This window comes from Sus scrofa, chromosome 8, assembly GCF_054392235.1.
Source record: "Sus scrofa isolate SSC_HxYL_T2T_F1_AM1 chromosome 8, Sscrofa_HxYL_maternal_Yorkshire_Landrace_v2.0, whole genome shotgun sequence".
Taxonomy (NCBI): Eukaryota; Metazoa; Chordata; class Mammalia; order Artiodactyla; family Suidae; genus Sus; species Sus scrofa.
Genome location: NC_139390.1, coordinates 68,026,443 through 68,314,800, shown reverse-complemented (window position 1 = coordinate 68,314,800; position 288,358 = coordinate 68,026,443).

The following is a 288,358-nucleotide window of genomic DNA, read 5'->3' as shown; positions in this document are numbered from 1 at the left end:
GTAATCTACAGATACAGTGCAATCCCAAATTACCAATGCCATTTTTCACATAACTAGAACAAAATAATTTTAAATGTATATGGAAATGCAAAAGACCCCAAATAGCCAAAGCAATCTTGAGAAAGAAAAAATGGAGCTGGAGGAATGTGCTGTGTACAATCTTATGTATACTCTTCATTTCAACATGCAAGTCCATTAATTTCTATACTTCCTTTTTGATTTTTGATAAATGTTTGCATTCTTGATGTAATTATTTCTTAAATATTCTGCTGATATTTTCCCACTCCTTTACTATTTTTCAATAGCCTTTATATTTCCTTGAATATTATACTAATACTGAAATTTTTAAATAGTATCAATAATAAACAGGAGGTTAGAATTATAGCCTGGTTATGTAGGCCCTAATGAGAAATAAAAAAATATAAAATTTATATTTTAAAACCCATAATGTCCGTGGCAAATGACAGTTAATAAGTGATTGAAACAGTTAAAACTCTGAAGAGTTAGGGAGCATAATACAAAGAGTCCATAAGTAAATCACAAGTAATTGATATAAAACTGGCTTAAATGTCAATATTTAAGCACGAGCACATTATAAATACATAATGACTTAAACAGACAACTGTTGATGACTTCAGAGCCCTTTAAAGGCGGAGGCAAGTCACAGATTCCTCTGGGAAACTATCTAGGATGAGAATGTGGTACATGGAGTTGCTGAAACATCCCGAGAAAATTTGATTTTTCCTCATAGCTCTAGAGTAATTTAAAGTTTTAACAGTAACATCAGATCATTCTGATGCATCAGAACAATCTTTGCATTATATTTAGGACATTTAATAGAACAGTTTTTCTATTGCTAACTCTTCTTTAACAATAGAAGGAAGAGTTACAATGACATAAATTCATGAGTGTTCCTTGAAAAACATCCTCATAAATAGTCTCCTGCCCCTTTGGAGGGATCCATGTACAGGAAATGCTGGAAGAGCTATGGTGGATTTTAATACTGTATCACGCAGACCTTCTGCCTCAAGGAAGGAGTATAGCATTGTGGAAAAAAAAGAAATGCAATGTTTTAGAATCTTATAGTCTGGCTCTTAGCTTCTCAGTTGTGGTTAGTTTTTTTTTAAAGCCTCAATTTCTTCATTTTTAATATAGAGGTAGCAACCACAATTCATAAGATTGTTTTTGGAATGAAATGAGATGATCACCTAGTAGCTTTCTGAGTTTCAGAAACTGTAGTAGACATTGAAGCTGCACATAATATAATAACCAAAATAAATGATTGCTCTGCCCCTGTCTTTGAGAGACTCACAGTGTGCATTGAATGGTCGTACCTCAGGGCTGGCATATGGAACACACCAGTTTTATTCCACTACTTTTGGTCCTCCTTAGCCATCATGTTACTCTTTAGTCATCATGTTGCTCCTTAGTCATCATGTCACGGACTACTTTGTTTCTCTCTTGTGTTTATTTTCTTTCTCCAGGCTCACTGCCTACTCCTCTCACAAATTTCAAGATTTTGTTTCTTTTAAACATTCTATTTTCTTTCCTTTTCTTCTAACTTCTGAATTCAGTGGGCAAATGTGAATGATCTTGAGTATAACAAGTAACATTGTATGTTAGGATGAGAAATAATCAAGTGCAATTCTCAGATCAAATAGGAAATCAGAATATATATGTAAAAATAATTCATTTTGAACTCAAGTGCTTAACCCTAAATCATTTATTTTATATTATATATTGGCTGAATTACTTACTCTTATATACCTATTAATTGCAAAATCTGGTTCATTAGATTCTATGTATTTGGCTGAATTATAAACCTATTAATTTTGCTTTAGCTCTGAAAAGATTAATAAGAATAAAACATCTGACAGATGAAAGAGCTTAAATCTACAACTGACTTATAAATGTTAGATGATATTCTGTAGCAGGTTTTAAAATATTCACACCACAAATGAAAACATGATGTGCTAAAATATTTGTGTGATTGAATTTTAATATATCCAAAGTAAGACACAGTTCTCCTTAAACACAAACTAATAAGATTCTTCATACAAACTAATCCTGTTTTTACAGAGAAAGGGAAAAAAGCATGAAAGGTGTTAGAAACACCTGCAAATAAAGTAAACAAGAATACTAGAAAGATCCTAAATAATTAATACACATAGAACAAAGAGAATCTTTAAAGAATAGAAGTCTATATAGTTTTCTTTGTCAAATACTTTTTATGTGTGTGAATATGGCTGCTAGGATAATAGAAATATTTGGATTCTTCCTAAATAATGTATGTTCTTATAAGTACCAGGGGATAAAAACATGAATGACAAACATTGCCTGAAGTTCCAGAATCTTATAAACTAGCTGGGGATACAAAAATATTCATTGTACACAAGGCATACTATCACACATTTGTAAAGAAATGTCCAGTGGGACATATAATAACAATTAATGAAAATTATTTTTTCGTGGCTTAAAAATGTAATAAATAAGATGAATAAATAAGACTTAGAAAAAGAATTAAAGAAAAGGTTATACAAAGCTAAAGAGAATGAACAGTGTTTACGATTACTTCCGTTATGCATGTCCATTTTTCTTACTAGAAGTTACTTCAAAGTAACTGGGAATTATGTGGTTTAGGAACTTCTTTATAAGTGAAGAAACATAGAATAAAAAGTTATGTTAATTTTCAAGTTTCTGCATTGGAGTAGAATTCAGATTCCTTATTGAGACAGTGGACAGAATATTGGATTCACTATCATATGTGGGATTTTTAAAATCTAATTCAGTTACTCTTTAGAATTACCCTGATTAGTACATAATAATGATCTCAGTATTTTAACTTACAGCTTAGTGATGTAATGAGTTGATTCAGTAATCTTAATAAAGCAATTAGTTTTATTACTAATTTACTCCATTTTTAATTAATTTTCTCATAAATATACTCTGTCTCTGTTTCTATCTCTGTCTCTCTCAGAAAAATCTTTGTGTTAGATTCAAGACAAGGTGACAATATATTTTATAAACTTAAGTTGAAACGGGAAGATTTAAAATGAAAAGTGGAGCTCTACTAATTGAGTAAGCCAGTACTGTGCTTGATAAACTGGTGGATGGTTAACCTTTAAGATATCCAGAACACTGAGGAGCTCCCACTGTGGCACAAGGGGATTGGCAGCATCTTGGGAGTTCTGGGACACAGGTTTGATCCCCAGCCAGCACAGTGGATTAAGGATCTGGCATTGCTGCAGCTAAGGCTTAGGTCACAACTGTGGCTCAGATCTAATCCCTCACCTGGAAACCCATATGCCACAGGGAGACTAAAAAAAGAAAAAAAAAAGGAGGTCTCATTGTGGCTCAGTGGTTAACAAATCCGACTAGGAACGATGAGGTTGTGGGTTTAATCCCTGGCCTTGCTCAGTGGGTTGGGGATCCGGCATTTCCGTGAGCTGTGGTGTAGGTTGCAGATGAAGCTTAGATCCTGCGTTGCTGTGGCTCTGGCATAGGCTGGCAGCTATAATTCCGATTGGACCCCTAGCCTGGGAACCTCCATATGCCACTGGGTGTGGCCTTAAAAAGACAAAAGACAAAAAAAAAAAAGACATGCAGGACATTGAAACTTAACTATCACCAAAGAGTTTTACATAGACATGACTACAAGATTTGATTCTGGGGAAGAACTGCCAATGAGAGCAAATAAAAAATTTTTACAATTAAAAAAATATCAAATTTGGTTATAATATCCATTCAAATAGCCAAATTTTGTCAAAAGCATAGTTTGTATTAGTCTTTGGGACTTTACTATCCTTAAATGTAATTTCTACTACTATCCTATTATTAAACAGCCATATTTTAGTCATTTTTATAGGAAAAATTAAATTTTGTATGCATTAACAGAATTTATGGTCTCAAATAAAAGTTAGGGATTGTAAATATGATTTTCATTCTTGGCCAGAGCAAAATGTTCATTTTTCTGCAATCACTTTAAATTTATACAAATGCTACATTCACTGAATAAGCAATAATAAGTAACTGTTAAATAGGAACCATTTTTTGGAAAACTTAATATATTGCTCATTTTATGGAAGGACTTAAAATGAAAATGAACAGAAATAAGTTGCAGACATAGATAAGACAAAAATGCATAAAATATTTCCTTAGGATGTTCTGTGTTAACTGCAATATGCCAGCAATTATGAATTAATGAGGAATGTTCATAACAAAAGTCAACATTCTATGTTGAGTATTCTAAACATAATCCATTAACTTTACCTGACTATGGATTTCCAGGCTTTATTTTTATGCACTCCAGTTATCACGCCAACAATAATCACTACATTAAAGATTCAGTGACTTCTTTATATTCATATCAACATTCTCATTTATTTAGCATATTCCACCTTGTAACCTTTAAAATGTATTTAGAGTTTATATATGTGCTGTTACCTCAGCCAACTTCTTTTCAATCTCAATTTTCTCATTGATAAATTGAAACTAAACTGTGGATGTTATAGTATTATGCAACTTTGAACGTAACTTTTCATTACCTTATTCAAAATTTGACTCTATCCTGGCACCGATGTGTCATATGCTATGATTCTAGATATCGGAGCTCAGAAATAAAAAAATAATGGTAAAGATAAATTGTACTTTAAAATTTTTAAAACTTTATTTGAGCAAACATCAGTTTGAACTGGGCAGTGCCAAATCAAAAAAGGTTAGGAGTTGGAGTTCCCATCGTAGCTCAGTGGTTAATGAATCTGACTAGGAACCATGAGGTTGCAGGTTCGATCCCTGGCCTTCTCAGTGGGTTAAGGATCTGGTGTTGCTGTGAGCTGTGGTGTAGGTTGCAGACACAGCTTGCATCCCGCGTTGCTGTGGCTCTGACTTAGGCCGGCAGCTACAGCTCCAATTCGACCCCTAGCCTGGGTACCTCCATATGCCTTGGGAGTGGCCCTAGAAAAGGCAAAAAACCAAAAAAAAAAAAAAAAAAAAAAAGGTTAGGAGTGCTCAGCTGACAGGAAAGTTTTTTACAGAACTAAAAGTGTCTACAGAAGCAAAGCAAGGGAACCCATTTGACTGGCTATAGCTTACATGGTTGCCTGATTTGAGAAAGCCTAGTTGACTGTGATTGGTTGTTCTTAGGTTTTGATTTCTTACCCTTGAAGCATTTATAGGAATTTACTCTGGTTTAGTTTTCAGTTTGCTTACAAAGGCTGCCAGGGCATTAAAGCTAAATCAGTCTACTGGACTTCTTGTTTAATTACTTTAACAATAGAAGATGAAATTTCAGCTTTCATGGGGCTTATTATAGTAACTTTTGTGTATTCCTTGTGATTTCTTGCATAAAGGATCACATCTTCTGTGAGAAATCGAGGATCATATTCTTGTATTGTGAGTAAATGTAGTTTTACTTCTTTCTTTCCAAACTAGATGCACTTAAATTATTTACTTATTCTGGCTCTTGTTGTTGTCTTACTATCCTAGCTAGAATGATGCACAGTATAATGTTGAAGACAAATGGCAAAAGAAAACATCTTTGTTTGTTCATCATATTTGGAGAAAGACTTCAGTCTTTCTCTACTAAATATGTCAGCAGTGGGTTTTGCATAGATGCACGTCATCAAATGGAGTAAAATCTTTTGGTCTTAGTTCACTGAGTATTTTTAGAGAATATAAATGAATTATTTTTCAAATGTTCTATAGTTATACATCTATTAATATGATAATGTGGGGTTTGTCCTTTATTTTGTTAATATGATACATTGTATTAATTATTTTCATTTTTTTTGTATTAATTATTTTCAGATGGTGTATGAATTGAGTATCCTGGGAGTCAATCTTAGCTCTTTGTAGTGTATAATACCATTGTCATAGATGACATTTACCATCTAAATTTGCCACCCTAAAAAATTCTATTAAAAGCAGATGTTATGTTAAATCACATTGTTAGCATAAACTACCTCATGTAGCTCAAGGCCTCAGATGTACAAAGAAATAAAAGTTTTAAGCCTCTGTGGAAAAAGCAGCAATACCCTTCTGCCACCAAGATCTAGGCAAAGATCCATTGTTCTTGTAGAGACAAAAGCTCTTATCCACAGAGAAGGAAGTTAAACAAACCAAGAGGATACTCCTGTCCTCATCACAGACAACTAAGGGAATAGGAGAAATTTTATTTCTGGTTCAGAGAGTGAAAACAAGCCACCTCTGCCTTCACTGTGAGAGGGAAGCAAAGTCTCTCACCTTTTGCTGGTCATAGGCAAAATTTCACTGACATGGAGACATAATTCTATATAATTTCTAAGAAAATCTCTCTACAACCAAGTCAAGAGAACACTCTCCCTAAATATTCTCCTAAACGGTTAATAGTTTTAGCTTTATCTTTAGGTTTCTGAGCCATCTCAAGTTAATTTTTATGTATAATGTGAGGAAGACTCAAAGATCATCTTATTAATGAGAGATGTACAGAGGTCCCAAGACCAATTGTTTAAAATATTTTCCCCTTCAAATTCTATTGCTTTGGCACCTTTGTCAAAAATCCAGTGGGTATAGGGGATATGGATAAATGGAGAATTAAGTTATGTAAGATGAATTTCAATTATGTAAGATGAATAAATTCTAGAGCTCCATTATTCAACATCATTCCTATTGTTAACAATACTGTCTTATACACTAAAAATTCTGTTAAAGGTAGATCTTATTTTAATGTATCATCACAATAAAATAATTAAATGAGTAAAAGTATGGGTCTCTGCTGGAGCTCTCTATTTGTTCTAATCTATGTGTTGATCCATGATAGTAACTTTATCATATATCGGGAAATCATGTAATTTAAGTGATTTGAGGTAAAAAAAGATATCTCTTTTCCAAAGAAATTCTGGATATTCTAGATTGCTTGAATTTTCATAATAAATAGCGGTCTCTGCCATATGTTTTCTAGTAATCAACTAGAAAACTGAGAAGTTCAGTTTTTGATAGAAAGCAGACAAGTAGGCAAGTTATGTAGGGTCACCAGATGTTTCCAAAAGCTGTTACTGAGTGAGGATGTTCACGTATATAGACACTGAAATAAAAGACTCTGACACTGGGTAATGTCAGCTATTCTCTAAGCAACTAGCCTAGATTAGCAGAATTGATTCATGTTCAAATTCACATGTTAATTTTTTAAGTATAACTTAAAAAATTATTTTTAATTTAAAAAATAGCATATATTGGTTAAAATTCATGGATAAATATTTTAATCCCCTTATGTTTTCATATTTTTCATTTTTTAACAGTACTGTAGAGGACAGAAAAGGCAAAATGACCACAATCACTTTAGTTTATGTACACTCTAATTGGGACAGTTTCATATTTGCTGTTCTATCTGGCCATTGAAAATTGTGGTCTTCAATTTTGACCTGGAAATAGAGGAATCATATTGATATATAATGAGGTTGCACAGTTTACGAAGAATAGCAAATATAGTGAAAACGTATTAATATGACTAACATGCACATGAGATACACACGGTTGAACATATGAATACTCAGTATGAATAGCTTCACTCGTAGCCTCATCACCTGCATCCCTTACCATGAAGTTATACTGTTTACAGACTATCCAAGGAAAGTATCATGGGCTTTTCAGAAATTGCCAGCAGACAGTCTTACTGTTCTATATAAGCACCTCAGCATCTCCATGTCCTTTGGAAGACAAATGGATCATAAGATGGAACGGAAAGATTTTCTTGGAGTATTTATTTGGGTTTATTCTGAGATGCCTCCATGTAATGTATTGTCTGAAGAAATCTGAAAGTTTGATGACATTAAGCTGACAAGAACGTCATCCTAGCCAGGTCTTAGTGTACCTATTTGGCCTAGTAGTAAATACTTTTATTATCACTATTATACATGAGGTAATTAAGTCTTATTTAGAATTTAATTAAATTTTTCAAAAGCTTAAAGTGAGCAGGGAACAACACTGAGCCCTAAACTCTGAAATATTTGCTCATAAGTGCTATAGTATACTGTCTTTGTTTGTGTAATGTGTCTTAAAGGGTGATAGACTTAACATGCCTCTTTTTCAAGAAGTGGTGCATTCTCAAGAGGTTTGCTGGATATAGTAGTCTAAAGAAAAATGAAAATTTTAAGTGGAGACCCACATAAAGAAATTTCTGGATTAATGGGCGTGAGTGAGGTAGATGGAGCTTGCATACCATAATAGTCATAAAATAATCAATATATTTTTATCAAATAGGAGAGATTCTTAATTACTTATTAGCCAGAAATGACAATTTGTAGAATTGTGTTACATTTATATTGCAAATTTGTTATGAGAAAACTTTCAATATAGTAAATATATTTTATTTATATAACATTTCTTTCTAGAAACATCAAGTTAAAATTATTTTGTGAGTTCTCAAACATATCCTTATATATCTGAGAAACAATTGTTTCACATTGGCTAAAAAATAGATCACAAGTGCATGAAGATAAAGATGAACAAAAAGGTCTACAAAGAACATGTCATTGTTTACTGGATACTGTCTAGGAAATTTTCGTAGTTGGAATCTACAGCTCAAATCTTAATCAGGTTTAATGTAACACTTAAGAAAAGTTAAAAAAAGAGGGGTGCTGTATTCTATGGTAGAAGACATTTTATATATTGAAACTTTATTGAGAAAGATGAATTAAATTTCTGAATGGAAGAATTTTACACTCTTTATTTTTGTATTATAAACAAATTCTCAAAGATGTCCAAAAGAAAGTAGCAGAAGAAAACAAAACAAAGGTAAAATTACCTTTGTGTACAAGTTAGTTTTCCATTAGGCTTCTCCACAGAAACCTCAGGTTTGGCTCTTTTGACTCTCAGCTAATTGGACAAGGTCCATTCATATTATCAAAGGTAGCTCTGTTTACTTAAAGTCCACTGATTGGTAGATATTTACCACATCTACAAAACACTTCCCTAGCAATTCCTTGATTAGTGTTTGGCTAAATAACCATGGAATACAGCCTAGCCAAGTTGACATGTAGATCTAACCATGACATATAATCTACACATAATGTGTAGATTAAATCATGACGCATATCTACGCATAATGTTATGTGTAGATAAATTATTTTAAATTGAAGTATAGCTGATTTACAACATTGTGTTAGTTTCTGGTGTATGGCAAAGCAATTCAGTTACACGTATATTCTTTTCCATTATAGGTTATTACAAGATACTAAATATAGTTCCCTGTGCTATGCAGTAGGACCTTGTTTAGATAAATTCTTCCACAGTAATGAAGTGTTCTTAAAAAAAAAAACAAAAAACAAAAAGGAAATAAAATAGTTAATTTAATACAATCCTTTTTCCTTTGGCTCAATATTTTATTTAATTATCTAATATTGTTAGTGTTCGAATTAAATGTTAGATTCCTGAAAAAAAGTGAAAGGTAGTCCTCTACATTTTTACACGTGAAGTCCTTAACGTTCCTATACCAAACCTCTCTGGATTCTAGGAGTATTATGTGAAATAATGAGATATTTTGATTTTATACATTTTCTGAGTGATTCTAAATTATAAATCCTGCTAAGCTTTGAAGAGGACCCAGATAAAGGATTATCTTTACTGCCTTTTGCGCACAGTGGAGGGTTTTTTTTTTTTTTTTTTTTTAAATAATTGTAACATTAAGGTTTGGCAAAACGACTCAGTCACAGCATGATGTTTGTGAGCATTCTGGAGTGACAGAGTGTGGAAGTGTTAAAGTGAGTATCTAAGACTAAGTGCCGGGAAAGGGTCATATTCAGTAGTCACATCAACAGCTACCACATTCTAACCAGACCATCAAATCAAAATTTTGGATGCAACTTTCATTTTTTGCTTCTCGTCTATTTGGACTCCTCAAGTTTATTTCACTGATGATTTCCACAAATTCCCTTTTGATTAAGTTAGAGTCCTGATATGCTAGTATTAGAGCCTTTTGTAGAAATGTAAATATCATCCCCTCTGCTTTCAAGTTGACTATCATACCCCCAAACGTGGCATATAGCACTATGAGAAAATGGAAAGTTCCTTAAGTGAGAAAAATGGAAAAAGTCCTTACCTGTTTATAAAATGACAAACTGAAAAATCTCAAAGGCAGAGAGGATATAAAGAAATTTTATAAAGTCCTGTGTGTAATGCAGTGTTTCCCAAGGAACCCATATTCTTTAAAAATCCTGCAGTCAGTAAGAGAGTAGGAAGTTTTTTGTATACTTAGTAGTTAAGACAGTCAACACTCTTTTGGAAATACCATTAGAAAAAAAAAAAAAAAGATAATGGTTGCAATTTGACAGAAAATAAAGCTGATGAATAAGCCAATTTCAGAGCCTCTCAGGCTAGTAGTAAATCTCCTGATCTAAATTAAATAGTATAAGCTCCAGATTGCTAAACAGAACAATATTATAACTCTTGCTTCTTTATAGTACATTTCAGTTAGATTTTTACAGGAAGATGTTATGGAAAAAATTAAATATGTAAATTTTTTTATTTACACAAAGAGATCATATAGTTTCAATAAAAACACCAGATTCTCACTCTAAATTACATTCCATATATTTGTTTTCCTAAATATGGAGATTGATGTTGATATTTTTGAAGAGCAAATATGAAGAAACTGACACATCTTAATGACTCAATCTGGAGTTGTCTTCTGGCACAGCAGGTTAAGGATCCAGTTTTGTCAGTGCAGTAGCTCAGGTCACTGCTGTGTGTGGGTTTGATCCTTGGACCAGGAACTTCCACATGCCATGGGTGCAGCAAAAAAAAAAAAAAAACAATTAATGACCGAATCCTTTTGCATCACAGAATATTTCTTAGTATCTTAGCTGTGATAGTAAATAAATGAAAATTTCAGAAGAAACAGATGAGCAAAACTTCACTAGAGGGAATATATAGAAGTACATTACTAACTCCTTATGAAGCACTTACGAAAAATGGAAAATAAATGAAAAGATGTGATTTATAAGAAAATGCATCTGTTTTCCCCTTTGATCTGAACTACATACATGTATGAAATTTGGAAAAAAGTTATCTTTTTTTTTTTGTGACAATTGTATTAGTCAGGGTTCTCCAGAGAAATAGAACCAATGAATTTATTATAAGGAGTTGGGAAGGCTGCTTGCGTGGTTCTAATCTAAGTCCAAAGCCTGAGAACTAAGGGTGATGAGTCCAGTTCAGAAAACCAGAGTCCAGCTCAGTCAGACAGCGAGAACAAATTCTCCTTTTTTCCACCTTCTTATTCTAATCAGGCCCCCACAGATTGGATGATGCCTGCTCACACTTGCAAAAGCATTAGCTCTACTCAATCTACCAATCCAAATGCTAATCTCATCCAGAAACACCTTCATAGACATACCCAGAAATCATGTGCTGCCAAATACCTGGCACCTAATGCACCATCAAGTTGTCATGTAACATTAACCGTGACAATTCCACCCCTTATTTGGCACCCACATGCATCTCCTTAAACTGTACTTAACTTCCAAATAAAGGCAATATCAAGGTCAAAATTCCTGTGCACAACTGAAAATCACTAACCTTTTCCCCAGAAGAGGAATTAAAGTCCTTGACATTCTGTAACTTAAATATTATGATATATAAAATTAACATTACCTGAATATTGATATAAAGGCAATAAATCATGTCACAAGGAAAGAAAATAAAGATACCACATATATATGTATGTGTGTATAAATTTATATATGTGTATCTATAACAAGCTAAGAAGGAAATATTCATGCCAATTAACAGTACTAATTTCTGTAACTGGCTATATGGTTGTACCTGTTATTTATAATTACCTTCATCCACTATCCATACTGGATTCCTTTTGCCTTCAGCAAGCACCTCAACTGGTTGTGGTTCTTTAACTGATGGAGTTGCTGAAACATTAATCCTTGAAGAGTCTGGACCTTTAGTAGTTCTACATGGATTGATGATTTTTCCATTGACCTTAATTGTAAGGTATGGTAATATTTAAGAGACACCCTAGGGATCTCCTGTGTTTCAGACATACTCTTCCTTACCTCCATTGTGGAGTAGTGGTCCAGTTTCCCCTAAAGAGTCAGGATCAGTCATCATAGCCAGTACAGTAATTCCTTTCTTTGCACATTGTTTCAGAGATAGGAAGGGCTCAGAGTGGCTGTCGAAACTTGCAGTGCAGTGGGATCATGGTTTGTCTCCTAGTGGAAACATTCCCCACTCTTCTAGACCAGCAGAACAGAAAGTTTGGGGAATGGGAAGCTAGTTGGTTTTTTTTTTTTTTTTTTTTTTTTTGCTATTAGGACATTCAGGGTACTAGTGAGTGACCCCACTTCCATTTCAATCCCTTGATTTCTGGACCTGTGAATCTTGCCTATTGGAGAAATAGCACTGTACCTCAGACCTTGCTTTATAATACAGAAACTTCTGAAGAACCTTGCCCGAGTCCTGCAAGGTATTACCACCTAGCTGACACTGTAACCGAATTTTCAAAAGGTTATTTCACCGTCTATCAAAGCAGCTGCTTCAGGTTGCTTGAGAAAATGATAAGACAAGTGAATTCCATGAGCATGGGGCCTTTTACAACTTTCTTTTGCTGTGAAAAGAAACCTCTGATCAGAAGCAACACTGTGTATAGTATCATGACAGAGGATAAGGCATTCTGTAAATCCACTAATAGTAGTTTTGGCAGAAGCAATGCGTGCAGGGAAGGTAAATCCATATCATGACTGTATGTCTACTCCAATAAGAACAAAATATCACCCCTTCCATCATGAAAGCTGTCCAGTGTAATTAACCTGCTAGCTTGCTGATCATTTTGGGAAACGGTGCCATGTCAGGAACTCAGCATTAGTCTCTGCTGCTGGCAGATGGAGTACTCAGCAGTGGGCATTGCCAGAAAATTCTTGGAGAGCAGAAGTCCACACTGTTGAGCCCATGCTTAACCTCCATTCCTGCTACAATGGCCACTTTGTTCATGAGCCAATTGGCTAAAGGTGGGAAAGGCTGGGAATACAAGCTGGGTGGGGATCCACAGAATGTGCTATCCTATCCACCAGATTTTGAAGTTTAAGTTGCGTTATCACATTCCGTCCCCAAAACCAGTTAGGGAGTTCCCGCTGTGGGGTGGCAGGTTAAGGTTCTGGTGTGGTCTTTGCAGCAGCTTGCATCTTTTCATCCCTAACCCGGGAACTTCCATATGCCTCAGGTGCAGCCAAGCGAACAAACAAAAACAAAATGCAGTTAATAATCCTATTATAGGTAACAGTTAGTTGATTTTAAATGGAATTGAATTGTACAATAAGGTATCTGTTCTGTCACAGACCTTAAATGGTACATATATGTTGAGGAACCCATAGATGATGTGTTAAACTAAGAACACGCAGATTGTGATCTGCTGAACGAGGAGCACATAGCTACCGACAAAAGGTTGGCAGGTATCTCTCTCACTATTGGAGCTCCCACTCTGAGGAAGTGAAAACCCAATACCTCTGGATTGTTTTCACTGAAACCACTCGCATCAAGGAAGTAAAGTCAAAGATTTATTACTTAAGATCCCAGAAATGGGGCACGCAAAGAGACAGGAGAAATGGCAGTCCTCTGTCCCAGGTCACAAGCAAGCAGGAGACAGGGCAGGGCATCGAGCGCCTATTTCTTATAAGGTGGTTAAGGAAGCCGTCACTGACTTTTTGTGGGTTCAATGCTAAGTGGTTATTTTTTAAAGTATCTTGGGAAAAGCAAAGCAGGAATTTGTGGTGGGAATTCTAAGCTTGAGTCTTTATCTCAATTCCAAACTCTGGATGTGAGCAGGATTTTACACCATAAAATGTCTAAGCAGTAACTCAAACCAGCAGTTTTCTCATTACAACATACCGTGTACAACGTTATTTACCCATTATGATAATTTGTGTTTTTTTTCTACATTTGTTGACATAATAATTTAGGATATACAACAGTTATTTCTGTACACTGAGCTACATTTTTAAACTTGTCCAAAAAATTTTCCACTTCAATAAAGAGGAACTTTAAGTAGTTACTTTATCCAGCAGAATCAGCTTCATAATGTCTCTAAAATTTGATTAATCAATAAAAGCTCTTCTAGATATCAATTTATTGGTACTTTTTGCTCTCAATAAAGAAATATTACAGGGAATTTTTAAAATTTTAAATAAGATACACTATTTTGAAATTCAGTATGCTTGCTGTATGTGTTTGTTTTACCCTCTGCCAAGTTTAACTGGAAGTATCCTGTCTACTATGAAACAAGAATGGAGTTAAGGTTTTATAAAGTAAAGCTATTTCTCCTTAGTATGATCTTTTGGTTTGGAGTAATACTACTATAATATCTGTTTCCTCAGTGTTGGTGCAACCACATCAAATTATTGTACTCATCTAAGAATGTTTATGTCTTCCTTCAATTGATCATAAGTGGTCATGTCTAATACATATTTAAAATTTACTCAACTCAAAACATATTTGGAGAAATCCCAATGGCAAAACGGGTTAAGGACCCATTGTTGTAACTGCTGTAGGGTGAGTTTGATCCCTGATTTCGGAACTTCCACATGCCCTGGAAGTTATTATTGTTAATAATAATAATATGGAGAATGTATACCAGGCCAGATAACATTTCTGGCCTCAGACCAAAGATTGGTGAGTATGTTGACTTGAATACAATATAAGGCTGGTTATTCCTCTCTCTCTCTTTTCTCTCTCTCACTTTCTGTTCCTTCCTTCATTTTGTTCTCTCCTTCCTTATTTCTTTTTCATGCCAAAGCAACAAATAATCATACCAAACATTTGAATGTCAAAGATACTGGTGGGTAGATATGGTTGACTATTTATACTACCCTACTTAGAATTCATAGAAATATTCACTAGCCATTGTTGTCTTTGAATCCACAGAGTAAATTTTGTTAGAATTGTAGGTTCCCAATTATAAGCTCCTACACCACCATCCATTTTAATACACTAAAGAATTTTATGTTGTCAAACAACAACAACAACAACAGATTATTCTTATACTCAGCAAGTTAATTCTAAAAGTCAGAATAACTCATCTTAATATTACTTTTAACAATCTGGGGGCAATTATCCCTTAACTATTCAAAATGTAGTGCCATAATATTTCCACTCATATCTACAGAAATTTGTTGTGGGCAGGTATGGAATGCATAAAGGAAATTATTCACAAATAAGTAAATAACTTGAGAAAAAATTCATCCATAGATTTTTTTTCTCAAAAGTTTCAATTACAGGACATTATTAAATACTAATATATATAGAAATAATGCATAGAAAATTTGATTGTAGGAGTTCCTGTCGTGGCTCAGTGGTTAGCGAATCCGACTAAGAACCATGAGGTTGTGAGTTTGATCCCTGGCCTTGCTCAGTGGGTTAGGGATCTGGTGTTGCCATGAGCTGTGGTGTAGGTTGCAGACATGGCTCAGATCCAGCATTGCTATGGCTCTGGCGTAGGCTTGGCAGCTACAGCTCCAATTAGACCCCTAGCCTGGGAATATTCATATGCCGCAGGTGCGGCCCTAGAAAAGGCAAAAAGACAAAAAAAAAAAAAAAAAAGAAAATTTGATTATATAGAAAATTCATTGGCATTTTCTTAATAATTTTATAATAAAAATTATTTTGAATTATCATAGTATGTTTTCCTTTGGTTAATTAGTTACTTTTTAAATATATTTCATTTTTAGAACAGTTTTAGATTTATGGAAAAATTGAGAAGATAGTAGAATGAGTTCTCATACACTCCAACTCAGTTTCCCCTATTTTTAACATGTTACATTAGAATGATATATGTTACAATTAATGAACAAATATTAACACACTATTATTAGATAAGGTCTATATTTTGTTAGATTACCTAAATTTCTCTCTTGTCTTCCTTCTATTATTTCTCTAGTATCCTCATTAGAGGCAGTTTCTCAATCTTTCTTGGTTTCTGATAACCTCGAGATTTTGAGGAATACTGGCTATATATTTTGTGAGATGCCCCAGTATTGGAATTTGTCTAGTGTTTTTCTCAAGAATGGAGTTATGGGTTTTGGGGTGGAGAAAGAGCACAGAGATAGATATTTTTATCACACCGTATTGAAGGTACAGTCTATCAACATGAGCCTATCAATATGATTTATAACACAATTCTGGCCTCGATCAGCTGGCTGAAGTAATGTTTGTCAGATTATCCCATAGTAAAGTTCCTCAATTTTCCCTCTCCATACAGCACACATTGAAAGGACAGCTCACAAGTTATGTTCCTCCTTCTTCTTCTTTTTTTTTTTTTTTTTTTTTTTTTTTTTTTTTGGTCTTTTTGCCATTTCTAGGGCCGCTCCCAGGCATATGGAGGTTCCCAGGCTAGGGGTCCAATCGGAGCTGTAGCCACTGGCCTACGCCAGAGCCACAGCAACACGGGATCTGAGCCGCATCTGCCACCTACACCACAGCTCACGGCAACGCTGAATCCCTAATGCACTGAGCAAGTCCAGAGATGGAACCTGCAACCTCATGGTTCCTAGTCGGATTTGTTAACCACTGAGCCACGATGGGAACTCCCTGTTCCTCCTTCTTGAGGGTGGAATATCTACATAAGCAGTTTGAAAATCTTCTGTATGGAACTTGTATCTTCTCTCCCATTTATTATTTTATTCAGCCATTTATTTATATCCATATGGACTCATGGATGCTTATTTTGCATTTCCTGTCAGAACACAATACTGCTTCTTTTTCTTGTTCCAATTTATCCAGTTTTGGCCACTGGGGCTCATTTCAGTTAGCTCCTGTGCTCCTTTAAAATAGCCCCATCTTTTTTTTTTTTTTTGTACCCTACTTTTTTGCACTACAAAGTGTTCCAGTTTCATTTTGTATATTCATTGCTCTAATCCTCAAATCAGCCATTTCTCCAAGGAGCTCTGTTTCCATTCATTGGAGAAAAGTATTAGGAATCGAGATGTGGGTGCTCATTGCTTCTGCAGTGTCATTTCTTTTAGATGCTCTCAGGTCACAAAGCAAAATATATGTGTTTACACTAATCAATGTATATGCACATATCTATAAATATTTCTATACATAAACAACTGTATGTTTTTTAAGCTAAACATAAGTCCATACTGATGTTTCCAATTCTAATTCATTGTCACATGGATCATTGTAGTTTCCTCACTTTGTTTATCTGCATACTCCCAATCCCACTGTGACAAACCTGTTTCTCACCATCGGTTACCCTTTTACTTTATTGTTCCATCCCATATAAATGTATAGTTAGCACTACAAATATTGTTAATCTATATTCTCTTAACTACTTTATCAACTAGTACATAGGCCTTGTGTGCAGTTCCTTAAAGACTTCATATATTCCCCAGGTTTCTTCAGTCATCACCCCTCCCTATGACCTTTGGGAGATTTTTTTCATACATTTGTGATGCAGCTAGATGCAGGGACCCTGGAGTCACTGACCCTACGTGACTTTTTTGTATATTTGCACAAATTGATTCATTCTCTGTGCTGTAAATTTCTGTAGGTCTTGATAAGTGCATATCTGCTATTACAGTATCCTACAAAATAAATGTACTGTCCTAAGAAGCCCTTGAATGTTGCTTATTCATCCCTCACCCCAAATCCAAGCAACCATTAAGCATTTTAGCTTCTCAATAATTTTGCCTTTTCTGGAATGTTATAAAGTTGGAATCATGAAGTATGTAGACTTTCAAAATGGCTTCTTTCACTTATCAATATGCATTTTTAAGTTCCCCTCATGTCTTTTTATCACTCCATAGACTTACCTTTATTGTTTAAAAATATTTCATTATGCAGATGTACTATAGTCTATTTATCCATTCACATTTTGAGTGAGATCTTGGTGGCTTCTAGTTTTGGTGATTATAAATAAAGCTGCTCTAAAAATGACCATACTGGTTTCTGCGTGAATATAAGTTTTCAATTAATTGGGTAAATATCTAGGAGCAAATTTGATGGATTGTACAGTAAAATTGTTTTGCTTTAAGGGACTGACAGCCTGTCTAAAGTCCATGAACCAGTTTGCATTCCCACAAGCAATGAATGAATTCCTGGGGCTCTACATTCTCACCACATTTGGCATTTTAGCCATTCTAACTATTGTGTAGTGACTTCTCGTTGCTTTAATTTGCAATTCCATGATGACAAATGGTAATGAGTGCTGTTCGTGTTTATTTACCATCTGCCTATTTTCCTTGGTGAGAACTCCGTTAAGGTACTTTGCTGATTTTTAATTGGTCACTGTGAATTTCAGCAGTGTCAGTCCTCTAACTCGGTTCTCCTATAGCATTACATTGGATCCTTTGGATCTTTTTCTTTTGAGTATAAACCTAAATTCAGCTTTTCAATATTCTCGAAACAAGTTTCTGGGATTTTTATTGGGATTGTGTTCAATAGATTTGAATGGTAAGAATTTTTTTTTTTTTTTTTTTTTTTTTTTTTTTTTTGCTTTTTAGGGTCGCACGTGTGGCATATGGAGGTTCCCAGGCTAGGGGTCGAATCGGAGTTACAGCTGCCTACACCAGAGTCACAACAATGCAGGATCTGAGCCACATCTGTAACCTACACCACAGCTCACGACAATGCCAGATCCTTGACCCACTGAGCAAGGCCAGGGATCAAACCTACATCCCCATGGATCCTAGTTGGGTTTGTTAACTGCTGAGCCACAACAAGAACTACTTTTTGTTTTTTGGGGTTTTTTTGGGGTTTTTTTTGGTTTGTTTTTGTTTTTTGAGTGGGAAAAATTGATATCTTCATAATATTGAATTTTCCACTCCATGATAATGAATAATAACCCATATTTTCTTGGATTTCTTATATCAGAGTTTTATAGTTTTTTGTATACAGATGTTATACATATTTTTGTTAGATTTAAACCCAGAAATTTTATTTAGTGGTGCTATTGTAAATAGTATTGTATGTTCAATTTAAAATTCCAGTTGCTAATTGCCATTATAGAGAAACAGGGTTAAGCAGAAATGGAAAAAATCCAGAATTGTGGTTGATTGAAATTGGAGGAGATTCTTTGAGAGCTTAGACATGGGTGGACTCTGGTTGGGTTACAGAATCCTCATTTTTGTGATATTTAAAGCAGGTGAGAATCTGTGCCTTCTTCTTCTAATAACGTCCTGGAGAAGGATCAGTTTCCCCTAAAATAAATAAATAAATGTGTGGCACATCTATAGAAAGTATAAGCTTGATACAGATTTTCACTCACTCTAACATAGCATTGGAATAGCAGAATGCTTTCTCATGTGAATGAGAGCTCTATGGAAATCAAGAAGAAAAAGCTTGTCATTAAATTTGTCTTGCAGTAGTGAAGAGTCAGTGAGCTGTTACCAAAAGAAATGATAGGTAGATGAAATATGGTTAAAAATCACCTATGATTTATCGGTAAATTATCCTCTAGGAATTTTATACAACTCCAGAGAAAATGGAGGTAAGGCAATAGTTGATTGCAAGTTTTTATCTCTTCAGAATATGCATTAAATATGTTTCCTACTGCATTTTACTATTGTGTCTAGAAGATAACCTGTTCACACAGAATTCTTCAGCACAAAGCAGTTCAATTTTTTCTTCACTGTCTAGAAACCAAATACAAAGAAGAAAATTTTAAATCACAATCTACCTCAAAGCAAATTGATTCAATGACATATTTCAAAAAAGTCAACCCACTTTCTAAGGAGTTTATTTTTTTAACTTGTCAGGGAAGACAATATTAATGTGGTTTGCAGCTACACAAATGGATTTACAAATAGAAATACTATTTCTACAAACATGTTCTTTTAGTGTGTTTATAACAACTAATGTCCTTTCACATTTAACACAGTCTAAATCTAAATGTTTGTTATGTTCATACCACTCAGATACCTAGCCTTTACTTATTGCAGAACTACATATAAGGAAATTTTATTCAATCTGTATAAAGAAAATTGTATTCAAAATAAGATATAAACTTCATTTTGCAAATGTCTTTAAATGCACCCTTGAGTCTGTGAGCCACATATATTGCCTCATTTGTCAAGGTTCACAGAACACAAATTATTTAAATAGGCTTTGGTTTCTAAATTTGCAGCAAAAATAAATAATTAATCTTACCACAGGCAACATTTTCATAGTTATCTTACTCTCCGACAGCTGGGCCTCTTTAATATCCCAAACCATAACTGATTGGCCAGTGCCACTTGTTCAGCACAGAATTCAAAAGCCATTCATTTGTATAAAATAAACAAGGACATAAAGTAAGCATACTCTCTGCAGAAAATATAAAAAAATATACTCTAATGAAAAGCAGGATCAAAAAATAAATGAATGTGCTAGAGAGGGAAGCGATGTAATTTTGTAAAATATCTAATATAGTATATCCAATTCAACATTAAGCCATTGTGGTGACTTTCTTTTCTGAATACTCTATAGTTTGAAAACTAAAGAGTGTTAAGATTTTCTAGGCCTGTCACTTGCCATGTGTGCTATCTTTGAAAAGACATTTATCCTCTCAAATATCCATTTCTGCATCAGTAAAGTAACACAGTTCATGTTTCTTACAAATATTAAGTAAGGAAAAATGATTATGTAAGTACTGGGGTAATAGGATACTTTAATGAATGTTAGTAATTCAAAAATGAGTCTTATCAGAATTCCTGTTGTGGTTCAGTGGTAACGAACCCAACTAATATCTCTCAGAATGTGGGTTCAATCCCTGACCTTGCTCAGTGGTTTAAGGATCCAACGTTGCTGTGGGCTGTGCTGTAAGGTGCAGACATGGCTTGGACCCTGTGCTGCGGTGGCTGTGGTACAGGCCAGCAGCTGCAGCTCCGATTTGACCCCTAGCCTGGGAACCGCCATATGCCACAGGTGCAGCCCTGAACAGCAAAAAAAAAAAAAAAAAAAAAAAAAAAGAGTCTTGTAGTCTTGTAAGATGAACTATACTGAAAATTTTGATACATAAAAATCAAAATTGCTTGCCGCACTACCCACATATATTTTCATCATCCCGCATATTTGTGGTTTTTCTTAAATTAAAGAGTTATCTTATTGATAATAGTATCACCATAGATATTATTAGTATCATTTTCCCCAAATTACTGTGAGTACTATACCATCTCAATTTAGGTGTTAAGCAGTAACTATTCTATTATGCTCTGTACTCTGTGGCTCAGGACTTTGGCCAGAGCACTGCTAGACAGCTCTTCTTTGGAAGTCTCATATTGTTTCAGTTAGGTGTCAGTTGTGACTATAATAATCTGAAGACTTAAGTAGGCTGGACATTCATAACAGGTTGCTTACATGGCTGGCTGACCATGGCTGGCTGATGATGCTTTCTGTTGGCTAGAAATTTAGCTAGTGCTGTTGCCTGGAGCACTAATACATGGGCTCTCCAGCATGGCAGTCTCAGAATGAGTGGATTTTCCCAGAGAAAATGTCCAAAATAACCATGTAGAAGAGCTATGCAGCCTTTTACCTTCTATCCTCAAGATCCATAAAGTCTTATTTGAACCATACCATAGTCATAATTATGCCCATCTTCAAAGGGAGGTGACTTAGATGGCTACCCCTTGATGAGGTAAGCTTACGAGGTAGGCTTACATTGTAACAACATATAGAATGGGAAATAGAAGTGGGAAAGTTCTGTCTTTGGAATCATTCTTCACATGGGAAAAATTATGTGTTCACACTGTTCTCTAGCATGTTTGGGGAGGATGAGAGGTTCTAGTGAGACAGGCCTGTGTTTCTTTGGTCACCTGTGTCTGTGATTGGATGAGGGACTATAAACAATTCAAGTGCGAGGTGTTAGGAATTTTGTGGCACCATATATTTTGTAAGAGGACAGATTATATCAGAACAGTTTCCAAACAGTTTCATCAGTATTATTAAATTATTAACTAAGAAAAAGATGCTATTGAAGAGCATGCATCTGTGAAAACATGTTCCATTTTTCAAAAGAAATGAAGACAATACAAAAAAAATATTTAAAACAAGTAAGTTATGTGGAACATGAAAAGATTTTTAAATGCTTTTACAACGTAAAAGAAAAAATGTGAAAATTTTAAAGTGAATTTTACAGTGAATTGCTCCACTGTATATGAAGTGAATTATCCATATTTTGAGGGGTCATTAACTACTATGAAAATCTACTATAATTTTTGACATGAAAAATGAAAACTCCAGGCATGCAGTTTTTGTGATGGTATTTTATTCTAATAGCTCTAAAAAATAAAAACTCTTTCAAACTATGAAATATTTCTACTGCTTAGGGAAGCAATATCATGAATGGATTGAAGAAACAATTAAGTACTCTCACTGCATTCTATATCCTTTAAAAGGAAATTCAACAAACATAGCTTTATATATGTGCATTTAATGATATATGTGAGTTTGTAAAACCTAATCCCAAAATGTAGGTGAAGATATGATTTGAAGTTCAGAATGTTTTTGCTTTAGAAATGAGAGTAATAAGTATATGTATCTTACATTTTATGAGACTACTTTCAAGGTCAAGGATGGTACCCCTCTATCGAACATATATTTCTTCAAGGAAGTATGTGAATATCCATGATATGTGGAATAAAAATTCATCAAGTTCAAGTGAAAACATATTTTATAATGAATAAATATATATTTTTTTCATCAGAAGTTTTTCATCTTTAGATTTTTAGATGAGAGATTTGGGGTCCAAATGTAAGATGTAGTTTGTCTCTGTCAGTCTTGATATAGGTAACAAATAGAAGATAGATACACATATACACACATACGTGTGTGTGTATATATATGTGTGTGTGTGTGTGTGTGCGTGTGTGTGTTTGCTTCTTTTACAATTAATACTCAATGGATCCTTGAATAGTTAATATATTATATAAAATATATACTAGTAAAGCAAAATAAAATGGTAACTATCTATATTTAAGAACTAACTTTAAGAAAATGAATAATCAGTGAGGGAAATCCTAGGCAAGTTTGAGTTTAGTTTATCTTCGTAATAGATACACTAGATGAGTAGTAGGGGAATTTCAATTGAGTTATGCTACCATTTTCTTTGGTAGGCAAATTACCAAACTTCCTTGGTATCTCTAAAATGAGATTCTTTGACTCTAAAATGAGCACGTTGAGTATCTGTTCTCTCAGTTTCCTTTTGGTCTAAAATTATCAGGCTACTTTTTCAGAACATGTAAGCCTGATGGTGTTTAATAAACTATCCAGTGCCATATAAAAACAAATCTGGATTTAGATAGGGAAATGTTAATTAGAAAGACTGTTACAGGAGTTCCCATTGTGGCTCAGCAGTATTAAACTTGACTAGTATCCATGAGGAGGTGGGTTCGATCCCTGTCCTTGCTCAGTGGATTAAGGATCTGGTGTTGCTCTGAGCTGTAGTATCCCACATTGCTGTGGCCATGGTGTAGGCTGGCATCTATAGACCCATTTTGATCCCTCACCTGGGAAAACTTCCATATGCACAGGTGTGGCCCTAAAATAAAAATTAAAAAAGAAAGAAAGGAAGGAAGAAGGGAAGGATGGAAGAAGGGCAGACTTTTACAGTAGGGAGAAGGACCCAAAGTTACAAACAGCAAGTTCTTAATCAAATGGAAAATTAAATGGAAAGAGGTGTTAATTTATAGGAAGGATAGATAGTTAAATAAGCAGAGGCTGAGTAAACGACTGGAAGTGATAGGCAGAGTCAACGGGCTTTTCAGTGCCTGCTCACCCTGGAGGCAAGCAAATTTCAAGGGCCAGTAGGAAGGAGAGAAGTCTTACTTAACTTTGGTCAAGACAAAGCAGCAGATGACAAATAGGCAATTGTCAGCACTTGGTATCTACCTATCTTCCACAGAGATTGGTATCCTTTTCTGAGTATTGGAGACCTAAATCTGACTTAAATTTTTAAAAACTTTATGATTCCTTCCCTCAGGGAGATTCTTAAAAGCATAAATACTGCCATATATACAATGTACATGCTGTCTTCCTGTGTTGAAACTGTCATACTGTACAAGCAATGCTCTTGTCTAATATTTCATTACAAACCCACTTTTAGCCACTTCACTATCAGTTCTGTTTATATAAAAATTTAATCCAATGGTACACGATTTCATCCTGGTTTACATTCACAGGTAAGAGTTCTCTATTCTTAGTTGGGGATAAAAATAACAACTTAAAAATATACAAACCTATATAAAATACATAATAATGAAAATAAAGAAAATTTTGTATGTGTGTATGTGCTTTAATCAGTATATTCTGCCTTTATTTATTGACATAGGCAGCTCCAAAAAAAATGTATATTGTATCCTCACTTTACATAACTATCTAAAATCACAAACTTTTGATGTAAATAGGATCAATTATACAATTGAGAACATTTTTGTTTAGAGAGGTTAAGTAGCTTGTCTGTGGTTTCTAGTTTAAAAGAAAAATGTATCGTGTATTAAAACTGTGATGTGTTGTGACATCTACACATATCAACTTGAACCCTTAGTCTAAGTAAATTGATTTTAGGTCATTATATGATGCCCTCAGCTCTTATTATCTTTAACTCATCTGTCCACACACTTTAACACTCTAGAGTTCAAGTATCAATTATTTTCTCTCTGATCACATTACAAGCACAGAATTTACCTGCAGGCCTCTTTCATATATTTATCTTTTTAAGTGCATCGTTCATTGAGTAGTATTAAAATCAAAATAGCCAAAATTCAGTTTGAGAAAATATGATTCCCCTTTCCAGTATACACTGTCACTTTATTTCTTCCAATGATATAGATTGTATAATTATTATTTTAGTTATAACTTTCATTGTTTACTAAATAATTTTAATACTTTAATCATTAAAGTCAAGTAAGACATTTTCTAGAGGAAAGAGCAGATTCTAAAATGTCTTCAATATCGGAGTTCCCATCGTGGCTCAGTAGTTAGCAAATCTGACTAGGAACCATGAGGTTGTGGGTTCAATCCCTGGCCTTGCTCAGTGGGTTAAGCAAGGGTGTTGCCGTGAGCTGTGGTGAAGGTCGCAGACATGGCTCAGATCTGGCATTGCTATGTCTGGAATAGGCCAATAGCAACAGATCCAATTAGACCCCCTAGCCTGGGAACCTCCGTTTGCTATGGATGCAGCCCTAGAAAAGACAAAAAAAAAAAAAAAAAAAAAAAAAAAAAGTCTTCTATATAAAGAATACCAAAATGCATAAATCTTATACATTTGCTCAGAGCAATAAAAGTAAACATTATTGAAACCTTCAACATTTGTGTGTTCCTAAGCATCTTACATGTTTTTTACTTCTTTTTTTCCTGAAGCAAATTTCCCAATCACACAACTGAAAGACCGTGAGATATATGATAAGGAAAAGGGAATTCAAGACTGTCCTTCTTGAAAGTAGAAACACAAAGAATAAAGTGCTAAAGACAGATAATAAAAGGAAATGTGCAGGAGAAAACGAATACTCACTTTCTTAAGAAACAGAGTAAAAGAACCTTTAGAGATGTCCATATGTAGAATAACTAAAAAATATTTTTAACAGAAAATAAATGTCACATTTGACAAAAAGGAGACCCAAGGAAAAAATTAAGTCTATTGATCTGGGAGTGTGTTGAGTATACTAAAGTCTAGCAGAGTCACATGTAATTGTATCAACATAACTAATTAGTTTGAGGCTACTAGGTTTTTTATTTTCTTCAGCTGTCCCCAAATTAGTGTGTAAGGCCTGATCTCTTGACTCCCTCTGATAAGTCTAGAAAATGAGAGGAAAAAGTGAATGAATGCATCCAAGAATATACTCAGCTGAGAACCAGAATATTTTAAAAGTACTGAAATGTAATAAAAAAAACAAGACTGAGAAGAAACAACTGAGATTGAAGAGAGCCTGTTAAACTTTATATTTCATATTTCACCCAATCTTTTTTTGTGGGGAAGGTGGTACAAAATATCATATATCCATGTTAGGTAAGAATCGGTCCAAAAAACTAGATGCTATTTTTTTAAAGGATTTAATAGTAATCAAAAGTCCAAACTAGGTAAAGAAACATCCCCCAGTTTACTTACACTGCAAGTGCAAACCACAGAGAAGTAAAATATTCAGTCAGGAGTAAACATTAAAATGTGATATTACAGCCAAAATATCAAGTACATGCTGATCCACAACAAGCAGGAATCAAGAATTAATTCAAACATAAGAGGAATTGAAAGCAAACAGGTAAACACTTTAGCCTAGGGGAAGAGCAGCATCAAGAAGAGGCTTGTTCTTGTTAGGGCAGCAGCAATTCCTAAGCATAGATAACCAAGTTCCAGCAGACTATGTTGAGCACTGGACTGAGGTAAGGGTTATGAAGGAACTTCTCCTGACATGCAGTTCTTCTCTTATCAATATGAACCATGCAGCCCCTCTGGAATAAAATCATCGTAATCCTTTGAGGGCTGAGATCATAGTAATTCTAGATTCTGGATAGTATCTGACATTTAAATGTGTACTGAGTTTAGAGCTCCTGCTGTAGTGCAGTGGGTTAAGAATCCAAAGGCAGCAGCTTGGGGCTCTGCAAAGGTGTGCGGTTTGATCCGCAGACCTGGGAACTTCCATAATCCACAGGGGCAGCCATTAAAAGAAAGAGAAAGAGAGAGAAAAAAGGAAGAAGGGAAAGAGAAAGAAAGAAGAAAAGAAAGAAACCCTAAAAGAAGTATAACTTTGGATGAAGGAGTGAAGGAGTGGAAGGTAGAGTAGAGGAGAAAATTTTTCTGCAAAGGCGTAAGTTCAATCCTCAGCCTGGCACAGTGAGTTAAGGATCCTGAGTTGCCGCAGTTGTGGAGTAGGTTGGTAGCTGCAGCTCAGATTCAGTCCCTGGCCCAGAAACTTACACATGAAAAAAAAATTAAATGTATACTGAGTCTGTTTAATACTTGATAAGGAGTTCCTGTTGTGGGGCAGTGGAATCGAATCTGAGCAGTAACCATGAGGTTTCGGGTTGGATCCCTGGCCCCGCTCAGCGGGTTAAGGATCTAGCGTTGCCACCGAGCCGTGGTGTAGGTCACAGGCGTGGCTCAGATCTGGCATTGCTGTGGCTGTGGTGTAGGCCGGCAGCTGTAGCTCCAATTAAGACCCCTAGCCTGGGAACCTCCATATGCCATGGGTGCAGCCCTCGAAAACAAAAACAAAATACTTGAGTAAACATTTTAAAAGACAATTAATATTTCAGGTAGTAAAAACAAAATCAGGTTTTATGATAGGCAGAATTCCAAAACAGTCACAAAGATTCTGGCCCTGGCATATGCTCGCTATGCAATCCCACCTCCTTGAGTAGGGGTGGCGTCATCAATATGACTACATAAAATTACTGCAAGTAAGTGATGTTAAATAGCAAGGTGGAGAGATTTTGAAATCAGTTGATTTTCTACATTATTTATGTTTCTTTTTTTGCATATGGGTGGGCCTGATCTCATCAACTGCTCATCAACTTAGCTCTTAAAAGACTCTGGAAACAACTGCAGATACTCTTCTTGATGAGCCTTGCAAAGCAGGTTGCTGTATTGTGAGACGGGATAACTATGCAATGAGGACTTCAGGGTTTTTTCTAGCAATTGAGAGGGATCTTTATCTGACACATAGAAAGAAAATGAGGACTTCATTTATACAAACTCAAGCAAATGAATTTCTCTAAGACCTTGAAGGAGTCTTGAAACACAATCTTCCCTAGTAAAACTTCCACATGAGGCAGTAGCCTGAGCAGACAACTTGATTTCAGCCTTGTGAGACACAAAACTGCTCCCTGATCCTGATCTACAGAACCTGTGAGATAATAAATGAGTGTTGTTTGAAGGTGCTAAATTTGAATAATTTTAAAGCAGCAATCAGCAATCAATATGTACATAAAAATACCTTGCAAATAACACTTAGTTTATTATTAAACAACATTTTGAAAATGTCTCATCATTGCCTTCCTTCTTAAATGAATTTATTATGAAAGTCAGAAAAATCTGATAATTTAATTTCTACATCTATTGTGTGGAAGGCATAAAAATGGTTCCTACAGTATCATAATACTTTACAACTTTGTAAAAGATATAGATATTAGATATAGATATGGAAATTAAGGATGTATCACAACAAAGCACACCAGGAGACAGTTCTGAAAATAATAAATGCTAGCCCTTATTTGAGAAGTATACTTACTAGGATTGAATATCAATGAGACATAATTGCTAGATGCTTTCATATTCCAGTTTAGCAAAATAAAACTGTCTAATTTTGAAATGTTGAAAATGTCAATGTATGCAAATTTGAGAAAGGGTTGGAAATCATAGGGTGACAGAAGGGAAGAAAGAAAGAAGATGAAATCCTACAATTAGGTTTTCCTGATATGAATATGAAATGTAAAATATGCATAAAAGGACTAGTAGTAATTCCTCAATTGCCAATGTCGCCATGTTCTTTAAAATGTTAAGTGGAGCATCTGTGTTAAGCAAGATGAATGACCTCAAACTTTATAACCTGTAAAATAGGATTTCAAAGTTAATAAATGGGCTGTTTCCCTTAAGACATTATCACCAATCTAACAAATATAAAGTACTTACTTCAGAAAATATTAGAGGTCTTTTGTAAACCTATTACCAGTATGGATATTTTTATGACAGATCAAATTACACCTCCCTGCATTCTAAATATACAGGCATTTATAATTCATTAAACATAGATAATATACATTACTTCCTGTTTTTCTCTCTTTGCTCTGAAGATTTTGTTAGAGCTTAACAGCTGTTATCCTCAAGGGATACTTCAAAACAGATTACATCTTGTTAAACTTGATTTTTTTTTTTAAATTATATGTATTTTTCGTGGGTAATATAGTCACAAGGAAAAAGATAGTATGCAGGGAAAAATAAGCATTCTCCTCAACTTCCCTTTATTCAGATCCAGTTGTGGTTGCAATTATCCATCTCTTGTATATTCTTACAAAATTTTTGTATGTGTGTATAACCATGTGTGTATATGTGTGTGTACATAAATATTTTGTTTGTGTATGTGTACTTATTGAAAGAAATCCTCTTTCCAATTGCTAGTACTACTGTCAATAAATAAATTGTATTTACTGGTAAGTTTCTATTTCTGATGGTTAATTCCTTTTCTTTAAATAATAATTAATACTTCCAGATCTCTTATTAATTTAAGAGAATATTTATTAATTTTTGAAATTGTAAATAAAAATGTTGCTGACTTTACCACTATTATCCCCTATTTGACCTTGAAATTATATGTATTGTAACTAGAAAAATATTTCTTATTCTATCAACTATTGAAACCTAGTAATTAAATGTTAAATCTCCTAAAGATAATTAACAGAACAGGAAATCTTAGTGTACCATAAGCATATGTAACATTACTCCATCTGACTAGCAATGAAAAAAGTAAAAGTAAAATTTCAGTGAGGTACACTAGTCATGGGACCAAGTAAGCTCTTCTACATGAACATTCACATAACTATGATGGAGAGAAATTTGAAGATATCCAGCAAAATTTAAAATGCACCTGTTCAGAAATTTCATGTCATTTCTATATGAGAAACTCACAAAAATGTATGAGGAACTGTGTAAAGAAAGTTCTTTGCAACAATGAACAACAACAGCGAAAAATCTACAAACCAATTAAAAATATTTTAGTGATAAGAGAAAAATTTAAAAAATCATATTGTATTTGTGCAAATGAAATACTCTACTGTAAAAAAAATGCATGCTCTGACATTCATTCTCACGTCTACCTTGAAAAGTGTCACTCAATTTTGAGCAAATGAAAATGTTTTAAATGAATACACAAAAATATTGATATAGAAGCTAGATAGTACACCTGGTATGTTGTTGGTGGACATATATACACATATGGTTTAGGTATAAAGTAGCATACATGTTTTATACGTGTTGGCATACTATATTTAATGTTCAGTTTCTGCCTTTTTCAGTTAACACTGTATCTGGAAAATTCACTTTGCCACACAGATCTGCCTAAATTGCTTTAACAGCTCTTTAGCTGTGAAATGATGTATCCCATCATTTTGGTGTAATATAGTATCTTAATGTCTACACAATTTCTCCTTTAAGTTTTTTTCTTTTCCTTAATCTGCATGATTTTTAACATAGTTGTTAAAATATACATATACATATGTAATGAAATATGAAATCATATATGAAATGATAAACATCTAATTTAAAGTAGTGACTTCTGTATGTGAAGGAGGGTGGAGAGATACAGAAAAGTGATCCATCCAATATGCGAAGTGAAGTAGACAGTGAGGGTGGTCCTCTGTTTCCCCTGTGTTACATCTTAAACTGTAAATGTGTTTATTTTATTCTTTATATTTTTGTATGTTTGATATTGTTCACAAATTTGAAGATTTGAATCAAGTTCTTTTACTCATTTCTCTCACATTTGGTGGCATCTGAGCAAATAGAAATGACGTATGGACAATTTTCCATTTTAACTTAAAATCTATTTCTTTCAGTGATTATCGCAGTAATTAATATATACATGTTAATTCAGTATATCTTCCTTGTATAATGAATTTCATGGTGTTTAGCCATGAATCATATTCATAATTAATCACATCTTTGTCTTCAATGAAGTGAGAAAGAACTAACTACTTTTGTAAGGTAAACATAATGGTTAAAAATTATGTTCTATATCCTCTCAGCTACATGTATTTTGATATTAGAAGACTATGACAAAATTAGTCATAAAATGTTATGCATATTTTAAAGTAAAGGGTAAATATCCAGTCACATTTAGAAAAGAAATGAATTATGAAGAAAAAGATGGCAAGGAATAAAAGAAAAAAGAGAGAGTAAGAGATTTTCTTGCATGCCTTAAAGTCTACATACTGATTTAATAAAATAAATGGGGCTGGTAATTATGCAACAGCCATCATTTCCAGACTTTAATCTCATATTAATAAAAAAAAGTTCTTGTTGGCTTGGAGGCTCATTTGAATTAATTGTATTATGTGCTCAGAAGCTGTGAAAACTAAGCAACACATATTATTGAAGAATGATTTAAGAAGTAAGATTAGGAAAATTGTTTAAGAAGCTTTTAATTCAAGAGAAGCAATTACTCCAATATGCACAACAACATAGGCTGTTTTTCTACATAAGTTAATGGATTCAAACAACTGAAGGAGAGTGAAATTGATTCCTTCAACAATTTAATCAGCTGCACAGTTTATTAGTGTTTCAGTTTGCTGGTATCATTGCTTGTGTGCCTTCTTTCTTAAAACTTTGCACTCAAATTTCATACAAATACCGAGAATTTAGGCTAATTTGCTTCAAAGAGTAAATCTAAATATATGAGGGATATGCTTAAAATCAAAGTGTGAAAGGTTGTCATGAAGATGTTTGATCCACATTCATTACGGATTGCCTGCTATTTGCTGGGCATATATTAGCGAGTAAACTGCTTTTTAATTGATATATTATGTGTTAATAATAGCTTCCCTTGGAGTTCCCGTCATGGCACAGCGGAAAGGAATCCGACTAGGAACCATGAGGTTTTGGGTTCGATCCCTGGCCTTGCTCAGTGGGTTAAGGATCCAGCATTGCCGTGAGCTGTGGTGTAGGTCACAGATGCTGGCTCGGATCTGGCATTGCTGTGGCTCTGGCGTAGGCCGGTGGCTACAGCTCCGATTAGACCCCTGGCCTGGGAACCTCCATATGCTGTAGGTGTGGCCCTAAAAACACAAAAGATAAAATAATAATATTAATAATAACAATAATAATAATAATAGTTTCCCTCAAGGCAACATACATTTGAAGATATGAAAACATTTCCGAATACAGAATCATTATCAATAGAGTGTACCACTATGACCTCATTTTCAGTCACTTTTGACTCCGCATTACATTCTCCATAGCAGGTGGTTAGAAACATCTTCACATTGCTGTGGGAAACCCCTTAGAGGTGGACTGCACCCCCACATGCCCAAGTGTGGTTTTTTGAGACTGATGGTGCCATGCAAGGAGGATACAGGACATATTCTCAACCTGCTCCAACACTGGCTTGCAAGAGAGGAAAAGGAAACTGGCTTGACTTTTCTTTTTTTTTTTAATTTTTTTTTTCCACTGTATAGCATGGGGACCAAGTTACACATACATGTATACATAATGTTTCCTCCCATTGTTGTATTGCGATGTACGTATCTAGACATAGTTCTCAATGCTACACAGAAGGATCTCATTGTAAATCCATTCCAAGAGCAATAGTTTGCATCTGTTAACCCCAAGCTCCCAATCCCTCCCACTCCCTCCCTCACCCCCTGGGCAGCCACAAGTCTATTCTCCAACTCTATGGCTTGACTTTTATGATGGTTAAGGAGTGAACTGGGGTTTTTATGGTGTGTTTTATGCTACTGAGGGCATAATTGGCTTTTCTACCATTTTCAAAGGATGGAGCACCTAGGCTTTCTTATGAGTTTGTCCGGATATGGGACAGAGGGGAAGTGGCAGCGGTGGGACTTGAAAGTCATATGCAGTCAAATATCAAAAATGATTCAAATTTATTATAATTGTAATGTGTCAGAAATTGCCAAATAATGGGCTTACCTATTTCTTTTCTCCCTGAGCTCATTATTGTCCTAAACCTTTAGAATTCAAAACGGTCAGGAATAGCTGTGTGACTTGGTTTTAACATTGTGCTGAGACAGTAAGTGACATTAAAACTTCTGGATCTGCATTTAAAATGTAACACAAAATATTAATTATATTTCTTGGCCAGATGCAGAGTTATACAATTACATTTATCATTACACATGTTAAATTTAAAGAAGCTTCAAATTTGTTACATTTCTTTGATTAAAGTTCCAGATTGCTAAAATGGCTATTTTTTCATAATTTTGCCCAGTTTGGTAGTTGCTATTTTGGCATGCGATTTTGCCAAACTTCTCACCCTATCATGCCTCTCTCATTTTTGTTGCACTTCTTTCTTCTTTTCTACTTTAAATCTTGTGGTTTCTTTAGAACACTTTCTCTGGTGTCCATTTATGTATTATTATATTGATTTCAATTTTAATTTTAATCTGTATTTAGGAAGTAGTTTTTTATTTGCATTTTTCCTGTTCAGATATTATTCTCTTTTTTCCTGTTGGTTCAGTCATCACCAATTCACATTTTGCTAATTCTGATTTATGCTCCTCTTTCATTGCTACTCTTATTTTCAGAATTCCATTTTCACTCAGTTTGATATACTGGGTTACAGATGTATCTGATTATTGATATGTCTTTAGAGCAAGACTTCATTGATTTTTTTCACTCTCTTCCCTTCCCCCTCTACCATATGAAATTTCTCTTGCCTTTACCCTACTATGTCCTACTCAAATTGATTGGTATACTTAGTAATGTCCTCTCATTTTCATTTTCTTCTGGCTGGTTTTTGCCAGCTGGGTGAGTATTTTTAGGGCCCACTATATATCAATACTTGGTAGAACTCATACCTATTTCATTCAGCACAAATTAGAACTCAAAACCTCATTCGACTTTGTTTCTCAGATAAGCCTAGCAAATTTCCACCCAAAGTGAAGATTCATTTATGTAATGAAGGTATGTTAGTTCTGAAAAGAATTCTGTTTTTTGGGGTTCTCAAGACCATTTCATGCTTCTTTACTATTCCTTTGCTTCCTTTTAAAGAGATTTTTAAATCTGTATAGACATTGCTGCTCTTGTGACTACTTCTAGCCTGTAGCTTATGAGAATACCTTTTTACCTAGTTTTTATTGATTGGTTTATAGAAGTTGCCTTTATACACTAATTTATATGACATTTTTATTTCTATAGGATAAAGACTTGGGAGCTGTTTTTGACACAATATTATTTTGATGTTAGGTGGTCTTTTGCGTATTTCTCTGCCATAAACTGGTCTTTTACGTATTGTTTCTAACACAATTTGAAAGAAATAGAAACATGGGGGACTTTAAAATGATATTGGACAGGAGAGGAAAGAGTAAATCCATGAAAATGTGCGAATTGTTTGTGGAGATTGAGGATGTTTAGCCAGGTGAAAATGAAAAATCAGGAGAGTGATAACTATCTTATTTCTCAAAGTTTTAATTTTGAACTAACGCTAGGCTTAGGAAAAGTTACAGAAATGTTACAGAGAGTTTCAGTTTAACCCAGCCTCCTCTTTTGTTATTGTTTAGCTTAACCATAATACACCTCGTAAAACCTGGAAGTTAGCATTGGCCCAATAGTATTGCCTAAATTGCAGACCTCCACTAGTTTGTCTTTTTTTTTCCCTCCCAATAATCTCACACACACACACACACACACACACACACACACACACACACACACACACACACGGGATCCAGGATTCAAATGTTTTACATTGCATTTGAGGCAATTCTCTGGTCTTTTTTTTTTTTTTTTGGTCTTTTTTTTGCCATTTCTCGGGCAGCTCCCGCGGCATATGGGAGGTTCCCAGGCTAGGGGTCGAATCAGAGCTACAGCCACAGGCCTACGCCAGAGCCACAGCAAGGTGAGATCCCAGCCACGTCTGCGACCCACACCACAGCTCACGGCAACGCCAGATCCTTAACCCACTGAGCAAAGTCAGGGATCAAACCCGCAATCTCATGGTTCCTGTCGGATTCGTTAACCACTGCGCCACGACGGGAACTCCCCTCTTGTCTTTTATAATCTTAACTCTACTGATGGGCACTGGTCAGTTATTTCATCGAAGATGCCTAAGTTTGGGATTATTTTATGTTTTCTCCTGATTAGAATGAAGACACATTTTTGACTAGACTACCTCAGAAGTGCTATGTTCTCAGTGCACCACATCATGATGTCTTCATGTCTTATTTATTACAGGTAGTGCTAACTGTGACCGCTTAGTAACAGTGGTGTCTATAGGATTTCTCCTTGTCATATTACCTTTTTTTAAGGAACCTTCATACTGTTTTGCATAGTGGCTGCACCAATTTACATTCCCACCAGCTGTGCATGAAGGTTCCCTTTTCTCCACATCCTTCCCAGCATTTGTTATTTGTGGACCTTTGGATAGTGACGATTTTGATAAATAGGAAGTGATGCCTCAGAGTGGTTTTGATTTGCTTTTCTCTAATAATTAGCGAAGTTGAGCATCTTTTTCTGTGCCTGTTTGCCAATTGTATGTCTTCTTTGGGAAAACATCTATTTAGATCTTCTCTCCATTACTGGATTGGCATATATATATACATAGAGAGAGAGAGAGAGAGAGAGAGAGAGAGAGAGAGCAAGAGAGAGAGCAAGAGAGAGAGCTGCATAAACTGTTTGAATATTTTTTTATATTAACTCATTGTCAGTAGCATCATTTGCAAATATTTCCTCCCAGTCTGTAGGTTTTTTTTTTTTTTTTCATTTTGTTTATGGTTTTCTTGCTGTGCAAAATCTTTTAAGTTTAATTATGTCCCATTTGTTATTTTTGCTTTTATTTCTTTTTAAAGCTCTTCCCCTGGAGAGTAGACCTTTGTTATGCAGAATATTCTGAATGTATTCCATAATGGTTACTTTCCCCCTACTTGTTGCCAAAGTCAAAATGGGATCTTTTCTGACTCTTCCACATGAGAACTTGGTGGGGCTTTTGGAGGCAAACTTTATGAAAGTTGGGAGGTGGGAGAGCTCATAAGACTACAGTCCTTAGATTTTCTCACTAATTCTTACTAAGTGCCCAGTAATTAGTCAGAATTACTATTTACGTAATTTTATTGGCATATGACTCCAGAGCATTCTGCCCCAGGTAATTAGGCATTAGTTGTGACTTTCTATATTTGCCTATTTTTTCAGATTTCAAGGTGATGTTTTGCCCCATTATCTGAACTCTCCAATAAGTCTAATAAAAAATCATTGATTTCCTGTTTACTTAGCTTTTTTCTTAGTGTAAGAATGGGAATAATGCCTTTCAAGCTGTTTAAATGTCAGAACTTAAAATAGAAGTGACCTTCATATTTTGTTTTAAACTACTTTTTTAATCTAAACTCACTATGATCAGAGAGTGAGTTTTGTAGTTACCTTTGTGACATTCTGCTTTATTAAAGTGACTCATACATAGTTTTAACATAGTATACATTCTATTTTTGTGAATGTGCTATAGGCACTTGAGAAGAATGTATGGGGTGTTGTGTTCAATATACACCCATAAAATCTACCCTGTTAATTTCAACCTTTTCCCTCTTACCTTTTTTTGTCCACTTGATCTGTCTTGTACTCAGTGTGATGTATTAAAACTTGCTGTTATTATTGTATTTCTATCTGTCTCATTACATCTCTTATAGTACATGCATCATTAAGATGATTTATGTGTTATTTTATGCTTAAATATTCAGACTTTTAATATCTTTATTGGGATTTTTGGCTTTTAGCATTCAGAAGTGCTTTTTCATGTTTAATATTCTAGCACGTGGATGCCAATTTATCCTTAGAGTAAAATAAATATCTGTGCCTTCGTTTGTTTCCATTTACCTAGAATATCTATTTGGATCACTTCATATTTGGCCTTTCTGTTTTACTTTTTTTTAATATGTTGCTCATATACAATATATTGTTGGGGTCTCTATGGAAGATGTCTTAAAAATCTTTTTTTTTTTTTTTTTAATGGATGAGTTAAGCCCAATCTCTCTCTTGTTATGACTAATGGAATTTTTTAAACCCTGTAGTGATATTTTATAAATTTATGTATTTTTTATTTGCTACATTTATTTCTCTAAAGGATATATATTCATTTTTCCTTTATCTGTTTGCCTTTGTTTGTTTTAGGAAGGTTTATATTGTTTCTAGTTCTTACCTTTTTGCTTATACGTTTTTAATGACCTCAGACCTTTAACAACTTGGTTTGTCAGTAATATCCTTAGTTTATTGTGATATCCTTTGATACAGCCCCTTTGCCCATGTGAAAATAGACTTCTTCATTTTCTCTTTTCCACTTTCATGATTTTTACTTGTTTGTTTATAGATGTTTACCAGTTATACTTGGTTGGTTTATATTCATTTTGTCATAGATTCCTTAAGAAAAGCTAAAGATAAGGCATTCCTGTGTGCTAAAACCTATTTTTTTCTAAAGCCTTGATATTTAAAAGGATATAACATTTATGGTTCACATTTTGTTTTCATTTATTTACTTTGTCATGTGCTCCATTGTTACCTCTTTTTCATGCAGGTTTTGAAAAATCTGATGAGATTATGCTACTTTTATTTTTGTAAGTTATTGAATCTATTTTCCATTTTGAGGCTTTGAAATTTTATTCGTTTGTTTGTTTTGAGATCTAATAGTTTTATTAAGTTAGGACCTGCAGTTTGTATTTCTTTGTAAATTTTTCCAATTTGTTTTTCCTTTTTGGGGAAGTCTCTTGGGTTAATGTTTGTTTTGTTTTGTTTTTAAGATTGTTCATATTTAATCTTCAGGGTCTCATTATTTAAATATATTTGATTATTTGCCAATTCTTTATCTACCAACTCTTTTCCTTTTCTTTTTCTGTCATAGTCCTTCTCTTGTTTGCTTTTCTTACTTTTTCAATATTTTTTATTAAATTTTCATATGAATCTAATCTCTTTGGGGACTTGTGAAATTTATTCTTCATCTCTGAGATTTGGTGGTTTTCTTCCACATATTTCTGATTTCAGTTTTCTTCAGTAGTCATTCCTTTTGTCCAGTTTTTGCATTTAGCTTTTTAGTTTTTGATTTAACATACTTTTACAAGTGGTTGACGCTTATTTGAGTATATTTAACTCTGTTTTAGTGTTGACTTACATTTTCTTTTGGCTCGTAACTGGTTTTCTTTGGGTGTGGTTCTTCATTTGATCTGTTTGGAATTTTGTTTTTTTAATTTTCTGCTATAGCTATGTAAGGACTTTACTTTCCTTATTGATTTTTATGATAATGAAGTGAGTCATAAGATTATTAGTTTAATGATGCCCTCTTCTGTCAGGATAACCATTCTGTCAGTAAAGTGCATTTACTTTAGCATATTTTTAAAAAGTTTGTTATGGGGATGTGGGAGGTTTTGTGAGAATTCCAAATTAATTGTTTCTGGTGTTTTTCAGTACCTTAAGAGTCCCCTTTTCTTTCCACTTATTGCTAATAGATACTTTTCCCTTCTTTTTACCTTTTTTTTTTTTTCCTTTCCACAGAATCTTTGTGCTGCAAAAACTTGTCTTTAAATCATGCAATCCTTTAAAATTTGACTGGTTTCTTTAAATAGCATACTTAGCTTTAAACTGTGCCTTTTCAAGTAACTGATACTTTGAATCCCTTCCCTGTAGACCATGATTTAATCTGTCTAGACACTTTCCCAGTGTTTTTGGTTCAAAGTGGATTGAATCTTCTTAGTGGTTATTCAGAATCATGCTCATGGCCCTTCACTAGTCTCTGTCTTCTGTCTTCCCTGCAGATTTTCTGTGTGCATTTGTTCTTCCCAAAGCCTTACATCTGGGCTGAGGTAAGGGCAGCCCAAGATTCTACACACAGCAATTCAGTGATATTTCACTTTTACTCACTGCTATTTTGCAATTTGTCACTATCTGTCTTTAAATTATGCTGTGTAGCTTTGGTTGAAATTATATTTTCCCTTCTCGTTCTTTTATGTTAGCTGGAAAGGATATTTGGAGACATGCTTTGTAATACATGCAATGTTGTTCTTTACTACATATCTTATCACAGTGTAGGAGTGTCATTTAAAAGAAGCATTAGCTTTGAATACATTTTATTCCTGGGGCAAAAATAGGATCACTAAAGAGAGGAATTTAGATATCAATTTAAGGAAGAATATCTATGAGTTAGAAATAAAAGATGAAATAGGCGGCATTCAAATATACTGAGTTTCCCATAAAGCTGATAAAAGCTTTTTTTGAATCATCATTTGAGAAAAATGATATGGAAGTTTTGGATGCTATAGATCTAAATGTCTTCTCACAACCTGTACAACTATAAAGACCTGTATTTTTTTATTATCAAGTGCCTGATAACCGATTTTTAAAATGTATTTACTTGTATAAATCACATACCACATTTGTTACCTTCTTCCTCATTCTTTCTCATAACATTCAATATGTTTGTTGCTATTAATTAGCTCCCCATCTATTTATGCTTCATACTCTATGTTATGTCTTTAATTTATAATTCTCATTTCCTTTAAATCTGTCACTGCAGTAATTCATATGTAGAATTCTGTTAATATATACTTGACAAACTCTCTGAGTACATTTTATTATTAATCTTTAATATATCTTGACAGATATTTATTTTATTTTTATTTTTATTTTTATTTTTTTGTCTTTTTGCCATTTTCTTGGGCTGCTCTTGCGGCATATGGAGGTTCCCAGGCTAGGGGTCGAATCGGAGCTATAGCATCCAGCCTAAGCCAGAGCCACAGCAACGCGGGATCCGAGCTGCGTCTGCAACCTACACCACAGCTCACGGCAACGCCGGATTGTTAACCCACTGAGCAAGGCCAGGGATCGAACCCGCAACCTCATGGTTCCTAGTCGGGTTCGTTAACCACTGCGCTACGACGGGAACTCCTTGACAGATATTTAGTTTAAAGTTTAACATGATAAATACCATAAGACTTTGAATTCTTTCACTTTTTCCTAAAGTGAAAAGGAACTTTGCAAAATACTGCGATACTGTGAAGTCAGATTTCTTTGTTGAGGGTAATACCAGTAGCAATATATAGTAGTTATCTGAACTTGCCCCCTGAAGTCTGGGGTTAAAAGTATTGATTGGGAACCTAAGGCCACAAGAATCACCCAGGGCTGCAGGGACCAGCTGGTATTAGGATGTGATGGAGTTTTCCTGGGGCCTACCGCACTGACAAGAAGCAAGCAGTGTTGAGTGAGTCTGGAACATGGGTTCATGGGCAAGTCCCAGGACCAGGTTCCATGGAAGATGCTGGGGAGGGGCCTTGGGAACCACCTTGGACCATGGCAGCTGGCAAGTGCTGGAGTGAATCAGGGCCTGGGTTCATGGGAACCGCTAAGGAGCCTGGAGCAGAGGAAGTTTACCTGGAGCTGTGGGGGCCACCTGTGGCAAGTGAGCTGCCTGGCACTGCTGGAGTTGGATAGAACCCATGTAGGCCAGAAGTCTGAGTTTGCAGGGACTTTCTGAGAGCCTGGAACCAATAAAGCCTCCTCTAGCCATGAGAAGTATCTGGCGCCACTGAAGCTAGCGGGCACTGGACCTGGACGAGTCTGAAGCCTGCCAGAGGCTTAGTGCTATGGAATTTGCCTGGGATGGCTGGAGTCAGCAGGCGCCGAGGTGAAACAGGGTCCTGAGTTCCTGGGAGCAGGAAGGAACCCTGGGTTTCTTTGGCTGATTGTTATGTGTACATGTTTTATGCATTTTTAAGCCAGTAAATAAAGTAAAATTTAAAAAATAAGCAAGTGGCTTTCTCATTCAACTTCTTTTTACTGTTGGAAAAAATTCTGTATTCATTCTCAATATCTTAAGGAAATAAACACTATATGTATATATATATATATGTATAAATACTGTATGATAGTTATATATCTTACAGCTGTGTGAGAGTCTATAAGATACTGAGAACAGATTTATAAAAACATATAGCCCCTGCTTTATATATAACAGAAGTGACATTTTAAAAAAACAGAAATAATCAATTACTGGTTATATTTAGCACGTGAAAGATATCAGTCTTGGCTAAAGATTTTGGCATACCAAAATTTAACATTTAAGCTTAACAAAATTTAAGTTAAATTAATAATTAAAATCAGCTGATTTTTCTTTCCCTTTGCATCAAAGAAAAATTTTATATATTTTTATGTGAATTCTCTTTCAAAACATAGGATTTAATTAAAAATTGTAATAACATGTATACCCCAAGTACTGAATAAAATTGACAAGGAACACAAATTGCATAACATATTTTCTGTGTTTACAATAAAACACAAGTAATTTTCACAATATAGCTCCTATATCATTTCTGCAGTGCTTAATTGCTAGTTAAAATAATCATTTCCAAAATGTGTTGATATCAACATAACCACTATAATATTCTTTACGTAAGATTAACAAAATACACTACAAAGGATATGACACTTTCAATAAAATGTCTTACATTGTATCATATAACCTATCTCTGAAATAATTTAAAGTAAAACAAACAATAAAGCCACAACAAAAATTTGATGAAGCCTAACCATATAATTCTACTTTATTAAAAAAACAAATAACACTGATTTACAGCTTTCACTCCATCTACAAGCTCATTAGAAATGAGCAAATTGCAACTCATACACATAATATTTTTTATTGTAAAATTGTGTTTAATATACATATCTAATCCATACAGTTTATTTTTAATTTTTAGAGATCAAAGCTATTCATCTCGTGTCAGCTTTTTTTCCCTTGAGAATGACCTTAGATTTTCTCATTCTAATATAATGCATAAATAAATATGAATTAATTTCTAATATAATGCAGAAATAAATATAAATGAGCAAATTCTTGAAAAACATCAATATGTTTTATTCATTGTTTTAAAGTTATTTGTAAAGTATTTTATTTTTTTTTCTTTTCAGAAAATATAAATTGATACTTCACTTGGAAAATCTTCCAAAGTATGTAGAGTAATGCTGAGAAGTAATTATACTAGTGATTTTAACAATATATCGTGTATGCTGTCTAAATGTAGATGATCTCCTAATTCATTTGACACAGACATCATATTCTCTATTTCTGCAGAAACTATTTTTAGCATGGAACTTATAATACATAACATATTTTAAAAATTCTAATAGGAATATGAATATTAATAAATATCTATCCCTCCCAGGAAATTGTGACCTTGAATTTGATGGCTGGTGGTTACAGCATTATTTTCCTGCTTATGATACCATATAAATTTACGAATTTTAAAATGTGTATTGTACGTATGTCTTCCTCTCCCTATATACTATTTTAAGTGTCATTACTTGTACAAGTCCTGTTAATTTCATGTAAATTCAAATTCACTATATAAATGTTTGCCTATGAAGTGATATCAACTTACTTTTCCCATAGAAATTAAGAGGACAAATAAATTCATTTTCTAAACCCCAAAATTTTACCTCTAACCCTTGACATCAAGACATAATGCTTTTTTCCTCTTGGCTTTATAAGATTAGATGGAATTATTTTCATGATGGGGAACTCAAAGTACATTTTTTTTCTATTGATATCTTGAAAAAATCAATGAAATTATTTTCCATTGATGTAAAATATACTGATGAAATTATACTTAAATTCTATTTTGATTAGGAGTTGGTATATGGAAAGGAGTTATTAATTCAAATAATTTAGGAACATGTTATTTACTATATCAAATAATATCCACAATTATTAACTATAAGGGTTATAAAGGAGTCTTAGAAACCATCTAATACTGTCCTATTCCTGAAAAGGGGCACATTCTATTGTCCCTAAAGAGATGGAACTCAGGTCTTCACTTAACAACAATCAAGTTAAAAGAAACTTATTCTTTCCTAGGGAAGATTGTTCTCAAACACAGGACCTGAAGACTCCTTCTCCAGGTTTAAACATTTTATAATTTCCATCCATTTATTCTGAATGATTTGGTAACATGATGTCTTCTCTTAGATGACAAAATGTTAAATATCAGAAGAGTCCTGTTGCTTTTCTTTTCTGAAGTGTACTTGTCCAGTTATTTAATTTTTTTTGTAGTTAAGTTTTCATTGTTCTTCTTATGAGGAATATTACAATGTCAGTATTCCTATTAAATTTCGAGATCCATAACTCAAAAAGCAAATCATGCTTTGTAGTCCATGTAGTCCTGCAGCCTAAAATCATAATATCTCCTTAAAAAAAAGCCAAACTACCCTCTGTTATTTTTATATAAAAAAGACAAAGATATAATATTCTAATCTTCATTTTATTTTCATTTTTGAATTATGCGCAAGACTTCCTTCTTTTTTTTTTTTTTTTTTTTACTATTTCTTTGGGCCTCTCCCGCGGCATATGGAGGTTCCCAGGCTAGGGGTCGAATCGGAGCTTTAGCTACCACCTACGCCAGAGCCACAGCAACGCAGGATCCGAGCCATGTCCACAACCTACACCACAGCTCGCGGCAACGCCGGATCGTTAACCCACTGAGCAAGGGCAGGGACCGAACCCTCAACCTCATGGTTCCTAGTCAGAATCATTAACCACTGCGCCACGACAGGGACTCCCAAGACTTCCTTCTTATCCTTACAGATATTGTTCTTTTAGGGTCAATGTAAAATTTGACTCTTCAGAGACATAAAAAAATGAGTGCCTATAATTTTTAATATTCTCCCATAGACAAGAAAAATGTAAGAGCAAACAATGGTAATTAAACATATATGCTTTAATTATAATTAAAGCAATCATTAAATATTATGGAAATACTAAGGAAAGAGAACTAATCTGCTCACAAGTTATAATGTATAATATCATTTTCTTAATGTCATATTCATCTAGAGATCTCCTTGTTCTGTGATACTCCCCTTCATTGATGGTTTGCGTACTTGGTTCACAATTTTTCTTCAATCATATTCCTGACATTCAGAGTGATTTCAGTGTTCATACAGTGACCCTTCCCTAGTCTTGTTATCACCCTTTTTAAACAGTTTCTCATGACTGATTTCACCCCATCTCAGTTCCCACCTATAAAATCTCTTTTAACATTGTCTAATGCTTCTCCATCTCTTAATAAAGTCCAAACTTATTTCTCTGTAGCAAGAAGTAGTTTTAGTTGTTTACTTATCCTCGAGAAGTTAAGTGGCCACATCCTAAATAAGATGTCTTTAATTTTATGCAAATCCATAATTTTGAAGTGTTTTCCTCATATAGATGTTCATATTTTTGCCAAGTTTATTTATAAATACTTTATCTTTTTGTTGCTAATGTTAATATTTTTTTCTTCTATTATGCATTTCAAATGATTATTTTAAGTATATATTTAAGGCTTTTTTTATGCCTGTTTTATATCCTGCTAGATTATTCTTATACCCAGCTAGATTATTAAATTCTTTTTTTTCTGTTTGAATTTTAACACCAGTTTTCACAGTATTTTATTTATAAATAGAAAGGTCATTATTTCTTCTCTTTTGCTTCTTATGACTGCATCTTTTGCTTTTCCAATTGCATTAGCTGGCATATCATATATATTTTTATATGGTATTGAATAGAGAGAGCATTTTTGTACCTATTTTTTATTATTTTACCAGTAATGACATTAGTGTTGCAAATGGCTTATTAGATACCTACATAAAATCCTGGACAATAGGTAGATAGCTAGATAGGTAAATAGATAGATAAAGAGATGATAGTATATAGATAGGTGTGACAAATTAAGAACTTTTGTTAAATTTGTTGAATCACTCTTCAGCATACTGAAGATAACCACATGATTTTTCTCTTTAGATATATTTAATGGAGTGAATCATATATAATTGAGTGTATTTATATTGGATAACTCTTGCATTTTTGGATTTAAAAAGTTTATAATATATAATTTAAATGTATTTTGGATTCTTTTTAATATTTTAATATTTGAATCACTAAACCAATGTTCATCTTGTTTGATTAAAATATTATTATCATAATTCTTTTTATATGATCCAGAAATTAAAGTACATGACGAGGAGCACCATGATGATCTGGCCTTTCCCATTTTGGTCGAGTTTATCTATAACACCATTTAGATTTGGGTTCATTGTTGTAAGAGTAGATAAAATAATATTCTCTGTATCTTTAATGGAAATGTATTTAATTAAACATCCTTTCTTTACAAGACTCATTTTTGATAAATTACATTTTCTTCGTAAAATTTCTATATTATTTACAACAGTGCCAGCAAGCTATGATCCAGGGAAAAATAAAGCCATATTCATTCATCTGTGCCTTTTCTATGGCTACTTTCACATTAAAATATCACAGTTAAAGAGTTTAGACAATATTGACTCACATGCTTGAAAATATTTACTACATGGGCCTACATAGAAAAAGATCTCTTACCTCTCATATATATTGATAAATTTATTTGCCTAATTTTGATTAAGTAAGTCTCTGGGTTTTTTTCCCCTTGCTTTCATGCTTATTCCCCTTTGAGTTTCTTATTTTGTGTATTTGCGCTTTTTCTTATCTTTAAAAAAGCTTTGATCAATTCCATTTTTATATCTTATAATTCATTAACTTATGCTTTTTTAGATTTTTATGTTCTTTTTGGCTGCTCCCACAGCATGTGGAAGTTCCTACTGGTATAGAACCCATGCCACAGCAGCAACTCAGGCCACTGTAGTGACAACACTGAATCCTTAACCTGCTGCTCTGAAAGAGAACTCCAACTTATATTTATTATTCTATTTCCATATCTTTTTTCCACTTCTTTAAAAGCACCCTTTTTAAAAGCTTTTCATATGTATACATTTTTATATGTATTATTGGTTCTTAGAAATTCTACTTTTGTTTTTTTATTTTCTCTTTAGCTTTAGTGTTGTATTATAGTATAGTAGAAAATGAACAAGTAAATACACAAGATCTTTTCATTTTTATAATAATTTCAATATTTATTTCATTTGTGGTGTGAGTTTTATTTGGGTACTACATTTTTTTTTTTTTTTTTTTTTTTTTGCCTAATGCAAAGATCACAGTCCTTTTTTTTTTTTCTATTATCTGCATTTGTCTGATATACCTTTTCCATTTTCTATTACCATTGCTTATTTAATTTTATAATACTTTGTTTTATGTTTCTCCTATACTGGATATACATGAGATTTATATTTTCATAGTTGAATGAACTGAGTGATTGAAATAAAGGATTATTGTAGGAATTAGATCTTATGCATTTGTGATTACATGAAAATGTCTATGGAAGCTTCTTGCCCATTTGTCAGATGGTGGGCTTAAGGTTGCTAAAGTTCAGGACTGACAGTTTACCTAAGTTTTAAAAGTTTAAAAAAGAAAAATAGGCGTTCCCATCATAGTACAGTGGAAACAAATCCAACTAGGAACCATGAGGTTTCAGGTTCCATCCCTGGCCTCCTGCAGCGGGTCAAGGATTCAGTGTTGGCCTGAGCTGTGGTGTAGGTCACAGACATAGCTCAGATCCCATGTTGATGTGGCTGTGGTGTAGGCTGGCAGCTACAGCTCCAATTCGACCTATAGCCTGGGAACCTCCATATGCCACGAGTGAGGCCCTAAAGAGACAAAAAGAAAAAAAAAAGAAAAGAAAAAGAAAATAATTAAAATATTTACATACATATGCAAGCACACCATTGTGCTGCATTTTGTTGGCTACTGTAATATATAAAAATCCAAAACATGTTAATTGTCATCTACATTTACAATATAACTGGCTAATAACCTTAAAAATCTAGAGTATTTTTTATGGCCAACTTGAGAAGATTCACTTTCATTGGAAACAATATATAGATATAATTTAATGAGACTACAGTTTTTCAGGAAGTTAATTTCATAGGTGTTCACTTCAAAGAAAGCACTAATTAAAATACATAAATATGGATCAGTGTGTTCTAAAATAGATAATGCTTATCATATAGTATATTTGGAATTTGTGAAATAAAATACATTATTTTTAATATTTCAATTACTTTTATAGAGAGATATTATTATTCTTATTTTTAGATTAATATCCTGAACCTAAGAGAGTTCAAGTAGCTTAGCCAAATTTACAGAGTAAGTAAAAGAACCAGGATCCAACTTCCAGGCACTCTGACTCCAAAACCAGGCTCTTCTCATTATGCTACACTGATTCAGTTTAAAACAGATGAAACAGATGAAGCCAGGGCATAAGTCATTGTCACCATTTGTGTCTGAAGATTGAAAGAATAAATGTTTGATAAATAAATTTACCAATGAATTATAAAAGAGTGGATAAATTAAGTAACATTTGAGACAGTTAAGAATATATTGATAAAATTATGAATAACCTTCATAGAATCTTAGAGATTCTTATTTCTGGCATGGAGGATTTTTTGAGATATTTCTAGGATCATTCAATTTTGTCTCAGGTGATGAGATTTGATTTACAATAAACCGAAAACTTAGCAGCAACGGAATATTACAAAGTCATTATAATGCATGAGAAACTCTAGGATAACTTTTAGAAAGGTAGGAAATATAAAGAAGGTAAAAGGAAAAATACCACATTAAAGAGAAATATATCAAATTAAAATTTTCATTAAAGAAAGTATTTCTTATTCTTGACATGAAAATTTGCATACTTATCTAATATGTGAAGATTGTGATTTTTACAATTTATAGTATGAAGATCTCAATTTATAAAAAACAAAAACTAATTTCTAAGTTATTCTTTGATCACTCTCCCTTTCATTAGTAATTTTAGCTTTATAACTTACTGAGGACATTGTATTAACTCTTGTAAATTAACATTATGGACAAAATCTCCATCATTTGAAAGTTTATGAACTAAGGTGCTAGTACATTATGGTTGCAGAAGCAGAACACCTGTTTATTAGAAAACTAGTATCAGATGTGCTTTAGTTTTTTGGTCATTCTTATGACAAATTCTTGTGTCAAATATGCTTTCAAATAAAAAATGTATATTAAAAGAATGGTGTCAAGACATATGATGTCAGAAGATTCTCCTATTTCTCATCCTGGAAATAGGGATAATATTAGGAAAGAAACAGTGTTGTATAGGTGTTTGGAACCAGACAATTTTTTCTAGTGATAGTTTGATCCTTTATAATAATGTGACCATGGGGAATTTAAAAAAATCACACTAAGTCTCTTTCTCTTTTTTTAAGGGCCGCATATGAAGCGTAAAGAAGTTCCCTCTCTAGGGGTCAAATCAGAGCTGTAGCTGTCAGCCACAGCAATGCAGTATCTGAGCCGCATCTGCGACCTACACCACAGCTCACAGCAACACCAGATCATTAACCCACTGAGAGAAGCCAGGGATTGAACCCGCATCCTCATGGATACTAGTTGGGCTTGTTACCACTGAGCCGCAATGGAAACTTCCTTTATCTTTTCCTTTGATAGAGATAGCATTAGGTATCTCATAATGATTATTCCAAGATCAATTAGCAAACTTTAATATTTAGTAAATAATGCATTCCTAGAGCTTTATTTTTCCTGAATTATAAGTAAATAAATAGTAAATATTACTGATTAAAACACATTATGAGTTTAAATTTTACCTACATAGAAGTGTGACTTTGTTATTCTCTAATTTGTAAATTTTATTCACAACCCTGACAAAGTCTCCTTGGTAGCATGATCAATTTCAAAATCTGCTTTAATTAACAAATACTAGTTTTCTCTAAGTCCACTTTCCATTGGAGATTTTCTTATGTCTATCTATACCCCATCATTGAAATTGTAGTTCTAATGTAAAAATCTATGGAGATAGGAAATTAATAATGACTGTCCCTGGAACTTCATTTCCTTTTCCCTTTGAGAAAAGGCCTTTGGCTCAGGCAGCACTCTTGGCGTGCGACATGTTCCAAGGATCCTAGGAATATAGCTCTCAGCTTTTGGGATGCATATTCCTTAATATGTCTTCTGGGTTTGGATGTACTTCTGCATCCTAGAGAAACTAGGTGCTTCCTAGCCATATTACCCTAGCCTAGAAATATTAATTTCAGTGTAGCTGTGGAATACATTCTTCCTTTTGAAATACTCTCTGCCCTTCCTGAAGCCTGCCAATCCAGGGAAGGACATTTCTGCTAGACATGTGCCAAGGAACGTATAGAATGTCTGTGCTATACTATGAAATAGTGAAAATTAAGATAAGTGAAGGTTTTATTATTTCATTGCCTGTGAGTTTTCTCTGTGAATCCAACATGGTATCTGAAATAAATGAAACAATTTTTGGGTGTCTGCGACCAACTTGAATCAGAGAAACCTAACCTGATCTTTTTTGCTAAAGTGGTGCCCAGACATATTTTCCTATTTTATTTTTATCAATGTAACTAACTATATGTAAAAAAACCTTACTTAGGAGTTTATGTGTTAATATGATCATAGTGATAAAATCTCTGTCTACATTGTTCACTGATATACCCTGAGGGCTTTGAACTATTTTCAGAACATACTAAGCCCTAAATTGTATTGCCAAAGGAACACGTGAAATAAACGTGGAAAATGTTTCAAAAAGTACAAAGTACTAAACAATTGTCACCAAACCTTGAAAGACTATTAGTATATTTAATATTGTGATCCATATAATTAATTCCTAAGAACATAGGATTAATAATGCAGTAAACTTAACACTGTAGTGATGGAATATAAAAAAGATACTTCTTACTTTTTCTGATCATTATTCTTAGTCCATTACTTTGGCAGACATTGATGGTTGTCCTCCACCACCAGTTCTTCCCACTGTTTAGAATTCCTCAAGTTTATAATCTGCTGCTTAGCTAAAAACAGCATTTCTCAGCACACCCTAGAGATAATTGTGGCAATATGACCATTTTTTTCACCAAAGATTACAAGTGGAAGTCATATGTTGCTTTTACATCTCAAATTTAATGGAAGCGAGAGTATTCTTGTTTTCTTTCACTTTTAAATCTGGATTTGGGTGCAGATGTGATGATGGGAAATGAAGTAGCCATCTTCAACCCAGATGGATGATGAAGACATGCACTGAGTATGACAGAGAAATAAGAAAAATATATTAAGCTTCTAACATTGTAAAAACACTTTATCAGACTTTCATTTCTTAGACTAGTAAGTTAAGATAAATAAAATCAATGTTTTAAAACTCATTTTTGTTACACACTACAACATATATCTTAAACAACCTAACGCATACTTGTTTCACTTAAGCTACCCATGTGGCTGTCAAGTTGTATACTAGAACCATTCAACAGAAATTTCTGGAATGAGGAAAATGTTTCATATCTGCACTGTACAATAATGCACCCACTAGTCTCATGAGGCCATTGGGGAATTTAATTGTTATTTTATTTAAATTAATTTAAATTTAATTAGCCACATGCAGCTAGTGGCTACCAAAATGGACAGCCTGTTCTAGACCTTGCAATTTCTCAGCAATGTATTCCTTTGATAACCTAAATTTTGAATGTGCTATTCTTTAGTCATGTTAATTTTTCACGTCCTGTCTTCCCTAGACCCCTCTAAAACGTAATGTCATGCAAGTCACAATATAAGCAGGGAAAAAAATGATTCTAGAATTATAAATTATCAATGATTGGATCCTTGATTGAACCTTCAATTAAAAAAAAAAATTGTTGAGTTTCCTGGTAGCCTAGTGATTAAGGATCTGACATTGTCCCTGCTTTAGCTCAGGTCACTGCTGTGGCATGGATTGAATCCCTGGCCCCAGAAGTTTTGCATGCCATGGAAGCTGCCAAAAAAATTGTTATAAAGAATATTATAAAGCATACATTACTTAGTCAGTTGGAGAAATTCAAATATAGACTCTATATTAGGTAATAACATTTTAACATTATTAAAGTTCTTCAGCACAATACTTTTATTGTGATTACATAGAAGTATATATTGTTCCTAGTATATAAAATTTTTAAATTTAAAACAAAGGAATAACATCTTTAAAGTGCTGAGAGAAGCAAAGCCTTTCCTAGAGTTCCATGTGAAACAAAAATTCTTCAAAATGAAGGCAGTTTCCACTTTCTGCCCTGGAATGTAGAGAACTGTAAGAGATTCTTTTCCTCCTTTCAACAAGACAATTCACAGTTAATTTCAAATTGCTAGCTTTTTTTTCTCCAAACTCATCATAGACTTGGAATAGGAGAGGAAAAACATGGCCCAAAAGATAAGGAGAGACAGTTCCTGCAGGGAGAAAGGAGATTGGAACACAGGCATCTGTAAGAAGGATAATCGTAAGAAGAGTTCAGCTAGATGTACTGATAGATTGCAAAAGGCTGCATTGGGCCTGGCAAGATAGGGTGAAATCCCTAGAGATGCAAAAGTGGGAGTCCTCACCCCCTTAAAGGATCTTTGCAGTAAATCCACAGGGTAGACAGAAAAAAGATAAGAGCCACCGTAGGTGCCCATGTTGGTGCAGACTTGGGCAGGGTAGCAGAGGTACAAAAAAGAAACTGGGGGCAAAAACTCCACACCCCTGCTGTCCAGTGGAATTTTCTGCCGTGAACTAATTTTCCTCTCTCTCCACAATGGAATAAAAGCCTTAACTATGGGGAAATGGCAACACTGCTGACCTTAAGATATTGCTGAGTACTCAGCTGGAGAAGGCAAGCAAGGGGAGACTAAACCTGATTCAGGAAGTGCAAAATTGAGTAGGGAGAACAATGCAGCAGGCGGGGGGCAGGTTTCAGGAAAGGAAAAAAGGCTGTGCTGCCCACGCTGTGTAGTCAGAGCTAGCCCAACATTGAGATTTAACCAGATCCCAGTGTACTGATCCCCAGCCCCACCCCTGATCCTACTGAGACCGGCAACTAGGCTAGTAAACTTCAGATAGCAGGTGCTGAGAGTGACGAGACAGGAACACAAGCTTGCCAAGATACACCCTGTGAAAATGGCACAAGAAAGACTTAAGTAACTTAATAAAAGAGGCATGCTTTGCTACAAACCCTTGTGTGAAAATTCTAGCAGAAGTGTGCCAATTTTCAGGCATGGAAAATTTTTACCTAAATCTCTATTGTCCTATACAAAACTTATGCACCTTAGTAAATGATTTCCTGGTTTAGGGACCATCGATAGAAAAACACAGAACATATGTCATAAATACTAAAGTTTGAGAGATATTGCAAAGAATCTGTTTTGTGAAAGTTTTTAATCCTTGTGGTCTGGAAAATATTAACACCTTTGGGGAAAATTTAACAATATACTACAAATTTGGAGAAGGAAGGTCTTTTATTTTATATATGTTGAAATTGAGGTAAAGCATCTATGTGTGGGTGATTTCTAAAGAGAAGGGAATAGAAAACAAGCAGAGATGACAAGCATTTGATATGTGAAATTATGAATTCTGAAGGTCTGGGTATTTGATTTGGTTTCATCCTATTTCATTGTACTTTCAATTTTTACCACATCAAAACTGCTGACATATTATTTTATACAAGCACAGCCTCCAAAACTCTTCCTAAAATTGGAAAAAAAAATGACAGGCCTTTTATGTTTTATATGAATCACATGTATTCTTATATTCTTACTTGGGATTGTTTATCCTTCCACAGTGGATGATAGGGTGCACCATTTAAAGCTCTGCCCTGTTGGAAAGGTTTTCCTTCCATGCAACTTTCAGGGTGTCTGTAAGTGGGGCTGTAGTGCAGTTGCAACACTTTTTTCTTCCACATTCTTAGTGAACCTGTTAAAAATGCTTTCATTTCACCCTTTCTCTCTCTCTGTATATACACATATATATGTGTGTGTATATATATATATGTCATAAAGGATACCTGTGCCATCATAGGTCTTGAGGTGGTTGAGAGACAGGTGCTGGTACAACTGTGGTTGAAATGGGTGAGGTTCTAGACCACCTTGCAGATGCATTTGCTCACCAGCATTTTGAGTCATCTGATATTTGGGTCAAGTTTATATCCCTAACTGTAGAACATGCTACCTGCATAACCAATAGAAGCATGATAGGCATTGTGATTACTTCTTAGTTGTGGAATAAATCAAATGCAATAGTTCATCTTTTACATTTTTGGGAATATCTCTGTAACTTTAAAACAGAGGACCCCTAGTGATAGGCCCCTGAAACTTCATATTTTCCAAACTCTGAAAGGCATTAGCATTACAAGGTCTCCATTGTATTGTCACTTTTTGCCTACCTAGTTTGATTACATGGAGACATTGATATAATTGAACGAGGCGATGTGCCACAGAGTGCCTGGGTGCCATTTCTCTTTGGACTATACTATAGCAGAAGCCTGTGGCAAGTTCACAGACCCTGGAAGTAAGTCTGTAAATATAGTGCTTGCTTGTCCAGTGTGTCCACTGAAAATTATACATGATTCATTTTCCTGAGCAGGATGGGTAATAACGCATTTTGCAGATTAACGGATACATTCTACATACCTGAGGATGTACGTGATTTAGCAGAGACAGAACATCTAATACAGCAATTGCAACGGGAAACAATTTGATTTTTTTTGTGACAATCTACTGACATCCTTCCGGATCTATCAGGATTTAGGGGGAACAGACTGATGAATTAAGCAGGGTGTATATTAGGGTCCCACCATCCTTGAATCCTTTAGGTTGCTTCTCTTATAATTTAATCCTTTGCCTTCTCCTCATCATCTCTTTCTGCCTTCTGATGCAAGAGATTTGAATCTTTCTATATTTTACCAAGAAGATGTTCTGGCTTTAAAAGTTGACTTTTAATGAATGACTATCTTTAGTCTTTGTCTTTCCCCAAAGCATTACTTTTCCAACAGTCAAATACTATATAATTATCATATCTTGCATCTTATTCAAATGCCTTATATATTTTACCCTCAGGACAAAATCAGTTTCCTTCATGATCCAAAATAAGGCCAGAAATACTTGACTTGAAAAACAATAGGTATTACAGGGGGTTGAATTTACTAAGGTTAAGTTATATATCTCGTATCAAGATGGAAGGCATAGCCAAGAATTACTGCCCTACCAAAAGTAGTAAGTAAACTGAGGGCTTTATATTAAAAAAAATTATCACAATGACCTGAGCACCTCTAAGGCCCAAAGGAAATTAAGGATTCCAGGAAATATCAATGATTTTTAAGTGTGTTTTGTTTTATTGACCTCGACAAGTTTTTGAGTCAGTGTTATACACTACTCTTAGAAAATGAGTTAGAAATGAGCTAATTAGGAGTTCCCACCGTGGCTCAGTGGTTAATGAATCCGACTAGGAACCATGAGGTTGCGGGTTCAATCCCTGGCCTCGCTCAGTGGGTTAAGGATCCAGCGTTGCTGTGAGCTGTGGTGTAGGTTGCAGATGCGGCTTGGTTCCCGCGTTGCTGTGGCTGTGACTTAGGCTGGCAGCTACAGCTCTGATTGGACCCCTTGCCTGGGAACTTCCATATGCTATGGGTGTGGCCCTAGAAAAGACAAAAAGACAAAAAAAAAAAAAAAAAAAAGGAATGAGCTAATTAAATGGTTCACCAGGATTTTTTTTTTCTTTTTGCTATAAGAATTGTTTTTAAAAAGATGATCTGATCTTTCTTTGAAATTTGTTAATGCTTCCCTGACACTTTTTATTACAATCTCTTAATAGTTTTTTCCCAAATTTTGACTTTTTCTATTCTGTAGGCAGTAATATTTGAACTTTGTTTATGGTGGTATATTTTTTTTGTATAGTTTAAAAAATTTAATGTTTTCAAACTTACCAGTCATTAACTTTTCATTTTATTGTTCATTTTCAATTTTTTACTAATCCCTTTGCTCATAGGTAATAGACATATACTTCTCCTTCTCTTACAATATTAAGATTTTTAATATTTTTAAAACAATGTAAAGCTGGTATTTTACATGTATACATGTGAGGGGGGTCTGAATTAATAAAAATAAGCCATCTGATCCATCAATCATTCTGCAGTACAATATTTTTACAAGGGTAGTTTTATTTTATTGTTCAGTTCATTACTCAATTGTATAGTCTTTTACTACCATAAATTTTATTTTTATGCATTTTATTTATGTAGATTAATTAAATTACATCGACACTTCTTACATGTTTAGAGAGATACTTTTAATCTGAATTTTAATTGGCAAACCAATATTCAAAAATAAGGTCATGACATTTTGTAAATTACATCTACATTAAATATTGTTCCAGTGACAAGACGCAGATAAGATAATTATTGAAATTCTGATGGGCATTTTTGTAATGCTACTCTCATGTGTTTGTATCTTATATAAAAAGAAATGAAAATTTGTTGGTTGGAACATTATGCCACATACCTCAACCATGTATCAGTTACTATTCGATTGGAGAAATGAAAAGAGCATGAGAGATAGAATAAGCAATTTATTCACATAGATATGCACAAGGAATAAATGATTTATTGTAAGGTTTATACCTTATGCTAATTCTGAGAGCTTATAGAGAAATCAATGCAAGACTGTTTCATCTGCAACTAGTTTTAGACCAATGACTATAAATCAGACTAGCTGGTAGTAAGAAAGGAAATCTCAACAAGAGGTAGGAAAGAGCTAGGGCAAACTAAGGCACATATTTCAAATTAAAATAGGATGAACTGTCTGACTTTGACCAGGGGCTGAGATATAGTCTTTGTTTGCTTATTGACTTCACTAGTATTTTTTCTAGTTTGCATTATTTTTACATTATATAATCTCAAGTTGTAATGGAGATAAAGCATACTTTATTCAACCATAAGTAAATAATACGTAGATTTGGTGTTTGGATATCATTGGACAATGGTAAACATAAAAATGACACAAACTAAAATTAATATCCCTGCCATCTTAAATCATGTAATATTGGTTACCTTGTAAATGGAATTTGCTAGTTAAAATGAAAGATGGATAGATAAATCACTCAAAATAAGCAATAATGAAAATTGTCTGTTAATTTGCCTAATTTGATGGTAGCTTTAGGGAAGAAAAAGCATAATTGTGGTTATTTTACAAAGAGCTTAAGGGAAAATATGACCCATTTCAGAAAGTAAATTAGTGAAAACAAAGCAAAATCGCAGTGTGAGACTGTCTTTTTAGCTTTAATAATTTTTTCATCTATAATAAAATCCTGACCTCACTTTCCAATGGCTTGTTTTCTCTTTAACTTCAATGACAAAGTAAAAGAACTTTATACAACACACTTATTAGCTTGGAAATAACATGTTCTGACTAGATTATACTTAAGTTGTGTTTAGAGAGTATCATATGAGGGTATCTGCCTTTGATCAATTCCATTTTTGCATCATGACATATGTAATTGAAAATTATATTTGAGCTAATTTTTCTTGTTTTGTTTTTACTTACAGATAAAATGCTTGGAGTTTGATAAATTTGCAGAAGATTGTTAACCATTAGATTACTAGAGAGATATGAGATATGAGAATATGTCCTGTGATACAGGGAGTCACTACCAGAACACAGTAGCTGATATGAAATTGAAGTAATGGCACATAATACATAACCATAATGAATATTATGCTTACGGTTTAAACACTTGACAAGAATGTATCAATTTTCTATTATGAAATGCATATGTGAATGACATAGCCCATATTTTTCTTTTTTCTGTTTTATATTTTTAGGGCCGCACCTGTGGCATATGGAGGTACCCAGGCTAGGGGTCAAATGAGAGCTACAGTTGCCAGCCCATGCCACAACAACATGGGATCTGAGCCACATCTTGACCTACACCGCAGCTCATGGCAATGCAGGATCCTGAACACACTCAGTATGGCCAGGGATTGAACCTGCATCCTCAAGGATACTACTCGGGTTCGTTACCACTGAGCCATGATGGGAACTTCCCATATTTTCAAGGAAACCATGGTCTAGAAGAGACCCAAAAAAGTGAAAGGTAACAAAATATAATATCGGTATATAATATCTTTAGTAAATACTATGAAAGATAATCAGTGTGTTTCATATGGAAATAGCTGAGGTTCATAAACCACGTGTAGATGGCATCTAAACTGAGATATGAATAACATGTTTACTTATGTTAAAATGCCAACTGATCACATTATTTTTAAAACCTTCCCATGCTTAATACTTTTCCTTGCTACTTATTGCTCTTAGGATGAAAACAAGCCACATTAACATCATCTATAAGGAAACCCAAATCCTGTCACCCATCTGCATATCCAGCCAAGTCACATCTGATACTATGTATTCTTCCCGTCTCTGACTAAGGCTCACCAGTTTTCTATCATTTTCTCTGTGCCTGTTATCTTCTTATGAATGTTCTCCTCTAGCGGTGTAGTTTCTATTTTCGGTTCTACATTCCTGACGTTAGGACTTTGCAGCAGTGTTTCCTGATCCCATGCTACCTTACTTCCTCTTAGAGAATGCTAATTAGGGATTATTGAATTATTTCAGTATCTTATATCCTTGGGGTTCAGTGTGCATATTGGGGCCCCCATCACATAACTTGAAATATGCATTTGTGATTCTTATCATATCTTACTTTATTTTAAAAATTTATCTACATCAGAAAAGAGATGAATTTGGAAGGATGGTAGTGAATTTTAAAGAGTTTAATCTGGTCACATTTCAAAACTGTAGCTGATGTTGCAGATGTGGGCCTTGCTGGAATAAATCAGCATGGATGCAGCATCAAGGAAGGCTTTTGCTTAGTTGCTTGAAGGTAAAATAACTTTAAAATGGCACTTTTAAAAAGCACCTAGAAAGCCTAACATTGTACTCATATGAAAATATCATCATTAATATCATCTCAACATTAATCCTCTTGCTCAGTGCCCCAATTTAATTACACAAACATTGAGAAGTTCACATTCTCACAGGACAGCATGCTAATTTACTGTATTGGTGAGATCCTTTTGATAAAACATGCAGTTACCTTAGATGCCTTGCACAGAGACAAACAATGAAGAATGGTAGATTACTATGCTCAGTGTGTACCTTATTTAAATTTCTAGTGCCCCGCTGGGACATATGTTGATAAAGCACTGACATTATAGAAAGAAGTGATCATTACGGGTGGCTTATGCCAAAGCAAGAATTGTGCTGAACAAAGTTAAACTGGTAAACTGCCAGCAAAGACTTTACTCAAGGCTATTGCAATAAGAGAGAAGCCAGAATTCAGCCTCAGATCAACTCTGCTGACACAAAAGGCAGGAGTTTTTTTGTTTTTATCTTTTTAGGGCCACACTCATGGCATAGGGAGGTTCCCAGGTTAAGGGAATCAGAGCTATAGCTGCCAGCCTACACCACAGCCACAGCAACCCCAGATCCAAGCCACGTCTGCAACCTACACCACAGCACACAGCAATGCCAGATCTTTAACCCACTGAGCGAGGCCAGGGATCAAACCTACGATCTCATGGATGCTAGTTAGATTCGTTTCTGCTGAGTCGCGATGGGAACTCCAGAAGGGTTTTAAAGAGTTGAGATGAGCTAGTGGAAACTACTGAGGATATTGGTGGGGAGGTTGGTCAATAGGATGTGTTGCACACATGGAGTTATAACTGAGATTGTGGGTGTTTTTCTCTGGATTTGGCCATCTCTGTTTGAACGTTGGCCCCTAGGGGAGTTAGGTGCCTGTCCTTCCACAGAAACTTGTATAGGATTCTATTTCAAAAGGATGGCTCCTAGGTCATTGAGAAATACATTCCTGGATTGTAAAGCTGGCGAGATCTTTTAAAAATATTTAAATCTCAAAGCCACAGAGTATTAAGTTACAAGTTTTCAAAAGTAAATTCTCTATGAAAAATGAGGTTAGAACATAGAGTTAGAAAAGATCCTGTCTAAAGTTTAGTCAAGCTGAAGGAAATGTTAAGACAATCTTGGTCAGTTACTTTTGATTTTGCAGAAAACACTGCTGCTTATTTAGTTATTTATAAACAATATCCTAGATGACCTGACTTAACAGTCAGTTTAATGGGCAACAAAAGAAGATGGCTACTCTAGCTTGTCTGTCGACATTATTTATAGATTTTCTTCTTTAGGATACAGAAGACACAGTAGTGCAGGATCTATAACAAATGGAGAAAATATATTTGTACTGTGTTGATCTGTTTGTTGAGAATCATGAATTTCATAAGTTATTGAAATGAATTATCCTGAGTTTGGGAAATAATTTCTCCTCGTTTAAAAATTTTATTTTATTTTATTTTTAATGTTGGGAAGATTTCTTATTTGTTGCTAAGCTCCGATAGAACTGAAAGACTTGCTGTGTGGCATAAAGACGTTCTCTGCTATAAGCTTCTCATTGTGCACAGGATTTCCAACTAGCTATAACCAACTCACTAGTATAAGATAGCATCTCATAATTATAATAAAATAATATATTCAAAATAAGGTCAAAATTGTTTCTGAGAGGAGTTCCCGTCATGGCGCAGTGGTTAACGAATCCGACTAGGAACCATGAGGTTGCGGGTTCGGTCCCTGCCCTTGCTCAGTGGGTTAACAATCCGGCGTTGCTGTGAGCTGTGGTGTAGGTTGCAGACACGGCTCGGATCCTGCGTTGCTGTGGCTCTGGCGTAGGCTGGTGGCTACAGCTCCGATTCGACCCCTAGCCTGGGAACCTCCATATGCCCTGTGAGCGGTCCAAAGAAATAGCAAAAAGACAAAAAAAAAAAAAATTGCTTCTGAGAGCATAATTGTTATGCTTGAGTAGTGTGGATGCATGCATACTATGCAAATTCCTTTCATGGATAGCCATTGTATCCCTAACCTGTCTGCATATATACGAATTTCTTCTAACTTGTATTGGATGAAAATCAAATACTACTCTGCTTGCTTTATGGTTTTGAATGAATGTGCCCTTAAACTGCAGTTGAAAAGTGAAACTCTCTGTGAGTACATTCGAAAAAGTTCAATTTATCTAATTTTAGTATCTATTCAGACTTATAGCCACCATATGGGCTAGGAAGAAGTATATTTGGCATATGAGTGACAAGATTTTTAAGTAGTAAGTGAAATGACCTTAAGTGAAGTGCCCTGTTATAAACCAAATAAGGTGAATTTACCTCCAAGGAAGTGCCCTGCTATAAAGCAAATGTTTGTGTTCCTAAAATTCGTGCTAAAACATAACTCCCAATGTGATGGTGTTTGGGGGTGGGCTTTGGGAAGTGATTACTGCCTTCATAAAAGAGGTTCCAGAGAGCTCCCTTGCCTCTTATTTTATCTGACGGTACACCTGGAGGGTGACCTTCTTCGAACCAGAAAGTAGACTCTCACAAGACACAATCTTTTCTAGTACCTTGATCTTGGACTTCCTAGCTTTCAGAAGTAAAAGCAATAAATTCTGTTTATAAACTACACAGTCTATGCTATTCCATGATAGCAGCCTAAATGTTCTAAAACATCCTGCAATAAGAGAGAGTTCTGCCCATTATAAATATTAGAGAGATGGTCCTATAGTCTCTTCATCAGTTCAGCCCACTCACTGGATGCCAGGGGAACAGTTTCCTTAGACACAGTTTTCAGGATGGAATCATAGACAGTGACTACAGAGCTAAAGACAGAAATATAATGGAATCAACAAAATGGACTCTCCCCTCATCAAGGGTGCTGACTAGTTAATTTGTTGGTAAACATTACATTTAAGGTCCAATAGCATATCTCAGGGAAATCAACCAGTTGCCTAGACGCATGTTATCTACCTTAGAATCAACACATCATGGAGTTTATTTACTCTAGAGGTAATTCCTCAGGAGGCTGTCCAGAAGTTTCTCTTACACAACTCTCTGGAAGTGCCTTAATTCCTTCCCGTTTTCAACTTTGACTTCAGACTCCCTGGCCAATTTGAGCTACGTGCAATATTCTTCAAGTAATTTGCCTTTCCAAGAATTAACTACTATTTGTTTTGCAACCAAATATCAGTAATATTGCACAACTTACATGAAGAGAAACGCAGTACATTCCAGATGTATTAAGACAAAAAATCAACACTATTTAAAGATTGGTTACATGTCACAATAGAGAAGGATAATAAAGATTAATATTCAAGTTTTTGCCTACAAGATGGACCACCATCATTCATTCACAGAGATCAGAAATAATGACATTGTTTTAAAACACACCTGGATAGTTATTAAGGAATTTCTGGTAGTAAGGGCCTTTCTAGGCTCTTAGGGGAACTCCATGTCCTAGGGCATAGCCTGTCTGGCAGGTGCAGCCGCTGGCCACACCTATCTAGAGGGCCTGGGTGCCGGAGGGTTGGTGCCAGAAAGCAAATTATACATGCGCATACTGTAAGCTTGGCATCCACCTTCGCAGAAGGGGCCCCTGCTTCTGAAACCTGGAGGAGTAGTCCGAACCACATTCAATACTTCTGGGGGATGCAGCGTGCAGACAAGGTCCAGGGCCTCTGAAACAAAAACAATTTTTCTTCTGAAGCCAGACCTCAAGGGATCTCAGAAGCCATTCTGGGTCAGACCTGGAATACAGCAGATGAAAGCCACCTGGGGACCATTATTTCCAAAGAGGTCCCTAGCCCTTTAAGGAGAGTGGCATTCTATGGGATCGACTGAAGCCTCCTCCGAAGCTTCCTTACCAGTAGTGCTGTGTGGGGAACTACCAGCCTCACACAGATGGCCTAGTGGATGAGGACAGGCCACTTCACAGGCCTAGAGAGCCTGGTGCCTGCCAGAGGGACGGTGCCCTGGAAGGAAGTGCATGTGTGTCCTGTTTCTTGACTCAGCATCTGGATATCAGGTACAGGAGAAGGGTGAGGGTCGGTAATGATACATCAGCTGCTGCGAATAATGGTAACAGCAATAATAATTCACATCGATGAGCCTTAGGTGCGAGGCACTGAACCAACATAGAAGCAATAAGTTTTTTCTTACAGACGAGGAAAATGATATACAAAGAGGTTAAAAAACATATAGTTATACAATTAGAAAGTGGTAGATAAATAATATAAACTCAGACTGATTTCAGAGTTTATAATCTGATATTCTAATAAATATGGTTTTAATGTACATAATTATATATAATTTATTGTATATTGTATATATATATAAAATTTGTATATTCTTTAACAGATATGTGATTTGTTCTATAACAAATATGTTATATGTTATAATAAAAATTTTGTCATATAATCTATATAACATAATGATTTTGATAGTTTATATTTGTTACACAACTATTTCTATGCATCTAAAACTCAAAAAACAGTTCTTGAGTAGATATATATTTTACAAGTTGATCCAAATATGAACTATTGAGGAAAGGAATATGCATTATAATTAAGAATTTGAGACTTATTTAGAGTAAGACTTCCTGAGTCCAAATAGTGATAAATACTGGTCCTTTACTAAATCTGAAGGCACATTTTAAACAGAAGTCTATATTTGGTGGCTGTTGAACAAATAAGCAACTCTTGAGCAGATGTTTTCCTTATGTATACTGCAAAAATTCAAAATGGATAATAAAGATTTCTATTGAAGAAAAAGAACAAAAAGAGGGAGAAGACACATTTTCAGTCTATGTAATCTGAAGTAGTTTAAAAGCAGGTATCCAAGTTAAGATTGGAGCAATGGTGTGTGTGTGTGTGTGTGTGTGTTTTGAATTAGACGTTATCGTGGGAGAATTGTAGATCCATATGTATTTGTGAGTAGTGGTACAAAAGTATCTTGTGTATTTTTATCCAGTTTTCCCAAAGGAAACATCTTGTCAAACCATGCTATGGCATCACAGCCCTGATACTGGTATCGATTTGGTCAAATCCATGACGATCCATCATCATGCCCAGTAAGCCACACCCACTTGATTCCCTCTGACCCTACTCCTTTAATGCTTGGTAATGACTAATCTGTTCTCCATTACCTACGGTTTCGTCATTTCAGGGATGTTATATAATTAGAACCCTATTTAACATATAACCCTATAGTGTTGGCTTCATTCATTCAATATGATGTTCTGGAAATTCATCCTGCCATTGTGTGTACCAATAGTTTAATTATTTTTACTGCTGAGTAGTATTCTAAGATCTGGATGTACCACAGTTTGATTAACCATTCACCTGTTGAAACAACTGGGTTGTTACCAGCTTTTAGCTATTTCAATTAAGCTGCTGTAAAAATTGATATACAGGTTTTGGTGTGAACTAAAGTCTTAATTTACTTGGAGTAAATGTCCAGGACTGCAATTGCTGTGTATCATAGTTTCATGTTTAGTTTTTCTTTTTCTTTTTTTTTTTTTTTTTGAGAAATTGCCAAACTTTTTTTTTTTTTAAGTGGCTGCACCATTTTATATTCCCACCTTCAATATGAGCAATTCAGTTTCCCTGTATTTTGCTAGCATTTGGTATTGTCACTATTTTTTATTTTAGCAATTCTGAGAGGTTTTTAATTAGGATCTCCCTAATGGCTAATGACATTAAACACATTTTTTCATGTGCTTATTTGCCATCTCTGCAACTTTGATAAAATATCTCTATAGCTTGTGCCCATTTCCTAACTGGAAATTTTTAATTTAACTTTTTTTTTGTTCTTAAGTTTTAAGAGTTTGTTATATATAAATTCCAGACTCTAGTCCTTTCTCAGATATGTGATTTGCCTCATTCCTTCCCACTCTGTAACTTGTCTTTTTATTCTCTTATCAGGGTCTTTCACAGAGCAAAATTTAGAATGTTTGTGTGATTCAGCTCCAGAATTTCCATTTTGGCTCTTTTTTATACCTTTTGTTTCTTTGCTCTGACTCTTTTCTTGAGGCTTCCCCCCCACTTGTTTCAATTATGTTTTTAATTGCTCACTGAAGCATTTTTATCATGGCTGCTTTAAAATCTTGATTAGATATTTCTAACATCTCTGTCATCTCAGTGTTGACATCTATTAATTGTCTTATTCAATTCCCTTTGAGATCTTCCTGGTTCTTGGTTTGACATGTAATTTTCTTTTAAAACTTTGACATTCTCACATTATTTTATGAGATTTTATTTAAAACCTCTCTCTCTCTTGCTCTCACTCACTCTTTTAAATTGGCTTTTTCTGCTCTTGCTCTAGCAGGAGTAAAGGGAACTCTAGCCTGTTATACCATATGGAGAGGCACAGTTGGTTTCCCAGGAGGCCTCCATTATCATCCTAGTGGGAAGGTCTTATTACTGCAGAGTAGAGCTGGGAGTTTCCACTTCCAGAGTGCTTTCCACTGACGGTGCAGTGATCATGGCCTCATTCCTAATGGGCAGTGGTGAAAATCCTGACACTCCACTAGTTTTACTTTATACCACCCTAGGAAGTAAGACAGGGCCCACTTCCAGTTGAGTTGGGATATAAAGCTCCCCATTTTTGCTCCACTGATTCAAAGCAGCAAAACACTTCTTGAAGGACTAGTAAGGGATGAAATTCCTGGCTCCCTACTTGTCCTTTCTAATGCTGTCTCCATGGAGTATTAATCCACCTCTGCACTGTGTTGAGAGGATAGAGATCTAGGAAAATCTGACTGCAGTGGCTCAGGTCACTGCGGAAGTGTGGATTTGATGCCTGTTGGCACAGTGAGTTAAAGGAACACAGTGGTATTGTGGCAGTTGAGCCGTAGTTCTCAACCCCTGGCCTGAGAGCTTCCATGTGCCATGGGTACAGCCATAAAAAAGAAAAAGAAAATGATTTAGGGTCTCAGTCCCTAGCTGGTCTGACTTCTCTGTAGTTTTAAGATTCTTCTTCTCCTCCTTCTTCTCCTCCTTCTTCTCCTTCTTCTTCTCCTTCTTCTCCTTCTCCTTCTCCTTCTTCTCTGCTTTTTAAGGCTGAGTCTGCAGCATATGGAAGTTCCCAGGCTAGGGGTCCAGTCGGAGCTGCAGCTCCCAGCGTATACCACAGCTGCAGCAACATGAGATCTGGGCAGTGTCTGTAACCTACACCACAGCTCATGGCAACTGCTGGATCCTTAACCCACTGAGAGAGACCAGGGATTGAACTTGCATCCTCATGGATACTAGTTGGGTTTGTTACTGCTGAAGCACAGCGAGAACTCCATTCGGAATCTTCTTATGTGTGTTTTATATATAATGTCTAGGATTTTTAGTTGTACTTAGTGGTAAGAATAGGGAAAAGCACCTCTGCTCCATTTTACCCAAAGCAGAAGTCAATATGTTTTAATATGTGAATAAGATGGTAGCTTACACTTTCAGAAAGTATCAAATGAAAGAAAGGAGGAGCACAATGAGCCAATATGAAGGGGGCACAAAGTGGGAAACACTGAAATAGAATTGGAATAATCTTTATTTGATGTCTGGTTTGAATGGTATAGTCTTATAAAATAAACCCTACACATTTTTTAAACTAATTTCTCTTGATTATATAATTTGATGACTCATAATTTCATCCTAAAAAATTAACAAAGATTATCTGTCTTGAGAAATTTTTTTAATTCAGTGTATTCAGCCTCACATGTCATCATCTTATTCTTAGATAATGAAATTATTATTTGCTTTTTCATTCTTAAGAATGATTTGTAACAGATGAGTGTATTCATTTTTTAAGATTAGTAATAAGAGAAACTTAAGGAGATCAAATATAGTTATAAGCATGACCTCAGCCCCAAATATTGTGTAACTCAAATATTTCTGAAATCTTCATAATATTGGCATAATTTCTAGAATATTAGGGGTTAAATACATCAAGAAAAAAAATTAAGAAAATCAGATAGGGAGTTCCTGTGGTGGTGTCGCAGTGACGAACCCAACTAGTATCTATGAGGACATAGGTTTGATCCCTGGCCTCACTCAGTGGGTTAAGGATCTGGCATTGCCGTTAGCTGTGGTGCAGATCACAGACACAGCTTGGATCTAGTGTGGCTGTGGCTGTGGTTGTGCTTGACAGCTGAGGTTCCCATTTGACCCCTAGCCTGGGAACTCCCATGTGCTGCAGGCGTGGCCCTAAAAAGAAAAAAAAAAATCAGATATAATCCCTAACTGGAAATACAAATTTTCTTTTCTGCTACTTTTGATAACAATTAGATGTAAATGTTAGTTGTATTTTGTCACATGCCTTGAACAGAGTTTAAGTCATTAAAAAATAGTAGTGCATCCATAAAGTATTTGTGAGATTTTCTCTTTGATTTTTACTTGTGCCATCATATAACTTCTATTAATGCTGCCATTTTTATGATGATAATAAGCTTTCCTAAGAGACTGAGATTTAGTTTGATATTTTTCCTCACTTTATTTCCGCTAGAGATAAGGAAGGTCATACCTATATGGAGCTACTCAGGACCAGTAATATCACTACAGTAAGACACCATGGATGGAAGAAGGGATTTCTCTAAGAAGAACTCTTTTCAGAAAGAGCTGAGAGGTTTAAAAACCAGGCAAAGTTAGAACAAAGCCAGTTCACAGTGCATTAACAAAGATTTATTCTTAAGAATAACTCTGATACAGATTTAAATTAATAACTAGCATTTACATAGTATTTATTAATAAGATATTCATTTCTAAATTCCAACAAATCATAATATTAGAAATATCATATTGATGCCCTTTGTACAAATGCATTTATAAAATTATAAGTAAATGCATGTATTTATACAAATATAAATAAACATATGTCCAAATTTCTTTGAACAAAATCCACCAGAATATCAAATCACTCACAGTGTAATCACTTTTCTCAAACTACATAAAGTATCCAAGTGTTTTAACACTTGTTCTGCAAATGTTATGGTGTTTTAATAATGAAGATAAATAAAAATAATATAGGCTTTCAAGATGAGTGGCTTGTGGTTTTAATAAATTCATTGATTTTTAATGTCAAAACATTTAGAAACTAATTTTAAAATCCATAAGAAAAAAAAAATCTATCATTCCAGAAGAATAATCTTAGACACCTAATGGAATATAATAGTTAAGTGTCTGCGTTAATCACATAATTTTTGTAATGAACTTTACAAACCAGAACTAAATTCTGTCAGATTCAAATGTTATGTTAATAACCAACAGATGTTTCCATGCTCTATGCAACAGGAACAGTAATTTATATCCTGTATTTGCGGGCTATGAATTAATAGCTAACAGAGAATGATTTATAAATGCTGTAAGCATGTAATATCCAGAAAAGACAAAATGACCTACTTTTAATGAAACATCATTGATGAGAATTTCCCCCTAATTTTGTCTTTATTAACTTCTAGTCTGTATATAAATCACTTAGAGTACTACTGTTCAAATGATTCCTACTTGATGGAACTTGAGTACTGTTAATGCAGGCATAAAGTAAATATAGATCAGTAGAGGAGCAAACAAATATTTTGAAGTGCCTATTTAAAGACAGTTCAACATCTTAAACTTAATTCTCTCCATAATGTGAAGTTTGAAAGTTTGAGTGAACCATTAAAGAATGATCTCATTCTAAAAGTAGAACACATACACAGAAAATGCTCATTTCTGTAAGAAACCAAAACTTTGTTTAGTCCAAGCTATAAAAACATTGATCCCTATAAAGATATTTTAGATTCTTATAATAAACTTGTAAATTCCAGAGAAATAATTTTAGATGTCAAAGTGAAATACAATACTGAAGCTTCTGAATTGATTACACAGACTACTTTTATGATAAAAGTTGCCAACCAGATCTAAATTCATAAAGTCAAAATGGTAATGTAAAATGGGTTTACTCTTTCACCTAAAGGAATTAAAAAAAATTAAAAACAAAACCCCCCAAACTCCCACAGACAAAATATATGCCAGGCACTTTTAAGAGGGTGGATATCAAGCAATGAGAAGAGTGATTCCACAGAGATGAGAAACAAAAGAGCCAAATCCTACAAATTCTTCAGTTTACCTCCTGGAGAAAGTTTTCCAGATGTAACTTAGGAAGAAGAAACTCAGAATTGAGCCCAGAATTATCCTTGAAATGAAGAAATAGAACTAGGGATCTGAAGACGATGAGAAAGCTAAGATGATCAGATGGGGGAAAGATGAGAGAAAGTGAGGGAAAGAAGTTAAGGGAGAGGGAGGAAGAGAGAACACATGAAGAAAAGAGAATGAGATCTAATGGGAACCTCCTGGATTCTGTAGCTGAACACTTAATATGGTATTGAAAAGGGGAATCTACATGCAAAAGGAGGAAAAGCCTCCCCAAAAGGCTGTAGAGAACAATGCACCGAAATTACGTGAGAAAAGGAACAGTTCCTTTTCCACTTGGAAAAGGGAAAAACTTCATATTTTGTAGGGTATTGGATAGAAAGTTTTAAATGGCTTTGCCTGTGTGGTATTGCAAAATTAGTGCTAAAGTAAATGCCATTCCTCTCCTGCCTAATAAAGCTTTATGCACAAGACCTCAACACAGTCAAACTGATTCCAGCTAAATTAACTGCATCCTGGATCAAAGAAATTTGTAGCAATGTAAAAAATTCAGTGCACAAGGTAAACTTTGAAATGTCTGGCATTAAATGAAAAATTATCGGACAAGCAAAGAGGCAAGAAAACATGGCATATACAGAAAAGATTTAATTAAATCAGATCCAGAAAACTAGTAGATGATACTAATTATCCAGTATACATATAATAACATTTATCTTATTCTAGTATCTTTAAGATAATTGACTAATAATAATAATAAACATAGCAGCTTATAAAAATAAGGACTTAAGGAGTTCCCATCGTAGCACAGTGGTTGATGAATCTGACTAGGAACCATGAGGTTTCAGGTTCGATCCCTGGCCTTGCTTAGTGGGTTAAAGATCTGGCATTACCGTGAGCTGTGGTGTAGGTTGCAAATGCAGCTCAGATCTGGCGTTGCTGTGGCTCTGGTATAGGCTGGCGGCTACAGCCCTGATTTGACCCCTAGCCTGGGAACCTCCATATGCCGTGGGTGCGGCCCTAGAAAGGACAAAAATATAAAAAAAAAAAAAATTTAATTAAATTAAAAAAATGTGGACTTAAATTGTATGACAGCAATAAAGACCAGGAAGAATTAAAATGAAGTATAATATTTACTGTGGTATGTTTATTTTTATATTGTACATGAAGTAGTGTAGTGCATTGATTTTAAACTGTAAAAAGTAAATAAAAATCAGTTATAGACTTATAGTATAAGGGAACTTTTACCTTATTGATAGCTGAATATTTTTATATTTCTATAATTTAAAAATTTGTACTAGTTCAGCTTAGAACATTTTTGAGAGAAAAAATGAATTAAAATGAGAGGTTTGAAAAAAAGAAATGCTGTGGTTTGCATGTGGGTTTTTAAAAATTATACCATTTCCTGTATCTTTATTGTAGTTTGACTGATATAAATAGACACTCAGGACAATAATTTTGAAGATCTTTGTGTTGAACTATTTTAGACAGGTAAATTTGCAGAAAATTATTCTAAGTAACAGGGCAGATAAAACAATATGAAATGAAAATGAAAGCTCTAGGATTTTATTTGTTTATTGTTTGCTTCTTTGTTTTAAATCTGGTTCCATCTTATGTTGTCATTCTTGCTTTTGTGGACTTGGATTTCCAGACATAACGAACTACTTAAAAAACATTCCTAATACATCAGATTCTTTTTCTTATCTATTTTGGATGTTTAGGAGTCTATTTTTTCTAGTCCCCCCAAATTATGATTACATATCTTATATTCTCAAAAGACAGTAATCTAATGTGTTTCTGTCTTCATCATGTTATACAAATACTGCTTTTTTAAAATCACTCTCTAGCAAATAAAATGTTCCCAGTCAAATTCTAAGCATTTTTACATAAAGGAAGTGTTCATATTTTACCACAATTCTAATTTGTATATAAGACAATTGACACAATCTTTTATGTAAGTTTTCTAGGGCCACACAGCTTTTAAGTGGCAGAGCCAGGATTTCGACTCAGTTGTATCACCCAAAAGTCTGTGCTCTTAACAGCAAGCTTTTCTTGGTCTATAGCTGAATACAAAACCAACAAAGCCAAATATGGTGTATTGTCTTGTGTTTGGGATTGTTATGTAAATATTTGTGAAGGGTAGGGAAAACAGAGAAAGAAAAGGAAATGGGGAGAAAGGAGATGGAAGTAAAGAAATCTACTAGAGTTTAAAAAAGACATTTTTCTTTAGTCACACATTATTTTCTCTAATTCCTTTGTACTAAAAGGTTTAAATTTAATTTTAAAATTATGCTATAGAATGATGTAATTTATTTTTCTGGAAGCTTTACTTTCACTATATAGTTAAATATATCATCTCTGTTAGTTTTGGCATAACATTGACAAGTTAATTTCTCTCATTTAAAAATTTAGAAGTAGGCAATCCATAATATATCCAGGCATGCAGTCTTTCTGTGTTTTGCTCTACTTTCAAGGGTTTTATTCATATTTCAAAACTGCTCCTCCTCCAAAAAATGGAGCTCTAGCTCCATTTCAGATAGCAGGAAAAAGAGAGAGAAAGGAAAGAAGCTGCTTTTAAGGGGATAAATAACAATGGAGTTGTCACAGAACATTTTGTTTATATATCCCATCCCCAAAATTAGTTACATGTTACACCTAGCTACAAGGAAGACTCATAAATGTAGTGTTGATCCTGAATAGCCTGAGCCCTGGCTAAGAATACAGGATTTAGTTACAAGGGTAGAAACTGAGAATAAATGTTAGAAGCATATTATATCTTTGCTATGTTGTAACAGCAAAACCTAAATAAGATAATTATAATTTTGCTCCTTTAATGACCATTTTTTTCCTTTATAAGACTAATTTAAGGCATTTCTTTGTTATGCAAGAAGGCAAATTGGCAGTTGGGATATTTAGAAATTGTAGATTATACCATCCATTAAAAAATGGTATTCTGAGAGAGTTATATCTTTTAATACTTAATCCTCTTTGGGTAAGACATATAAAACAGTAAATTCTCATATAATTTTGGAATTTTTTTTTTTCATTTTAAGGCCACAGCTGTGGCATATGGAAGTTCCTAGGCTAGGGGCCAAATCAGAGCTGCAGCTGTAGGCCTATGCTACAGCCACAGCAACACCAGATCCAAGCCACATCTGTGACCTGTGCTGCAGCTTGCTGCAACACTGAACCACTGAGAGAGGCCAGGGATCTAATCCGCATCATCACAGACACTATGTCGGGTTCTTAACCCTGCTGAGCCATAATGAGAACTGGAATGATTTTAAAATATATTTTGTTTAAATTCTAGTGCTTATTTTCTCTTACATGCAAAATAAACCAATAACTCTTCAGTAACTCATTTACTCAGCATTTGCGATGATTTGGTTTATGTGTCAGCTTGGCTAGGCTATAGCAACCAGTTGTCAATTAAATACTAATCTAGGTGTTGCTGTGACTGTATTGTTTATAATACACGTGGTTGATGTGTGAAGTCCATGTTGTTAACATCTATAATCAATTGACTAAGTAAAGAAAATAATGTGGGTGGGACTCATCCAATTAGTTAAATATTTTACGGGCAAAAATGAGGCTTCCCCAAGAAAGAAGAAATTCCTCCAACAGAAGGGAAAAATATGGGAGTTTTCATTGTGGCTCAGTGGTAACAAAGCCGACTAGTATCCATGAGGATATGGGTTCAATCCCTGCCTTGCTCAGGGAGTTAAGGATCCAGCATTGCTGTGAGCTGTGGTGTGGGTCGCAGATGGGGCTCAGATCTTGTGTTGCTGTGGCTGTGGCATAGGCGCATAGGCCGGCAGATACAGCTCTTGATTCAACCCCTAGTCTGAAAATTCTTCCATATGCCACAGGTGCGGCCCTAAAATGGAAAAAAAAAAAAAAAAAAAAAAAAAAAGGAGACATAAAGGAAAGAGCAGTTTGGAAGCTCTGGAGACATTGGGTGAGTTTTAGGGTGAGTCCATGAACTGAAACTAGGCCTAAAGATGGTGGTGGAAGTTGAAGAGAGTGATTAAGAAGCAGAAAAAGAGGATAACGGGGAGAAAAAAGACACAACTCTGGAGAAGAAGGGGGAGAGGAAAGGTATCGGTTCCCTTACTTAAATGTTGGGGTTGAACCTGTTTAAGGAAAAGTCTCTGTGAAAGTTTGCTAAGAGTACTGTTCACTGAGATAGAAGAACCACAACTTTTCTGGAAAAGCAGGGTCTGAAGGTTCTGTAGGTGCCTGAAGCAGTGGAGCTCTGTGGGGATCGCCAGCCTGCTATGGAGCTCTATGGGGATTGTTGGAGACCACTGAACTGCTGAACTCTGCAGAAAGTAAACTTGATATGTGCCAAACCACAATAAGCCAAGGAATGCTTGTGATCGCAAAAGCCAGATAAGCACATCTGCCGACACAGAGTTCTAAAGTGCAGGGTCTCCTGTCAAAATAAAAAAAGGGGCTTATACGTTAATTGTGTTGTTCTTTAGGCAGCTGCACTATATCCTAGATGTATACACCTGTGACTTTTATTGCTAGTGGTCTCCCTAAATCTCACTAAGAGATAGCTTTAACACTCCCTATGCCTGCTCTTGCTCACTAATCTAAACAGGTTACCTTCCCTAATAAAACTCATGTGGGCTAAAGCCTAGGTGCCTTTGTTCAGTGGAACACAGTGCCTCCTGGACCCCACTTTTAAAATGTAAAAGAGTCTTGTGTGTTTTGTATGCCATGCCATCCCTCTCTCAGGATCTCCCGTTGACCTGCAGTGGAGGACACAGCAGGGGATCACCAGTCTGAAGAGCTGGAGGCCTGCTCGCAGATCAGATGTGAGGGAACAGGCTGCTGGATTACCAGGGTGTAAGGGACAGGAGCTGTATTGAGGAACCAGGGTCTGAGGCAGGACCAGGGGTGGAGGATGGGCTAGGACTCCGCTAAGAGGGCAAATGCAATAAGAGACTTAACAGAGGGACCAAAAGTTTGTTTGAACACAAGAGTTCTGCTTTGTTGGATGTAGCAGTGAATATTCTTCCACAAAGAATCTCAGAAAAATGAAAAGCCATCAATAATGCAGAACAGAATGTGCAGTTTAGGATGCCTTATGCATTATGATTGGGAGCTTGAGCTTGGATTCAGTCAGATTCGAGTCCTGACAGGACCTATTCATGACAGTGTGGAAGATTCATTTCTTTGAATTTCTGTATACTGGGAAAGTTGGGGGGCGGTGATAATGGTGCCTACATCTTAGGGTTTTACAAAAATTTACAAGAAATTGATTAGCACAATCCCATGGCACATTGTAAGTACTTAAAAAAGTTGCTATTATTGAAGAAAGGAGTTGTATAATTTAGAGTCAATTAAGCTGTAATTTATTCAATCTACAATTTGCTACTTCAAACCAATTTTTTTTAGCATGCATTCAAAACCTACAAATTCTATTTGGAGAGAATTTGAAGCATGGTATATAATATAAAACATGTAAAATTGGACAATTTATGATTAAGACATGCAGGCAAATTACATTATAAAGAGGGAAAATAGTTATCACAGTTAAACATTTAATTTTCTTTTATATTTTCAAGTAAAAGAAGGAAAAGAAGGGAAAACCATAATGTATATGATTCTCATCTAAAGAAAAGATACTCATTTATTGAGAGAAATTCTACATTGTAAAATGAATGTATTACCTGGAATAGTGATTCTTAATCTTGAGTAATAATCAAGTCTTTTTTAATGGAAAAACAAAATTCTTTGAAACTTAGCAAATTCTTTTGCAAATTCCATTTTAAGAAATACTAATATACAAAATACTGATATTTATCTAGAGGGAGTATATTTCATGTCCTTGAAGCATACACATAAAACCTGTTAGGAAACCCTGCTAGGAGATGAGGATCTCAAAGAGGCAAAGTTCAGCAGAGGGACCAAGATGTGAGGGAACACCTTGTTTTGTATGAAAATGTATTGTGGTATATTTTTCCACAATGAAAAAAAAAAAAAAAAAAAAAAAGAAGACTGCAGCATCAGCTCCTACTAGAGTGTTTTCCAGCTTGTTGGCCTGTCCTATAGATTTCAGACGTGCTGGCTCTCAAAACTGTGTGTCAGTTCCTTCAAATAAATCTCATCATAAGTATTCTTATTGATTCTATGTTTCTAGAGAAACTCGACTGATAGACTATTTTGTAAAATTTTATATTTTTACTATTGCATATCCTATTATATATTTATATATATTTTAGATAAGCATAATGTGAAAACACAAATTCTATTACTTCATTGTTTGTTTCTATATCTCAGTGTTCCTGAATTTGAAAACTGGTCTGTATGTTTAATCAGAAGAATAGCGATGAATTAAATGTGATATATTTAGATTTCAAATCCTGAACACTATTTTTTAATGTTGAGTCATTATGAGCTCCAGAAAGTGTATCTTACCCTTGAATGTTGTCAAAGAGAATTTGTTTTTTTATGATATATTAGAGGCAGTGTAAAGTAATGTTGATTGGATAGATTGTATGTCTTGTTCATTGGGGATATAGCTATTTCAATATGTGGTGCATTGAGTTTAATAAATGATATAGGTCAGATAGAGGCAGTATATCTGAATCAGAAAGTATTATATTTTAACCAGAGCGTGCCATAGCTAGTTCAGGTGTAATCATGCATAATTCATCTTTAGAAAGGTCTTCAATATACTTTGGATAATGGGTAATTATTAATATTCTGTATTATAAAATATTTTTCTTGAAGATTTTAGGAACCTTTGTGTGTACACTGTTTCCATGATATCTCAAGATAATGTTTTTTGATTATATATGTATAATATATAATATTTCTGTTTATCTATATATGTGTGTTTTTGTGTGTGTGTGTGTGTATAAACTCTTCCATTTCTTTATTTGCTAGGATTATATTTACCATATGAAGAGCATGTTGAAAAACCGAAAAGGAAAATCAAGGAAAACCTGTAGCTCAAGTCTTTATTGAAAATATTGTAATATGAAAACAAATCTGAGAATAATTTAAAATTAAGTCTAATGAACTATGAAAAATAGAAAGCACATTAGAACTTAACCATAAATTAGTCAATATAAATTAGAAAACAATGTAAGGCAAGTGCATCCCAAATCCTTTGATAAAAATGTAAGCACATAATTACCAAAATAACCTTGTTATTTGTTGATCTCACTAATAAGATTGTGCTTTACCAGGCCTTCTGAGAACATTTTTTTAGTAAGAGATGGTATTGCCTATTCTGTATTACAGACATGTTGGAAAACAATACTTAGGTAGATAAAAGTATTAAGAGAGTATACATGTTAATAAAGAAATCTATCAAATAGTCTCTGCTAAATGTCATTATAAAAAATTTATTATAGCATAATACCTTTCAAGTCTATCCATGTTGTTGCAAATGGAAAAATTTCATTCTTTTTTATGTCTGAGTAATATTTCATAGTGTTTGTGTGTGCATGGGTGTGTGTTTGTGTATACCACATCTTCTTTATTCATTCACCTGTTGATGAACACTTAGATTGCTTCTATATCTTGGCAGTTGTAAATAATGCTACTGGGAACAGTGGGATACCGGTATCTTTTTGCACTAGTATTTTCATAGCTTTATAGATGAAGCAATATGGATGATTGTGGAAGTGACCAGTGGTCAATGGATTCTCTGGATTCAAAACATGCAGGGTACTTTATATACATAATCTCATTTAATCCTTTCAATGTTCCTGCAATTAAATTATAGTGCATATTTTACAGTTGAGAAAATGGAACATCAATTTGTTTTCAAATGTTATTTATCTAGGTTTAATTTGTAAACCTAGTTCTAATGACTCTTAATTTTATGCTTATTGCCATCACACTGAGGAAGCGAAGTGAGATAGAACTGCATTCACCCCAATACTGCATATACGCAGTGAATAATCCATACTAGGAAAATGTGTCCTGGTCTAATAAAATGTTTGTCAAGCCTTATAGATGTTAGGCTAATGGAAGAATTGAAGGAACAAGCATTTTTCAGAGTAGCTGAAAATTGTAACCTGGAAATCAGGTCTTTTTTCTTTGGAACTCAGCAATTCCTGGCAAGATTGGAGCTAGAGTGAGATTGGTTTCCAGGAGCTAAAGAATATAATAAACAGAGGAAAAAAGTAATTCCCATTTGCCTTACTGCCATTCATTATGTGTGAGATTATAAATTACTTTTTCCAAAATAATTACTTCATGTACATACCTTACATCCAGAAATGAATCAGTGGATGAATGAATGAATGAATGAATAAGCAATAAATAAATCAATAAAATAAATAGGATAGACTAGAAATTATGAGATGATATTCTCATATATTTTATCTCAATTTGAATATGATTTATAATTCATTAGATATTTTAGAGAGAAATTTATCTTTATGTTCCAGTCTTTGTAGATATCATTTTCGGAGAAACAATAGTGTGGTGGCACTTGAAACATGACTGGATGGAATTTGGTAAAAGTTCACAAAGAAGCATCAGGTGACTTGGAAATTACTTCTGCTCAAGGACTTAGAACTCAAAAGCATCTTTGTTAACGCTGAAAGGAATGATGCTCTGAGGAAAAAAGAATTTCAATAAAAATGGAAATGATGACCTACTACATCCCTGTGGTTCTTCAGGCTACTGATTGTCCTGCCCTGGTACACACCATCACTCTGCCATTTATCATTGTAATGAAGGCTGGAGAACATTTTCCAGCAGACTAACAATTTCTGATTTTGAGAAAGTTGTAGAATTATTTGCACACCTCCTCTCTTATCTGCAAAGGATACTGGCATTTATCCATAAGGCAGACATACAAGCAAGATCCTGTGAGTGTTTTAGTTCCGTAATGAAAATATGTGCAATTTGCCAAAATCTAAAACAGCACATAAAATTTAACTTCTGTAACTTTCTTTAAAATAAAGAGAAAGTTAATGTGATTAGAACAATAATAATTGATTAATGATAATGGATTTTGTTTACAATTCTCTATTAATGCGAGTAATGAATTTCCTCAATTATTAGGGAGAACACTAAAATATTTTTAGAAGATCTAGTAGCCACACTTTAGGGTACCTCGTTTTCACAGATGCAAATATAAGTGAGATTTTTTAAATTGTGTTCCTTTTTATGAAAAATAATGAGGAAATTTTGAGTATGTTACTTAAAATACTAGATTTGGAATTAATTTGTGTTAGTAACAATATTATGGTTACTAGTCATTTTGTGCTACCATGTAAATCTTTTTTATTTATTTATTTATTTATTTAATATTTTTTTTTTTATTTTCCCACTGTACAGCAATGGGGTCAGGTTATCCTTACATGTATACATTACAATTACATTTTTTCCCCCACACTTTCTTCTGTTGCAACATGAGTATCTAGACAAAGTTCTCAATGCTATCCAGCAGGATCTCCTTGTAAATCTATTCTAAGTTGTGTCTGATAAGCCCAAGCTCCCAATCCCTCCCACTCCCTCACCCTCCCATCAGGCAGCCACAAGTCTTTTCTCCAAGTCCATGATTTTCTTTTCTGAGGAGATGTTCATTTGTGCCGGATATTAGATTCCAGTTATAAGTGATATCATATGGTATTTGTCTTTGTCTTTCTGGCTCATTTCACTCAGTATGAGATTCTCTAGTTCCATCCATGTTGCTGCAAATGGCATATGTCATTCTTTTTTATGGCTGAGTAGTATTCCATTGTGTATATATACCACCTCTTCCGAATCCAATCATCTGTTGATGGACTTTTGGGTTGTTTCCATGTCCTGGCTATTGTGAATAGTGCTGCAATGAACATGCGGGTGCATGTGTCTCTTTTAAGTAGAGTTTTGTCCGGATAGATGCCCAAGAGTGGGATTGCAGGGTCATATGGAAGTTCTATGTGTAGATTTCTAAGGTATCTCCAAACTGTTCTCCATAGTGGCTGTACCAGTTTACATTCCCACCAGCAGTGCAGGAGGGTTCCCTTTTCTCCACAGCCCCTCCAGCACTTGTTATTTGTGGATTTATTAATGATGGCCATTCTGACTGGTGTGAGGTGGTATCTCATGGTAGTTTTGATTTGCATTTCTCTTATAATAGACGATGTTGAGCATTTTTTCATGTGTTTTTTGGCCATCTGTATATCTTTTTTGGAGAACAGTCTATTCAGGTCTTTTGCCCATTTTTCCATTGATTGATTGGCTTTTTTGCTGTTGGGTTGTATAAGTTGTTTATATATTCTAGAGAGTAAGCCCTTGTCCGTTGCATCATTTGACACTATTTTCTCCCATTCGGTAAGTTGTCTTTTTGTTTTCTTTTGGGTTTCCTTTGCTGTGCAAAAGCTTTTCAGTTTGATGAGGTCCCATGGGTTTATTTTTGCTCTAATTTCTACTGCTTTGGGAGACTGACCTGAGAAAATATTCATGATGTTGATGTCAGAGAGTGTTTTGCCTATGTTTTCTTCTAGGAGTTTGATGGTGTCCTGTCGTATATTTAAGTCTTTCAGCCATTTTGAGTGTATTTTTGTGCATGGTGTGAGGGTGTGTTCTACTTTCATTGCTTTGCAGGCAGCTGTCCAGGTTTCCCAGCAATGCTTGCTGAATAGACTTTCTTTTTCCCATTTGATGTTCTTGCCTCCCTTGTCAAAGATTAATTGACCATAGGTGTCAGGGTTTATTTCCGGGTTCTCTATTCTGTTCCCTTGGTCTGTCTGTCTGTTTTGATACCAGTACCACACTGTTTTGATGACTGTGGCTTTGTAGTATTTCTTGAAGTCTGGGAGAGTTATGCCTCCTGCTTCTACCATGTAAATCTTTAACTGAGTAAAGGCAATACAGTGCAAGCACCATTTTATGACAGCAATTATGTATTTAAAAACACTTTAGTGTAAAAATCTCTCAGAATTCTTCATAGCTTTGCCTGACCATGTCTGATCTTACAGAAACCGTGTCACTCATGGCATACATTGAGGGATTTAAAAAGACTCCATGGGGATCTTGACTTATGCCTAAATGAAGTCACTCTTGATTACTGCCACATTTCCAAATATAGTTGACATGTCAAATTTATAAAAATTTTGTTTGTTATTGATATAAAATAATTTGTCTTTGTGTCTGAAAGTATCAGGAAACACACTGAAAGCTCCTTTGAAGTACAGAATTTATAGAAGGCTTATCAGACAAGAAGTGGGGGATAAAGTTTTGATGAAAGAGGTAAATTTGGTGGGGAAGTGAAAGAGTAAACACCATTAAATATATATTTTAAATAATATATAAATTATATAAAATGCAAATATATAATATATTAAAATAAATTATATATTAAATTTATATACACACCTATGTATTTAATGGTGTTATAAATTTAATTTCCATTAATGCCATTAATTCATCAGATCTATCACTGAAAAAGGCATATTGAGCAGAAATTTTAATTTGTATTATGCCTTTTGTTTCCAGAAGTAAAATGGCTCCCTCCATTTTTTTTGTAGACATCACAATTCTCTACTAAAAGTGAAAGACAAAATAATAGAAAAGGAAAATATCAGAGATTCTGCTTTCTGTTTGTTGAATATTTTTTATAGGCGTTATTTGAAATGTGAGTATCAGGTAAGTTTATGTATAAATTCCAAAATATTCTGTTTCTTATTGTGTCCTCAGCAATTTGAAATGTGAGTGTCAGGTAAGTTAATGTATAAATTCCAAAATATTCTGTTTCTTATTGTGTCCTCAGCAATTTTATTTTGAAAGGAAAATATCTTTTTTTAAATCTTAGAAACATCAAAAGTGTCTATTTACAGAGTAATAAAATCACTAGACTGGAGGGTTGTCTTCTAGTCTATGTGTGTGTGGTGTATGTGTGTGAGTGAAGAGAGAAAAGGGTGAAAGTTGGGATGGGAAAAACACTGATGTTCTGCAGTAGATGAGGCTTGGAGTTGTTTTTAACAGCAGCATTTCTTTCCAAATCAAAACATGCTAGATTGTTAATGGGATGAGACTGTCAATGTGAGACCTGGCAAGAGGGCGTAGACTGAAAATTTATGATTTACTAAGTAAAACCTATATATAGGACAGATATAGCACACTTCTTTGGAGAACCCCTAAAGTACAATTTCAACAAGAAAGTTAATACGAACAAATTCACTTTGAAACTTCTGTTGGTGTTAGAAGCGATAGGAGACATAACCAATAATCAATTCAGTTTTCTTTCCAGATTATTCATCTTCTTTGGTCTCTTTGTTGGACTGTCACTTGCGCATCAGCAACAAGGTAGCAATCAGCAGCCTCGTGTATATGCTTTCATCGCTTTCCTCACATTCCTATAATCATAATCAAAATTAACACATACATGGGTTTTTGACATTTAAGAAAACAGGTCGTGCTTTATGCTTTATCTGAATCTCGATTTTCCTCATTTAAAAGAGAAATTATCTAGCTCCTTCATTTAGAAACTACATAACAGTGTAATAATTAGCCCGAACCAGGGTTTACTCAGGAGTTTATTTATTTATTTTTGCTGCTAGTAACAATGAAGTAATGAATGTTCTTGTACTTTAAAGCGCAGGTGGCTAAGTCTTGTTTTGTTTTGTTTTGTTTTTTACAATTTTGAGGCGGTATAGTAGACATTACAATAAACTATACTGACTTAAAGTGTGTGGTTTGATAGTACTGACATATGTATTTACCCATCAAAATATCACCACAATGACGATAGTAAACATATCTACCGTCTTCAAAAAATTTCCCCTACCGCTTTGGGATCCTCCTTGTTTGTTCCTCTCCACTGCCCAAAAGCAACCTGTGACCCTCTTTCTGTCAGTAAAGATTAGTTTGCTCTTCCTGGAGTTTCAATAAACAGAAGAGACTTTATAAATAACTAGCTTTTTTTTTTTTTTTTTTTTTTTTTTTTTTTTTTTTTTTTTGTCTTTTTGTCTTTTTGCTATTTCTTGGGCGGCTCCCGCGGCATATGGAGGTTCCCAGGCTAGGGGTCGAATCAGAGCTGCAGCCGCTGGCCTACACCAGAGCCACAGCAACGTGGGATCCGAGCCGCGTCTGCGATGTACACCACAGCTCGCGGCAACGCCAAATCCCTAACCCACTGAGTGAGGCCAGGGATCGAACCCGAAACCTCACGGTTCCCAGTAGGATTAGTTAACCACTGCGCCACGACAGGAACTCCATAACTAACTCTTTAGCTCAGTACAGTTACTTTGAGATGAAAACATGTTGCTGAGGTTATCAACAGTTTATTTCTTTTTATTACTGGAAAATATGTTGTTATATGAATCCCCCATAGTTTACATATTCATTCACCTGCCTCCAGTATTTTGAAACTTAGGGGCATAAATGTTTAGATTTATTATATCCTCTTAATAAGCAGAACACTTTATCATTATGCAGTGAAATTCTTTATCCCTGGTAATATTTTTCTCTCTAAAATCTAATGTATCTGATGTTAATCTAGCTATTTCAGCTTTGTTTTGTTAGTTTTAACATGGTAAATCTTTTGTATAGCCTTTACTTTTAATACACTTTGTGGTTTTATATTTAAAGTGTATTGTGGTAGACATGGATAGTGTATTGATTTTCATATAATCTAACCATGTCTGGCTTCTAATTGGGGTGTTTTAATAATTAACATTTAATATGGTTAATATGGTTATTATGGTTACAATTAAATATATTTTCTGCTTTTATTACCTGTTCTTTTTGCATTTTTTTGTATTTTCTTCCTGTATGAACAAACTGAATATTTTATTCGTTTTTTAACACAGCCACAGGCTTATTCATTATAATTCTTTGAAGTATTTTTTATCGGTTTACAGTTGGAAATAGATGTCATTACCTTTTCTCAGTCTACCAAAGTTATATTTTACTGCTTCACATATGGATATGAACCTTACAATAGTATGCTTTCATTCTTCCCTTCACAATCTTTGTGCAATTTTTATTGCATATTTACTTATTCATATGCAATGAACCAAACTGTATGGTTGTTTCTATTTAAACGATTAACTATATTTTAGAGAAATTTAAATTATAAGAAGGGAAATATGTATAGTTGTCTATGTGTTTACTAGTTCTAGTGTTTTTTATATCTTTTTGCAAATAAGTATTTCCATCTATATTAATTTCCTCTGCATGCAGAATTTCTTTTAATATTTATCGTCAAGTGGATCTTTTGGAAATAAAGTACAGATGATTTTTGTGGAAATAGTTAGAAATGACTTCTAGAAATTGGTTTGTTGATTTGAAAGACATGCATTATTTTAGTGAAATTTTATTGATACGTAGCATGCACTGATAAAAAGAAACAACATATAAATATGTAGCTTAAAAAGTTTCCATAAAATAAACACTCTCAGACAGTCATCACACAGATCAAGGGAAAAAATATTACTAGGAATTCTGATGACTCCTCCTGCTCTAACAATCATTAAACCCCATAAAGTTAACTAATTTTCAGACATCTAGCATCATACTTTAGTTATGCATGTTTTATAGATGTTATGTAAGTGGACTCAGGTGGTAAATGCACATCTGTGCCTGGTTATTGCCTGTTAGCTTTGCGTCTAATCTCTTTTGGAGACATTCACCAATGTTTCTTGTATAATCGCATCATGTGCACTTACATCAATGTATATTATTCCAGTATAACATTATCGTGAAATCGATTTATCCATAAACTGTATGGGCATCTGGGTGCTTTACAATTTTTGACAGTAGTGCTACTATGAATTTTCTTCTCCTGTCTTTGTTAGCATATGAACACATATCAATTCAGCATATGCCAAGAAGGGAAATTCCTAGGCCATAGGTGTGTATGTGGTCTGTTTTTGTAGATATAGTCAAGCAATTTTCAAACCAAATTGATTAACCCAATTTACTCTCTCAAAAGTGCTATAGGAAAGTTTTAATTTCTGTGAAACCTCAATAGTAATTGTGATTGCTCATTTGCTTTTCTTTTAGCCATTCTAAAAACCACATAGTAATGTCTCCGTGTGGTTTAACTTGCAAAAAAAAAGTGATTGAAAGTGTTTTTTTATTTTTTTTGTCTTTTTTGTCATGAAAGTTTTTTTTTTGAAGTGTGTATACAAGTATTTTGTTCATTTTTTGTATTGTTATTTTCTTATAAATTTGTAGGAACTATTTAGCATTTGTATACTTTTTTCCAATATTGATATTACAAATATGATTCACTCTTTGAGTTTTTTTCATTTATTTATGGTTCCTTCTGATAAGTAAAAACTCATTAATTTTGTCCTATTTATTATTTGATTCTTTGGTTAGCGCTCCTAGGAAAACTTCTAAGAGAATATATAGCTGTCCTAAGGTTATAAGAATATTATCTGTGTTTACGTCTAGAAACTTTTCTATCTTTCATATTTTGATAATCAATCAGAAGTTGTTTTTTTATGCATCAAGTAAGCATTTATTGTTTTTATATACAAATATACAATTGGAGTTCCCGTCATGGCACAGTGGTTAATGAATCCGACTAGGAACCATGAGGTTGCGAGTTCGGTCCCTGCCCTTGCTCAGTGGGTTGAGGATCCAGCGTTGCCGTGAGCTGTGGTGTAGGTTGCAGACGCGGCTCAGATCCCGCGTTGCTGTGGCTCTGGCATAGGCTGGTAGCTGCAGCTCCTATTAGACCCCTAGACTGGGAACCTCCATATGCCTCAGGAGCAGCCCAAGAAATAGCAAAAAGACAAAAAGACAAAAAAAAAAAAAAAAAAAAAAAAAGCAAATATACAATTGACTATTAAATTCAAGAAATATTTGAATGATTGAAAAATAAGCAATTCTCCACTCTCCTGATGTTTCACGTCTGTCATAAATCAGGTGGCGTTTGTTAGTTGATGGATCTGTTGTTGTTACTTGATATCTTCTATTGGAAAAATTTTCAATTCATTGTCTAAGAGTATATTGTAATAATTAAATACCATTATAATATGACTTTATATGTGTAGCTCAAATTTTACATATACTTGAGAGTGGGATTGCTGGCTCTTGCCTTGACATAACATACCATTTTTATAAGCCCTATAAAATTACATAATGCCTTTTCAATCAAAATTTACATAATGCCTTTTCAATCTAGTCTACAGTCATTTTTAAGTGTTTTTTCCCTTCTTGCTTTCTAATCTTATTTTTCTCTTTTTTCACATGCAGTCGTTTTTGAGCGACAGATGTTAGGTATATAAATTTGGTATTGACTCTAAATGACAACTTCTTTCAGAGTGGATTCGCCTTTTTATTTATTGAGCAGCTATCATATTAAACTAATCAGGAATAGAGAAGTATCATTTGGATTATAGTTTGGGTATTGCTGTCTCTAATTCTGCTTTACATACAATTATCTTGTGTCTAGAATTACACATTTTAACTGAAATATGATTTTCTGGGATCCTTTTTTGAATCAGGTTTCAAGTCTCCATTTTCTGTTTTCTCACTCCCACAAACTGATATAAAACATTCGCTCTATTTTTAGAGGATTTTGCCTTAGCTATTTGCTTCTAATGCTCATATTTTCAGAATTTGGTAGATTCCTTTTGGGAAGGTGACTATGGGTTTAGTATCTATTCAGTCCTCAGTTTCTTTACTCTGACACCATAAGACACCAAAAAAAGTTCTATCAATTTTACTGTCCTTCAGTAGCAACCCTGTACCAGGCAAAGAGCACATTTTGTTTTTTAACCTCCTGCATAACCTGGATTTAACAAATTTCTATGGAAGAAAAGGTGTGGGAGACCACTAAACTGCTGAACTTTGCAGAAGGCAAAATTGGCGCACATGTAAAAGTACAACAAGCTAAGGAATGCTGATGCAGAGTTCTAAGGTACAGGGTCTCCTTCAAAGACAAGATAAGGGAGTTATTCATTAATCATGCTATTCTTTTTTTTTTCCCACTGTACAGCATGGGGACCAAGGTACACATACATGTATACTGCAGAAATACAAAAAACCATAAGATAATACTATGAACAATTATATGCCAACAAATTTGACAATCTGGAAGAAACGGACAACTTTCTAGAATCTTACAGCCTGCCGAAACTGAATCAAGAAGAAACAGACCAACTGAACAGACCAATCACTAGAAATGAAATTGAATATGTCATAAAAACACTCCCTACAAATAAAAGCCCAGGACCTGACGTCTTCAAAGGAAAATTCTACCAAACATATAAAGTGGAATTGGTGCCCATCCTCCTTAAACTCTTCCAAAAGGTTGAAGAAGAAGGAATACTCCAAAAGACATTCTATGATGCCGCCGTCACCCTAATTCCAGAACCAGACAAAGATACCACCAAAAAAGAAAACTATTGGCCAATATCTTTGATGAATATAGATGCAAAAATTCTCAACAAAATCTTAGCCAACCGAATCCAACAACATGTCAAAAAGATCATACAACATGACCAGATGGGATTCATCCCAGGTTCACAAGGATGGTTCAACATATGCAAATCAATCAACATCATACACCACACTAACAGAAGAAAAGTCAAAAACCATATGATCATCTAAATAGATGCAGAAAAATCATTTGACAAAGCCCAACATTCATTTATGATAAAAACTCTCATCCAAGTGGGTATAGAGGGAACATTCCTTAATATAATCAAAGCCATCTATGTCAAACCCACAGCAAATATAAAACTCAATGGAGAAAAACTGAAAGCCTTCTCACTCAAATCTGGAACAAGACAGGGATGCCCACTCTCACCACTGCTATTCAACATAGCTTTGGAAGTCCTAGCCACAGCAATTAGACAACAAAAGAAATAAAAGGCATCCAAATAGGAAGAGAAGGGATCAAACTATCACTGTATGAAGATGACATGATACTATACATAGAAAACCATGCTATTTTATAAGCAGCTGCACTATTCCTTAGAGGTATGCACCTGTAGCTAGTTGCTAGTAGTTTCCTTTGTTATTCACTACATTGCCTATGCCTGATTTTGCTCTTTAATCTATTTAGTCACCTTCCCTAATAAAAGTCACATGGGCTAAAGCCCAGGCACCTTTGTTCTGCAGAACAGAGTGCCCCCCGCCCCCAGTGGCCCCTACTTTCCAAATGTAAAAGAGTCTTGTGTGTTTTGTTATGCTGCACCCTTCCTCTTTCAGGATCTCCCATTGCCCTGCAGCACTGAACATGGCATAAAGGTACCTAAGTCAAGCCTACTTTTTCTTGATTCTTCACTATGGAAATATTTTTGTGGTTCTAGTTCTTACTGCTTCCATAGTTCTCTCATTACTTTTTTTTTTTTTTTGCCATTTCTTGGGCCACTCCTGCGGCATATGGAGGTTCCCAGGCTAGGGGTCAAATCAGAGCTGTAGCCACTGGCCTATGCCGGAGCCACAGCAACTTGGGATCTGAGCCGCATCTGCAACCTATACCAGGGCTCATGGCAGTGCTGGATCTTTAACCCACTGAGGAAGGCCAGGGATCAAACCTGCAAACCACTGAGCCACGATGGGAACTCCCTTTCATAACTTTAACAAGAGGGTTTTTATGTTTTATCCAGCTCTCTTAGTTTTCCCAGCAATAGTACTACAATGTCACAAGCTATTATGTCCTGTCATAATTTATATTGATGACAGATGTATGATAGATTACACTTGAAGAATGGATATACAATTGATATTTCTTCTAGCATTATTTAATAGTGTCCTTTTTATGCATTACCATTAGCGTAGGTTTTTATGTTTGTTTGTTATTTTATTTTTTCATTTTTGCCACTATCATGGTTGAGAATGGATTGCATGTAGCCAAAATTTATATCATATTAGATACATAATTTTATGGTAAAGGTCATTTCCCACTTAGTCAAGATTCGTGAAGACTTTCTGAAATATTTTTAAAACTATGATGTACATATTAATCTAAAAGATAAACCATATTTAGTTTTAATACTATTATGCTTTTGAGAATTATTAGTAAATAATGTTAGAGTCAGTATTTTGACCAGAAGAAAGGTAAAAATAATACTTCAGGAAAACGTCTTCCATTTAGAATTTTTGAGAAGTTATGTGCAGTTATAATTAATAACAGTCCTACTTCAGAACATTTATAAGTCAGATATCATTCCTATATGTTTTGGAGTAGTAATTTCCTTTTCAAAATACGTATTATCCTTATATCAATTTTCTTTAAAACATAGCATAAAACATATGTAAGCAGGACATTTATTTCTAAATTTTTATTCATTTGTAGTTCCATTGGCAGTGTAATCATTTTTTTTGTTTGTTTTTGTTTTTAGAATTTAATCCAAGACCTAGCATTTCTGAATTATTGGTGTAGAATTTTGTTTGCACAGAGAGATTCCTAGGAGCAATTTACCCAATTCATAGTTTATGGAGCCTTTCAGTTACCAAATTAATAAATGTTCTAAAAAATATAATATCTCTTGAGTTTTAAAAAAAATGTTTGCTTGTTTCTTAGAGTTTGTACTTTGTAGAGGCAAGTTTTTCATTAAATTAGGGAGTCAATATGACCAAAGCTTCTGATCTTTCCTTCGGTTCTTTTAAAAACTGTTCTCTGCTCAATGTGACTTTGCTTCAGGTTTAGGAGTGATGTTTTTGTGTCACACAGAAACATTTTTACACTTTCTTATTAAGACTGACAAGTTACCAGGAAAGTTATGGCAACCCAAAAGAAATATCACTCTGTTTACTTTAGAGGGTTCTTTTTCTTTGATCTTTTTCGATGGTGCCCTCAAATTTATTTCTGTCCCACATCTGAGAATTTGTTCATTTGATCTTATTTTTGGGGGAGGCTTTTTTTAAAAAGATACTGCATCTGTTCATTTCCATTCCTGCTATCATAAATATATTATGACTTTCAGAGAGTTTCCATTTATTTTCAACCTCACTAAAAGGATTTCTGTCCTAAGAAAAACCTTTATGAAGTCCTGGATATTAAGTTATGATGCATCCTATTTTGACAATTAAAAAATCTGAATATTTCTATTTTTATACCTGATGTAACCTAATTGAAATTATATTGTCTATTGAATCATAATTTTACTGAGACTGAGTTACTTAAATTTATTAAGTGTTCAAAATTTTAGGAGTTCCCATTGTGGCTAGCGGTTAACAAACACAACTAGTATCCATGAAGATGTGGATTTGATCCTTGGCCTTGCTCTGTGGATTAAGGATCTGGAGTTGCTGTGAGCTGTGGTGTAGGTTGAAGATGCGAATCAGATCTGGTGTTGCCCTGGCTGTGGTGTAGGCCAGCAGCTGCAGCTCTAATTCGACCCCTAGCCTCGGAACTTCCATATGCTGCAGGTGCAGCCCTAAAAAAATTCAAGTTATTGTATGTGAAAAATGAGTTAATTTTGTTAATGGTCATTAAGCAAATTGAAGTTTTTAGTATGGATTCACTTTAAACATGGTCCAATCTCATATACTACACAGTTTACATTAAAACAGCATATGTTTCCTAAAGTATTGATTTTTTAAAAAATATCATTTCCACTCTCTGTAATATTTTATGTAGAAATATGCCACTAATTCAGGATATAGGTATAGTTTGTCCAAGAGGGTGCTAAATAAATACTTAAGTGTTTTGTATTTTTCAATAATATATTTTATTTATGTATTTATTTATTTATTTTGTCTTTTTGCCTTTTCTAGGGCCACACCCGTGGCATATGGAGGTTCCCAGGCTAGGGGTCCAACTGGAACTGTTGCCGCTGGCCTACGCCACAGCCACAGCAATAGGGGATCTGAGCCGCATCTGTGACCTACACCAAAGCTCATGGCAATGCTGGATCCTTAACCCACTGAGCAAGGCCAGGGATCGAAACCGCAATCTCATGGTTCCTAGTCGGATTCGTTAAACACTGAGACACGACGGGAACTCTTATTTTTCAATAATGTATTTTAAAAAGGTTTTGATTTTTCAACTAAAAATATATGTATTAGGAAATAAGGTAATAAGTGTGTATATAAATATTTGTCATATCATATGACATAACAGTAACATAAATATTATTATTATAAGAAATTCTGTGTGCATGTGAGTTCATGTTGTGGGCAATAATTGAACACCCATTATACTTCTGTGCCATGCATTTGCCATTATAATTTTATTAAAAGAATATCAGTCACTATAACAAGGTAATACACTAGGTGAGGAGAAAAATAAGTTAATCCGTGAATGTACCATATTCTAATAACCAGGTAAGAACTACTTTAAAATGTGCACTTGACCCTGTGTGGCACAAAGAAGAATCAAATCAAATAATATTAATAATAATAAAGGTTTGTTTTAAAATCATTAGTTGATTTGCCGTAAAAATATTTGTGGTATTGTCTGATGAATATTATTATCACCTATGCTGTGAATTGTTTTTATTCCAATAATTTGAAGAAAAATGTAGGTAGCTTTTATAGTTATATGTGAAGGAAGGAATTAAGAAAATACCTCTCTAAAGAAATTGTGACATAAATATATCATATAGGCAGTGACTTTTTTATTTCTTCCATCAAGTTACTAGAATAATGAAATGCTATTTTCATGTACTTTCTAGTCTACAGTTGATTTCAAAACTTCCTTGGCAGAAAATATTTCGTGGTGTTTAAGAGTATGGTCACAGAGTTTGTTTGCCTGCGTTTAAAATTCAGCGCTGTAAATTACAAACTGTGTCACCATCATAAAGTAACTATTTTACTTTAATTCCTAGTTTCATGAACTGGGAAATGCTAATGCTGGTTTTTGCTCCTACACTGAATATTTGGGAGGTATTCATTATTAAATGAGGTTAGAGGATATTTATATAACCAAGGGCCTGAACATATAGTTAGCACTCAATAAATGTTATCTATCATTATGTCATGTGCCAGAAATTAAATATTTGTCCTTTTAAAATATAAATTTACATATATTACAAAAAAGATTAAATGGAAAGAAATAATAAAATAAAGGGTTCAGATTTTTTTATGATAAAAGAAAATAGTTGGATATATTTATTTATCTATTATTCCCATCTAAAAGATTGCTGCTACTATTAATTGATATGTATAAATATGCTCAAAGAATACAATTTTGAAGAGACTTTGGAGAGAAAAAATGTCTACATCCAATGAAGTTTATAGAAATTTCAGTCAAAAAAAAAATTTCAGGGTGGAAATAGCCAAGTACTAATGATCTAAAGGATCTGCGTCTGATTTAAAAAGTGAAACATTCATTGCCCCCAAACCTATATACCCACATACAAAGGAAAAGTTCAGTACTCAAATGCTGTGGTATGAGCTATGTAGGAAGAAAATCTCCATTATAGAATTTTATACTTTTCTGTAGTGTTTTCTATGATGTTTCTAAGTTTGTTGGATGACCATGCTAAATTGGCATTAGGAAGACATGGGATTTATCAAATTAAGCCCAGTGTCAATGTTACAATATCTGTTTAAGCCTCCCTCTAAAATAATCCAATTATTAACACTGTGTTTACTATTTTGTTTGTTTGTTTAGTTATCTCTGATATTGGAATGACAGTGTCTGTTTCTAATTTAGTTGGTGAATTCATTGACTTTTACTGTCCACGGTCTGAACAGATTTTAACCATATCCGAATGAGTTTATATTTACTCAACATAATATCTCATGCACATATGTGCAAATAGCAGCCACTTCAAAGTGTATTTCCTGTATTTTCCTTATTTCATAAAATTATTTCAATGTATTCTTCACATTATTAAAATACATGGTATTCATATTTTTATAAAACAGTCTTCTCTTATAGAATAACTACAGATCTTTGCTTTGCATTCTGGTACATTCATATTTATTTTGCAAAGGATAGAATGATGTTTTATTTCCATAATGCATATATAGTTTTAGCACTGAGTAAAATGACAAAACTATACTTTATACCTAAATTCAATTTAAATATCTATATAAGAAAAAAGATGTTATAGATGATACATATTGCACATTTGGTGTTTTGGGAAAAACTGTTATGTCTTCATTGTCAGTGTCAATAATATATAATGCATAACATACAATTAATATATACATAGTATATGTAATTCTATTTGCTTTGTTAAGATACAAGCTTACACAACTAATAAATTAAGATTCTTTTAAAAATCATTTTAGTTTAAACAAATTATAGAGGATTATTTTGGTACAGGTAATATTTCCCACCATCTCTACAAGTTAATAACAATATTTTATTGAAAACAAATAATTAGTACATATGAAAAATAATTTTACATCCTCATTATTTCTAATTTAGTTTCATGTCTACAGTAATACCAATGACAATATAGCATTGCAAGCACTGCAAAGATATAGCTGAGTCTTTCTAATTAAGGCAAAATAAGCATACTTAAAGGTTCAACACTAATTACCTTTAAACAAAAGGATAAGAACACTTCACAATTCCTCAATAGGTCTGATATAAAAAAGACAACGGTCTATCATTGCAGAAGCCGAAAGCATGTATTAATGACTTTCAAAAAAAAAAAAAAAGAATGAGAAAAAGAATGAAGTAAATTCAAAGGTTAACTGCAAGCTTTAAAAAATATCTTAGCAATGAAGCAATGGAATAAATAACATTTCTACTATAATTTTTAAACTGTATTTTTTTGCTTATGTCCCTAGTACAAACTACTGGTAGTTTGAAGTAGCTCTATTTTATGTTATGGATTTGCACTCCTCAATTAATATTTCTCTCCTTAAAAAATATCTGATTTATAAAAAACCCTGAAAACATTAAGGAACTTAAAGGAACATCCAAAGTACTTATATACATATATATATATATATATATATATATATGTCTGCTATCTGCAGCCACACCCCATTTCTGTAATTTATAAGGATCCAGAAGTTCCTCTTGCATATTAAGTTTTTTAAGATGACTTCATGTGTCATAAAGGAGAAAAAACAAAAAAAGCAAATAGATTCTGATTTATAGAACCACCTGACAAATCTGGATATATACAAAAGGACATGAACCCAGTCTTTCTGAAGACAAAATCGCATTCCAAGCATCCCAAAAATAAAAACAGGATTTATAGACATTAGCAAGTTTGAGGAGGTGATGGATAGTAGTGACCTCTGTGACATCTGCCACCTGCTTTTCAGAGACATTACTGAAGGCTGTGGATGCAAAGCCTCTGGTATTACCAACTTAGAAACATCGAGGAAAAAACATGGAGCATCTCCTGAAATACTGATGTCATAGATAAGAAATTGAAAAACTTGAGAATATAGAAACCATTTTCATATCATAATGTAAAAGATCATCACTTCGGAAAGTGAGCAACATAAGATTTAAGTAGATAGTTATATTGAAGAGAGATTTATTCTCTACTTTAAGAAAGAAAATGATTTGATTATTTTCGAAGTTTATTTGATTATAAGTTCATGTCGCTTGAAATGATGAAGGGGAGGATAAAAAACTTTACAAGTAACTTTCTAGAAGTATCAAATTGGATTGGGATATTAGACCAGTTAATCTAAATTTATTACTAATACCAAGATTCTATAATATTAAATATAATATAGCCAAAATGTTAATATATTTAAATATATATAATACACAAAAATATTAAAACTCAGAAGATAATGATATGTCTTGGTCACATTAATAATAATCTTAAACATATAACAGAACTTTTGGAAAATAGAGGGGAAGTAGCACTAGTTCAGAAATATCATTATCATTTGATTGTATTTGTTATAATCATTGACTTATATAAAATTAATTTTTATATGAGAATAACTAAATATGTAAAATTGTAATAGTTGTTAGATTAATAATACAACTAAATATTATGACATATTAATAGGTATAATTCATAATAGCTATATTCCATTCCATTAAGGGAACAAAGTATGATACAAATTTTATTTTATTTTTTTATTTTTTAAATTTTATTTATTTGTTTTTTGTCTTTTTGCCATTTCCTGGGCCACTCCCATGAGGCACATGGAGGTTCCCAGGCTAGGGGTCGAATTGGAGCTGTAGCCACCAGCCTACGCCAGAGCCACAGCAATGAGGGATCCGAGCTGAGCACAGCTCATGGCAATGCCAGATCCTCAACCCACTGAACAAGGCCAGGGATCGAATGCACAACCTCATGGTTCCTAGTCAGATTCGTTAACCACTGAGCCACGATGGGAACTCCCAATTTTATTTTTAATCATTTTTATAAGTATAAAAATACTGTCATGAACAGCCTTTTATACATTTCAATTTTTTTTACAATAGATTTTCAAAAGAATAATTATTAAAACAAAAATTTTGCGCAGTTCTACTGCCATTTTTATATGGTATAACATTACCTTTCTTAAAAATGTTTCCCATGATACATTATTTTGTGAAGATTTTTTTTGTTGAGTCTGATTCTCAACCTTTACATACCAGTATTTAATCTCATTAAGTATTTTTGGCAACAGTGAGTAAGTTTGAATTTTTACAATGTTCTAGACAATCTCTTAAATCAGGTTTGGCAAACTTTTTTTTTTTTAAAGGCCATACAGTAAATATTTTAGACTCCAAGACCATTCAGTCTCTGACATGTACTGTAATCTGAAATTAGAGCAGGAAAGCAGCCATAAATAATACTTAAATGAGTAGATGTTCCTGTGTTCCAGTGAAACTTTACAAAATCTGTGCAGCTCTGGACTTAGTCTGTGAGTTGTACTTCGCTTATCCCTGTACTAAATAATTAAGATATTAATATATTCTGTGCTTAAAAATATTATGGGTATTTTTGTTATTCAAATTGTAAAGTAATTTTACTAGAATGAAAGTCAAACTGAATTTATTGCGCATCTACAGTAGTTTTCTAGAAATCAAAATAATCTTGAATGTGTCTTATTCTACCTCCTTTCTTTGGTGCCACGTGGCCCACTTACACTAATTATAATATTTATTTGTGACGGCAGTGTAATGAGTTATCTGCCTTTTGGCGTTTCATTTGTTTTCGAAACTAAGTGATTATGTATTGTGTAAAGAAATTATGCTCCCTGAAACACCTTCCAATGTCTTTACTTACAGAAAGAATTTTTCCTTTTGTCTTCTCTTTCTAAGAGACTTATTTTGTTGTTGTTAAATACACTGTTAAGCTTTCTCATTGCAAAGTTTCACCTTTTGGATAGCTGGTACTTAGAACATGAATTTTAACTTAAAAATTTATTATACATTTTCAAGTATTTATTTTCTAAAGACATAAACAAAAATATAAGTTTATAGGAAACATTCTTGTTTAATATTCATTATGGTTTTTCAAATTATTTGTCAAAAGGACTCTTTACAACTTCCTTTAAACTCCATGATTTAGAAGTAAATGGAAAATATAATATTCATAAAATCTCCAAATGGTATAATTTTATTTAAAGGCTTATGATTATGTTACGAACTACATTTAATAACAGAGATCTTGACCTGTAATGCTTACAGTGAAAATGCAGATTTATAAGATTACATTTTGAGGGAATTTCCTGGTGGGACAGTGGGTTAAGGATCCAGCATTGTCACTGCTGTGGCTCCGGTAGCTGCAGTGGCATGAGTTCTGGCCTGGGAACTTGATGCTGTGGGCCTGACTAAAAATAAAAATATTATATTTTGAGAAACTAGGTAGTTCTAACACAATTGCTAATTTTTAATATTATGACTACTGTAGTTAACATTGGCACAAACAACTTTTCTACCACTGAATTGCTCAACATTTAAAGACTATATTTTAATATGTAAAATATTTTTCAACGTTGCCTGTGATTTAGTTTAAAAAACAAATTCACAAGTGGAAATTTTCATTTTGCAAATGATAAAATGCAATGATAATTTTTCCAGTTACATATCAAAAGCACAGCCAAGACTTACATCAGCCTTAAGTCCTCTACCCTCTGGCTCGTTCATCTTGCTACACTATCAAAAGGTACAATGAACTTTTCATTATCATAGTCAAAAGATTTGCTTTCCTAAGGGATGATAAAATTCAGTGGTGGCCTTGTATTCATGAAGAGAAATTGGATATTGTAGGAGGCCACAATCCACAAATACCTACCACTATAAGAAGTAACAATTAGCATTTATGCTACAACATTAGGCTCACTCTGTAAAAATGAAAATGCTCTTGGATAGTGCTATTTATTCTAGGGAGCATATGGTTCCTAGTGTTTGTAGTACTGTTGCCTAAAGCTGCTTTATATTTGTCAGCATTTTTATTGACACCCTGCATAATACCTCTTGTGGCAACAGGCAGATGGACTTATGCTGAATTTCTGGACACCTGTCACAAGCACAAATGTTAGCTTGTCAAAAATTTAGGCAAACTTCAGGACCAAAGATTCTGCAGTCTAGTAGCTCTTGTCATTAAAACATCCTGGAAAACTTGCTGAAGCAAAAACAAATAAAAGTGTCCACAGCAATAGAAAAAAGGGTCTGAGTTATGTGACAATATGGAGATAATTGTCATCTAATACAATGTTACTAGAATAGGCAAAACAATAAAGAGGTAGACATATTTGGCATCAATTATCAGAAAGGAGGAAAACCATAGTAAGAAAGTTAAGAAAAAGAAGACACTTCATATCTCATTCCTCTCACCCCTGGTACAGAAATATGAAGCCTGCATTTACTTGAATCCAGTGCACTTAGTTTGTAAGAATATATTTCTGACTCACCAGAGTAATTTCTAGGAACCTAAGCTTTTCTTTGGGGGCATCTATTTAGGAAATTCAAATGCTACTTTCTGTCACATCAGTGGCTAAAAGAAAATGTATGATTGCACATTATAACAAGAAGTGAGACTAAAAGATCCCTGGATAGTAGTTTTTCTGCCCTGTCACTGGTATATGGAGAGTACAAGTGCTTCTCGAAATCTGAGAATAAGTAATGGAACAAGAGATGCTCTACATCTCGCAAGTTTATAGTCGTGATAAATTAACCCCTGCTAGATTCCTGTTATAGGCTGCACACAAAAACGTGGAATCCAATTTTAGATAAGAGAATTCTCTGAGAGAAGGAGCATGGTCAGAAAGGGACTAAGAGCCCTCCACGATGGTGGATAAATTCATCATTTCCAGAGGTCATTTTTGTGTCGCTAAAATACTTTAAAAATTGGAAGGGAACACGAATTTTAGGATTTTTAAAGAAAGCCTTTTAATTTTCTTACTGTCAGAAAGCAAATAAAGCCATAGAAATTTCTCTTTTTTACTCTCTGTAAAATAATAGACCACAAATAAGTTATCACAATGTAGAGCAGATTGAAAAGACAAAATCTTTTTTTGAATTATTTTTATTTATTTTTTATTACTCAATGAATTTTATTACCTTTATAGTTGTACAACGATCATCACAACCAAATTTTATAGCATTTCCATCCCAAACCCTCAGTGCACCCCCTCAACCCCCAACCTGTCTCATTTGGAAACCATAAGTTTTTCAAAGTCTGTGAGTCAGTATCTGTTCTGCAAAGAAGTTCATTGTGTCCTTGTTTAGATTCCACATGTAAGTAATAGCATTTGATGTTGGTGTCTCATTGTCTGATTGACTTCACTTAGCACGATAATTTCCAGGTCCATCCATGTTGCTGCAAATGCCGTTGTTTTCAAGGTTAATTTGGTGGGGAGGGGGGCATTTAGGGCCACACCCACAGCATGTGGAGATTCCCAGGCTAGAGGTCTAATTGGAGTTACAGCTGCTGGCCCACCCATACACACAGTAACAAAGAATCCAAGCCATGTCTGCAACCTACACCACAAATCATGGCAATGCCAGATCCCTAACCCACTGAACGAGGCCAGGGATCGAACCTACAACCTTATGGTTCCTAGTCGGATTCATTTCCACTGTACCACAACGGGAACCCCAGAAAAGACAAAAGAAAATCTTAAGAAGAAATGAGACCAAGCAATAATAAAAAAAGCCAGCAGAGTCTAAAATTTTAGGAGCAGAATTGAATTAAATGTTAAAAACCAATAGAAAGCAAACTTGAGACCAGAAAAGTGCAATCTGTATTTCAAAGAGCAAATAAAAGATGACTTTTGATGTTTAATAGAAAATGACAAAGTCAAAATTATAAGTGATGACAAGTGATATGTATATACAAAGTAGAAATCTAATTCTCAAGAGACATTGGCAAATAATCTTGAACAAATAGCAGGAAAGTAATAATCAAAACTTTATTAGAGAAAAATAAAATACATGAGCTGAAATGACAAACAATATGTGGGAAAAATACTTGAAATACAAATGACGAATAAGTACTAATAACCATAATTTAAATTACTCTCATCCATATGTCTAACTGCAATCACTTAAATTCCTTCTGAAACAAAAATATCAAAACAGAGTAATTCAGTAAGATTAAAGCATCGGCAAGGCAAGTAAGTGCAAATTAAAGCAACGTTAGAATAGTATTTTTAATTTATAATATCGTAGACTGTTGAAATGCAATGATGGTATTCAGTCACATCCTTCAGGTTTTTATTATGTAGGAGAAAGCACAGTGAATTCGATTGCTTTCAAAGATGTTTCCAAGGTGAGGGGAATATTTAGGAAAAGCACATGGGTAAGTGGAGAGTCCTGGAGAGAATAACGCAGGAGGCTACTTCCACATACCGTTCTGAAGATGTAATGTGAAGGATGAGAGAGGACTTATCTGACTGGATATCTATGGATATGCATATAACAGAAAGAAAGAGAGGGAATATATTAAGAGTTTTATAAGTAAAGTGGGCCACCTGAAAGAGGCTGTGCCTTTTGAACAAAGTAAACATAACATAGCAAGCAAGGCAAGCCTGCCAGGAAGGAACGAGGGGAAAAAAAATACCTCAAACTTGCCTAACACCCTCTCTCTAACATCATCTCTTGGTTTCCACAGATTTTACTCTTTTTCATGATGTTTCATAAAGTCCATTTATAGTGTAACCCATATGTCTGTGTGTTTTGAATTCTTCAGGAGAAAAACTCTGCAACAGATTTAGATGATCTGGCAGGGTGCTCTGACACTGGGATACATGACACAGCAGATCTGATGGTGGATAAAAAGCTGGTGACAAATAGGAATGCCATAGGAAGGGCCCCATAAGTAAACTATAATGCATACACTAAGGATCTTCAAGAAAATAGAAGCCATATGATGCAGGAATTTGTTATTTATTTTTTATTTCGTTTTGAGAAGACTACTCTGCATTAATATTGTGCCTAGTAGAGACTTAATGCTTTATCATGGACCTTAAAACTACCAATTAATCCAACTGTACATCTTGGACTCAGTGTCTGAGCCATCAAGCTATACATTTGAATGCATTAGTAGCACTCTATTATAAAGTCCAAAATGTAAATAAAGCAGTATACAAGGTAGCAAGTGCTAGAGTCATAGCTAAGTTGCATGAGGAAGGGTCTCAGATGCTTATGAAACATCAACCCATAATGCTTCATGGAGCTTTCCCTACGATTGCTTTGCTGAAGAAGAAAATGGTTATCAGATCTAGTTTACAGATAGTGCTAATAAGCATGCAGTTACAATCTGAACGGGGACAACTGCAAGGAAATCCTCTAAGTAGGATAAACTTTAAACTCCATGCCTCCTGGCTGACTTTGAGAGAGAGCTGAGCAGTAATGAAATCTACATTAAGTCATGAAATGAGCCCAGTAGTTTGAATAGTCAAGGACTTGGAAGGAGCAAGATTGGAGACTTGATGACAAAGAGGTTGGGGAAAGAATAACATGAATGGACCCCTAACTTTGGCAAATCGAAGATGTTTGTTTCCCAAAATAAGTGCACATCAAAATAAATCATACAAAAAGGAAGTCTCCCAATTATTGGGTTATCAAGATAGCCTAGTTTGTGGGAGCCAGCAATCTTCCACAGCTGCTCTTGTCTTTAAGAGACATATTACAGTATGTTGACAAAAACAGAAGGAGGTTTTATTTGAGTCCAACAACAATAATTTGCATTCAACCGGGCTGATCTGGTCATAGCTAACAGCAGAAACTACAATGAGTTCTAGGTGCGGCACTATTCCACAGAGGAGACAGCAAGTCAGATGAAAGCAAGTTGATTACATTGAACTATTTAGTTCATGTAATCTTAACTATTTAGTATCATGACATCTTAACTTTTGTTAGAAGATGCTTATTTTCTTCTTTTTGAAACAATTTAACATCATTTTTGAGTTGTAATTCACATACCACATAATTCCCCAAAGTGTGCCATTCAGTGATTTTGGTATACTCACATGGTTGTGTTGCAAAAATCACAATCCAAATGTGGAATATTTATATACCCACCAGAAGCATTTGTTCTAATTTCTGAACATCCATGTCAACACTTGTTCTTGTCTTTCTTCTATTATAGCCATCCCATGGATGTGAAATGGAATCTCACTGTGATTTCTTTTTTTTTTTTTTTTTTTTTTTTTTTGCTTTTTTAGGGCCCCAGCCAAGACATATGGAGGGTCCCAGGCTAGGGGTCTAATCAGAGCTACAGTTTCCGGCCCACGCCTCAGACACACAGGATCCAAGCTGTGTATGCGACCTATACCATAGCTCACAGCAACACCGGATCCCCAACCCACTAAGCAAGGCCAGGGATCGAACCCATAACCTCATGGTCACTAGTCAGATTCGTTTCTGCTGCACCACAACGGGAACTCCTCATTGTGATTTTGATTTGTATTTCCTTAATAACTAATCACATTGGGCATTTTTTCATGTGCTTATTGGCCATTTTTGTATCCTCTGGAAAAAATGTCTATTACCATCTTCTAACCATTTAAAAAATTGTGTTAAAAGTTTACTACATATTCTGGATAGGATTGTTTAATAGATATTTATTCTAAAAAATTTTCTTCCATTTCGTGGTTTGTCCTTTCACTTTCTTTTAAATTAAAATTTTATTACTATTATAGTTAGTTGATTTACAATGTTTCTTCAAGTTCTGTTGTATAGCAAAGTGACCTAATCGTACACATTTTCCTGTGCTGTACAGTAAGGCCCCATTGCCCATCCATTCCAAATATAACAGTTTGTATCCAAGAAACCTCCCAAATGCCCATCCATCCTACTCCCTCCACTTTCCCCTGGAGGGAGCTTTACAATCATTGTTTTAAGGACTTTACAATCATTATGTCCTTTCACTTTCTTACCATTATCCTATCAAAAGTTTTCTTAAAAACTTGATGCATTCATAATTATGTATTTTTTATTTGCTGTGCTCTAGATATCATATCAAAGAAACCAGCACCAAATTCCAAGCCACTTTTATTTTTACTGATTTATTTAAAGAGTTTTTTTTATTTTTAGCTCTTACATTTAAGCCTTTGACCCATTTTGATTTAATTATTGTAAATAGTGTGAAGTGGGGATCTAACTTCATTTTTTTTTTGGAAAACCATTATGCAGGTATATCAGCATTGTTTACTGAAAAGACTATTCTTTCTCCCATTTAATTCCCTTGTCCCGCTTGTCAAAAAGCAATTGACTATAGATATGCATGTTTATTTCCAGACTCTAATTTGTATTCTATTAATTTATATGTCTTTCTTTAAGCCTGTATCACAAAGTATGGATTATTATAGCTTGGAAGTAGGTTTTGAATTCAGGATCTATAAGACCTTCAGCTTCTTCTTTTTCAAAAACGATTTTGGCTAGTCTAGGTTCCTTTCATTTCCATATGAATTTTAGGATCGAATTATAAATATCTGGGGAAAAAAAAGCACTAGTCTAGATTTTGATTAGGGATTGAATTGGTAGATTAGTTTAGAGAATAGTGAAATTTTAAAAATACTGTCTTGAGTCATCAACAGGGTATGTTTCTAATTTTTTAAACTTCTAAACATTTCAGATGATTTTTTTTTTTCTTAGAGTTAACTTGCTTAAACCAATTCTACAAAGGCTAGTTCTTCTGTAGTGTGTAGCCTTTTATATCTATGCCCAGATGTCCCCCTTCCCCTGCCCCTGTTTTTAGCATTTAGCCTGTTTATCTATGGTTCCCTCCAGAGTTGGTATAAGCCACTAATTGGTCTAATTTTGTGTTTCAGCCCTTTAGGTGTCAGCCCCTTGTTGATGAAGTTGCGTGTATCTTGGAAAATGCTTTTAAGGTTCCTTGACATCCTGCTTTGGTTGCTCCTGAGTAGGTGCAGCCCAACATATATACACAGCTTTTCTGAGCCCCAGTGTTGACTATGATCACAAAAAGGCTTTTCTTAGTTGTCTTCCCTGTGGTTCTCCCTATTAAATTTCTGTTTCTCTGCTACTTGGCTTGTGTCGTGGAGCTAATAGAGCCACTGAATTGCTTTCCACTAAGACCGTAATAGTTTTTTATAACATGCTTAGGCCTGGCGTTCTCCACTCTCTGGTCCAAATAAAATCAGTCTTCTCAGGCAGAGCTATGAGATGCCCCATCCTGTGACTTGCCTCTCCACTGTGCAGAATCCCTACACTACTGGACCAGAGGTGAGATCAGGAACCTGCTTTTTCTGGAAACATACCTTTGCTTTATGAGTGGGCGCTGGGACTTGGGGAGTAGCAAAACTTGGCCTTTGAACCTCTGCCTCATGGGGGAGAGAGCTGAGGAAGAAAAATATAGAGTCCTAATATTCTCTGTCTGTGGTACCTGGAGTGGGATTTCTGCCCTGTAATTACGCACTCATTTGGGAGAAAGGAGACATGCTTCTTTCAGCCATTCCCCTGAGAATAGAGCCTCTGTAAAACAGGGGGCAAGAAATAACAGCCTGAACCTCTGGAGGGAAACTGTAGACCCAAAAGGGGAGCTTGGAGGACTGGGGAGTCCCGTATCTGTGACTACACGTGCCTGGCATAGAGTTTCCCTACCATGGAAAGATGGGAGAGGGATGTGTGATAAGACAGGAGATGGCACCTCAAAAGCCACACACTTTCACTGTCCTTGTCAAGATCTGGTAGATTTTCATTCATTAACATTTCTTTATATACCAAATCACTTCAGCTGATTTCCAGAGACTTTCAATTACTTTCCAGTATTCAGTAGTTTAATTGTTGTTTTGTTGGAATAAGATTCTGCTGAGATTTTTGCTAAATATAACTCATTATGATTCAAAGCAGTAGTATCTAGGTCAAATAATTCATTGGTCTAACTGTGTACTGAATAGAACAGGTGGCCTGAAAGAATAATGGGATAATGTTTTGAATGCTTAGTTTCAGTCCCAAGCAATAGTGAATCTGAACCGGCAACAAATAGATAAAATTATTTCTCTCATAGTCAGGTAATACAGGTCAGAAAAACAAATGTTGGATATAAGTATGTCTCATTTCAACCCAAATTATTCACTAGAACAACATAGATATGAGTGTCAGGATGTGCAGGTGTGTGTTAATAGATATGAAACATATAAACCCAATTAAATTTTTTCTATATTTTTCTCTCATTCTCTTAGTAAGAGTTGCAATAATGATTGACCATATATTTCAGTATTGAATTCTACATTTATTAAACAGGATAGCTTTTGAGATTGTAAATGAGCTAGAAGAGGAGTAAATATCAAATAGTAAAGTGGCATATAGGGTTGTGTGTGTGTCTGCCTTTATGGAAGAGTTAAGCATGACTTTGGTGATATGAGAGCTATTTACATCTTGTTAGGTGGAAGTATGTCATCACTGCCTATATTAAGTCAAATGTAATATATGTAATCCCTTTTATCATATATGTCATATAGATATCATTACATATAAGATATATATAAGGAGATACACATATGCCCTGAGTTTGTGAGGAAGTGGAATGTGCTGTGTTACCTGGTCAGCTCAGTATTATCCCAACCTAATTTTTCCACTGTGAAGGAGAAGCCTGGTATAGATCTCTCAGAATCTCTTTACCTGTGTATTTTGGGTTAGAACTGGCCAATAAGAGGAACCCACATGATAATTGGAAGGTGGATAAGATGGGAAACTATTATTTTTCGAGGTTGTTGTGGTAACGTAAGATGGCTCTGCAGACTTCTCCGTGACTTTTTAATTCTCTACCATGATACCTAGAGGTGTCAGATTAGCAGTTTTCTCTGAAGAGTTTGTGCTTTGATATTTTAAAGTACAACAAAGGCTTTACAGCCCTCTCTGCTTGCTCCTGTTTCACAGTGGGAGACTTCAGCAGTGCTCCTCAGACCTTTCAATAACAGCAGTTTCTCACATGCCTCAGCTGTCCTTTCACATGTTTCTAGCCTAGTTCTGTTTACATCTGTGTAAGCCCTTATTCCTGCATATGTCCTCTTTATTCCCTAACACATGCAGGCGGAAAGACCATGCATGCCCAATGTAATAGAAGTGTAACCAAGTGTTAAAATTTTCAGCTATCTCCAAATTTATCTTTACTAAAAGTGTTTGGGTAACACACTGATCAATTTGAAAATCATTTAATGCAAGGGTTTTAAAAAATATCTTGTAATATACAGACATATATATTATATTCATACTCATATATACATATTGTATTATGGTTAATATAGCATTTTTTTTTACAGAAAATAATGTTACCATTGAATTTAATTTAAGGAAAAAGATTTGGTGCCCTAATCCAGATTCCCTTTCACATCTAACTGACTGGACACTCCTGAACACCTTCTGTTCCATCTGTGCACTATGGCCCCCTCCACAGAAAAGGAGTGGGGAACTGAGAATGATTAAGTACTTAGAAACTGATTAATGAGACATGTGTTTTTAATTTGAGAGCAATATTTAGGTGTTAAATGTATGTGTGTCTTAAGGCTGAACTTTTTTATACATGGGTGGCTGCGGATTGATGGGCAAGGGTAGGGAAATGTGTGGGACTTTAAATTTTGAAAGTTACTTTTTTTCTCTAGAATTTCTAAGTTAGGTAATAGTCCATTAGAGAGATTCCAGTGTTTGGAGGCCAAGGCGAAGCATTGGTAACAATGCCAACTCACACTGCTGAGGAATGGCTAAAAAATGGGAACAAGTTAGATGGGAACCAAGTTGCATACAAGTTTGTGAGTCCACGAAGCGTGGAAAGTGGATCTTGACCAATGAATGGTTCGGTGAGGCCATTATCTTAATGCAGCTTCCTTCCCTTCCATCAATGTCGTGATCCTTCCCACATACATACCTCTAGTTCTTCCTTGTTTGCCGCAATAGAACCGATACAAGGTAATCAACCTTATTTACTTGAAGCATATAATTTTTGTTCCTTTTAAGGTAATTCAGTGTAAATCCTTTGCCAAATTTCTAGTAAGCATCATGAAAAAAAAAATTGTAAATTCTTGTACACTCCAGTGGAGGTTTCCAGTTGCCTGACACCTAAGCTCGATCACCAAGGCTGGGAGTAGATCAGTGGTTATTAAGCAGCAGAACAATCTACCTGGCGGTGATTTCTAAACTGGCTAAATCTGTAAACTTTCTGTATTCTTGGTTTTAACACGGTTTACTTTGAAGCCAGTTGTTTTTAAGTGAGCAATAGTCAATCTACATACAAGTGTTTTGAATTTATCAGGGATAATGAGTGACTGTGGACAGAGGCCTCTGACGGCTCAGAACTAACCATACTGCGCTCCTCCTGGGCTCTTTTAATCATGGTGGGCGGGGCGCGGCCTAGCGACTGCGTTGCTATTGGTGGAGGTTGAGGGCGGGGAAACTGATTGCAAGGAAACAGAAACTGCTACCTCCTCCCTCTTCTCCGCGTCCAGGGCGCCTCTTCCCTGCGGTGTCTGTGCCCAGCCAGGTAAGTTTCTGCCTGCTGCAGCCCCCAAAACCTTTGTCTCGCAGAGGTACAGGGGATGCCTGGTGGGACTCTGAATTCTGAGTTGGTCTCTCAGGCCTTAGTTTACTATCTGTGCAGGGGGCGCTGGATGGGGGCACTCACCCGGTCGTGCTGGCTCTGTGTGGCCTACTAAGCAGTCTCTGCCCCCAGGATTTGCATCCTAGTGGAGGTGTGACCTGGACCAGCGGCAGGCCTCTCAGGCCTCAGTCTCGTTGTCCTGGGTAGTGAACAGGTGAGTAGGGGCTTGTCAAGGGTGCACCCTCCATGGAGGGTGGGAAAAGCAGCCCCGCGGGATGCCCCAAACCGGACAGCCCACGCCTGCTGGGTAACCTGGGCCAGGACGCCTTTCCTGAGTGAGTTCCAGGTTCTTTTAGAGGCTACAGAGGAGCATCCAGGGCCCCTTCTTTTGAGAAGTTGTTTTGAACCTGCTCAGCACTCTGGCTGCGTTGAAAGGAAAGGAGATGTGTTTTGGCCTTTTGGCTTCCTTAGCCACTTCAGCAGAGGGTGCAGGCTAGGACCCCCCTCTTTTGACCCCTAACCTTGTGTTCTCTTCCCTCCCCCAGTGTACAAACCACCTTTGGGGGAGATGATGAACAAGCACAGCTAGTTAGAGGTGGATCTGAACTTGCCCCTAGAGGTAGGCACTATTTTACCCTTGGTCTTCCAAGAAGCTCAGGTGGAGCAGTTGCTGCTCTGATGAGGGCCCTCTCCCAACTGCCCATTCCCTCTCTTGCTGAAAGCACTTTCAACTCTGTTTAGGGTGGAGCTGGCACCCAGCCATGGGGCCTCTGTCTGGTTACTGCTCTCTGAGTGGCAGTGGCTTTGCTCTGCTACAAGAGGAGGCTTTGCTGGGCTCCCTGCTTCTTTGAGGTTTCCAGTGCTCAAATATGAAGGGATGTTTGCACAACTGGGATGTAACTCTTTAAGTGCTAAAACACAAGTTGTTGTTGGATGGAGAGAATCTCTGAAATATTATCTCCATGTCTTCTTCCTCAGCTGCTGCTTCTTTGATGTTGGGTGGGGAGGAGATGGTGGTAAAGCCTCCCAGGGCCCACCTCTGGGTTCATTGGCCAGTCTGCAGAGGGACCCAGGGAATGGGATTTGATTTCTGAGATGCGGGTGGGTACTGAAAGTCCCTGTTTTCTCTCCTTGGATCTTTTGGAAAATAACTTCATTGTGATATTATTCATGTACCATAAAATTCACTATTTAAAAAGAAAGTCTTTTGACGTGACCCAGTTTATTACTAGACTGACATAAGTTACTCACCCAACTCTAAAAGTTGCATCAAAATGTAGTAAAGTGAAAACTTATGGATATTAAAGTTGACTTAAGAAATTCCCATGTCTGGAGAATTTTTTGGTGTTATTGATGGATGAACAATCTTTGGAAAATGTGATTATATCCAAGATAATCAAGTCACAAGTCAATGGTGAGTTTATGAGAACAGAACTTTTTGAAGCATTTCCACTAACACAGTTGGATACTTTTTTATTCTATTCCCTAAAAATTTCACTAGACAATGCAAATAGATAAAGCACTCAACCTCCTTAGGCAAATCCAGCTTCTAAACTGGGATGGCTTTAAGATCTATACCTGCTAATACAATTCTGAGTAAAGTTCAAAATTATAATTTGTGTGTTGGTGAAACATACTATTATGATTACTAGCCAGGATTATGAATATCCTAAGTAATAGCTGGGCTTGGTCTTTTTGAATGCTGTTTCCTGCAGAGATGTGTTTAGAAAAGGCTTCAACTTGAAAAGTCTTTAGTTCAAGGCATTTCTTTATTGATTATTTTTATGGATCCCAAGAGTAACCATTTTACCTCTGATCTTTGTAGTTTAGCTGGAACATGGGTTATGTGTTCATTATGTATGACATTTACATGGATAATAGCCAATTTCTTACCTCCAACTTTATTAGCCTGGATTGCTCATTTCCATCTCTTCTTTACAAACCTGCATGGTTAATGCTTTTACGTAAAATGTAAGTCTGATTATCTCAGACTTAAAATGTTCCCTATCTAACTCATGTCATCATGTGAATGTCAAAAAAGCATCTTAACATGTTAAAAATGAAACTTTCCCCCCTTATGTGAAATACGGTACTTTCAAAGTTTCATTTATTATTAGAAATTAATTAATGTGTGCCAGTAGTTTAGTCCAAAATCTGGAAGTATTTTTGATTTTTTTTCTTTCTAAACATTGCCCATTCAAACTGTCAGCAAATTTGGTTGGCTCTATCTTCAAGGTACATTTGTAAATGACTACTGTTACTGTCACTGCCTAGAGCTGGCCTGAGTCGCCATCATCTCCTACCTGCATTGTGTTAATGGCCTCCTAACTGGTCTTCTTTCAGTATTGCTCACCTTCATTCTAGCCTCCACAGCTCCTGTCAAAATGTATGGTACTCTTTTGTATTAAAAGCAGCAGATCTTCACGTTTCACTTCCAGAAGCACCAGGCTCTAAGTTCACATTCGGTCTTACCTGTCTTCCCCACTGTCTTGTTTCCTACTTGCCCTCACTTGTCATTATTTGACCACTGCCACTATTCTTCTTGAGCCTTCTTAGTCTCTTTGCCTTTCCTTAGATGTACCAGATACTCTACTTTCCTAAGGCTTTTGCCCTTCTTAGCATACTTCATCTAAAAAGTATGTTCCCTCACCTCCATCCAGTCTTTACTCAAAATTGGCATTTTTTTCACTGAAAAATTCTCTGTCCCCCATATTTAATAATAAATACTTCCCACTCCTGCCATGCCTTATCAGACTTTCCACTTCAGTTTTCTCCACAGCACATAACACTACCTAAAGTCACACATATTTTACTTTTATTGTATTATCTCTCCCACTAAAATATAAGCTCCATGAAGAATGTCTGGTACAAAATGTGTTAAGTGAATATCCATCAATGAATAAACTAATGAAATATATTAAAAAATCTTGACTCAGTGCAATGAAAATGTACTTCCTATTTGACAATAGTGTGTAAAATTAAGAGCTATTAATATGGATCCCATATTACCACACTAAAAATTTATCAGTGCTTATATTATAGAATTTGTAGTGATTTTTGTTTGTTTTTAATTACATTAATAAAACTGCATCATTAGGCAGTACATGATACCTACAAAACGTTCCAGCAGCTTAGACAATATAAAAAAGCCTAGAGAGCCTCCAGTATAATTCACAGATCCATTACCTTAAAATTACGTCACTGTGTCTGGGGTTTTAAAATTGTTAAAAAAAAAAAAAAAAATTCCTCTTGACAAAACTAGCAATTACACTACTTTTTAGATAGAAAATTAATTGTAAGTTCATATTCAAATTAGTTTATACATAATTTGCATAAAAGAGGCTTTTAAATAAACACTGTGACCAGACATTGAAATGTTGATATTTAATTTAGGCCTTTATCATTAAGAAGCATAAAAAGCTACTCAGTATAAGAACACTAAATTTAAGAAAGAAAACTATGCTACAACTAACTACAAGTTTGGATAGTTTACCAAGGCTTATGGGAAGACAGAGCACTTGCAGTTGTATGCAACAGGCAAGCTTTCTGTAGAGCAAGGGTGTAAGTAGTAGACTTTTGGGATTTTCATAATAGTTTTATTACTTAAAAGTAAGACTGGAAGTTCAGAGTATCCTAATATAAGCTTGACTCTGAATTGCTAAAAGCTCCTACTATTTCGTAGAGCTGCTTGAGGAGAATCACATTGCCAATTAGACAAACAACTTAAAACTGAGGAGGAAAATTATACCCATTTGGTTGAATGTATTGATTAATTTTATTTCGCAAACTTTTTTTTAATTTATTTTTTTTCTGCTGTACAGCATGGGGACCAAGTTACACTTACATGTGTACATTTTTTCCCCACCCTTTGTTCTGTTGTGATATAAGTATCTAGACATAATTCTTAATGCTACTCAGGATCTCATGAGATCCTGAAAACAGTATCTTGAATCAGGCATTGGGTCTGCTTGACCATTGTCTCTGACAGACACCTACTGCCTCCTGCTGTTGAAAAATGTTTTTATCAGCTCTATTTTTCTTTTCTTTTCTTTTTTTTTTTTCCATTGGAACAAATCAAGCATTCTTACTTCTTTCTGTGTCTTTTTTTTTTTTTTTTTAACCTTCTAATGAGACAGAAATCAGCAGATTTGAACTTGGTATCAAAAGAAAATTATGTTCAAATCTTAATTGTACTGTATATTACTTTTCATTAAAATAAATGAAAATACTCCATAGTGTGACTACTCTAAGACCTAACGCAGTTTATAATTTTGAGAGGATAAAACAGAGTTTCAGAGATCATTTAAGAATTTCGTTTTTTGATGCAAATTCTCAATAGCGATCATAACATTATTTGAGACACAAATACTAATAGAAAACAATTTCCCCCCTGGAAAAACTGTGTCAGATTCCTCTCAAGATATGATACTGTTTTTGATTTGTTTAAAATATTTAGTCTTGGTGGGCTATAAAGCCCTTTTTAAAATATAAATATTTAGTTGAGTTCCTTTTTCAAGGACAGTCAGTTTTTATTACCAACTATTATAATGAATTTCTGTAAAAATTCAATAAAAATAGGAATGTTTGAGTTTTTTTAACATCTCGAAGAAGAGCTACAAAATTCATATAATTTATCGTCTAACAAAATAATCTTTTATGGTGTAGATACTAATGTTTACCAACTGAAGTGTTATAAAATTATGCTTTATCATTTCAGAATTACTTTATCAAAGAGATAACATGTAAATTTAAAAGAAAATAGTATTTAAATTATCTTCGTGTATTCTTTATTTTAATATATAAAATTTTTATATTTTGAAATATATAATTTTCGTATATAAAAATACTTTTCTAATATATGGTGATTCTTATAAATTAAGAGCAAAACATTAAATAGTGTATGGAACTGGGAAGTTGGAAATCATCAATAAGTGAGAAAATATAATTTCATAGTCTCATATCCCTCATTGCTGTGAAAATATGCCTTGTTCTTAAATATTGCAGATTGATTTTTCTGCTTTTTAAAATTTATGTGATAGGGTATTATTGCCCCACTTTTCCTAAATTTGTATAATATAATGCTAATCATATCAAAGAGCAAATGAAAACTGTGGATCAAAATTCTTAATTTCAGAGAGAGAGAGAGATTATGACACTCCATTTGAATACTGTGTCCAGTTATGGCACAGTTGGCTCAAGGCAGGAAAGAAAAGTTTATAAAATTTACACATGACTGTCAAGGGTTTATCTTTGTAGATCTGAGGGCATGTCTCAGAGTATGAGAATTTGATAAATTAGAATGTCAGATTACTAGTAAGTAATTACTTTTAGGAGTTCCCATCGTGCCTCATTGGTTAGTGAACCTGACTAGCATCCATGTGGACACAGGTTTGATCCCTGACCTTGCTCAGTGGGTTAAGGATCTGGCGTTGCCGTTAACTGTAGTGTAGGTCACAGACACTGATCAGATCTGGCCTTGCTGTGGCTGTGGCATAGGCCGGCGCCTACAGTTCCAATTCTACCCCTAGCTTGGGAACCTCTACATGCCACGGGTGTGGCCTAAAGGACCAAAAGACCAAAAAAAAAAAAAAAACCAAAGCCCCAACTACTTTTAGCATTTTGATATAAAAAGGCTGTAATATAAGAGGAGGCGACCTTAGAAACAAAGATTGAATTGACATGTTTAATTTCATATGTTCTTGTGTTCTATATATAGCAGAAGACATAAAGAAGCAATTTTTTGGGTATTTACAGGCCTATGAATTGTGGAATTTTAATAGATCAGCATCAATACTTATAGCTTCAGTAGAAAGGCAACCATCCAAAAATGCAAACACATCTTCGTAGATAAGAATGAGGATTCTCTGCGCCAGTGCTCTAGATTAGACCCCTGGCTCCAATTTCACCAGTTATGTTTCATGGACACGTTCAGAAACATTTTTCCCAGGTATTTTTTTCCTGTAAAATGATTATAAAAACCAGTTTTTAAGTGCATAGGTTTAATCAAAACAAAACAAAACCCTCATGAAACATACACCTTAATGGGTTTTTGTAATGGAAAATACTTTATATGCAATTGGTAAAAAAAAAAAAAAAAAAAAAAAAAAAGTGCAATGTTAAGATAAAGAATTTGTATGTGGTCCATATTAAATTTTTTACCAACATTTTAAAATTTATTTTTTTCTGTAAATGAAAGCAGCTATACTCAAAAGTGAAATACACAACAGGAAACAGTAAGTCCTAACCCACTACAGTATTTTGCATGATGCCCAGTCACCTCATGCTTCTATTTTTCCCAGTTGCTCAGGCTGACGGCACACTCTTTCCTGGATATACTAATTTCAGAGTTCCACTGGATATTATACTTTTGTCATAGCTCCATAAGTAAACAACTACAAAATGTCCTCTCTTTTTCAAATGTCTTCCCTCTTTTATTCATTTTAATGTAAAATACTATACCCTAGTATGTTGTTACTTATTAAGATTGTAACATGTCTTTTATATTCCCTGGTATAATTACTGGGTTTAGTATTGTTATTATTGGTTCTCTGGTTACAAAATTGCCTATGATTTAAGTTCTCTAGTCTTTACTTCAGATTTAATGAACGATTTTGCAGAATCTGAGATTTTGTTACAAGCCATCCATCCCATTACAGCAGAAACAGAACATAGAATAATGCTTGGAACTTAGAGGACACTTCAGAAATATTATTATTTTTGTGCTCATTCTTTCAAAGATTAGTCCAAAATCAAAAGAAAGAACAAGTAAAATATTAAGCTAGTGAACAAAGATGAACTGATTACTCTTTAAGATAGAGATTTTTTTTGTTTATGTGGTGGGTACAAAGATGAATAGGATGTAACCTCTGCCTATAAGAAGCTCACAAATTTAATCAGAGATCATGATAGTTAACACAGTAATGAAGCATGAACAAACTTCTCTGGGACAGAATGATGTGAGTGTATTCATCCTAGTCAGGTAAGAGAGGCAGGTGATACTTCATTGAGGAGCAGCCCACAAGAGGGTCTCCATTTGAATGCTGAAAAGACAAGGTATGGTTGTATAATATAATGCTAATCATATCAAAGAGCAAATGTTATTTATTTCTATTTCTAGATCAACTTACCTGCTTAAGTTACTGAACTATCTGGGATGTTTTTTTGTAATATAGTCATAGTCAGTATGTGATTATAGAGTTTCTAACTCTGAATTCATCTTTCAATACGAGTAGGTATTATTATCACTATTGTTATTTTTACCAGCTTCAGTCTTTCAATAACTACATACTTACTTAACCAGGGAATTATTCTTTATTTAAATCATAAAGTTATTAATCTGTGAATAGGTATTGGAATATATTTGATAAAAGGATGCTTAGGAACTTAATCATCCCTATGCATGAAAAATTACAAATCATTATTCATTAAAGAATTTGTTAAAATTACCCATCAATAGAGAAGTTTTATTGTTCTTAAAATCTTGATTGGGAAAATAAAAATCTAGAGTGTAATCTTTTGATGAAGTATAATCTTAGACAAATTTATACATATTTTAAAAAACTATGTGTTAGGTATAAAATACATTGGTCTGAGTATTTAACACAGAGAAGCATTTTAAAAAATTATCCAATAAAAGATAACTTTGCTTTCATTACTAGAGAATGTGAAACAGTTAAATCAAGTATAAGATATAAAGTAGGCATTTATGTTGCTTACATTTCTAAGTTTAATGTATATTTGAAATAATTACATCAACATATGGCTTCTTTAACACATTTTCAAGCTATTTGAAGGTAAACATAAGCATGCATAAATATACATATACATATGCACATTGTATAGCATACTTAGAAAATTGTACGTTGTAGAGTTGAAACCTAAGAAAATTTACTTTTTTAAATACCTATTTCTCACTTTACCTTTCTTAGGACAGTTTTACTGAGACCTTCAGATGAACTGAGCTCTATGTTTGAAAGAGGATGACAGATAATTTAGATAAGCTCCCTGATGTGAGGTTGCTAATAATTAGCAAAAAAGATATGGTATGATAACATTATTCAAGAACTTTACAGAGGTTAAGACTTATCTCTTAGGATAAATAAGTTTCCAACAGAATGGAGAGGGCAAGTGAGGCCATTCTTGCATTTCATTTTGCTGTAATAAAAGTTTTCTTTCTGTATACTATAATATCTGAAAAATATATGTGCGTTTGTGGGGGCTATGTGTGTGTGTGCTTATATATCAATATATAGATATACATATGTCATAATACAGAAAGCATTATTTGTACTTCCAATGAGCTCAGTGTTATTTACGAACTTCAATTTAGTGAAAGGAAAATACTGTATTATAATTTATAACCATATTATATTTATTTGTAATTTTATTAATAGTATAAGGATATATTACTTGTTACTTAATCTTCACTAGGAATTTATTATGTACCAAGGTCCTATGCAGATGACCTTTTAAATTCCATTTAAATGAATCAATCATAGAGTGATATAAACGTAAATACAGTAGCACAGAAGATGGTGGTAATTATTCTGAAGAGTGGAAAAGGAATATTTCACATATTGGATAAAAACTAAAACCAGGTATTGAGGATGGGGAGGATTCCTCCCAGTTGAGGAAAGTTATTTCTGAAAGAGGGAATAGTTTGAGCAAAAATGGGGATATTTGAAAATGAATGAATTATTAAAACTTGGTCAAGAAAGATATGAGTGGAGGCTGGAATATAATGTTCTAAAGTTGATGTGAGAAGAGAGGATATGGTAATAATGATAATCAGTTTGAAGATGGTTAAACATTTTATTCTCATAAACATTTTATTCTCATGATATAAATCATTATAGACATACATATTTACAAAGATACTTAATATTCTTTTCCCATAAAGGGAAAAAAAGCAAAGGTCAGTGGAAAAAGTAAAGAGAGGATAAAAAAGGAAGGACAAAAGTGAGAGGAGGAAAGAAGACAGAATAGAGGAAGGAAGAAGGAATTGATCAAAATGATCAATAAAGGGAAATGTTTGCATAGGTAAAATAGTAGGAAGTCATTAAGAGGAATTTTTTGAAGTGTGAACAAACACAGAAAATGAATTCAGTATAAAGTAGAAAATTTCCAATGGGCATGTGGATTGTAATTGCAACTTTAGAGTAATAAGAGTCAATTAGCATGTTGAAAATTATACTGGGTGGTAGTAGTCTGACTATTTTAGATTTAAGTTACATTTTCCCATACTTGGGAAACATAGCAGTAGCAGTAATTGATGAGAGAAGCAGCATAGGGAGAAACTATTAAGAAAAGAAATTCAGTTTGCCAGGGCAGCAAATGAAGGGATGAACCTTGAATAGAATATTCTTATATTTTAATGTATTTATATCAATATGTTAAATTTTAAGTTTTTATATTACAATGAAATTCACATTTTATCAAAGTAAAAGAAAAAGAAAATGAAGGTTTCCTATAATATATCACTAGGGATATCACTAGGGCCACCACAGTATTTGGATATATCCTTATAGCTATTAAAATATATATAAATAAAATATGTAATATATATTATATATTAAAGGGGATCTTTTTTTTCTTTTTTGTCTTTTTAGGGCCACACTTGTGGCATATGGAGTTTCGCAGGTTAGGGGTGGAATCGGAGCTGCACCTGCCAGCCTACACCACAGCCACTCCAGATTCAAGCTGCACCTGCGACCTACACCACATCTCACGGCAATGCTGGATCCTTAACCCACTGATGAAGGCCAAGGATCAAACCTGCATCCTCATAGATACTAGTCAGATTTGTTTCTGTTGAGCCACGGAAGGAACTCCTAAAGGGGATCATATTATTAATGCTAGTTTTTAATCCTCAAAGAAGACTTTTTCAAATTTTATAGGAAACTGAACCTAAGTGTCCAGCTCAGTTACTTTTCACAGATTGAATGGCAGCATAAAACCAGTATCCAGATTAAGGAAGAGATACTACCAGTACACAAGTAGCCCTCTTATAACCTTCAACTTAAAACTGCCAGTCTCCTCCTAGAGAACCAGTATTTCAATTTTTTTTTGTGGAATATGTTAACTTTTGTACCTTATATAGACTTAGAGAATGTATATGCTTTTTTATCTTAGTGCTTTAACTGTCCTATATGCTTGTGAGATACATACATATTGTTGCATGTGGTTCTAGGGCATTCATCCCCATTATTTTATAATACTCCTGCAAGTGATTAAATTGCAGTTTATATACCCGTATTTTTCATCCTGTTGTGCCGATATAACAATTCATATTCCTGTCATTTGAGCATATATGTACCTGTTCTGTAGGCTGTATAACTTGGAATGGAGATTTTGATTCATAGAACTTGCATATGTTTAGCTTTAGCTAAACAGCCTCCCAAGATAGTTTTACCAGTTTACTCTCTTCATCACTGTATGAGAGGTCTGGTAACAGATTATCCTTGCTTTGCGTATGTTTTGTCTTTTTAAAAGTATTGGCTCTTCTAATGGGTATATGGTGATGTAATATATATATTATATAAAGTCAAGTATATATTGGGTATTTTTTAGAGCAGCTTTATGTTCACAGCGAATTTGAAACTATAGAGACTTCTCAGTACCCTCACACCACACATGAATAGCCCAACCTTCAATCCACATCTCCCACCAGAGTGGTTCATTTGTTACAACCAGTGAAGCTACACTGACTCATTGTTACATTAGGACTTATTCTTGATGTTATACCTTTTTTACGTGTGGATAAATGTATAGTGATATGTATCCACCATTTTAATATCATACAGGAAAGCTTCCCAACCATAGCTGTCCTCTGTTCTCTGCCAATTCATTCCTTCCTCTCTCATCTCTGGATATCACTGATCTTTTTGCTGACTCTGTAGTTAGGTCCTTTCTGGAATGTTATAGAGTTGAAATCGTTTAGTATATAGCCTGTACAGATCATCCTCTTTCACTTGGTAATATGCATTCAGGTTTCCTCTTTGTCTTTTCCTAGTTTGATCACTTATTTCATTTTAGCGTTGCATGGTATTCCATTGTTTGGATGTACCAAGGTTTATTTATTGTAGAAGAACATTTGGTTTTGTCAGTTTTGACAATTATTAATAAATCTGCTATAAATATCTTTGTGCAAGTTTTTGTGGATATCTTTCAACTCATTTGGCTAGAAACCAAGGCTTGAGATTGCTGGGTTTTATGGGAAGAGTGTGCTTAGTTTTGTAATAATCCACCAAACTGTTCCAAAGGGGCTGTATCATTTTGTTTTCCCACCAGCAATGTGTGAGTGTTCCTTTGCTCAACATCCTAGCTATCTTTTGGTGTTGTCAGCCTCTTGGATTTTGGCCTTTGTAACAAGTTTGTAGTTGTTGGGTTTTTTTTTCTATTTTCGTGACGATCTGTAATGTGAAGTATCTTTCCATATGATTATTTGCTGTCTGTATATCTTCTTTGGTAAAATGTCTGTTAACGTTGTTAGCCCACATTTTAATCGAGTTTATGTTTATTGCTGGGTTTAAAGTTCTAATAGGTTAAAAGAAGCTAAGATCAGAGGAGAGGCCCTTTTAATGAAATAAAAAAAAATTAACGCTAGTTGCAACAAGACTTGAAAAGAGAACAAGGTAGGAATTATACCATAAGTGACATAGTAAGTAGTTTTTAGGAATTGTTATTCTAAAATAAATGAAAAGGCATTAAATGGTTTTAAGTTGGGAGTTACATAATCACACTTGCATTTTTGGAAGAATTGCTTTGAAATAAGACTGAGTTAAAGGGATTTTACGATTAGAGCAAAGGAAAATCATTATAAGGTTTTACTGTAATTCAGTTGAGAAGAATTTTACCTTCAAATAATTTTTCACTCAGAATAGTGAAACTACTGTTTATTTTCTGCATTCACTTGGAGAGAGAAATGTTAAATAACTGATTCTTTTTCATTTTGTTACTGATTTTAATCCCCTCCATTAATACAGTTTTTACTCCCTTCTCTCCCCTCCTCAATATATTTGATAATTTTCTAGTTTTAGTTACTTCAAATTTAAACTCGTTTGGTAGTAAGTGTAGAAACAAAGAATTTCACTTACTAATACTTTACTTATTAATAACTTCATCATGGAAAATCTGTGATGAGAAAACATGAATTAAAAAATTCAGATTGGCTTTTAAAAGGCAATTGTTTACCACTTTTACAGCTTTTTATTTAATGTAGGAATGATATTATCATAGAGGTAGAAGGAAAGTTTCAAAATTGGCCAATACAGTTACATTACAGGTGAAAAATTGAGGCTCATAAAGTTTTAATGGTCGTGTCTAATATATGACTTTTGAGTTTTGCAGATCTGCTTACTTAATTACCTTATAGATAGTTTCAAAAATGAATACCCTGTCATTTAATAGAAATACTGACCTTATTTAGTGCAATTTTTTCAATAAAACTCTTTTTTCTCTAGTAGGTTATTTCTTACATATCAGAGATAACTGACTCCCAAAGGTTAGACTAATCTTGAACTTTGAGCAGTGAACCTTGAGTGTGAGGGCATATTGAATTACAATTTATCACTTTTAAGGAAAAAATGTACCTATTACAAGAAATAGATGGAAACTTAATTCTCTCTCTTCACACTTGTGCTTGAGAGGGCAAATTGTCATTCTCTATCAGAATTCAAAAAGTCTAATTTGGCAAATGACAAAAAAATATTATCACTGAATTTGATAAAGTAACTACTTATTGCATTTGCTTGTTAGAAAAATTTTAGCATATGTATATTTCAAGGTCTTTATTTATTTTAATTAGAAAGTTTCAAGCATTAAGGTAGCTAACCTGTTAAGAGTTATATGGAGTAAATTCTATTTAACAAGTTTGGTTGAATATTAACTTACACTTTTTATCTGATGTACATTCGTAACTATTCTGTATATGGATTTTAAAAATAATATTTTCTAGAAACAGTAGTGCTATTTTGTGTGTGCTGGTTTGATGTGACAAAGTATTCTGACATTTATTTCTCTCAGAAACCTTGGCATATATCTTCTCAAACATTAATGTCCTTGTCTCAACTGGCAGGAACTGAAAGTTCACTTGTAAAAGGGAAACTGTTTCTAACAAAGTGATGTGTTAGTTTTGAAAACAAAATGCAATTCTGACAGTCCATACCCTTTTCTCAAAATCAACAAAAATGTAATGATGTAAAATGAACATCTGATAACATAACAAATAAAAAACCTAAAATTCACAAACAACACAGAAATTGGCATAAAATAAGACTGATATCTTCAAGTGTGAATGAAAGAAATGCTATGTAAATTCTGATGGTTTAAAAGAGGATTATAAGAAATGGGTGAAGTAATGCTGGCAGAGGGCTGGATTATTACATGATAGGGGAAACTGAATCAAGTTTTGTATGTTCAATGTAAAAGGTCTTTATCAAGCCCTAAAAATCCTCTTAATCTGTCTGTTGTATAACTCTCCAGTTTCATTTAATCTGACATTTACCACACTACCTTAATTTCTGCCAAATTAAGTTTCTGTTATTTATTAGAATATTGAACAGCTATTAAAACAATGGAAATAAAGGGAATTCCCATTGTGGCTCAGTGGTAATGAACCAGACTGGTGGTATTCATGAGGGCATGTGTTTGATCCCTGGACTTGCTCAGTGGGTGAAGGATCTGGTGTTGCTTTGAGCTGTGGCATAGGTCACAGATGTGGCTCCAATCCAGCATTGCCGTGGCTGTGGTGTGGGCCAGCAGCGGCAGCTCTGATTTGACCTTTAGCCTGGGAACTTATACATGCCACGTGTGTGGCCCTAAAAAGACAAAAAATTAAAAAATAGAAATATAGATCTATATTTAGTAATGCATAAAGATATCCAAAGTATTAGTCAGTAATTCATGTATCAAGGTAATATATATACTTATAAATATGATTTTCTAAAAACAAAAGAATGCACATATTCTTCTATAAAATGTAAAAGAAACTTTTCATTACTTATACTCTGGGTAATTGGACTTTTTTGCAGTTTTCATACTTTTAACGAGTTTGCTTTTTCACTATATGCGTAGACTAATTTTACAATTTTATTAACTCACTGTTAAAGTAGTTAGAAAGGATTTCTCATCAGGCAGTTTAATGTAAGGGGAGAGATTTTGGTACTGCAGATTTTTGGAGCTTCCCTAATAACCAAAATGTCTCCACAGGAAAGAAAACATCAAATTATCATCATTTAGTTTAAGATAGTATCCCACTTCTGAATATATTATTTTATCCTTCATTTTAAAATTAACCTTTATTTTATAAGGTTTTATAAAAACAGAATAACCATTAGTATATAAAAAATGTCTAGGAGTACCTGCTATGGCACAGTGGATTAAGAATCTGACTGTAGCAGGTTGGGTCAATGGAGAGGCACAGTTTCGATCCTCAGCTCAGCACAGTCGGTTAGAGGATCCCACATGGCACAGCTTCAGTATTAGGTCACAGCTGAGGCTCAGTTTCAGTCTCTGGCCCAGGAACTTCATATGCTGAGGGTGTGGCTATAAAAAGGTGTTTAACTTAGCAAAATATGTGCAATTACAAATGTTAAAGCTTCAGTGTATTATCTAGAAGTTGAAATTATAAACACAGCACTATTCATGGAATTCTCCCATAGGACAAGATTAATTACAATAATGCTTCTGCTTTAAACATCATCAGTGTGTTTAAGATGAATCATGTTTCCGTAAGATGTATTGTTGGAATATTTGATGCATATTAATGTCGTCACAGTGTGGTTATGTAACTTCATATTCAAAAGTTGTTGCAATGTTAACGTTAGTAATATGCAAAGTCAATGCTCTACAAGTCTCTGATTATGCACAATGGAACTATTTTTAGTATGGGACATGTACCTTAAATTATTTGCTCTTATATGACATCTTTAAATGCTTTCTGAAAAGTGAGTAAATGAGTATCGGTAAAAATCTGACCATTTATCTTTCATAAGAGAAAGATCTCAAGAAAAGAAAAGACACTAACAAGACTGATTATATTACTGTTTTGTTCATGAATATATTAATAAATTGAATTTGTCAATATCTGAAATTACCTTTAAAATATAAAATCATTGGGTTGTCTAAACACATATACATAAAAGTAAAATTTATTCCAATTCCTCTATTTTTATCTCTTCACTTACCATCTAATCCTGAAATTTCCACACATGATTTATTTCCAAGCCAGACATTTTAAAAAATTTATTTTATTGAAATATAGTTGTTTTACAATGTTGTGTTAATTTCTGCTGAACAGAAGGATATATATACATATATATTTTATGTTCTCTTTATATTATTTTCCATTATGGTTTATTATAGGTATTGAATACAGTTCTCTGTACTGTACAGTAGGGTCTTCTTGTTTATCCATTCCATATATAATAGTTGTCTCTGCCAGTCCCAAACTCCTAATCCATTTTACCCTCATCTTCCATTCCCCTTGGCAAGCACAGCTCTCTTCTCTATGTCTGAGTCTGCCTCTGTTTTGTAGGTAGGTTAATTTGTGACATGTTTTTGGTTACATATATAAGTGATATCATATGATATTTATATTTCTCTGACTTAAGTATGAGATCTCTAGTTCCATCCATGTTGCTGCAAATGACATAATTTCATTCTATTTATGACTAAGTAGTACTCCATTGTATGTATATACCACATCATTATTCATCTGTTTACATCTGAACATTTGTTTACATGTCTTGGCTATTGTGAATTTGTGCTGCCGTGACCATAGGACTGCATTTATCATTTGAATCATGGTTTTGTCTGGATATATGCCCAGAAGTAGGATTGCTGGATCATATGGTAATTCTATTTTTAGCTTTCTGAGGAACCTCCATACTATTTTCCATAGTCTTTTTACCAACCTACCTCTCCACCAATAGTGTAGGAGGGTTCCCTTTACTCCATACCTTCTTGAGCATTTGCTATTTGTAGACATTTAGTGATGGCAATTCTGACTGGTGTGAGGTGGTGGTACTCTGTACTTTGGATTTGCATTGCTCTGATAATTAGTGATATTGAACATCTTTTCATGTGCCTATTGGCCTTCTGTATGTCTTCTTTGGAGAAATGTTTATTTAAGTCCTCTGACCATTTTTTCCTGAGGTTATTTATTTTTTTGTTGTTGAGTTGTATGAGCTGTTTGTATATTTTGGAAATTAAGCCCTTGTCAGTTGCATCATTTATGTATTATCTCCCAGTCCATAGACTTTCTTTTAGTTTAGTTTTTTTTTTTTTTATGGTTTCCTTTGCTGTGCAAAAGCTTAAAAGTTTGGTCCCATTTGTTTATCTTTGCTTTTATTGCTTTGGGGGAATGACCTAAGAAAACATTAGTTTGATTTATGTCAGAGAATGTTTTACCTTTGTTCATTTCTAGGAGTTTTATGGTGTCATGTCTTGATGTTTTAAGTCTTTAAACCATTATGAGTTTATTTTTGTGTATGGCGTGAAGGTGTATTCTAACTTCATTGATCTACATGCAGCTATCCAACTTTTCCAAAACCCCTTCTGAAGAGACTTTTTCCTGTTACATATTTTTGTCTATTTTGTCAAAGAGTAATTAACCATAGATGTGTGAGTTTATTTCTGGGTGCTCTATTCTGTTCTGTTGATCAATATGTCTGTTTTTGTACCAATACTATGCCATTTTTTTTTTCTTTTTTGGCCACCTCATGGCACATGGAGTGTTCCCAGTCCAGGGAACAGATCCAAGCCCTTGTTACAAACTACGCCGCAGCTCCAGAAACACCAGATCCTTAAATCACTGTGCCCAGCTGGGGATTAATCCTGCATCCTGGCACTGCAGAGACATCACCAATCCAAGTGTGCTGCAGTTGGAAATTTCCATTTTTTAAAATTAAGATTTATTGGAATATAGTTGACTTACAAATTGTGTTAGTGTTGGGTATGCAACAAAGTAAATCAGTTGTGTATATACATATATCCATTCCTTTTCAGATTATTTTCCCATATAGGTTATTTCATAGTATTGAATAGTTTACCCTGTGCTATACAGTAGGTCTTTGTTACCTATTTTATATATAGTGTGTATATGTCAGTCATAGCCCCATAATTTATACCTCCCCATGCAAGTTTCCCTTTTGAACCATAAATTTGGTTCAAAATCTTTCTGTTTTTGTTTTGTAAGTTCTTTTGTATCATTTGTTATTAGGTTACACATACTGATGATTTCATATGATATTTGTCTTTCTCTGACTGACTTACTTCACTTAGTATGCTAATTTCTAGGTCCATCCATGATGCTGCAAAAGGTATTATTTCATTCTTTTTAAATGGTTGAGTAATAGTCCATTGTATATATGTTCCACATCTTCTTTATGCAGTCCTCTGTTATTGGACATTTAGGTTGTTTCCATGTTTTGGCTATTGTAAATAGTGTTGCTGTGAACATTGTGGTGCATGTATCTTTGTGAGTTATGGTGTTATACGCAGGATATATACCCAAGAGTGGGATTACTGGATCATATGGTAGTTCTATATTTAGTTATTTAGGGATTCTCCATACTGTTCTCCAGAGTGTTTACACTGGCTTACATTCCCACCAGTAGAGTAGGAGAGTTCCCTTTTACAGCATTTATTTTTTGTAACCTTTTTGGTGCTGCCCATTCTGACTGGTGTTAGGTGATACTCATTGTAGTTTTGATTTGCATTTCTCTAATATTAGTGATGTTGAGCATCATTTCATGTGCTTTTTGGCCATCTGTCTCCTTTGAAGAAATGTGTGTTTAGATCTTCTGAGCATTTTTATTTATTTATTTATTTATTTTTTGGTGTAAAACTGTGAGAGGTTTATATGGATTAATCCCTTATTGGTGGCTTTGTTTGCAAAGATTTTTCTCCCATTCTGTGACTTGTCTTTTTGTTTATGGTTTCCTTTTTGTGCAAAAGCTTTTAAGTTTAATTAGGTCCCATTTGTTTATTTTTGTTTTTATTCTCAATACTCTAGCATGTGGGTCAAAAAAGATATTGCTGTGATTTTGTCAAAGAGTGCTGTGCCTATGTTTTCATCTAGGAGTTTTATAGTATCTAGTCTTATTTTTAGGTCTTTAATTCATTTTGAATGTATTTTTGTGTATGATGTTACAGATTATTTTGATTTCATTCTTTTACGTATAGCAGTCTGATTTCCCCAGAACCACATATTGAAGAGGCTGTCTTTTCTCCATTTTATGTTCTTGCCTCCTTTGTCATAGATTAATTGAAATATTATATGTTTTGATGACTGTAGCTTTGTAGTGTAGTCTGAAGTTTGAGAGCCTGATTCCTCAAGCTCCATTTTTCTTTCTCAATATTGCTTTGGCTATTTGGGGTCTTTGTATTTCCAAACAAATTTTAAAATTTTTTGTTTTAGTTCTGTGAAAAAGCCACTGGTAATTTAATAGGAATTACATTGAAACTATAGTTTGCCTTGTTGTAATATAGTTATTTTGACAATATTGGTTCTTCCAGTCCAAGAGCATGGTATTTTTTACACCTATTTGTGTCATCTTTGATTTCGTTTATCAGTGTCTTACAGTTTTTAGAGTATACATTTTTTTTTGCCTCTTTAGATTGGTTTATTACTAGGTATTTTATTATTTTTGATGCAATAGTAAATGGGCTTGTTTCATTAATTTCTCTGTTTGATCTTTGATTGTTAGTACATAGGAATGCAAGAGATTCTGTGTTTAATGTTGTATCCTGCAACTTTGCTAAATTCATTAATGAGTTTTCTGGTAGTATCTTTTGAATTTTCTATGTATAGTATCATGTCATCTGCAAACAATGACAGTTTTACATTTTCTTTTCCAACTTGGATTCCTTTATTTTCTTTTTCTTTGATTTCCATGGCTAGGACTTCCAAAACTATGTCGAATAAAAATGGTGAGATTGGGCACCTTTTTTCATTAGTATTTTCTATTCTCTTTGTCTCTGTCTCCTTTATTTCTGCTCTGATCTTTATGATTTCTTCCCTTCTAACTTTCAGTTTTGTTTTTTCTTCCTTTGGTAGTTGTCTTACATATAAAATTAGGTTGTTTGGGATTTTTCTTGTTTCTGTGTGAGATTGTATTGATATAAACTTCCTTTTGAAAACTGCATTTGTTGTATTACATAGGTCTTAGGTAGTTCTTCATTATCATTTGAGTCTAGGTTTTTTTGATCCCTTCATTGATCCATTGGTTATTTAGTAGCATATTGTTTAGCCTCCACTCCATGTGTTTCTTTTCATTCTTTTTTTTTTTTTTTTGCAATTTTTTTCTTTCTCATGGTTGATTTTTATTATCATAGGTTGTGGTCAGAAAAAATGCCTGTTATGATTCCAGTTTTCTTAAGTTTACTGAGGCTTGATTTGTCATCAAAAGATGTGATCAGTCCTAGAGAAAAATGTGTATTCTGTTGCTTTTGGATGAAATGTTCTATAAATATCAATTAGGTATAGCTGGTCTCTTGTAGCATTCAAGGTCTGTGTTCCTTTATGTCTGGATCATCTGTTCATTGCTGAAATTGAGGTGTTAAAATCCCCCACTATTACTGTGTTATTTTAGATTTTTCATATTATGGCTGTTAGCAGTTTCTTTATATATTTAGGTACTACTGTGTTTGGTGCATATATATTTTACTTGTTATATCTTCTTTTTGGATTGATTCCTTGATCATTATGTAGTGTCTGTCTTTGTATTTTTTGACATGCTTTATTTTCAAGTCCATTTTGCCTGATAAGAGTATTGCTACTCCAGCTTTCTTTTGATTACCATTTGTATGGAATATCTTCTTCCATCCCCTTACTTTCAGTCTGTATGTATCACTCAATCTGAAATGAGTCTCTTCTAGACAGCATATATGTTCTTAGTTTTGTGTCCATTTGGCCAGTCTATCTTTCAGTTGGAGCTTTAAATCCATTTACATTGTAGGTAATTATTGGTATGTATATACTTACTGCTATTTTCTTAATCACTTTGGATTTGTTATTGTTGGGCTTTTTCTTGACTTTTTCTTTTGCTCTCATCTTGCGATTTGCTGACTATATTTAGTGTTGTATTTGAAGTGCTTTTTCTTTTTTTTTTTATTAGTGTGTCCATTGTTATCTTTTGGTTGTTTTGCATTTGTTGATGAGCTGGTTTGGTGGCCGTGAATTCTTTTAGCTTTTATTGTCTGTAAAACTTTTGATTTTTCTGTCAGTCTGAACGAGAGCTACATTACATATTCTTGGTTGAAGGTTTTTTTTCCTTTCATCACTGTAAATATATCTTCCACTCCCTTCTGGCTTGTAACATTTTTTGCTGAAAAATGAGTTGATAACCTTATGGAAATTTTCTTGTATGTTATTTGTTGCTTTTCCCTTTTTGGCATTTACTATTTTTTTGTTTGCATTTAACTTTTTTCAGTTAGATTAATTTGTGTCTTGTCATATTTCTTTTTGGGTTTATCCTTTATGGTACTCTTCGTGCTTCTCTACTTGATTGAATGTTTCTTTCTTATATTAGGGAAGTTTTCAGCTATAATCTCTTGAAATATTTTCTCAGGTTTTTTTTTCTCTCTCCTCCTTCTGCGACCCCTGTGATGGAAATGGTACATTTGATGTTGTCCTAGAAGTCTCTTAGACCATCCTCATGTATTTTCATTCTTTTTCATGGCTGTGATTTACACTGTTCTGTCTTCTACCTCACTAATATGTTATTCTGCCTCAGGTATTCTGATGTTGCTGCCTGCTAGTATATTTTTCTTTTGAGATACTGTGTTGTTTATCTTTGTTTCCTTGTTCATTAAATCTTCCAATTCTTTGTTGGACATTTCTTATAACTTATTGATCCATGCATCCATTTTTTTTCTGAGATCTTGGATTATCCTTACTGTCATTACTCTGAATGCTTTTTCAGGTAGATTGTCTATCTCCTCTTCATTTAGTTGATTTTGTGGGTTTTTATCTTGTTTCTTTTTCTGAAACATATTTCTCTGTCATCTCATTTTGTCTAAATTTTTTATGATTGTGGTCTCCTTTTCAAAAGACATTGGATTTTATTTCCTATTTCTTATGTCTACCTCCTGGTAGATAAGTTTGGTCTGGGGGCTTGTGCAGAATTCCTAGTGGGAGGGACTGCAGCCAGCCCACTAGTGGGTGGAGCTGGGTCTTTTCCCTCTGGTGGTCAGGGCCTTGACAAGGATGTGTTTAGAGATAGCTTTTAGCTCAGTAAGACTTTATGCAGCCTGTCTGTACTTAGTATTTTTTTAGTGTGAAAGCTAGTTTTAGTTTGGGTGCCTGCCATCTCTTTCCTCAGTGTATGCTGGATGTTACCCTCTTGACAGGAGATGTGATCAATGTTGTGGGTACAGGAGCCTGCACTGGATAAGGAGCAGGGTGGGGTCTCCTGTTTACTCTTCAGTTGTCACAGTCCTGTAAAGGGTAATGTCTGCTCCCTAGTTGTTGATGTAAAAGCCACCAGATCTGTTTCTGAACTGTTCTTCTGAACTGCATTGTAAGGTAAGCAGGATTACAGCACTCCCACTGGAAGAGGAGCCACTTAGTCCACTGGAGCTGTTCACCTGCAAGTGTGCTTTCTTTTGTCAGTTTTTACCTGTTGTGGCAGCTCACAAAGTGCACTGTTGTTGATACTGCTCATAGCTCCACCTTACCCATGGGTATGTTGATTATTGTCCCTGGTGTCTCTCAGTCATCTTTTAATCTGGCCTCCAGTGCTGATCCACTAGCTCAGGACTCAGGGCTGTAACAGTCAGGCTTCTGGGCCACTGTAAGAGCTGTAGAGTCAGCTCATACTCTAGCCTGGTCCAAGCTCAGTGTGTACCCACTCACAAAGCCCACAGCTATAAAAGCCCAACCCTTTCAGCTGCAGGAGCTCTCATTGTTTGGATATTCTAGCAGCACTGATTTTTTAAAATCAGCAATGGAGGTGGAAATTTGTGGTTTGCATACCTGGGAGGAGAGATTTCAGTTCTTCCTCCCCAGTGGCAGCATCCCTGTGGTTCAACTGTGTTTTCAGCTCCATCTCTATGTGTAAGGAACCCAACAGTGACTGTTTCAAAGACAGCAGGGGCACAGGGGACCATGCAGCCTCCAACTGAAGTCTTGGGAGGGTTATGCCTCCTGTTTTGTTATTTTCCCTCAAGATTGCTTTAGCAATTCTGGGTGTTTTATGATTTTATATAAACTTTAGGTTTTAGTATTCTACTTTTGTGAAAAAATTCATGGGTAGTTGGATAAGGATCATATTAAATCTGAAGATGGCTTTGGGTAGTGTGGCCATCTTAATAATATTAATTCTTCAAATCCAAGAGCATGGGGTAATTTTCCATTTCCTTGAATCATCTATATTTTCTTCTATCAGTATTTTATAGATCTCTGCATATATGTTATTCACCTCCTTAGTCAAGTTTATTCCTAAGTTTTTTTTTTATTTTTAATGTGTTTTTAAGGAGGATTTTTTTTTTACATTCCCTTTCTGATGTTTCATTATTAGTGTAAATAAATAAAATTGATCTCTGTATGTTTATCTTATATTTCGCTACCTTGCTGAATTTGTTCATAGTTCTGGTCAATTTTATATGGAATATTTATGACTCTATATATAGTATTATGTTTTCAGCATATAATGACAATTTTACCTCTTCCCTTACACATAGGATATATTTTTTTCTTTTTGTCTGCTGTGGCTAAGACTTCCAATAATATTTTGAATAGAAGTAGTAAGAGTGGGAAGCTTATCTTGTTCCTGATTTTTGTGGGAAGGCTTTTAACCTTTCACCATTGGGTTTTTTATTAGCTGTGGGTTCATTATTAATAGATTTTATTCTGTTGAAATATGTTCCCTCTATACCCTTTTTTTTTGGCATTTTTAGGGCTGCATCCACAGCATATGGAGTTTTCCAGGCTAGGGGTCAAATTGGAGCTGTAGCTGCTGGCCTACACTACAGCCACAGTTGCTGGCCTACACTATAGCCACAGCAATGTAGGATCTGAACTGCACCTGTGACCTACACCACAGCTCATGGCAATGCCGTATCCTTAACCCACTGTGCAAGGCCAGGGATTGAACCTGTGTCCTCACAGATGCGAGTCAGATTCTTTTCCACTGAACCATGATGGGAACTCCTCCTATACCCACTTTTGTAATTTATTTTTTTAAATACAAATGGATAATGAATTTTACCAGATGTTTTTTCTGCAACCATTAAGCTGATCATGAGTTTTTTGTCTTTGGTTGTTGTAGTGTATCACTTTGTTGATTTACATATGTTGCACCATCCTTGTGACCTTGTGATGAATCCAGCTTGGTTGTGGTGTATGATATTTTTGGATTCTATTTTCCAGATATTTTGTTGAGACTGTGCATCTGTATTCATCTAAGATAATGGCTTTTAATTTTCTTTTTGGTAGTGTCTTTTGTCTAGTTTTATGAGGATGATAGTGGTTTCATAGAATGACTTTGGGAGTTTTCTCTCCTCTTCAGTCTTTTAGAAGAGTTTGAGAAGAATCAGTATGAGTTCTTTTTTGTATGTTTGGTAGAATCCCTCAATGAAGCCATGCAGTTCTGGACTTCTGTTTGAAGGGAGTTTTTAAATTATTATTACTATTATTATAGCTTTTATTAGACTGCTAGTGATCTATCTGTTCAAGCTATTTCTTCTTGATTTTGTTTTGCTGGGCTGTATGTTTCTGAAAACTTGTCCATTTGCTTCTAGATCATCCAGTTTGTTAGCATGTAATATTCACAGTATTCTCTTATATTTTTTTTTGTATTTTTGCAATATTGGTTATAATTTATCCACATCAATTTTTTGTTAGTTTGTTTTTGTGGGTCCTCTCTTTTTTTGTTGAGCCTTGCTGGAATTTTGTCAAATTGTTTACCATTTCAAAGAACCAGCTGTTGGTCTTATTTTTTTTTTCTATTTTTTAATCTCTGTTTTATTTATTTCCTCTCTGATCTTTATTATTTCCTTTCTACTGATGGCTTTTGATTTTGTTTCTTTTTTCTTTATTTATTTGGTGATAGGTTAGGCTCTTTATTTGAGATAATTCTTGTTTATTTAAAGAAGACTTGTATTAACTTCCCTCTAATATCTATGTTTGCTGCATCCAATAGATATATATATGATTGTGTTTTTGCTGTCATTTGTCCCAAGGTATTTTTAAATTTCCCCTTTGATTTCAATGTTGACCCACTGGTTTTTTTAGTAGCATATTTTTTACTCTCCGTGTAATAGTTATTATTTTTTTTTCTTTTTGTGTGGTTGATTTCTAGTTTTCATATCATTTTGGTCAGGGACATGCTATAAATAATTTCTATACTCTTTCATTTATAGAGGCGTGTTTCATGTCCTAGTATGTGGTCAGCCTAGAGAATGTACCATGTGAACTTGAAAAGAATGTGTATTCTGGGTTTTTTTGTTTGTTTGTTTGCATGTAATGTCCTGAAAATGTCAGTTAATGTCCTGAAAATATGTTCTATCATTTAGAATCTCTTGCCCTTTTGATTTTCTGACTAGGAGATACATTCATTAATGTGAGTGGGGTGTTAAAATCTCCTACTGTTCTTGTATTACTGTCAGTTTATCTCTTTATGTTGGTTAGAATTTGTGTTATGTATTTGAGTGTTCCTATGTCGGGTGCATATATGCTGACAAATGTAATATCCTCTCTTGTATTGATCCTTTTATTAATATATGGGGTCCTTTGTTATCTTTCTTTGTGGCCTTTATTTTGGTCTTTTTCATCTGAAATGAACATTGTAACTTCCACTTTCTTGTCATTTCTATTTTCATGAAATACCTTTTTATATCCCCTCACTTTCATGTATGTTTGCCCTTTGCCCTAAAGTGGATGTTTTATAAGCAGTGTATAGTAGACTATTCTTTTTTTTAAATCCAGTCTGCCACTGTCTTTTGATTTGACATTTAAAGTAATTATTGATATATATATATAGTCATTTTTAAACCTTGCTTTCTAGTGGATTTTGTACTTCTTTGTTGCTTTATTTTTCTTTTTGTTTTACCTTCTGTAGTTTGAACATTTTTTTTCCTTCTTACCCTTGTATTCTTTTCTATTTGTTTTTGTGAAATTGTTTTGTATGTTTTTAATTTGTGGTAACCCTATTGTTCAAGTATGTTAACCCCTCTCTATATCTAAGTACTTTAGACTTGTTGTCATCTAGGCTCAAACATGTTCTAAAAAAAGAAAGAATCTATATTTTCTTACTCTCCTTCCCCAAATTTTATGATTTCGTTGTCATCTTTTACATATCCGTGTTTATCATTTTGCTGTTAATTGTGGTTCTCATTGCTTTTGCTAAAAAATAAAAAAAATGGATTTTTAAAAAAATCTGTGTACTAGTTTAAGTGATTTACTTTCCAATTGTTATTTTCTATTTCTTACAGATTATTGCTTCTTTTCTACTGAGTGAATATCTTTCAATATTTTCTTTAGATAGATTTAGTATTGTATTCTTTTTGTTTTTGCTTGTCTTAGAAGTTCTTTATTTCTCCTTCTATTCTAAATGATAATCTTGCTGCTCTATGTAACATATTTTGTCCTTTCAAAAGTTTGAATATATCTTGGTATTCATTTGTTGGAACTGTCCATCAGGCAGTGTGCTCTGTTGTGCCACCAGTATCCCACTGTGGGGATTCACAAACTATACCATTTTTGGCAGTGCCCTCAGACTTGCCTCAACCTTGGAAATGATGACAGTTGGCCCTGGTGTCCCTTAGGTGTTGTTTTCACAAGGCTACCAAGGAAGATCCACTGATATTAGGTCTCAGGACTGTAGTTGCTTGCACCGGTACCTGCTGTGGGAACTCTGTAACCCAGACCCTGGCCCAGTTCATCTCCTGCATACACACCCACAATGCCCACAATGCTAAGGCCAGACCTGTTTGAGGCACAGGAGCATCCTTTGTCTACTCGCATATCCCATAAGCACTGAGTTTACAAAGCTGGAGGTGGTGGCATAAATCTGCTGATCACAAAGCTACAGGGTGAGGGCTCTGGTTTTAGCCCTGCTTTAGGCGCAACCACTGAGGACCAGCCTTGCTTCTGTATGTAGACAATCTGTTGGTGTTAGCATGCTCCCAGAGCTTGTAGAGGCAGCATCACTTTGGCTGAGTGTGTGCAGAGAAAGAGGCTGCTATGATGGCCCCACTCATCCATTTACATGCCCCATAATAATGGCGCTTTGCTTCTGTGGCAGGTCAGAGTTATTCTTGTATACCACCTGTAGGGTTCCTTACCACACTTCAGCCCCTTCAGCCTGTCTCTGCTCAGCAAACCCCAGTCCTCTTCTGGGCCTGTCCTTTGCAGTCCTGCTTTCTGTACCTAGCCCCCTTATATATTGGCAAGGGCATATCTTGGCTGTGGACTGCAGGGGGTAGCACAGATCCACTGTGCTGGTGTCGCCTTTCTGCCTGCTTCAGGCTGCCTGCTGTGCTCTTCTCTGAGCCTGTGAACCTCTCCTTCTGTCGTGGCTGATCTTCCTGATGGTTGAGGGGCTCCCCAGGTGTGGAAACCTTTCTTATTTCTCAGCTCTCTCCCAAAGATGAAAGTCCTGTCCTGCTTCCTTGTGTGTGTGTGTGTGTTTCCTTTTGTCCTTCCTGGTTACATAGAGATCTCTCTCGCACTTGGTGTCTGTCATATTCTGTCAGTGTTCAGTTGGTATTCTGTGAGAATTGTTCCACATGTAGATGTATTTTGGATGTATTTGTGGAAGGAGGTGAGCTCCATGTCCTTTTACACCACCTTGATCTGCCATAGAAAAATTCCAGACCATACTTTTGCACTTCATATCTGTGTAACTACTATATAACTGAATTATCCAAATGAATGTCTTATTGATAATCTGAGACAAATGTGCCCAAAAGTGTAATAACTTATAATCACTCTCTTCACTATGATTGTTCTAGTATTCCCAATATCAGTTAATGTGATTACCACACAATAGTTTTGTTTAGACTAGAAATCTAAGTCTTTGTTCCAAATGGCTTTTTCATAAATTTTACATTATATTAATTACCAGTTCACAATTGGGCTTCTCCTAAATTCTTGAATCATCCACTTTTTCCCTTGCTAATTACTGATACCATATCAAGGCTGCATGTTTCTTTTCCTATGCCATCCCTTACAAGTCTACTCATATCAATTCTTAGCTTTATCATTGCACTGAGAGTAATTTCTCAAAAAATACAAAACTTTTATTTCAACTTCTTTGCCTAAAATTATTTAGGTACTCCATGTTGCTCTTATAAGATATCTCAAAATTCTTAAACTACCCTACAGGATTTTAAATGGTAAAAATCTTTGCTTACCTTTATAGCCATACCTACCAGTCTTCAATTTTATTTTGGTCCCAGTATTTTCATTCTTTCAGTTCTTAGTCTTGACAAGAGCTCAATTCTTTGATAACTTCTTACATAACTCTTCTTTTAACTGTCTCCTAAATTAATGTAAAGTACATGTCCATTTTATATCATTTCAATTTGTTTCCCTTTTCTGTCAATTTCCAACTACTTTTCACATCACTAAAGCCATTTATTTTTGTATCATTTTTCCACTCTAAGATCGAATCTGTGACCAAGTTTTCTTTTTACTTAAGCATGTCACCTCAAAACATTAATAATGTCTTTCAGTTTATTTTAAGCTTCAGTGCTACAGTTGTCATCCAGATTACTGTCATCATGCTGTTCTAATCCAATGACCATGTTTCTATCCTTTTGTCATTTGTCCATATTTCATTGATGCAAGATGTTGTTCCAGATGCCAGAAATTAAGTAGTGAACAAAATTGTTCCATGTCTCATGGAATTCATATTCAAATCAAGGAGATGAACAACTGGATCAATAAATGAACAAAAAATAATGGACTGTTACACACCATTGTCAAACATCATAATTCTCATTATTTTAGTTAAGTTAAATATGTAAATATATGTGTATATTTGTATTTTTTGTGTACCCTCATGTATTTGTGTATACACATATTTCACTATGGAGTTGGTTATTAATATTTTGTGTATAGACACACATATATTTTACATGATGAAATTTTTCCTAGAATATTCCTTAGTTTTTATTATTGCTTTTATAAAGGACACAAACAAGAGTCAAAGAGATTATATGATTTTTAAAGGACCTATAGCTGGTGCCATGTTGTTGACATTTATGGACATAGATCTAGATAATTTCTCTGGCCTGAAGAAGCATACTCCCCAACCCCCAGTTAATCACAGTGTCTCCTATATCCTTTCTGTATTTTCTTTGAGTAGAGGTAACTCTGAAAGTACAGAATATTTAAGTTGTATTTGATTTATATTTCCAAGTATTATTTATTTTTATTATTTATTATTTTGATGAGATGAGAGTATATAAGAGGGTCATTTACTGGACTTTCTTTGCAGTAGTTAATACCAAGGTGGAATGAGGAGAATAATAGGACCTAAAATTATAATTTAATGATGTGAATATATGTTTAAAAAATAAGGTCTTGCTGTAGTTTTCTGATAAGTGTTTTTATACTAAGGTAGTATAAACAACACTTAAAAAAATTTAAGCAATGCTATGTAGGAAAAATAGCATTTGGAACAAAGTAATATAATTTTTTAGACAAATGAAAGCTTACCAGCAAGTATGGTTAAATTTATAAGAAAAAAAATCACAACAACAAATCAGTAACTTAACAGCATGAGTGACAGAGTAAAATCATAAGACATTCAACATGATAGGGTTGCCCCTCTCAATCTCTACTCAGGGTGAAGCTCTCCGACCCTCATTAACTTGTATTGCTGAGGGGAGCAAGAATGGTGGGGGCTAATGGGCTGAGCATGGACAGACACCGAGTCTGTTTTTTGTTCTCATTAACATTGTTTTAGCTTGAATTTCTTGTCACATTTTGGAAATAACCATTAAAATAATATCCATGCCATTAGAGGATCCCTATGTAGACTGCTAATGTACCTGTACAAAAGAACTTTCTGAAAAACTTTGCATTGGTTCACACGTCAAAAAAATACACCACGGAAGATAAAGATTTGTTTTTTAGTGATAAAGCAAAGAGAACCACAATATTGATTTATATCTGCCCATGATTTGAAAGAATTTTCTTGGATATCATTACCTCTATTAAAACTAACTATATTATTTAGAAGATAAAATGATAAAAATTTCCTTAATATGGATCTTTAAAAATTATTAAAATGATACATACATGTTTTTATCTTTAAGATATATAATGAATTTAATAATTTCATTTTGTTTCCTGTGCTGTACAGTATGTAGATCTAATTATTGCTATATATTGAAAAAACTATATTTCTCCAATGATTTATTCTTAATCTTTTTAAACTACTTATTTTTCTATCAATTTTCACATCACATTCCTTGTAATTCAGCCTTATGCTGTTATAACATAACACAAAATCTGACTCAATTTCAGGGTCCATCCATGTTGCTAAAAATGCCAGTATTCCATTCCTTTTAATGGCTGAGTAATATTCCATTGTGTATATGTACCACATCTTCTGGATCCACTCCTCTCTTGATGCACATTTAGGTTGTTTCCGTGTCTTGGCTATTGCAAATAGTGCTGCAGTGAACATCAGAGTACATGTGTCTTTGCAAGTCATGATTTTCTCTGGATAGATGCCCAGGAGTGGGATTGCTGGATCAAATGGTAGTTCTATTTTTAGTTTTCTGAGGAATCTCCATACTGTTTTCCACAGTGGTTGCACCAATTTACCATCCTACCAAGAGTGTAATAGGGTTCGTTTTTCTCCACACCCTCTCCAGGACTTACTGTTTGTAGAATTTTTGATGATGGCCATTCTGGCCACTGTAAGTTGGTACCTCATAGTGGTTTTGATTTGCATTTCTCTAATAATGAGTGATGTTGAACATCCTTTCATGTGTTTTTTGGCCATTTGTATGTCTATTTGGAGAACGGTCTGTTTAGATCTTCTGCCCATTTTTGTATGGGGTTGTTTGGTTTTTTGGTATAGAGCTGCAAAAGTTGTTTATAAATATTAGAGATTAATCCCTTGTCAGTTTCTTCATTTGTAAAGATTTTCTCCCATTCTGTGGGTTGGCTTTTCATTTCGTTTAGGGTTTCTTTACTGTGTTGCAGAAACTTTTAAGTTTGATTAGGTCCCATTTGTTTATTTTTGTTTTTACTGTCAGTACTCTAAGAGGTGGATTTGAGAATATACTGCTTGTTTATGTTAGAGAGGTTTGGCCTATGTTTTCCTCTAAGAGTTTGATAGTGTCTGGTCTTATATCTAGGTCTTGAATCCATTTGGAGTTTATTTTTGTGTATGGTGTGAGGGAGTGTTCTAATTTCATTCTTTTCCATGTGGCTGTCCGGTTTTCCTAGCATGACTTATTGAACAGGCTGTCCTTTCTCCATTGTATATTCTTGCCTCCTTTGTCATAGATGAGTTGGCTATAGGTGCGTGGGTTGAATTCTGGGCTTTCTATCCTGTTCCACTGATCTCTATTTCTGTCATTGTGCCAGTACCATACAGTTTTGATGACTGTAGCTTTGTAGTATAGTCTGAAGATTGGGAGCCTGATTCCTCCAGCTCCGTTTTTCTTTTTCAGGATGTCTTTGGCTACTCTGGGTCTTTTGTGCTTCCAAACAGTCTTTAAAATATTTTGTTCGAGTTCTGTGAAAAATGTCCTTGGTAATTTTATAGGGATTGCATTGAATCTGTAGATTGCCTTAGGTAGCATAGTCATTTTGATAATATTGACTCTTCCAATCCATGATAATGGTATGTCTTTCCATCTCTTTGTGTTATCTTTGATTTCTTTCATCAGTGTCTTATAGTTTTCAGAGTACAGGTCTTTTGTCTCTTTAGGTATGTTTACTCCTAGGTATTTTCTTCTTTTGGATGTGATGGTAAATGGGATTGCTTCCCTAATTTCTCTTTCTGATCTTTCATAGTTAGGGTATAGAAATGCCATTGATTTCTGTGTATTAATTTTGTATCCTGCGACTTTGCCAAATTCATAGATGAGCTCTAACAGTTTTCTGGTAGAGCCTTTAGGATTCTCTAGGTATAGTATCATGTCATCTGCAAATAGTGATACTTTTACTTCTTCCTTTCCATTTTGGATTCCTTTTATTTCTTTTACTTCTCTGATTGCTGTGGCTAGGACTTCCAAAACTATGTTGAAGAGTAGTGGAGAGAGCAGACATCCTTGTCTTGTTCCTGATCTCAGCAGGAATTCTTTCAGTTTTTCACCATTGAGAATGATGTTCACTGTGGGTTTATCATATATGGCCTGTATCATGTTGAGGTAGGTTCCCGTTATGGCTACTTTCTGAAGGGTTTTTATCAGAAATGGGTGATGGATTTTGTCAAAGGCTTTTTCTGCGTCTATTGAGAGGATCATATGGCTTTTATTCTTCAGTTTGTTAATGTTGTGAATCACACTGATGGATTTGCAGATATTGAAGAACCCTTGCATTCCTGGGATAAATCCCACGTGATCATTATGTACAATCCTTTGAATGTATTGTTAGATGAGGTTTGCTAGTATTTTGTTAAGGATTTTTGCATCAATGTTCATCAGTGAAATTGGCCTGTAGTTTTCTTTTTTTGTGGGACCTTTGTCTGGTTTTGGTATCAGTGTGATGGTGGCCTAATAGAATGAATTTGAGAGTATCCCTTCCTCTGAAATTTTTTTGAAATAGTTTCAGAAGGAGAGGTGTTAGCTCTTCTCTAAATGTTTGATAGAATTTTCCTCTGAAGCCATCTGGTCCTGTTTGTTGGAAGTTTTTTAATCACAGTTTCAATTTCAGTTCTCGTGATTGACCTGTTCATCTTTGCTATTTTGTCTTGGTTCAGTCTTGGAAGATTGTACTTTTCTAAGAATTTGTCCATTTTTTTCTAGGTTTTCCATTTTATTGACATATAGTTGCATGTATTAGTTTCTTATGATCCTTTGTATTTCTGTGATGTCCGTTGTTACTTCTCCTTTTTCATTTCTAATTTTATTGATTTGAGTCCTCTTTTTTTTCTTGATAGGTCTGGCTAGGGGTTTATTAATTTTGTTGATCTTTTCAAAGAACCAGCTTTTCATTTCCTTGATATTTTCTATGGTTTTCTTCGTTTCTATTTCATTGATTTCTGCTTTGATTTTCATGATTTCTTTCCTTCTACTAACTTTAGGTCTTGTCTATTCTTTTCTCTAGAGCTGCATTAGATATAAGGTTAGCTTATTTGTTTGAGCTTTTTCTTGTTTCCTGAGGTGGGCTTTTATTGATATAAACTTTTCTCTTAGAATGGCTTTTGCCACATCCCATAGGTTTTGCAGTGTCATATCTTTGTTCTCATTTGCTTCCAGGTTTTTTTTAATTTCCTCTTTGATTTCTTCAGTGATCCATTGGTTGTTTAGTAGCATGTTGTTGAGTCTCCATGTGTTTGTGTTTTTTGCAGTTTTTCTTTTTGTTAATTTCCAGTCATATAGCATTGTGGTCGGAAAAGATGCTTGATATTGTTTCAGTTTTCTTAAAGTTACCTAGGTTGGATTCGTAGTCCAAGATGTGATCATTCTTAGAGAATGTTCCATGTGCACTTGAGCAGAATGTGTATTCTGTTGCTTTTGGATGGAATGTCCTATAAATATCTATTAAGTACATCTGGTGTAATACTTCATTCAGGGCCTGTGTCTCCTTATTGATTTTCTGTCTGGTTGATCTGTCCATTGCTGTAAATGGGGTGTTAAAGTCCCCCACTATGATTGTGTTATTGTTGATTTGTCCTTTTAAGGTTGTTAGCAGTTGCCTATGTTGGGTGTGTAGATATTTAAAATTGTTGTATCTTCTTGTTGTATTGATCCTTTGATCATTATGCAATGACCTTCATTGTCCCTTAAAATATTCTTCATTTTAAAGTCTATTTTCTGATATGAGTATTGCTACTCCAGCTTTCTTTTGATCCCCGTTTGCATGAAATATTCCATCCTCTCACTTTCAGTTTGTATGTGTCCCTAGAATTGAAGTGGGTCTCCTGAAGACAGCATATATATGGGTCTTGTTTTCATCTCCATTCAGCCAGTCTGTGTCTTTTGGTTGGGGCATTTAGTTCATTAATATTTAAGGTAATTATTGATATGTATGTTATTATTTTTTTTAATCTTTTTGGCTTTTCTAGGGCCGCTTCCCATGGCATATGGAGGTTCCCAAGCCAGGGGTGTAATAGGAGCTGTAGCCGCCGGCCTATGCCGCAGCCACAGCAAAGTGGGTTCCCAGCAACATCTGTGACCTACACCATAGCTCATGGCAATACTGGATCCTTAACTCACTGAGTAAGGCCAGGGATCGAACTTGCAACCTCATGGTTCCTAGTCAGATTCGGTAACCACTGCACCACAATGGAAACTCCAATATGTATGTTCTTATTGACATTTTATTAATTGCTTTTGATTTGTTTTTGTTGCTCTTTTTTCTTCCCTTCTTCTCTTGTTCTCTCCTCTTGTGGTTTGATGACTATCTTTAGTGTTGTATTTGAGTTGATTTTTCTTTGTGTATCAATTGTAGATTTTTGGTTTGCAGTTATTCTGAAGTTTTGGTATGAGTCTATATGTACATGAGATTGTTTTAAATTGTTGGTCTCTTAATTGCAAGTTAATCTCCAGTGTCCTGCATTTGTACCCACCTCTTCTCATGATTTCTGATTTTGGTGGCATAATTGTGCATGGATGATTTCGTATCTTTATATACGTTTACTGGTGAGCCTTGTCATTTGTGGTATTTTTTTTTTTTCCTGTTGCTGTCTTTTCTTTTGTGCCTAGAGAAGTTCCTTTAGTATTTGTTGTAGGGCTGGTTTAGTGTTGCTGAATTCTCTTAGCTTTTTCTTATCTGTGAAGCTTTTGATTTCTCCTTCAAATCTGAATGACAGCCTTGCTGGATAAAGTAATCTCTGTTGGAGTTTATTTTCCTTTCATCACAGTAAGTATATCATGCCACTCCCTTCTTGCCTGCAGAATTTCTGCTGAAAAATCTGCCAATAAGCTTATGGGGGTTCCCTTTTATTTTGTTTTCCCTAGCTGCTTTCAGTATTTTCTCTTTGTCTTTAATTTTGGTCAATTTGATCAATATGTGTCTCAGTGTATTCCTCCTTGGGTTTATTGTATCTGGTACTCATTGTGCTTCCTGGATTTGAGTGAGTGGTTCCTTTCCCATGTTAGGGAAGCTTTTGGCTATTATCTCTTGGAATATTTTTTCTGTCTCCTTCTCTCTCTCTTCTCCTTCTGGCACCCCTATAATACGGATGTTGGTGCATTTAATGTTGTCCCAGAGTTCTCTGAGACTCTCTTCATTTGTTTTCAATCTTTTTTTCTCTTCTGCATCCATAATTTCCACTAATCTGTTCTCCACCTCGCTTATTCATTCTTTTGCATCCTGTATTCTGCTGTGAGCTGCTTCTAGTGAATTTTTTATTTCAGTTATTGTATTTTGCGTCTCATTTAAGTTTTATATCTTGTATCTCTTTCCTCAGTGTTTCCTGTAAGTTATCCATCTTTGCCTCCAGTTTATTTCCAATGTCTTGCATCATCTTCAGCATCAACAGTCTAAAGTCTTTTTCCTGGAGGCTGAGACTCTCCTGATCACTTAGCTGATTTTCTGGGTTTTTTTCTTTCTCCCTCATCTGAGTTATAGTTCTCTGCCTTTTCATTTTTTTTAGGTTTTTGGTGTGGTGACCTTTTTATAGCTAATAGAGTTGTAGCCTCTCTTACTTCTGGTGTCTGCACCCCTTGGGGCTGAAGTCTGTATGGGGGCTTGCTGTGGGCCCACTGGTAGGTGGAGCTGATTCTTATCCCTCTGGTGAGTGGGGCTTTGTCTCTGGATGGGATTAGAGGCATCTGTGTGCCTGGGGGGTCTTTAGGCAGTCTGTTTACTGAGGGACAGGGCTATGATCCCACCTAGATTGTTGTTTGGTCTGGGGTTTCTCAGTGCTGACAGGTGGGGCCAGATTTTCCCAAAATGGCTACCTCCAGAGAAAGGCACTCTATCACTCTCTCTTCCTACATCCTTTTTGTTTCCAAGTCATGTAGAATTGAATGTTCAGAGTTATTTTTTGTTTTTCTTCAACTGCTCCTTCCTTATATTTTAACAGTATGGATTTGATTTTAAGCCTCTTTTGTCATCCTAAGACACTTGCATTTGTGTGCTATCTGGCTTCCTTATTTCTTCAATTTTTTGTTTGAGAACTCTGAGTATGGCATAATGACCAAAAAGACTAATTTTTCTTCCTAGGTATGCACAGCTTACCTGATATATGTGCAATACCACAAAAACATCCAATCTCCCATCTTTTTTATGAATTTATTTTTTTTGTCATTAGTTTGTCTCTAGCTTTGATGTTAAGTTCATCTTCAGTCTTTATTTCAGATACCTCATAAAATCCATTTCTAATGTCATTGCATAAATCTGTAAATGAATATGTGCAAAGAAAGGAAACGACCAAAAACAGAATGGAAATAATTGGCATTTGGGATTATGTAATAATTGTCTTATTTTTCTGCATATTTCTATCAGGTATTTTAATATATTTAACACACTATCATTCTGTAGAAAAATATTTAATTTACAGAAGAAGTAATACGAATGAGTTTTGTCATGTGGCTTTGGTTAAAATTATTAGAATGTAGTAGCTAATACATTATTAGTTCACATTTGGAAAAAAATTGAATGTTGAAAGACGATTCAAAACTATATAGTGTAAGGTTTAGAGCAAACTTTCTGAAAATCCAGCTAAATCATTAGACTAGGAAACAATTTTATTAAAAATGTATTATTTCCAGAATAATCCAGTTTAAGTGTATTACTAATAATCATACTTAATAGTGGTAGTAATTTCTTGAGTGCTGTTTTTCTGCCAACCACCAAGCTGTTTCTCAACAGATTAATTTAGCAACCAGGTTAATTGGATTTTATTATTTTTCCCATTTTTAAAATGAACAAAAAGTTCAAAGACATGAATTTACCACCTTTAAGTTGATTGGCACACAATTTCTAAGAAGGCATTTGAAACTAAGTATTTCTGGAATCTATGTCATGAGGCTTGGGTATTCAAAGTATTATTAAATTCTATAAAATAAATCATTGTTGGTTTTGAGGGAACTATTTTAAGAAGTATTAAATAAAATTAAAATGGAGTAAAGATGATCATGGAGTAGATAGATAAGTAAGAAAAATTAAGATTAAATAATTATAATTATTTAAAATGTAAAATTTTTTTTCCAAAAGTGACCACTCTTTTTAAATATCAGTATTCCCTTAGACTTGTGCATCTATTCCAAAATATGGTATAACTTTTCTAGAATACTGTTTTTTACAATTAGGTGTGACCAAAATTTAGTCTTTATATTCCAATTTTATGTCAAATACTTTTAGGTCAAAATAAATTTTGGGAGAGACTTGTTCCTAGCACCATCATTTTATGACATTATATTATTCAGATGTTATGTTAATATTGTCAAAATTATTCCTAACCATGTATACCCATTCCCAACTAAAGGAGGAAGATATTGCCTTGGATAGTGAATGTGGTATTATAATTGGAAGATACACCATTTTCTGGATTTCTTAAGGTGTGTATTACTATAATTCAAAATATTCTACATAAATCATCTTGCTTAGAAACGTTGATGAGAAGTCAGAGCAACTTAAATGCCTAGATAAAGAACATACTTAGAGCTTTTTCAGTAAGTTTAATCAGTTCAATCCAAAGAATAAATTACACTAAAAATTAAGTTATGATAATTATTTGTACCTGTTTCAGTTATATTTTAACTACAGATTTTAAGGTAATTGCTTTATACAAAGAAAGAGAAATCCTAAAAACATACACAGATAAAAATTTTTGATTCCCTTGACAGAAGATCCATGTATAGTTTTTCATGTAAAAACTATAGTATGTGAATTTTAATACAACATATATTTTGTGAAATATTCTGATAATACTCTCAATGTTGACTTTTTATGGGCTGAATATTGATTTATTGAGCTTATATTTTCTTATTTATATTCTTTTGAGCAAAATCTCAAAGAGAAAGGTCAAAACCAGTCAGAATTTATAACACTGAAAAAGTCTATACACAGTATTTTAATATGTGGTACAAATTTGAAAATCTATTCTTATCTGTGCATTTGTATATGCATAATTATTTGCACATATATTAGTGTATATATGAATGTATGTATATGTATATATTTGCAACTGCTCTTATAAGTAGTTGTGCATTACTTGTATTCTTTTTTAATGATGCCAGTAAATGATATAAATTTTATATGCATTTAAACTTATTAGTGTGTGGATTTAACATAATTTTAGTTTCATGAGCTCTTGCCCTACTTTATGAAGATAGTCAATGAAGATTAACATAGAAGTGAAGTTGTATGTCCGTGTGTATGTATGTGTCTGGCCAAACTAAGGCAATTCCATTCTTTGACATAGGGTTACTTACCATGTACATTATGTATTAGCATATGTGTTACATTTCTATTATAATAGAAATATATAACCTCTGTCTAACATATGTTAATATGATTCTGACTCATACTAAACGAGTGTTCTAATGTCAAAAGATGTCTTGTGTGTTTGTCACAGTGTATGAACATACACATACACACACATTGAAGACATTAGATAACCATTTAGACATTACTAAATTATTAATCTCTGGGCTAAGATTCAAAAGAAGACAGGCTTCAGAAATGAAAGTCAGTATATGAGGCTGATTTTCTCCAGTTTAGTATTTGCTATTTCTGGATTTGTCAGGGGAAGGGCTGAAAATGGATATATAACATTGGAATTCAGAAACCACTATAGTTTGAGGACATGAGCTGGGAAGTGACCTAGCATTTGGATTGGAATCTTGAAGAGCTATTCCCTAGGAATAAGGGTTAAACAGAATTATACTGGACTTAATAGGAACTTCAACATAGCTTTGAATCAGCGTAGTACTATATAAAGGATTATCATATGATTCCAGATTTCACATTTCTTAGGAACTTAAAAGAAGATAATATCATTCATAACCTCCAAATATTTTCTACAAACTACTTAAAAATATGTTTGAAAAGATAAGTGTATTACATGTGAGGTCTATGAAAAATAATAGGAAAAAAAGGAAATAGACTGAAAACTAATAAATACTGGCATTAATAGACATAGATTTTTCATAGTGACACTGTTGACTATATTCCTTGATATTAAAAACTTGGTAGTAACAACAGGAGTGGACTGTATATAGAATATTCATATCAGTTATGAAACATAAATTCTAAGAATGAAAAAATATAATTATTAAAATAACTCAATAACTCAGCATATAGTTTTAACAGGTTAGACATAGTTGAAGGTGAATATATGAATGAAGAAACATCTCAGGAGAAACTACATGTAATCAGACCTGAAAATATATAAACATGGAAATATTAAAAAGAAGAAGATCTAACATACATGTAATTGGAATTCCAGAAAGATTGGAAAAGAGGATGGGGAGGATCCAGTATTTGAGAAAATACTGGCTTACATCTTTAAAAGAAATGAAACTTATTGGGAAAGATTCAATAATATGAACAAATATGACAAGTATAAGTAATTGTAAAATATTCTTTTCTAAACATATTCTTTTCTAAACATATCATAGTAAAATACCTCTTTTAAAGTGAGGGGAAAAGGTAACAGTAGATTACATTCTGAGAAGCTTTCATTAAATTAACAGTGTTAAATTCTTGGCACAAATAATGGAAGATAATTTCATTTATCTTAAAAGTGACAAATTAACAACATACACAAAATTTAATAGCCGACGAAAATATATTTTGAGAATGAAGGTAAAATAGGGATATGTCTAGTACAAAAAAATGTGAAAGAGGATTTGATGCAATAGGCCTCCACTAAAGGGCATCCTAAAGGGTTTTCTTGAAACCAAAAATGTAGATAATATGGAATAGTTGTAGCAAAGAATGAAAAAGAAAGAAAATAAATGTAAATGTAGTATTTGTGATGTTGAACAGATGGAGATAGATAAATAGATATGTGATCAAAAGATGGATGGGAAGTAGAGAAACAGACACGGGTATACCTCCTTTTATCCCACTTTGCAGATAATTGCATTTTTTACAAATTGAAGGTTTGTGGCAGCACTGCATTTAGAAATACTATAAGCAGCATTTTCTTTACCAGCATCTGCTTACTTCCTGTCTTTGTGTCATATTTGGTACCATTTGCAATATTTCAAACTTTTTCATTATTATTTGTTAGGGTGGTCTGTGATTAGAGATCTTTGATGTTACTACTCTGACTCACTGAAGGCTCAGATTATGGTTGTGTTTTTTACCAATAAAGTATATTTAATTAAAGTATGGCTTTTTTTTAACATGATGCTATTATTCCACGTAAGAGACTGTAAAGTATAGGGTAAACATAACTTTTACATGCACTAGGAAACCAAAAATATTTGCATGACTTGCTTCATTGCAATAGGCACTTTATTGCAGAGGTCTGAAACAAAACCCAGAATATCTCTGAAGTATGCCTGTTGATAGGTAGATAGAATGAGCATCAGTAGGGAGTTCCTATTGTGATTCAGCTAGATAAGAATCCAACTAGTATCCATGAGGATGTAGGTTCTATCACTGACCTTGCTCGGTGGATTAAGGATATGACATTGCCCAACCAGCGGCATAGGTCACAGACACGGCTTGGATCTGGTGGTGGTGTGGTTGTAGCATAGGCCTACAGCTGCAGCTCCAATTTGACCACTGGCCCAGGAACTTCCATATGCCATAGGTGTGGCCATAAAAACAAAAGAAAAAGTGTCAGCAACATCATACAGGTGATTATCAGGATCTGGAGGAATGGGGAAATGGGAAGTTATTTTTTATTAACAACAGAGTCAGTTTGGGAAAATGAGAAGTCTTGGGAACTGTTGGTGGGGATGGTTGTACAACAGGCAAATTTACTTAGTATTAGAGAAATGTACATTTAAAAATGATTATAAGGTAATTTTTAATTTTTATTGTGATAAATTTTCCATTTTAACTTTTTTGCTTAGTTTAAAATACTTAAAATAGTTTTAAAATAGTTAAAAATCCCCCCACCCCCTAGCAACAACCATTCTCATTTCTGTTTCTATGAAGTTGACTACTCTAGGTACCTTAGATAAGTGGAATCATTTTTCTTACTGACTACTTCATTTAATATAATGTCTGCAAGATTCACCCAGTATGTGTCAAAATTACCTTCCTTTTTAGAGCTGAATAATATTCCACCATCTGCATATTCCACATTTTTTCTCTCCATTCAGTCATCATTGAACTCGGATTGCTTCCATCTTTTGGCTCTTGTGAATAATGCTACTGAATATGAGTATACAAATAGCTAAGTCCTTGCTTTCACTTCTTAAAATGGTACATTTTGTACTGTCGACTTCACCACAATAAAAAAAAAACTAGTAATAGCATAAAATTCATTAGAGTCAGCATAATAAATGCATTAAATGGTAAAGAATAAAATTAGCAATTATTGTTAGCTATAAAAATATATAATAGATTTTATTATTTAATAGTAGATGAGACTTACCTGTAATATTAACTTATTTTTTTACATTTCCTTTAAATAATTTCTCACTATGTCCTTTATGAATACTGTTTTTTTTTTTTGTATTTTGTTTATTTGTTTGCTTTTTAGGGCTGTACCTGTGGCATATAGAAGTTCCCAGGCTAGGGGATGAATCGGAGCTGTAACTTCCAGCCTACACCACAGCCACAGCAATGCAGGATCCAAGCCCTGTTTGCAACCTACACTACAGCTCATGGCAATGCTGTATACTCAATCCACTGAGCGAGACGAGGGATTGAACCCACATCCTCATGGATCTTAGTTGGGTTTGTTAATCGCTGAGCCACAAAGGGAACTTCCCTGAATACTGTTTATTAACATATGCATCCCATTTCTTAGTATAATGATGACTAACGAACATGTAATCTAAAAAAATATTTCTGATGGCTCTCACATGTTAATTCTCCTAAATATTAAATATTAGCTCAATGTAACATCACATCCAACATCACATCTACAGTAATTTCTTCAGAGACAAAGTGAATATCTAGTTTAGCATTAATGAAAATTTTGCACTCTACATTGGCTCAGATGATAGATAAATAAATCTAATTTCTTATTCGGATTCATTCTCTCACTCCTCTGTATTTGTATATCGTTTCTGAAAGGAATCTGTAATGGTCTTGAGAAAAATCTTAACATTAAAGTAAAAATATAAAGAAAACACACTGTTTACATATAGACTGTAACACAGCAGTTTCATAGTCCTTGCTGTCCGGCTGTTCAGTTCTGCTTTCAAATGTTTGCAAAGATAAATTTATTTCTTACTATATCAGTTTCTATCACTTTTCTCAATTTAAGCGTGTACATTAATATATTAACTTTTTTCTTTCCCAACCTATATTTTGTATATTATAAGCTTGTTTAGAAGTACTTTGTAGAGAAGTGCTAAAATTACAAGAGCACAGATTAATGAGTTGCACAGTACCCAAATTAAGAACTACAGTTTATAGCATCCCAGAAGTACTCCAAATACTGATTCCAGTCACTTCTTATTCCAAGAGTATCCACAATGCTGACTTTTCACAGAAAGATTTTTGTTGTGTTTTAAATTTTAAATAGAATAAAATATGTAGAGCTTTTACATGTACCTAAGTTTCCATTTTTTTGTATTAAAATATTTTAAGTTTCATCTTTCTTGTTACATGTGTATATAATTATTTTCAGTATCATGTAAAGGTTCAATGTTTGAATATACCACATGCATTGGAAGGCATTTGAGTTGTTTCTCATTTGTGCTTCCTACAATAAGAGTAGTTAGTTATATTTTTTGTTCCTATATCATGGCAAACATCCATAAAAAGATCTCTTGGATTATAGCAAGGAGTGTAGTTGCTGATTAAATAATATTCATATATTAAGCTCAGTAGATGCTGCCAAGAAGTTTTCCAAATTAGTTAAAAATAATACACTTTCACCAAAGGTGCAGAAGAATTCCTTTTCTCTATATTATAACCTACATTTGGATTTTTTTTTTGTCTTTTTGTCTTTTCTAGGGCCGCACCCGCAGCATATAGAGGTTCCCAGGCTAGGGGACTAATCGGAGCTATAGCCGCCAACCTACCCCACAATGTGGGATCCGAACTGTGTCTGCAACCTACACCACAGCTCCTGGCAATATGAGATTCTTAATGAGGCCAGGGATCAAACTTGCAACCTCATGGTTCCTAGTCATGTTCATTAACCACTGCGCCACAATGGGAACTCCTGAATTTATTTTTGAATTAATTTTATATTTTATTTATTCAGATAAATTTGAATTTTTTGTCCTAATTTTAGCCAGTCTTTGTGGTGTGTAATAATATTGCCTTTTGATTTTAACTTGCATTTTTCTGATGACTAAGTTACATACTGTTTCAATGTGTTAACTGGATAATTGGATAAACTTTTTGAGGTAGCTATTTTTGTTTCCCATTGAGTTGTTAATTTGCCTTTTGTGTTCTATATATGAATTTTTGTTGGATGTACATACTGAAAATATTCAACCACTCTCTTTGGTCTTTTCATTCTCTTAATTGTGTTTTTCAATAAACACGGTTTCTTAATATAACCAAATTCTTTTCCACTTCCATGTCTTTTTAAAGATATATTTGTATAACTAAGGACATAAAATAGTCTCCTATATTTTATTCTGTGATTTTTTAATTGGTTTGCCTTTTTCAATTATTTTCTTAGAGACATTCAGTTATCCAAAACCATTTTTTCAGAAAGATCATTCTTCTTCAGTTTGAATTAGTGTCATTGTTAGCACAATTTGAATGACAATATATGTACAGATAGCTATCTGGACACCAAATTCTGTTCCTTTGGTGGTCTGTCTACCTTTTGAGAAAAACTTTAAATAATTCATTATGGATAAGATGTCTGCTATATGCTTATTGTTAATATTGTAAACATATCAATACATTTTTATAAAATGCTCTCCAGGGTATCTAAAAAAGAAAACATAATTTTTCTTTCTTTTTTTATTATGCATTGAAACAAATAACATGAATATTACTGAAAAAACAAAAAACTTCAACTTCTGGAATAATCTTCATTTGATTGATAATCTTTTGCTAAATGAATTTGTATTTTAAGATTTTTCATCTAGGTCCATGAGCAAGATTAACTTATTTCCCTCTCTTTTAATGTTCTTTTTGTGTTTTGCTGTCTAGTTCATTTTGCTCAAATGTCTTCAGAAATGGAGTTCTCTCTTTTTCTTTTCACTAGAAGAGTTTGTGTGAGATGGCTATTTATTTAAAATTTGTTAAGAATATTTGTGGAAGAGATATTAGAAGTGATTTACTCAAGTAAGAGTTGATATTATGTAAACATTTTAAAAATCATCTAAATTAAAACTATCACTTGTGTATACCTTTTTCATGTTTACAATAGACTAGAAAATGAGTATCTTTCTATACACTATTTTTTTCTTTTTAAATGTCAAAATCAAATTCTTAGCAAAGTATTAATCTTAGTATATTCAGTCATTGTTATAAGTATCCAGTCTCCATAGACATGATATTTATTCTTCCTAGGGGATTGAATTTATGGAAATAATAAAATAGATTCTATTTGGTCAATATCCTGACTCTGGACAATTTAGAAAGCATACCCAGTACATAATTATTTCCAGATTATCAAAGTAGTTTTACTAAGAAAAATTTTTCTGTTCTGTAGTGTAAGAATGGAATTAGGTTAATTTTCCCCCATAACTCTCTTTGGATTTTATGTTTACATTTTTTCCAACTGTATTTATTATTTTGCAATGAGGGGCAAAAATGTATAGTGGTCAGTTTTCCTTGCAAGGCATTCCTTCATTTATATATTCATTTAAACACGGAGGTAAAATTTCATGTAACTTCCATGTTTTCTAACTTAGAAATTAGCTACCCAAAAGAAGGAAACTGTTGAAGTGTCAGGAGGGAATGTTAGAGACAGTTCAACATGCAGTTTTGTGAGTACATTTTGTCCCAAATTATATCAAAATATTCAGTGCCCTACTCTATGCACAAATGGAGCGTTTTATCACACAGAATTAGACCATAGTATTGATTTATTGTTGGTGTATATAACAATTTGCCCTGATTACTACATCTCTTAGTGTAGCACAGGCTCATTTTCCTGGTTTTAAAGCGTAAGTTGTAACATTTTTATTGGAGTAGATATGTCTCAGATAAAAATAGAGCGTAGTTTTGCTTTTTGGCATGACCTTGTCATTTTAGAAAGCATTACATTTTAACGACATATAATTTAAAATGCCTCTGGGAGTGCATTGAATTTACTGAGATATTTTTAAGAGTAATTACTTAACAGAGGATGTCAGAGCACTTGTAGAGTGTTAGCCTTCTTCAGGACAGATATTTGAGACTACTTGAAATGAATTAAGGCTTCCACTATTAATGTTTGATGGGAGACCATAGTGAAAAAGATGGATGCTTATATAATTGACATCCTTAACATTTAGAGCTGAATAATTAAATGCCAGAAATATAATTCTGAATAAAATGTCAGGACCTAACTCAATAATATTTAATGATGTTGTAGGAAAGAAATGAACAGAAGTCATTTTATATTATTAATTAAATTATTTAAAATAGGCTTAATTGTCTCCATATATCATTAAGAAGTTTTTATTCATATTATTGTTTCTGAGAATAATTTGTCTCAAATATTCAACTTCTACCAGTCCAGAGATGTTGGATATTCTTCTGATTCACATGACTTCAAAATACTTTCATCAAAATGTAAGCACTGATTCTATTTGTTGGGCTAAATATTTTAATTACAATTGGTATGGTACTAAATCCTGCTTTATTCTTGGTTTATTTAGTCCTGTTCAACAGATTTTTTTCCTAGTTAAACAATATATTTAATAAAGCTGGAGTTCCCGTTGTGGCTCAGTTATTAACGAATCCAACTGGGAACCATGAGGTTGTGGGTTCCATCCCTGGCCTCGTTCAGTGGGTTAAGGATTCAGCATTGCTGTAAGCTGTGGTGTAGGTTGCAGAGGCAGCTAGCATTGCCATAGCTGTGGCATAGGCTGGTGGCTACACCACTGATTAGACCCCTAGCCTGGGAACCTCCATATGCCGCGGATGCAGCCCCAGAAAAGACAAAAATAAAAAATAAAAAATAAATGAAATTAAGGAAATTAAGAAATTCATTAAGGTCAGGAAGGTCCTTGAAGTGGATTCCTGAATAAGCTATTGAATAGCTTCAGACAGTAGATGAAAGATGTCAATATTAAGCATAGAATTCTGAAACCATAGTAACAAGTAGCATGAGATAGTTCAAGATATTAAATAACATTGACTAGTCTAAATATAGTCAACTTTTCTATCTCTACCTAGGCTACAAAACAGTTAACCAATCTCCTGGGAATCATATTCCCTTTTGTAGTAGTATTATAGTATGTTTTATAGTAATGGATCTCAAATTGAACTCCCAAGAACCTTTAGGGACTCCAGAGGTCACAACTACTGTCATGACAATCGTTTTTCATTCACATTCCCTAATGAGTATATAGTTGATTTTTCAAAAGGCCTTAGGACAAGTGATCTTGTCACAGACTGAATTCAAGAAGTTGAGAATTCTATGCCTTCATCACACCAGTTATTAAGGAAATTTGTGGAAATGTAAAACAGTGTTACTCTTTGACTATTATTTTTGAAAAGTATAATTATTTTTTTACTTCATTTTGGGGGGTTGCTTTCAATTTATTTTTTAAAAAATTTTTATTATGATTGACATTTTTTACAGTGTTCTGTCAATTTCTGCGATAGAGCAAAGTGACCCAGTCATTCATATATATACATTCTTTTTATCACATTATCCTCCATCATGTTCCATCACAAGTGATTAGATATATAGTTCCCTATTCTATACAGCAGGATCTCATTGCACATCCACTCAAAATGCAAGAGCTTTCATCTGCTAACCCCAGATTCTCAGTCCATTCCACTCCTCCTTCTGCTGCCAGCCCCCTGGCAAACATGAGTCTGTCCTACATGTCCATGAACTTTTCTGTTCCATAGATTGTTTGTACCATATTTTAGACCCCACGTGTAAGTGATGTCATATGTGTTTTTCTCTTTGTGACTTAACTTCATTCAGTATGAGAGTCTTTAGTTCTATCCATGTTGCCACGAATGGCATTATTTCGTTCCTTTTTATGGCTGAGTAGTATTCCATTGTTTATGTGTACCACATCTTCTTAATCCATTCATCCTTTGACGGGAATTTAAATTGTTTCAATGTCTTGGCTGTCATGAATAGTGCTGTGATGAACATGCAGATGCATTTATATTTTTCAATGAAATTTTTGTCTGGATGTTTGCCCAGCAGTGGGATTTCCAGGTCATATAGTAGTTCTCTACTTAGTTTTCTGAGTTATTTCCATACTGTTTTCCATAGTGGTTGTAGCAATTTACATTCTCACCAACAGTGTAAGAGGGTTACCTTTTTCCCACATCCTCTCCAGCATTTGTTATTTGTTGTCATACTAATGATGGCCATTCTAACCAGTATGAGGTAGTACCTCTTAGTAGTTTCGATCTACATTTCTCTAATAATTAGTGATGTTGAGCATTTTTTTTCATGTGCCTGCTGGCCATCTGTATGTCTTCTTTGGTGAATTGTCTATTTTGGTCCTTTTCAGTTGGTTTTTTTGTTGTTGAGTTGCATGAGTTGTTTGTATATTTTAGAGGTTAAATCCTTTGTCAGTTGAATCATTTGCAAAAATGTTTTTTCTTCTATTCTTTGGCTTGCCTTTTCATTTTTTAACGATTTCCTTTGCTGAGCAGAAGCTTTTGAGTTTAATGAGGTCCCATTTAGTTTATTTGTGTCTTTATTGTTTTTATCCTAGGAGGTAGATCAAATAAGATGTTGTTCTGATTTATGTCAAAGAGTTTTCTGCCTGTGTTTTCCTCCAGGAGTTTTATAGTGTCTGACCTTACATTTAGGTCTTTAATCCATTTTGAGTTTATTTTTGTGTATGGTGTTAGACAGTGTTCCAATTTCATTCTCTTACTTGCAGTTGTACAGTTTTCTCAGCACCATTTATTGAAGCAACTCTTTCCTCCTCTCCCTTTGCTATAGATTAATTGGCCATAGGTGTTGGGTTTATTTCTGGGCTTTCTATCCTGTTCCTTTGATCTATATTTCTGTTTTTGTACCAGCACTGTACCATTTTGGTGACTGTAGCTTTGTAGTATAATCTGAAGTCAGGGAGCCTGATTCTTCCAGTTCCGTTTTTTCTTTTCAGTATTGCTTTGTCTACTCGAGTCTTTTGTGTTTCCATACAAATTTTAAAATATTTTCTCCAAGTTCTGTGAAGAATATCATTGGTAATTTGATAAGGATTGCTTTGAATATGCAGATTTCCTTAGGTAGTATTGTCATTTTAACTATGTTGATTCTTCCATTCCAAGAGCATGGTGTATTTTTCCATCTATTTGTGTTTCCTTTGAATGCTTTCATCAATGTTCTACAGTTTTGCGAGTACAGGTCTTTTGTCTCATTAGGTAGGTTTATTCCTAGGTATGTTATTATTTTTGATGCAGTGATAAATGGGATTGTTACCCTAATTTCTCTTTCTGATCTTTCATTGTTAGTATGTAGAATTGCAATTGATTTCTGTGTATTAATTTTGTATCCAGTGACTTTACCAAATTCATTGATGAGCTGTAATAGTTTTCTGGTAGTGTCTTAGGATTTTCTAGGTATAGAATCATGTCATCTGCAAACAGTGATAGTTTTACTTCTTCTGCCCTAATCTGGATTCCTTTTATTTCTTTTCTTCTCTGATTGCCATGGCTAGGACTTCCAAGACTATGGTGAATAACATTGGTGAAAGAGGACATCCTTGTCTTGTTTCTGATCTTAGTGGAAATTCTTTTAAGTTTTTTATCATTGAGAATGATGTTAGCTGTGGGTTTGTCATAAGTGGCTTTAATTATATTGAGGTAGTTCCCTTTTATGCCCAGTCTTTTGAGAATTTTGATCAGGGATGGATATTGAATTTTTTCAAAAGCCTTTTCTACATCTACGGAGATGATCATGTGGTTTTTATTTTTCAGTTTGATGTAGTGTATAACGTTGATACATTTGCTGATATTGAAGAATCCTTGCATCTCTGGGAAAAATCCTACTTGATCACTGTGTATGATCTTTTAAATGTATATTTGTATGAGTTTGCTAATTTTTGTTGAGGATTTTTGCATCTATGTTCATCAGTGATATTGGCCTGTAATTTTCTTTTTTTGTAGTATCATTGTCTGGTTTTGGTATCGGGAAATGGCTTCATAGAAAGAGCTTCAGAGTGTTCCTTCCTCTGCAATTTTCTGGAAAAGTTTGAGAAGAGGTGTTAACTCTTCTCTGATTGTTTGGTAGAACTCAGCTATGAAGTCACTGTGTCCTAGACTTTTGTATTTTGGATGTTTTTTAGTCACAATTTCAATTTCAGTACTTGTAATTGGTCTATTCATATTTTGAGTTTCTTCCTGGCTCAGTCTTGGTAGGTTGTAGCTTTGTAAGAATTTGTCCATTTCTTCTAGGTTGTCTATTTTATTGGAATACAGTTGCTTTGTTTTCTTTCTCTCTGTTATTAATTTCTGCCCTAACCTTTATGATTTATTTCCTTCTACTAATTTGGGGCTTTGTCTGTACTTCTCTAGATTTTAAAGTGTAAGTTTAAGTTGTTTATTTGCATTTTTATTCTTTACTGAGATAAGATTGTATTACTATAAACTTCCCTCTCAGAACTGCTTTTGCTGTGTCCCATAGGTTTTGAAATGTTGCATCTTTATCATTTGTCTCTATGTATCTTTTAATTTCCTCTGATTTCTTCAGTGATCCAGTGGTTGTGTAGTAGCATATTGTTTAGCTTTCAAAAGTTTGTGTTTTTGTTGTTTTTTTCTTATAGTTTATTTCTAGTCTCAGAGCACTGTGATCAGAGAAAATACTTGAAATAATTTCAATTATTTTTTTAATTTATCAAGGTTTGATCTGTGGTCCAAGATGTGATCTATCCTGTAGAATGTTCTGTGTGCACTGGAGAAGAAAGTAAATTCTGCTGCTTGGGGTGACAAGTTCTATAGATATCAGTTAAGTGTATTTGGTCTAGTGTATCGTTTAAGGCCTATGTTTCCTTGCTGATGTCTGTCTGGATGATCTGTCCATTGCTGTAAGTGGGGTGTTAAAGTCCCCCACTATTATTGTGTTATTGTTAATTTTCACTTTTATGGCTGTTAGTAGTTGCCTTATATATATTGTATTGCTCTTATGTTGTATGCATATATATTTAAAATTGTTATTTATTCTTGTATTGATCCTTTGATCATTATGTAATGTCCTTCTTTGTCTCTTGTGACCTTCTTTATTTTAAATCTATTTTGTCTGATAGGAGTATTGCTACTCTTGCTTTTCTATAATTTCCATTTGCATGTAATATTTTATTCCATCCCCTCACTTTAAGTCTGTATATGTCATTAGCTCTGAAGTGGGTCTCCTAGAGACAGCATATATATGGATCTTGCTTTTGAATCGATTCAGCTAGTCTTTTCCTTTTAGTTGGAGCATTTAATCAGTTTATATTCAATGTAATTATGGATAAGTATGTATTTTTATTTATTTTTCTTTTTGGATTGCTATTTTGGGTCTTTTTTCTTCACTTACTCTTTTTACTGTCTTTTCTTGTGATTTACTGACCATGTTTAGTGTTATATTTTATCTTTGTCTTGGTTTTTCTTATTTATGTGTTTAACCATTTGACTAGTGGTTCCCTATTTTGATATATCCATCTATATGTGTGCAGATTGTTTCATCTTGCTGGTCTCCTTAATTTCAAATGCATTTTCAATGTTATGCATTTGTCCTCTCCTCTTCCATGCTTGCTAGTTTGGATATCATATTTGTCAATGGGTGATTTCCTGTTTTTAAATTATCTTTGCCTTTACCAGTGAGACTCTTCATTTTTAATATTCTTGTTTCTAACTATGGCTTTTCCTCTTCTGCCTAGAGAAGTTCCTTTAGTAGTTGATGTAGGGCTAGTTTGGAGGTGCTGAATTCTCTTAGCTTTTGCTTGTCTCTGAAGCTTTTAATCTCTCCATCAAATCTGAATGAGAGCTTAATCCCCTGAATATAATTTCCCAGTGTCCTTTGAGTTGTTTTATATTTCTAGCCCTTGAAAGATTTGTATTTTCCAAAACCTATCAGTAACTCTGACAGTCCATGTTTATCATACAAAATAGTAGTAAAATGGAGTTGCTATTTCCAACATTATATCTAGTTTCCAATTTAAAATTCATAATAAACAATGTTTTATGATCCTTTTTATCACCATAATTATATTTGCTAGTATCACCTAATAACTATTGTCATAGCACATAACCTGACATTAACTATTTCTGATAATCGTAAGTATATATTCATTGATGAATTTTACAATAATATGGTTTAATGATTAACATCTCTACATACTTCATTGCATGATACTTTTTTATTTCCTCAGTCATATTTTAGTTTTTTTTTTAATGGAAGTATGCTTGACTTACAATATTATCCAATCTCTTGTGATAGAACATGAAAATGAACGTGTCATTTGCTGTACAAAAGAAATTGGCACAAGTAAATTAACTATATTTTAATACAAATGGATAAGCAAAAATCATATTTTTCTTTTTTTAATGGGAATATACTTGATTTACAAAATTATATCAGTTTCAGGTGTGCACAATATTTATTTGCATTAGGAAATGATCCCCACAGTAAGTTCTGTTACCATCCGTCACCATACAAAGTTATCACAATATTAATTGACTCACTTTTTATGCTATATGTTACAGCCCCATGACTTATTTATTTTATAACTGGAGTTTTCCCTCTTATTCTCATTTACCTATTCTGCCCATCCCCCTCTTTCCCCTCTGCTAGCCTTCACTTGTTTGTTAATTTGTTTTCTTTAGATTCTACATAAGTGAAATCAAATGGTATTTGTTTTTATCTCTCTTACTTATTGCACATAGCATGATACTCTATAGGTCTATTGTTTTTGTGTAAGAATATTATCTAGTTTCATTCTGTTACATATAGCTGTCCATTTCTTCCAATGTGAATTATTCTAGAGACTGCTTTTTTTCCATTGTATATTCTTGCTTCCCTTATCATACATTAATTGATGTGAGTGTTTATCTGGGCTCTGTATTCTGTTCTATTGTCTGTGTGTCTGTTTTTGTGCCAGTATCATACTGTTTTGGTTACTGCAGCCTTGTGGGATGGTTTGAGATCAAGGAGCATGATTCCTCTAGCTGTGTTCTTCCTATTTAAGACTGCTTTGGCTATGTGGGGTGTTTGTGATTCCATACAAATTTTTGGATTGTTTGTTCTAATTTTGTGAAAAATGCCATGGGTATTTTTATATGAATTGCATTGAATGTGTTGACTACTTTGCATACTGTGGACATTTTAATAATATTAAAACTTCCAGTTCATGAGCATGGTATATCTTGCCATTTATTTCTGTCATCTTCATTTTCTTTCATTATTATCTCATAGTTTTTAGTGTATAGGTCTCTCACTTCCTTGGTTAGACCTATCCTTTAGTATTTCAGTTTTTTTGGTGCAATTGTAAATGGTATTGTTTTCCTAATTTCTTTTTCTGATAGTTCATTATTAGTGTATAGAAATGCAACAGACCTCTGTATATTCATCTTGTATCATGAAGCTTTAAGGAATTTATTCATTAATTCTAATAGTTTTTTGTGAAGTCTTTAAGGTTTTCTTTGTATCATATCATGTCATCTGCAAATAGTGACAGTTTTTCTTCTTCCCTTTCAATTTGGATGCTGTATATTTTCTTGTCTGATTGCTGTGGATGGACGTCCTATACTTGCTTGAATAAAAGCAAGAGTGGTCATCTTTGTCTTGCTCCTGATCATGGAAGAAAAGCTTTCAGTTATTCACCAATGAATATAATATTATCTGTGAGTTTGTCATATATGGCCTTTATTATGTTGAAGTATGTTCCCTTTACATCTACTTTGTTGAGAGATTTTTTTTTTTTTTGTCTTTTTACCTTTTTTCTAGGGTTGCACCCACAGCATATGGAGGGTCCCAGGCTAGAGGTCTAATCAGCTGTAGCCACTGGTCTACACCAGAGCCACTGCAATGAGGGATCTGAGCCGCGTCTGCGACCTATACTGCAGCTCACGGCAATGCTGGATCCTTAACCCACTGAGCAAGGGCAGGGATCGAACCCGCAACCTCATGGTTCCTAGTCGGATTCTTTAACCACTGTACCACGATGGGAACTCCTGTTGATAGTTTTTAATCATAAATGTTGAATTTTGTCAACTTTTTTCTGTTTTTATTGAGATTGAATTTTGTTAACGATTGAATTAATTACAAGTAACCAGTCTGCTCATATTTTCTCTTTCTTCTTGATTTAGTCCTGAAAGAGTGTTTGTTTCTAGAATTTATGCATTTCTTCTGGGTGGTCCAATTTGTTGTGGGTAATTGTTTGTAGTAAATGCTTATGACTGTATTTCTGTGATATTGGTGACATTCCTTTTTCATTTCTGATTTTATTTACTTTGGCCCTCTCCTTTACTTGATAAGTCTGGCTAAAGATTGTCAGTTTATCTTTTAAAAAGAACCAGTTCTTGGAGTTCCCTTGTGGCACAACAGTTTAAGGATCTCACATTGTCATTGCAGTGGCATGGCTGCTACTGTGACATGGGTCTGATTCTGGGCTCAGGAACTTTCATATGCCATGAGTGGAGCCAAAAAATAATAATATTAATCAGCTCTTATTTTCCTTAATCTTATATATATACACACATACATATATTAATATAATATGTATGTTTATGTATATATGTATGCAGTGTTTGTTTCATTGTTTCCATTTTGAGCTTTCTTTAGGTGTGAAGTTAGATGGCTTATTTCAGACTTTTTTTGTTTCTTGAGATAGATCTGTATTGCTATATACTTCTCTCTTAGGACTGCTTTTGCTGTGTCCCATTAATTTAGGAAAGTTGTACTGGGATTTTCATTTGTCTCAAATTTTTTTTTATTTCTTCTTTGATTTCTTAATTGACCCATTGGTTGTTTAGCATGTTGGTTAATTTCAATGCAGTTCATTTTCCAGTTTTCTTTGTGTGATTAATTCTAGTTTCATGCTGTTGCAGTTGGAAAAGATGTGTTAAATAATTTCAGGTTTCTCAAATTTTTCGAGATGTATACTGTAGCCTAACGTTTTATGTGCACTTGCAAAGAATGTGTGTTCAACAGTTTGTGGATGCAATGTTCTATATATATCTGTTGATTCTATCTTGTTTGAGGTGTTGTTTTCGGCCAATATTTCCTTATTGTTTTTTTGTTTGGGTATCTATCCATTGATGGAAGTGAGTTATCAAAGTTCACTACTTTTATTTCATTCCTGTAAATTTTGTAATTTGTCTGTCAGTATTTGCTTTATATACTTAGGTACTCCTATGTTGAGTACATAAATAGTTACTTTTCTTGGATTGACCCCTTTATCATCCTGTAATTATTTTTATTTTGGTACAGACTTTCCTATAAAGTCTATTTTTATTTTCAGGAGTATTGCTTCCCTACCTTTCTTTCTGCTTCCATTTGCTTGGACTATCTTTTTAGATCTAAAGTGAGTCTCTTGTAGGTAGCATATAGATCTTATTTTTGCTTGTTTGTTTTTTTGGTTTTTTTTTTTTTTTTTTTTTTGGTCTTTTTGCCTTTTCTAGGGCCACTCCCATGGCACATGGAGGTTTCCAGGCTAGGAGTCTAATCGGAGCTGTAGCCGCTGGCCTATGCCAGAGCCACAACAATGTGGGATCTGAGCCATATCTGTGACCTATACCACAGCTCACAGCAACACCAGATCCTCAACCCACTGAGCAAAGGCCAAGGATTGAACCTGCAACCTCATGGTTCCCAGTCAGATTCATTAACCACTGTGCCATTACAGAAAATCCTTATTTTTTGTTTTTGTTTTTGTTTTTTTAATCCATTCAGCCACTCTGTGTCTTTTGATTGGCACATTTAATCTGTTAACATTTGAACTGACTATGGATAGGTATGTACTTAATGCATTTTATTAATTGTTTTCTGGTTGTTTTATATTTCTTCTGTGTTCCTTTCTTCTTTTATTATCTCCTCTTGTGGTTTGACAATTTTCTTTAGTGTTTGGTTTCCTCTCTCTCTCTCTGTATTTTTGTAGGTTTTTGCTTTGTGGTTGTTATAAAGTTCATGTATATTGACCTATATATGTAGCACTCTGTTTTAAGCTGATAGTCATTTAAGTTACATGTACTCTAAAAGCACTACATTTTCATTTGTTCTTTCCATATTTTATGTTTTGCTGTCATATTTTACATCTTATTTCTTTGTGTCTCCCTTATCTACTTATTCCAGTTATAGTTGGGTTTTATAAATTTATTGTTTTAAACTTCAAACTAAGTTTTAAGTGACTGATTTCACTTTATTTACTATATATTTGCCTTCATCACTGGATTTTTCCTTTTATATATTGCCATATTTCAAATTATAGCTCTTTCTTTTCTGCCTAAAGAAGGTCCTTTAACTTTTGTTGTAAGACAGTTAAGTGATGATGAATTCTTCAGTTTTTGCTTGTCTGGGAAACTCAGTCCTTCAATTATGAGTGATAATTTTGCTTGCTAAAGTATTCTGGCTTGTAAGGTTTTTGTTTCCTTTTAGCACTTTAAATATATTATGACACTCTCTTCTGGCTTGCAAAGTTTCTGCTGAAAAATCTGCAGATACCTTAACAGTGTTCACTTTTGTGTGACTAGTTTTTTGTTTGTTTCCTTTTGGCTTTAAAATTCTCTCTTAATTTTAACTTTTGTCATTTTAATTATGATATGTGTTGATGTGAATTTCTTTGGATTCATCTTCTCTGGGACACTCTGCTTTCTGGATCTGGATATCTCCTTTCTTCCCCGGATTACGAAAGTTTTCATCCATTATATCTTAAAATAATAGTTTACCACTTTTTCTCTTTCCACCTTCTGGAACACCTAAAATTCAAATGTTGGTATGTGTGATGTTCTTCCAGAGTTCTTTAAACTAATTATACATTTATAACCTCTATCCTCTTATTTTTTTGAGGCCCTACTATGTAGTCAGTCCTAGAGAATATATCATATGCACTTGAAAAGACTGTGTATTCTTTTTTGTTAGCTTGATGTAATGTCCTGAAAATATTACTTAAGTCTAGCTGTTCTGTTGTATCATATAGGATCTCAATTGCCTTATTGACTTTGTCAAGAATATCCATCCATTGATGTGACTGGAGTGTTAAAATCTATTATTATATTTCTGTAGATTTATATTTTCACGTTTGTGAGTATTTTCTGTATTTGGGTGTTCCTAAATTGGGTGCATACATGTTGGAAAGAGCAATATCCTCTTCTTGTATTGATCCTTTTGTCTTATTTAGTGTCCTTTATCTTTCTTTATAGTCTTTGTTTTAAAGTCTGTTTTGTCTGATATAAGCATTGTGACTCTAGTTTTCATGTGATTTCCATTTGCATGAAATACTATTTTCCAACCCCTCACTTTCAGTCTATGTGTATACTTTGCCCTAAAGTGGGTTTTAGGTAGGCAGCATAATGTAGGCTCCTGTTCTTTTAATCTAGTGTACAACTCTGTGTCTTTTGAATAGAGCATATAGGTCATTGACACCTAAGGTAATTATTGATAAATATTTATTGACATTTTAAACCTTGCTTTCTATTTGCTTCAGTGTTTCTTCTTTATTCCTTCTTCTGTTTTTCCTTTTGTGATTTGAGGATTTCCTTTTATTTCATGCTTCTGTTCTCTGCTTTTTGTTTTTTGTTACTGTATTGTATGTTCTTAACTTGTTTTTACCCTGTTTTTCAAGTACATTTACTCCTTCCCATGAGTAGTTACTTAAGATTTGAAGTCTATAAGCTCAAATTCATTCTAAAAAAAAAACTACATTCTCTAATTTGATATTCTCATTTGTGTCTCCATGTTTATCCTTTTACTATTCATTGTGATTATCACTACTTTCATCATTTTTTTTCTTTTTAATCTGTATACTGGCTTAAAGTGGTTTACTTTCCAATTGTGGTTTTCTCTTTCAAATAGCTTCTCATGTATTTTCTACTTAGAGAATGCCTTTCAATATTTCCTTTAGGATAGGCTTAGTATTGCTTTATTCATTTAGTTTTTGCTTGAGAAATTCTTTATCTCCTACTCAGTGATAATCTTGATGGGAAAGGTATTCTAGGTTGCAGATTATTCTCTTTCAGGACTTCGAATTTATTTTTTCACTTCCTTCTGGCCTGTAATGTTTCTGTAGAGAAATCAGCTGCTAGCATTACGGCTCTTCTCTAATAATTAACTCTTTACATTTATCTTACTCCCTTTAGAATCTCATAATTATCTTAATTTTTTCTTTTCATTTTAATAATGGCTTGGTGTAGATCAGTTTTGGTTCATCTTATGTGAATCTTTTGTGATTCCTGCACTTGAATATCTATTTTCGTCTTTAGGTATGGGAAGTTTTAAGCCCTGATATACTCAAATAGTTTTTGATCCTATTTTATCTTTCCTCTTCTTCTGAAACCCATGTTATGAATAGATTGGCATGCTTTATGTTATACCGTACCTCTCTTACATTGCTTTCATTTTTTAAAAAAAGATCTGGCTTTGTGTCTGATGTTCTAATTTGATGATTTCCATTATTCTACCTTCTAGATAATTTATTTGTTCTTCTGCATTATTCATTCTGGTATTTATTGATTTATATCACTTTTTATCTTTGCAAATGAATTTTCTAATTTTTCTTGGATCCTCTTTATAGTTTCTAGTCCCTTTTCACAGTAATCTGTATTTTTCTCAACAGCCTTTTTAAATTTCTTCAGCATTTTTATTATTTCCTTTTGAACTTGATTTCTATTAAACCAAAGAGATCTGTTTCATTGTTCTCTTGGGAATTCTCTTGGTCTTTTAACTGTGAGTGGTGTATCTGCTTCTTCATTTTACTTCTGTTTCTCTTAGTCTGTGAATTTAGGAGAAACAATTATCTACTTTGGCATTGGAAGTCTATATTTATGTGAGAGTGTTCCTATGTAGCTTCTGCAGATTTAATATTTTGGTTTGAGGGCTGTTTTTACTATGGATGTCTGCTGTCTCTTTCCTCAGTTTGTGCTATGTTATCCCCTTGGTAAGGGATTTGCAGATGTGGTGGTTTGTGCTTACTGCTGGAGCTGGTGTTGATGGTGGTGGTGGCTACTTGCCCCTGTCCCAGAGTCTGGGGAAGCAGCAATGATGGCTGTTTTCTATTCCCAGAGCCCATAGTGGTGGCTGTTTGCACTTGCCCCAAGAGTCCCTGGCTACAAGGGCAGTAATTTCCTGCAACCACTCCTAGATCCTACAGCGTGTCTACATGTGTTCTAATCAGGAACATTCTTAGGGTATTTAATGAGAGCTATTCTATGTGATAAAATAAGAAATTTCATATTCTTTGTATAATGATCATTTGTTACTCAACTTACAGCCCATTTTGGTTGATGGGGAGGAGGAAAAGAAAACTGTGCTCCACACGGTCATTCAGGGAACAAGATGGCTTCTATAATTCAGTCTGCTACTTTTAGCCTATGGCTTCAAGGTTAGCTTGGTATCATCTGTCTGAAAGAAGAAAGTTAGCATGTAGTATTATACATAGATTTTAGGGTATAGAATTGTTTTATAAATATATATATATAAGTGTGTGTGTGTATATATAATATGTATGTGTGTGTATATATATGTAATACATATATATATATATATATATATATGATTTCCACATTCATATTCCCAGAACATAGTTAAATGTCCCTGCTTGGCAGTCCTGAAGTGTAAACAATTCAGGTTATAGTTTGGTGAATTAGTAACATAGTTCTGCCAGACTAAGTATCCTAATAAAGTTGGCATTTGAGAAAAGTTTTGAAAACCATTATAGAATATACTCTTGTGGGATAAAATGCCTGGATTTAAATATAATAAACTATTTTAATATAATACATCAGATTAGCAAAGGAAACTGACATAATTTTTCTTCCATAGTTAAATTTTTATTTCATACAGTAAGTTTTTTAATATTCCTCTCCTGTTTTAGTTTCAAACTATGGCAATAATTTTAATTTTTAAAAGTCTGGAGAAGGAATGCTCAGTTATAATTATCTGCAGAAGGAAAGACAGTGTAGTATTAATTTGAAACTAGTTAATATACCATAAATTAATTTATTCAGTAAGGCTTTGAAATTTTATTTCTGAAAAGATTCTAGATTGATGTAGTGGCAGGGATAAAATGTCAGCTCTCAATTGAGAATTCAAACATTGATGAAAATGAATGGTTCAATTTTAAGCTAATGAGTATTGGGCATCTAACTTAAAGTCTGTAAGTATGTGAAACTGAAGATTATTATAAAATTGTATACTTTAATGACTTCATTGTTCTCTCAAGAATCATCTTTGATATAAAATTAACATTTCATATGTACAGTATAAATGCTAACTTTATTAGAATGGTTACACATATTAGAATAATTACATATTGGGGAATGTTTTTGGTTTTCTCCTGGGAGTGCCACATGCTCAATAAATACACCTGCTTCTCTCTGTCTCTCTCATTCTCTTTCCATTTCTCTCTTCTCTTGCTCTCTGTTTTTCTCTACCTTTTTGAGAAACAGCTGGTCCCTCTCCCTATACTACTTCTCCCCTTTCACACTAAGAGTTGCTGATCAACACATTTAATGATGCATTTGACTTTATTTTCACAGCACAGTGATTATGTGATGACTCTGGATAGTGTTGACATCAGTGTAAGTAGTTGAAAATCTGAAAATAAATTAATCTGTTCTGCTAATTATTTAGAATGCTTGACAGCTCTGATCAAACCTTCTGTGTCAGCCTTTTCTAATATCAAGAGTTTAGTGGGATTTCTCTATCAAAAATAGTTCAGAGACAGCCACTCAAAGTTATCATGAATATTTAAGAGAAGATTCTCAGAACATTTAATATTCCATTATGTATTTTGAATCCCTAGGAGATGCATATTTTGTCCCCACAGAAAAATTTTGAGCATATATATATATATATACTGTGTTCAGGAAACTAAATGTGAACATTTCAAGACTAATAAAATGATAAATAAATATGCTTTAATTATATAAAACTAGACTAAAATTTACTTGCCTAAACATTCATACCAGTATTTATTTAGACAAAGACATTTGGGAAAAGGAGTAGGAGAAATGTAAGTAAGGAACATTGTATTATTAGATTGATAGATGAACAGAAAAATAGACAGATTATACATAGAAAAAATACTGAGAGGTTTAGATTAGTTTATTTTTTATATTGTTGTTTTGTAATAGGTTAAGTGTTTGCTCATTAAGTCTTTCGTATAGACCTGAGAAGTCATATTGTAAAATATCACTGAGATGCTCATAAATACTAAATTCCACCATTTTCTGAAGTATGTTGTTTCCATGTTTGATGACAATTCTAAGTACTGCAAATTATTTTTAATATTCCTAGTATAAGGAGGTTTTTTAGATATTAGAAGTATTTTTAAATAATTGGTAGGCTGAAGAATAAAGGTCCTGAAGTAGCTTGGAAAATCCAGAAGTGCAGAATCTCTCCATACTATAACACACAAGTGATTGGAGGATGCTTGCCAGAAGCCACTACAAACCCATACTTTGCTAAGTGCCCATGCAGTTGTCTGAAGCTCTTATCTAAGAATACTTTCAATTTCTCTTCCATCTTCCAAAACTTCTGTAAATATCCCTCTCTAGCAGAACCACAATTATAAGTGTGGTGTCAAAACATGAGAGACTGTAATTTTCTATCTTTCTCTGCAGGGAAAAAGTATACAAAAGAGAATTCAACATTTTTTAAAAAAAAATATAATATGAAACAGTATATTTATTGGTATCTATACTCTGTTTTACCTCTGTTAAACTTCTAACCCACAATGATAAAACAATGTGTGTGACTAATAAGTTTTAACTAACATCTGTGTACAAATGAACACATGGTCACTCTTTCTCTAACAACAAGTTCAAAACCCCAGTGATTACTCTGCATAAATTATATTGATTACTTTTCTAGTCCATTTGAAGCTCTGACAACCTTAGTAACTATGGGCAATAGTGCATAATGGAAGTGATACAATTGCATTTCAGATTTATATCCTAAATTATTCTGCTACTTATGCCTGTCTCTCTAGATTACTGGTACTGGAGCCCTGAGTTTTCACATGAATATTCTTGCTGCTCTGTAGGCACCACAAGTGGAAAAACCACAGAGAAAAATCATTCAGACTACATGAAGAACTAGAGACAATGAGCCAGGGCCAATCACAGGGACACCCTGATCTGGCATGGCTTAGCTAAACCAACTCCAAATTCCTGAGTGAAATAAATCAAATCATTAGAGATGATAAAACAAAATGCTTTGTGTTTAGAGAAATAGAAAATTTGGGAAGAAAATTCATTCCTCTTGTATTAGTCATGGTTCTCTAGAGAAACAAAACCAATTCAGCAAGATGCATAATAGGAAAATTTTAAATATCAAGTGTTTTTCTCTATTTGTAGTAAAACAAACCACTTAGAAAAGCAAAATATCCCTCATGATATCAGTACATTTGTAAAATATGTACAGGCTTTATAAAAATGTTACATTGTATATATTCAAAAATATAAAATCTTCAAAGGACATAAAATTAGATGTTCTTAAATGGGAAAACAATATAAAATTCCAGTATTCCTAAATTAATGCTATTAATTCAAAAGTTCAACAGGTTTTTGTTGTTGCTCTCACTTTTTTGAGGCAAATTATTATGTAAGAAATATCTAAGAGTAGCTGTAATATGCTTGTAAAGAATTATTGAGGTGTTCCCTGGTAGTGCAGTGGGCCAAGGATCCAGCGCTGTCATGGCTATAGCTTGGATCACTGCTAGGAAACAGGTTGAATCCCTGGCGCCAGAATTTCAGCATGCCACAAGTGTGGCCAAGAAAAGGAAAAAAGAGTTATTCAGTTCAGGTCATCCTTATGTGCATCTCATCTCTTTCCTCTTAGCTGGTCATTCAGTTCTTCTCTTGGAAATTCCAGAAGGAAAAGAACAGTGCTCAACAGGCAAATGTATTGAAATCCTCTGCTTGTTCCTTGTCTGCTAATGCCCCAATCCTGAAAACATACAATGATCAAGACAAAAGTCACAGGGCAGATATGAGGGTGATAACCAACAATAAAAGAGAAACATTGAGTTTGGTAAAGCATAAGCACTTCCTTCCATGCAGTTAGGGGAGGAGAACATGAACTGAAATTTGCTGAACAGTGCTGTAATCCACTAGTGTGGGGCAATATGGGATTCTTGGACATGGACTTCAATTTGGAAAGAATATATTTCATATATACTTAATTTTAGACCTCCCCTTGAAATAGGAATGCTCTTGTTCTCCTTTGGTTATCATCATCAAGTCTCTGGGCCTTTGAAATAACTCTTCTTTCATTTTCTAAATTCCAATCTTATCTTCCCTCTACCCTATCCTTTATAGCAGTGATTGTTAATAAAAGTAAATAAAAGTCACCTGGTGTCTTCAAATATGGATTCCAATTCAGTAATTCTGTGCAGGCCTGAGACTCTTGATTCTATCCAACTCCCAAGAGATGCTCATGTTGCTGTATTTGGCCCAAACTTAGTCTTTATTCTGTATCTCAGAAGCATCTTTCTACACACACACACACACACACACACACACACACACACACACACACACACACACACACACACACACACACACACAAACTGATCAAGTCGTTGCTGTAGTTTTTTAATGTGTTCCTTTTAATGACAGTGTAAAATTCAACTGTACATGTCTTCACTCCTTTCTCCATGGAGCTTCTTATAATACCAGTTTTAAGCTTTGCTGTTTCTTTCAGTTTTAATTAGCAAACATTAACCCATTCTTCTGTAGGGAGCTCAATATGCCAATAAATGCCATAATGTCACCAGAAATGGTAGCCACTCAGGTTTTCATTCTCTGAATAACCAATTTGTACCTTTGTTTTAATTGTATGTTTGTTCTAATAGACTCTATGTCCTAGCAGAAGACCCACTTACCTGTACCATCAGAATCTAGCATGAGGGCCTGGCCCACAATAACTTCTCAGAGATGTTTATCTCATTCAAGTGATGCTATGTTTGTATGTTTCTTTAGTGTGATTATTTCACATGCAATCAAGTGTCTACAAGTCACAGACATTTAACAGATCACTAGTAATACAATGATGAACAGAGTCCAGTGGGAGAAATAACTATAAACAATCACTAATGATTTTATCATTACAGACTCTGAGAAATACTGTGAAGGCAAAGAAAATATAATATAGACATAATGGCAATGAGGACAAATTTAGTGGGAAAGCACAAGTCAAGCCTTCCCTGAAGAATTACAGTGATAGAATCCAAAGCATATATAGGAGTTAGTGACTGAAAAATAGCAGGTGGATTGATTGGAGGAGTGTTCTAGACTAAGGAAAAAGTAGTAATAAAAGATTTTCAGTTAAGAAAGTGCTTGGGATAGTTCATGAACTAAGTAGTTGTAGCTGTGCACCTTGAGCACACAAAGGATTGGTAGCAGTCCAACAGGTGAGGTTGAAATTGTGACGGCAGGCAGCCAAATTGCTCAGGCTTCTTCCCTCTGTCTTAAGGAGTTTGGATTTCAATTATCTTTTTGAATGGGAAGCAAAAGAAAGGATTTTATGCAGGGCATTGACATAAGATTTATATTAGGAAAAAATAGTTCTGCCAGGAATATTGATAGGAAATAGCAGGAAGCTTATATACTTATCGGAATATCCATTAAGTCTCGCTTGTTGTTTCACATGTGCTTCACACAGTATTTGTCAGTTTGAGGCACTGTTCTCTGACTTCAGTTGCAGTAAGCTCAAGGACCGTAATATTTAACATCAGCATGGGGAGTACCTAAATCTTTCAGTACCTTAGAATTTAAGATTTATTCTTCTTACCTGTTCATTGTATGTATGCAATGAGAGTTTTGCTTATGACACATTTTACTAATTCCAGGAAAATAGAGCCCAAGCCAGTTTATCTCCATATTGCATTGGATGACTCACCCTTCAAATCTCTTGAATAAAAAAAATAACCCTTTGGCAGAATATAATTTTTAAAGATTTATGATGTGTATTCTTAATATACTCACTTTTTAAAAAACACTTTGTGCCTATTATTAAATGCTTTTAAACATGTATTCAATCCATAAATAATCATATTCTGACCATTTCAAACACATAAATTCTGCATACTGTGAGCTCTTCTTATTCTAAGCTGCCTGATATATTTTCAGAAATGTTTAAAAACCACTGTAATATAACTTAAAGTACTATGTGCTGTACAATTTACACATAATACTTTTACCTGATTTTTAAAAATTTTCCCATTATCTCCCCACTATCGTTGAACTTGTAATAAGAATCAAATTTTTTTAAGTTCAGCACTATACATTTGCTCTTATTTCCTTTTAATATTTTCTTAATTCCTTTATGTATAATGAAAACACTATAACCACCCACCACTAGAACAAGCTCTATTTAGAGGAAGAGGAGCGTATTGAAGATAGGGGATATGTTTTTTAAGTGCATTTTTAATTTAAAAAATTTATTAAAGTATTGTTGATTTAAAATGTTTTTCAGTTTCTACTATATAGCATATTGACTCGTGTGTGTGTATGTGTGTGTATGCATACACATTCTTCTTTTTTTTTTTTTTTTTTTTTTGCATTGTTTTCCGTTGTGGTCTATCCCAGGAAATAGACTGGATATAGTTCCTTGTCTGTATGGTATGATCTTGCTGTTTATCCATTCTAAATGTAATAGTTTGCATCTACTAACCCAAATTCCCAGTGCATCCCAGCCCACCCACTTCTTGGCGACTGCAAGTCTGTTCTCTATGTCTGCGAGTCTATTTCTGTTTTGTAGATAGGCTCATTTGTGTAATATTTTAGATTCCACATATGAGTGAGATCACATGATATTTCTTTCTGACTTACTTCACTTAGTATGATAAGTGCATTTCTAAAGGTATTATGGATTTCACAGAATTTGTATGACAATCAATGACAACAGACAAGCAATCTTATATAGTTTTTGATATTTTGTACCAAAATGGAACAATTAGAGTAAATCTGTATAAAATGAAAACCAGAATATCACAGTAATTAATGAGTAAAGGTTTTTGACAAACCTCACCTGGAAAATTGTATATAAGATTATCCTTAGAAAGATGAAAATAAAATATATCTTCCCCACATGATTAGTTTCAGGCGTTTCCTTTAGTAGGTACTGTGATTTTAAATGAATCAGTATGAATTCATAATTTAAATGTGTATAGTCAGTAATAGGATATTCAAGGATAATGAATATATGCAATCATAAATATATTGAGTATAAATAATCACAAGTGTATTTCTTTTAAGATGCTGAAATGGGTAACTTTCTGCTTGAGCATAGGATAGCCAGGAAGGTTTTATATACTCAGAGAATAAACTATGTGAATGTTATGGGTGTAATAGCAGTTGGACTATGTCAAAGTGATTTAACTTACATCCAAAATATAGTACCTTTTTTCCTAAGAAGTGAATGCCTTAGAGCCTTTTAAAACAAAGAGAGAAAAATACTCTTTTCTCCATTACATGTGGGAATTCTATTTCAGAGACTTTAGCTGCATCAATATGGGTCTGTCAAAATTTCAGCTGATGAGGACTACATATTGCTATTCAGTAGATCAACCAAATGAAAAGAAATGAAGATTACTAGACTCTTCATTCTTCATTTGCTTATAATTCTTACACCAACAGAGAAAGATTGAAATTTGTTATTGTGAATTATTTTATATAGTACTAAAAAGTGTATCAACCCTTTTGTGCATTTTTAATTTAGGTGCTAGTAACATGGACTAATATGCATGGACTTCTAATTGAACATTCTTGAATGTCCTCTTCTATATTGTACTTGAAAAGAGAATGAAGGAGAGAGTAGTTGATGAGAGAGATTCACACAGTTTTTGAAGGGCAAAATTAGAAGAATCAGAAACTCATGTAAAGAGTAGAAAAAAATAAAACCTAAATGTTGGCCACAATAAATATCTTATGACTCAAGACAGTTTATCCTGAAGAAGTCCAGTCAGGATCAGGAATTAGATGGCTTGGGTATCTCAGGAGGCAGGGCGAGGTGTGGACCTGACATAGGTCAGTCCACACAAGAGTAAATTAGAAGTGAAAAGTTACTTAATGAGGCTGTACCTAATACAGTCTGGTGACCATCTGGAGACACTGAGCATAAGGAAAGACTCTCAGAATCCAACAAATTAAAGGCCAAAAGAAATGGTAGAATATTCAGTTTATGGATTCCTTAAACTCTTTTATTAAACATACAAGTAATGTATTAATTATAGAATTTTGCTGCACTCCAGAATGTTAAGTAATTTATTCATTTGGTTGCTTTAATACTTATGAAATGACACCTTAATGAGAGGACAGTAGGTAATAGTGATAGAAATTAATTTTTACAATGTATTCGTGATATAGTTAGACATATCTCTCATTTTACATTTAAAATATTTTAAGTAGCAGAAATTTGGTTTGTTTCATGATTATTCAAAAACTGAGTTACTTTAAGAACCATTTCTTTTACTCAATGATGTCTATTAAAATTTTTCATTCTAAAGGGATCTTTTCTTGAAATGACTTTAAAAATAATATATTGAGACAGCAGATCTCCCAGAGGAGTAGGGTCTGTTCTGCTTAAAAGAAACTTATCATTCTGTGAAATTAGTCATAAACAAACAGATCCAGAACAATAAAAGTCAAAAAGCTTGAGGAGTCCCCATGTGGCTCAGTGGGTTAAGGATCCAGTGTTGTCACTGCAGTGGTGCTAGGTTGCTGCTTCTGGCAAAACACAATAAAACTTGACTCACCACATCACTATTCTCATTGGTCCCTCAACAGATGCCACCAAGGGCCATTCAAGCAAACACAAAACACAATTGACAAAAAATAATATTGATGCTAATTTGAATCACAAATATGTATACACTTGTAAACCAAATACACTTCACTTTTCTTTAAGCTTGAAATGACAGGAAATTCTTAGGGAGAAACATGAGGTTTCATTTTTACTTGCAACTATTCAGGAAGAATCATGGGTCTTTCTTCACTTGTGTTTACATGGGGCATTTTATTTTCCTCTTGTCTGAGAGCCTTAATTTTAACCCTTTGTTTCTACAGTCTGATTTCAAGTTTATAGTTTTGTGTTACAGAATGTGTGCTTAAATGATCTGACCATGTTACAGCCTGAGCCACTGAGAAATCTTTATTGTGGAATAAATGTATTCAGTTTGGACATTTTGCATTAAAAAATAAAAGATTTTTTAAAAAGCAAATATTAACTATTTGAAATACCTCAGGAGGGTATACTTTAAGTGGATGTAATAATTAGAACTTGTTTCATTTATTAAAAATCAAACATGTATATACATATATTTATACAGTAGAAAAATATCTGGATAAATGATACTATATCTAATGAAATAGAGATACACATGTATACAGTTAGTGTCAAGCATTTGCATAAGGTACAGCTTCAACGGATATTTAATAAGAGCATACTTAACTGGTCACAAATATCATAAAAATTGGTCATATAAACATATAAATTGGTCAGTTATAAATCATATAAACATAAATTGGTCATGAATATCAACCAAGTAATTTAATACAATCGTTAACTTTTTATTAACATATTAAAGTCCTGGTGACACTTAAGTCCTTTCTTTTTTCCTTCCATGAACTGAAATTGGAAGTAATTCAAGCCATCCTTCCCCAGTTTGCTTGTCATGTGTACTTGGGTACATTACTTAACTGTTCTGTGCCTGTTTTCTTCTCTGTATAATGGAGAAAAACTCTCTTACAGTTCTTGAGGATCAAATGAGTTAATGTACATTAGACATATGGAAAATGAGAGAACTTCACAGTGTCCCTGGCATCCTCAGTCTTGCTCCCCGAAGTGGAGATGCGCAAGAGACAGGCAAGGGCATGCAGCTTGTGAGATGCTTTGCCAGCCAGCACAATGCACCTGGGTCCACTTTCCCTCATCTTGGTTCCCAGCTTGCTGCACCTGAAAAAAAACTAGTTTAGGGATTAAGATGGCAGAATAGAATGAAGGGAGCTCAACTTCTCTCCTAGAAACAACAATATTACAACCTTATGCTAGCAACATTCAACCAAATGGACTGGAAACTTTCAAAAAGATATCCTACTTCAGAAGACAAAGAGGAGACCACATCAAGAGGTAGGAGGGGCAATTATGTGATATAAGCAACCACATACCTGCTGGATGGGAAGCCCACAGACTGGAAAGTAATTGTATCACAGAGACTCACCTGCAGGAGTGGGAGTTCTGAGCACCACGTCAAGTCCCCAGGCCTGGGGATCTGGCAGTGGGAGAAAGAGCCCCCAGAGCATCTGGCCTTGGAGGCCAGTGTGGCTTGTGCACAGGAGTTCCATGGGCCTGGGGGAAACAGAGACCCTGTTCTTGAAAGGCGCATACAGGCTTTCATGTGCACTGGGTCCCAGGGCAAAGCAGAGGCTCCACAGGAATCTGGGTCAGCTCTGACTAGAGCTCTTGGAGGATATCCTGGAAAAACGGGGTAAATGTGGCTCATTGTAGGGGAAGGACATTGGAGCAAGGCTTTCAGGAATATTCATCAGCTTGTGTTTCTTTGGAGGTGGCCATTTTGGGAAAATCTGGCCCCACCGATCAGTGCTGAGAAGCCTCCGGCCAAGCAACAATCCAGGTAGGATCACAGCCCCACACATCAGTAAACAGGCTACTTAAAGGACCCCCAGGCACAAAGCTGCTTCTAATCTCACCGAGAGACAAAGCCCCACTCACCAGAGGGATATGAATCAACCTCACATACCAGTGGGCAGGCATCAGTCCCTCCCATCAGGAGGCTACAGTAAGCCCCTGTACTGACTTCAGCCACAAGGAGGGCAAACATCAGAAGTAAGGAAGGCTACAAATCTATTATCTGCAAAAAGGACAATACACCAAAAACCTACAAAAATGAAATAGCAGAGACCTATAACTCATATAAGAGAGAAAGAAGAAACACCAGAAAAACAGCTAAGTGATCTGAAGATTATCAGCCTCCAGGAAAAAGACTTTAGACTGATGATGCTGAAGGTGATGCAAGACATTGGAAATAAACTGGAGGCAAAGGTTGATAATTAACAGGAGACATTGAGCAAAGAAATACAAGATTTAAAACTTAAGCAGAGATGCAAAATACAGTAACTGAAATAAATTCACTTTAGAAGCAATCAAGAGCAGAATACAGGAGGCAGAAGAATGAAGAAGCAAGGTGGAGTACAGACTAGTGGAAATCACTGATGAGGAAAAGAAGAGATAACAATTTAAAAGAAATGAAGAGAGATTCAGAACTCTGGGACAATGTTAAACAGAGCAATATCCACATTACAGGGGTGCCAGAAGGAGAAGAGAGAAAGGAATGGAAAATATATTTGAAGAGATAATATCTGAAAACTTGCCTAACATGGGAAAGGAACCACTCACTCAAATGCAGGGAGCACAACGAGTACCATATAAAATAAACCCAAAGAGGAACATCCTGAGACACATAGTCCAAGGACCAAAATTAAAGACAAAGAGAAAACACTGAAAGCAGCTAGGGAATATAAACAAATACCATACAAGGAACCCCAGTAAGGTTATCAGATTTTTTAGGAGAAACTCTGCAGGCCAGAAGGGAGTGGCACGATATACTTAACATGATGAAAGGAAAAAAACCTCCAACCAAGATTACTTTATCCAGCAAGGCTGTCATTCAGATTTGAAGGAGAAATCAAAAGCTTCACAGATAAGCAAAAGCTGAGAGAATTCAGCATCACTAGACCAGCTTTACAACAAATACTAAAGGAACTTGTCTAGTCAGAAAAGAAAAGGCTACAAGTAGAACTAAAAGTACCACAAATTACAAGGCTCAGCAGTAAAGGTATATATGCAGTAAAGATAGGAAATCATCCATGCATAAATATGCTACCAAAATCAGAAATCATAAGAAGAAGAGGTACAAGTGCAGGACACTGGAGATGCACTTACAATTAAGAGGCCAACAATGTAAAACAGTCTCATGTATATATATAGAGAGAGACTCCTATAGCAAAACTTCAGGGTAACTGCAAACCAAAAATCTACAATTGATGCACACACAAATAAGAAAAGTCAACTCAAATACAACACTAAAGATAATCCTCAAAGCACAGAGGAGAAAACAAGAGAAGAAGGAGAGAAAAAAAGCAATAAAAAATCTAAAATAGTTAATAAAATGGCAATGAGAACATACATATCAATAATGACCTTAAATGTAAATGGACTAAATGCCCCAACCAAAAGACATAGACTGGCTGAATGGATACAAAAACAAGATCCATGTATATGCTGTCTTCAAGAGACCCAATTCACTTCTAGGGACACATACAAATTGAAAGTGAGTGGATGGAAGAAAACATTCCATGCAAAAGGGAATTGAAAGCTGGAGTAGCAATACGCATAACAGACAAAATATACCTTAAAGAATATTTTAAGAGACAAGGAAGGACATTTCATAGTGATCAAAGGATCAATCCAAGAAGAAGATATAACAATTTTAAAAATATATGCACCCAACATTGGACCACCACAATATATAAGGCAACTGCTAACAACCTTAAAAGGAGAAATTGGCAATAATAGTGGGGGACTTCCAGCAATGGACAGATCATCCAGCCAGAAAATCAATAAGGAGACACAGGCCCTGAATGAAGTACTACACCAGATTGACTTAATAGATATTTATAAGACATTCCATCCAAAAGCAGTAGAAATCACATTCTTCTCAAGTGCACATGGAATATTCTCTAAGCTTGATCACATTCTGGGCCACAAATCAAGCTTCAGTAACTTTTTTAAGAAAATTGAAATCACATCAAGCATATTTTCTGACTCCAATGCTATACAACTAGAAATCATCATCAAGGAGTTCCCGTTGTGGCTCAGTGGTTAACAAATCCAACTAGGAACCACGAGGTTGCAGGTTTGACCCCTGGCCTTGCTCAGTGGGTTAAGGATCCAGCATTGCCATGAGCTGTGGTGTGGGTCACAGACACGGCTCAGATCTGGCATTGCTGTAGCTGTGGTGTAGGCCTGTGGCTATAGCTTTGATTAGACCCCTAGCCTGGGAACCTCCATATACCACGAGACCAGCTCTAGAAAAGGCAAAAAGACAAAAAAAAAAAAAAAAGCAACAAGAAAAAAACTGCAAAAAACACAAACACGTGGACAGTAAACAACACGGTACTAAACAACCAATGGATCACTGAAGAAATCAAGGAGGAAATTAAAAAATACCTAGAAGCAAAGGACAACAAAGATACAACACTCCAAAACCTATGGAATGCAGAAAAAGCAGTTCTAAGAGGGAAGTTTATAGCAATACAAGCCTACCTCAGGAAACAAGAAAAAGCTCAAATAAACAACCTAACTTTACAACTAAGGCAGCTAGAGAGAGAACACACAAGACCTAAAGTTAGCAGATGGAAGGAAATCATAAAGATCAGATCAGAAATCGATGAAATAGAAAGAAAGAAAACCATAGAAAATATCAAGGAAACTAAAAGCTAGTTCTGTGTAAAGATTGACAAAATAGATAAACCCTTAACCAGACTTATCAAGAAAAAAAGAGGACTCAAATCAATACAATTAGAAATGAAAAAGGAGAAGTTACAATGGATATCACAGAAATACAAAGGATCATAAGAGAATAATATATGCAACCATATGCCAATAAAATGGAAAACCTAGAAGAAATGGAAAAATTCTTAGAAAAGTTCAATCTTCCAAGACTAAACCAAGATGAAATATAAGATGAACAGACCAATCACAAGTACTGAAATTGAAGCTGTGATTTTAAAAAATCCCAATAAACAAAAGCCCAGGACCAGATGGCTTCACAGGCAAATTCTATCAAACGTTTAGAGAAGAGGTAACACCTATCCTTTTGAAATTATTACAAAAAACTGCAGAGGTAGGAACACTCCCAAACTCATTCTACAAGGCCACCATCACTCTGATACAAAAACCAAACATACCACACAAAAAAGAAAATTACAGGCCAATTTCACTAATGAACATAGATACAAAGATCCTCAACAAAATACTGGCAAACCAAATCCAACAATACATTAAAAGGATTGTACATCATGATCAAGTGGGATTTATCCCATGGATGCAAATATTCTTCAATATCTGCAAATCAGTGTGATACATCACATTAACACACTGAAGACTAAAAACCATATGATCCTTTCAACAAATGCAGCAAAAAGCCTTTGACAAAAACACCCATTTCTGATAAAAACCCTTCAGAAAGTGGGCATAGATGGAACCTATCTCAACATGATAAAGGCCATATATGACAAATCCAGAGCTAACATCATGCTCAATGGTAAAAAGCTGAAAGAATTCCCACTGAGATCAGGAACAAGACAAGGATGTCTCCTTTCGCCACTACTATCCAAGATAGTTTTGGAAGTCCTATGCATGAAATTCAGAGAATAAAAAGAAATAAAAGGAATCCAAATTGAAAAGGAAGAAGTAAAACTATCACTATTTGCAGATGATGTGATATTATATCTAGAGAATCACAAAGATTCTATCAGAAACTGTTGGAGCTCATCAATGAATTTGGAAAAGTCACAGGATACAAAATTAATACACAGAAATAGGTGGCATTTCTTTATACTAACAATGAAAGATCAGAAAGAGAAATTATGGAAGCAATCCCGCTTACCATTGCATCAAAAATAATAAAATACTTAGGAATAAACCTACCTAAAGAGACAAAAGACCTGTACTCTGAAAACTATGGAATGCTGATAGAAATCCAAGATGACACAAACAGATGGAAAGACATACCATGCTCTTGGATTGGAAGAGCCAATATTTTCAAAATGACCATACTACCCAAAGCAATCTACAGATTCAATGCAATCCCTATCAAATTACCAAGGACATTTTTCACAGAACTTGAACAAAATATTTTAAAGTTTGTTGGGAAGCACAGAAGACCCAGAATAGCCAAAGACACAGAAAAATGGAGACAGAAAAATGGAGCTGGAGGAATTAGGCTCCCAGACTTCAGACTATACTACAAAGCTACGTCATCAAAACCATATGGTACTGGCACAAAGACAGAAATATATATCAGTGGAACAGGATAGAAAGCTCAGAATTCAACCCATGCACCTACAGCCAACTAATCTATGACAAAGGAGGCAAGGATATACAATGGAGAAAGGACAGCTCGTTCAATAAGTGGTGCTTGGAAAACTGGACAACTACATGTAAAAGAATGAAATTAGAACACTTCCTAACACCATACACAAAAATAAACTCAAAATGGATTAAAGACCTAGATATAAGACCAGATACTATAAAACTCTTAGAGGAAAACATAGGCCAAACCTCTGAGGTAAACCACAGCAACATCTTCTCAGATCCACCTTCTAGAGTAATGACAATTAAAACAAAAATAAACAGATGGGACTTACTTAAACTTAAAAGTTTCTGCAAGCAAAGGAAACCCTAAACAAAATGAAAAGCCAACCCACAGAATGGGAGAAAATCTTTACAAATGAAGAAACTGACAAGGAATTAAGCTTCAAAATTTATAGACATCTTATGCAACTCAATACCCCCCCCCCCAAAAAAAAACCCATGAAAAAAATGGGTGGAAATTCTAAACAGACACTTCTCCAAAGAAGACACACAGATGGCCAAAAAACACATGAAAGGATGTTCAACATCACTCATTATTAGAGAAATGCCAATCAAAACCACTATGAGGTACCAACTTACACTGGCCAGAATGGCCATCAGCAAAAAGCCTACAAACAGTAAGTGCTGGAGAAGGTGTGGAGAAAAGGGAACTCTATTACACTGTTGGTGGGAATGTAAATTGGTGCAACCACTGTGGAAAACAGTATGGAGATTCCTCAGCATACTAAACAGAGAACTACAATTTGATCCAGCAATTCCACTCCTGGGCATCTATCCAGAGAAAACCATGACTTGAAAAGATACATGTACTCCAATGTTGATTACAGCACTATATGCAATAGCCAAGGCATGGAAACAACCTAAATGTCCTTCAACAGAGGAGTGGATAAAGAAGATGTAGTACATAAACCCGATGGAATCTTATTACTCAGCCAATAAAAGGAAAGAAATAATGGCATTTGCAGCAACATGGATGGACCTAGAAATTACCATACTAAGTGAATTCAGTCAGACAATAAGACACCAACATCAACTGCTACCACTTACATGTGGAATCTAAAAAAAGGACAAAATTATCTTCTTTTCAGAACTGATATTGACTCACAGACTTTGAAAAACTTCTGTTTTCCAGATGAGACAGGTTGGGGTATAGGGAGATGCTCTGGGGGTTTGGGATGGAAATGTTATAAAATTTGGTTGTGGTGATCATTATACAACTATAAATGTAATAAAATTCATTGAGTAATTATAAAACATTAAAAAAAAAATCTCTCCCAGCTTTGGGTCACCTGCAGATTTGATAAGTGGTGTCCCTCTTAATTTATATGGAAATAAAATATCTAGATGTTCATGCAAAAAAAAAAAAAGTCAGGGAAAATGATAAAAAGGGATGCTTATTGTCATTACTCTTGTTGAACACATATAAGAAAAAAATATTTTGTACCAGCCTTATTTGTCTCAAAATAGTTTATCATAGTGCTAGAATATGTGTTTAAAACCAAGTTCCATTTTTTCAGGAATATATAAAGAAGAATAGTGCCTGTTGGTGAAAAAGTAGAAATAAGCTGAAAGAGGCTAATGTTGAGGTCAGAATGCTTTTAATAGAATGAAGGAAACACCTTTGTCCTTGGCTAGTGATATTCTGTGTAGTAGATACAGCCCCTTTTAGATCTGGCATTTCTTATTTAAATATACTTTAAAGTTACATACATATTTAACTTATATTTTCATAAAATTATTTCATTAAATATTGCATGCCAAAGATGATTAATGTAAATCATCAGCATAACTGTTATTAGTTTTAATTTTCATTATGTTTACCTCTAATGATGACAAGCATCATTTTCATATTATTATTGGCTATTCAGGTTGCCTCCTGAATGAATAATGTATTTGAGTTTTAAAAACATTACATAATTGACTTATTTAGCTTATCTTTATTTGTAGGTATCCATATTATATGGGAACTATTATTTTTATGTAATAATTTATATAAAATTCATGTAATTTAGTTTTATGTGCAATATTATTCCTATTTTAGTTTGAGTATTCATTTCCTTTGTGCTGTATTTGGATAAACAGAATAGCTTTGCTTTTAGTATAGACAGCTTTAAGTCTTCCTATTTAAGACAGAGTGAATTCACAGATGGGCTGAAAAACTCTTTTTACCTCTGGAGATGCCTGGTCTATCTTTTAACTCTTTACCATGGTAAAGGCAGGGTCATTTATAATGTGCCATTTGAAGTCCAGACCTCCTTGATGACTTCAGTCCTCATTTAATATTTTATCAGTTGGGGTTGGGCATTTTTAACCTATTTAAGAAGCTCAGTTTACTGAATATGATCTTCTCTTTATTTGAGGACTAAGAATCTTGTAGTATCAGATTGATGTTTATGAACATTAATGCTTTTGTAAGCATCCTGAGACATACTCCACATGCTATGTGGTGAACTAGGGATTAAATGTGGGGGGGGCGCTTGGATGTCAAAACTGGCTCCACCACTTAACCAGCTGAGTGGACAGGGACAAGTAGTTACCAGTCTGAGTTGATGAGTCTCTGTGTCCTGATCTGTAATATGGAACTGATACAATAAATACTTTGCCAGGATCAGAGATGATGAGTGTAATGCTCTTAGCATAATATTGCCTTTTAACTTAGGAAGCACTAAACAGATACCTTCCATTTCTCACTTTATGATTCGGTGAAATGTATATATGGATTCCAGGATGTGCCTTAGAACTATTGATTACTTGTAGTAAATACTGTAGTTCCTTTCCAGGTCCTTCCTTGAGGCTAGGCTGTACTCCAGATGCTGATGGGTCACAGTTGTGTTCCTCTGAGGCACTGCTCTAGGACACTAGTAACTGCAGGATTGGTTTTGCTCACTGGTGGTTTTTAGCTGGCGTAACTGGTTAGGCACCTTGGCATGAATATTCAGGGACCTTGGATTGAATACTCAGGGACCTTGGCTTGAATATGTGATCAGAGGACATGAAAACCCCACAGGTACATTCATTCTACATGGAAATTTCTGAAATCAAGATTCATTGCACAATTATTGGTGGTTCAGTTTGGAGACAAAGAAAATTTATGTGAATAAGGATCCTGAAAGCTTGCACCTGAATGTCTCCTGATTCCCACTGATTTACCATCCTCTTTCTGTTGCTTTTAAATAAGCCTTATATTTGGATGTCCTGTACAACTTTTGAGACCTTTTAAAAACCAAAATATATGGAATCTTGAAATTCCCATTGTGGCTCAGCAGATTAAGGACCTAATTGTTATCTCTGTGAGGATGCATGTTTGATCTCTGGTCTCGCTCAGTGGGTTAAGGATCCAACGTTGCTGTAGGCTGTGGCATAGGTTGCAGATGTAGCTCAGATCTAGTGTTGTTGTGGCTGTGGCATTGGCTCCAGCTGCAGCTCTGATTCAACCTGCTGGCCCAGGAACATCCATGTGGCACAGGTTTGACCATAAAAAGAAAAAAAAAAAAATGTATGGAATCTTTGTAGTTGGCAAGGAAATGGGATATTTGAAACCCTTCCTGACAATACAATTTAGACAATAATGGCTAAGACAAGGTTTGGGAGAAATAAAGCTGAAGAAGTAGAATCACTGTTTCCAGATTGACTTTCTGGCCTTTGATGGGTTTAGCCTCCACAAACATCACTACACTGACCAGAGGAAAACTGCAAATGAGACTTGAAATTTATGGATCCAGGGCTAGAGGGATAGCTCAATGTATTACAAAAGATAAATCAGCCGAGAATTTGCTGTATTTTTTTTTTTTTTTGTCTTTTGTCTTTTTGGTTGTTGTTGTTATTGTTGCTATTTCTTGGGCCGCTCCCGCGGCATATGGAGGTTCCCAGGCTAGGGGTTGAATCGGAGCTGTAGCCACCGGCCTACGCCAGAGCCACAGCAACGCGGGATCCGAGCCACGTCTGCAACCTACACCACAGCTCAAGGCAACGCCGGATCGTTAACCCACTGAGCAAGGGCAGGGACAAAACCCGCAACCTCATGGTTCCTAGTCGGATTCGTTAACCACTGCGCCACGACGGGAACTCCGTGTATTTTTAATATATTCTAGTAAAATTGAAGGTAACAGAGAATCAGCTGGAGGTTGCCAGAGCTATTGGAACTATGACCTGCACTTCAGCATGGTACTAAAGTCTCCACTGTTTCCATACCCCTCACCAAGTGATGACTGATGCTCCAATAAAAGCGACCCTATAAGTATGCCCTGTATTGACTTTATTGTTGAGGAGAAAAGATGATGTGTGAAAAGGTGTTAGAGATGTTAAGCCCCCAAATTGGAGCTAAATGGTGGGAAATTATTCAGGATTATGCCAAAAAAAGGGAGCAATAAGAAAGAAAAAGCAGGAAAACCCTTGGGATGTGGAATTGAACTCTGTGAAATTCTTCCAAGCATCAATTAAAAATGACATGTAAAAAAGGAAGAAATAAATGGAGTAGCTACTAAAATTTTGATGACTAGGAGAGACCAGGTCATCCAGCCCTACCAACTACTCAGGTTGTAAATGGACTGTAACAAATTCACTTATCTTGGCTTTGATACACTTTTAAAAATCTGATGATTATAGAAAAGTGAAGTATACTAGCATTGTAGAGTCAATGCCAATTAAAACAGAATCAAGAGGCTGAATGATAAGAGGGCCAGGGTCTTGGCACAATCCCCAGTAGAGGAACAAAGGTCATTTGCATTGAGATGGATTTTATGGACTGGAGCTGGTGAAGAAAATGTATTAGAATTGCTGGACCCTGGTGTTAGTATACTATCCTTTTATGAACCTGCTAATGAAAAGTTAGAAGATAATAAAATTAGTAGGATACAGTGATGCAAATATAGAAAGTTGTCAGGTGGAGATACATCCCAAAGTAGGAATTTATGATGAAAAGTTATTTTGGGGTTTTGGTTCACCATTGACAGAATATGGAGTTCCTGTTGTGGCTCAGTGGAAAGGAATTCCTGTCATGGCTCAGTGGAAATGAATCTGACTAGGAACCATGAGGTTGTGGGTTCTATCCTTGGCCTCACTCAGTGGATTAAGGATCCAGCATTGCTGTGGGCTGTGATATAGGTTGCAGTTGCATCTCAGATCTGGCATTGCTATGACTCTGGCACGTAGGCCGGCAGCTGCAGCACTGATTTGAGCCTTAGGGTGGGGACCTCCATATGCCACAGGTGCGGCCCTAAAAAGCAAAAAAAAAAAAAAAAAAGGACAATGTATTATTGAATATATGTGATAATTAAATGGAAGAGTTCTCCCTTATCCAAAATATAGAGAAAAAGGGTGATATGCAAATATGCTTTTCCAGCTGTTTTGATTTGATAATTTACATGGGAACATTTAGAATAATCTAAATGTACTCAAATGCTCCATTTAAAATAATTTAGGATACCTGGGAAGTATAACTATTCTGGTTTAATAAAGGAGCTATTAGATGCAAATATATTACTATCACCAAACTCCTTTTTTTTAATAGTCCATCATGGCCCATAAAACACTGATGAAATTTGAAAGATAACTGTAGATCATGGAGAATAGCATAAAATGGTGCATTCAAAAGCATCAGTTATACCTATGATGGTATCAACAATCAGAAGTTCAACAATTCAGAAGTTCAAAATATGCCACAAACTAAAGGACATAGTTTGGTTTTTCTAGCTTTATTTAGAAGAAAGTTAAAGTTTATTCACATTCACCTGTATTGACTCTAATATGCATTTACTGTGTAACCACAAGAGTATCTAATTTCTCTTTGATTGCCACAACTTGGCAAGAAGAGATATAGGTTTGATCTAGTTGGAAAGTGCTGTTACTCATTATATTAATAATTGATAGCCCATGCAAAAGATTGATTCAAGAAATAATTAAAAATTCTAAATCATATGACCATCAGAGGATGGCTAATTAACCCAAATAAATTACAGAACTCAAAGCAAATAATAAAAATTCTTATCACTTAAATAGGGGTCAATAGAAACATTGCTCAATCAGCAATAAGTTATTACCTCTGCTGGCTCTAAAATCAGTTAAGAAATATATAGATTTATTGGGTTGTTTAGTTTCTAAAGATATCTTGTAACAAACTGGGGAATATTATTAGTACCTGTATACAGAGTAACCAGCAAAATACTTAAATTTGATATTTTTGTTGTTGTTGTTGTTCAAGAAAAAGCTTCCTTGGAGCTTAAAAAAAAATGCATGGTATAATCCAGTATATACAGATAATTTTGGAAGTATTTGGAATTTGGGGCCGTAATGGTCAGGTACTAGGTTAAAGCCTGTTGCTGCCACCCAGCAGAGATCATCTGGATTTGGGACAAATTTACTGTTACAGTTTCAAGTCATACATTATTTAAAAAACAGTTGCTAGTTTGCTGTTGGGACTTAGTTTCAACTGCTTCTTTATAGAGGGACAAAAAAATTATCTTGACACTCAAGGTATCCATTGTGTCAAAATACTTGCTCCATTCCTGACTTATCAACAGCGTCTTAGTGCATATAGAACATTTGTGTGCATTTGTGTGTTTGTGGGTGTGTATGGAGGGAAGTGAGGGAAATTGCTAAGGTAAAGAACACTTGGAAAACAGAGATCTGTATTGGCTTAGAGATGAATAGGTAGCATATTTTCTTGCTTCTAACAGCTCAAATGGCTGCCAAGTATGCCTGTGAGAAACTTAGACATGCTCACACTAAATTCTGTTTTGATGATTGCAATCCATATGATACTGCCCTGGGAAATTCAACATTTTTGAGTCCAAAATATGTACTCAGTTTGTAAGTATCAAATAAATATTCTAAGGCAACAAAATGTTTGGTAGATAAACTAACATTTACTGAAATATCCTACCTAAAAGAGCCCTGGGAGAAGTTGGGACAAGTATAGGAATTCTTGGACAAGGCCAATTTTGCTTTTGCTAAGGAGAGACCTACTGAGGACAAAGTCTTACTGGCCTTTATTGGCCACTTAAAAGGGAATTTATTTCAGGAGAAAGGAAAAGAATGCAAGCCCCCTAGCAGATCACACTTCTTTGAAAAATGGATATAATAACCTCAAAGGATAGTTAAAAAGTGTGATAGTTACAATAGGAAAAGCGTGGACACTGAACCAAGGGGTGCTAAGAAGGTTCCTTGAGCTGAAACCAGAGGTAGCTCAAGGACAATGGTCTGAATCTTGGCAACAGAGGAAAAGCGACAAACTTTATGGGAGACTTTTGGTCTACCTAATGTTATGGAAATCCCTAAATGAAGGATGGAATTTGCATAGGTGCTAACCAGCTGTCAAGGCCCTGGGTATAAACAAACATCAGAAATACCTAATAGAATAGCTGGAATTGCAAACCTTTCAGCTTAACCAAGACTTTACGTGTGTGTATGTATATGTTTGGGGAAATGGGGCTGGGAGTGGTTGAAAATTTACTTAAACATAAGGCTCATCATGAAACTTAGCATAATCTTGTAGTATAGAACAGGTCATATGGCTTTGCCCCCATAAAAGACGTGAGGTAGAGAATTAACAAAAAATTGACTCCTGGGGTTTCTGTTGTGGCTCAGTGGTAACAAACCAGACTACTATCCATGAGGTTGCGGGTTCGATCCCTGGCCTTGCTCAGTGGGTTAAGGATCAATCAGCATTGCCATGAGCTGTAGTGTAGGTCACAGATGCAGCTGGATCTGGTGTTGCAGTGGCTATGGCATAGGCTGGCACCTGCAGCTATGATTCGACCCCCTAGCCTGGGGACTTCCATATGCCGCAGTTGTGGCTGTAAAAAACAAAATTTGACTCCTGACACAATCCATGGCAGCATTTGATAATACAGACAAGACTGCTTTGTTAGGAAACCCTAAAATAAAAACTATGATAATTCTAAATGACTTATTTTGTAATAATTTTGGATTAACTAATAATACAGTTGGTATTTAGTGTAATATATAATTAGTAAGAATAATTTGACTTACCTATACTTCATTTGATGATGCAAAAATAGTATTTGTAAGTTTTTCTTTTGCTTTTTTGTTCTATGAATATTTCAAGAAATGCATGGGAAGAAATGATCATAGCAATTCATAATTAAGGAGACTTGCTCAAGTGTTAGGAGTTGACTTCCTAGAAGAGAGTGAATTTACAGCTGAAATGGTAAATTCTGTCTTATATTTGGGAATGCCAGTATGTTTGGTTTTGACTCCTGTCCAAGATGAAAACAGATTTATTTGTGACATGCTATTTAAAGTTCAAAATTCATTTGGCTACCCCCAGCTCAGTTTGTTCACTGATGATTGTCAAAAGGCATAACAGATCAGACAGCCTCACTAGATGACGTAACCAAAAATATGGCAGGAAACATCTCCTTTGTGGTCTCCCCAGTTAAGATTTATAACACAGGTAGGGATTTACCTTGTAGACAAAACATATTCATAATACACATAAGGTCTCTAGAGAGCTTGTTCCTGGATGTGTCTCAAACCTCCTGTGTTACCTGTTCTGTTTGTCTTTGCCGGCACCATTTATTTTCCTTTAAATAAAATTCTTATAACATTATGCTCTGTGGTTTCTTGTGAGCCCTTTTGATATATAAACTTGTGAAATATTTTCAGTTATCTTATTCAAAATAGTAGCCTCAACCAATCATTTTTTTTTTTTTTGGATCAGCAGCAAAAGATATTATAGAGGCCAGTAAAAGGATGAATGGGACCTTCCTGAAAGTATGCAATTGTAGCGGGCCTCAATCTTGCTAACCCCCTGCCCCAGGACACTTTTGGTAAGGCTGTAGGCAGGTCAGTCAAGAACTTTTAGGATTATGTGTCTTAAGTGAAAGATGTCTTTGGGCGAAGGACAATTAGGAACAGATTGAATAACTAACACGACTATAGATGGTAACTGTGATCAGCTGAGTAATGACCCCCCGAAGATGTTCACATCTTCAGATGTGGTTAAGGTAACAATGGATATATTACCTTACTTGGCAAAAGGGGATTTAAAGGTGTGATTGATTGCATTAATGACCTTAAGCTGGCAAGATTATACTTGATTATCTCAGTGGACACAATGTAATCATAAGGGTCTTTATAAGAGGAAATCTTCAGTCAAAGTCAGGAAAATATATGACTGGAGACATGGAGTGATAGATGTGGCGAAGGATGGGGCCATGAATCAAGGAATTTGGGCAGCCTCTAGAAGTTAAAAGAAGCAAGTGAAGAGATTTTGCCCTGAAGCCTCCGGAATGAATGTAGACACCTTGGTTTTGGTCCCTTAAGACTCATTTTGGGAGTCTCACCTCCAAAATGGTGAGGTAATAAATGTTTGTAGTTTTAAGCCACTAAGACTGTGTAAATTTGCTATAGAAGCTGTAAAGAACTATAGAGTAACCAGTGTGGCTTATCATCAAATTATAGTCTAATGGTTTTTCTTTCTAGAATTTCCAGAAAGAGACTGGTCCACAATTAAAATGACATCATTTATAATTTTGGTTATTTGGGTTCTTTCTCTCCTCTTTTTAGTGAGTCTGGCCAGGGGTTTGTCAATTTTGTTCACCTTTTCAAAGAACCAGTTCTTGGTTTTATTAATTTTCTCTATTGTTTTTTGAGTCTCTATTTTATTGATTTCTTCTTTGATCTTTATAGTTTCCTTCCTTCTGCTGACTTTAGGACTTTTTTGTTCTTCTTTTTCTAATTCGTTTAGGTGGAGAGTTAAGTTGTCAATTTGGGATCTTTCTTCTTTTTTGAGAAAGGCCTGGATTGCTATAAATTTCCCTGTGAGCACTGCTTTCGCAGCATCCCATAGATTTTGAGAGGTTGTGTCTTCATTATCATTTGTTTCAAGGTAGTTTTTAATTTCCTTCTTGATTTCCTCATTGACCCATTGGTTTTTTAGTAGCATGTTGTTTAGTCTCCATGGAGTAGGTTTTTTCTCTTTGCTTTTCCCATGGTTGATTTCTAATTTCATGGCATTGTGGTCAGAGAAGATACTTGAGATAATTTCTACGCTCCTAAATTTATTGAGATTCGCTTTGTGTCCCAATATGTGGTCGATTCTTGAGAATGTTCCATGAGCATTTGAGAAGAATGTGTATTCTGCTTTTTTTGGATGTAGTGTCCTGAAGATATCAATTAAGTCTAACGTTTCTATTGTTTCCTTTAGGATCTCTGTTGCTTTATTGGTTTTCTGTCTAGAGGATCTGTCCATTGATGTGAGGGGGGTATTTAGGTCTCCTACTATGATTGTATTCTCATCAATATCTCCCTTTATGTCTGTTAGTATTTGTTGTGTGTATCTGGGTGCTCCTGTATTTGGGGCATATATGTTGACAATAGTAACATCCTCTCCTTGGATGGATCCCTTAATCATTAAATAGTGTCCTTCTTTGTCTTTCCTTATGCCTTTTGTTTTAAAGTCTATTTTGTCTGATATGAGCGTTGCGACTCCTGCTTTTCTGTCATATCTGTTGGCGTGAAATATTTTTCCCCACCCTTTCACTTTCAATCTATATGTATCTTTTGTCCTAAGGTGAGTTTCTTGTAGGCAGCATATTGAAGGTTTTTGCCTTTTTATCCACTCAGCCACTCTGTGTCTTTTGATTGGGGCATTCAGTCCATTGACATTTAAGGTGATAATTGATAGATGATTATTTATTGCCATTTGAACCTCGTGTTCCAGTTGATTCTATGGTTCTCCATTTTTTTTTTTTTTTTTTTTTTGGTTGGATGGTCTCCTGTTATTATCTGCTTGAGTGGTTTTTTTTTTTCATTTTTTGCAAATGCAATATTTGGTTTTGGCTTGTGATTGCCCTGTTTTTTAAGTATGCTAACCCCTTCCCATAATTGTGTGTTTTAGCCTGATGGTCCTGTAAGTTCAAACACTTCATTACTATATTAAAATTAAGAAGAGAGACATACATATAAACAAAAAGGGTTATTTACCTCCTGACATCCCTTGCCCACATTTTATGGTTTTGATGACTCTTTTTTATTTTTTTCTTTTTAATTTTATTTTGTTTGAAGCATGTTCATGATTAAATCTGTATGCTGGCTTATTTGAGTGACTTCTCTCTGATTGCAGTTTCCTCAGTCCTAGTTCTTCCTCTTCTTCAACTTACAGAATGGGAGAAAATAGTTTCAAATGATGTAACTGACAAGGGCTTAATCTCTAGAATATACAAGCAACTTATACAACTCAACAGCAAAAAAAACAATCAATCAATGGAAAAATGGGCAAAAGACCTGAATAGACATTTCTCCAAGGAAGATATACAGATGGCCAACAAACACATGAAAAAAATGCTCAACATCGTCTATTATAAGAGAAATGCAAATATAAACTACCATGAGATACCACCTCACACCAGTCAGAATGGCCATCATTAATAAATCCACAAATAACAAGTGCTGGAGGGGCTGTGGAGAAAAGGGAACCCTCCTGCACTGCTGGTGGGAATGTAGACTGGTACAGCCACTATGGAGAACAGTTTGGAGATACCTTAGAAATCTATACATAGAACTTCCATATGACCCTGCAATCCCACTCTTGGGCATCTATCCGGACAAAGCTCTACTTAAAAGAGACACATGCACCCGCATGTTCATTGCAGCCCTATTCACAATAGCCAGGACATGGAAACAATCCAAATGTCCATCGACAGATGATTGGATTCGGAAGAGGTGGTATATATACACAATGGAATACTACTCAGCCATAAAAAAGGATGACATAATGCCATTTGCAGCAACATGGATGGAACTAGAGAATCTCATACTGAGTGAAATGAGCCAGAAAGATAAAGACAAATACCATATGATATCACTTATAACTGGAATCTAATATCCAGCACAAATGAACATCTCAGAAAAGAAAATCATGGACTTGGAGAAGAGACTTGTGGTTGCCTGATGGGAGGGGGAGGGAGTGGGAGGGATCGGGAGCTTGGGCTTATCAGACACAACCTAGAATAGATTTATAAGGAGATCCTGCTGAATAGCATTGAGAACTATGTCTAGATACTCATGTCACAACAGAAGAAAGAGTGGGGGAAAAAACTGTAACTGCAATGTATACATCTAAGGATGACCTGACCCCCTTGCTGTACAGTGGGAAAATAATTAAAAAAAAATAAAAAAATAAAAAAATAAAATGACATCACATTTACAAAGTAAGTCTTATTAACTTGAGCAGAATCACAATTTTTTTTTAAGTGTTTTAAAAAAGATACTGCAGACACAGGCAGTAGCTGAGATAAGACCAAATCTGAAGGTTATTTGAGATTCCTACTACTGAAAGTCCTTTTGTTATCCTGACAAAGGAATGATGAAAGGAGGAAGGGTTTTTGGTGAACAGTAAAGCCTAGATGTGATTTCAATAATCACATTCCTTTTGTGTTAAAGAAATTGTGGGTAGACAAGAGAGACTGCTTCCTTGGAGAGAAGTCATTCTATCAAATCAATTTTCTTTCAGTGTTTCTTTTCTTTACAGTTTTGATGGTGTCTTTTCTAGACTAGCCCTGGTGTCCTTATCCTGGGTTCAGCTAATTACTTGATCTTAAGTGCTATTAATTTGTTGTGTAATTTCTCTTTTTTTCTACGTCACAGTATCTTCCAAGAGCTCAGCAAGTGCTTTGAATTTAGGAGAGAAAGGCAGTCTGCCATTTTATTTTCTGTTTGTAACAGAAAGTTTAATATGAGCAACAAAGAGCACAGAGACAGTTTTGTGATACCTTCACCCTTATCTTGAGCAGTGTGTTTCCAGAAGGTGACATGTAAGTGGACTCTGAAATGGATGCTTATTTCCGCCATTTACCAGACTGAATTTTTGATCAATCAGTTTTAAGAAAAAGACCACAGATAGAAATACTAAATTGAATTTTCCTATTCTTATATTAATTTTATATTCATCCATGGTCAAATTTTGATTCATACATTTGATAACCTTTTTATAATCAATCCTTCTTGCTTTTTCTAACCAAGTTTTCACATATCTAAGATCTGCAAAGAAATTTACTGATAGAGATCAGAGATTCCTGGACTAAAAGTTCATAGAACAATCATAAATTCTTCAATAAACTTTCATCTTTCCTGACCAGTTATGATCTCAAGCAGAATTTCAAATTAAGGAGCCAGAGTTTGGTCATTATATCCCATCACAATATAAGGCATTTTGATAAGGTTCAATGAGTGCAGTATGTTTAAGAAAGCCAGTGTGTGAAAGAGTAAAGGGTCTGGTGAAGTGCAACAGATACAGGAGAAGCAAAAAAAAAAAAAAAGTACAAGAAACAGAATGCCAATCCTGTGTTGCAACAGAATAGGGTGAGGAAAATTTAAGTTTGGATGTTAGATATTTCACATTTTCATTAGGTTTTATTCAGGAGTCTCTAGGAAGAATAACTTTAGAATTTTTTTGTCCTTTAATGGTCTTTTCAGGCCAATCTAAAATTGGCTTAACCAATGTTAGCCATTAGTTAATTAAAATTTTTGAAATTTTTGATTCTAATGTACATAGATATTATTTATACTAAATTATTCAGGGCAGACACTGAGACTGAGAGAAAATGAGATTGATTTTATAAAATTTTAGTAAAAGTCTTCAGTTTCAGAAATAATTCATCAAAAAGTTTCTCAAAAATGGAGGAATCATTCTTAAAGAAGTAGGAAGTTTTGGTTGGTCAGCTGGGATTTATCAAGAGGGCTGGAGAGGAACAGGTAGAGATTAAGGTGGTTCATAAGAAATAGGTAGTAGCAGTTGCAGAGACCAATTCGAAAATTGCACTTTCTCTTTCATAAATTGTTAACAAATTTTTAAGAATTCAGTGATTTTCATTGATCATGTGGGAGTGCCGTTTATTTTTATTTTTACTATTATTTTTTTACTAATTTGACTAAATGAAGCCTATGCTTCACCATGCTTTATAATTCATAGCCTGGAATGCCAGAGCTTTGTTGATGTGTAAAGGAATAAGTCTAAGGGGAAATAAACCGTTAAAGTTGTCCTGTTATGCGCATCCTGCTCAGCTATCCTTGAACCATACTCCAAAGGAGGGTAGGAGGACATTTTCTTTAAGGCATTAAAACTGCCTTGGTGATAAGGGACATATTCAAGATGTCCATGAATATCTGTAGGGCCGGGATGAAGGTGAATGGATAAAAGGAGATACTGGAATGGCGGTAGTAGACAGAGAAAATGAGACTACAAGTGCAACAGTAAGCTAGGGATAGGATGATATTAGAGTGTTTTGAAACAATTTCAGGGTCCTTAGGAATTAAAACAAACCCCCCAAATTGCTTATGCGTTGAAGATCTCTTTAATACAAAAATATAGAAACTTAGACCCAATGGACAGAAATCTAACTTGAGTTACTATCATAAATATTCACAGGACTCTTCCTCTCTTCTAAAAGCATTTGATGAGGGGCAAGCTGGGTCTCTTTGAAGAACCCTTCAACATAGTCTCAGTTTATATAGTGAATAATCTCCTGGACCTTCTCCACAGGGATCCATGATCCTTAAAGATGGTGACTTAAGAGATAGGAAAAGGGAAAGAACCAGGTCTTCTCTCTGTATTGTGCATATTAAACATGGTTCTAAACTGAAACTATTCCATAGAAACTCAAAATAGCCTGTGGCATATTTTCCAGAATGTGAACTTAAATTTTCTCATTTAGATATCCTGAGGCATGCACCCAGGGTGACTAAATTTAAATACTAATTTCTAATGCATTTATTTATGTGACAATATAATATAAATACAGAAAGTATTTTAAATATTCCTATATTTAAGGAAAATGTGCTCAGAAAATTATAGAAACATTAATGAATAGATTTAAAAGATAAAGGGGTGGAGTTTGCTGGGATTTAGTTGTGTTCATTCTTTTCGAGGACAATAACAGTGGAATTAGCATGAGAGACAAAGTTAGATATGACAAAATTTAAACTCCGTAACTCATGTTCATCTGCCCTTAAGGATTTTTCTAATCTTAGATGAGTGTTTAGAATATTAACAATTCATGTCACTTCAGTATTCATAAGTAATGTCTTCCTTAAGCCTCTAACTTCTAATACTTCCAAAGGAATGTAATAAAGCAATAAAATAGATTCCTTTAAAGAAATAAAGGAGGTACCCAGGAAGGGCAAATATCATAGGCATGTACATTAGAAATAAAAATGAAAATACATGTATATTTATTAAATTTGTTGAACTAGTAAATCTAATGAATTTGAACCCAGACTTCAAAAGTAGCACAATTTTGGGTCTAGCAGCAGAGCCTAATAAATGTCTCCTAAATATTTTGTGTATAAAATATTGTAAAATATTCTCAAAATATGGTATGAATTAAAATGGCAATAAATTTATTTTGTTTTAACATAGTCATACCTGGTTTAGAAAACTTGATCTTTGTATCATTTTTTTGCCTCTTTTTTTTTTTCTTTCTATTTTAACAAAATAAATAGACACAGCAATGCCAGATCTGAGCTGTGTCTGTGACCTATACCACAGCTCATAGCAATGCTGGATCCTTAATCCACTGAGCGAGGCCAGAGATTGGACACGCGTCCTCATGGTTACCAGTTGTTACCGCTGAGCCACAATGGAAACTCCCTCTGCCTATTATTTTATAGAATATAATCAGTTGTAAATGAGAGATGCATAAAGAAACAATTTTATTATTACAGGAAACTTTCTGATGAGCAGAGACTTTATTATATTTTATTTTACCATTTAAAAATGCACTCTCTTGCACTTGTAAAATGATACAGGTATGTATACCTATTATAAGAAATTTAAGCAATATGGAAGAATTACAAAATTCCAAAACCCATGAGGAAAAAAATCATTATTTTTGACAACATTATTATTCCAGATATTCCTCTACATATTTACAGAAAAAGATGAGTAGATTGCAGCTTAGAAACATGTTTATAAAAACAATAGTCTTACACATTATCAAATAGAATATACATTGAAATCAATAGAAAACAGGAATAAAAGGAATGACCTACCATATTTCAAAAAATATTCCCTTACCAACACAAATATACTGAACCAAAGCAACTCTGGTCATAGTAAATGAAAAGAATTTAATCTGTGGTGATTGTGGTTTATTTTTACAAACAAGTTTCAATTACATATAATACTAGTTAACTTTTGGTTATGAAAGGTCTCTATATTAGCACTTTCATAATTTTCTCGAGTGCTTCCCTCCATCTGCTCCTCCTTGTTAATAATGTTTTTCACATTATGCTACCAATGTTTATACAATTTATATATTTTTTGCAATGATTCTTCACTATAATAAGTATTAATTATTCCAGTGTGTTTGATACTATGAGCCCTGTTACCATAATTTTTCTGTTATGAGATTATTCATGCTGATTCTTCATTAACATTATTTTCATTGTCAAAAATAATTTTGTTTTGGCTGCACCTGCAGTATGTGGAAGTTCCTGGGCCATGGATTGAACCTGCTTTACAGTTGTGCCATAGCTCTGACAAAGTAGGCTCTTTGACCCACTGTATCACAAGTGAACTTCCTGTTTTATTCTTCTTATAATAATAATTTAACAGTAACATACTATAAATCAATTTTTTAGATATCAGATTGAATTTTATTTTTTATTAAAGCATAGTTGATTTACAATGTTGTGCAGTGTTGTGCCAATTTCTGCTATACAGCATAGTGACTCAGTGTATACACACACACACACACATACACACACACATACACATACATTGTTTCTTTTATTATCTTCCATCATGGTTTATCTCAAGAGACTGGATATAGTTTCCTGTGCAAAAAAGGAGAAACTTATTGCTTGTGTAATTTAAAATGTAATAGTTTACATCTACTAAACCCAAACTCTCCATCCATCCTACTCCCTCACTGCTCCACCTGTCAACCACAAGTCTGTTCTCTATGTATGCGATTCTGTTTCTACTTTGTAGATAGGTTTATTTGTGCCATATTTTAAATTCCACATAAAATTGATATCATGTTATTTACCTTTCTCTTTCTGACTTACTTCACTTAGTATGATAATTTTTAGTTATGCCCATATTGGTGCAAATGGCATTATTTTGTTCTTTTTTATGGCTGAGTAATATTCCATTGTGTATATATACCAGATCTTTTTAATCCATTCATCCATCAATTAGCATTTACATTGTTTTATTGTCTTGGGTGTTGTGAATACTACTATGAACCTACAGGTGCATATAACTTTTTGAATTGTAGATTTGTCTGGATATATGCCCGGGAGTGGGATTGCTGGATCATATGGTATTTCTTTTTTTTTTTTTTTTTGTCTTTTTGCTATTTCTTGGGCCACTTCCTTGGCATATGGAGGTTCCCAGGCTAGGAGTCGAATCGGAGCTGTAGCCACCGGCCTACGCCAGAGCCACAGCAACGCAGGATCCGAGCCGCGTCTGCAATCTACACCACAGCTCACGGCAACGCCGGATCGTTAACCCACTGAGCAAGGGCAGGGACCGAACCCGCAACCTCATGGTTCCTAGTCGGATTCGTTAACCACTGCGCCACGACGGGAACTCCGGTATTTCTGAATATTTATCTGTGGAACCTCCATACTGTTTTCCATAGTGGTTATACCAATTTTCATTCCTACCAACAGTGCAGGAGGGTTCTCTTTTCCCCACACCCTCTCCAGCACTTGTTATTTGTAGTCTTATTAATCATGGCCATTATGACCAGAGTGAGGTAAAACCTCATTGTAGTTTTGATTTGCATTTCTTTAATATGAGGGATGTTGAGTATTTTTTCATATGCCTGCTGGCCATCCATATGTCTTCTTTGGGAAATGTCCATTTAGGTCCTCTGTTACGAGACATGTTTTTATAATATTTTCTTAGCCTCTTTGCTGAAAACTCCATCTTGTCCTTCCTTACTTTGTCCTGTCTTCCTGCTTGAGAAACAGTCTCGGTGATGGTAAATGACTTAAGCTTAAGAACAAAGACCTAAGGGTATGAGTTATTCACAGGGTCAGCTGAATGTGGATATAATACAATGGTCTAGGCGCACTGGACCTGTGCAGAATGGCACACCATTTGCACAAGCATATGTCCTCTAAAGAATAAGAGAAAGAGGAACCTCATGACCAAGTGGTTTATAAGTGGTCATTAACAGAATATGCATTAGCAAAGAGAACCAAGGTGCAAACCTAGGCACCCAGGGTTGCCACAAGTAAGCATGCCTTTTGCAGAAGCACAGTGAGGATTCTCTGAAATGCTATGCATAGATAGCTAACTCAAATGCTAATGATTCTTAAATGCCTAAAGTTTAGAGTAAAAAGTTTAACCATTTACCAGCTAAGTGGCTTTTAAAATAATAAAAAAAAAACCTATACCCTGTACCTACAATCCTCGAGAGCACAATAGAAGCAGTGTGGTTTCTTGAGGCAGGGCTCTTGGTCCCTGAGACCTTGAGTCCCCCGGTTCCCACCTTTACTTAAGATAAATGTCTCTGTGTCTTTTTTTATGTTAACTTTTTTTCCTTAAGTTCCATAGCACCCGTTCTTCAGCCCCATCCTGCTGAGCTGGTCTCGGCAATTCTCTGCCTATTTTTCAATTGGGTTATTTGTTTGTTTGTTGTTGAGTTGTATGAGTTGTTTATATATTTTGGAGTTTAAGCCCTTGTCTCTTGCATCATTTGCAACTACTTTCTCCCATTCCATAAGTTGTTTTTTCATTTTGTTGATGGTTTCTTTGGTGTGCAAAAGCTTCTAAGTTTGATTATGTCCTGTTTATTTTTATTTTTGTTTCTGTTGCCTTGGGAGACTGACCTAAGAAAATGTTTTTTGTATGGTTGATGTCAGAGAATATTTTGCCTATGTTTTCTTCTAGGAGTTTTGTAATGTATTGTTTTATGTTAAAGTTTTAAAACCATTTTGAGTTTATTTTTGTGCATGGTGTGAGGGTGTGTTCTGGTTTCATAGATTTACGTGCAGTTGTCCAGTTTCACCAACACCACTTGCTGAAGAGAATTTTTCCCATTTTATATCCTTGTCTTCTTTGTCAAACATTAATTGACCTTAGGTGTCTTGGTTTATTTCTGAGCTCTCTATTCTGTTCCACTGAGCCATATGTCTGTTTCTGTGCCAGTACCACACTGTCTTGATTACTGTAACTTTGTAATATTTCCTGAAGTCTAGGAGTGTTATGCCTCTTGATTTTTTTTTTTTCTTTTCCCCCTCAGGATTGTTTTGGCAATTTTGGATCTTTATGGTTCCATATAAAATTTTTAATTGTTTTTTTCTAGTTTTGTGAAAAACATAATGGGTAACTTAATAGGGATCACGTTTAGTCTATATATTGCTTTGTGTAGTATGACCATTTTAACAATTTTGCTAATCCAGAAGCATGGATATGTTTCCATTTCTTTGAATCCTCTTTAATTTTGTTGATTAATGTTTTACAGTTCTCAGAATATAAATATTTAACCTCTTTGGTCAGGTTTATTATTATGTATTTACTTTTGAGGGGTGTGATTTTAAAAGATTTTTTTTATATTCCTTTTCTAATTTTTCATTGTTAATACACAAAAATGCCATTGATTTCTGAATGTTATATCCTTCTACTTTGCTGAATTTGTTGAGCAGTTTTAGTAGTTTTTACATGGAGTCCTTAGGGTTTTCTATATATACTGTCATGTCATCTGTGTATAGTAACAATTTTACATCTTCTCTTCCAATTTGGATATGTTTTATTTATTTTGTTTGTCTGATTGCTGTGGCTAGGATTTCCAGTACTATGCTGAATGAAAGTGGTGAAGAGTGGGCACCCTTGTTGTGTTTTAGTTTTTAGTGGGAAGACTTTCAGCTTTTCTCCATTGAATAATATATTCGCTATGGGTTTGTCATAAACTGCTATTATTATGTTGAGATATAATCCACTTTTGTAAGAATCTTTATCATGAATGGATGTAGAATTTGGTCAAATGCTTTGTCTCTGTTTATTGAGATGATCACATGGTTTCCAACTTTTGTTAATATGGTGTATGACGTGGATTGATTGGTTTATGTTGTATCATCTTTTGGACTTGGGATGAATCCCACTTGGTTGTGATGTATGATATTTTTTATGTGTTGTTGGATTTGGTTGGCTAAAATTTTTCTGAGAATTTTTGCATCTATATTCACCAAAGATATTGGCCTATTATCTTTTTTCGGCAGTATCTTTGTCCGGTTTTGGTATTAGTGTGATGGCACCATCATAGAATGTCTTTGGTAGCGTTCCTTCTTCATCAATCTTTTGTAAAAGTTTAAGAAAGGTGAATATGAGTTCTTTGTATTTTTGGTAGAATTTGCCTCTGAAGCCATCTTGTTTTGGACTTTTGTAGGGAGTGTTTTTATTATATATTCAGTTTCATTTTTAGTGATAGGTTTGTTTAAATAATCTGTTTCTTCTTGATTCAGTTTTGGTGGGCTGTATGTCTCTAGAAAGTTGTTCATTTCTTGTAGGTTGTCAAATTTGTAGGCATATAATTGTTCATAGTATTCTCTTGTGTTTTTTTATTTTTTCTGCAGTATTGAGATTTTTCCTTTTTCCTTTTTTATTTTCTTTATTTGTGTTCTCTCTTTTTGGTAAGTCTGGCCAGAGGTTTGTTAATTTTGGTTACTGTTTTAAAGAACCAGCTCTCAGTTTTATTGCTTTTTAATATTTTTTTGAATCACTTTTTTATTTCCTCTCTGATCTTTATGATTACTTCCTTCTGCTGACTTTAGGTGCCAGTGTTTAGTAGATGTCCCATGTAAGTCATTCTACATTAAAATTTTTTTTTTTTGATGTGTTTGTGGGAGAAGGTGAGCACCACGTATTAATCTTCCACCATCTTGATCCCACCTCCTCTTTTTTTTTTGTTTTTTTTTTTCTGTGCCCAAGGCATGTGGAAGTTCTTGAGCCAGGGACTCAGAGATTGGATCCATGCTATAGCAGTGACTGCAGCCACCACAGTGACAACACCAGATCCTTAACCCAGTGCACCACAAGAGAATTCCTGTTCAAATTTCTTTACTACAAAATGTTGTCTGCATTTTTTCATTGCCTTCTGGCACTAAATGTTGCTCAGACATTCCCTCATAGTAAGCTTATCTTTCGCATTGTAAATGATCTTTCTTTTTTTCCAAGAAGTACTCTTTTTTTTTGTGACTTGTATGAGGTCATCTTGGAGTATAGGATGGTCTTTCAACCTGAAGAATTAATTCTAGTGTTAAATATTTGTCTTGTATTAGAATTTTAATTTTTACTGGCTGCTTTGGTTTGATGGTTCTATATTATATTAAATTACCTTACTTTTTATATGAAGAATTGACAAAATTTTTTTTCATTTTGCTATTACATAAGAGCATTTGCCAGTCTTTCTATTGTTTCAGAGAGAAAGTGTCTTAACATGTTTCCTCCTCTGAACTGAATCTGTAGACTTTACATGGATCCTAATTGTATGATAAGAGGACATTCTTGGTTACATGTATGTCATGTTTCATTTGTAGAATTTACAAGTGTCTTTCACTTTCAGTTATATGTTAACGTCCATATCAGTGTTAACTGCACCTATTTGGGAAATGGACCTCATTCGCACAAGAAATTCCCTGAAGGTTAACATTAGTCCCTAACCTTTTTGTCCTTTTCTTTTTCCTTGCACTTTTCACCAAATACAAATCACACCACATTAGTGATATTTAATACTTTGCAGTTAAGATAGAGAAGGCCGAAATTGAAAAAGACATTGAGACAACATAAATGGAAATCAGAAGATAATGATCAGAAGTGGCTTTGAAAGATAATAGTATTGGTAGATGGGAGAAGATTTATATAAGAAATAGGCCAATTTGAGAACAAATAAAGGATGATGGTAGAAATATTTATGCTATTAATCATAAAAATAACAAAATAGTAATAAGATAAAACATTTAACATAAGGCCTATTTTTATGCCAGGCACTTATTTTTAAGTGTCTTACCTGTCTTAAGCAATTTTATTCTTTCAACAATCATATAGAGCTGGTATCACACTTATCCTTATTTTGCAAGTGAGACCAATGAGGCACAAAATTATTTGATTTACTTTATTGCCCAGTGGTTAATGGAATGATTAGGATTTTAATCCACATAAGAATTTTGGAACAGATGCTCTGTTAGTTGACACATGGTCAAGTCTGATGAAGATTAATTGGAAGAGATTGAAAATATTTTAAGCTATTAAAATATATATTAAAGTGAAAAGGTATAGTATATTGGTAAGATATCATTTAATATATAAAATAAAGCTTGAATTTTGACAAGTCCAATGAGGAAAAAACATGGATGGGGAATTGAAAACATAGGGAAGATAATAATATGGTTTTGTATTAAACTGAGGTTGAAAAAATAAAATTACATCACCAGAAACCTGAGACTCATTCCTACAGTATAAGATTATTTAAAATTGGATATTTTAGGAGAATTTTTTCATTGTTTACTCTTTCACACAATTAGTAGCATTCTGTGAAGAAAGAGGAAAGGAATAGTAGCTATTTAACTCTAATTATGCCCAACCATATTGCAAATGTAAGGTGTTGTAGTAAGCAAGTTAGACAAAGTGCCTGGTATTGATTCCATAGTCATAGAATTAACTAGAGTTTTGAGTTATACTGTGTATGTAGGTTATATTACACATGTTGTCATTAGTTGTCTTCTCATGAATAAATAAAATGTGTTGTAGTTAGAAAACTTTTCTAGATGTTGTTTACAAAGAGACTTCTGGCTTCAGTGATGTTAGAGATTTATGATACATTTATTGTAATTCCAAAATCTAAGAATCCTTAAAGTATATTTTTACAATTTATTTGGAAATTACCTAGTCTGACCTGAATCTATTCTTTTCATTATTCGTTTAGTGTGAGCATTTTTATGTATGAAGAAATATTATTTATTCATAAGATATTGTCATAGACAATGATGAGCCTATTGCATGTGCTTTTTATAATTGCACAGTTTCAGGAGAGAAATTGACATGATAGAGAAGGCAAATAATGATCACTAGTAAGACTGATGTGAGAAAAGTGTGGGAATTGAGCCATGCTTGCTTACTGCTAGTATTATTTGGTCAGATGTTCAAGTCCAAGCTGTCAATTACAGGAATTAAATTTTATTAGTTAAAATTATTTTCCCTGTTTCCTAACCACCCACCATTTTCTCCTCAACTGATTATGAGCAGAATTTCATCCCCTCACCTGTCCTCATATGATCTGTTATTGTCATTGATAACTTCCTTATTACCATCCCAGTGGTTATTTCTCAGTTCTTTTATTTCGCCAGTCAGCAATGCTTAACATGATTTATCCCACCCTCACCCTTAATAGAAGGTTTTCTTTTTTGCTCTCACTAGCCACATCTTTTCAGTTTCCTTTGCTTCACTTTAATTTTTCAATGTTGACATTCTCTAGGACTTTGCTCTCTAAACTCAGTCCCTATGTGATCATATGTAGTCCCACATATTTTAATATCATCTATTATCTGACTCTACCCAAACTTAAAACTAAATTAATCTTCTTAATATTTCCTCTTTGATATGTAAAATGTATCAAAATTAACATGTTTTTTAAAAACTTCATTTTCCTCAAAGCCTGATGATCTCTCAGTATTCTCTGTTTTGGTAAGTGACTGCTCTTGGTGACTTTTGTCTCACAGGTCAAATAATCAATCAGTAATCTCTGTTGGTGGGTCTTTAAGCTTGGGCTTTCTTGTCAGCTCCACCACAGCCATCTTACTGTAAAGAATTTCACCCAGAACATATGTGGGATCCACATACATACATCTAAATACTTAAAAGTTATAAATGCAATTTTACTCACAGCCTGCTCTTCCCTGTTGTAAGAGACATGTGGCTCCTTGTCAGGGATTTCTTCATCATAGGAAAACAAAGGAGCTTCTTTCTTTCTTTCGTTCGTTCTTTCGTTCTTTCGCCACACTTTCTGCCTATGGGCCATGCTGGTGGCAAGGATGTGCTGAGGCAGGATGTCATGAAAGTGGCCTGAGGCCCAGGACTCCTGGGACAAAAACTATACCAGAGACTGACAAGGTCAAAGACTCCAGGGTAGTAAGACAGGCTGGTTCCCCTCCCCCATACCACACTTCACTCAGCAATTCCCAGACCTACAACAGCAGAGGGTAGAAAAGAAGGACCTTTTGTCTGGGGAACTGGGTGGTTTAGACACACTCTCCCAGTGACTTGAGTTCTCTCCTCCCTTCCACCTGCTCACATGTTCTCAGTTTCATTGTGTCTTCTGGCCTGCCATGAAAAGTTCTCAAAGCACATGCTCTAGTATATTTCATTCACTAAATTAGTTACAAATTTTCAACAAGCTTTCTTGAATGTAAAGAAAGTAATTCTATATGTAATGAATATATTCACAGCTATATATATTTTCTAAAGTATATATATATTTTGTCTTTTGTCCTTTTAGGGCCACACTCATGGCATATGGAGTGTCCAAGGCTAGGGATCCAATTGGAGCTGCAGCCGCCAGCCTACACCAGAGCCACAGCAACGCCAGATCTGAACCACATCTGCAACCTACACCACAGCTCACGACTATTAGTATACATGGGACCCTCCATAGTATGTGGCCCAGAATAGGACCCTTTTCCATGTGGTATTTTTCATATCTGTCACCAGGTGGCTCCTGGGCCACTTCATTACCTCTGACCATAACTACTGCATGTGAGCTAATTACATTCCTAAATAAGTCATTAGTTATATTTCATTCTAGTAATACTAATTCATTTTTAACAGAAATGAATATTCTTTTGTGTGTGTGTGTGTGTGTGTGTGTGTGTGTGTGTGTGTGTCTTGTTGTTGTTGTTGTTATTGCTATTTCTTGGGCCGCACCCGCGGCATATGGAGGTTCCCAGGCTAGGGGTCTAATCGGAGCTGTAGCCACTGGCCTACGCCACAGCCACAGCAACGCGGGATCCGAGCCACATCTGCAACCTACACCACAGCTCACGGCAACGCCGGATCGTTAACCCACTGAGCAAGGGCAGGGACCGAACCCGCAACCTCATGGTTCCTAGTCGGATTCGTTAACCACTGCGCCACGACGGGAACTCCCAGAAATGAATATTCTTAAAAAACAAAGTAAAATGAGTTATTCTAACCCAGTAATACATATTCCGAAACTTCTTCACTGTTTCCTGAAGATAGCAAGAGAAAGAAAATTCAATAAATTGATGTAAATTTACCAGTTTACTTAAAAATGCAGAATGCCATTATTTGGGCATTCTCCTGAAAGTACATTTCTGAAAATAGAACTTGTTTCAAAACTTTTGAAAATTATAGGCTCTATAAATAAGTATGATTTGTTCGGAAACTGTTGATTTTTATTCTCAATTTTCACTTTGATTTTTGAGAACAGTTATTTTCAGATGTTTCAGCTAAAGTACTGTGCTACATTGCAGCTTATAAGGTTATATGCCACTCACGCTGCACCGCAAAGGCAGAAATATCAGTTGAAAGGCATTTCTTAAAGCTTGACTTAAAAGGCATTATCATTTTAGAACATGGTCCAGCAAAAAAATCCTTTGAAGGTTTATCTTTTTATGTGGATGTTGCTGGTGACTCAAAAGATGCTTTCACCTCTTTCACTAAGAGCCTTTCTATAAAGAGCCAAAAATGGTTTACATTGAAGAAAAAAGTGGTGTCAGCAATTTGTTATTGTTGAAAGTACATGGAACATTCAATTCTGGCTTCACCTTCTTTATCAACAGTTTAAAAGACATTTAAAACAAAAAGAGATAAAAATAGATTAGGTATTTTTTTTTTCTTTTCCGACATAAAATTTTAGTTTGTCATTTTAAGTATTTCAGAACCTCTCTGGGTCAATAAAATTTGGTGGTATGTAAAGTACTTGCCCTGAGAAATATATGGAAGATTAAAGTACAAACTACTTAAATATCCTTGGGCTCATCCACAATTTATGCAAAGCTGAATAAAACTATTCCACTGAGTCTGTCACTTCTCCCTTGTTATGTGTTACAGCCATATTCATTAAGTTCTAATGCATATCATACATATGTTAATTTTACATACCATTCAAAAGAATAAAATGTAACTATATGGACCAATGGGGAAAGTTCCCAGGACATATAGTTTATGAATAGGAAGTGTTCAAACTAATTACTTTGTGTAAAAATATATTAATAATGATATGAGATGCATTAATACTCTTTAAGCAAAAGTGGAAAGCATATATAATTATATTTTGCAAATGCAGGGATTAAGTTTACTTTTATTTTCCATACCACATAGATAAAGATATGGTCTAGAAAATAAATGTTTAAGTAATTGCATTTGCAATTAACAAAAAAAATTACCATATGGTACCTATAATTTTTTAAAGATTTTAAATTTTATGATTATATGCTTCCCCCCCTTTTTTATATCAATGTGTTAAATTTGTGACCTTATGGAGATACACTTCATTTGCCAAGCAAATTTGGGAATATTCTCAGAATTCTCAGCAATGAAACTAAAATGCATTACTCACCAGATTCACATTTCAGGCAACATTAACTAAAAAGGAACTCAGGCTAAAATAATGATTATATAGGTTAACCTATTTGAAATAAACTTTACTAATTCACACCTAATGAATAGCAAATCAGGGTCAATTAGAACCATTGTTAGATCATTAGAAAATGACTTGTCTTGATTCTGTTATAAGCTCGATACTCATTTACTCACCATGAATATCAATTTGCTAATACTATAGTGGTTAATTTCCAAGAAGTCATTACATCTACCAAGTAAATGCTATGTGCCTTGCTCATACTGGCTAAAGTTTTTACAAACAATATCTCATTTACTCCTTTCATTTGCCTTAGGAGGTCAGAACTGTTATACACAGTTTAGATGAGAACACCATAGGCATAGAGAGGTCAGGTGATCTGTTTACAGTCACATGTCTATAAAGAACTGGACCAGGAGTCCAGTCCAGCTCTGTCATTTCTAACGCCCATTAGCTTTAGCATCTCTACTGTTTTGCCTCTTTTGTATGGTTTTCCTAAAGGAGCAAATCACTCAAGAGCCCAAGACAGAATTAAAGTAATGATTGTATCTGTGCATCAGAATAAACGAAATAAAATTGTATTAATATTTCTAGATTTAAATGTAAATTTCTGCTTCTGCAATACATAAAATTTAAGCCCAGGTCTTTTAATATTATAATTAGTGTTAAACCCAATTATTTCCTGACAGTCATTTTAGCTGCAGGCAATGCTAAAATAGTATCTACAGACTTCTATAATTAGAATATAATTTGAATTTACATCACAAGCACTTTCAAGTATATATCCCAAAGCTGGGCTTCAAAAAATGAGCAATATAGCATAACCAGAACTGTCATGTTTACTGAAGTTGCTTTTTGCTGTTTCTACTTATACGTACAAAAATGGCAACTACAGAAAAATCTATTTGGTATTTTCTACACTTATGAATATCACCAATACATGAGAGGATGATAAAAATTACATGAGATAATATATAAAGTATGTAGAAAAATGTTTGGCATGTTTTTTGTCCAATAAATGTAAGCATTATTTTTGCTATGTTACTGTTTCTGTCAGGTAATCTTGGTAGTCAGGAGTGAAGTAATAATATTTTCTTTGTAGAGACTAAAGCAGAAATGAGATCAATATATTTTTATAAGTCTGTGAGGATTTGAAACATTTTACATGGGTTATTTGGGTTAAATTATTCGGTTTTATGAGAAAGTTGATTAAAATAAACATATTCTTATTTAAAAATATAGGATTATTTTTCAAACAGAGTTTAGCATAGATACAGTTCCTCAATCTGTCCATTTGTAGTTTATATTATTGGAACAGATGTAGGCTTGTTTTCATGGTTTAAAATTACAAGTACTTTCTAAACTAAATAGTGCAAATTCCAGATATTAATATCATTTTGGATATACAGGAAATATAGTTACAAAATTAATTTGTAATTTCATAATACTTTCAGATTGTTACAGTGTGTACAATGGATGTGATAGGGTTATTGTTACCAAAATAGAGTGTTGCTGCTGGTCACTCAAAAGCCAGTACTTGATAAGCAAGTGCTGGTTGAAAGGAAAGTTGCTTTAATCAGAAAAGCTTACATTCTGGGAAGAAGGCAGACTCATGCCCCAAAACCAACTTCAAAGACTCTGCTCAACCATGACAGTTTTTAAAGTGGTAAAGGGAAACAATTGAGTTAACCATTGCAGCACAGGGTTAGTTTCTGCATCATTTTCCATTGCATGCAGGCTGGTTGATTTCTCATGATCTTTCTTCAGGGATGTTACCTTGTCCTAGTTGTCTACCCGTAGGATAGCTAAGGAGGCTGTTGTAAGTTGAGAGCTCGTCATTCTTTACCTACTTAATTATTCATTCCTACTTCTTTTAATCTGGGAAAAGAATCAACAGGTTAGGCAAGGCGTCACGTGCATCCAATAGAGCATAAGTCAAGAGTTAGGTTAATGTTACATAGTGATCTCATTTCTATAATTAAGGTTTACAGGGAACAGAAATAGACAGGGAACAGAAATAGACAGGAAAGGGGAGAAAGAGCTGCTTACAAATCCTCCCTCATCCGATATAATTCCACTTCTATGGGATTAGGGGCAAAAGTCCATCTTCTATAGCTTCTTCATGCCGACATAAGGTGCTGTGTTCTCATAGTGGAAGATGTTGACATGGGTCTGTAGCATCTTGTGGCTGTTTGGTTGCTACTTACATATACGGGCAGAGAAAGTTGCAATTATTTTGATGCCCACAAATATATAGATTATTATGAGTAATAATGTTAATCCTGTTTTCTTGAGGCCAGTTCTTGGAATTGTGCTAGCCTTAGATAGATCAGCTAATGTCATGACTAGAGTCTAGGAATCATGCAGTTAGCTTTTTACCTCTGGTGTCAGTTACAGTATCTGTAGAATAACTCAGGAATATACATCAAACCCTAAAAGCTGTCCTAATCATTAACTTCTGAGTCTGCTCTTTTGTGACTCGGTGAGGCCTGGGAGACTTCTCCTTTTCTACAAACAAGAGGCAGGGGACAGGGAGAGATCTTTGTAGTTGGAGTGGAGGGACTCCACAGAGTTCTGCTCAGTTTCAGTACTTCCCTCTTTTCTTTGATACTTCTCAATCATGAGGAGAAAAATGTGCAGAACATGAAAAAGAAGAAAGTTTTGGATAGAGAGGTTAATCATACACTTGACAGAGGAACTCAAAGGGCCCTGCTCAGTTTCATCAACAGACCATGCTTCGAAATAGCTGATGGCATCCTGAGTCTGACACAGCTCAGGAAATGCCAATTCTCAAAAATACAGGAATGTGTCTGAAATCATCCGCAAAAGCCAGTTGGCATTACCTTGGATGTCTGAACTACAGCTACTTCATTTTGGCTTTCAAATAAATGCATTTCTTCTCCTCAGCAACCAAAGCAGATGTATAATGCATGGCCAAAAGGCTATAAAACAGGCTGCTTTATTCAGTAAATTTCAGGTTATACCATGGATAAGCCAGAATGACTTCCCCATACCACAGTATGTGCAGATTTTTCTATCATTTCTCCTTTTGATTATAAATATTTCAGCAGAAAGTACTGATGATAAAAATATCCATCCCTCAAAGCCAAGGTGGATCCCTGGTCCAGATCATGTCCTTCAGTGCTATGCCTCCTTTATATTTGCCTAGTTATCCATGTCGGGGTAAATTAATCCAATATTGTGAACCAGCTCAGAGGTATGTTAATTGGGAAACAGTTTATAGGCCATATATTTGATCACTTATACCCGATTGTAACACAAGCATTGTACATGTGCCTTTAGCAATAGGCTTCAAGCAGTGTTGTACATCATAAGCAGTTACACTCTGTGACAATTCCATTAGAGGATTACCTTCACATCTCAAAACACTGAGGAAAACAGTGTGATTGGAAGTAAAACAGTAATTTTCAATGTTGATAAACAGTTTGGTAAATAGCTCAATTAGGTTATTATGATAGGTCTTACAGGCATGGTCCACACTCCTAGGTCAGCTGCCCACCACGCTTGTCTTTTGTTTTTTCCTTCTTATTCTGGTGTGGCTGTCACTTGGGGTCAGCAGTTCACTCTACAAACTAGCCCCATGCAAAGGCCCTTTTTAAGTGGGTAATATGAATCTAAGGGTCAATTTCATTGTTTATTACACATGAGCTAGTTAAGAGTGCTTGATTAGGGTCCTTTTATCTAGGTTGGAGACAGTCCTTTAAATGATGCTCCTTCCAGTATATTTAATCCTCTTGCTGCAGGTCTTGGGACATCCGATACTCAACCATAGATAGACTATTGTGATAAGCTTCAGAAACACATTTAGAGTATCCTTTTAGTAATTTATTTACCTTTATGATTATGTAGCATGACAACAAGGAAGTACCTGGGAAGTGAGTCTTAGACAGTAAGTGCAGACCTCACTTAACAGAGTCAGAACTTGATATCCTTTGAGAATAATTTTTTTCTCTCTAAAATTACCCTCATTATTATCAAATATAGATAAATCAAGATTAACTTGTCTGCAGAGTATGTCTGAACTATTGATCATGCAGGCTCTTTTAAACTGGCTGTCCTGGAACTTTTCATAAGGCATCTCAGACTAAACTTTGAAAAGTCTCTCAGGGCAAGGAAAGTTATGCCATAGAATTGTCACAGATTTAACCTTACAGAATTGGGTGAATTCCTCCTTTTTCAAAGTCCCCAAAATACCTTATAATTTTTGCACCTCTTCAGAAGTGGACTTCCTAATTTACCTGATAAAGCTTTGGTACCTAAGAGTTGCTAATTTCTATAGGAATCTGATAGAAAAATCTTTCAGTTCTACTTCAAAAGTATGATTTACCAACTTACTATAAGTCATAGTTGGTTTAAGAGGAAAGGTTTCCTCATATCTGGAAAAAAACAGATTTAAAAGCCAATAATATTGCAGAGGAAAACAAAAAATTATAACCACATTCATCAGTTTACTCAATCCTAGGTAACCAACACTTCTTCTTCTTCTTTTTTTTTTTTTATTAAATTTTATGAAATCAGGGTTTCCATTAGAGTTTTTTTTTTTTGTTTTTTTTTTGTCTTTTTGTCTTTTCTAGGGCCGCACCCTGTGGTGTATGGAGGTTCCCAGGCTAGGGGTCCAGTCGGACCTGTATTCGCTGGCTACGCCAGAGACACAGCAACACGGGATCCGACCACAGCTCACTTCAATGCTGCATCCTTAACCCACTGAGCGAGGCCAGTGATCGAACCTGCGACCTCTTGGTTCCTATTTGTAATCGTTAACCATTGAGCCATGACAGGAACTCCCCCGATCAGACTTTTAAAATTATCATACCCAGTTCAAGAATATGATTTAAAAGTTATCAAAAACTGTACTTGTCAAAAACTCCTTTGAGTCTTCTTATAATTAGTTTTGCCAAGCATCAGCTTAAATGTCTGTGAATAACAAAGAACTGAAAAGCAAAGTTAAAGATCTGATTATATTTTTTGACAAAGAAGCTTAAGCAAGTTGCTGTGACATACATTTTAAAATAACTAGAATTACATTAGACAAGAACATATCCAAATTTCAGAAACTTCATACAATTTCAAGAAAGTCTCTCTCTCTCTATATATATACATGTATATGTATGTGTGTATATGTGTGTGTGTGTGTGTGTAGGGCCAAACCTGTGGCATGAGGAAGTTTTTTTTTTTTAATCCAGTCTGCCACTCTATGTTCTTTTTGATTGGAACACTCAGTCCATTGACATTTAGGTAATTTTGGATAAATATGTATTTATTGTCATTTTAAACCTTGTTTTCCAGTAGGTTCTTTGTTTCTCCTTTGTTTCTTTCTTTTTTGGTTGAAAGCTTTCCTTTTATTTTATTCTTGTGTTCTCTTCTTTTTAGTTTTTGTGAATCTATTTTTTGGTTGTGATTTGTGGTTCCCCTGTTTTTCAAGTAAGTTAACCCCTTCCTGTAGCTGCTTGTTTTAGCCTGATAGTCATATGGGCTCAAACATATTCTAAAAATGAAAAATGTAGATTTTCTTCATTTCCTTTTCCACATTTTATGATCTAGATGTCCTTTTTTTTTTTACAACTTTATATTTATCTTTTCCTATTCCTTGTGTTTATCATTACTTTTATAAATAGTTTTTTTTCCCTTTTAGAGCTGTATACTGGTTTATTTAAGTGATTACTTTCCAATTGTGATTTCCTCCATCCTATGTCTTCATTTATCTTTCCTCTTCAGAGGAGATCTTTCAGTATTTATTTTAGAATAGGTTAATATTGCTGCATTCTTTTAGTTTTTGTTCATTGGAGAAATTATTTATTTCTCCTTCATTTAAAATTAATAATCTTGCTGGGTAGAGTATTCTAGGCTGCAAATTTTTCCCTTTTAGAACTTTGAATATCTCTTGCCACTCTCTCTGGCCTATACTGTTTCTTGAGAGAAAGTAGCTGATAGCCTTATGTGGGTTCTCCTATAAATTTTTTTTCTTGCTGCCCTTATAATCTTCTCCTTCACCTTTTGCTAGTTTAGTTATAAGACTTGGTGTGGGTCTGTTTGGGTTCAGTTTGTTTGGGGCTCTCTGTGATTCCTGTGTATTGATATCTGTTTCTTTAAATTTAGAAAATTTTCAGCCATAATTCTTCAAATATATTTTCAATCCCCTTTTCCTTTTCTTCACCTTCTGGAATCCTGATTATGCATAGATTGGCCTGCTTTATATTATCTCATAGATCTCTTATATTGCTTTTATATTTTTTCATTTGGTTTTCTATCTGCTGTCCTGACTGGGTAATTTCCATTATTCTATCTTTCAAGTCACTTATTTGTTCCTCTTCATTATTCATTCTGCTCTTCAGTGCCTTTAACTCAGCTTGTATCTCTGTAAATGAATTTTCTAATTTTTCTCGACTCTTTCTTATATTTTCTAGTTCCTTTCTAAAGTAATTTGTATTACTGTTCATATCCACTCCTAATTCCTTCAGTATTTTTACTCTTTTTTGAACTTGGTGTCTGATGACTGCAGAGGTCTGTTTTATTGTTTTCTCCTTCAGGGGAATACTCCTGTTTTTGTTTGTTTGTTTGTTTTTGTTTTTTAACTGGGAGTGGTTCCTGATCTTCATGTTGCTTATATTTTTCTTACTCTTTGAATTTAGAGAAAACAATTACTGTGGTCTTGGAGGGCTATTTATATGTGAGACCCACGGGTGGTTTGTGAGGGCTTACTAATTTTTTTGTTGTTTGTTTGAGGGGTATCTCTTATTTGGATGCTTGCTGTATCTTTCTTCACTGTATGCAGGCTGTTATCGCCTTGATAGGGGGTGTGCCAGTGTATGGCCTGTGCATGCTTCCAGGAAGACAGAGGCAGTGGGCTGGGCCTATAGCCAGTGCCTGGTGTTGGGCCCTTGACAGTTTTGAGAAACCATGGGGAGGTTGTGCACGGTTCTCCTTGTTGCAGTGCCCTGGGAATTGGCAGTGACTCTCAACAGCACCCAGAGCCTTTGGCAGTGGCAATAGCAGGGTATATGCATTCTTGTGGGAGAGGGCAATGAGTGGCACTCAGCTGCAGTGCCCTCCTCATCAGCAGTCCCTGAGGTGACTATTGCTGCAAGTGGTGCCTTTTCATGGACTCCTAAATGTGATGGGCAGTTTCCACCTCTTGCAGTCTGAGATGACTATGGTGGTTCATCTCTGCTGCCCATAGCCACCCAAAGCCCACACTCCTGTGCCCAGAGAAAGATATTTCCTTGACAGTCCTGTGTCTCCTCTCTCTTTCTCCCCATCAAGGGCACCTTGCTTCTCTTGCAGGCCCAGGCCTCTTCCTGTGCTCCCTCGGACATGATGCTCCACTCCCCAACCCATGGTGGACTGGGCTCCCTAGCCCCTCAGGCTGTGTCAGAAATAAAATAATAAGACTATAGTAGACATACATGTATGGCTATAAGCATAAAGGATGCAATCTTGGGCCTCTTCAGTTCCTCCAGTCCCTACCTAGGGCTGTACTGTATCATAAATCTCTTCTCTGTCATAATGAGCTTTGTAATTAATAGATGTCGTTTAGTGATAGTTAGGTCCAAGTGGCCTCTATGTTCAGTTAGTCTCCAAACAATGATGAAAAGCGTCACTGACATATTCCAGTCACCCATAAAACTAGTTATCCATTCATAAATATTGACCTAGGAATGTTCTTCATGTTTCTAAGCCCATACATCATAGTAAGGTTAACTATTAACTGTTGCATTGGCTTTCCAGTGGTACAGAGTGAAGTTGTGAATACTTTCAGATTGTTGTCCACCTGAACCTACCCTATAAGTAAATTACCTTGTAATAAGCTGATCCACTGATGATATGGCGCTGCCTGCCTCATTTTTCTTCCTCAAAATAACTTTTTCAGTTTTGGTGAGCACTTTTCATTCCCACGATCCTCCAACACATAAGATATTGTAGCTTCTAGTAGCATAACTCTAAAATATAGTGTTAATTTGCAATTCAAGTAGTTTTTCATCAGTCATTGAATTATAAATATTTTTCCACAAGTGTTTATTAGGCAGTTAATTTGTTCTGGGAATTTGAGGAGCATTTGTGTATACATGTTTGAAAAAGTATATTCTTGCTTTCCAAAAGCATGGGAAAGAATATAATAGATGCAGTTAACTGCAATATTAAAAGATAAATGCTGTGATGAGTATATGCACAGAACACATGGAAATATATCAGTAAAGTAATTTAGCCAGTCTTCTGGCTTCCTAAAGAGAATTTTCATGTGAAGTGCTTGCCGAGTAAAAGTTAACAAGTCCTAAGTGAGAAAGCATTTAGGTATGTTTCTGAAGGTGAGAAACCAGTGGAGGAAATCCCAGACAAGACAGGAGTCATGAATAAAAAGGTAGAAGAGGATACAGTCATTGGAGAAGAACCACTGTTGTGAGTAGAGACCGCAAAAAAGAATGTCGAGTTCCCTTCTGGCACAGTGGGTTAAGGATCTGGCATCGTCACGATAAGAGCTTAAGTTGCTTCTCTGGTGCAGGTTTTATCTCTGGCCTCAGAACTTCCACATGCCAAGGGTGGGGCCAAAAAAAAAAACCCAATAGAATATGATTTATCAATGAAAGTAAACAAGTGATTCATCATGATGATGGGTCTTTTTGAGTAAGAAATTTGGATATTTATGTTCAGCTTTAGTATTTGAACTTTAGAAGTTGTTGATAATCAGACCCTTAACAGTTGTTAAACAGGAGAAATGCTAGGCAGATTTTTCTCAGAGAAAGAAAATTTTATTTGTTGTCAACTATGTAGTTTTTTCCTTTATAATGTTTATATTAAACATATATTGACATTTTAATTCATTTTTTAATTATATGACTAGATTCAGAGAACAAGTTTTTATTGTTCTTTTGTTTAGTGCCTTATAATAGCACACATAGATATGTGTATTATTAGCTCAGTTTTTTTAAGCTCTTAGTCATAAAGTGACTGATGTAGGGCAGTTTATTCACTTCAATGCTATATCATTCTACTAAATACCAGTCATTCCTCTTATAAATTCATATGAAGAAATACAAATTATTAATGAGAAGACCTTCGAGTTATGTTTTATTGAGTATAAGTTATGTTTATTAATGACAATTTGCACATTGGCAAATTGCTGCATATAGTCCCAAGAATTAAAAGTATTTTAATCCAATATGCAGAGGAAAGCGAATTAAATATCTGAATTATCAGGAGTTCCCATCATGGCGCAGTGGTTAATGAATCTGACTAGGAACCATGAGGTTGCAGGTTCGGTCCCTGGCCTATGCTCAGTAGGTTAAGGATCTGGTGGTGCCGTGAGCTGTGGTGTAGGTTGCAGACGCGGCTCGGATCCCGCATTGCTGTGGCTCTGGCGTAGGCCGGTGGCTACAGCTCTGATTCAACCCCTAGCCTGGGAAACTCCATATACCCTGGGAGTGGCCCTAGAAAAGATAGAAAAAAAAAAAAAATCTGAATTATCAATCAGTGGTAAGCAAAACACCATAAAGCCAACTACATTTCCTCCCAGTTCCAAACTGGAAAAAATGTGGAATCATTTTATATAATACATATTTTTATTTTTTAAACACTGTACCTTTAACATAAAAGGCAAAATAAAATTTTCTTATATGCTAAATTAATTTTATATTTTGTTTTTATATATCTAAAATAAGATGTTTAAAGATTGCCTTATATAAATAATTGACTTCTTAACTGCTTTATCAAAAACACTGGGTGCAGTTACTAAGAAATGAAGTACTTCTGTGATTACAAAGGTTTTTTTGTTTTTTTTGTTTTTTTTTGGTTTTTTTTTTTTTTGGTACTTTTTGGCTGCATCTACATCATGTGAAAGTTCCCAGCCCAGGGATCGAACCCATGCCACAGCAGTGACCCAAGCCACAGCATTGACAATACCAGATCCTCATTCACTATGCCACCAGGGAGTTGCCAAAGTACTTTATAGTACGCATAGAGTTTTAAATCATCCATGCTTTTTGTAAATTAATGAACAGCACTGACTTCCCTCTGTGCTAAAAAGTCTCATTTCCAAAAAACTGTTTTTTTTTTATTTATGCTTTGATTGACTTATTGACTGATTAATTGATTTTTCTTTTGAGGGTTGCCGTGACATATGGAGGTCCCTGGGCTAGGCATCTAGTTGAAGCTGCAGCTGCCAGCCTACACCACAGCCACAGCAATGCCAGATCCTTAACCCACTGAACGAGGCCAGGGATCGAACCTGCAACCTCATGGTTCCTAGTCGGATTCATTTCTACTGCACCATGATGGGAACTCCGCAAATTGTATTTGATACTAGATTACATATTTTGAAATAGTTTTGTCTTGATAATCATTTCTACTCTGTATAGAATGTATGAAGATTTCGTAATCCATACATCTTAAATGAATACTTTAACAAAGAGCATAGATTATTTTTCCTTTTATCCTTAGCTGCTTTGTATATGAATTTGTCTGTGCAGTCTACCTCAAACATATGCAATGAATCATTCATCATATTTGCGGCTCAAGAAAGGGGCTATGAGCCAAGGACTGTGAATGGTCATTGAAAGGTTTAAAAAAAAGTGAGGGAATAGATTCTCCACTAGGGCCAAGAGACCTAGACCAGCCTTGCCAACCCCCTACTTTCAGCCCAGTGAGCTCCATTTTGGACTACTGACCTACAGAACTGTTAGATAACATATTTTTGTTGTTGTATGCTGGTAAGTTTTTGGCTTAAACAGATAACAAAAACTAATACACTTTCCTTAAGCTACATTGTTATATTTTTGGCCAGTCAGTTGACAAAGTTTCCAATAGATTCACACACACTGGATTCCTCCAATGGACAGACAAATTGTGTATTAAGAGGGTGGGAATGATGATCAGACAAGTATATTCTGTAGGTAATATTTTTTTAAGTTTTACTGGAGTATAATTGACTTATAATGTTATCATGTCAGGTGTACAACAAAGTGAATCAGTTATGTATAACACACATGTTCTTTTTCAGATTATTTTCCCATATAGGCTATCACAGAGTACTGAGTAGATTTCCCTGGGCTATGCAGTAGGTCCTTGTTACTTATCAATTTTTTATATAGTAGAGTGTATATGCCAATCCAAACCTCCCTATATATTCCTCCCCCCACTTTGGTAACAATAAGTTTGGTTTCAAAATCTTCCATTCTCTTTCTGTTTTGTGAAAAAGGTCTTTGTATCATTTTTTATTAGATTCCACATATTAGTGATCTCATTTGATGTTTATCTTTCTCTAACTTACTTCACTCAGTATGAAAATATCTAGGTCCAGGCATGTTGCTACAAATAGCATTATTTCATTTTTATTTTATGGCTGAGTAATAGTCCATTGCATATATGTACTACATCTTCTTTATCTTATCCTTTGTTTATAGACATTTAGATTGTTTCATGTCATAGTGCTGTAAATAGTGCTGCACTGAACACTGGGGTGCATGTATCTGATTGAATTATGTTTTCTTCTGGATATATGCTGAGGAGTGGGGTTGTGGATCATATGGTAATTCTATATTTAGTTTTTTAAAGAAACTTCACACTAATCTTCACAGTGGTTGTACCAATGTACATTCCCACCAACAGTGTAGGAAAGCTCCCTTTTCTCCACACCCTCTCCAGCATTGTTGTTATTTGTAGACTTGTTAATGATGGCCATTTTGACAAATGTGAGATGATACCTTATTGCAGTTTTGATTTACATTTCTTTAATAATCAGTGATGTCGAGCATATTTTCAAGTGATTTTTGTCCATCTATATGCCTTCTTTGGAGAAATGTCTATGTATGTCTTATGACCATTTTTTTGATTGGGTTGTTTGGTTTTTTTGATCTAAAGTTGTCTAAGCTGTCCTATATTTTGGAGATTAATCCCCTGTAACTGACCATGTTTGCAAATATTTTCTCCTATTCTGTGGCTTTTTGGGATTTTTTGTTGTTGCTGTTTTTTATGGTTTGCTTTGCTGTGAAAAACTTTTAAATTTTATTAGGTCCCATTTGTTTATTTTTGTATTTATTTTTATTACTCTAGGAGGTGGATCCAAAAATATATTGCTGTGATTTATTCAAAGAGTGTTCTGCCTGTATTTTCCACTAAGAATTTTATAGTATCCAGCCTTATATTTAGGTTTTTAATCCATTTTAAGTTTATTTGTGCATGGTTTAAGAGAATCTTCTAATTCATTCTTTTACATGTATCTGTCCAGTTTTCACAGCACCAGTTATTGAAGAGGCTGTCTTTTCTCCATTGTATGTTCTTGCCTCCTTTGTCATAGATTAATTGATCATAGGTGGATTTACCTCTGGACTTTCTATATTTTCCACTGCTTTTTTATTTCTGTCTTTTTTTTTTGCCAGTACCATACTATTTTGATTATGGTAGCTTTGTAGTAAAGTCTGAATTCATTCTCAAGATTTATTGAGCTATATGGAAACTTTTGTATTTTTGTATTTCCATACAAATTTTGGTTTTGGTAGTTCTATGAAAAACTATTTGATAATTTGATAGGGATTGTACTGAATCTACAGATTGCCTTGGGTAGTATAGTCATTTTGACAATGTTATAGTCATTTTGACAATGTTGATTGTTCCAATCCAAGAGCACTGTATTTCTTTCCATCTGTTTCTGTCATCTTCAGTTTCCTTCATCAGTGTCTTATGGTTTTTAGAGTTTCCTTCATCAGTATCTTATGGTTTTTAGAATGCAAGTCTTTTGCCTTTTTGTGTAGGTTTAGTTCTAGGTATTTTATTCTCTTTGATGTGATAGTAAATGAGATCATTTCCTTATTTTCTCTTCCTGATCTTTCATTGTTAGTTTATAGGATTACAAGAGATTACAACTTAAAAGAGATTTCTGTGTATTAATTTTGTATCCTGCAACTTTACCAAATTCATTGAGGAGCTCTAATAGTTTCCTAGTAGCATCTTTAGGATTTTCTATGTATATTATGAAGTAATTTGCAAACAGTGATAGTTTTACTTCTTATCCAGTCTGAATTCATTTTATTTCCTTTTCTTCTCTGATTGACATGGCTATGACTTCCAAAGATATGTTGAATAAAAGTAGTGAGACTGGACATCTTTGTCTTACTCCTGATCCTAGCAGAAATGCTTTCAGGTTTTCACTGTGGAACATGATGTTAGCTGTGGTTTTGTCATATATGGCCTTTTCTGTTGTTGTTGAGGTATGTTTCCTCTTTGTCCACTTTCTGGGGAGTTTTTGTTTAAAAAGTTGGTGTTGAGTTTTGTTAAAATATTTTTATGCATCTGTTGGGATGACCATATGGTTGTTATTTTCATTTTTTTAGTGTGATGAATCACACTGATTGATTTGCAGATACTGAAGAATCCTTGCATCCCTGGGATAAAATCTGCTCAAGAATGGTGTATGATCCTTTTAAAGTAATGTTGTATTCAGTTTGCTTATTTTTTGAGGATAGTTGCATCTATATTCACCAGTGTCATTGGCCTGTAATTTTCTTTTTTTGTGGTGTCTTTGTCAGATTTTGCTGCAGGGTCATGGTGGCCTCATAGAATGAACTTGGGAGTGTTCCTTTGCAGTTTTTTTGGAAGAGTTTCAGAAAAATAGATGTTAACTCTTCTCTAAATGTTTGGTTGAATTCACCTGTGAAGCCATCAGTTTCTGAACTTTTGTTTTTTGAACATTCTTTATTACATTTTTAATTTTAGTACTTGTGATTTGTCTATTCTAACTTTCTATTTATTTCTGGTTCAGTTTTGGAAGTTTGTACCTTTCTCATAAATTTTCCATTTCTTCTGGGTTGTCCATTTTTTTGGCATTTAGTTGCTTGTAGTAGTCTCTTATGATCCTTTATATTTCTGTGGTATTATAACATCTTTATCATTTCTGATTTTATTGATTTGCATTCTCCTTTGTGTCTTAATGAGACTTGCTAAAATTTTATCAATTTTGTTGATCACTGCAAAGAAACAGCTTTCAGTTTCATTGATCTTTTCTATTGTATATGATTTATTTCTTCTTTGATCTTTATAATTTCTGTCCTCTTACTAGGGTTTTATTCTTCTTTCTACAGTTGCTTTAAATGTAGGGTTAGAGTGTTTATTTGGGATTCTACTTGTTTCCTGAGGTGAGGTTTTATTCCCTCTCAGAACTGCTTTTGCCCATAGGTTTTTGTGTATCTTATCATAGTCATTTGTCTCTAGCATTTTTTTATTACTTCTTTGATTTCTTCAGTGATCCATTGGTTGTTTCATAGCATATTGTTTAGCCTCCACATGTTTATGTTATTTTGCAGTTTTTTTTTTCTTGTGGCTAATTTCTAGTCTCATAGCATTGTGGTTGGAAAAAATGCTTGATATGATTTCAATTTTAGTAAATTTACTGAGGCTTGATTTGTGCTCAAAGATGTGATATATCCCTGAGAATGTCCCATGTGCCCTTGAAAAGAAGGCATTCCTTTTGGGCTCAGTGGATTATGAAACCAGCATAGTCTCCATCAGGATGTGGATTAGATCTCTGTTCTTGCTTAATGGGTTAGGGATCTGGCATTCCTGCAAACTGCAGTATGGGTCACAGATACAGCTTGGATCTATTGTGGCTGTGGTGTGGGCCTGCAGCTGTGGCTCCAATTCACCCCCTGGCCTGGGAACTTTCATGTTCCTCAGGGGCAGCCATACATTGAAAGAAATAGAATAAAAATAAAGTTGTCCCAGAGATCTCTTAAACTGTCCTCATTTCTTTTCATTCTTTTTTCTTTATTCTTTTCCATGATATTGATTTCTCTGTCTTACACCTCACTCATTCTTCTTCCTCAGTTATTCTATTAATTCCTTCTAGTGTATTTTTCAATATTGTATTGTTCATTTTTGTTTTCTTGCTCTTTTAATCTTCTAGCTCTGTATTAAACTTTGTTATAACTTCTTTATCTGTGCCTGTATTATTTTTCCAAAATCTTGGATCACCCTTACTGTCATTATTCTGAATTCCTTTTCAGGTGGATTGCCTATCTCCTCTTCATTTAGTTTATTTTGTAGGTTTTTATATTATTCCTTTTTTGAAATATATTACTTTGTCATCTCATTTTGTCAAATTCCCACTGAAAAGAGTAGCCACTGAGTATTCCTCCACTGGAGCTGTTCACCTGTGAGTGTGCTCTGTTGTGTCATCTTTTCCCCATTGTGTGGGCTCATAAAGCCCACTGTTGTTGGTGCTACTCTCAGCCCCACTTCAACCATGGATATGTCTTTAATTGGCCTGAGTGTCTCTTAGCCATTGTTTTGACTAGGCCACCAGCACAGGTACACAGAGGTCAGGACCCAGGACTGCAATATTCATGTACCTGGACCCACTCACCTCAGCTGTGAGAGCATATAATTTCAGATGTTCCACTGGCACTGAATTTATTAGGCCATCAATAGAAGTATTAACCCACCGTTCACCTACTTAGAAGGAGAGATTTCAGCTCTTAGTCACAGATCTGTTTTTAGTACATGTGCCTGTCTCTTCTTTCCTCGGCTTTTGCTGGCCATCATCCCCTTGACAGTAGGTACACAGGTATCTAGTCCTGGAGTTGTCAGTAGTGGCAATGGCTAACAATAGCACTCAGAGCATGTGATAGGAGCAGCAGTGCCTCAAAATTGCTCCTAGATCTGGATGCAGGCTTGGGATGAAATCTGTTAGGGAGGTAGCAATGTCTTTCATGACCCCTCCCAGAGCCCAGTGTTGGTCAGCTGTTGTCACCTGGTCACAGGCACTTTGGTGGTAGCTATGGGCCTCACTCCCTCTCAGGTGGTAAGATGGCAAGGGCAGAGGTTGGTGCCCAGTTGCAGGATGCTCATTGGTGGCCGCATGCACTCCTGAGAAAGCAGGTGCAAGTGTTGGTGCCAGGTTGAAGGACCCTTGATGGCAGCATCACTGGTGGCAGGCTACATGCACGCTCTCAATGATACCAAAGGGTCATCACCTCGTTTAGGAACCTTGGTGTAGGGGATGGGTCACACTCACTCCCAGGAATGTGGGGGGCGGGGATCGGTGCCTGGTTGTGTGGCCTTCAAGGGTGATGGCAGTGGTAGGCCATGCACACTCCTGGGAAGGTAGCGGTAGGACCACTGCCCACTCCTGAGACCCTCAGTGAAGACATTGGTCTGCATCCACCTCTGGAACTGCCCCAGTAGCTCATCCAGGGCCAAGGTGCCATGTGGCCTGAGAACCTGCATATGAAAAAAGAAGCATTTCTGGTTGTCCCGCCCCTCCCCTCTTGCACCCTCCAACGGTGGTGTCCTGCCTCTCTCAGGCCTAGGCTTCTTCCCACACTCCCCAGGTTATGGTGCACCACACCACACCCTAGGTCCCTCAGGTGGTCTGTACACAGCCATCCCCAGGCCTCTCCCAGGTCTCTTCTCTAAAACCCAAGCCCTAGTGCCCAACCCCCCACCCCCACCTCAGGGGACGAGCGTCTCAGGTTTGGGTGTTCTGGGCAGCAGCACTTGACTGTGCGGATCATTCTCTGGTGTGCCCTCCACAAACCAGTTCCTGCAATCTCCTTGGCAGCTCTGAAGCTTCCCCTCTGTCCTAGCTGTTCTCCCTGCCAGTGAGAAGCCTTCCAGGGTTGGGAAACCTTTCCTCTTTCACAGTTCCCTTCCAGGGCCTGTGGTTCTGTCCCACTCCCTTTCTCTTTCTCTTTTTTCCTTTTTTTCTTTTGTCCTACCCAGTTTACAGATATTGTCACCCCCTTTGAAAATCTTAGATCTGCCAGCATTGAGGAGATGTTCTGTGTTCCGCATAGAGATGTATTTCTGAGGTATTTGTCTGAGAAGGTTTGCTGCATGTCCTATTCCTCCACCATCTTGCTCCCAAGCCAGGAGTATCATTTAAAAATAATATAAGGCAGTGTTGATAAGAGTATTTGCATCATATGAAACATTGATCCCAAAACTGTTTAATTGATATTGATTTTTGTAGCATAAATAGAATTAATAAATAATTCTTTAGTGTGCTCTTATCTCTGACTTGTTGGTTTTACCAAAGTAAAAATATTTACTTCATTTTCTTTAAAATTTTATTTCTCAAAATATGTAGTTATTATGTTCATTTAAGTTGTAAAATCTAAGTTTGATTTTTCTATTTTGTTATCAGTTAATGAAAAATAAAAGAGCCAAACTGTACTTAAAACATTTTATTTCTTTATTACATGGCGCTTTTTTTGAAATACTACCGTAATCATATGGCTAGTAATAATGTTAGAAACATCTAGCTAACCTACTGTTTTTCATCAAATAAAGATAATATAATTAAATCTAAAATGAAAATTTAAATATTTATTCATAAAGCTTGCTATAAATATTTTGTTCACCATAAAAAATTAACAGTATAATGGCTCTATTTAAACAGTATTTGTCTCATTCAATTTCTTATATATTCTCCCTCTTTTTACATGAAAATAGTAAGGAAAAGCTTACCACTTCTCAGTTCTTATTTGTGTGAAAATTTTGTTGTTGTTTTTTCTGGACACATCAGCCTGGTCAGCTTAGAAGCTTTTGTTTTAAAGTTTATCCTGACACAGAAGTACAGGATATGGAATGTTAATTTATTTGCATAAGATTTCAGTGTTTCTCTTAAAAGAACTTACTGGCATTTTTAAATGGTGAGTACTATTACCAAAAATACATTAAACTAAATATTTTCAGTTATTCTCTTCCAATATGAAAAAGCTATTATTCATTTTGAAATGTTTCTACATTACATTTTAGTTTTGATCTGCTATGTGCAAGCTAATTCCCAGATAATAACTGAAAATTACTTTTGACCTAAAGTAATAAAAAGCATCTGAGGAAGATTTATGATGTTTTAAAATGTTGATATCTCTAAATAGAGACTGAAAGAATGTTGAATATAGTGCATTTTCCTTGGTTTCCAATGTCTGTTAATAGCAAATGGCATTTCTTTGAATAAGATGCAATATCTTTTACCTCCATTAGTTATATGGTGAAATAGCTAGATGGTACAATAATATTTGCCCCTCTCAGTGATAATCAAAGGACATTCAGACCTCATCTTTGTCAGTCTATACTTTTTTCAGTCTGTCTCAGCTTTCTCTTAGCATGACTTGGCATTGCACCTGACAGGCTATATCAATAGCTGTTAAGTGTCTATAGAGGCAATCCACCATGGACTCTGAAATCCCCTGTAAGTTCTTGCTGACTCTGCCACGAATGCAAGGCCTTTACTGTTCATTAACTGGATCATTTTTCAATGCTATGTTTATAATAAACAACTCTGAGGGATGGAGTTATATCTTCCCTTTGACAGAGAGCAAGCTTGCTTCTACTTATTCTTAAATCAGGCAGTCCCACAATGCAGTGATCCTTACCTGTCCTGTAACTCCCATATAGAGGCGTTCTTCATAGGCCCTTAGATTAACCCCTGTAGGGACTGAGAGAAAAGAGAACTGATACACTACTGCTTTTACCATGAATAATAAAGTCCTGTTTCTCACTCAGGAGTCTTCTGCCAGTATCCATGAAGAAGTAACTAGCTAGCTTATAAGCTTGTAAGTAGAGTGAAATCTTAGACAATCCACAATTCTTGATATTAAAAAGGAATTGCTATACAGTGGGAAAAATTAAAAAAAAAAGAAAGAAAAAGAATATGATCTATAGCCCTTGGGGAAAAAAAAAAGGAATTTCAGTGTAGTGTTGTTCTACTACAATATTTGGGATCGAAGCAAAGAAATATAAGTGGACAGAATTTAAACTTCTAAGGACAGATTGGTCAGGAGTTTACTTTTGCCAGTCTGACGTTGTCTGTACCTTGTCTAATATTTGTCATTTCTAACCAGCTCTGTTTCACATTGCATTTACTGGTCTTTCTGTATATAGGGACCTCTTAGTAAACCAGAAATTGACTCAGTGTGCTTTCTTGATGCATGACTGTGATCCTTGTTTCTCAAGTTTAATCATTACTCCACTTCCCTTTACCTCATATAGAACTGACATTTCCAATTCAAAACAAAACAAACTTGATCTGTTGGACTTCTACAGATTGCAGAATAGTCCCACATTCTTGACTTAGAAAGCCTAGAATTCTAGAGCCTATTGCTACTACGCTTTTTTCATTAATATGTTATAGGACCACTGTTTAGGCTTGTCATATTTTAAATTGTTTTCTTTTTCCTCTCTAGTCATTTATCTCTACAGCCTTATTCCACCTGCATACAGTGCATAATACCATTAAATATCCTTACACTATCAAGAAGGAATTCCCAAATAGTTTGTCTCCTTCTCAGCTTGTGTGAATGAAATATACACAATATGCCCTTAAAATATGGAGCTAAATTCAGTCATTAAACAAATATTTTCTGAGCCCTATAATCCTTTACTAGAATTTGGAATTTAATTTTATTCTTGAGAAGCTTCGAGTCAGGAGTTCCCATCGTAGCTCAATGGAAAAGAATCTGACTGGTATCCATGAAGGAGCAGGTTGGATCCCTGGCCTTGGCCAGTGGGTTAAGGATCTGGCATTGCCATGAGCTGTGGTCTTGGTCACAGATGTGGGCTGCGGTGTAGGCCAGCAGCTGTAACTCTGATGTGACTCCTAGCCTGGAAACTTCCATATGCCACAGGTGCAGTCCTAAAGAGACAAAAAAAAAAAAAAAAAAAAAAAAAAAAAAGGCAGCTTCTAGTCAGTCCTTTGATGAAAACCAGAATGTCTTCTGAGAAAAAGTAACAGTTAAGAAGAAAAATGGGAGTTCCCCTCGTGGCGCAGCAGAAACGAATCTGACTAGGAACCATGAGGTTGAGGGTTCAATCCCTGGCCTCACTCAGTGGGTTAAGGATTTGGTGTTGCAGGGATCTGTGCTGTAGGTCGCAGATGTGGCTTGGATCTTGCATTGCTGTGGCTCTGGCGTAGGCCAGCAGGTACACGTCTGATTAGACCCCTAGCCTGGGAAGAAGAAAAAAGATAGTTGAAGGGTAGGTTGAGGAAAGATAGTGGAAAATTCTAAGGAGAGGGAAGGGTATATATGAACATCAAGAATATAATATAATATGTTGTACTCTAATATGATTTTATAAAAATAGTCATTAGGTTGCAGTGATGGAGATGTATATTTTAAGGACTGCTAGCCTCTCACAGACACAAATAACCACCTATCCACCCACATCCTATTTGTTTTTTTAAGCCACAAAGAAACTAGAGCCACTATAATAAAAAACAATACTAGTAATTTGACATTTATTGAGGGCTTATTATATGATATATGATATGACATTCTATAATAGATTCTTAGAAAAGCCTTACAGTGAGTTGCTACTAGTGAATATGAAGTTGCTACTAGTATTATCCTCACTTTGAAGCTAATGAGATGGGGTAGAAGCCAAGTCAGTTTTATTTTTTTTAATTTTTTTTATTTTTTTTTAATATTTTTTTTTATTTTCCCACTGTACAGCAAGGGGGCCAGGTTATCCTTACATGTATACATTACAATTACATTTTTTCCCCCACCCTTTCTTCTGTTGCAACATGAGTATCTAGACATAGTTCTCAATGCTATTCAGCAGGATCTCCTTGTAAATCTATTCTAAGTTGTGTCTGATAAGCCCAAGCTCCCGATCCCTCCCACTCCCTCCCCCTCCCATCAGGCAGCCACAAGTCTTTTCTCCAAGTCAGTTTTATATCATCTACACACTCGTTCACGTTTCTGATAATGTGTGGTTTACCAAAGCTGCTGCCTGGTAGAATGTGATTGTCCATCCCTAAAAGAAGTTCCAACAAGAGTCTGAACTTGTCACATGAATTCTAGAGAGAAAGTACATTAATATGCAAAAATAAAGGTTTTTTCATAATTTGAAATTCTCATCATGGAACTAGTCAAACTAACTTGTATTCAATTATTCTGCTCCATCCTCTGGTGAAGAAGATAAAATATTTTGATAACATTATATATATATAAAGTATATATGCATACATATATATTGCATTTTAAAATATTTAATTTTTTTCTAAAGTTAGGTAATTAGTGCTGTGTTTATAAATAAGAAATAGTTTGCAATGATGAAAAATCTCCTTTATATAGTTCCATAAATTGATTAAATTTATCCTTGATATGTTGCCTTTTTTTTTTTTCAGTTTAGAATCCATACTGTTGCTTGAAAACTGATATTGTGTTTGTTTCAGTCCAAAAGATATATAGTTAAATATATTGTATAGTTTCAGGAGACTAAAAAAAGTCAGGATTTGTTCAATTTCATTATAAAGGAAAAGCAAAGACAATATTTAGTAGAGCTATGATTTGAATGCATATTGGTTTTATAGCCCAAGATATTTTTCATTAAATCATAAACAGAAATCCAAATTTAATATTGTTATATCTAAAACATATCTTTTTTTTTAGGGCCACACCCATGGCATATGGAGTTTCCCAGACTAGGGGTTGAATCAGAGCTGTAGCTGCTGGCCTGCACCACAGCCACACCAGATCCAAGCTGCATCTGCAACCTATACCACAGCTCCTAGCAACACCAAATCCTTAACCCACTGAGCAAGACCAGGGACCAAACCTGTGTCCTCATGGATACTAGTCAGATTTGTTTACACTAAGCCGTGAAGGAAACCCCAGCATCTTGTTTGATCTAAAGAATGGTTTTGAAATATGTATTTACATCTTGTCAAAAGAGACAAAACAAATATAAACTATTAGTAGAAAGAAACAGATGCAATTTACTTATGCCAGAGACTAAAGCAAGACAAGATCTTTCTAATTAAGCAATTCTTAGTAATGCTTTCTCTGCAAATTAGTGAGGAACAAAGGAAAGTAAAACTAATGTTTTCCAGGGTTTTTGTGTTTGGACTTATTTTTATTGTGATAAAATATACAAAATAGAAAATTTACTGTTTTAACCACTTTACTTTCTATGATTGTGTCAAAAAGATTTAGTACAAGATGTACACTCATGTGTATATTCTTCTGGATTTTCTGCCCATTGATGTAAGGAGATGTTAGAGCCCCTCCCCCCCATTATTGCATCATTGTCCATTTCTCCTTTTATATCTGTTAATATTTGCTTGTTTTATTTAGATGCTCCTATGTTGGGAGAATATATATTTACAAGTGTTTTACCTTGTTCCTGGATTGATACTATGATCCTTATATAGTGTCCTTTTTCATTTCTTGTGAAAGAAAGCCTTTGTTCTAAAGTTTGTTTTATTGGATACAAGTACTGCTACTCCTGGCTATCATCTAATTTCCATTTTGTTTTTAAATACATTTTCCAACTCCTCATTTTCAATCTGTATTTCTTTAGATGTGAAGTGAGTCTCTTGTAGGCAGAATATTTATGGGGCTTGTTTTTATATCCATTTAGCCATTCTATGTCGTTTGTTTGGAGATTGTAGTCAATTAACACATAAAATAATTATTTACTGCCACTTTGTTAAATGTTTTGGTGTTGTTTTTATAGGCTTTTTTGGTTCTTCTTCTGTTTGCTCCCCTTGTAATTTGATGATTATTTTCTTTTTCATGTGTCTATTATAGATTTTTGGTTTGTAGTTACCATAAGGATTATATATAGCAATCTATATATATGTGTGATTATTTTAAGTTGCTTATGTATTAATTTCAAATACATTTTAGCTACCCTTTATTTTTATTCCAATCCAACCATCAGTAGTTTTACATCATATTTTACGTTTTTGTTTTTTGTATCATATGTATATGTGTATATATATATATATATATATTTATTTATATATATTTATGTAGCATTCCTTCCAAAAATAGCAGAATATAAATTTTTTAAATGCACATGGAACATTCTCAAAGAACATCATATGTGAGGCCTCAAAACAAGTCTCAGGAAAATTAATTGAAATCATATTAAGCAACATTTCCAACCAAAATTGTATGAGACTAGAAATCAACTATAAAAAAAAATGCAAAAAATACAACTATGTGGAAGCTAAATGAGATGCTGCTGAACAGCCATGAATCACTAAAGAAATTAAAGAAGAAATCAAAATATATACCTAGATGCAAGTGAAAATGAAAACACAACCTCCCAAATATGGTATACATCAAATTGGTTCTAAGAGGAAAGTTTATAGTTTCACAAGCTTACCTCAGGATACAAGAAAAACAAACAAACAAACAAACAAAAAAACTCTAACATTACACCTCAAGGAACAAGGAAAAGAACAAACAGCCAAGTTAGTAGAAGGAAAGCAGTAATAAAAATCAGAAATAAACTAGGAACCACGAGGTTGCGGGTTTGATCCCTGCCCTTGCTCAGTGGGTTAACCATCCGGCGTTGCCGTGAGCTGTGGTGTAGGTTGCAGACACGGCTTGGATCCTGCATTGCTGTGTCTCTGGCGTAGGCTGGGAGCTACAGCTCTGATTAGACCCCTAGCCTGGGAACCTCCATATGCCGCGGGAGCAGCCCAAGAAATGGCAAAACGACAAAAAAAAAAAAAAAAAGAAAGAAAGAAATGAAATAGAGACTAAAAATAAACAATAGAAAAAGCCAATTAAACTAAGAGTTGGCTCTTGAAAGGTAAACAAAATTGATAAATCTTTAGACAGACTTATCAAGGTAAAAAGAGGGTCCAAATAAACAAAATCAGAAATTAAAAAATAGTTGCAACTGAATCCACAGAAATACAAAGGCTCTTAAGAGGTTACTACCAACAACTACATTCCAATTAATACTTTCAAGAAATGTCCAGTCTCCTAAGATTGAACCAGGAAGAAATAGAAAATACGAACAGACCAATATCAGTAATGAAATGGAATCAATAATAAAAGTCTCCAACCAAACAGAAGTCTAGGACTAGATGGATTCACAGGTGAATTCTACCAAATATTTAGAGAAGAATGAACACCTATCTTCTCTAACTATTCTTCCAAAACCATTTTACCTGATACCAAAACCAAAAAAAAAAATGAAAATTATAGGCCAATATCACTGATGAACATAGATTTAAAAAAAAATTCTCAAAGTATTAGCAAATGAAATCCAATAAAGTACATTAAAGTTCATAAATCTTGATCAAATGTGACTTATACCAGGGATGAAAAGATGGTTCAGTATCCTCAAATCAATCAGTTTGATGTAACACATTAATAAATTAACAACAAAAATCATATAATCATCTCAATAGATGTAGAAAAAGCTTTTGACAAAATTCATCATCCATTTATGATAAAAACTTCACCAAATAGGTACAGAAGGGATATATCCCAACATAATAAAGCTCATATGTGATAACTGCATAGATTATATCATACTCAATGGAGAAAATCTCAAAAGAATTTCCCTAAAGATCAGGAACAAGATAGGGATGCCCATTCTTGTCACTTTATTTGACATAATGTTAGAAGTCCTAGCCCTATCAAACAGGCAAGAAAAAAAAAGTAAGTGAAATTGAAAAGGAAGAAATAAAACTGTCATTATTTGTAGATAACATACTATACATGGAAAATCTACAAAATGCCAACAAAAACTATTAGAACTCACCAATGAATTGGTTAAAGATGCAGAGTACAAAATGAACTGAAATCTGATGAATTGCTATGCACTAATAACAAACTATAAAAAAAAATTAGGGAAACAATCTCATTTACCATTACACAAAAAGGATTGTATTGCCTAGCAATAAACCTTCCCAAGGAGGAAAGGACTGGTATTCAGAAAACCATAAAATATTGATGAAAAAAATTTTAAGATGACACCAATACGTGAAAGATAACTGATGTTTGTGTATTGTAAGAATTAATGTTGTTGAAATGAACATAGTACCCAAGGCAATCTACAGACTCAGTGGACTCCCTATCAAAATACCCACGAATTTTTCCACAGAACAAGTAATTTTCAAATGTGTATGGAGGGAGTTCCTGTTGTGGCACAGTGGAAATGAACCCTACTACTTTCCATGAGGGTGCGGGTACAGTCCCTGGGCCTGCTTGGTGGGTTAAGGATTTGGCATTGCCATGAGCTGTGGTGTAAGTCAGAGGTGTGGCTTGGATCTCATGTTACTGTTGCTATGGTGTAGTTCTGATTCAGCCCCTAGCCTGGAAACTTCACTATCCCATGGGTGTGATTCTATAAAGCAAAAAAAGAAAAAATTGTGTATGGAAATACAAAAGACCCCAAATAGCTGGAACAATCTTGAGAAAGAACAGGGCTGAAAGTATCACACTTCCTAACTTCAGACTATCTATCATTGTAAATATAGCATTGTAAATCAAAGGTACAAAGCTACAGTCATCAAAACAGTATGGTGCTGGAACAAAAACAGACATAGGTCAATAGAACAGAAGAGAGGGCCCAGAAATAGGCCCACACACTATGTTCAATTATTCTATGACAACCGAAGCAGGTATATATAATGGGGAGTAAAACAGTCTTTTCAATAAGTTGTGCTGGGAAAAGTGGACAGCTACATATAAAATAATGAAATTAGAACATTTTCTCATACCATATACAAAAAAAAATTCAAAATATATTAAAGACTTGAAACAACAAAATCCCTAGAAAAAAAGCATAGGTAAATTATAGTAATATTTTTTGTTTTGTCTCCAGGGGTACAAAGAAGACAGCAAAAATAAACAAATGAGACCTAAATAAACTTAAAAAATTTTGCACAGTAAACTATTGACAAAATGAAAAAATAAGCTAGTGAACAGGAGAAATATTTACAAATGGCATGACCAATAAGAGGTTAATATCCAAAGTATATAAACATCTCATACAACTCAATGTCAAAATAAGTAAACTCAATTAAAAAAATGGGTAGAAGACCTGAATAGACATTTTCTCAAAGAAGACAAGCAGCTGGCAAACAGGTACATGAAAAGATGTTCAGTGTCACTAATCATTAGGGAAATGCAAATCAAAACCAAAATGAGCTATTACCTTACACCTGTCAGAATGGCTGTCATCAGAAAGACTACAAATAACAACTGTTGGCACGGATGCGGAGAAAAGGGAACCCTTTTACACTGTTGGTAGTGATGTAAGTTGGTACAGCCACTATAGAAAACACTATGGAGATTCCTCAAAAATTAAAAATAGAACTACTATATGTCCCAGCCCTTCCACTCCTGCTTATATATCTGAAGAAAATGAAAATAATTAAAAATGATCCGTGTACCCCTATACATATATAGAATAGATGGTGAGTAGGAACATGCTATATAGCACAGGGAACTCTACTCAGTATTCTGTCATAAGTTATATGGGGAAAGAATATGAAAAAGAATGAGTGTATATGTATAACTGAATCACTTTTCTGTGTATCAGAAATTAATATAACATTGTACATCAATAATTTTTTTAAAAAATTTAAAATTAAAAAAATGTAAAGAAAGATACGTGTACCCCAATGATCATAGCAATATTTCTCACCATAACCAGGATATGGAAGTAACCTAAGTGTCCATCAAAATATAAATGGAAAAAGGTGTAGTATATGTATACAATTGAAAACCACTCAGCCATAAAAAGAATGAAATGTTGTCAATTGCAACAACATAGATGGACCTGGAGGGTATGATGTTTAGTTAAATAAGTCAGAGCAAGACAAATACTCTATATTATCACTCATTTGTGGAATATAAAAAATAAAAGACAACAAAGTAGAAGGACTCACAGATACAGAGAACAAACGATTGCCTACCAGTGTGCACAGTGAGGTGGAGAGGGGAAAGATAAGGTTAGTGGATTAAGAGGTACAAACTGCTATGTAAATAAGCTACAGGCTGTATTGTACAGAACAAGGAATATAACCATTACTTTAAATGGTGCATAATCTATAAGAATCTTTAATCACTATGTCATATATCTGAAATTAATGTCAACCATACCTCAATAAATAATTTTTAAAATGATCTTAAAGAGTTGTATGATTATATTTCCGTAAAATTATAGGAAATATTAACTAAGTTATAGTGACAGAGACACATCTGTAGTTAGCTGTAGGTAGAGTTGTGTCTGTATGTGAATGAGGAAAAATTGACAGTGAGGCTGAAGAACCTCTGGGGTGATAGGTATGTACGTTATCTTAATTATGGTAATGGTTTCATAGGTATTCACATATGTCAAAACTTATCCAACTATGTAGCTTTAAAATTTACAGTTTATTATTTTTCATTTATACCTCAATAAATCCGGGGTGGGGGAAGCAATTAAAAAAGAAAACACCAGACGCATAAATCAATGAAATAGAATAGAGAGCCCAGAAGTAAAACCACTCATATATGGTCAATATGTGATTTTAAAAAAAGGCAAGAATATCAGTGAGGAAAGGACATTATCTTCACAAAAAATGGTATTCCAAAAATTGGATAGCTACATGCAAAAGAATAAAACTAGATGACTATTTTATACCATAAACAAAAATTCATTCACAGTGAATTAGACTGGAATGTAAGACTTGAAATCATAAGATTCCTAAAAGAAGATGTAAGCAGTAAGCTTCTTGACTTCACTCTTAGTATTTTTTTTTTTAGATCTAACTCCAGTGGCAGAAGAACAAAAAGCATATAAACAAATGGGACTACATCAAAATAAACAGCTTCTGCCTGGTAAAAGGAAGCCAACAACAAAATGAGTTTTTCTTGAGTAGAATTTCTCAGATTTGCAAAATTTCTAAACTACTTGATGGTCATCTAAGGCATGTAAGACAGGTCAGTGTTCTCTCAAATTTTGTGTTATTTTATATAATAAAATATGCTCCTGTCACTAATGGGAATAACTATTATTTTGTATCAAAGGAATACAGTTGTTTGCTTTGTTATTTATATCTGACATAATGATATTTGGGGCCATATTTCAGACACTATATCTAGTTGTCCGGTTTGGATATTGTTTTCCCTCTTTTATCTATTCATGTCTACTGATGACTTAATCAAATTTGGGTTGCTATAACAAAATGCCATAAATTAGGTCACTTATCGGCAACAGAAATTCATTCACTCACATTTCTCTGAAGGCTAGAAGTCCAAGATCAAGAGGCCAGCATGGTCAGGTTCTGGTGAGAAGCCTTTTCTTCATTTCAAGCTGCTGACTTCTCCTTGTATCCTCACATGAGAGAAAGAGGAGGAGAGAACTATCTAGGATCCTCTTTTATAAGGGTGTTTGTCCCCTTTATCAGTACTGTACCCTCATAACCTTAAAAACTCCCAGATGCCCGCCCCACTTGCTAATATCATCCCATTGAGGGAGCAGGACTTCATCATATGAATTTTGAGGAGAAACACGCAGTCTGTAACAACTGAAATTTTTGGTTGAATGTCTCAAGTTTTAAATGCCATCTCTCTGTAGACAACTCTCACCCTTACAGTATACATCTCTCCTCTGAACTAGAAGCACATATATTCAAATGCCTCTTTGACTCTACATTTTGGTATTTGATAGGCTTCTCAAAATTATTACGTGTATAATAATGAAATGCCTCATCTTTGCAACACCACCTTCAGTTCAGGTTCTGCTACAGCTTTGCCCATGTCAGCAAATTGCAAACCCATTTTTCAGGACCAAGTTTGTAAGTCACTCTTGATGCCTTTTATTATTTCTCACCTTAATTCCAGTCAACCAGGTAAACCCGTTGGCATTTCTTTCACAGTATAAGAATGACTGCTTTCATAACCTTCACTGCTAGCATCTTGATTCAAATCACTACCATTTCTCACAATTATTATATTCCTTTCCCCAGTTATCTTGCAGTTCTGCCCCTTCCGCAATTTATCATCACTAAGCGCTAATAATAAATAAAAATAGACTTATAAGAAATGATTAATGCAGGTCATGCTAGGCCAGATTAGGGTTTTAAATTTTGTCAATGAGAAGTCATATGAGCCTTATAATCTATGAAGTTTTAAAGAGACCACTCTAATTATCATGGAGGGAATGTTTTTTGGATGAGTAAATGTAAAAAGAATCCATGGCTGTGATTGTGTGTTGGACTAGTTTGTTTAAAAAACAAACAAAAAACAAAGAGTGGAATGGATTATAATTTGAAAAGAAGACTTATGGATGCCTTATTCGTGTGGCATAAAGGTATAAGTATAATCAAAGATTGATTAAATGGTGAGTAAATGATGGTAATTTTTAAAGAGATGTTGAAGCTTGAAGAAAAATAGGTTAAATTTTATATTAATATAATTATTAATATAAATATTAATTTTAGAACATTATAAATAAAACAAGGTAGTACCTCAGTCAGGCATTCTTTATCTCATGAGAATCATCAATTCTGATGCTATAAATTTTTATCAAGAAATTTATAACTAGATCTTAAAGTTTGAAAGGCACTCAGTAATTAATACCCATTGCTTCCAAGATCCTAAGTAAATTTAGAAATAATACTGAATTTTTTTTATATTGTAATTAATATTTTGAATTTCTTTTGTATAAATTTTTATTTAAAAACAAAATTATTTGAAATCAAAAACATAAATATAATATTAAAATTAGCTAAACATTTTAATTGTTTGAATTAATATTCTCACTGAATTCACACTGAAAAAGCTTTTGACAGTTAAATTTTTTTTTTTTTTTTTTTCTGGCTGCACCCATGGCATGTGGAAGTTCCTGAGCCAGCGATCAAACCCATGCCACAATAGCAACCCATACTGCTCCAGTGACAACATTGGATCCTAACGTGCTGCACCACAAGGGAACTCCAACAGTTGATTGTTTTTTTTTTTTTTTTAAAACACAATTTGGATACATTTAATTTGCATTTTGATACATTTAATGTAATAAAGACTTTTGAAAGCTTGTGGAACGCTGTTGAAACACTTAGTTGTCAAATAAGGAAAATATGTAATCATCTTGTCATAAGGAACATTTGACAGTTAAAATGTTTGTGAAAATCTGGTTATATTGATAAGGACAAATAAACATTTGAAAATATTGAGAAATTATGTCAGTATTTACAATCACACATTAAAGTATTCTAGGTTATTCTTGTATAATTTTTTAATAAAAAGTAAATCTGATTTCAAATTCTGTATTGCTTTATATATGAACTTGTCATGTTTTATGAGCTATGTAGACTTTAATAATGTGCTGCTAGTTGAAAGGGTTTTCAATGACAGTGATATCCTTATTGAGAGTGACGGTTTCATATCTTAGAGATTATAAAGCTTGAGTACAAAGCATTTAAAAATACACAGGTGCTGTGATTGCCTTTCTTGGAACTACATCCAAACCCCAGATAGATTTTAGCATTCTTGGGATCAATAATTGGAAACTGAGTTTCTGTTACTTTTCACACATTGCTGAAGATATCCAGAAACAGCAAATGTATTTATATTGGCAATACTATAAATGAAATTTTAATATAAATGAAAAAATACACTAAGCAAATTTAGTAATTTTAATAATAGTGTTTTACTGCATAAATAACAATGATGAAACTTCATATTAAAGCATTATATCTAATTAAACCAAAGGTGAGTTAACAGTTCTGTAATTAATTGCACTGTCATGAGTTCCTGACATTTCTATTGATTCTAAATCTTTATTCTTACAGTCCTGAAGTCAGAAACCACCAAAAACTCAATAACTGTGGAAAAATTAAAAACTTAGATAAAAATAATATGCTCTACCTTTTATTTATAAAAAATATTAAATGTGCCTTTTTTTTCCCCTACTAATGAGCTAGGAAACAAAATGATAAATCAAGTCTAAAACTGTTTTATAACCACACCATATTCTGTTAAGCTTATCACTGCCACCATCATTTGGCACAATTAGCTATCCATATGTTACAAACTATTATTAACTATATTTGAGGTAGAAAAAAAAAAAAAAAACAGAATGCTTCTTAAAAGAGAACAAGATTCATGACCTAACTGGAGAGTTTCAACAATTATGTTTATTGTTAAGTAATGATTTTAAATTTAGATTTAAAGCAATCCTTCTCCTTTTGCCACTTATATTGAAGGGAGAATTGTTCCCTGATTATCTAGAGAGTCTCAGGATTTAGTGCATCTTCTATCAGTTGCAAATTATTATGGTATTTGTGCTCTAAGAACATCTATTTATTGATTGAAAAGTTAAGGAAGAACAGACAATGGTTATACTATGGGCATGCCCTCCTTGTATATGCTCCTTGATAACAAGTAATTTATCTTCATCCTCTTCATATACTCTGTAATACATAGTACAATGCCTTGGACATAATATAATTCTGTGTGTGTGTGTGTGTGTATATATATGAATTTTAAAGAATCTCAATTTCTGGGCCTACTCTGGCTATTTATTCTACCAGTGCTTAATGTAATTCACATATTACATGTCCTAGTTGCCATGACTCACCTTCCCTTATATCGTTTAGTAAAATGAGAAATTCAAATTAACAAGTTGTCTAAAAATTATGTTCTCTATAAGGTCATATAATTATTTTGATCTTTATTAGTTAGATTCTTAATACCAAGGACCAAAATATTAAGTTTTGCTTAATAAATTGACAATTCATTATGGTGGTTTACTGTTGAAAGAGGAAAACTTTTAATTTCCTATTTTAAACAACAATGAAAGAAAATGATAAGATTTATTTATTTATTTGTTTTTTAGGGCCACACCCGCATCATATGGAGGTTCCAGGCTAGGTGTCTAATTGGAGCTATAGCTGCAGGCCTACACCACAGCCATAGCAACACCAGATCAGAGCCACGTCTGTGACCTACACCACAGCTCAGGGTAATGCCAGAACCTTAACCCACTGAGCCAGGGATTGAGCCCACAACCGCATGGTTCCTAGTCAGATTCATTTCTACTGCACACGATGGGAACTCCTGATAAGCTTTATTTTTAACAATGCTATATCATGTTTTGTAACACTGAATATGTTTTACTTTTCAATGATATATATCTACATATAAACATATGGGGTCATATCTTTTGTTCTTAACAATTTGAAGTAATCTGAAAACACTGACATCATAGTTTTATAAAGTTAAATATCTTTTAAGTTAAGTTGATTCATTTTTATGTTATTAAACTGTAATAGATTTTATACATCTTTTTCTGGTGAGGTTAAATTTACAGACTTCAAGGTAATAGAAAGTTCTCTTGATAATTTCCAGTTTCTAACTCAAAACAAATAAAACTATCTTTTCAACAGAACACCTGTCTAAAGGGAGAATGTGGGGAACAGTAGTGCCTAAAATCACTATCACTGGTTTTATAGAGGAGAAAAAGAGATTCCCTAAGCTACTCAGACATGTGGCTAGTTTTACCAGAGCTTATATTTGAAACTCGGTCAGTCATATTGCCCAAGTAAAGTGTCTTCAAGAAAATAGTTTTATCCAGTCTCTTCCTTAGGCCACACTCTAAGTCAAATTGGAAAATCCTGCAGGTAAACACAGTGTTTAATCCTTTATTTTCTAGCTAGCTAGCCGGCTGGTTGATTGAGGAAAGAAGAATCTAGACAAAAACATACAGAGAATTTTCCACACAGAAATAACCATCTCTTCTCACCTTGTGTTGTACTTAAAATTTCCACATTCATTGTTGTTCTGATTGTGTTTTCTTAGATTCTGTATGTCTTTTCCCCTCCATTAACACCAGACCAAACTATCAACCAAAGTATTTACCTCTCTCCTGTAAGTCAGCTTGCCTTTCCTGTAAGGACCTGCTGATCCAAGACTGTGACCCCACCCACCTTCTTATTTATGGCTGTCTCACACACTAAGCTCCCCTGCCCAAAATTACCCCAGGGACAGGTACAGGCAATGGAGTCAAACCCTCTACTCCAGGCCTGGCTTGAATTACTCAAGTAGCCAGTCTGACACTCTCTCCTGTGCCATGCCTTACCTTTCCTGCAGAGACACCAGCCAAGGCTCTGGTTCAGGTTTTCTCAGAGCACCTCTCTACTGCTTCCTTGTCAAAACCTGGTGTTGGCCACTTGGGCCTGTGTGGCATGGCAGGCCCCCTTCTGTGGTAAAATGTAAATAATGCGTTGCTTACACAGAGCCTCTCTTAGCACCCAGTAATACCTTTATACATTAAGATCCTGGCACAGAATAATCGTCACATTAGTTCATAACATATACGACACAATTAGTCCTTTACATCATTCGCATATATATATATATACACACACACACTCTCTGGGCAGTGCCCATATGCTTGATATCTGTCACATTCCAGGATCCTGCAACTAGGAGCAACATATAAAGCACCTCCTGTGTGAGCTAAGTGAGACAGTGTGCTTCTTAAATGGTCTGCAGGTGGCCAGGGAAAACCACCACAGTTATCTCTGACTCCAGAGGAAGGCATGGACTGCCACCACTAGAGGTCCCTGAACAGGCACCACTTGGGGTTCTAATCACCTCAGAGGAGGGCATTGCAATTGAACACTACCTATTGTGGCTCTCACTCCCCTGGGAACTCACATACCCTGCTGCTACCACTGCCAAATGCTCTGGGCACCTTGTAAATCTGCCTAGGCTCATTACCACTTCCCAGGGCCCTCCAACTAAGAATAGCCTGCACTACTTTCCTGCAGGTCCTTGTTGCTGTTAAGAGCCCAGCAACCAGGCACTAACTACTAGCCCTACCCATTGCCTCCTTCTTGCTGGAAACACACTCAGCACCCTGAGGATAAAAACGTGCTCACACCAAAGAGACAGCAAATATTCAAACTCCCATGCCAAAAATAAATATTACCCCCCCCCCAAAATACAAAGGGGCACTCTTGCATAGAAGTAGCCCTCCAAGACTATAGTTTGGCTTCCCTAAACTCATAGAAAAACATAAGCAAGATGAAGAAGCTCAGGAACCATTCCCAGTTAAAATAATTCACATGAAGGAGCAAACAATGAAATAGACTTCTGCAATCTGACAGACACTGAGTTCAAAAGGGAGGTAGTGAAAATATTGAAGGAATTAAGGCTGAATATCAAGGAATTAAGAGCAGATATCAACAGTAATACAGATTCCTTTAGAAAGGAACTATAAGATATAAGGAGGACCATAGAAAATTAAAAAATTCATTTGCAGAGACACAAACTGAGCTAAAGACACTAATGAGCAGAATGAATAATGCAGAGGAAAGAATTAGTGACTTGGAAGATAGAATAATGGAAATCACCCAAACAAGACAGCAGACAAAAAAATCAAATGAAAAAACCTGAAAGCAATATAAGAGATCTATGGGATAATATAAAGTGGGTCAATCTATACATAATATGAATTCCAGAAGGAAAAGAAAAGGGGATTGAAAATATATTTGAAGAAATTAGGTCTGAAAATTTTCCAAATCTGACGGAAACTGATATCAAGATACAGGAAGCACAGTGGGCCCCAAACATGTTGAACCAAAATAGGACCACACCAAGACATATAATAAAAATCACTAAAGTTAAATATACTGAGAGGATTCTAAAGGCAGCAAGAGAAAAGCAAAGCATTAATTATAAGGGAACCCCCATAAGGCTATAAGCTGATTTGTCTGCAGAAACACTAAAGAAGGAAGTGGCAAGATATATTTAAAGTTGTGAAAGGAAAAAATTTGCAACCTAGAATACTCTATCTAGCAAGAATGTCATTTAAAATAGAAGGGGAAATGAAGTTCTCCAACAAACAAAAGCTAAAATAGTACAGCAATACTAAACCCATTCTAAAAGAAATACTGAAAGGGTTTCTCTAAAAAAGAAAGGAAGAAAGAGGATGGAGGAAACCACAATTGGAAAGCAATCACTTAAGTAAGCAGGATACCAATCTAAACATAAAGATGTTAAAAAAAAAAAAAGACTTCAAAATCATAGAATGTGGGGAAGGAAAGTAAGAAAATATAGATTCTGTTTTTTTTAATTTAATAATGTGTTTAAGCCTATATGACTATCAGGCTAAAGCAAGCAGATATAGGAAGGGGTTAACACACTTAAACAGGGCAACCACAAATCAAAACAAAACATTACATTCACAAAAACTAAAAAGTACTCAAGCATAAAATAAATGGAAATCATCCACCCTAAAAAAGAGAAACATAGAATCAACTGGAAAACAAAATTTAAAATGGCAAAAAATATGTATCTATGAATAATTACCTTAAATGTCAATGGACTGAATGGTCCAATCAAAAGACACAGAGTGGCAGATTGGATAAAAAAGCAAAAACCTACAATCTGCTGTCTAAAAGATACTCACCTTAGAGCAAAGGATACATATAGATTGAAAGTGAGGGGATGGGAAAATATATTTCATGCCAACAGACAAGACAGGGAAGCAGGAATTGTAATACTCATATCAGACTAAGTAGACTTTAAAATGAAGGCCTTAAAGACAGACAAAGGACACTCTTTAATGGTTAAAGGATCCATTCAACAAGAGGATATTACAATCATCAATATATGTGCCCCTAATATATAGGAGCTCCCAGATACCTACAACAAATACTAACAGACCTAAAAGGAGAACTTGATGGGAATACAATCACAGTAAGAGACTTTAACACCCCACTCACATCAAGGGACAGATCCTCTAGACAGAACATCAATACGGCAACAGAGAACATAAATGACACAATAGAAAACTTAGACTTAATATTTTAAGGACCTTACATCCAAAAAAATCAGAATATGCATTCTTTCCAAGTGCACATGGAACATGCTCAAGGATTGATCACATACTGGGGCACAAAACTAACCTCAACAATTTAAGAGTATAGAAATTATTTCAAGTATCTTCTATGACCACAATGGCATGATACTAGAAATTAATCATAGGAAAAGAAATGAGAAAAAACTGACTACGTGGAGACTAAACAACATGCTACTACAAAACCAATGGGTCAATGAGGAAATCAAGAAAGAAACTAAAAAATACCTTGAGACGAATGATAGTGAAGACACAACTGCTCAAAATCTTTGGGATGCCACAAAAGCAGTGCTCAGAGGTAAGTTCATAGCAATACAGATCTTCCTCAATAAAGAATTGTGGGGAGCCGAGGAAATGCAGGGACTCAAGGAAGGGACCTTGCCTGATGGCAGAAAAACCCGAAGGCAGGTTCCTAACCAAGAAAGGGAGCTCACCTGAATGGTGCAAGCCGAAGGTGGGCTTCTGGTCAGGATAAAAGCCTGCCTGTATGGTGAAAAACCGAGGGCAGTCTGAAGACTGCCTGTATGGTGAAAAACCGAGGGTAGGCTGAAGACTGCCTGTATGGTGAAAAACCGAGGGTAGGCTGAAGACTGCCTGTATGGTGAAAAACTGAGGGCAGGCTTTTATCCTGACCAGAGGCCCACCTTTGGCTTGCACCGTTCAGGTGAGCTCCCTTCCTTGGTTAGGAACCTGCCTTCGGGTTTTTCTGCCATCAGGCAAGGTCCCTTCTTTGAGTCCCTGCGTTTCCTCGGCTCCCTACAAAGAATAAAAATCTCAAATTGACAACTTAACCCACCGCCTAAATGAATTAGAAAAGGAAGAACAAACAAAACCTTAAGTCAGCAGAAGGAAGGAAATCATAAAGATCAGAGAACAAATCAGTAAAATAGAGATTCAAAAAACAATTGAAGAAATCAATAAAACCAAGAGCTTATTCTTCGAAAAAGTAAACACAATTGATAAAACTCTGGCCAGACTCACCAAGAAGAGGAGAGAAAAAACCCAAATAAACAATCAGAAATGAAAAAGGAGAAATTACAACAAATACTTCAGAAATACAAAAACCATATGAGAATACTATGAACAATTGTATGGCAACATATTTGACAACCTAGAAGAAATGGACAACTTTCTAGAGATTTACAGCCTGCCAAAATTGAATCAAGAGGAAATAGATCAAGTGAACAGACTGATGACTAGAAATGAAATTGAATATGTCATAAAAACACTCCATACAAATAAAAGCCTAGGACCAGATGGCTTCACAAGAGAATTCTACCAAACATACAAAGAGGAACTTTTACCCATCCTCCTTAAAATTTTTAAAATGATGAAGAAGAAGGAGCACTCCCAAAGACATTCTATGATGCCACCATCACCCTAATTCCAAAACCAGACAAAGATACCACCAAAAAAGAAAACTATAGGCCAATATATTTGATGAATATAGACACAAAAATTCTCAACAAAATTTTATCCAACCAAATCCAACAACATATGAAAAAGATCATACACTACGACCAGGTGGGATTCATCCCAGGTTCACAAGGATGGTTCAACATATGAAATCAATCAATGTCATACACCACATTAACAAAAGAAAAGTCAAAAACCACATGATCATCTCACTAGATCCAGAAAAAGCATTTGACAAAGTCCAACGTCCATTCATGATCAAAACTCTTACCAAAGTGGGTATAGAGGGAACATACTTTAACATAATAAAGCCATTTATGACAAACCTACAGCAAATATAATACTGAAAGGAGGAAAGCTGAGAGCCTTCCCACTAAATATGGAATAAGACAAGGATGCCCACTCTTACCACTGTTATTCAACATTGTATTGGAAGTCCTAGCCACTGCAATCAGACCAACAAAAGAAATTAAAATATCCAAATAGGAAGAGAAGAGGTAAAATTGTCACTGTATGCAGATGACATGATATTATACATAGAAAACCCTAAGGACTTAACCCAAAAACTACCTGAACTGATCAATAAGTTCAGAAAAGTAGCAGAATATAAGATTAACATTCAGAAATCAGTCGCATTTCTGTATACTAACAATGAAATATTAGAAAAGGAATACAAAAATACAATACCTTTTAAAACTGTGCACCAAAAAAATCAAACACCTGGGAATAACCTGACCATGGAAGTGAAAGACATATGCTGAGAACTATAAAACGTTAATCAAGGAAATCAAAGAGGATGCAAAGAAGTGATAAGATATTCCATGCTCCTGGGTTGGAAAAATTGATTTTGAAAAAATGGCCATACTATCCAAAGCAATCTACAGATTCAGTGCAATCCCTATCAAATTACCCATGACATTTTTCACAGAACTAGATCAAACAATCCAAAAATTTATATGGAACCACAAAAGACTGAGTACCAAAACGGAAGACAAACCAATGGAACAGAATAGAAAACCCAGAAATAAACCTAGACTCTTAAGGTCAATTAATCTTTGACAAAGGAGGCAGGAATATAATATGGGAAAAAGAAAGTCTTTTCAGTGAGTGTTTCTGGGAAAACTAGACAGCTGCATGTAAATCAGTGAAACTGGAACACACCCTCACACCATGCACAAAAGTAAACTCAAAATGGCTTAAAAATTTAAACGTAAGACAAGAAACTATAAAACTCCTAGAAGAGAACATAGGCAAAATATTATTTAATATCAACCTTACAAATGTTTTCTCAGGTCAGTCTCCTGAATCAACAGAAATAAAAGCAAAAATAAACTAATGGGACCTAATCAAAGTGACAAGCTTTTGCACAGCAAAAGAAACCATAAAAAAAACAAAAAGACAACTTACAAAATGGGAGAACATAGTTTCAATTGATGCAACTGACAAGGGCTTAATCTCTAAAATATATAAACGACTTATACAACTCAACAGCAATAAATCCAACAACCCAATTGAAAAATGGGGAAAAGACCTGAATAGACTTTTATCCAAGGAACATATACAGATGGCCAACAAGCACATGAAAAAATGCTCAACATCACTGATTATTAGAAAAATGCAAATCAAAATTACCATGAGATACCATCTCACACCAGTCAGAATAGACATCGTTAATAAGTCCACAAATAACCAATGCTGGAGGGGGTGTGGAGAAAAAGGAACCCTCCTGCACTGTTGGAGAGAATGAAAGCTGGTACAATCACTATGGAGAACAGTATGGAGGTACCTTAGAAAACTATACATAGAACTACCATATGACCCAGCAGTCCCACTCTTGGGCATATATCCGGACAAAACTTTCCTTGAAAATGACACATGCACCCGCATGTTCATTGCAGCACTATTCACAATAGCCAGGACATGGAAACAACCCAAATGTCCATCGACAGATGATTGGATTAGGAAGATGTGGTATATATACACAATGTAATACTACTCAGCCATAAAAAAGAACTAAATAATGCCATTTGCAGCAATGTGAATGGAACTAGAGACTCTCATACTAAGTGAAGTAAGCCAGAAAAAGACAAATACCCTATGATATCATTTATACCTGGAATCAAATATACAGCACAAAGGAACCTTTCCACAGAAAAGAAAATCGTGAACATGAAGAACAGACTTGTTGTTGCCAAGGGAGAGGGGGAGGGAGTGGGATGGATTGGGAATTTGGGATTAATACATGCAAACTATTGCCTTTGGAATAGATAAGCAATGAGATCCTGATGTATAGCACTGTAAACTATGTCTACTCACTTATGACAGAGCATGATAATATGAGAAAAAATAATGTATAGATGTATGTGTAACTGGGTCAGCTTGCTTCAGTTGAAAACTGAAAAATCACTGCAAACCAGCTACAATGGAAAAAATAAAAATCATTATAAATGAACTGGACACCTGTATTGGTAGACATTTCTTACTTAATATTTAATATAATTTATGATAGTAATAAATATCTCTCTGCTTCCAGGAATACATTCTGATTGGGACAAATTAAATTTATCTCAGTTTGATGAAAAAGGATTATTCCTGAAGTCAATTCATGGAAATATATTTTTTTAATTAAAATGAAAAATAGTATTTTAATTTTTCAAAATGTAATAATTATCTCTGATAAAGTAAACCAAGCAATATTTTTTTTTACCACTAATAATCAATGGGCATGGCTTGGGTTATAGCATGAACAACTAAGCAACAGTCATGTAGTTGAATAATAACTACATTTTGTGCAACATTTTCAAGTTTTTTGTTTTGTTTTGTTTTTTTGTCTTTTTGCCATTTCTTGGGCTGCTCTATGCCATATGGAGGTTCCCAGGCTAGGGGTTGAATCAGAGCTGTAGCCACTAGCCTATGCTAGAGCCACAGCAATGCGGGATCTGAGCCGCATCTGCAACCTACACCACAGTTCAAGGCAATGCCGGATCCCCAACCCACTGAGCAAGGCCAGGGATTGAACCCGCAACCTCATGGTTCCTAGTTGGATTCGTTAACCACTGAGCCACAACGAGAACTCCCACATTTTCAAGTTTTAAAGCATTTTATACCTAATTGCTCATCAGATACCTAAACTAATTATTCTTTTCTCAATTATGAAGATCAGCAAGGCTACTTTAAAAAATAATTCTGTACTTTCACACCTGTGAAAACAAACATGCATAGAGATAATGATTCCTAAGCTTATGCTTTTGTTAATTCTCCTGTAAATATTGTTAAAATAGGCAACAGTATCAAAAGCAAGCTATATAATCTGTTTGCCATTAGTGCTTTTTATATTGTCATTTCTGGTTTGATTACCCTCATGGGATCAAAAGCGGCATCAATATTTCTTTGAGACACTTGGATATGTAGATATTATTTTTATATTCAGCATCTTTTTGGAGATATTTTAGAAGACTATTACTACGCTAAATTACATAAATGCAGCTTAATGTGAACTAATTTTCTAGCAGTCGCGCTAAGGTGAATTGGTGCCAAGCTACTTTTATATTTAATAGCTTCTGGGATGCTGGGATCTTACTTCCCAGTAGACCATCTTCTGAAGGACTGAAACATTTCAGTATTTTTTCTTTTCCTAGTACAAAACGGAATTCCTGAACAATGGTTTCCAAACAGCAGGAAAGTTTAATTAAATTAAAGCATTGAGTCAAGAAAACAAGTATCATTATATTAGCATCAAGAGAAAAGGGCTTTTGAACTTTGGTTTAAAAATGAAATCCTGCCCCCAGATTCTGGGAATGGAAATCAGAAATTTTTAATGAATTCATAGAAATTATTTAAGGCCAAATATAATAATGCAGTTGTAAACCTTACAGCAATTACAGTTTTAGTCACACTGTGGCCGAGGTACAAAATACAGCAAATAATTTCTTCCTATTACTACTCTTTTTAACTTGACCTCATGTTTTTATATTTACTTGGTAGAAATAAAAAATTTTGTCCAATTTTCATGTATGTTTGAACTGAAAAGATGAGCTAAAATTACTTTATCTAGCTTAGTATGCTATGGTGATCTCTGATACCTCTCATTCTTAATGCAGTATTTTTGAGGTAATGTGAATTTTTAATATTTATGAAGTTTCTACAATATAGCTATATTTTACCATCTCCTTCAAAATTAAATAATACAATTCTGTAATCTGAAGTACAGAGTGACTTTAAAATGGACTGTATTCTTAAATTTTAGGTGTCATTTTTATCACTTTCAACGAGAGGATTGAGAATTGACTTAATGTTGGTTTTTTCCTCATGACAAGGTAAATTCATAGCATAAAGACACAGCACTTACACATGTAGTACATAAAGAAATATTGACTACTATAACTTTTTTTTATTGCTGCCAATGACTAAGTTAAGATGAGGGATACACAATGTTAAAATCGATTTTATTCCGGCCATTGGACACTCAGCTCAGCATGATTTTTCAATTTTATAAACAGTAGGAGACTCTACAAGAGATAATGAGGGAAAACAGGACATGAAATCTCTAGCAGTGTTATTTTCTTTTTCTTTGGCCACTCAAGTTCAAAATTCAAAACTTTTAAAAACCAAAGCTAGATGGAAATTATGGAATTCACAAGTAACCATGATACTTGTATGTGTCATACACATACAGTGAATGCCCAAGCTTTTACCCTTTCAAGAAACATAACATTGAAAAATTACAAAAATAACTTGGAAAAATGGATTGTATGCTTTTCAAATATTTAAAAATTAGACTTATTCACTAGAGTAAATTTTAAAATATAATTCTGAATCCAGAGATATTGTCTCATCTTTATTTTTCAGATCTCTAGGATGATTAGTCACACAGGATTTTCATCCCTCTTTGAACATGACATCTTAAAGTCTGACCATTTCTTCACTATAGATGCGATATCTTACCTACCTGGTTACATGCCTCTTGCCTTCTGCTTATTCATATCATCCTATATATAAGTATATATATAAGTCTTTGGAAATATCAATCAGCCATACGGTGTGGCAAAAATTTTTGCCTAGTTGTAGCCATAAACTTCTAGCTAGTCTTCAAATTTCAACAATTGAATTTTTACCATGAGAAATATATATGGTGCTTATAGTATTATTTTTATTATGCACATGATTATTGCATACTGGTCATATATTCTTTGAAAGCGAATGAGTCTTTCAATATCTAGAACAAATGTCAGCCAATAGAAATAAAATGTGAATCACAAATGTGAGCCAAATATGTAATTTTACATTTTAAAGAATCACATTATGGTCCAGAAGAAAGTTGAGTTAAATTTTAATGGTACATTTTGCTTGATTCAATATTATAATTTCAACATATAATCAATATAAAATATTAGCAAAATATTTTACATTCTGTCCTAAATGTAACCTAAGTATTGAAAATCTATTGTTTATACAGAGCATGTCAATTCTACTGGCCTGTATTCAAAGTGCCTGAATTGAATCATATGGCTTAGTAGACACCATATTGGACAATTTAGATCAGAATGATATTGGAACATGACAGGTGCTTGTTAAATTGGCTGTTTGTGTGTGTGTGTACTCACGTATATGAAGTAAAATAGGACTTTTGACAACATGATACAATAAATAGATATGATCAAATTAATAGCCGCATAAATGAACTGTACCAGGAAAAGAAGTAACATGATTCCATAGCTAGATATACAGAAGAGACAAGTAAAGAGACATGAAGGCATATAAAAGAACCAACACTTAATAAGTGAGAACAAAATTATTCAATAAAAAAATTTCACTTTTTATAGCACCATATTTAATGTGCAGCTGGCTTTTAGGTGATGTTTATCTTTTTATTTAAAAATTTGTGTAAAAATTTTGGTAGCGGACATGGTATTATTTACATTTATAGCAGAAAAGTGAGACAGGGCATTCCCACTGTGCTCAGTGGAAATGAATCCAACTAGTAACGATGGGGTTGCAGGTTTGATCCCTGGCCTCGCTCAGTGGGTTCACGATCCAGCGTTGCTGGGAGCTGTGGTGTAGCTCACAGATGCGGCTTGGATCCTGTGTTGCTATGGCTGTGGTGTAGGCCAGCAGCTGTAGCTCCAATTGGACCCCTAGCCTGGGAACCTCCATATGCCGCAAGAGCAGCCCTAAAAAGACAAAAGACAAAAAAAGTGAGACAGTGTATCTTATGAAGCAAAGATGGCCAAATCTTGTATTTTTATCCAATTAATTATTTTAGCCCTCTGAATTTAAGAAAAAATTAAGTGATTGAAAAGTCATTCAAGCTGTCCTAGGTTTATTATAAGAAGTATTTCACAGATTCAAGGAAACACTGAACCAGGGAGCAAGTGTAGAAACCAAGACCCTTCTAGAACTGCTGTCCACAGAATCTTAAGTACATCTAGCACCACTCTTATTAGTAATTAGATACATTAGGGCAACTTGTTTTCTGTTCACCAAAAAACTGGCTCAGTCTTCCAGTGTTCAAGTTTCAAATACTTAGCAGATAAAATCTGATTGAAATTGAATCTTCCTGAGTCATTATGACTAGGAGAGTAAAATTGGTTACGTGATGCATAAAACTATCCCCTTCGGTGACTGATTGTTGAGTAAATTCTCTCAAGAGAAATAAAGCAATGAAATGGTCTCTGTTGTAAACCTATCATACATTATAATATTCACTACATAACTGCTATCATGTAATTTGTTATACTATTTTCCTATTCTTGTCCCCAATATACATTTTAAAAGAAGACATTTTAATAAATTAAAATTTTTGCGAATACACCAAGAAATACTTATTTTGCTAAAATGGCATGTTTTTAATATATTATTAAGGTTATTTCAAGCATTATGTTTCCTGTCCAGACAGTACATAGACAAAGGTAAGTTTCTGACATATGCATCAAAAATAATGTGATGTTATCTCATAAAATATTCCTGAGAAAAGAGTCCTTACATAGTCTCATAATACAAAGTGCTCTCAAAATTAATTCTTTTAAAACAACCAAGTTCTATTGAGGGAAGTTTCACTAGACATTTCAGGTCTCAGTCATTTCTAACATTGATCGCTTATGGAAAATTTTACCTGTTGGAATTGATTTTATTTTAAAAAGTGCTCAATTAAAACACAACTCAATAGTTATAATAATATGAACATGAAATTGCAGGAATTGAATTTTTTGAAATTAAATTTTATTACACATCATTACTTAAAGCAATAAAATTATGCTTGAAATACTGTTAAACACTACCAGAACAAGTAAGGGTGTCTGCCAAATTTTTATGCCAGTGTCTACTTGTAGGATTAAATTCTCATCTTCAAAAAAAAAAAAAAAAACGTAAAACATTCACTGGGACATGCAGATGATGTACTGTAGAAAATCATTACCTTTCTCAACTCACAAGAAGCTCTAATGATGACAAAATCACTAATGTCAAAGATGAATACTAGGAATTTTAACTAAAAGCATTACATGATTTTGGAGATTAATCCCTTGTCAGTTGTTTGATTTACAAATATTTTCTCCCATTCTGTGGGTTGTCTTTTTGCTTTGTTTATGGTTTCCTTTGCTGTACAAAAACTTTTAGGTTTAATTAGGTCACATTTGTTTATTTTTGTTTTTATTGCCATTACTCTAGGAGGTGAATTTGAGAAGATGTTGCTGTAGTTTATGTCAGAGAGTGTTCTGCCTATGTTTCCCTCTACAGGTTTTATAGTGTCTGGTATTATATTAAGGTCTTTAATCCATTTTGAGCTTATTTTTGAGTATGGTATTAGAGAATGTTCTAATTTTATTGTTTTGCAAGTGGCTGTCCAGTTTTCACAGCACAACTTATTGGAGAGACTGCTGCAGTTCACCACCCTACACTAGCCAGAGTGGCCATTATCAAAAAGTCTATAAGTAATAAATGCTGGAGAGGGTGTGGAGAAAAAGGAACCCTCTTACACTGTTGGTGGGAGTGTTCATTGTGCAGTCACTATGGAAAACTGTATGGAGGTTCCTAAAAAATCTAAAAATAGAACTACCATATGACTCAGCAATCCCACTCCTGGGCATCTAACCAGAGAAAGCCATAATTCAAAAAGATACATGCATCCCAGTGTTCATTGCCACAGTACTTACAATAGACAAGACATGGAAACAAGCTAAATGCCCTCCACAGAGCAATGGATAAAGAAGATGTGCTGTGTATATATATATATATATATATACAATGAAATATTACTCAGACATAAATATAAAATAATGCCATTTGCAGCAACATGGATAGACTTAGAAACTATCATGCTAAGTCAAGTTAGACAGTGAAAGGCAAATATCATATGAGATCACCCATATGTGGAATATTTAAAAAATGGATACAAATGAACTAATTTGCAGAACAGAAGCAGACTCAGAGACTTTGAAAAACTTATGGTCACCAAAGGGGACAGGTCGGGGGTGGGAATGATAGATGGGGGGAGGTTGGGATTGGCATATGCACACTGAGGTATATGGAACAGTTGGCCAACTGGGACCTGCTGTATAGTACAGGGAACTCTATCTAGTACTCTGTGATAATCTATGGGGGAAAAGAATCTGAAATAAAATGGATATGTGTCTATGTATGACTGGGTCAATTTGTTGTACAGCAGAAATTATCACAGACTTGTAAGTTAACTATACTTCAATAAAACTTAAGAAAGCATTCACGAATGAGAGAATAAGCCAAAATGTCTCAGTAAATATATTTTTGTATGTCATATTTAGAAAATGTACAAATAAGTTAGCATGCTTGATGTTTTAAATATATATTTGATTATATTCATCTGTATTCCTAACTTTAAATATCTTATTGTTGAAATAAGGTGTCATGTATTATCCAGAACTCTTTTAAATGTGTGCCTAAGAACTTATGTTTTAATTATGTGCACATAAAAACAAGTATATAAGCTAGAGTCTGAACTGGAAAACAAAAAATAAAAAAATAAATATGACTGGTTCAAAGAAGGAGAATTCAATTCATGAATATAGTTAAAATGATAAAAAGTCAAACGAGTTGGTGATACTTCATGATAGAATCATGAGTAAAGCATAAAGCTGAGAGCAATAAAGGAAAACTAAAAGAGGAGGCAAGTACATGATGAATCTGGAACAATGAAAGAGAGATGTTCATTGCTGTAGGTAGATAGTGCTCAAGACCAAAAGCAAGAGAAATATATCTTGGCTTCTCCCTTCGTGTCTTGCCATCTAATTCTATTCCAGTGTCACCTGTTGTCCAAATTCAACCTGTAACGATGTGTGCAGGTGGATCGGGGAGGCTGAGGCAGACAACCCACCCTTTGAAACTTAGAATAACAGAAGATGGGTGGGTAATATATTTGAGGGCATATAGAGCAAAGATGAATAAATCCATACAACCATTTGATATGACTTTTATTTAAAAAATGAAAATAGTAACCAATATATCATAAAAACAAGTGGAAGAAGAATTTATTTCAGTTTAGGAAGACCTAGCCAAGAAGCTATTGATGATTGTCTCTTATTTTCCATGAAATTACACATGGAGATTTATGAAAAAATTTTTAAAAAAATACAATCATAACATCTAAATTTAAAAAAAAATTTATAAGGATTTGGAATAAATTTCTATTAAAAAGAAATTGGATATTGTTGGGGAGAAAAGACCAAAACCTACTAGTCATTAACTAGGAGCATAGTTCAAATAATACCAACTGCCTCCAATGATTGTTCTTTCTCTGTGGATGCTGACTTTTAAAGACTAGGAGTTCCTAGGAAAAAATTGAAGAGAATGATCATTTTATAACTATGAATATTGTAAAATAATTTTTATTACATTACACATTATTTCTTTTATAGTCTCAAGTTCATTTTCATCCAGGTAATAGGTAGACATTTCTTTGATTAACAAATATTCAAGAAGAAATCTCCGTTTTCAAGGTAGTGGGAAACAAAGTTCAAACTTTGTACTTCACAGAATAATCCAAGAAAATAGGCATTCAATAAAAATTGCAATGCTGTTAACACATTGAAGGGAGAAGTAAAGGTAAAATGGGACTGTGGGGAGTAGGGTGAAACTCTCCAATTTGCCCTTGTCATGATGTCCTAGCTGTGATTGTCCTAAACCCTAAAATGTTCGAATTGTGAGGCTAGAACATACTGGATTATGGAGGTGGGCCCAATCTAACACATAGGTACTTAAAATCAGAAATTCTTTCCCACCTGTGGGCAAAGTGAGACATTAACTTTGGAAGAAGAGTCACAGAGAAGTGATATTGCTGATTTGAATATGGAGAAAGGGGCTCATGAGGCAGGGCTGGGGAGCAGCCTCTGGAAAGAAGAGAAGGCAAGAAAATGGATTCTTTCCTAGAGCCTCTGGAGAGGGATACAACCCTGTTGACACCTTGTGTTCAACTTCTGCAGAACTGTAAGTAATAAATATGTCAGGGTTTAAGCCACTGGATTGGTGCTGATTTGTTATGACAACAATAGAAAACTAAGACAAAAAGATACTAAAAAAAAAAACCCTTATCTATTGTAGGGGGATCAGGCAAAATTTCATTTAGAAGATGGTATTAAAACTTCTTTTTAAAAAGAGAGTAGAAATTAGCTTGGCACATAAGCAGTCATTGCCCCAGGAAGAAAAGGCAAAGAGGTGAGGCTCTTCAGGTAAATTTTCTACACAGAAGGTGAGGGGCAATTACTGAAAGGTGAAACTACAGAGATTGCTGATGGATCATAAGCATTAGACTTGATAGCCTAGATTTTTCTAGGGCAAGGATAGTCAATGTCATTTCTGAGAAAGCATGAATATTCTAATGTGTTACAGTATGGAATGCAGATAAGGGGGAAAGCATTTAGGATGAGAGTGAAGTAAGATCAGGGTATATAATGTTGTGGACTGAGGACAGTTGTGGCAGAAAAGAAGACAAACTGAGGACGTAGAGAGACACAGGAGAAAGAGATAACCAACGCATGGTACCTGAGTGAAATTGGTTTAGAGGACAAGAAACAGTCAAATATACACCCCTGTTGTCTGGATAAAGAAGATGAGCATAGTATGGTGTCACTCCTTGAGAGTGGGGACAGATAAGAAATAAGTGGAAGGGAGAGAATAAGTATATTTTTGGATATTTGTTTGAGATTCCTGCTGGATATCTAACTGGATATTTTATTAAGTTGTTTCATGCATGTTTTCAACACAAAAAAAGGTATTTGATAGGGTATTTATATCTTGAAATTGTTATTTATATGGTCATGACGTGTGGATGTCAAATAAAGTCAAATGAAGCCAAGGAGTGGCTATCAAGCCCAAAGAAAAAAGGTTCTAAAATATATACCTAAGGAATACCAACTTTTATAGCCAGACTGTGGGGAAGAATCCAACTGAAAATATTTCCGGAGAGAGAAGGTGACATCAGGAAAGAATTATTAGGATGCCCAAGGAACATAACTACATGAAATCCGGCTCCAATAGAGGAGGAGGGGTCACCATAAGGATCTACTGTTCCATCTTAAGTCACACTTCAATATTTATCAAGAGTTTTATACTTTGGGTTAACCTGTTCTGAATTGTACAGTCTTTAGTGACCAATAGGAAGATGTAGATGGATAATGTTTAACAGTTGCTTATGAGGCTATTACAAAGGCTTTTATTACAAGTAGCAATTATTTTCTTTCATTTGAAGAAGGTACCTCTTTGAATCTCAGTCGTTGTTCCTAAACCCAGAGGAGAAATATTTGATTCTCATGATACCTTCGAACTTAGTTCCAATAACCAGATTTACAGAAATAAGTTTTCATGAGCCTTTCCCATGGAAGGCATGCATGAGAAATTAAATTAAAACTTATTGTTAAGAACAAACTACAGATGCATTCAGCAACATGGGGGAAACTCAAAAACATTATTCTGTGTAAAAGAAGTCAGATTCAAAAGACTTCATGCTGCATGATTCCATTGATGTTATATTCTGTTATGGCAATTATAGTGACTGAATAAGATCAGGACTGGGAAAAGGTAGAATGAATTGAATATAAGGAGCATGAAGGTATGATTTAGGGTGATGGAATGTTCTATATCTTAATGCTGGGGATGGTTATACAACTATATATATACTCGTAGAACTATATGCTTAAATATATCACCTTTGGATAAAATTTGACTTTAAAAATCTGAACAAATTGTAATGACTAAAAAGTGTACTGTATTATTATATGGAGTGCATGCACCTAATACAATATTCATAGCATTCATATTCATTCAATGAATGCATTAACATTAACAAAAGATATCTGGTGATCTCATGCTTTATTTTTAAAATACTAATTTTTAAATGAGTGAACTAACTTCAGCCTATAAAAATTTTATGTATGATACATTTCAAATTATGTTTCTTATATGTTGGCAGTATGGACGCTATTAACTGATTTAAGTTGCCATTTGGTATTTCAAGGCTTCTTAATTTATCTTTCCCTTTAAGAGATATCATTGATTTGGGTAATGGCTTTTGACATGAAATCACAGTGAAAGATTTTAAGATAAATGCTTATTCATAGTTGTGAAATTTTTTTCCCATTTCTGTTTTTAAAGGCTATTTACATTTAAAAATTGGAGGGAATGGGGTAGTTCAGTAGCTTGGGGTTAATATATACAAACTATTGCCTTTGGAATGGATTAGCAATGAGATCCTGCTGTGTGGCACAACTATGTCTAGTCACTTAAGATGGAGCATGATAATGTGCGAAAATAGAATGCGTACATGTACGTATAACTGGGTCATCATGCTGTACAGTATTTAAAAAAATCATATTGGGGAAATAACTATTAAAATAATAATAACAAAAAATAAAAAGGGAAAAGAATGCAAATATTAAAAAAGGAAAATGTCATATTTTACCTAAGCATAATGATATATAATTATTTTGAGTGCACATGACTTAACAATAGTTTTAACTAAAAATTTTTCAACCTGAGGATGGTGCAAAAGCAATAAGCATTTAATAGGAGCCATACTTCAGATTTTGAATTCTGATCTTTTCTATACAGCACAGTCTCTCCCATGATGCTGGGCCATGGTAGCGAGCCACAGCTCCCAATCAGCCATGCTGTCATGAGGGTAACAGCCAATACACCTACAGCCATTCTGAACCCATACAGCTATTCCGTTTTCACTTTGAGTACAATATTTAATAAATTGCATGAAATGTTCAAGACTTTAGTATTATGATAAAATAGGCTTTGAGTTAGATGATTTTGCCAAACTGTAGGCTAATGTAAGTATTGTGAGCATGTTTAAGGTAGGCTGGGCTGAGTTATGATGTTCAATAGGTTAGGTGTATTAAATGTATCTTGACTTACAATATTTTCGATTTACAGTATGCTCATCAGGATATAACCCCATCCTAAGATGAAGATGTATATATTTACAGTAGATTATATACTATGTATTTATTCAAATTATATAAATTTTATTAAAAGTTTGTTTGCATTAACTCTACGGTATGAAAAAAAAAATGTCATAACTATATATAGTTTTCACTATTCAATTACAATGCACTACCTGAAATTTTCCCTTTGAATTGACCAGCTGTTTAAAAGAATGCTTTCCACATTGATTCTCATAGTAGTTACATATGTAGTTATGTGACACGCACACAACCCATTCAGTGACATAGTTGCAAGTATCACTATCACTGTCATATACTATACTTTCTAAGGAAATAAAAAAGAGGAATCAAATTAGGTAGTTGAATATTATTTCACTAATTACAAGGTTTTTTGGTCAAAAATAAGTAATTGTTTGTTGGTGAATTATTGGATTAATACCTGCCTTTGAATACCTCAAGAAGTTATTTTATATTGAAAGTAGTGAAACTCTTCTGCATGTGTGAAACCTAACACATCATTTGCACCCTTGAAGCACTTCAACAAACATTTCCATTCAATCATCTTTAGTGTTCCTCACCTCCAGAGAGGTTCTGATTAATTTATATGTGTACAGGTAATTCTAATTATTTTCCTTGGTGTGCATAATTAGTTATTTCTCTGTATTAATTCACATCTGCTCTCCAGTTCTTCAAAAATTTAGATTGTATTTTTCTGAATTTTAACATTAGTACTCCTCCCTCTTTTCTATTAATCTTAACAAGTGCCTAATGATTTTATTCCTTAGCAAATAAATCAATGAATTACTTCCTTTGGAACATCACTTTGTTTTTTTATAGCACAGAGAACTCTTCCCAATTTTCTGTGGGAAGAGAATTTGAAATGTGTCCACATTTATAGCTGAATCACTTTATTGAACAGCAGAAATTATCAAAGTATCGTAAATCAACCATATTTCAATAAAACTTTAAAAGTGAGAAAAAGCAAACATTCATCTTATAGCACATGTAATGCACTGTTTTCAAAGAAAGAATGTATTTTAAGTATCTAAGTCATTTTGCCATTATTTTCTCCTTGTTTCTCTCTGTCAGTAATTATAGTTTTACCTATACCTGATTTAACATATTACAAATAAGGGCTGAGTATAATTCTATTTTCTTTAACTTGAAGAGTAGTTTAAAATTTCTTAAACCTATTTCAGTAAATTTTTTTTTTTTGTAAAAGCCAACTATAAATAACAAAAAGCGTGTATTCTAGAAAACTTACTAAGGTAGCAACAATTGATTTTGGGCAGATGTTCCATTCTTCTCCAATTTGGCCTTCTGATGATGACAAAAATCTGAAGTTCACTTTTAATAATATTACATCAACCTGTGGTTAAATTTTTAGGAGTTTATGTTCTTCCTGTTCTGTAATGCTGACAGGGTTGCAACTGAAGATTTTGGTAATAAGGAAAAGATTCTTTTAATATAACATGAGGGCAGGGACTAATACAGAGATAGAACTGCTCATTTAAAATAGAGTATTTTACCTCAAATTCTTGGTAAAATTTTAACATATCAGAATTTACCCTGTTCTTGGTTATTCTTTACATCTCTTCCACCTCTTAATTTATTTATTCAATTAATTAGTTACCATGTCTTTAAATAATAGGTCTTTTATCTATTTATAGTGTCTCATATACTCTTATTTTTCTTGTTCAGAAATTGAAATTTTGATTTGACTTTGTGCAGTCTTCTAACCTCACTTCTAAATACTCCTCATAATATGTTTATCCTAACTTTCTGTCTTTGATCTCTGTCCATAAAAAACCTTGGTTTTAAAACTTCTTCTAAAAGTTATTTTGAAGAATTATGTTCCAGCCACTTTGTAAGACAGGCTAGAAGTTCCTTACAAAATGAAACATTATTACCATATGATCTAGCAGTCTTTTTTTTTAGTACTTACTCAAATAAATTGAAATTTTACATCCATACAAAACCTGCACATGAATATTACAGTAGCTCTATTCAAATTTAGGAGCACTTAGAAGCATATATTCCTTCAATAGCCAAATAGAAAATCAAGCCAAAAGCTTTATCCAAAGATTAAATTTATAACACTCTAGAATGATATTTAAAAAAAAGGATGAAATAAGCATTTGTTAATGTTAGAATAAAAAAGGGAACTGAGGTAAAGGGGACGGTCACCACCAGTTCTCAGGCCATTTTGAAAGATAATAACAAGATATGAAAAAACTTTATCCCCATAAAGTCAGAACTTAAATAAGTTGGACAAATGCCTCAAAAATATAGTTTTTAACTGGACACTACTTTATTAAAAATACTGAATCTATAACGAAACACCTTCTCATGAAGAAAAATAGTGGCCAAGAGACTGCCTCAAAATACAGGAGAAAAGTACAGCAAATATATAAGAAGGCATTCAAGACCATTCTAAGACAACATTTTCTAGCAAAAAGAAATTAATAGTTACTCCTTGTCTCTTGGTTTAGAGTTAAATCTACTTGTCATTTCCATGCTATTGCCTACAATTGTTTCACCACCGAAAGGAAGCATTTCTTCCTTCTTGGTATTTTCTTAATAACTAAAGAGGAAAAAAAAATCTAAATTAAATGTTAATTTTGCTTTTAGTCACTAATGTCCGTTTTCACACCTTGCTGTTAATGTAAATAGATTTTAATTTAAATGTAATTTCCTTAGGGAATTTTAAATCAGGCACCATAGTGGTAGCAGTGGCCCAAATATGTTACCATTTTTAGTAATCCAAAGGAGAGCAGTGAAAACAGCTGCCATTTGTCCTTCATCTTTGCTGCATAAATTTTTCTCAGCTTTTCATACCTATTTGTCATAATAAATTGTACCATTTCCCATATGTTTCAAAATCATGTACATGTAAAAACTTGGCTCATTTTTGTGAAGTAAGAAATGGTGAAAGTCTGGAAGGAAGGCTTTGGCGCATTTGAAAATGTTTAATTCCCTTTTTAAGGACCTATATGATATTGCTCAGGAGGAGGAGGAGAACAACCTAATGATGATAAATCCAACACCAGAGTCAATAAAACTGAATGGAAGGTAGGCCATTAGTCCTAGCACAGATTTTCTCATTAAAAAAAAAAAAAAAAAAAGGCTGCTTACTAGTACCTGTGGATAAATTTGGATGCATTTGTGAGGACAGGTTTTACTCTCAACGTAAGCACTGGAGCCCTATCATAGAATAGCTATGCTCCACAGTTTCAACCTCCAGAACTCCAGGGGAATTCCCGATTGCTTTATATTGGTTCTCTTACTAATAGTACTCAAAACTTGAAACTCTTGCTCTAAGATATTGCCTCTCTTAATGATTCCCAGTTCTCCTTAGTGCCACCTCAATTATTCAGATATTGGTTTATCAAGGCTCTTCTCTATTGCCTCTCTTTGAAATACCCTGCTGAGCCTGAATGTGCACAGAGGAATGCTCGGCTAAAATAAAGACGGTATTTAAGAGCAATAAAAGTGCCGTCTTTATCTACTCCAGTAAGAACCATGAAGACATACATGAGTTGTTTTTTTAACTCTTATTGGATCTCACTTTCATTACAGCATCTTTACTCAGATTGGTGAGGTAGACAAATGGCTCTTCTATCATCTCCTCAATACTAAACAGCAGGGAATGGTGATGTAACTGTACCACTAAAGGATTTTCTTTCTCCCAAGATACACATACAGATGCAATAACTATTGTAGCATTTGCTTTGCAGTTTTGCAACTATAAGAAATTCAGGAAAACAAAACCCAAAATGTAGTGTTCTAATATATTCTCTATAATATGGTCTGTGAGGATCTAATATAAAATTTGAGCATCTCTCTTAATAACCCTAATTTGCTAAGCCATGCCATATTTCTTACTTAGTCTAACAGCAAATAATATTAACAAAGATTAGCATGTTAACCTTCAAAATATTCTTAAATTAAAAAATTGAAGAATTTTGCCTGAAGTCTTGGATGTTTGACAAATTTGCAGTGAAATAAATATTACTGAAGTTATTAATATTATCATCCTCTCTTTTACTTAAGAAAAAGAGCCAAACTGTATCTAGAAAAGTCTAACATTATTGTGTTTAGCTGTAATTATGTTTTTTTTTTTTTTTGTCTTTTTAAGGCCGTACCCACAGATTATGGAGGTTCCCAGGCTAGGGGTCTAATTGGAGCTGTAGCTGCTGGCCTACACCACAGCCACAGCCACGTCGGATCTGAGCTGCGTCTGTGATTTACACCACAGCTCACGGCAACGCTGGATCCTTAACCCACTAGGTAAGGCCAGGGATCGAACCTACTACCTTATGGTTCCTAGTTGGATTCATTTCTGCTTCTCCACAACAGGAACTCCATTATGTATTTTTTAAAGTTTTGGAAAGTTTGAGATGTTATATAGAAAATTAAAAAACTGATCTATTTGGGTTTCTTCCTTAATAGTGAAAAGGAATTTATCATGAATTGACCAACAGGGCCTTAATCTTCCTTTCAGTTTGATGGCCTCCTACATTGGGAGGGGGGCAATCTGCTTTATCAGTCTTTGAAATCAATTGTTAATCTCATCTAGAAACATCCCCACAGACACACTTAGAATCATGCTTAACCAAATCTGTGGGAACCCAGTGACCTAGAGGTTGACACATAAAATTAATTATCCTAATAGAGACTTCTATCCCATGTTGCCTACTGAGTTTGAGATTCTGAATGGCACAGGCTTCAGTTTATTTGATATTTGTGGTAAATATGTGTCATTATTCAGTAGAATTATTCCTTTGAATCATTAAGGACCCATTAAAGTTACTTCAATCCTATTTTTATTCTAAATGTATCATTTAATGATTTTTTATAAAAAATAACTTGTCTATCCCATTAATTTCCATTTGCCTTACAGTTATTTTATTTCCATTAAAGTTTTTTCCATCTTGCATAATCTTTTTGATGAAATGTCTAAGTAACTTAACTGGGAACATTTTGCTATAATTATATAAATGAGAGAAGCACTGATTCCTAATGATATCAAGTTAATATTGTTTTATTGCAAATATTTCAAGTATTTTATTTATATTTAATAGCAAATATAAGATGAATTAAATGAAATATATAATTTTACAACTTTGTTACATTAATATTTAAAAGATTTCTCTCTTTTTTTTCTTTTTTGTCTTTTTGCTATTTCTTGGACCACTCCCATGGCATATGGAGGTTCCCAGGCTAGGGGTCAAATCAGAGCTGTAGCCACCAGCCTACGCCAGAGCCACAGCAACGCTGGATCCGAGCCGCATCTGCGACCTACACCACAGCTCATGGCAAAGCCGGGTCCTTAACCCACTGAGCAAGGGCAGGGATGTGACCCGCAACCTCATGGTTCCTGGTCAGCTTCGTTAACCACTGCGCCATGACGGGAACTCCTAATATTTAAAAGATTTCTAAACATAGAATATGGTGTGCAGTAAAAGAATATTCATTTAAAACACATGTTCATCCTTTCTGTCCCCATTCTCCCTCTCTGCCTCTCTCCCTTACACACACATACACTATACAGAGAAGTAACTGATTCACTGAGATCAAAATCAATGACTTTTTAGTGCTTGATATCTAGTAGGTTTTTAGTCTTTGTGAATTCTGTACATTATAGAGTTAAATATAACTAATTTTCTGCAAAAATATATATATATTTATGGCTACTAGAGTTTTCAATGGAATTGATTGGAATTTGTGGATAAATTTAGGAATTTGGTCCAGTTTAAAAATACTAAGCATTCCAATCTATGAACATGGTATATCTAAATTTCCTGAAAATCATTTTGTACTTTTCAGTAGATAACACTTGTACATCTTTTGTTAAACTTATGCTTGTTTATTTTTGTTGCTGTTATATACAGGATCATAATCTTTGTTTTTTAATTGTTCATTACAAGTCTACAAAATATAATCAGTTTTTGTAGATTGATTCTAACTATACTCTGCAACCTTGCCAAACTCTTTTATTAGGACTCTAATACTGTGTCTTCTTTTTTTTTCAGATGAAGTAAGATTCCTTAGTGTTTGTTATATTATCTCTGAGTCAAAATAGTCTATTTTCTTCTTTTCTAATCTGGATTCCTTTGTGTGTGTGTGTGTGTGTGTGTGTTTGTGTCTAACTGCTACTTTTAGAACATATAGTCAAATGTTTTTAAATGTTGAGTACAAGTACAATGAATAGACATGTTTGTCTTGTTCCTGATATTTCAGGAAGGTATGCAATTTTTTTACCATGAAGTATAATATTAGGGATTCATTTCTTTCTCAGATGCATTTATAGATTGAAGGAATTCCTTTTTATCTGGGTTGTTGAATATTTTTATCATGAGATGATAATGGGTTTCACAAGTCTGTGTCTACTGAGATGATCCTATCGTTATTTTTTTGTCTTTAGCCTATTGATATGGTATATGATATTGATTTATTCTCGGATGTTAAACTAATCTTGAATCTCTGGAATAAACCTCACTTGGTCATGGGGTATAGTGCTTTTTTTGTTATTATTTTTGAGTTTAGTTAGCTGCTATTTATTGAGGAAAATTTTTTCTACATTCATGAGTGGTATTGGTAGTTTTCTTGTCATGGTTTTGTCTGGTTTGGGTACTAGCTTGATAATTGACATTGCAGAAAGATTTAGAAAGCATTTCCTTTTCTGTTTTTTGAGGAATTTGTGAAGTGTTGGTACTATTTCTTCTTTTAACATTTGGTAAAATTTACCAATGAAATCTTCTTTCTGGGCTTTTCTTTTTGAATAGTGTTCAAAATTTTTCACCCACTGTTTTTACTTATTTTAGATCTATTTAAAATTTATATTTGATTATTATATTGGTGATTTTGTGTCTTTCTAGATATTTGTCCATTTGTTAAAGATTATCTAATTTGTTGGCATAAATTATAAGAGTACATTCATATCCTTTTGATTCTATAATGTCATTACTAATTCTTTATCTTTCATTTTATTATTATTTTACTATTTCATGACTTTTTTTTTTTCCCTTGGTCAACCTAACCAAAAGTTTGTCAGTTTTGTTCATATTTTAAAAAAAGACACTTTGGATTTTATTACTATTTTTCTATTGTGTTTCCATTTGCTGTTTCTGTTATTTACACTTTAATCTTTTTAAATTTTTTTCCTTGGCTAGCTTGGAGTTTAGATTGATCTTCATTTTCTTGTTTTTTAAGGTGAAAGCTTAGGTCATTGATTTAAAATCTTATTTTCCTTTTTAAAAAGATACTTAGAAATTATTCTCTATGCACCATCTTAATTGAATCCTATGAAATTGGATCTGTTGTACTTTTATTTCAACTATCCTTTTATTAAGGATAATTTTGTGAATACTACCTTTGAAGTAGTAGTTTCTAAGCAAAACTAGTTTAGAAACTAGTTTAGGAAGGCAGCTACTTGATCTATTCATAGTGTCTTATTTTCTATAATAGAGCTCTATAGTTTTAAATAATATAGCAAATATATTCTGAAACATATTGGATTCTTTTTCTATTTGACATAAATTATATAGCTCCTAAACTAGTGGAGCATTTAAAAACTGGGAAAATTATTATAAGAGTATTTTATATAAGTGGGTTCTAAGGTTTTTCAATGAAAAAAAAAATCACTTCATCTTAAATTTTAGTTGTAAGATTTAAGTTATAATTTGTACTAATTTTATTACTTAACTCCTTATAATTTGTCAAGTGCTACTTATGCACTTATGTGCACAAATATTTTTATGCCATTGGATAAAGTGAAGCCATGAACACAAATCTGAATGTATTGTTTTTATATGCATTTTAGTGTATGTTAAGGTTGAATTTTGTCTCCTGAAAGGTAAGCTGAAACCCTAGCCCCTAGTACCTGTGACTGAGACTCTATTTGAGAATGAGGTCAAAGCAGATGTTGCTTAAGATGAGTTCACACTGAAGTGGTGTGGACCCTTATCCTAAAATGAGCAATGTCTTTTAAGAAGGGGGAAATCTGCATATAGACGGAGTTAAGATAACCATATTAAGATGAAGTCAGAGATTGAAGTTATGCTATCACAAGGCGAGGAATGCTTGGGGCTACCGGAAGCTGGAAGAGGAAAGCAAAGATCTACCCCCAGAGATTCAGAGGGAGCACTGCACTCCCAATATCTTGATCTCAATTTTCTAGACTCAATTACTACAAGAGAATACATTTCTGAGTTTTAGCTATCTAGTTTTGGACTTTGTTCCAGCAATCCTCAGAAATTAATACAGTGTACATAAAGCTATTATTGAATAAGTGACAAATAGATCTTAAAGAAAATATTGCATTTGTATTGTTTATATCTGTAGTTTTTATGATTTGGAAATGGCTTGAGAATCGTAGAATTATATACCACAATGGAATTTAATTCTATTAGCCATCATAACCAACTAATGTGCTAAGCTGTCAATGCTTGGGAGGTAGTTATTCTTAATCCCATTTTAGAAATAAGCAAAGAGACTTGGGGTGGGGGTGGGGGGAGGAAAAGAGGGAGGGAAGGAAAGAGAGGACACTGGAGTCAATGCATCCATTTCACAAACAGATCTTTCTGTTGTCTCATTGGGCTCTGTAGATATTTCTAAACACCTTTACTGTACATAGTGGTATAAAGTAAAAGTATGAATTAATTTGTAGTCTTTCTGTTCCATACATTTTTAGAGCTGTTGGTCAGACAAATCATATATGAATGAATCAATTAAGAAACAATGAAAGGCAAGATATGAATAAGTTTCAAACTAAAGTCGTCTTTTGAAGGTAATTGGACAATGTATCATTGTTTTTCACACTGGGACACAGTAATCCATATTATATAATTGAGTCTATAGACTTAGTGAAGGTTTTTATATGAGATCTTTACTATGAAATATTACATAACTGAAAATAGCTCTGCTTAAAGTCTTTTTAATTACAAATAGATACAAATTGCCACTGTGTGACAAAATGTAGAAAAAATGTAGCACAAATGTCTTGTGTGCGCTATTGCTCCCATTAAGAGGAAATACCTATATAAAGCACCCAGCATGAATATTAGACATTCTCTATCATTTGTTATAAAAAGCATTTTCTATTTTCTTAACTAAATTACTTTCCCCCTCTTATGACCTCCACTTTCATACTAACTCTATTCTGATATTTAATTTTCTTAGAAAATTTATGTCATATATGTATCATTTTAATTTAAAATTAATCTCAGCATTTAAAGCTCTACATTTTCAACAATAAATATGGTGAAGGCACTGCTGTGCTATAAAACCACCCTAAATATACCTACTGGTGAAGTAACTTTTCCCTAAAGTGGTTATTCAAAGAAAATCAGCCTGTTAAGTAGAAAAAATAAAATACAGTGACAACGCTGTTCTAAATTAATAATTTTTAAAGTTTAAGTAAAATTTCATTGAAGATTTTTTTAAGTATATATTCCCAGTTATCTATTAGACGTGATTCATTTTTTAAAAGCATTTCCCAGCTTTAATAGCTTCTCCTGCTATTTATACCTTTTATGTATGTGCTTCAGTCTGTACTTCAGCCAGGATTTGTTTTCTTTGTTTTTCATTTTGTTTTGTTGCTTTTTCGGGCCACACCTGTGACAATATGGAGGTTCTAGGCCAGAGGTGAATCAGAGCTGCAACTGCCCACATACTCCATAGCCACAGCAACACAGGATCTGAGCCATGTCTGCGACCTACACCATAGCTCACGGCAATGTGGTATCCTTAACCCATTGAGCAAGGCCAGGGATCAAACCCACATCCTCACAGATACTAGTCATGTACATTACCACTGAGTCAGAAAGGGAACTCCCCAAAATTGTTTTTTTTTTTTTTTAATGTTTCTTTCTAGCCTATGACCTTTTAATGTACAGGTTCCATTTATTCTAGTCAATTTCTGCTCCTTGTATCTCTCAGCCTAAGTAGTTGGCCTCAAGGAAGCCCTTCTGAAGCCTTCCCTTCCTCCATGGTGCCACAGTCACCACAGACACCCGAGCATGTCTTCTCCGTGCATGTTTTTGCCATACTGTTGAATTTTAACTCATCTAAATATAACTACCTATATAAAGCCTATCTTGAAAAGAATAAAGCAAAATCATCATAGCTTATAATGAGATTATAGGAAGTTAAGTTCAGAGACCATTTAGAAGGGTCTTAAAAATGATGAGAGATGACGATGTCCTAGAGTGTTCCCTGTGCTGACTTACATGATGGGACATTTATGGTTACACGCAGTTTCTGATCTCCTAAGAGGCACTCACATGATCTGATTCAATCTCCTCCATGACCCCCTAAAATTCTCCAGTCTCTACAAGTGCTGTCATTGTCTATCCTGATAATCAAGTCGAAACTCTGAGAGTTACACTTCAGTAAATAGTGTCAATTTTGCTTTGAAAAGGTGTCTTAAATCTGCCTACTAACCCAATCATCTCTCATCATTTTTAAAAACCTTCTAAATGGCCGCTGAACTTAACTTCCTATAATATCCTTATAGGCTGTGATGATTCTGCTTTATTCTTTTCAAGATAGGCTTTATATAGGTAGTTACATTTAGATGAGTTAAAATTCAATGGTTTCACCTCTAGTCATAAAATAAATGTCATGGGAACAAAATGTACAGCATATGGATTTTTGTCAGTAATATCAATAATTTGTAATGTATTTGCATTATAAATTTGAAAGTTGTTGGGAAATTAAATCTTAAAAGTTCTTATCACAAGAAGAGAAATGTGCAACTTTTTATGGTGAGAGTAAATGGACTCCCTATTGGTGTGATCATTTTCCAATACCCACATGACAAAGCATTATGTTGTATACCTGAAACCAAAATAATGTTGTACGTCAATCATACTTCAATTAAAAAATGCAAAAGTTTAAAAATCAAATTTGGCAAAAATTTTCCCCACTCGCCTATCTCCTAGTCACTACCTGGGGAGACTACCAAGAGCAACAACAATTAGCAGTATTCTCAATATCAGATCATGTATACAAGCAAAAGGCATATACATTTCCATAATATATGTAGTAAAATCTTTAATACAGTTTATTTTAGCAGACTATTTCATTAAGTGGTATAGCATAATTTACTAAATGAGGTCCTGGTTAATTAAAATTTAGATTCTTTCAATCTATACTATAAATCATGCTTCAGTCTTGTACTGAATATTAATTCCCACAGGGCAGTTATATTTATAGAAGAGACTCCTAGTAGTTAAAATACAGAATTAGAGGGTATCTATGTTTGTTTCTAATTTTAATAGATATTCATACAGAAAGCTGTGGCAATTTAAAGTTTCAGTAGCAATGTATGAATGGCTGATATTCTAAGTACTGGAAGAAGAGTGTAAATGCCACTATGTAAAGGATGTGTTTATAATAGAGATTCTCATGCAGCCTTCTGTGCTTATTTACTGTTACATGACTCCTATCCAGGCCAGCAGCTGCTGAATCAGTGATATATTCTCCTTCCCCAAGGAGAAGGGAATTGATAAGCTGCCTCTTAAATTTTGACATCTCTTGTATCAAAACTGTAACTTGAGAAACCTAGTCATTTCTCACTAGTTTGAACTAAGAAGTCCTGAGAATGTGAATCAGGGAGTTTTGAAAGCCACTTTTTAAAAGTTTTGATAAGTGGAATGAGACACGATAAACTGGCAAACCACATTCAAGACAAAGTTATGCTGGAAGAGAACATGGTAGTAAGCAGGAGTGGATGATAGAAAAATAAAACTGAGCAGATGCACAGAGAAAACTTAAAGTTCTCTTAGGAGGTATGCCGCGCATGCTAGATCGCAGAACAGCTCAGATCAGGATAGCTGGGAAATTCCAGACTTAACGTAATAGGAGTTTGTAAAAACAAAAACAAACCAAAAAAAAAGCCCTTATTTTAAAATTTAAATGAACTATTTTATCATATATATGGTCACTGCCTTATTTCATTAACAAAATAAAAATAAAGTCTAGAATATAATAGCTTGCCAAGACCACACAGCTATTTTATTTACAGGGTCAGGTATATACCAAGATGAATAGTATTTTTATTATTTAACGAGTTGCTCTGTTGTGACTATATTTGTTTCTTCATTTCTTCTTTATCCTTTATTTTTTTTCTTATAAAGTATATTTATATTTTAGGTCTGGTCAGAGTTCTCTTAGAAGCTTCCTTCCTGAGACCTAAAATTATGAACTCTCTGTTTTATTTTTGTGCAAATCTATCCAGCAACCTTCTGCTTTTGGCCGTGCTTTCACTGGGTTTATAGTTTGGAATTACATTACTATCACTCATAATGCGGTTTGAGTTTCTGTTAGCTCCTCTCCTTTGTTGTTTTCAGTAATCTATAGGTGCTGCTTTCATCACTATTTTTAAATCAAAGGTGTAATTTTCATTTTAAAATATAAAGCATGTCATTCCTTAGCTTGAAAGCATCCAAGAGCTCCCTGCTTCAGAATAAAATGCAAACTTTTAAAAACTCCTATTCAGGAGTTCCCACTGTGGCTCAATGGTTAACAAATCTGACTAGCATCCATGAGGACCCAGGTTAAATCCCTGGCCTTGCTCAGTGGGCTAAGGATCCGGCATTGCCATGAGCTGTGGTGTAGGTCACAAAAGTGGCTCACATCCGTCATTGCTGTGGCTGTGGTGTAGGCCGGCAGCTACAGCTCGGATTTGACCCCTAGCCTGGGAACCTCCATATGCCACAGATATGACCCTAAAAAGCAAAAAAAAAAAAAAAAAACCCCGAAAAAACAAAACCAAAACCAAAGAACTTCCTATTCAAAAGTAGTAAGCTGCTGATGACATCTTCAACTTCATTATATAAAGTCTAATTACATTGAAATTCTTTGTATACAAGTAACACCATGTCATTGGAACCACAGGTCCCATGATTTTGTTTTTGTCCACTACTAAAGGCCACTTCTCCCAGCCACTTCTCAAACATGCAGATCTTGTTTTAAATGCCACTTTTTGGGAGAAGATTTTCCTGATAATGCACCTCCCTAATTAAGAATGCATACTCTCTAAGACACTATGTCGACTCAAGTACCTTTCAATCTAATGTTTGCTTTTTTCTAGATTTTCTAGTTATGCAGGATTAGAATATAATCTCCATGAAGCCGAGCCTTTTCTCTCTTATCTACCACTATATTCCTGGCACCTAAAGTACATAGCAGGCACCCAATAAATATCTTTTACACAAATGAATTGAAGAGCACAAGATCTTACAGGGTTTTCAGCTGTTAAAAACATCAATGTGCTTATTAATTTGATAATTAAATTTTATATTGGAAAGAATTCAAGGAGGCGTCTACACTTTCATCATCTTATCACCTTTTGGAAAACCCAAGTTCAGACATGGATGAGAGCATGTGGTGGAATAAATGGGAAATATATATATGTGTGTGTGTGTGTGTGTGTATTTATCTTGGGGCTTACTAACATTAATCGATAGTACATATATTTTTGGAAAGAAGGTAGCTGAATCTAGTAATTGAAGGTATTGGGAGTAGAAAAATGAAGATGGGGAGAGGACAGTAAAGAATAATATTTTGATGATCACATTATCTGATGCTCTCATGGGTTGGAGGTGTGTTCTCTGCAAATGGTAGGTTTAAGTTCTGTCTCCACTGTGTCTGAATCTGAACTTATTTGGAAACAGGGTCTCTGCAGACACAGTCAGTTTAAGATGAAGTTCATTAGATGGACCCTATTCCAAATCTGTACTTATAAAAAGGAGAAATTTGGATACAGACTCAGATACCCAGAGAAAGGGTATGTGGAGAATTCAGGATGCCATGTAAAGATTGGAGCTGTGCTACTGCAAACCCAGAAAATCTGAGGCTTCCAGAACTAGAACAAGGCAAGGAGGGATTTCACTCGTGGTTTCTGAGGGAGACAGGCGCTGCCACCACGTTGATCCCACACTTCTAACTGAACTGTAAGATGGTAAATTTCTAAGCCACCTATGTTGTGGTACTTTGTTTTATAGTAATCCTAGGAAAAAAATGAAAATGTCAAGAAAAATAGTATCAAAAAACAATTCACATAACTTCAAAAGTTTATAAGATTGTACCAAATATCAAGTAACTACTTGGAACTTCCAAAGAAATCACCAGCAATCAGAAAGAAAATTATTCTCTCAGAAACAGAGATAATCTAAAATGGGGCTGTCTTCAGTAATATGTAGTGAAAGGACATTTTTTAGAATTCTTCTCATTCTTTAACATAACACAGCTGTATATATTGATCCCCAACCCCAACTGCATCTAATATTTAGCATTATCAACAGCTTAAGAAATGTAGAGTGTTTTCACATTTTTCATTTCTTTTGCTGTCATCAAAAAAGCTTATGTTTCCTAATTAAGAACTACTTCTAGATCCTTAAATTTCATGAAGTAAAACTAAATGGTCCTATTTACCTTAGTCCCAGAAAAATATACTTAGAGGTGTGAATAAAGAAGGGATTTGATAGTATAAATTACAGTGATTTAGCTAGGACATTTCAAATAGAATTTTGATGTTGAGAATAACAATAAGATACCAACAAAGAAAAGAGAGTTTTAGAAGATAAAATGAGCACTTAGATCTTGTTAATTTGGTAGTCATTAGAAAGAAGTGAAGTTAATTTATATTAATTGCCAATCTGGTTGCTAAAAACAGAGTACTCTAGGTAAAAAGTAATTTGAAAAAAGCATTTCTAAATACTATTATTCTTAAATAGAATCTAGCTAACTAAAGTGGAGATTCTCTGATGAAATTCTGGACAAAAGAGCAAGTGAATGACTCCCTTCAAAACATCACCCAAAATAAATCAGTATTTTTAGAATAATACTAGATATTCATAAATATAATGAGGAATCATTAAATAAAATTATCTTTGCAAGTTGCTTATAGCATTTTTGATGCATAGGAAAGTTAAAATTTTGTAATTAGTTAAAGGCAGAAAATATTTTCTTAAAAACATTATAAGCTTCTTACCTAGATTTATTAACTTTATAAACAGTGCATTTCAAGTTTTCCTTTTTAAAACTTCCTTTTGAAAATGTTCAACAATGATTTTTAATTTGAAATATAGTTGATTTATAGTGTGTTAACTTCTGCTGTACAACAAAGTGATTCAGTTTTATACATGTTATATATTATTTTTGTATTATTTCTATTATGATTTATCACAAAATATTGAATATAGTTCCCCGTGCCATATAGTATGACTTTGTTGTTTATCCATTCTATATATAGATATTTTGTATCTGGAAACTCCAAATTCCCACTCCATCCCTCCTCCCTCCTTTGGCAATCACAAGTCCATTCTCTCCGTCTGAGTCTGTCTCTATACTTGTTTTGTAGATAAGATCATTTGTGTCATTTAGATTCCATATGTAAGTAATATCATATGGTATCTACCTTTTTCTTTTTGACTTACTTCATTTAGTATGATAATCTTCAAATCTAACCATGCTGCTGCAGATGGCATTATTTAACTCTTTTTACAGCTGATTAGTATTCCATTGTATAGACTTACTGTATCTTCTTTATTCATCCATCAGTGGACATTTAGACTATTTCCATGTCTAGGCTATTGTGCATAGTGCTGATATAAACAGACGGGTGCATAATCTTTTTGAATTATAGTTTGTCCAGATATATGACCAGGACTGGGATTGCAAGATCATATGACAACTCTTTAGCTTTTTGAGGCACCTCATACTGTTTTCCATATTGACTGAACCAATTTACATTTCCTCAACAGGGTAGGAGGGTTCTCTTTTTCCCACATCCTCTCCAGCTATTATTATTTGTAGACCTGTTAATGATGGCCATTCTGACCAGTATGAGGTGGCATCTCATTGTAGTTTTGATTTGTATTTCCCTAATGATTAGCGGCATTGAACACATTTTCATTTGATTATCATGCTCCATCATAAGTCACTAGACAGAGTTCCCAGTGCTACACAGCAGGATCTCATTGCTAATCCATTCCAAAGCCAATAGTTTGTATCTATTAACCCGAAGCTGTATATCTTCTTTGGAGAAATGTCTATTTAGGTCTTCTGCCCATTTACAAATGGCGTGGGCCTTGCTTGTTCCTGTTGTGTATTTTGGAAATTAAACCCTTGTCTGTCACATCATTTGCAAGTATTTTTTCCCAATTTGTAGGTTTTCTTTTCATCTTGTTTATGCATGGTTTCCTTTGCTGTGCAAAATCTTGCAAGTTTGATTAGATCTTATTTGTGTATTTTTGTTTTTATTTCTATTGTCTTTGGGAGACTGTCCTAAGAAAACATTGTTATGATTTATGTCAGAGAATGTTTTGCATATATTATCTTCTAGGAGTTTTATGGTATTGTGTCTTATATTTAAGTCTTTAAGCCACTTTGAGTTTATTTTTGTGCAGGTTGTGAGGGTGTGCTCTTACTTCATTGATTTACATGCTACTGTCCAGATCTCTCAACACCACATGTTGAAGAGACTTTTTCCCATTGTATATTCTCACTTTGTTGAAGACTAATTGGCGTAGGTGTGTGGGTTTATTTCTGGGATCTGTATTCTGTGTCATCGATCCCTATGTCTTCATGTGTGCCAATACCACACTTTTGTGATTTCTGGATTTTTGTAGAATTATCTCAGTCTGAAAAGGTTTTACCTCCCGCTTTGTTCTTTTTCCTCAGGATTGTTTTGGAAATTCTGGGTCTTTTATGGTTCCACATAAATTTAGGATTATTTGTTGTAGTTCTGTGAAAAATATGATAGGTAATTTGATAGGGATCACATTCAATCTGTACATTGCTAGGGCCATTTTAATAATATTAATTCTTCCAATCCAACATAGTGATTTAACCTAACAATCTAAATGTTCCTAAGACAGAGGGAATAAATTATTTCTCCAAGAAAAACTATAACTTGTATATTTAATGTAAATCTTGATATTGTAGGGCAATTAAAGATCAAATATCAATGCACTTCAATACCAAACCCAATCAATTGAATTTTACTTTAATTTGACATATATCATTATTTATTCTTATTCTTACTATCTCATAGCATTTCTGTATGGTACAAACCTCAAAGTCTTTAAACATAGGTACCATGACAAGTTTATGTTTTAAAGAGTAGATATGGATATCGACCACAGAGTAACTGAATTACATGGCATAGAGTTGTTCTTTATTTTACTAAACATACTGTTGGTTCATGGCTGTGAAAGAAATAAATGAACAGAAGCTTTTTGACAAAGCGTATGTTTCAATGCAATGAAAAGAAAATACGGAAGTGGCAGGGATAAAATAAAATCCATTTAACTTTGCTAATATAACAAAATGCAAGGCTTTCTATTGGTAATTGATGTCATTACAATAATTCCCTGCTGTTTATCAAATACATCTGCCAATCTATCTGTCTAGACATCCATCGACCCATCTGTCTATATATACTATTCCATCATGATACCGGAAGACGTTAACTTTAACATATTTTTGCTTAACATTGAATTTATCTTTCAATCAAAAGTCTGTTATTTATTTTCTCTTTTTTGAACACAATGGCATAATCTTACTATTTTATTTTGCCTTTTTGTCTTTTCTAGGTCTACACCTGTGGCATATGGAGGTTCCCAGGCTAGGGGGCCAATCAGAGCTGTAGCTGCTGGCCTGTCCCAGAGCCACAGCAATGCGGGATCCGAGCCACATCTGCGACCTACACCACAGCTCACGGCAACGCTGGATCCCTAGCCCACTGAGCAAGGCCAGGGATCGAACCTGCAACCTCATGGTTCCTAGTCAGACTCACTAACCACTGAGACATGATGGGTTACTATTAAAATTTAAATACAAAGCTTTGGCAAATTTAGCTTAAAATTAACTGTATAGAGATCTTAATGTGGGAAATCACTATTCAGCATTAGAGTAATTATCTCCTATTTCTTACTAAAATATTTTAAAATTTTATAAACAAAACAATCTGACTTGGAAGAAATTTTTATAATAAATTTCTATTACTTTTGCATTTTTTTGTCACTTGCTTATTTTTCCTCTCAAATGCTTACATGTTCTTAAGATCTGCCACAGATTCATCTCATCTAAGCTCTAATAGTAACTTTTCAATTGTAAATAGTGGCATGGTTATATATCAATAAGTACATACCACATTTATGGATAAGAAAATGTTTCTAACATTACTAAATGATAATTAGTCTTCAAAAGTGAGTGGATGAAGTAATGCTATGGTAGAAAATAATTTTGGAAAATTAATGTAATAAATTAGAAGTTTAAAAAAGTACAGTGAAAAAGTTAAGGCACAAACACTGAAAAGAAACAAATGATGCATTAAAATGTATCTGTACCTTTTAACTTTTGAAATATTTATTTCCTACATTTTGCATGTATTAATGTATCAGTTTCTAAGAGATCTATATACATTTAGGATAATAAACATAGTCAGGCATGAATGCATTTTAAACCTCATAATAAACCTAATTCTTATTTATATATCAAATAATGTAGCAATGTCAAGTGAAATTTTGAATTTTTAAAAGTGTGAATAATTGCACAAGGGTAACAGCAAAGTTAAGTGGCATTTACATTTACAAAGTGTACATTCCCCAGTTGGTAGTGACAAGGCAATAAGGCATAATAAATAATGAAGTGCAGTGATTGTGTGCCAACTAAAGTAGATATCATGGCATTCTGTTACATCAGTAGGGAAACATGGCTATTATTCCAGTTGCAGTTCCAAAATCTAAATGAGCCCTCTGCCCCTTCTCTTCCTGTTCTCCTTTTGTAAGTCCAATAATTTGAAGATATTTTTCCCCATGGTTTTCCATAATTCATAGAGGTTTTCTTTATTTTTTATTCTTTTTTCGTTTTTTATCCCCAGATTGGATGGTTTCTAAGGTATCTTAACTCCACAGATACTTTCTTCTTTTTGATCTGATGTTAATGCTCTTTCTTGCATGTTTTCATTTTCATTTATTGTTTTCTTCAGCTTCGGAATTTTGTTTTGATTCTTTTTTATGATTTTTATCTCTTTGTCAACCTTCCCATCTTGTTTATGTCTTATTTTCCTGACTTCTTAAAATTATATTTCTGTGTTTCCTTTTAGCTCATTGAGCTTCCTCAAAAGAGCTACTTTTAATTTTTTATCAGGTAAATTACAGACCTACATGTCTTTGGGGTCAATTACTAGAAGATTATTGTAATCACTTGGTGGCATCAGGTTTCCTTGATTTTTCATGTTCCATGAAGTCATGTATTGCTGCCTTTGCATTTGAAGAAGCAGTCACTCCCTCTAGACTTTACTGACTGACTTTGGTAGAGAATTACCTTCCAACAGCCCTGCAAGGAATTTTGAAACTTGTTCATACCCTCTCTGGTTATGCCTCTCCACTCTTCTTGCTCCCTCTTGTGGCAGACTTCTTAAGATTTTATGCTTTCTCTAGCTCCTGCAGCACACCAGTCTGCATGCTGACAGTCTACCTTTTGTTTATCTAAGGGTAGCCCTAAATGCTGATTTTTTTTGATGTCTCTCCTTCAGTATACAGATGTGGGCAGGCTTTATCTGTGTGCTCATTAGCCACTTGCCAAAGTTCCCTCTCTGCAATTGGGAGTGTGCACAAGGAGCTGGACATGAAGTGGGTGAGAGATGTGTATAGGTGAGGCGAGCTCTAGGTGCCCATGGTCCAGTTCTGGGGATCTGTAGTCATGGGCCAGCATCCTGATGGAATCTGTGCTCTGGTTAGTAGGCTTCACGTCCCTCTGCTGTCTCCATAGCCCCAGATGCTATTCTCCCAGCTGATAACAAAACCCTAGTGTGTAGCTCACAGTTCAGGACTCTGCATAGGGTGAGGGAGAAAAGGGCCTCTTTGCATCTCACACAACAGGGAGACTGGGCACTCACCCATGTGCTCTCACTTTTGCCCACAGAAAAAATACAGGGCCGAGAAGGACTTTCTTGGTACTGAGTTGCATCGCCTGGGTGGACAGGAATCATAGGTAATGTCACGTTTTCCTCTTACACTCTCCAGTATGTTTAATCTTAGCCTTTTTTTTTTTTTTTTCCTCCAGCAATGTACTGAAACTTCTCTGCTGGAATCTTGGACTTCCGCGAGGCTCCTCATCCATGGATGATTCCAAGTCAATATTTTCCAGAGATTTTCAGATAATGGCCAAGAGGAGCTGGAGCCAGTTCACTGGCCACTTCATGATTTACTGCTGGAGCTGAGGTCTATATGTCTATTACCTGACACACAGGTATGTGAAACTCCTGCCAGGGTCCCTTGAAGTATGGTGCTGAATCCTGCAGCTCCCACCAAGGCACTTTTGTCCATGGATGAGAGCCACATATTTGTGAGGGAGAGATAGGAGCTAGGTATATCTTACTTAGTCATCTTCCTATCTTACTATCTTACTTAGTCTTACTTAGTCATCTTCCTAGTTCAAACTTTTTAGAAACTTTTATTGTTATTTCTTAATATGTGTATTTTATTTGAAAATGCTTAATAAGTACAGAAAATATGACTATATCAAATCTCAAGTCTCTTCCCAGTAAAACAAGCATGGTGATCCACTTTTACTTTGTAGATTTATCTTTAAAAAGTAAGTAATTTTAGATAAATTTTACAATATTATTCACATTTTCTGTCACATTCATGTCTGGTACTTGACTTACAATACTTTAACTGCTGTATGTCCTCTTTCTTACCCAGGAGAAACCATTATTTGAGAAAATTTGGTTTTGAAATGATTTTCCAAAGTCTATATAATAAAATAAATAATTTTATATAAGAAGGATGCAAAATGAGAATATCTGCTTTCCATTTTTAATCAAGTGCTTAGGAAGACAATAAGCAATATTTTAAGTAAATTAGAATGGAATTTGCTTTTTACCATGTCTTATAAATGCCAAACAATGAAATGATTTAGTTTTCAAAGTTATTAAGTCCCAATTGATCTTCCAGGCAATGGACTTATTATCTAATTATGAAGATATGCACATTTATCAAAAGTTAGAACCATCTGTCTCAATTCTGTTTAATTTCATTATATATTCATCATTTAGACATTCAGCTTATGACATAAGCCTCTACCGACAAGTAATTCTATACTGATTATCACTTGAAAATGTGCACAGGCAGACATCAGTCAACTTTTATTAGTCTACTTTGAAATGAAAATTCTACTGGTAATAGGCTGCTGACTATCCAGTCATCACTGATATATGCAGGAAGAGTCTCTTGTATTCTTCTAAAGAAACCTAAAACTATTAATTTCTTTCAGCAAATTATATAATCTGAGCATTCATAAGTTCTTCTTGAAGTAAGAAGGAAACACATTTAGACCCATCTCCACATATTCAAAATTCTCATTTTTATAGAGAGGGAGGCCAGGAGAGAATAATTATGATTTAAAGTAATTTTGATTAAAATATTTGTAATGTTTATAGAATTTTATAATGCTGAGGGATATGTCAGTAATCCAGCTTAGTGACTTTGGCTCACTAATATATAATTTATTTTTTCTTATATGTCTGGTTATTTACACAGATGAGTGAGAATATGTGAAATTATTTTTTGAAAACACTTTCCCTCTTTTTGTGTACCTATAATGAAGAATAAAAATAACTGGCATTCATAAAAAAGAATGAAATAATGCAATTTGTAGCAAAATGGATGGACTTAGAGAGTATCATATTAAGTGAAGTAAGTAAGACAGAGTAAGACAAATGTGATGTCATTTATATGTGGAATCTAAAAAAGTGATACAAATGAACTTATTTACAAAACAGAAATAGACTCACAGAGAGAAAACAAACTTATGGTTACTAAAGAGGATAACAGGGCAAGGGGAAGCGAAAAATTAGGCGTTTGGGATTAACATATACACAAATGCACACTACTATATAGCACAGGGAACTATACTCAGTAGCTTGTAATAACCTATATGGGAAAATAATCTGAAAAAGAATAGACATATGTCGATGCAGAACTTTAATTTTAAAAATTCCTGGCATTCTATTTATTATAAGGATATTTATACCTGAGAACTATCTTAAGTCATCTCATAAATAAGAATACATTTTACTAAAAATGTATGTATCTTGTATATGGCCCATCTCTGTGCCTGTCATCATGATCCTAAATAACACAAATGATAACCTCAACAATTATCTAAAGTGAAAACTGATTCCCTTTAATAAAATGATATGTCATGATTTCATATGTATTATTTATATGTGTATTTATAACATATATGAAGATCAAAATATTGGATAAAATGACATATTCTGTTTTAATTACAATTTATGTGAAATGTTGAGGAGACACTTTGTGTTTCTAAACAAAGATAAGTGCTGTATGTTATAAGGGAAGCCTGTTTTCACAATTTATATCTCACTGAGAGACTGACTATCAAAATGATTGCAATCTCAACCAGAGCCAGTGAGAACAGGGGAAAATCTGGACCAGGTGGCCAGGGAATTGCAATTGCAATGGAGTGAACCCATGGGAGTGCTAGCAAACAGTGCGTTATTTGGCATCCAGAGGATGTGATGCACTAGGAATGGTATTAGCCAATTTTAGTATTTAAGCAGCAATTGAATGTTGGATAGAACGGCATTCTGAGCAAAAATGGAAATATGAAGAAAGTTAGATACACCAGTAGTTTTTTTTTTTTTTCTTAAATTCCTTATTTTTTAGAAAAAGTTTCTAGCTAGCAGCTGAATTTATTACCAACCAGGTCAAATTTATCCAATGGAAAAAAAAAATAGACAAAAATGCTATATTAGAATTCTGACAACAAAACTGTAGCATCAAACCCGTATCCCTACCAGGATAAGCAAAACAGAAAGTAAAGGGTACGTTAAAGATTATTAATCCTTTCACATGGTATATACAATACATATGTGGTACTAACTTTAAACACCAGAGAAATGAACATTACAGTGATAAGAGCAATTTCATACTCTAACTTCCTGTGACCTGGAAGCTCAAACTCTCGGACTATCAAGCCTGACAAAGATCTGTAGTGTTGTTTTAAGATAAAGTCTTTGGAATGGAATGAATTATGTTTCAGGGAGTTATTATAATGTGTTATCTTAGACCAAAGGCCGTAAAAGTTTAAGGTATATAAGAATCACTTGGAGAGTTGTAATGCATGCATATTCTGTATCTTCCCCCTCCCAAATATAAGCAAATGTTCTGAAATAGGTGGTAATGGTTCAGGCTTTGAGTTATACTATTCTAAGTAGAATAAATGATAATCATGACTGTTTAAAAGTACCATTTCTTCAGAATTTTGACTCCTTAGTCAGATTACAGGCAAAAATTACAAATGCGGCATTATGTTTCAGGAAACCAAGAGGTTTCTGAAGGCAGCAGCAAGCATGCTTGGCCTTAAGGTTTTATTTATCTCTAAGTGAACATTAGAAGGAAAGTTTTCTACTTCCTCTATATTTGTTCAAAGCATTCTGAGTCATCAAATCAAAGGGACCAATTACCCTGACTCTTAGATATACTAGGTTATCTAAGATACAACTCTTAGATGTACTAGGATATACCCTAACTCTCATATATACTAGGTTATTCAAGGAATCGAAACAACTTCAGGAAGGAAAAGAAAACACAATTAAATCAAGCACAGAGGCAGATACACAGATACTCAAATATTTCAGTAAGTAATCTTTTCTTGGAAACATTTACTTGAAAAGTGGGCATTACTTTCTTTTTTATGGCCACATCTGCAGCATATGAAAGTTCCCAGACTAGGGATTGAGAACCTGAACCTAAGACCAAAGCCGCTGCAGTCAGATTCTTAATCCACTGCACCACAGCAGGAACTCTGAAAAGCAGGCATTCTTTATTTGTCCTTATCTGTAAAAGGCAAGAACGGGTATATGTATGTTTTAGGATAATGTTACCACAATATAGCCCTAATATTGGTAATTTTGAAGTTGAAACTTTAGAGATTGCTTGAATAAACTACCTTACCCTAGCTCACGGATATGTGAAGTCTCCTCCATATCTTATCGAATCTATATTGGAGAGGCTGTAAGACTATCAACTGCAGAAAATTTAAATTGCCATTCCAAAGTAAAGAACTTTCTTAATCTTAGGAGGAAGTTGTATAATGTGAGAGGTTATGTATTATCTTTAAAAGTCCTATAAGATGAAAATAATGTGTAAAACTACAGACACCAAAACAGCAACTGCCTAGCTGATCCTACCTAATCAATCTATTCAGCGTTTCCCTCAATATTTCATGTCATTTAGCAACTTAGTAAGCTGCAGAGTCATTTCTAATTTAATAATTCTGCACAATTCATTGTTACTTTAGATATCATCCTGCCACATCTGATAAAAGCTAAAGTGAGTAGTAATGAACTTTCTAAGGACAACTTCATATTTTCAAATATAAAAATTACAAGTAACCTCCTATTTATCTTTTTATTTGAGCCTATAATAAAGATTTTAGTTTTTTTAACTGGAAAAAATATATTTATGGCATTGCAAACAAGAGAAATATAACATAGAGAGTAAAAAATATTTTCAAATGTTATATCACAAATGAAATCTTCAGAAATCAAATGCCTATCATCTTACAGCCTGTACTATATCATTTTGTAGGAAGTCACAGTCAGTTTTACTGCTGCTTTTTTTTTTTTTTTTAATTTTATGGCCACACCTGTTGCATATGGAATTTCGCCAGCCAGGGATTGAATCCAAGCCACAACTGTGACCCAGGCAGCAGCTGCTGCAAACCTGTATCCTTTAACCCTCTCTGCCGGGCCAGGGATCAAACTTGCACCTCTGAAGCAACCAGAGCCACTGAAGTTGGATTATTAACCCACTGTGCCACAAGGGGAACTCTATTGCTGCTCTTTTGAAATATAATCTTGATTTTTCTCCTCAGATTACTTTAAGACATTGTGTCTTTGAATTTTAGTAGTTTTTCTATTATGATCAAATGGTATATAACTGCCTTGAAAATTGCAAGTCTCACTATGTATTTATTTTTGGCCATGCCCACAGTATGTGGAGTTCCCAACCCAGGGATCAAACCCATGCCATAGCTCTAAGCAGAGCCATAGCAGTAACAATACCAGATCATTAACCTGCTGAGCCACCAGGGACCCCCAACACCTTAAATTTAGAGACACAGGCTATAGGAGATTTCTCATCAGACTATGCATCAAGAAAAGAAGGGAGTAACATTTAAAATTATTGAAAAGACAAAGGTAAACAATGTAGAATTCTGTGCCCCACAATATTATCCCCCAAAAGTGAAGGAGAAATAGACTTTTTTTAGACACACAGAAACTCAAGTATATCACTGTCAGAGACTTATCCTGTAATAAATGTTAAAAGTTCTTCTTTAGCAAGAGGAAAGGGTAAAAGTCAGAAACGTAGATCTACATAAAAGAAGGAAGAGTGTCAGAAAAGGAGAAAATAAAGGTAAAATAAATCATATTTTTTTATTCTTAATTGGTATAAAAGTTAACCATTTAAATTAATAATATTGAAATTATTGAATAACAGAACATTGTAAATAAACTATATTTCTTTTAAAATTGGGTGATTATAGAATATGTATAAAAGAAATGAATGAAAGTAATGATAGATTGATTAAAAGGGGGAATTAGAACTGCTGCACTACAAATGAAATGGTGTAGTTTTATTTTAGGTGGAAAAAGATTAGATTAGCTGAAAATGTACATTGAAAACTACTAACTTTTTAAAATTATATTTGATTTTTTTTCACTGTAGGGTTTAATGAAAAATGTTTGTGAACTAATGAGATTCTTTCCCAAGGGCATGCCAGACACATGGAAAGTGAAGTCACATAAAATAGAATTAATTATAATTCTTAATTAAAATCAGAGAAGACAGAAAAAGGGAAGAAGTAAAATTAATAGCAAGGTAATACATAGAAAACAGTTAAAGCATGGTAAATATTAATTCAACTATTCAATCATCACTTAGATGTAAATGCTTTAAGTACACTATTGGTAAGATAGGAATTGTTAGAATGGATCAATAAAAGAAGACCCAAGCATAAATTGTATGTTAGAAAACACTTAAAATGCAAATACTCTGAATAGTTAAAAGTAAAGGGAAGGATAAACATTTTGCTGTGTTCACTGGGAGCTATGTCTAGTCACTTATAATGGAGCATGATAATGTGCAAAAATAGAATGTGTACATATATGTGTAACTGGGTCACCATGCTGTACAGTAGGAAAAAAAAATTGTATTTGGGGAAATAACCATTAAAAATAAATAAATAAAAAACATAGGCAGTGTTAACCGTATAACAAAAGCAAACAAACAAAATCTAAAATAGTATATTAAATTGAAACGAAGCGGAATTCAGAACAAGGAAAATTATCTGGGATAAAGGGAGATGCTACATGACAATGAAAGGATCAATCTTCTAAGAATACATGGTAATTCTAAATGCACCTAAGAACAGAGTATGAAAATAGTAGGGAGAATCAGGTATAACTAAAGGATGGATAAGTCCAATTATAGTTAGAGAAGTCAATATTCCTCTTTCATAGACTGATAATATCAAGAAAGCAGAAAATTGGAGTTCCCATCATGGCTCAATGGTTAATGAATCCAACTAGGAACCATGAGGTTGCCGGTTCTATCCCTGGCCTTGCTCAGTGGATTAAGGATCTGGCATTGCCGTGAGCTGTGGTGTGGATTGCAGAAGTGGGTTGGATCCCGTGTAGCTCAGATTGGACCTCTAGCCTGGGAACCTTCATATGCCACGAGAGTGGCCCGAGAAATGGCAAAAAGACAAAAAAAAAAAAAAAAAGAAAGCAGAAAATCAGTAAGAATACAGTTGGCCTGAAAAGCACCATAAACCAACTTGATGTAACTGGAATTTATAGAATATAGAAAAGCCCATCCAACACACATCCTTGTCAAGCTTACATGAAAATTCACTAAGATAGAACACAGTATGAGCCTCAAGACATACCCTAACATATTTAAAATAGAGATCATATGAAATACGCTCTCAGGCCATAGTGGATTTAGACTAGAAATTAATAATAGATAGTTGAAATAGCTCAAAGTATTTAGAGATCAAGCAACAAATTTCTAAATAGCACGTAGGTCAACAGAGAAAAAAAATCAAGATAAATTTTTGAATAATTTAAATTAATTAATGATGAAATATAATTTAACCATATTTGTGGGATGCAGCAAAAGCAGTGCTTAGAGGGAAAATTACGGAATTAAATATATATATTAGAAAATATAAAAAATTGAAAAAAATCACTTTGGGAAAATAAAGAGCAATTTAAGTGTAAAGCAAGCAGAAGAAAATAAATTAAAATTAGAGCAGAAATCAAAGAAATTAAAAACTGGAAAATAATTAACCAATCCAACATAACCATAAATGGATTATTTGAAAATATCAAAAAAAATGTAAACCTTTAGACAGACTAACTAACTAAAGGTGAGAAGACACAAATGGCTAATATCAGAAATGAAAGAAGAGGTATCACTACTCATTGCATGGACATTAAAAGGATAATAAAGGAATACTATGGACAATTCTGTGCCCATTAATTTGGTAACAGTTAAAATGGTCCTATATCCTAAAAGACATGAACTAAAATACTTAACACAAGAAAAGATAAATTATCTGAATAGGTCTGTATGCATTACAGAAATTAAACCTAAAATTAATTATTTTTCAAAAAAGAAAAAGCAGACCCAGATGGTTTCATTGGTGAATTCTACCAAACACATGTAATAAAATATTTACCCACCACCATCTCTTTCAGAAAATAAGAGCAGAGAATAGAACACATTTGAATTTGTTTAATAAGATAAGCATTACTCTAATACAAATATATAAAGAATTAACAAGAAATGATGAATTCAACAAAGTAATCTCTTATAATAACAGATGGAAAAAAGTGTCAATAAAACACTAACAAATTGAATGAACAAGGCTTTAAAATAATTATATACCAGGAACAAGTGGGATTTATTCCAGGTATACAAAGGCTGAACAATCATACAGCATCAACATGATAAAGTAGATAAAATATAAGATCATATCAATTGAGGCAGAAAGTCATTTACAAAGTCCAACACCTACTTGTGACAAAAATTATCAGAAACTAAGAAGAGTTTGAAATATCCTCTCTGTCACAAAGAACCTACATTAAAAACCGATGAAACACTGGATGATTCTTTTCTAAGTGCAGTAGAATGTATACCCAATACACTGCAACACCAAGAAAAGCAAATAAAATTTATGCAGAATGGAAAGGGAGAAATAAAATTATAATTGCTTATAATTATTTTATGTTTTATATTTTATTTATAAAATATATTCCTATATACCATCCATGAATAACTAGAATTTAAAGTTAAAAAATATGTACCCTTTACATTAGCACCAATAAATGAAATATGTAGGTGTATGTTAAATAAAATATGTAAATGAAGAAAACTATAAAACCCTGATGAAATAAAAGAAGGAAAAAATGTATATATATATATATATATATATATATATATATATATAGAGAGAGAGAGAGAGAGAGAGAGAGAGAGAGAGAGATTTTATGTTCATGGGTAGAAAGACTCAATATTGCTAAGATATCAATTCTTCCCAACTCATTCAATAGATTCAATGCAATTCCAACTAAAATCCCAGCAAACTATTTTGTGGATACAGTCTGATTATAAAATTTATAAAGAAGATAAAAGTCCCATAATAGACAAAATAATATGAAAGAATATATATTTGGAGAAACTATATTATCCAGTTTTTAAAAATCCATTGAGATAACCTTGCTTTATAACATTGTTTCACATATACAACATTTACAATTCAACTTCTGTATACTCTATAGTGTGCTCATCATCAGAGTTTAGTTTACATCCTTCACCATAGAACTGACTCCCTTTACCCATTTTTCTCTCCTCCCTCCCCCTTTCCTTCTAGTAATCATACTCTGTTCTGTATATCCATGTGTTTGATTATTTATCAAAACAAATTTTTTATGTTCCACATATGAGTGAAATGATATAGCACTTGTCTTTCTCCATCTGACTTCAATTATAATACACTCAAGTCCATTAATGTTGCAAGTAGAAAATTTTCATCTTATTGAGATTGAATACTGACTAGTATTCAACTATATGTATTATATACCATATCTTTATCCATTCATCTGTTGATAGGCATTTAGGTTGTTTTTATATCTTGTTTAATGCAAGTAATGCTAGGGTCAATGAACATAGGGGTGCATATAACTTTTTCAATTAATGTCTTCATATTTTGGAGATAAATACCCAGAAATGGAATAGCTGGTTCATATAGTAGTTTTATCCTTATTTTATTTATTCATTCCCAGGCCAGGGATCAAACCCTCGCCACAGCTATAACCAGAGCCGAAGAAGTGATAACACCAGATCCTTAACCCACTGACCCACGAGAGACCTCCTACTCTTCATTTGTTGAGGAACTTCCATCCCTTCACTTTGAGCCTGTGTTTGTCTTTAGACCTGAGATGAATCTCCTGGAGGCAGTATATATTTTTAATCCATACACCACTCTGCATCTTTTGTTTGGAGAATTCAATCCATTTATATTTAGGGAATTTATTGATAAATAAGGCCTAGTATAGACCTTAATCTTTGGTTTTCTGGTTTCTCTATATCTCTATTGTTTCTTTGTCCTTTTTACTTCTGTTTGGCATTTTAGTTTTATTATCTATAAAGTTTTTCTCAGTTTCTTTTTTTTTCCCCCTGCTCTAGATTTATGTTTTGTGGTTGTATAAAACCTCTCATTGGAGTTCCCATCGTGGCACAGTGGTTAACGAATTCAACTAGGAACCATGAGGTTGTGGGTTCAATCCCTAGCCTTGCTCAGTGGGTTAAGGATCCAGTGTTGCTGTGAGCTGTGGTGTAGTTCCAGCAGACGCAGCTCGGATCCCGCATTGCTGTGGCTCTGACGTCGGCCAGCTGCTGCAGCTCTGATTAGACCCCTAGCCTGGGAACCTCCATATGCCTTAGGAAGCGGCCCTAGAAAAAAGGCAAAACAAAACAAAACAAAACAAAACAAAAACAAAAAACAAAACAACAACCAAAAAAACCTCTCATAGATAAAACAGTCCTATTTTCTGCTGATAGCATCTCACCTTCATTTGATGATAGAGGTTCTATATTTTTCCTTTCCTTATTTGAGGGTTTTTTTTTTTTGGCTGTCAAATTATTCCTTTGTATGCTTTGTATGTTGTAACCAAACTGAAATAACTATAGTTATTTTGCTGCCTTTTCCCCTTTAAGCTTTAGGCTATAATTGTTTAACAACCTATCCTGATAAAGAGTTACAGTCTTCTGATTCTGTCTAATTATTACTTTAGTCAAATTTAGTATACTTTTGCCTTTTCATTTCAAGTAGAAGAGCTCCTTTCAGCATTCCCTGTAAGGCAGGTCTGGTGTAGATGAACTCTCTCAGCATTTGTTTGTTTGGAGAAACATTCACTTTTCCTGCATATCTAAATTATAACTTTGCTAGACAGAATATTCTGGCTGACAGTTTTTATCTTTCAAAATTTGGGTTATACCATTCCACTCTCTCCTAGCTTAGTTTCTACTGAGGAATTTGTTAATAGCCTAAAATTGTTCCCTTGTAAGTTGCTATCCTTTTTGACCTGGCAGCTTTTAAAATACTTTTTTTTTTTTTTTTGGTCACTGACTTTTAACAGCTCTAGTATAATGAGTCTTATAAAGGGTCTTTTTATGTTGAGGTAATTGGGCATTCTCTTAGCTTCATGGACATGTCTTTCCAGTTGCTTCCCAAGGTTTGGAAAATTCTCAGCTATCATTTCTTTAAATAAACACTCTGCACCATTTTCCTTTTCTTCTCCTTCTGGGACAGTTATTATTCTAATGTCGCCCATCCTAGTAGAGTCAGAGAGTTCTCACAGAATGTCTTCATTTTATGTCTCATCATCTATTTGATAGTTTCTAGATTTCTATTTTTCAGCTCATTAATTCTCTCTTCCTTGTGGTCTGATCTATCATTAGTGCTTTCTAATGTATTTTTCATCTTATTTATTGAGTTCTTCAGTGCCAGAATTTCTGTTTGGTTCTTTTTTAGAGTTTTCGTCTCTTAGGTAAAGCGTTCCTTCTGTTCACTAACTGTATTCCTGATCTCAATGACCTGCTTTTTTTGAGTTTTCTTTTAGCCTGATGAGTTTCTTCCTGATAATTATTTCAAATTCTCTATCAGATCTCAATATTCTGTGATTTCAAGTTTGGTCTCTAGGAAAATGTCACTTAATTTTTGTGGTACCATCTCACCATAATTTGTCATGGTGCTGGATGATTTGTTCCTCTCCATTTGAAGTAGTGAATACCCTTTTTCTCTAGGTATAGCCCCCCTTTTTTTCTTTTTTTAAACTTGATTCTAAGGATTCAACAGGTTACAAATTAGAAGCTTTTCTTTTTTCTTCCAGTGGGTGGCGATATAGTACAAGTTTTGCGTTTCTCCCAAACATGAATTACCTCTGGTGATGTTTGGTAATGTGCATTTTTCACCTTCTGTCAGTTCTGTCAGAGGTGTTGCCCATTGCTCTTGTTGCTAAAGCTTCCAGGGTCATTGGTGCTTTGCTGCTGGGGGTCACTGCCATCACCACCTGGGGCACTGAGATGGTAGTTACCTCTACTCTGCCTGGTGTCTCTGATTTCAGGTTCCCCCTCAGTGGAGGGAGGGAAAGGTGGAAGACTTGAGGCCTCAGGTGCCTCTGCCACATCCAGGGTTGTCAGGTTTGTAGGTGCCATCACCGTGAGCCGAGAAACCAGAGTTGTCATGTAAATTCCACATCTGTATGAACAGAGTCACAGGTCCCTATGCTGCTGCCGTTCAGTTCCTGGTGTCAACAGGTGGGAATTTGTGCCATCTCCTCTGATGCTACTAGATTTTCTGGGACTGCAAGCTCAGCCATTTGACCAGAGGTCTAGGATCATAGGCACTACCTCTGATATTCCCCCAGTTTTACCATTTCTGTGTGTTCCAGTGCACCCACCCTTAGATGTATAGATGTGTGGCATTCCTTAGCATCCTGTTGCGTTGAGCAGAATCACCTTTGTTGAGTCATGGAAGTTTTACTCCATGTAGATTGAAAGGGAAAGACAAAGGGAGCATATTACTCCACAATGATGCTTATATTACTCTTATATTATCTAATTTTATGCATTACTATTAAAACTGCATTAATCATTGTAATGCATTGTATTGATGAAAGAACAAGATATCAAGATCAGTGGAAAAACGGAAAGCCCAGAAATAGACTGAAATATAATCAACTGAACTTGGAAAAATGAGCAAAAGGCAATTCAGTTGAGAAGGGATAGACTTTTCAACAAATAGTGCCAGGAATTTTGAATATCAATGTGAAAATAACAACAACAACAACAAAGACAACACCATAAGCATAGACCTCACGTCATACATAAAATGTAATTCAAAATGGATCATAGACCTAAATGTAAACTTTAAATTCTAAACTTTCTAGAGTAAGACATGCAAGAAAACCTAGTTAATCTTTTGGTTTTGCCATAAGTTTTTAGATACGATATCAAAAGCATGATTGATAAATTTGATAAATTGAACTTGATTAAAAAGAAAAGCTTATCTTATGCAAAAACATTGCTGGGACAATGAATACAGAATTCACAGACTTGAAGAGAATATTTAAAAAACACTTATCTGATGAAGGACTTAAATTCAAAATGTAAAAAATACACTTAAAACTTAACAATAAGAAAACAAACAGCCCAATTAAAAATCAGCAAATATCTCAGCACATATCTCGCAAAATGATATTCAGTGTCATCAGTCATCAGAGGATTGCAAATTAAAATAACAATGAGTGCTGCTAAATACATACATGGCTAATTTCAAAAAACATGACGATACCAACTTCTGATAAAGATATATAGTATCAGGAATAACTATTCATTATTGGTTACCATATAAAGTGGTTGAGTCAGTTTGGATTACAGTTTAGTGGTTTCTTGCAAAGCTAAACATAGTTTTAGCTTATCATCAATCAGTCATGAGATTCTGTGTATTTATTTCACTGATTTCAAAACTTATGTACACTCGAAAATATTCTGTGTTGAAGAAATACAAATAAATTATGCAGATTTTCCCTCCTTAATTTTGAGTGGTACATACAGACTTCCTTCCAAAGAATATAGTATATAAATGGAGCTGGAAGAAGAGGTGAAGAAACCCAATTATTATTTCGGTCATCTGGCCATGGTTAATATCAATGATTATAAACCATATTGAGAGTATTTACCATTGATATGATGTAATGAAAACATCACTTTACCTCTATGGTCCTCCTCAAGAAAACCTATAACCTCAGTTTCATCCTAAGAAAATTATCAGACAAATCCCATTGGTCTGCAAAATACCTGACCAGTACTCTTCAAAAAATGTGAAGTTGATGAAAAAAAAAAAAAGGTGGGCGAACTGTCACAGCCAAAATGAGCCAAGGGAACATGACAATTAATATAATGTGTTGATTCTGGATGAGACTATGCAACAGAAAAAGGACATTATGCAAAAACTAAGGAAATATTAACAAAGTGTGGCTTTAGTCATGTCAGCATTGGTCCATTAATTGAAAACAAGCACCATGCATTTTTATTATTAGATACTAATAATAGGGAATGTGGAAATTCTTAATGCTGCTTTCACAATGTTTCTAAAAACTTAAACGCTTAAAATTTATTATTAAAACATTTCTTACAATTGACTTAAGGTATAGGTAATACTATCTTAATCCAAAAATATTTGCATTTCCTTTTTTCAAGGCCTTCAGCAATAATAATTGCCTTACCCAATCAGAATTCTTTTGAGGATTGGTGTATTTCTAGTTTACTCTTTCTCCATAGGTATATTCCTTTGAATTCCCATACCAAAAGTTATTAAAAGAAGGAGGAGGAAAAGGAGGGAGAGGAAGAAAAGAAGAAATAAACTATTTTCATTGGGAACTTTGATTTACAACTTTTATTTCCCTAGCATCCTGAATCTGTCAAAGCACTACACAGATATTCCTGTTCTGAAAAGAAACAGCAGGCAATTCTAGAAAAATGTAGCTCCACATCTTCAGCTCACTTTTGTAAGGCTTCCCTCCTTTGATTTATCTGTCTTTTTATTCCACAATTCCTTGTTGCCTTCATCTCTCTTAAACACTTTCAAAAAGATGTTTCAACAATACTATACATTTTTTTCCTGTTTTTCCTCATGGGATTTTCAGACCAAACCCGTTACCCACCATTACAATAAGTGAATAATACTTAAGCATGTTTTTAAGCATAAATCTACATTCTAATAATTCTCGATGACAATTGAACTTTAAAATATATTTTCTAGCCTTAAATAACTTCTACTATTTTATGCGATCAAAGTTCTACACTTTGATGATAAGACTTAATATTCAACTAATAACTAATATGCCTTAGACATAATTGACAGTTGTGTTTTTGGAACTAAGTTCTCTTTAATTCAAATCT